This window comes from Osmia bicornis, chromosome 10 (genome assembly GCF_907164935.1).
Source record: "Osmia bicornis bicornis chromosome 10, iOsmBic2.1, whole genome shotgun sequence".
Classification (NCBI taxonomy): Eukaryota; Metazoa; Arthropoda; class Insecta; order Hymenoptera; family Megachilidae; genus Osmia; species Osmia bicornis.
Genome location: NC_060225.1, coordinates 3,071,288 through 3,345,674, shown reverse-complemented (window position 1 = coordinate 3,345,674; position 274,387 = coordinate 3,071,288). Strand labels below are relative to the sequence as shown.

Sequence of the window (274,387 nt, the reverse complement as noted above, 5' to 3'; positions counted from 1 at the left end):
TAAAATCTGAGGCCTTTTAACCCTTCAATAGCGGAGACAAATGAAAATAATAGACAAATGAAAGAGTAGAGTCAATGTAAAAACAAGTAGTATAACTTGAAATATCACCGCCACCATCAACCTCTAAGCTTTTTCTATAAACTATATACATTCTTACAAAATCACACGTCCTAAATATTTGAAGAAAAATTACAATATCCCAACACATTGCTATGAAATCCCTTGGAAAGAAGAAATTCAATAAGATTCATTCCAAAATCACATTCAAATTGCTCTCGATTAAAATCTTCGATAGAGCATGAAAGAACGATCCAACTGGGCATAATCTTGAGAAAAAAAAGATTGAACAATCTTGGACAAGCCTTTCGTTGGAGAAAGTGAAGTATACCGGTGCTATTGGAGCCAGTCGACTGGTAGCCATGATTAACGTAAGAGATAAATAGATGATAAGTTTAACCGCGATATTCGAAGCACACTGAATTTTTCTCCACTTCGTAATCTATGAAAATAATGATGATTTTCAAATAGACTATCATTAGATCGTCGACGTGTACGTTTCAATACGTAAATCGCTTCGAGCACAAGCTAAATATACCAGCCGAACTAGCTAAAACACACGTTTCTGCGTTGCTCAATATAGAAGATTCGTGGTCTTTCCGAAACGAGGACACGATTTTTATAACAAGGAAATAACGACGAGTAAATTAGGCACGCTTCTTTTTTGCACCAAAACGTACGCGTCCGATCATGCGACCTCGTTTACGTCATTCGCTAATTTACGCCGATTAGCTGAAAATTTCACTAATTAAGAAATTGTCGAATGGTCGACGCGGCCGTTGAAAATATAATCGCCCCGAACACGACCCATCTAATTAAACTAAACGAGACAGGAATTAACGTCACTCGAAACGAACGGATTCAGCGTGGAAAATTTCCACTCGAATTTCATCGTGCGACGCGTGATCCGTATGAAAAATCACATTCCACGATGAAACTCGATGTGTTTTCGGTGGCAATAATGCAGCCATATCAAAACAACTGACATTCTAAGCGAACAACGCGAGCTGCTTGAGGTAAATCAACACCCGTGGCTAAATAGTTGCTTTACGTTGCTTTAACTGGAAGCCGTTTTGTCGAAGCAATAATCTGCGTAAATAGTACGTTTCTGTAAGCCTCTTTTCCGGGCGATATGATTTTGTTGCTGTTTCGAATTTCACGAATTTAAACGGCAGCAAAATAAAATGCGACGGCAGCGCGTTTCCTCGTTAACGAGCCTCTTCTTCGTTAATTAAACCCATGGCTTCCGAAATGGCAATGATAATTCACGCGCAGAGGAATCGTTCTTCCATGTAGAAGAGTTGGTGCAACGACAATAATAATTCGGTATGTCGATCGGAGAGTGCCTTTTAGAGGTGAATACCATTAATAGAGGCCATCTTCCATTTTAAGCGTCTCACCAACTTTGATCTTCAAAGAATTCCTACAAGCGCCGATTCTTTTCAACTGTTCTTCATCTTTATAATTATACTCGTTAACGCGAGCGTGCTGCTAATTGAAATGCTTCTCGAGATCTGCTTTGAACGTCCAAAGGAACCCTTAGGTGATCAATAAATATTGAAAGTAAAATATTTTTAGGATTGATGAAGCTTCTCTCGACTACAATGAATATTGTTAATGAATATTGAGAATTTTTATAGTGATTGTACGAGGGTTCCTTGATTGATATATCGCTAATTAGCTTGTCTGGCAAGATGTATTTGTGTAGCCAGGCAATCTTGCTTATTACGTGTGCATCAGCTATGCGTGGAAAAGGGTGGAATCTGAATTATTTTATTAAAAATTAAGATACCATAAATTTTAGGGAGCTCTGAAAATACCTTTAATCATAGAAAAAAGAATTAATAATTTAGAGTTTAAATTTAATTTTAAATTCTAAATTTTCTATTTATTATCCTTGCAATATAAAACCATTTTGTGAATTTGAAAATTTTATCGTTTAATTTTAGCGTGGGTTACAATGAATCCTTTTACTATGATTATTATATTTTAAAGGTATTATTTGATCTCCAAATCAGATTCCACGCTCATCACTGAATGATTTTGCGAAAAATACAATTGACTATCAGATGTTTGCTTTTCGCACTCGTGTATCGTAGGCTGCAAACATTGCGAATGGTAAAAAAGAAACCATGATCGAGCACGGTTCAGAAACGATGGGGCAGGAGATGGTGATAGAGGGTGACCTGGGGGCGGCAGCAGGGCGGTCAGGGACGTACTTTGTGGCAAAGACACGTTGGCTCACTAATCTCGAAATCTCGTGGTTTTGAGACCCGTTAAGCGTAGATGCGGTTCAGCTTCTCGATTCCACGTTTCCATGTATTTTTCAATTCGAGTCCTTGCGGTTCTGAGGATCGAGAAGCGAACGAAATTAGCTGTTCGCGTTCGCGATTGCAATACTCGCGCAGAGTCGTCTTTGAAACCGCTGATCAAATTCGGATTCATTTGTCCGAAAATCGAGACCGATTCACCCTTTTGGTACGAAAAGTAATTCTAGTCGTTAAAAAATTCAATATTAAAAAAAAAATGTTAAATAGCATCAATGATATATTAATTACGCAAAGTAGCGAGTGGAAAATTTAATTAAGTAATTTAAAAAAAGCAAAAATTCTGCTTTCTCGTACCGAAAGGGTTAATCACCATTATCAACGATCTTGCACGAAGAACAACTCGCCACGTATTTTATATTTCACCGCGACATTACTATTGACAATTCAAAAAATAATGTATCGAGCTGTTCTTTGTACACGACGATGAACGTCGAATCTTTTACACCTCACGTCGATAGTGTCTTATCACTATTATTAATTGAAAAGTAGTTCCGTGATCAAGTACCAGCTTTCACCCGATGGAAGCTTGGTCGAAGACGTTTAAAATCACTCGATCATAAAAACAGCGAAGTGAGGGTGATTTTAACGTAGATTATATTAAGAAAAATGAAAATCGAATGAAACGAGGACGAAAGCGTTTGTACATAGAACATTTAAGTTCAAGCGAGCTAAACGTCGACCAGTCATGCATTTCTCGTACTTACAACTATCTATCTTATCTATCTAATCTATCTATTAATATAGAGGATCGATTCTGTATGTATTATACAGAGTTGGCACAAAAAATGCGAATATACCAGCAGATTATTCTGCGGTCTAGAAACCGATCGTTTTAGTCGATTATTGCTTGCGATTGTAATTAAAGCAATTAAAGCATACTTTGTGTTTCGAGAAATCGATTGATTCGATCGATGAAATTCAAACGAAATTAACGAAACGAGGGGTAAATTGTAAGCCTCGAATTAGAGGACGTTGATGGAGTCCTCAAGATGTTCCTAGAGTGTAATTACGCGGATTTCGTAGAGCGTGTACGCGTATAACCTCGCAGGAATGTAAGTTGTGTAAACACATACGCGACGCGTTTGTACAAACTCTGTATCATACCTTATTTCGCGGTCGTTAGAGTAGGGCTCGTAAGGACGGGGAGGGGGGTAAGTTTAAGTTTTTCTTTTTGTATAAAACGGCACAAATATTTTGTAAGAGAAAAGGAGGGTTCAGTTTTCGTCGTTAATCGAATCGTGTCTGATTGGTGGGGTCATAGGTATCGTTAATCAACTAGCAACGATCCACGAAGCTCGACTGCTAGATCTACGTATGAAAAACGGTGATTCATTTTATTAATTTTTCACTAATTGTCTATGGAAAATAGGTAACTTGATTCTTCGTATTTTTAGAATTTTAAAAGCCACTATTTACAGAGTTTCGTATTGCAATTTTGAAATTTTTTTTATAATATTATTAGGGAATCCAAGATCCTAGCTAAATTAATTTTCTTTACAGAGCAGTAGTTTATTATTATTAAAATGTTGACCTTTGTGCTTTCAGAATTCTAGAATCCACTATTTTCAGAGTTTCATATTGCAATTTAGAAATTTCTTTTATAATATTATTAGGGAATCCAAGATCCTAGCTAAATTAATTTTCTTTACACAGCAGTAGTTTATTATTATTAAAATTTAGACCTTTGTGCTTTCAGAGTTTCATACTGCAGTTTAGAAAGTTTTTTTATAATATTATTAAGGAATCAAAGGTCCTAGCTAAATTAATTTTCTTTACAGAGCAGTAGTTTATTATTATTAAAATGTTGACCTTTGTGCTTTCAGAGTTTTAGAATCCACTATTTTCAGAGTTTCATATTGCAATTCAGAAATCTTCTTAACAACGATATTAGAAAATCGAGGATTAATAAATCAAGAATCCTAAATAAATTAATTTTCTTTACAGAACAGTAGTTTATTATCATTCAAATTTGGTCCTTCGTTCTTTCACGGTTTTAGAATCCACTACGTTCAGAATTTCATGTTGCAATTTTGGAAATTTATAAATAATACTATTATTGAATAAAAAACCTTTACTGCAACTAATTTTCTTTGCGAAGCAATAATTTATTATTATTCAAATTTAGATCTTGATACTCTCAAAGTTTAAAAATTCATTATACTTAGTACTTCATATTGCAACTTAAATATTTTAACAATCAAGCAACAATTAACCATTCCTCCAAGATCTACAGATACAGCTTCGTGTCAGGTCGAATTTGTTGTTTCCTATCCAAAATGGAGTTCTCATCTCGAATATTAGCGTAAAGCAGTGGTGATAGTAAGTACACATAGATGATCGGATTTCTAGTCGTTGAATAGAGTCAGTTTGTAAGTGTAATCGGTAATATCGTTAGACATGTAACAATAACATTAACAATAACGACTCGGAGTTACACGCTCTTAGTATTCACATAATCGTGACATTACGCTTCACTGAAGCTTCTTGATATTCAAGCTCACGGAATAATTATTTCTTGTTCATTTCCATTTTCAAGCATTTCGTAGGTACATACACTGTCCCGAATTTACCCGTGTATAATTCTACCTCAATTCTTGAAATGACGATTAGGTATTCGAGGAATTTCATTTGTTCGTTGCAGGATAACACTTTTCTGATATACGTAAATCAACGTTGAAGATTCCTGGTAATCTGAACAGCTAGAACCTGTCGTAGATGGAAAAACCATTTAGTAAAACTGTGAGGGGGAAAAATGGGATACTCGTTGAATTAACCGAATTTAACCCTTTGAGTGTGGGACTGTAAGCAACTGATAATGATTGCTTCTGGTGTTTTCAATCATTGCTAGCTTTGCATTAGCAGCAGATACGTTTGAATTTTTATGCAAAGCTGTGCATAAAACTTTTAGAACTGCAAATATTTGTCGCCCTAACAATATTATTATCAACAGGTATTAATTATTTCAAATCTTTTAAGTTGATGGCAATCCTAAAAATATATTTTAACAAGGGAGGTTTATTAGTAAATTAATCAGATAAGTGAAATAAAGGCGTTAAGTTGGGCACTCAAAGGGTTAATAATCCAAGAACGACTGATCGAAGCAACGCGAGATACTTTTTTTCCCGAAAGCTCATCGTTGCCATCGATTGTGCCTATCTCTTTTAAAGGTGAACAAATTTTTACTCGAAACACGCGTGTCACGCCTGTAGAACGTAAACGTTCGCTTCGTGGCTGTTCTGCGCTCCGATGAAATGGAAAAATAAACCGACACTAGTGGTAACGAACGAAGTATATAGTGCAAATCGTAATTATTAATATACATACACATAAATACTATGTAATTAACGAATAGAGACGACTGCTGTTAGTTGGACTATTTCGTGCCTGTGGTGTAATATTACCGATGATCCGATGTTCAATCATCCCCAATTTTAATTTTTAAAAAATGATAAAAAAGAGCGGACATAGAAATTAAATTAGCTGAGGAATGTTCATAGTCTTGATAATTAAATAATTGGATATTCGACTGTTCGATCATTTTTAATTACATTGTAATGTTCAATTTGCAAAATTTTTTTTTGTCAGTCATATTAATTTTATTTTTATTATTATATTATATTATTAAAAAAATAGAAAAATGTTGCTTAATATCAACACCATGCAATTAGGGATTAATTAATTTCGAATTAATTAATCTAATCTATGTAATTAATTATTCTAAATGATCTATTTAATTAATTACGAATTAATTGCATAGATTTACAACTGAAATTGCTATATTATAATGAATTAAAATCTATTCCATTGTTAATCAATCAAGTCGAATATCCAAATATTTGCTAACCGCGAACAATAAATTTCACAATCGTAGTCTTTCCATATTTTAATGAATCGTTAAATATAATACTCGCGCTTCTCATACCGTCGTTCAGATCTGTCTGTTAATGTCCTACGTTAGATGACGATTAGTTAGTTAACGATTCTAGACAAATATCGATGACAATAATTTCTGGTAATTACTTTCACATTTGTTATAGCGAACTCTTAATCCCGATGATACGGTCGCAATTGATAGTTGGAATCGGTATATTTTTTAACGTTACTCGATCGTGATCCAATTAAATTCAATGGATCAAAGATTTTTCATAGTTTTCTGGCTGAAAGAGAAAGAACCATCGAACAATCGTTCAATTAACGAACGAATTGTTAATTAAAGTGAGTGTTAATGGCGCTACAATTGCAGTAATCTCTTTTTGCAATAGCTCTAAAATTATTTTAATCAGAATTTTAAACAGTGCTAAATTAACAGTTATATATACGCTACGCAAATTTTATAAGAAAGTACAAAAAAAACATTTACATATATTTAATCTCTTAAAATTTTAAATATAATCATACGATTACTTTTGACGATGAGCATGGTAATTTACTATTAAACGAATAATACTAATTAGTTGATAAGAATACGTAACGCGATAGAAATATATTTCTTGTATGAAAACGAAAGAAATTCTTGGATTTCCAATTTTCTTTCCTGAAAGAAAAAAAAAAAGAAAACTGACATTGTTGTGCCGTCAACGCAAACTTTGCATAATCTTCTGAAAATATATTTTCTCGCTCATAGAACAGCTCACGCGAAAATTTCTCGAGGCTATTTCAATTCTCAGTCGTAATATTATTAATCACACTGATATACCAATAATACGTGCATTAAATTAATATAGAAAATCGAAAGGATAAGCGAAAAGAAATTACTCGAATTGTCTCCTTTTTAAATAATAAAGAAAAACTCTTTGTATCCACGTTTGAGGAAGCACTCAACAAAATTCATCTAATATAATATATATTTATTATATATATACATATATATATGAGCTTATAGCGATTTATATAATATATCGATGAAAAGACACCGATAGTTCGTTGAATAGCTGGTTCAGTAGATAAAAGTCTATCTCTCTTTGATGTATCTCGACGGATTTGACTATTAATCTAGAATTTAATGAGAAATAAAGAAAAAAGTAACATACATAAACACTTACAAAACACCTACGTAAATCGTAAGCTTTATCTTTCGTCGATTTTATCCAAAAGAAATATAAGTGTGTGATGTCAAAGCACGATCGAATAAAATATAGATTTTTCTACATTTTATTATACGCGACTGAACGATGCCAAAATCACGACTGTAGTTTTTCTGCGATTAGACGCGAGTTTACAAAGTGAAAAAAGAATTTAAAAAGTAGCCATTTGTTATGTCACATTTTTGGGACTGATGTCTCAGTATCCATGAAAGACGGTCAATTGAACGCAAAATGTAAAATCTTACACGAACATAGTCGTATAGCGATCTTTCTCTATTTCTATAACGCTATTATAAAAATTAATATGACGTGTTTTGTCGAAATTATTCAAGATTTTGTCTAATCAATACTTCCAGCTTGTTTAGTATTGAAATTTATATGGGAATATGGGAAATCAGTAGTTTGATTTAGAAATTTAACTTTGAAATTTAACTTTGAATAATAAATCAACATTTCTTCTTATAGTTTGATCAATTTCTGCAGTAGAACTCTGTTTAATAGAATAGGGATTGAAAAATGTATTGCAAAGAAATTAAGGTGAAATATGGTCTCTAGTTTCCCACATCAATATAATGTGAACATTTGCAAGAAAATTATGAATAAAATTTACGTTTACGCCAACGACGCCAAATATTTATGTGAGATATTAAAGTTACAAATTTTTTAGATGAATTTGTTCATAAAAATATAGTAAAGATAAACGGAATTCTAATGCACATTCTTACAATCTTCTTACTCCACATTTCACTACATTACCACTAAAAAAGAATACAAATTCTCATAAATAAATTACAGTAGAAGTTGGATAACTACCCTAAATTACATTAAGTTGGAAAACTTTTTTATTTTTTATTTTTGCTAAATGAAACGTTTACCAATATAATTATGAGATTCTTATAATTAAAATAAGACCAACCACGATACAATTTAAAGCATATTTGTTTATTTAATTTGAAGCATATTTGCTTATTCCCTTTTTAAGGTAATAAGTAAGTATGCTTCAATTTATATCATGTTGGGTCTCGTTTTAATCAGAAGAACCTCACAATTACATTAGTAAAAGTTTTATTGAAAAACAATTTGAAAATCAAAAGGTTTTGTTGTTGCATTAGTATTGTCTCATCGATATTCCAGTTCAGATCATCTTCACAGTTCTTCAAGGGTGATCACCTAGGTGTTGAAGATGCTTACCGGAAACTGTCCAATGGATCTGCCTGGGTATTTATCCAACTTTTACTATACATGAAAGGATTTCAGAAGTGTCGTTAGATCGCTAAAATTAGATGAACATGTATAGACACCCATAGTATGACTCTTTTAGCATCGATAGAATTCAGTAGCGAGAAAAATATAAATATAGAAATGAAAAGAGGATCTGTACGAATTTGGAAATGCTATCGATACCAAGCAAAACGAAAGATTCCATATTCGGTCGTTATTTCTTTCTCTTCGTTCAACGTGGGGCTGTGATTGTCACCAAATAAAGAAACACAATAACAAAAACAAAAGAAAAAATGGCCGTAGCACAATGCGGGGTTAAAATTCATTAAATACAAAAACGTGTCGTTTCTTTTCACCGTGACCGCTCGATGAAAAATCATTCGATGATTTTTTCACACACACATAAGTACACAGAGAAAATTCGTTCGTTCGTGTTTGATGAACGCCTTCTCGTAGTTCATACGGTCTTCCCATCGATACTTGAAACGTTTCCTCGTTAACGATCATTTTATAAGAACGAAGGCGATCGATTGGACAACCGCGAGATTTCTGTTGTGAACTTTCTTCGAAATGGTTCGTTTTTTGATCCGATAGAAGGTTCGGTTCTACGCTTCGTGCGATTCTATGTAATTATTAGCACGATTGAGAGAAGGAGTGAACGTGTGTGAGAGATGATTGAAACAAAACAAAAAAAAAAATAATAAATAACGCTTACCTACCTAATAATTTATTACCGAACGTTTCATTTGTATTGACGATATTGTATGACGAATAAAAGAAAAAAAAAAGGTACCGATTGTAGACGAATTTAGAGTAGATAGGTTTCGTACTTCGTATTTAATGAACATTACTGAATCATTATATATCAAGTATTATATGTATTGGAGCCAAAGAGGACAATGGAAATAAATAATTGTAACCGATATTAAACGTTTCTTCATTTTGTTTCCTTTAATTGAACATTATCTTTTTTTTTTATTACTTAAACATCGTTTCGTATAATGTATAATAAAAAGAATAATGAGTTCTCATGTGCTGGTGGAACGACGGGAGCAGTAAGTAGAGACTTATTATTCAGATACTAATTATCCCTTCTTTAGCGCCAGTGCTGGTCGCCGTGGGGTTTTAGTCAGTAAGAATCTGACATTCCTCCGCCACCCTCCCCCAGGGGATGGTGGGGGGTCTTATGCAAGATTTCCCCACGTTAAAAAAAAAAAACATTCCAGTAAACGTGGCCGGTCCCGGCAGAGGGGAAACAGTTCGACCTAGAGTGAGATAAAAACTAGTCACTCTTACAGCGACCGCCGAGGGGTGCAGATCTACCTGTCAAACATACATTCCCCTTTAATTTATTTACTGAGGTCATTTAATTTACTTTACTTATTTTGATAAGCGGGATGAAATTTATAATTTTATCACTCTCGTGGGCCTCGGCAGACCATGCCTTTTCTCTCTTATTTTATCCCCCCCATCTGGGTCATCTATGCATCCCTTATATCTCTGCATGTCTTACATCTCCGCCTCATCTACAGCCCTGTATCCCTTTCATCCCTACATCCCTTACATCCTGGCAACCCTTCCATCTCTGCAACCCCGACATTCCATCATAGCGCTCCCTGGCGGTAAAAAAAGGAACTAAATTTTGCAGAAGTTCTGGTCCTCTGGCGGCAAAACTTTGAACTAAATTTTCGACGTCGAATCAGCTCCATCTGGCGGTTGAAAAAGAAACTAAATTTTGCCAGAATTTTGGCCCTCTAGCGGCAAAAATTTGAATTAAATTTTCGACGTTGAACAAGCGCCATCTGGTGGTTGAAAAGGAAACTAAATTTTGCAAGAATTTTGGCCCTCTTGCGGCAAAAATTTGAACTAAATTTTCGACGTCGAATCAGCGCCATCTGGAGGTTGAAAAAGAAACTAAATTTTGCCAAAATTTTGGCCCTCTAGCGGCAAAAATTTGAATTAAATTTTCGACGTTGAACAAGCGCCATCTGGTGGTTGAAAAGGAAACTAAATTTTGCAAGAATTTTGGCCCTCTTGCGGCAAAAATTTGAACTAAATTTTCGACGTCGAATCAGCGCCATCTGGCGGTTGAAAAAGAAACTAAATTTTGCCAGAATTTTGGCCCTCTAGCGGCAAAAATTTGAACTAAATTTTCGACGTCGAATCAGCGCCATCTGGCGGTTGAAAAAGAAACTAAATTTTGCAAGAATTTTGGCCCTCTTGCGACAAAAATTTGAACTAAATTTTCGACGTCGAATCATCGTCCTCTGCTGATAAAAATTAAAACTAAATTTTGCTCGATATTTCACTCACTCGTACAGGAATATAAGAGATGCAGTGATGTAAGAGATGCAACGGTTGCAGAGATGTAAGGAATGCGGGAGTATGCAGTGATATAAGGAATGCAGGAATATGAGGGATGCAGGGATGTGAGGAATGCAGAGATGTAAGTGATGCAATGATGTAAGGAGTGCAGTGATGTAAGAGTTGCAGGGATATAAAGAAATCAGGAATGTTAGGGTTGCAGAGATGTAAGGGATGCAGAGACGTAACTGATGCAAAGATGTAATCTTCTCAAGGCCCATGAAAGGAATGAAAAAATGAATAAGTGCGAAGGGAAGCCTTGGTCCATAAAGAGAAATAGGATAATAAGTAACTGGGAAGGGTGATCCCCGTGAGGCCCATAAAAAGAAATAAAATAATAGATAATTAGGAAGCGTGGATCTCGGCCCATAAAGAAGGATAAAATAGTTAATAACTGAAGTCGTCGGTGCTGGACGGTGTCATCGGTGCACAGTAACTTTTATTATTTTTGTTCAACAAATGGCGCTGGTAACTTACCGACTGCCGGGCGTTCGATCGATAACTCAGTAAACTGCTACTACCACCTTTTAACAGGTAGCGCCACCAGTTCTCCTTATTTTGCATAATCAATCGGTAAGTTATCGAATAGTTTCCGGCGTTTTTGAACAGATGGTGTAATGGTAGAATTTGAAACTACTCTTTCAGGCAACTTAATTTTGCAATTAAAATATAATTATCGTCTGCACACCATCAGTAATACTGTAAATGACCACTATTAATTGATGAAGAAAAGTTGTTTCTTCTCGTATATACTTAAAGTCAGTATTTTTTAGTTAGTTTCATAGCTATGTTATGCATTTGTTTAAACGAATTCATATTTATTAAAAAAAAGGCATTAATAATATATCTTGATCAGAGAACAAATATATTGAACCCTCTATATTGTTCATCTCTGATAAAATCTTCGATTATTAAAAATATTTTAAATGCAATTAAATTTGTCTACTAAATGCGCTTCAATTAGTTCACTTGTCTATTCATACAAGATTATAGTATTTTATGGTTCACAGGTCGAATAAAATTTAAAAATTGAGAAGAAACAATTTTAATTTCCAGACTATATTTAATTATTACCAATCGTGGGGGTTGAAGTTGTACCATAAGCTGAACCACCACTCACCCTACAAAGTTTTTATATGCCTACTTAAGTAGAGACCTTTTAAAGACTATCTTTTTAACGAAGAAAGAAGAATTTTTGAAAATTGACGGAAGGAAGATAAAGAAATTCCTCACTTTTACCTAGGTAATTTCATTCGAGCGATTATGGCAAAAGAAGGAAAGAATGTTTCAGCTTACCTAACGCGCAGGATTGCTCTTCACTCGGGCGTTCTCCGATTCCGTAATGGAGCGAAAGTAAAGGCAAGGCTTACGTTCGCTATGACGGCCAAGCAATTATCGTTCCACCTGTGCTGCTGGTTGGATTTCATCTCCCGAAACACGTTCTGGTTTCAAGGCCAAGGACACAGCCGAGTAGTAGAGGGAGGTCAGTGTTCGGCGACGTCGATCTTCCTCTCTGCCTCGTCAGCATACCTTTTACATCTATTGACACGAAACATTAGGTAAAAATAAAAAAGGGAGAAGAGAAACGACGATCAGTGTCTAACGTCGACGATCAGCAAACTCGGATCGGACGTTCGGTTGGTCCAGAAGATGTAAGAGTTGTTAGTAGGTAGGGCACTGATGAAGAATCTTGCCTTATTAATCTGCTTGTTGCAATGTTTAATGAGGGATATGCTTAATGAAGTTCAGCTTGCATTTAGAAAATAGAGGAGGGGGTGGTAACATGGCCCACCAGTTTTATTCCTTCATGAAATCTGATTCATAAAATAAACTACTTGAACTTTTTTTTAAATAAATAAACTGATAAGATTATCTCTAATAAAAGATAAGAGTAAAAGAAAAACAATTGAAGAATCACCGAAGAGGCCAAATTGCCAGGAGAGCTCCATAATACCACCCTTTCCTTTACCGACAAAATTTATTGAACTAGCAGAGACTGAAATGATAAAGATTAAAATAAATGAAATAAAACATCCAGGCAAACGGTTCGAGACGATTATCGCGAAGAAAATGAACCAATTTATACGTTGTTCCTTCTCTTGGCTTATTTGTTTAACGTCGCAATTAACTTTAATTGAGCTGGATGTTTCTGTCGATTCCCTTAGCTTCGTTTAAGTTCATTGCCACTTGTGTAACTTCAACTGTCTTACTATGGAAGAATGTGTTTCAGAAGACGAGACAATGAATGTTCAACTGTGTGAATCATGTAGGAAGTTCGACGTGTCATCGTCGAAAAAAGATGTAATCCCCTAACGCAGATGCGACTAAGAAAAGAGATGATTTAAGGGATGATTAATGTATCGATCATCTTAATCCGGTTTAATTTAATGTGTCACAGACTGGCCTCTTGATCCGTGAAGATACACCGACGATCAGCTGGAATCTGCAACAGCGATCCAAGGTCTGTTCGATTAAACGAAAGAAAATCTGCTATTGCTACTTCCGCTTCATTGTATTTACAGATAATGTCTTCCTAATACTTCGTTGCGATTGCATTTTATTTTTGTCGCTTATAACAGAGCGGATAATGATATTTAGTTATTAATCTTTCCTCTGGCACAACTTTGTTTATTTCTCTTTCTGTTAACCCACAGACGACGGACCATGGAGAGAGCCCCAATTTCATATTATTTTCGTCTCTTGAATTTTACACTGTTCTCTTAAAAATTATTCTACCAGTGGATATATTTTTATATGTTTTGTAAATTTGGGACACAATTGGCTTACGCTTCGCTGTTGAACGATTAGTATCTGTTAATCAGATACGACTGCCCTCAATTTCATTTCGTTGCGATAAAATCAATAATGAGTATCATTATTTTATCTACAAAGTTGTTTATAAAATGGTCAAAACATACCAGATAGGCATCAATTAACATAATTGTCAAATGGCAGAAAGCAATTTTCAAAAATAAGGACAATTTTCCCAAACCCGTCTCCAACCATTTATTTCTCTTGCAATGTTCATTCATTCATTTATCGATTAAACAAATCCTTTACTTATCGGAAGGATTATTGGTATCGATACATTTTGTCGTCAAGAAATGTCAAGATGATTCGTCGAAAGTTGACGACATATCATTTAAGAGAAAGGAAAATCGATATTAGAAATCGAGAGAAGATACCTCAGCTCGTTCGATCAGCTGGTCTCAATTTCCCACGCAGCTACCCGCGAGGTTCGAACGAACAGAAGATCGTCTTACGCAATCGGTTCCTTTATCTCGAGGAATTCACCGGCCTCATATACGATTCCGCGCGATCGCGTGCCGACAGAAGCGGAATATCGCGACGCGGCCGCGGATGTGAATGGTCCTCAACGATCGTGAACGAAGAAACCGTACGTCTTCGACCTAGGATAAAATCAGACTTTTGCATTCTACGAGTGACTATTGCGTCGGCTACGATCCAGTGTCGTTTATTGTAAACCTTCGAAAGATCGTTTTACAGATGACTTTGCTTGCGAAACAGCCTACTATACGTGTACCACGGTTTCGATACCTACGACTTGGCTTTATAGTGTAAATTGGACAAAGAGTTTCTGAAGAAAGGTGGGAAAATTGAAAATTGTTTTCTTCTGGATGCTGGAAGCTTACAGAAGATTCGAAGAAGAACAGCAGGAAAAGGCTAATATCAAAATACCAGAAAGAGGATGAGTGAAAATTTTTTACTGAAAATTTTCACTTTGAATTTCCAATTGAAATGAATTTATGGGAGGCAGAGGAACGCGAGAATAAGGGCTTCTTTGATTGGAGAAAGGTTAATTGCTTGCTCCTGAAAAAGATCTTACTGGTTTTCTTCGGGGACGTTTGGCTGATGAGCTTCTTTTTAGGTATATGGGAAATTATGGGATCCTGGGAACTTGAATAAAGGAAGAAACACCAGAGTGCTTTATAAATCGATCGAATTTTGGTGAAAAATAAGAGACATAGCCGAATTGATATTGAAATATAAAAAAAGAAGAAAATCAAATCAACTTTAGATGCGAGTGCAAAAATAAGTAGATCGAGTCGTGTAATTAGAAATTGTAATTAGAAACAATTAAAATGAGTATCGTGAATGGAATAAATAATTCGAACGGGCACGTGGATTTGGAGGCCAAGGTAATTTTTTATCAATAAATTTTCCTAGTCTAGGTGTGTTAAGGAGTAAATGAATTTTTATCAGTTCCTATTTCCTCGTAGTTTAAAATTACGTCGATAAAGATAATTATCAGTGCAGTTTATTGCGCTGTCATTTTCAATGCTCACCTTCCACAGGTGATTTCCATATTTCGCAACACGTGTCCAATTCAACAGCAATTTTGTCAAACTGCCGTTGTCTCGAGTCACGTGTTATTAGTTGACCGTGTTATTGTGAAATTATCACGAAACTTTATTATCGCACTTTTTCAATCGCCACTCAGCAATTTCAAACGTTCCTCCGAAAAACAAACAAACGAAGGTCGAACGATCATCGTAATTTCATTACGTAAATTTATGTACAGTCTTGAAAAAGTGATAAAGTAACTCGAAAAAGAAATGTCTTTCGATCATCGATAAACAAAAATTGATTTTTTTTTCTTCTTCTTCTTTAGATGGAACCGGATATCGAGGAAGAGAAAAGAAGGGAGAAAAAAGGAGTTATGTACCAGGTAAAATAATGTTATTAAGAATTTTTATTTGACGAGACATTTCAGATTTGAATTCTAAGAAGTCGCGAATGATTCTGAGCCATCGTGTGCGTACGTTGTTTTGCATACAGATTTATCGGGTATTATAAATCATGTATGCTTTCATGAAACTTGAGCAACAGAATTAGCACAAACACGGTACAAAATAGAATCAGGTCTGAATACGACTTTGTAAATAATCGTGAAGAATAGAAGCAATTTTATGGCTGAAAGGTGAAGATTAAAACGCTTGAGAAGATAATTGACAGGTAGATAATTATTTTGTAATTAACGAGTCTAGGTCTGAAAAGGAATACAACGACCAAACGAAAATAGAATAGTCAATTTATAACTGTAAAATCCTCAGCTGCCATTCTGTTCATTTTCTTGCTGGAGACAAAATGAAGTGGTAATTACAATAAAAATTTGCATTTCCTACAATAGTAATTAAACGCGTCGTTTCAAAGAAAAATCTGTTATTCGAGCATCGTGGATTTGGAAAGATATTTATTAAGAGTTATAAGTTTATCAAATGTACACCCAGACTGAGTTGTAAAAATATTTCGAAGAAAATATTTCAACAGGTGAATAGAGTCCACGTTTCGTTAAGACATATTATTACCATTGACATTAATTCGTAATCAAAGCAAAGAAGTTTGATAACATTATTTTTAAACAGACCAGATAAGTGTACGAGTTCTATGAGAACATTAATCCCTCATCGTTATCTGCTTTTTACATTGCACTGAAAGTGATTCCTCAAAGATTTAAGAGTCAATTAAATCTAGTGAGAAATAGTTCACTATCAATGTCAAATGCAGAAAAAGGGATTAAGTTAATCAGACTTCATACTGTTATCTCCAATTTTCATTGTCAGTTGCCTAGATATTTCTGTTCGCAGTAAAATGGTAAAATAGTAAAATGGGAAATGGGAAAATGATAGAATAGTGAAATGGGAAATGAGAAAATGGCAAAATAGTAAAATGGGTAATGAGAAAATGGGAAATGGGAAATGTGGGGGGGTGGGATAAGGGTGAGAAATGAGAGATGGTCGAGTAGTGAAATGAAAAAATTGAAAAATAGTAAAATGGTAAATGGCGCAAGTGTCAAAAGAGTAATAATCCACTAGAAAATAAAATTGGTACAGGGGAGCATTGAGAGTTGAAAATAAAATATTTTCAAGCCTTCCAAAGAACACAATAAATCTGATTGTTAGAGAAATAAAACATCTGAAAAAGCTAGAGTTAGACTGTTCAAGACCTTTTCTAAGATCGTGTTACGAGCACAAGTGTCGTTTGACGAGAAACACGGAGAGACAAGAAAGAGGATCAAGCTGTATCGGCTTACGTAAAGAATTCCAATCGTTGGCCTCTTATCTACATAATAAATTACATGGGATGCCTCAGTCGGACGTAATTGAACTTTTTCCATTTTTTTTTTCTCTCAACAATCAGCCTCGTATATTAATTTTCATTCCATGGAAATAAACTCCGAATGACACATAAAAGAACGCGAAAAAAAAGAAAGCACTGTTGATCGACAGCTTTCGCTGGTGTTCGATATTGATCGGTGCATTAGTTTAATGGAACGCTGATAAAGTTCCATTACACGTTCGCTACCATTAGTTGATAAAAAATCGAACAGCTGATTGCATTAAATAAACAAACTGATAATTAGAAAAAAGAAAAGTTAAAGTGTTAAAAAATCATTAGTCTATTTTTAAACAAATACAATTTAAGAGATTCCCTTACACGACCCCTTCGTCTATGTAACCAGCAGTCAGTATCGCATCGTGCAGACAAAATACGGTAAATTATAAATGTGGGTAGACACAAGCTTATTAGAAAGATTTGCGTAACTTGAAATACCGTGATATTATCGAACGTTTAACGTAGCTTTACGTAAACCTCGTGTGGCGACACTTCAAGGCTTAATTTAATTATTACCTGAGCGTATTGCTCGTCTTCCAAACCTTCGATCCAAACCGGTTTCGATATTGGTCACATAAGAACAGGGTGGTTTGAAAAAAAAAAAAAAAAGAAAAAGAAAAAAGAAAAAAAGAATCTCCCCAAACGAATCGCTTTTAGTCGATTTCGATGTTCTATCCTCTGGTACTTATTCGCTTTTTATTCATGAATCCGAGGGACTTACAAATCCTTGATCCTTTATGGATAAGATAAAATCAGAGAAGGTTAAAAAATGTGTTCGGAATAATTTTTCTAAATAAAATTGAACAGTGCCACTGGTCACGCGATTCTCTTATTACTCATTAACAGTTAACCGCTTTCTGTCGTGAAAATGATAACGCCACTGGGTTCTGTTATTCTTCGGTAATTATTATAATAATTTTATGCTTATCAGTTTATTTTTCGTAACTACTCCGTCACCGAGTTTGATTAATCTTTCAACGTCGATGTAAGCCGTTCCCTCGCAATCTAATTTGAATTTATAATCAGGATAATTACAAATATAAAGACGACTAATCGCAGTCACCGATGAACGAGACACGAAACTTTATGTAACATGGAAATTTTTCAATGTTAACCTGCACGTGCATACCAGAAAAATGGTCGAGTCTAAAATTCAATTATACATCAATCAGAGACAGAGGTTTATTGATAAGGCGATTGCTGCAATCACTGTGACACATTTTACGATGACGAACAACCAACATCGATGCGAAATCTTTATCTCTCGATTGCAAATAACCTGTCTGAATAAAATTTATTACGTAGAAATATTTACAGAATAATATTGTTTTAGATAATCATGGCTTTGTGCGCGAATTCCTCGGTTTTGGGTCCTTCGATGGCATTCGGTTACAGCGCGGTTGCACTGGGACCGTTGATGTCCAAGACCAGCGACGTACAAATTGATAAAACCCAAGCGAATTGGATAGGTAAAACGATTAATTAAAAAATAGAAGAATTCATTGGGATTACCTTAAAATTGAATCGTGATTAATCCACAGCTACCGCCACGGCGCTGGGTATCCCACTCGGTTGCATCCTCTCCGGTTACACCATGAGATGCGGAAGAAAGGTGAGCCTGTTGATAACATCCGTCGTCTCCATCCTCGGCTGGATCGTCATCTACATGGCTGGAACGTATAAACAAATCCTCGTTGGCAGAATAATTTCCGGAATCGCGACCGGCTCGGCTTCGGTACCTGCCACAATTTACAGCGCAGAAGTGGCCTCACCGAAGTGGCGAGCAACAATGGTCACGTGGACCAGCGTATCAATAGCGATCGGTGTACTGATCGTTTACATTTTCGGTTACGTGTTCAAGGTAAGAGAGACATGTTGCATTTCAGATAAACGCATACGAAAAGTTGATCTTTCGTTTCTAAAGGACGACTGGCGAATGGTGGCTCTGATGTGCGCCCTCTTCCCGCTTGTCTCGGCCACGTTAACCTTGGCCATCGTCCCAGAAACCCCGATCTGGTTGCGAGACAGAGGTCGTCTAGACGAGGCGTTACAGGTGTTGAAAAAGTTTCACGGCATCCCAAAGGACGCGTCACCCCCGGCTCACGTGTACGATCAGCTGACTCAACGTCCGCAAAAGAAGAAACAGAATCTCTTGAAGCATCTGTTGAAAAGAAACGCCATGCACCCGTTCGCCATCATGCTGGCATACTTCTTCTTCCAACAATTCTCCGGCATATTCGTGGTGGTATATTACGCGGTTGACATCATAGAAAACGCTGGTATCACCATAGACCCGTATCTAGGAGCAGTTTTGATAGGTTTCACCAGGCTCGTTGGAAGTGTACTGGTGGCCTGTCTGTCGGGACGATTCGGTAGAAGAATCCCGTCGATCGTTTCCGGTGCTGGAATGACCATCTTCATGGGTGTGCTGTCCATTTATTTGCTGATCGAAGACAGAGGTTACACCATAAGGGACGGTGGTTTCGTTCCTGTAATATGCGTGCTTATGTACATCTTCTCGAGCACCTTAGGCTTCCTGGTGATACCGTTCGCCATGGTGGGCGAAGTTTACCCCACCAAGGTGAAAGAAGTACTGACGGGACTCACCAGTTGCATCGCATACATCTTCAGCTCGATCACCGTGAAGACTTACCCGGACATGGAGGTCGCGTTAGGCAGATACGGTGTGTTCATGTTCTTCACGGTACTCTCGTTCTTTGGTACCCTGTTCGTTTTCTTCTTCCTACCCGAGACTAAGGGCAAAACGCTGACCGAGATCGTGGAAATGTTTTCAAAAAACGGCAAAGCCGCCGATCGCCTGGAGAAAGAGAGAATGATGGACCTTAAAGACGTGTCGGCGGCTGCGTAACAGTGTTCTTGGTCCCTTATTGATATTAACCCTTGAACAACGGAGCCTGGGTCGATGTGATCCAAAGTTATATAGGAGGATATCAAGCTAAAGTTAAATGTATCATTTTTAGAAGAAAGAATTTAATATATTGGAAGAATAATTGTGTAAAATAATATGAAATACGAAATTGAATTAAAATTGTGGCTCTCCCCATGGTCCGCCGTCTTGGGGCTCTCTCCGTGGTTCGCCGTCCGAGGGTTAATGGAAATTAACGATGTTTTGATTAATCCTCCGAGACAGACTTTAGAATACAGAAAATGAAAAACTTTTCTTTTTTCAATAATTAAACTTACGCTTTTGAAGGTTTCAATTGTTGCTCCGAATTTTCCAATTTGTAATCCTCCGTTTGAAAGTAGTCTTAAAAGTAGTGGTATGCAGATTGGAGGATATGAAAATTTACCTATTGAGACGTTGCTTGGATTCCAGTGGAAATGTGAAAATACTCTTTTCTCCCAGTGAATGTTGAGCGCACCTGAAAACAAAAGAAACTGATGTTAGAAGTGGTACTATTCAATTTCGAACTTGAGTATAAACTAGTCTAAAATGAATGAAAAAGTAAAGATACCGAGTTGTGCAACAAATACCTGCCGTTTGTGTTCATTTACTTTTTGTATAGTACATTTTAAGAATAATCTACTAATTTACGTTAAGATAAGAATTGCAACTATACTTGACAATGTTTTTATATTATTAACGAATATCGTAATTGTTAAACACCATTCTTTGTAGACGTTATTCCAATTTAAGTGTAATTATTTATAAATAAATTATTAACCTAATTGAGGAAAATATCGTCTAATTCAATTGGTAAATAATTGTTTAGCTTTGCATCGGGATATTTATGCAGTTATTTGCACGTCTGTGTCCACATAGATTGGTGCTGTGACAACAAAGTCAATTTGATAACAGGTCGAGCGTACGATAAGAAATGACACGAGTGATTGTCATCCTCCTTTGTTATTACTTGAACGATATCGATCGTAAGAATTTTCAAACGAATCCTTGCTAAGAAATTCTACTTTTGAAATTTGAACCGATCATTTCGAACTCTCTTTATTGACGTCACGACAAAACTTTTTCAAGGTCTCTAATTTCTTACTCGGCAAAATATCAAAATCTTTTCAAATTATTCTACCTTTTTCTGCACGTTTCGCGAAATATTCTGGCGTTAAATCACGTGTTTATTGCTCGGTAATCAAAATCATTAGCACGCGATTCGTGCGTTCGCGAACAATTATTAATCGATAATTAAGATTCGTATCAGCTGAAAGGGGGGTGAGAAAAATAAAATAAAGGATCGAAATGAAAATTTCACTGTTCGCTTTTATTATTAAAATCTTAAATAATAAATTAACAAATGTCGTAACAATCAGGATAATTAAATAACAAACACAAAATAACATACGGATGTAAGAAGCACGAAACGAAGGATGGAGAATGTGATGATAAAAAGGGATAGGATGACATCTCTAGCTACGTATAATAATGACGATAATAATAGCAAGCGATAATAATAATAGAATAATAATATTAATATACTAATAATAATAATAACATAATAATAATAAGAATCGATGCTCGATAGCAGAAATAAATTATTAACCGCGAGGTTGTCCCGCGAGAAATAAACTTCTCTCTTTGAGAAAAGTCATTCAGTCGTGTAATAATTGATATTACAAGTATAATAATTGATTTTCTCGTCTTAACTCGAACTCGTTCGTTCTCTACCATTTCCCATCCCTTATAAAGACGAGCCACTTAACGCCACCGTGAACAATTCATTTCTTTTTTTTCTCTTTTTCGTTTAATTACAATTCTCCTCTGCTACGACGATGGCGAGGTGGATCGTTCGAAAGGATCTAGGGGATAGAATAACGAAAGAAGAAGAAACAGATAGTGAAGGAACAATAGAAAAAGAAAACAAAGAAATCAAAGGAGAGGAGAAAGAAAGGAACGTGTCGAGGATTGCGTCGAGAAACGAGATTAACAAATTAATACGTTGTACGCTTCGGTGCGACGTTCTCGTAAACACTTTCAATCAACCAAACGATCGAATATTATCCTCTGGGTCAAAATATTGATCCAACATTGGAAAAAAAGAAATTTCATCGCTAACGTTCCGTTGAAAACACGGAATAAACAAGTGCGCGGAATCGTGACGAGTCGATACGATAAGATTCTTAACGCGTTAAAAATGTCGCAGTGAAAAAAGTCCGTGTATAGTGCGGCCACACTATAATTATTTAAAATACACATTTAATTTAACATTTTCTGCGACTAATATTCATGCGATTTAATATACTTTTGAATATTCAACGCGTTAATAGCTTTGGTGTTTGCTTAACCCTTGGACGGCGGATCATGGAGAGAGCCCCGATCTTCGTCTTTTTTTTACACTGTTCCTCTAAAAATTATTCTTTCCTTTCGAAATTATACATTTATAATATTTATATGGATCCAGGCTTCACCGTTCAAGGGTTAAAAAAAAAGAAAAGCGTCAAGATTCCTACGAATATTTTAAATCAAACTCGACCGATCACGATTCCGACAATAAATACGCGCCGCCTTTCGCCGAATTGGAATCGGTGCCCTTCGAACTTAATATAATACTAAAAATTGCCGATTCCAAGATCGCGAGGATTGGCGGGAAAAGGAAAAAATATTGGATCAATATCGACGCCGATATTGGTCGAGTATTGGGAATACCGCAAACGATGCATGTCGAAAGCAACGTACATATTTTTAGCCGGTCGCGAAAGAAACGTTTAGCGAGGCGTTTCGTTCTCCAAAATGTCGTCAAATTTTTCTCTCTTTTTCCCGCGATCGAACAACCGATCGAAACACGAACGAAAATCGTCTCGTCTCGTCTCGTCTCGTCCCGTATTTTCTTGCCGGTCACGTTCTCGCGTCTCGTCTTTCGAACGAGAACATTATCGGATGACGGTCGGTACGTGATCGTCGGGATCAACAGAAAATTCGTGGGACTCGGCGATTTCCGATCCCTGGATCTGGATAGGAACCGTGAATCACCGTGCTCGATTCCTCGAAATCGATCGATTGCGAGTCGTCAACAAGCAAAAATTATCGAAACGAGAAAAATCGCGTCGATCGACCCTGGGATCAATTTCGAAGAAATTATCGATCGTATCTGTATCACCTCGATCGTTTCTTGAAAACTAACCTTTCTTATGCTGAATTTACACTGGTAAAACTGTACCTAACGAACCTGATTTAATTCCCGGTACAAATGCAACTGTCAGAAACCGACGATCATTCGATAAAGCGACGCGTTATCTGTTTTACTCTACGTACCTTCTACTCAAGGAAGTCGCTGAAGAAGATGAACGGCAAGACTCGATTTACCTAATAAAAGTGTTCAGCTAAAGCAACAGTAGTGCTCTCTTGCAGCATCAACCATAGGGTCAGTCCTCTTCGATTCAGTCCAAGTTTTCTCTCCTGATTACGCGGCTGATCGTCTTCGACCGGGTTTAGGGGGGGTGTTCTCGAGGAAAGGGGAGAGTAGTCGTCACGGATCGACGGACGATCAACAAATTAGCTAGCTTAAGCGTCTAGTAATGTCAGTAAAGCTCTCGTTGCCATGGAAGCGTCGAATCCTGATAGTAGCACCGTGGCATTCGACCTTCTGTAAAGCTTGATTTTTTTCTTTTTTTCATTTTCTTCCTTGCTAATTACATTGAGAACCTCTCTGTTCAGCCGACTCCGCGTTCGTTTGCGAAGATCCTTAGGCTAAATTCAAAAAAAAAAAAAAAAAAAAAAACACCTTATCGTCCAATAAGTCGCCGGTGAGCTTAGCTCGTTCGCAGCATTCGGTGAAAAGCAACCGGACTCGTCGAGTCGGCCCTTTTAATCTTCCTGGCGAACCTTCGCCGCCGTTCGCTGCCCTACCGTCTCTCGAAACGGAACTTGAAGGTGATCTCGGGCAGGGCCAGATTGCCGATAGGGATCGTGTAATCCTCCTTCTCCACCGGCACTATCGTGAAGTTCTTCAGCAACGTGGCCACGATCGAGAAGCTGAGATACTGTACCAGCTTGTAGCCCATGCACGACCTTCGACCACCGCCGAACGGCAAGAAGTGTTCCGGCTTCAAAAGCCTGCCGTTCTGCACGAATCTGTCGGGCATGAATTCCTCCGGCGACGTCCACAGCTCGTTCGACATGTTCAGGGCGTAGTTGTTCAGAAAGATGAACGTGTCCTTTTTGATTCTGTAACCTGACGACGGGATACCGTGGATAAGACGACGAACGAATTGAATGCGAGAAAGAAGTAAGGGGGATAAAATCGTCGAAACTTACCAGCGATGGAGCTATCCTGATTGGCCACGTGCGGCACGATAGGGCTGGCGATTATTCTAACGGTCTCCAAGATGATCGCCTCGACGTATGGCAAGGATCCTCTGTTCTCCAGGCCGACGTAGTGTCCCGTGATCCCGACAGCGTCGATTTCCTGTTGCGCGATCTGCTGAACTCGCGGTCGCGTCGCGAGGAACCCGAGCACCTTGACCAGGAGATTACCGATCGCGGTGTGCCCACCGATTATGTCCTCAAGCACGAACAACGTGGTGTTCCAGGACATGTGCGGCTCAGCGTCGGTCTTCACATGATTGATCAGACAGTCCATGTAATTGTTCTCGGGTACCATGCCGTTCCAGTTGTTCAATTTCTCGGATATTATGTTCTCGATGATGAACTTGCGTATCGCGTGACTCCAGTGAGCCATCCTCGCCATGTTACGATGATGAAGGGGCATTAGGAACGGCAGGAAATCGGCCGCGTATCCTTGGTTCACCTCGAAGAAGACCCGATCGAAATTGGCTACCATGTTACGGAAACCGGCATGCTCGAACCGGAAGTTCTTTGAGCATAGATAAGTGAGGAAAATGTTGGCGCAACAGTGGAGGATCAACGGTTTCGTGTTCACGTCCTTCTTGGACAGGGAGCCCAGATGGTCGACCAGGAACTTCATCTCGTCGTTGATTATACCGTTCAGCTCGTTATAACGAGCGGAGAAGGCTCGGGGGAACGTGTACGCTCGAACCATTTCTCTTCGTGTCTTCTGAACCTCCGACCAGTTGCAGAACGCCAGAGCTGCAACATTCGTTAAAAATCCTTTCGTTCAGTACCGACGTTGAAGAAAAAGAAGGACGGGCAGGAAATGTACGAGAGGAAAACGAGGAAGCACGAGAATTTAAATATAAAACGGTTGAATCGAGGAAAAGAAATCGATCGAGAAAGAGATTTTCATTGATGCTCCGGCGTCAAGGTGAAGCGAAGATCGACGGCGTTAAACTTGACCTTCCAACGGCATTTCTTGACGCAAGAACGCGAACGCGATTTCGAAATATCGTTGTCAGGCGAAAAAGAAAAATTCGTCGACGCGCGTTCTTTCTCCTCTCCCTTTCCGTTGTCCGATCCCCATCTTCGTCCATCGTTCGCCGTTTCTCCTTCCACCTCATTCTCGGATCGCACACGCGGAAATACAAGCCGTCCCGCGCGTACTCGGCAGAAAATCGATTCATCGAATCGCGCGCGCCAGCCTGCGGCTCGATTTCAAATCGAACCGTTCGACCAGTCAGGCTCGGAACAGGAAATGACCTGGTTTCTTCTGTTTTTACAGGACGACACGATTCCGCTCTCCTTCTCTTTCGATTTAACCCTTTGGCATTCGAAACGTTATATCATATTTTTAAGAGATCGCATTATTTCGTACAGTGGGAAAGAGGTGGCATAGAATTTGCAAAAAAAAAGGTTTTTCAAAATGTTACAATTTTCTCCTGACGAACGTGTCTCGTTCGAAGAGGTAGCAGACGGAAGAGGAGAAAGAGAGAAAGAAAATCGCGGCGAGTCGGCTATCGGAAACGCCTCCGGTGGATCAGCCTTGATCCTGTTTGCCGAGGAACGCGTGAAAGTGGTACCGTGACCTTTCCGGTGTTGCACTTGGTACCGCTCCGGCGTTGACCTTAGCACGAGTTTCGATGTTCTCTGAACGAAAAAATAAACGGGCCCGTTCGCTCACGTGTCGCGGCACCATTGGCAAGGTCGTTAGCATGGGGAACGAGTTTTTCAGCAACACCGTCAAGAAGGTGTCGATTCATTCAATTTTCGCGCTTACTCCCGTACATCTGGACGATCCGTTTCCCGGTCGCGAAATAGCAGAATTGAATTAAAACTCCAAGATTCGAGCCGCGTTACGTAATCCCGATTGATTCTCCGAACGTACACGAACCGCGACCAGTTTGCATGGTAAACGGGTTGTTAATTAATTCGGAATTAACGTTAGAGAGGCACGACGAGCGGACGATGAGAGGATAGAAACGAAAGTTGCTTACAATTCTCCTTGTTTCCACCGAACAGCAGATGATATCTGTCGAAGTTCGGCCGGGAATCGAAATGGTGTCCTTTGGTGATCAGCACCTCTTTGATGTTCTCCAAACCGTTTACGACCACACAGGGCACAGATCCCATCCTTAGCTTGATCACCTCGCAGTCGTATTCCTTAACCAGGTCACCGAAAGCTTTATAGGGCACGTTATAGCGTCCCAGGATGTGAAGGGAGCCAAGGATCGGCCACGGTTTCGGTCCCGGTGGTTCCGGCAACAAGTGGCTGTCATCGTCCACGATCACGTTCTTCGACGTCTTCTTCGAGCGGAGATAATCCAGCAGGATCAGCGCGAGTGCCAGGAAAGTGACGGCGATCAGAAAGCACGTGGTGGCTGTCAAAGGGATCATCTTCGTTGCTGTTTCTCCTCGGTGCACTCACTTACGTTTACGGCACAGTTCTCCGGTTGTGGTTTTGTTTAACGTGTACGGAGAACGCGGTACCCCGACCTACGGTACCTTTGGCTTACGCGAAAAGAAACCTTTAGCGTTTTCTCGTGTAAAGACGATTTACTTTCGATTTACCCCGAAAAATTCACGGTGCGCTGTTCGCAACAGGAATCTCGACGCGTGTCGAAGTAAAAAGGCCGAAAATCCGATATCACTTTCTCTGGAACGGTGCGTTTGGAAATCGAAGAAATCGTTTGTAACGATTCCGATCGACGCGAACGAGCGTTTTAAACCCTCGATTGACTTTCAGCGTGTTTAGCTTGTCGCGATCTGTCGCGAATGAAAAAGATGTGTCGTGTATTAGTGTGTCGGTAGATCGGTTCGTTGGTCCGTCTGTGAACGGTCTGCCGATCTGGCTCGGTCTGTGGGGATAGGATGGTTGGTCGGCTATCTTATATAGTGGGACGTAATGTAGTCAGCACATTTGCGTCGCCTGTGCGCCTCAACCCCATACATATGGATTCGTGTTGTGACGAGGGCAGAAGAGGGAGGAGGTGGTGCTCTCTGTCGTTCGTTCTCTGTCGTAAGTGTATACACAACCGGGTTGTGTTGCTGGTTGACGGGCCGTTGGATGGTGTTGCTATTTACTGTTGAATCCAGCTCGGTTGTTGCTGTTGGTGTTGTTGCTGGTGATGCTTGTACTGTTGGTAGGGAGACGAATTTCAAGAAAGGCACCAACGCGAGAGAAGCGACTCCGCGGTTCAGTGTGTGGAGGAACGGGAGAGCCCGTTGAAGAAGAAGAAGAAGGGCTGGAAAGGTGGAGGGAGCGGACGGAAGGATGATAGAAGGTATGGAAAGGTGGAAGGAGGGAGAGATACGGAATGGTGAAGGGGCTGGAGAAGCACGGGGAGTGTTACACACAGATGAGGTGTAGACAGGGGAGGGGTTGGAGTTGGACGACGAGGAAGCCAAGAGTGGGGTCCCAAGTAGGGCCCAAGCTGAGCCAGACTGGGCAACGAAGGGACGCATCTTGCCCTTGACTTCTCTGCTTAAGGTGCCATCGGGTTTTCTGGCAGCAAGGTGGTGAGCCTCCAGTCCAACGAGCACCTCGTGAGACCGGCTACGCCAGCCTCCCATCCAGACACGCTTTATTCCGCTCTTATTTCCATCTACTCGACGTTTATCGTTTCGGACGCTTGCCACGGTTGCACACTGGACAGCCCGTTTCGAGACGGCGGCGGCGCCGGCAGCCGAAAAATCATTCGTTTTTCACGGTGACACAACTCGCTTCGTACGATATCCTCTCTTTTTCCTGTCGGATTTTCGACGGGACCATGTAAGGGCGAACGGGGTGACGCGAAACGAGCCGTTCGTGCGAGAAAAACCTACGAGCCAGGCATCGAGTGCCTTTTACAAAGGAATTTCCCCGATCGGAAAAGTGGAGCTTTCGCCTTCCGTTTCTTTCTAATCGTATTCTTTGATTTCATCCGTGTCTCGGAATTAAATATTTCCCGAACGGACACGTATACGCATTCGCCGACCATCCGGTGAAACGTAATATAAAAAAAAACGTTTCGAAAGTTTTGCTTTCATTCTCTTTCGTTGTGACGCTCGAATCGGACACCTTGCTTACGTCCGCGGATTTCACGTTATCGGCCGGAGAATTTTCTGCTACTTCCGATCGAGAAAATCAATCGCTCTTGAATCGGAAATCTTTTTCTACAGGAAACTGGACGAAGGTTACACAATCCTGTGCGACCAACTCCTCTTCGTGCGTATGCGATCGGAGAGAAAAATGAGGAAAAAGAGAATGCATTCAGTGATGTTTTCACGTGATGCAACAACGGAATTCAGATCAAAAACTGTGAATGTCGTTCAGGACGTTCCCTGCTATAAATAGTAGAGACGAACCCGCTTGTATCTTTCTCTTTATCCAGAAAAACACTTTACAAAGAGAAAAGATATTTCATTCATACTTTTCCACAATATCGCGGGAATTTAAATGGAAAACGATAATGCGCTGATTCGATAAATGTGCAACGATTCACCGTAATCTGCCCAGTGGAAAATTATAGCGTCTGTGAGTCTGTTAAAAATTAGACCGATTTGCAATGGGCGAGGATATCGGATTCAATCGCCAGCCGGCTGAATCGATCAGCTGAATTATAACAAACGCGTGTATACCTCGTTACAATGTCTTTGCATTAAACGGTTGAAAATTTCACTTTATAAACAAATTTCATTTTTAATATTTATAAATCCGTCGCAATTGACTACGGTCGAAGAAATAATTACCGTTTAGGTTGCAAATCTATTGTCTACTTATCGATAACGCGTAACCCTCGGACGGCGGACCATGGAGAGAGACCCAGTTTTAATGTAATTTAAATTCATTTTCTAAATTCTACACTGTTTCTTTAAAAATTATTCTTTCTCTTTTGTTTAAAAATCATACATTTAACTTTAGATTAAATTCGGGGTCACGATTGACCCAGGCCACGCTGCTCAAGAGTTAATTTCCATTCATTTAAAATTGACGGACTATCAAAGCATTTGAAGAGGGTTGTGAAATTAAATCGGAAAGAATCGTCTCTTGGCTGGATAAATAAAAAATGTGTCTGTCGATCTTTTCGATACCTTCGAGAAAACACTCGCGAAAATACTCCGCTCGTGCGTCAACGTTGTACGCGACGATCACAGTAGGTCAGTTCGGTAGAATCGAATTCAAGTCAGACGCAATTACTCGATCCACTTTACAGCTCGAGACGTTTCCTCGAAACGGCAGGAACTTCCAAACATACCTTGTTAAAATTTTCCCCTGAAAACACGGAAAGACTAAAAATAATAACTTCATCCATAAGTGACACCTTTTATCACGCCTGTCGTGTCGGTTGTCATTGAAGCGTTAGAAAAAGAAAAGAAGAAATACCTAAGTGACTCTAAACGCAAGAAAAAAAGGCAAATGAGAGAGCAGAATCTCAACGTCGAGGTATCCCTGAATGAGGAGTTAGCCCTGAAAGCTCGGATAAGAGAAGAAGGACATCGCGTTATCGGTGACGATGAGGAAGCACGCGATGAAGAGTACACCTCGAATTCGTTTGAATCGATGAATAAAAGATGAAGCAAAGCTAGTGGTGTACTGGTTATATGCGCGACTTCTCCCACCCTTATTCGTTTCCCCCCACCCTTTTCGTCGCGGGACAACCTTTTTTTTCCCCTCTTGGCCGCTGCGACAGTAGGAGATTGCTTCATCCGTATCGAGAGGTATTATCGAGGCTCGATTTCTGGGAAGCTAGCGGTACCGGCCTCAGGCCGCCAGCTCGAAATCAGCTTAGAGAGGAGGCGCATAACGGGAAAGCTCTCGTCTCTCCGCGATTCTTCTCCGCGAATCGAAGCTCGAATTTTCCTTTTTCCTTTCCTCTTTTCCACCGCGAAATTTTTCATTTCCCTTTCGATCGGACGGATGCCGGCCCGTCATCCAGCACCGATCACCGAGGGAACTCTTCCCTCTGCTTAACCGTTGCGCGTGTGGGCCCCCGTTTCGTTCGCGAGGATTTTCGGCTGTAGAACGGACGAAAAGGAAGATGGCCCGAAATCGGTGGACGTTGTTAGTTGCACGCGACATGAAATTGCACCTCGGTTATTATCTATCGAAATACTTCGAGTCACGCGAACCGATGAATACGAGTAAACACTGAGATCGGTGTGGAAGCATCTCGCGATACTTCTGTTTTGGTGGCCCAATTAAAAGGAAAGATAAGTTTCCGAATGGCTCCAACAAAATTGAGAACTCAGGTTCGGTATATAACCTGAATTGACTACCAGAAGACGATTAAAAGTGGTTTCAGAGCTGGATGTCTTACCGTTTTTGAGATATCGTGGTAAGAAATTTTTGTACAATTTTGGGACTACGTATGCGCTATTCCATACTGCGCATACACAGAACCTAACCTAATCTAACCTAACCTTACCACGATATCTCGAAAACGGTAAGACATCCAGCTCTGAAACCAACTTTATTCGGTTTCTTGTAGTCAATTAAGGTTATATACCGAATCTGAGTTCTCAATTTTGGCGGAGCCAAAAGGAGATAATCTGAGGAAGAGGTAGGAAGGGTAGCAGACTTCGATGGTTCTCAAAATTTCGCGAAGAAATGAACAGGTGCCATTTTCGTCGGCTTCCAGTAATTTTATGTTATCCATTCGTATTTACACAAAGGTTATTTATTGAATAACCTTCGTATAATAGATATCGGAGATCTGGGTCACGATACTGGCTTCGTTGCGCCATTTAACCCTTGAGTAGGGAATTTAAATTTGAATTACTGTAAGTTGGTTACGTGGTCAGATTAGAAGGGTTAAATGCTCGGAGGTGATTCCCTCGTGCGGTTGGATTCAAGGGAATCGCTGGTTAGATTCGCAGAATACGACGCTGTTTTCTCGTGATCGAGCCTCGATCTTGATCCCAAGACGGCGAAGCACCGCCTTGGGCTCGCGGAATCTCAAGACCGCTGCGCGTCCGCGAAAAGCGAGTCGACGACGAGCCGAGGCGGGTCGAGAGGTGAGACGGATCGATTCGATCCGTTCGACGGTTATCGGGAACCGGCCAGACTCCGCGAAGGTCCCATCGTCTCGACCAAAATCAAGGCTCCGCTTCGCTTAAATAATGAAACGATACCGGATGTCTTCGATTTTATCCTTACACCTTGCAAGAGCTATTATTTTCATCGAGAATTTTCATTATTCTTGAAATATGACACATTTTATGCTCATTTTTGTATTTTATATTTCAGTGTTTCTATTTGCCTACATTCGCGGTCAAATTGGGTTCCCTCGGGAGAAATGGCGATGTTCCGGGTTCTCGCCCTTCCCCTTGGGCTTCTCCGTGGAGAATGACAATGTAGAGGAGATGGTCTCGTATATATAGTCCCCCACTACTTGCGTCTAAACGTTGACGCGGGAAATTTAAATTGTTAATATTTTGTTAACCCTCGGACGGCGAGGCATGGAGAGAGTCCCAATTTTCATTTAATTTTATATTTCATAAGCTAATTTTATACTATTCCCTTAAAATGTTTTATAATATATAATAACTGAAAATTATATTATTTTGTTTTTAAATTATTTTTATATGAATATCGCCGAAATTAAGATTTTGAAAATCCCTATTTCCTCTGTATCAGAGTCATTATTTCAAGTAATCTCCTGATACATATTTCGAACAAAATGAAAATATTTAAAGATCAAAAATAACTTTTTCTTTGAATGAGAATTTATTTATAGATCGAATAAAACCAAATTATTTAAAAAAAAGAGAATAATGTTCAATTTAAAGACATTTTTATTTGGAAATTATTTCACTGTTATTTTCAAATGACTAATTGAATTTTGAATTATTTATTATTTTAATTACACGAATGAATAATTTATTTCTTATTCTTGATTATTTGAAATCTTGAACCTTGAAATTTGTATCAGAAGATTATTGGAAATAATACCCAATCCTGCCCTGTATTATTATTTTCCCTATGGAAGTCTGGTTGATATTTATACAAGAAGACAAAATATAAAATAAACAACGACGGTATGGATTGTTCTAGCAAGAAGAGTGAATTCGAAGAAAGTGAGAGAAGCCGGCTCGGTGACATACTTTTCTGACAGTCGAAGCTAACATTATCTGAATCCTGACAACGTAATTAAATTTGTCCACCTCTCAAAAATATCTTTTCTCAACGAATAAAGGTACCAGCCGTTTAAGACCGTGTCTCCTATCTCAATAATGTTAAATAGCAAAGATGAATTTGTACATTTATTTTTAGAAGATTCCAATGATGGCACCACGAATCCTGCCATAGATAGATCGTCGAGATAAGGGGGCCGTTTGATATTCGTATTCGTCGACACGAAGGTGACCAGTGCCGAAAATCAAGGTTGCCCGGATTAGCAATGAATAAAATCATCGGACGATCTTCTGCTTCGCGTTAGACCGTGAAGCTGCCCTCGTCCTTTTACCAAGGTCCTCTGGATACTAAAAATTAATTTCGAACCTCTTAACCGCTTGGGACAAGAATTTTGAATTACCTTATTCCGAAGTTGTAAACCGTCTCATGAATATTTATTTCACAAAAGTTTCTAAGTACACCTGAATTATTACTTCAGAATAAAAAAGGAAAAGATTATACTATAAATATCGTCTGCCAGGTATCTAATAAAAATTGCAAATTTCCAATTCCTTATGTCATAAAAGAAGAAGAAGAAGAAGAAGAAGAAGAAGAAGAAAAAAAGGGATATCTACTTTGTGTCCATGGTACAATAAAATTCAATTTAAAATTCGAGTAGATCCGTTGATCGTAGCAACTATGGGAAGATCAATGAAGGTTCTGGAAAGTCAGAGAGAAACCGAAAAGCACAGGAATATTCCGCTGTCCTGGATAGAGCCTGGTTCCAGCTATGGGGTTACGAGTTATGTAAGAAATTATTGAAAATGTAACGGCCTGTCCCCCTCTCGATTCCTCCTTATCCCTTCTCTCCTGCATCGTGAAAGAGCTCGTCCCGGTGACGTTGATCTGCATGTAGCGGTCGTGCATTACGCTCTAACGGTCAGAGGCGATTCATACATAAGTGCATACAGCTAGCCGGCTTATTTGTTACAAGCACCCATATATTTCACCGCATTCTGTCTTTCATCCAATTCTAACAGCATCGTTCGCCATCGAAAAAGGATATGCCGATTCGAATCAAATGTATAGTACATTTCTTTTCACGAGATGGATTCGGAAGAAAATTTCTTAAAGCAACAATTGTCCTTTGATAAAAATTGCCTAGAAACATTGTAATTAATTAAGAAATCCTCGAATCCTCCGTGAAATTTTTATTTTTCAAACGCCACGTTCTTTGTCCATCGTTGTTTCGAAAAGAAAATCATGGTAGAGGAAATTTGACATCTGAAAAAGGAATCAATAGCGATCTATACGGAGCGTATACATAACGCGAGCGAACGGAACGGGTTGGTTGCTTATAAAATTCGCGACGTATACATTTATGAAGGCGTAGCCGATCGCTGCCGATTCCCTGGGACACGTCTTTATGCGAAATCAATGGATCGTTACGGGTTAGGCGAGCGATGCTAATGCCGATCGAAGGTAAAAGTTTTTTCTGTCTCGCGACCGGGATACAGGAAGTCTTCCATGTATCACGGCGCGTGGAATTGGGACGTTGCATAACACGGCGCCGTGGTTGCACCGAGTGGAGTTTGCACCGGTAAATCGATCATTAAGATCAAACGAGGTTGCCGCCGATCCGTTCGTCGTGTCTCCCTTGAAATTAAAATTACATCTAGACACTTGGAACGAAATCGAATCCGTTAAAATGGAAAAGATTGATCGAGGCTGTTGTAATTGATAGATCGATGGATATATCGCATTAATGGGACAGGGGCGAGCAAATCGTTTCATCTCTCTTGTTCATAATGGACGAGATGCAAAGGTATTTGGTTCTAGAACAAATATTAGCATCGCCCGTAACGGAGCCTCGAGCTTGCCACGCCGCTACGAGAGAATCGGTAAAATTGAGAGCAAGAAAAAGTGACAACGGTAAAAAGTAGTCCATGCATCTTTTGCTTCAAGTGCATACAGCCATCCCCCACTCGGCGTTCGTCCTGCTTCGCCGACCAGGTTTTAAGGATACGATCCTGCTGATTCATCGTGATATTGATAACGAAGGAGTTACAAGAACATTTCTTTCAACAAGAAATCATACCACTTAATTATTTTTGAATTGTACTTTTAATTCTGAACAAAGGAGTCTGCGTGAATCGAATCTCTGACTTTGAAAATTAAATTAAAACTAGGGCTCTCTACGTGGTAAGGATACGATCCTACTGATTCGTCGTGATATTGATAACGAAGGAGTTACAAGAACATTTATTTCAACAAGAAATTATTTTCGAATGGTACTTTTAATCCTGAACAAAGGAGTCCGCGTCAATCGAATCTCTGACTTAGAAAATTAAATTAAAACTAGGGCTCTCTACGTGATAAGGATACGATCCTGCTGATTCATCGTGATATTGATATCGAAGAAGTAACAAGAACATTTTTTTCAACGAGAAATCATACCGCTTAATTACTTTTCAATGGTACTTTTGATTCTGAACAAAGGAGTACGCGTCAATCTAATCTCTGACTTAGAAAATTAAATTAAAACTAGGGCTCTCTACGTGGTCCTCCGTCCGATGGTTACTACGTTATCAACAAATCTATTGGTTAATTTAAATTCTCCATTAGGTATCCACAATAGTGTTGAAACGAATTTTCGAAAAATAAGATTTGTATAATCGACAGATGAATTGGACCGATATCGAAGGTATGAGAAATGAGGAAAGGGAAAGAGAGGATAGAGGAGCTGTTGCACCTGCGTCACCCACCACGTGGGGTAGCACGGTACCCCGGCCCCGATTACGACACTCTTCCGTGTCGATTTATCTCGAAGCCGGCCGGCCGGCTATCCAGCAGAGCGACAGAAACGACAGACCAACGAGCAGAGCATTGAAACCGGTTTCCCGGGCCTGATTCGTTTGAATGTCGCGCCGTATAATTTCACCCGGGGACGAACTTTCGCGACGAGCGTCCAATTACTCCCGGCCGTTCGATAAAAGGGAAATTAGCTTGGGTCAGTTTGGTACCATTCGAACAGCTTCTTCGTCGAAAATCGAAAGTACAACTTGGTACATCGAATCCCGAACTTCTTCGTCGTCTAACGTTCCTAGTCGTAGCATCGCTTCAACCGACAAAATTTTGATAAAATTTCGAAAACACTAACGCGGCCTAAGTCTCTTCAGCGTTCCCGTCGAAGGATTCTACTTCAGAATGCAACAGTTCCTAATGGGATTTCTAATGGCAATAAAAGTTTGCTTTCTAAGTCAGGTGGCATGTTCACGTGGATTTGCGTCAAGGTAGGCGAGTCCGGCTCCGGAACCTAGGACAAGAAAGCAGTGCTCGTCTATCGACCAATCCGAGGTCACGACCAAGTACTTGGACTAAGCTAGTCGGCCGTTTACTATCCACCGGATCAACAAGAAGCGCTAGGAGATCCACTAGACTCGTTCAGGTTAGACTAGTCCAGTCCCACCGGTAGCCAGTTAGGACGTCGAAACTCGTCGTGGTTTGTTCGGCTCGTTAACGATGAACTTTGATGGATATCGTATGAAACCCCGTTTCAAGGTAATCGTGGCCCTTTTTGTAAAACCAAGGCCGGGTAAAAATAGCGATCACTTAGCCGGCTATGCGTAAAGATAAGTCGGCACCGGGTGTCGTAAGAATGATTTTCGATGCCCGCTAACTAACTACCGCCTGGACCATCTTACCAGCATGGTGGATACCTTAAGAAAAAAAAAAATGGCAAATACGATATTTCGACCAAAGAGGACAGAAGACTGTTTCCACTCCTGATACCTATGATAAAAAGCGTCGATTTGCATCGTTACCCTCTGTTTTTATTCGTCCAACGACCAGGTTAAACGGTCCAGTAGAATCGAAGTTTAGCATAAGAGACTGGTGGACCAGAATCGAACCGGTCCGGGTCGTTTGTCATTTTCACGCGCTCCTCAGGAGTCGCGAGGGACCGAGGACGAAAAAAGGCTGGCAGAGTGGAAGGAAGGGAAGAAAAAAAAGAGACGGGAACGATACAAATGTATTCGCCGGCCTGGAAGACGGTGATTTTGATGCAGCGACGCTTGATTTGGATTTCAAATCGTTCGGCCGGGTGCATCTGCCTAACTTTCGGCGGTCTAGGCTGCCGGGGGCCTTCTTCCCGGTCCGCGCTGCATCCGAAACATATGCGGCTGGCATGGATTTCGATTTCGATTTCGATTCGGCCAACAGTTTCGCGAATACCGCAAACGCGACGCATCGAACTTGCAAAATTCGTCAAACGCGTCTTTCGTATGATACGATCATTTCTTGGCTTTGCATTTTGTATGTCCTCGGGGACATCCAAAATTAATTTTCCCTAGAAAAATATCTTCGTTTTCTCGCGGGGAAGAATTTGAAAGAAATTCATCTCGATCCTGTGTAATTGGTGATTTTCGATCGAGGCGAAGAAAAAAAGAAGGGAGAAATGAAAGAGGGTAGGAAGCGACCTCGTTAAACCGATAACTGTTGTTCGGCTTTTTTTCGCGAAAAAGCGAGTCTCGAACTCGTTCTGCGCTCGATATAAACCTTCGCTGCTTAACCCGTATTCCAATTACATCCGACGCGTAATCAGGCGAGTCGAACCGCATATCTCATCGGCAAAAATCGCTACGGTTCAGTCGAGATCGAGTTGACGACACGGTCGTAGCAACGCTATAATCAACACTGCAAACTCCCCAGTGAATATATACGCTGTGCCGATTAAATGATGCATTAGGTAAGTGTTACTCCGGAGAAAACTCAATCAACCGTTCGCGTTCCGCTTCGCGATACCACTTTTCCTTGAAAGAAAGCGATTTCGTTTGTCTCGTTTGGTAACTTCCTCGACGAAAATTCATTAATTTCTCAATGTTACATACTTTCATCGTAACACACTTTGCGTTCCGTTCAAGGATACCTCGGAATAGAAGCGCTAACTCGATTCAAACTGGATATCTACGTAGCAGGATCGAAGGACACTTTCAGCTGAAACGCGTTCGCTCGATAGAAATCGTCGATATTCAACAAAATGTTGAACAGGCTATCGAAAAAGAAAAAAAAAGAGTCGTGTACCGAGCGCGTCGGTACGCCTACGATAGACCGATAGTGCTTGAACATCAAAATGCACATAAATCCAACGTGATCCTGTTGCGCGGGCGGTCGTCTCGGAATCGCAGGATCAAATCGCATCGCAGATATACGGAAACGCCACGAGACTGCTTCGAATTTCAACCGTTCGATCTGACCTGGCTTTGACCTGCTAAAAAAGAAGAAGAAAAAAGGAGAGCAGACGCGTGTGCGAACGTTTCCAACGAAAGATCCTGTGACTTACTTTCAAAGGATCATTGCGATTCCGATTTCGCGCACTGATCTCCCGGGAATCTGATAATCTCTCGTTTTATTTATGAGACTCTGATCGCTTATGTTTCCTTTCGAAATATTTGTCAAAATTCTGTTTCTTTTTCTTTTCTTTTTTTCCATTTAAGCACGCTCGTCAGAGGTGTCAGTGATTTTGGTTAAAAATACACAATTTTCAAAGGTCGAATGGAATCTCGCGAAGGAACAGATAAAAGTAAAACGTTCAATCTCGTGGATGGAGGTAAGGATTGCCTATAGGAGATTACGTTCGTACGGAACGGACGTCGATCGCCTTAAGGAGAAGAAGGACTTTTATTTTCCCTGTCGAGAGGGATTCTTGAAGTACTAGCGTGTTTAGAACGCTCGGGTATCTGTTAGCTGAATGCGCTGACTAGGAATCCGGTCTCTAAGCAGCATTGCTGCTGCCTAGAGACGTACTAAAACCTGTAAGCACAGGTACCAGCGCCTAGACCCTACGATAATCTTACCACATAGTCACCTATCGACTTCTTCTACCACTCGCGCTCGTACGATACAAGGAGGATTCTAAGCAACCGATTCGTGACTGCAAGCGAAATCAACCTTTAGTTTCTCTATCGAGGATGATGGAATCTTGCTTGGACAGTAACCGGCAAAAATTTTCTGAATCATCATTTTCCTATCGTTCCCACGTTCGATTCGGAAATAACATTCCAAGTTAGATAAAAAGAAACGTTTAACCTCATTTTCCACCGTAGAATCATCCTTTTCGTAGAATGCGTCCTACTAAGGGGAAATGCACTTTGATTATCGAAACGGAGTGGAAAGGAAAGCGATGATGTAACGAATGACGTAGGTGAGAAGGGGTCGAGGATCCTCTAAAAAATGAGGTTCAACGAACCGCAACTAGTTCAGTTCTTCCTACAAATGGTAAGGTATTCCTATGACGTCGATACGTCGGACACGATGCATTTACCAAATCCTTCTCCATCTCGTTAACCTTTCCGATGACGTAGCTGGAGAACGAGGAACGATGTGACGAAACGGGTGTACATTTGTAATCGAACGATCCCGAGAAACTATCTATCTACGGGCACGAGTTCAACGGACCGTCGGTTTCCTTCGTGTACCAACTACGGAATCGTCTTCCTTTCGGCTCGATTTAAAAACAAATCGTGATTAATACCGAGGCGATGGCGTTCTATCGAAAAAAAAAAAAAAAAAATATCCTTCGTATAGTATATGTTTCGTCGGAATAGCTTCATAAATAATTCTTCCGGGTTACGAAGGAAATTTTTCCTTTCCATCGATGATGGTAAATAAGAATACCGTCCCGTCCAGCAACGGTGCTCGAAAGGATTCTGAGAAACGATCGAAATAAATTCTTCCGTGCCTACGCGATCACGAATTCAACGATCCTTCGGGGAACAGCTGATCACACCACGAGAACGTGAACTTGTGAAAACGCGATAAAGATACCTACACCGTATGTTCGGGTGGAATTCGGGAATTCGTATGGACGTGTTATCGAAAGCGGTACACTTTTGCGCGTGACGCGGATATTCTGGAATCGTTTCGCGGCGCCAGCTTTCGAAACGGGGGCGCGGGTGGTGGCGGATATTTTCACCGGGAACTTGGTCGTGCCCTAGGTGGATCGAAATGCCGATTGCGTCATTGGTGTAACAGAGATTCCTTCCAGGCACGATGAATCACTGCCGGGTTCCCTTTCTAGTCGACCGCACATGGAATGTTTCACCAGTGGTAACATCGAACGCGAGAACCAGCCATTTTCTAGTAAGAAAATCGTACCTTTACTCGTGCTTGTATTCTTGAAACTTGAATCTTCATATTTATAAGTTCGATTAATTTGATATGCGACGAATACGGTGTCGATTGATAATGTTTTCAATTTTTGTCGTTATATTTATTTAATTGCGTTTCTAATTTATGAGTTTATTGTCGGTTCGTTGTAAATTCGCAAACTCGTCGCGTTGTTATCAGTGCAGCTTCTTTTTCGTCGGATACCAGGATCGAAGCCAAACCCGCGAGAGCGCTTCCGGGGTAATGGCCGCCGGCCAATGGGAACGAGAATGCTGGCCTTGACATTCACCGGCTCCTGCACGAGCATCGGAGGAAACAAATTAACGACTACCCAGAACCTCTTGGTCCCGGATTATTTATGGGACAGTGAACGTTGCCAGAGAACCGGCAGAGCAATTTGCCCTGTAAGAATTGTTCGATGACAACTGATTCGAACCGACCAATAAATCCTTCCTTTTTTTATTCACCGATGGCATCCAGACAAAAAATCGATGAACGCGAGAATAAGAGAACTAACCGGTCAATGTTTCAAAGATTCTTCACCTCGTCGTTATTTATTTCTCTTTTTCTTCTTTTTTTTTTCATAGTGTGATACTAGCTGAAATTTTACTCGGCGGATTTTAACGGCGGACCACGAAGAGAGTCCCAAAACGACGGACCATGGAGAGAATCTACCAAACCCCTCAAAACCACGAATCTTATTAGATTATTTTTATTTATTCTTCTACTGTATACAGAATTAATTTAACCTTGTATTCTATTTTATTCTAATTTTCTAACTTTGGGCCTCGATTGACCCAGACTCCGCTGTTAAAGGGTTAATAAAAAGAATCCTCTCTGGATATCTTTAACGACACTACCGCCGAAACCAAGACCAAATTCAGCGATTATTTCAATAGTTAATTACCTTTGGCATTGTAAAACAAAAGCGACTTCTATATCCTATATTTATGTATGTATATGAATGGGCAAATGCCCGCGTATAATACATTTATTATTATTATTATTAAAAAAAAGAAGATTGAATCTAAAAAGAGATACGAAACGAAGTAGACGTTAACGATGTTTACGAAGCCACGAGTACACCATAAGATCCGTTTCCTCTTTCATGGTATTATCCATGGTGTTCACCAAGGATGGTCCTTGGATACAATAACGCATTTTCTCTCTTTCTGACTTTGCATCGGTGCCCAGAGGTATGCATGTTTAACACGGGAACGTACACGCCCATACGTTTTTGCGTGATAAGTGAATGAAACTGAGCGCAAAAAGAAACTAATGAGATGCGGGAGATGATGTTGGCCTTGACCGACCAGGAAGGAAGGGTAGGGATGAACGAGTCTCGATCGTCTGGGTCAAGTAATACCTGAGAAACTTCCTTGCTCAAGTTTTACACGGAGATAAACACTGTGTAACATTTTGTTTAACCAGCTACCATCTCCGTTTACACGACGGTTTCACCTGTTTTCTTTTTTTTTTTTTTCTTCTTTTACACGTTTCATCTTCTGACAGTCTTTAAATTAACTTCGCGTGAAATCTGTCGAATTTATGGTACTGAATTTTCCATTTAATCCAATTGAAACAATCGAAAATTATATATTACTTTCGAGGCTTCCAAATAATTATGCAAAAATCACTGCATCTTGACTAAATTTTTGAATTTTCAATGAAAAATAATGGAAACCCTTGGTAATGAAACGCGACAGGTTAATGTAAGTAATTGATACCTGGTTGGCGGTGAAATCAATGATATCGCGAATGTTCTAGTCGATGGAAATGTTTAACGCGTGAACTTAATTGGCGACCTGAACGCCTGGTACGGGCGTCGCGTCGCCTCGTGGGTTACAACACAGACTTGTCACCACGCGTGCAGATTATTTACGTCTAAGGTGTAAAGAACTGGGTCTCCGTGGCAGAAAACGGGGAGGTGAATCGGTAGACACTTTCGAGAACAACACGTCAGAAAGATCAACGAGTACACTGGTGACCGATTCGCGGAATAGAACGGTAATCCGGCCGATCGTGGGTCGTTCTGATTCGCGAATCGAAACGTTTCGCGAACGTACCTTTTTTTTTTACGTCATCCACGTACCAAATACACGTATTTTCCTATTGCAATCGTATTTTCCTCTTTAGTCATTGATTTCGAGCAATTTCATCAACCATCGACTAAACAAAATCTTACGTACCACCCGTTGACCTCGATACGGGGATAAAATACCCTGATCTATTAGATCTATCGATACGCATCATCGATCCTTCGAGTAACCCTTGCACGATGAATCATTTCGATATAGCTACAGAGATAATAAAGAAGATTGATTTATAAAACTGTTATATATTTATATAACCACGTTTTAATTATCGGGTAAAATGATGCTGCATTTGTCTTTCCTCGCTCGAATCGAGCAGCCTGGGTCGATCGTGACCCAAACTTGCAAAACGTGTACAAGAATATTAACCTAGAATTAAATGTATAGTAAAAGGATTTCATTTGAAGGGAACGGTGCAAAATTTAGAAAATGATAGTGGCTCTCTCCATGGTCCGTCGTTCGATAGTTTAAATGGACCAACAAATTGGACCATGTCATTACGAACCCTTGAACCCTAACCGGTCTACTTTTGACCCCTGCTGATCTTACTAGAGAGGGTCGATCAGTATTCTGATAAAAATATTATTTATTCATCATTTTATGCAATTAATATGAAGAAATTGTAAAAAAATGTCGTCATCTTTCTTTCACTTGCGATGATGTTTAAATACTTTCTTCTGCAATTGGCCAGAGCTGAAGGTTGTCCTTTTAAGGTTGGACTGGTCCAATGTTTCGTTGATAACGAAACGATCAATTACGTTGTTCCGATGGAACGAAGTTGAACGGAAAGTAGTAAAATCCTGACGATCGTGAGTTCGTTGGACCCCAGGTCGATCTGACGTAATTTGCTTCCAGGTCATCCACGGGTGGATTTCCTCTCTGTTGATGGTGGCTGGTGTCGTGGAACGAACGTTTGTGTTGGTACGAATTTCACCGAAACCTGTTATGCCACCGATGGAGACTGGTTTACGAGTGCAGTGGCATCCTCTGGATATCTGGGTGTCGACGACTTTTGATTCTTCCATTTGCATGCTGACACAAATCATCGTCGAGTTAACCTTTTAAGGCTAGCAAGCTACCATGAGTCGAGCTATTTCCTAGCTCTGCCCTATATCTACGAAAACTTTCATCCTGCCCTTCGACACGAAAAGAGAACGTGGACGCGTTCCATTCGCGTCATCAACTTTCGAAACAGATTCCCTTTGTTCGTTTCTTTCACCTGCTTCCAGGAGGCTTCTTCGTCGTCGTACCTGAGCTGTGACGCGTTCCAACACCTCGAGTATCGATCACGTATCATCAACTACTGTTACGTCAAATGACGTCACTTGATCCCAGCAAAACAAGAGACACGAGGCGAGAATAACAAAACACTGGTGCCAAGATTTTTCGAACCTTCTCCAAAGATTGGTTAAAGATTCCATTCGTGCTTCCATTTTCGACTGACACTTGACAGGAAGTGGTCTGATTGGATCAAAGAACGGACGTTTTATCGTCGACCTAATTATGCTGGTCATAGTAGCGGAGCACCGAAAAAAAAGTAGTCATCCAAAAAACTCTGATTCGATTCCAATCTATGCTGATGTCGTATTGAAGCATAATCTGGGGTCAATCGATGCATAATGAAATTCTGACTTGCATACGTATCTGTGTGGTATAGCGTGACGTAGACAAAGCAGGTTCGCGTGCATGCAGCGAACTTTTCTTTTCATTTTCCAAAATCTCCAGAAAATTTGAATCGTTTAATTCGTTGCAATTCGTTCCATTTTACTTGGAATCAGATTTATCGAAGCGGAACAGCGATGAAAAATGATCATCCACTGGTTTCTCGCAGAAGAAAAGTGCATTCTTCTTTCAGCACGGTAGAATGCAGTTTTCTTCCTAGCAGCTGCATCAACGTTACCTCGGGATTCCTCTTCCATTTCTGTGCCGGTAGGTTCGATCCCCGCGTCCTTGAATGCGGAATGACCCTGTAGCCCTAAGAAGGGCAAGTGTTTACTTTGTAACAATCTCGGGACTCGGTCTCTCGGTCGGCCGCATTTTTATGCGTCTGCATTAGCCTTAATCGCTATATTATAAGCATCAGGTGGAAGCCGGTCAGATGAATTTCAAGGGTCTAACAGAGGAACGTTTCACGTTTCTTCGACTTATTTCTTCGTCTGGCCGGATTTTTCACCCACCCGTCTGCCGTTTGTCTGTCCTCAAACCCTTGACCTAGCCAGACACAGACGTTTGAATATTCAATAAGACCGACCATCCTCGAACACATTGTTGCATTTCATTGCTACCGTCGACGGTCTATCTCCCCGGTTTTCTTTTTCTTCCTTTTCCTCTTTTTCCTCTTCCTCTCCTTCTGCCGTGTATCCGAACTAAGGGCAGAACGGTGCTACCGAAAAACCCATCCCGAAAATTGCCCAAGGGTATAAACGAACCGTCCGTTCGTGAATGGCCGTTCACGATTTATGTATACCTTGTCCCTTTAGGCTCGTTAGAATGCAGAATGAAGATTCGTGCGCTAGATAGACGACATGATCGAGAAAAACGTTTCTCGGTTGCTCGCTATTTGCGGCATATTAAACCGCTACGAACACACCCGCCGTATAATTTGACGAGAAAACAAGATATCATCGGTTCATTAACATAATTCGGATATCGCTACCACAAGATTTTAACGCATTCGTGTGCACGTCTGGAGATTCGTGACGAGACACCTTTCTAACCGGTGTAGTAATACAAGTGACAACCTCTAAATTTCAACTTCGAGCTGATGTAATTAAATGTAGATACAATTAAGCATCGGTCAATTTCTACCACCGTCTCGTGTAAACCGAGCTGTTTTCCATAATTAATATCGAAATTTTTCAAATTATAATTAGTCCAAGTGGCGGAGTGAAAATGTTAAATCATTCGAAATCTAGAACGCTCGCTGGGAATGGAACCTGGAGAAATATAGGAACGTTCGGTGTTGCGACAACTTCGTTATTTTTAATATATTAATTACTCGCTGGTTAACCTAATAATCCAGTGAACGGATAAACCAGCGATATTACTGGATTAATGGAACGTGTCAGGTCGCGGTTTCTAAAGTGGGTCTCGGTGTCTCAGTTTAGCGCATAACCGAGCAATCTAAGTCGAGCGTGCTGGCCAGCACGTCACCGGAGAACGCGTTGCACCAGGTGAAAGTCTCGACTCGTGGAAAATGTAGCAAGATCGCAGCTGTATATGTTCTATGCCATTTTTCGTCCAAGAAAAACTCTAATCGTCGATCTGATATATAATATTTAACAGATGTGCAAATCCTTGTTAAAATTCATAGATCGTTCAGATATTGGCATTTGGCTGTGTTTCGGAATAGCTCCACCAAAATTGAGAACTCAGGTTCGGTATATAACCTAAATTGACTACAAGAAACCGATTAAAGTTGGTTTCAGAGCTGGTAGTCTTACCGTTTTCGAGATATCGTGGTAAGGTTAGGTTAGATTAGGTTAGGTTCTGTGTATGCGCAGTATCGAATAGCGCATACGTAGTCCGAAAATTGTACACAAATTTTTTACCACGATATCTCATAAACAGTAAGACATCCAGCTTTGAAACCGATTTTAATCGGTTTCTGGTAGCCAATTCAAGTTATATACCGGACCTGAGTTCTCAATTTTGGGGGAGCCATTTGGAAACTATACAAAATTGTACCACGATATCTAAAAACGGTAAGACATCCAGCTCTGAAACCAATTTTAATCGGTTTCTGGTAGTCAACGAGGCTGGCGACGACTCGACAAATGGTACGTATGTACTCTACACGTGGTACGTCTGAATGCGATTTGCAATCGGGCTGAGAGTTTAGTAGGTGACTCGGTTTGTCTGCAATTGGTTTCAACGTCTGTCGTTCTCCATTTAAATTAGCTGATCATTTCGGTAGTTGGGCCAATTTTCGTCCTTACCATTATCTTCTTTACCGATTAGCTAACACTTCGTTGATTCGATTAATATCTAACTCTTTCTAACATCTAAATTCCAGCACATACTTTATATTGCATTATTATTTTCTTGGTATTATATCATTACACTATTATATATTTTTTCTTGTATTTTTTGTTTCTTCTTGTTTTTGCTTTTTATTTTTCTGTATATTGTACCAGCTTTGGTACCTAATTGGTTGAACAATTGAAAGCATTATAAAAATCCATTTATAAAAAGGGCCATGCCCGTATATTCAAATAAATAAATAAATGAATAAATATTTTCAGGAATTCTTTCATTATTAAAATGAAAAATTAAAAAATTAGGTAATAGACTGAGTGTACTAAATTAGTAGCACGTGATTCTTCGTGTAAATGACAGAGTTTACGAAATAAACGAACGAGATGCGATTTAAGGAAAAAAAAGTGGAACATGCGTGGATTAGATCGGGCACACGACGACGTGACACTTTCTCCTTCGTTTCTGGATCGCGATCGATCGATCGTTTACTTGCCGAGAAAGCTCCGCGCTCCAGACGATCCTTCACCGTCTGCAGTACTTTTGCTCGTGGATCGATCCACGATTTAACCACGTTACACTTTTCGAACGATCGATGCGTGATCGCGAACCGCCCGCGAGCATGTGGTAAACGCGTGCTGTGCATTACTTTCTCTTTCATTTCACTATACTGCGACACGATTGGTCGTTTCACGAAGTTGAACACTTTTTCCATCGCTTCCTGAAAACCGAGAAAGCGTTGTTGCTCGGTTTCCTTTTGTTCGATCACGGGGTACGTTTCTAAACGAGTTGCAAACATTCACTTTGCGTTACAGGGTAACGTGTACCAGTTGTTGACACCCCTATGCGACGATCGATATTTTTTTAAAGAAGTAAGAAATATAATGTGATGAATTTTTTTACCCGCGAACGGCGGACCATGGAGAAAGTCATAATTCTAATTTAATTTTGTACAAGTAAAATATGATTATCTTTCATAGCCCGAATACCTCTTGTACTGAAAACAATTATATTATATTTTCTACTTTTTCAAGAAAAATGCCAATAACTTAATTTAATCAATAATTTAATTTTGTACAAGTAAAATATGATTATCTTTCGTAGCCCGAATACCTCTTTTACTGAAACCAATTATATTGTATTTTCTACTTTTTCAGGAAAAATGTCAGTAACTTAATTTAATTTTGATTGATTAAGTTAATCAATAATTTAATTTTGTACAAGTAAAATATGATTATCTTTCGTAGCCCGAATACCTCTTTTACTGAAACCAATTATATTATATTTTCTACTTTTTCAGGAAAAATGTCAGTAACTGTACAATACCGTACTAGAATTTCAATTTCTAATTACCCGAGAAATCGTCTTTTCCCTCGTAATTAGAAAATGAAATCTCTTCAACAGCCTATCTAAGATCCTTCGAAACATCTTAAGATTTGGCTAGATCGATCGGACTTGATATTCCACCGTTCAACATGCAACCCAGAACCAGTCAGGTATTTCTCGTAGGTCTACTGAATCGTCAATATGTATGTAGGCAAAAGATATAGGCAAAAGTTGCTCTTATACATGGACACATGAGCCTATTCCTGCACCCATGGCGCTCTGAGCACGTGGTGCGAGCACACACGTGCTGCCCGTGGGCTCAACTTCGCGCTGATTCTAAATTTACCGCTTCGCAAGAGGCCAGAGTCAGTCGTCTCAGTGTCCTTTTTCAAATGCCTCATTTCCGCTTTCGCGGAAAAATTGCACGCGATTCGAGCGAGGAGATTTCTTCGATTTGGAACACCAAAGTGATCGGGTACCATGTTACACCCTGAAGAAAGCGTGCACCTTCAACCTTTCGACGATGATGAACGAAAGAAACGTGATTTACAGATGGTGAACGGTATTTATACAAAATTCGTGGAAGAAAATATGAAAAATTTTGAAGGAAATCGCTTTGAGGACGAATAGCAAGCTAGAAGTTTGCTCTATATAATTTCGCGCGATAACAAACGACGAAGCTGAGCGTTGCAGTTTTCTGCCCTCGCAGGTGGTAAAAGTTTCACGGTTCAGAAAGATGAATTCGCAGTCTAAATCTGCGCAGGATGATAACGTGATGCAACTTTGAAAAAGAACACGATGAGAAGCTGTCAACGTTACATCACACTGGAACCAGCATGGAGGTCGATTCTTGAATGAAGAAATTAACTTTCATCCTGTTTCATCGTATACAATATTGTAATTTCTTCGGCTACCAAATTGTCAAGTTCGTTTACAAGAATTTCTCATTTCCCACGCTGGAATCAGCAATTTTAGTTTCAGTTTAGTCTCGAGCCGGTATATCGAACGTTCTGATCGCTTTTAATCAATGTTATCGATCGAATACGATCAGTGAAAGACAAAGCGAGCAAGTTATGTCACCAATGGCGTAATGAGACCGCGTTATGCCAAAAGGCCGACATTTGCGTCTACTTGAATCTACGATAACTCGTTTGCGTTACGTCGATTTCAATTTTCAAGTCGAAAAATCGGCGGAGATTTAAAGATCTGGGCTTCTGGATTGGATGGAACTTAAGGCCATTCATAATCGCAAACACTTCGTATTCCGAGTGCAATTTTTATGAAACTTTTCACCGCCATTTCGCGATTGTTTTTTATTTTAACAGACTCGAAGAAAGATCTTTCGATAGAGATCGAAGCGCACGTGGAGCCTGCATCGAAATCCGATCGATGGTCAACCTTCTGCCTGTCTTTTTTGACATTGAATCCCGATTGTTTTTATCGAGGCCCTCCGTCGAAAAGCAAAAACGAAAAAGAAAAAAGAGAGAAAAATGCGAATGCGTGGAATCAAAACAAAATCTGTGTCGCAATTCACGAGCTGCCCTGCACGCGTTGGGCGATGTCAGTGGAGCAAAAAGAAAGTACCGCTATTCTTAAGGCCTACCGATACGATCCTTATCGATTCGCCTTCTGTATCGGTAATGCCCTTTTTTACGTCGAATACAAGTCTCGTCGAAAACCGTAAACTCTGGAAAATGGGAACAACGTAGTACACCTCCTCTCGCTTCCGAAAAGGAAGCGAAAAAATGGGAACATAAACAACACCGTCTAACGGTGGCCTAAAAATGGTACTTTACCGAACAACGTCGCTTGTAGCGTATCAATTTGAAGCTGAAAGTTTAACAGACACGATTACATAAACGATTCGTCGATATTTGTGATAGAAATTAACCGATTGCCAATTATAATTAACGATAATCAATTTTGAAAGACATCAAATCTAACGCGATTTGATGGAAGATTATTAGAAAATACCACTTGTGGGATATCGATACGAAGCACAAGGCTTGAATTTACGAACCCTCATGAAAGTAGCAACTGTGATAAGCTCGGCTCGTTTGATCCGATCGAAATAAAGGTTTGTTCGAGTGGCAAAAAGTAGTCGTCCTTACTCGGCGTACAGGTATACTCAAAACCTTCTACGTACGAATTGTAGCTAATGCTGATATTAATATGAGATGTTCAAGGTCTACTTCCCGAAGGTAATCTCCACTATGTTGAACTTATTACAGAAACGACGAGCAAATGTGCTACACGAGTCTTGCAAGCGTTGCATTCGACGCGGTTAATCCTTGAACAGCGGTGTCTGGATCAATCGAGACTCAAATTTACGAAATATATACAAAGATATTAATCTAAAATTAAAGAGTTTCATATATGAAAAGAATCATTTTCAGAGAAACGGTATGAAATTTAAAAAAATGAAAATAATATATGAAATTCGGGCTCTCTCCATGGTCCGTCGTCCGAGCGCTAATGAATTTCACAACGATTTATCACTGAAGGTTGGGACACACCCTCCCTGTCTCCTGATCTCATCGCAAAAATAAAAAATAATATAAATTTATCAAATTAAAGGGAATGGAATAGTATAATTCTTCGTCGAATCCTGTGAAATATGTAGATTCCATTGGCGCGATGAAATCGAGCGAAAAGGTAACGGGAAATCTTGAAGACAATGACAAGATTTAAAGGCACAAAGTTGAGTTACGCGTGTATGTTAATTCTTTTCCGGCAAATCGATTTTGTTTTGATTCGGCTGACCCGAATCTGCCAATCGAAATGTCCTCCGTGACAAGTAAATGAAATCTACCACGGATTTTACGTTTCGAAATCGACCGTTCGGTATGCAACAATTTAATACAGAATTTCGGAAGGAGCGGTGCGTTTTCAGGAAAAACGGAAACCGTGTTGGAAAGTCTTTGTGGAATCTGATCGGTCAGCGGAAGAAAGAGAAATGGCAGGAGAAAGGTGTAGAAGGGGCAGCAGGTGGTGGGGAAGTTGTAAAGGTGATTCACGTGTTTCCTTTTGCATCCGATATTTAAATACGACCTGCACCGTTCAAATCGTTCCCGCTTTAATAATTAATTAGAATCAATTTTCAATTTACACTTAAAAATTCTTTTATCAATTTTTAAATCAGTTAAATCAATTTAAAAAAAAAAAATGTTGTACCAAAGGGTTAATCCCGTATAGTAATGAATAAATAAAAAATAAATCAACAGTGTGAAATTTAGAAAAAGAAAACAATATACAAAATTAATTTATAATTCGGGCTCTCTTCATGGTCCGCCGTTCGAGGATTAACTTATTGCCATAGTCTGTGGATTAACAGTGCAAAATTTAGAAAATTAAATTAGAACCGAGGCTCTCTCCATGGTCCGCCGTTTGAAGGATAATCATATTTTTGAAAATCCCAAACATTATACAATATTATTAATATATAAATAATTTATATTTTCATAATGATACTTCAATGTCAAAGTATAATTTTGAAGAAAAGAATGTTTGCAACATCGATAAGGGTGGTTTTGCATTTAAATAACGATGTTTTTTTCCGTTAGTATCAACCGCGTATGTAAATTCGCACGAATCCTACTTCCTGAAACGAACGCGATCCTTTCTCGTGCAAACACGTGGATCACCGAAGAAAGAGAAACGTGGGAATTCGAAAGAGAGGCTGGCAGAACGAGATAAAACAACGAGAGACGCTATGATGGCGATGGTAAAAGGTGATCCACGTGGTTCGCAGATTTTTCAGTTGCGATCGACTTTCAAATCTGCCCACCCCGATGCGCCGTTGAATTTCGTCGCGTCGATTAGAATGCGAAACGGTACGCGTCGATTTATCATCGTTTCCGCGTCAACAGCTTTTAACTTTCCAAATTCGTTTACCAGGAACCATGGAAAGTCACCGATCGAATTACGAAATATGATCCGTTCGCTATTCGCAATTTTTTCGTTTCACGTTCGTTGCACCTCACGTTACACCAATTTCTTTTCCTTCGCGAGGACAATCGTCGATCCAAATTCGGCTAACCTGGCTCATCAAAACCGACGAATTCTAAACTTCGCGCGATGATTCGTGTCACACGACACTGCTTCGTTGGATTTATAAACAGCTCGAGAAAGAGAAAACCGTACCGAAGCCGATACGGAACGGTCAGTGATACTTTTTTTTCCGTTTGCTGACTAAAGGGATCAGCAGGATTTTTCGAGGAAGGGAAATAAAAGACTTCTGACGAATTAGGGCTACGAGATCGCGGCCAATTAGTCATCGAATGTTTCCCTTTCTTTTTTTAAATTAGATACGTAGGGTGATGCAGCTGGACGCTGACGATCGTTAAAATGATTTCGGATAAAGTTCCAATAAGACGCAACCCTTTGATCGCGGTGAAATTTTAATCAAAGTTTATCCTTGATTAGAAAAGAAATTCCCTGAAAGGATTTTTGGCGACAAGGCCTCATTTCCCTTCTACATCTCCTCAAAGTTTGAAAAGTTTCTACTGCATATCTCGAAAAATATTAATTTCACAGAAAAAAGTTTCAAACAAAAAATGAAGCTCTTGAAAAGTTCTACAAAAAAGGTTATATACATTTTTCACATAAACCTATTATTTTGGCTGTTATTTTGGCCGGATTTAAATGTATGGCCTAACCTAACCTAACCTAACCTAAATACATCAATAATTATACGTGTTCTGCGGAAAAAATACTATTATTGTTCATAACAGCCAAAATGATACGTTTACATAAAAAATGTATATAACCTTTTTTGTAGAACTTTTCAAGGGCTTCATTTTTTGTTTGAAACTTTTTTCTGTGAAATCAATATTTTTCGAGATATGCAGTAGAAACTTTCCAAACTTTGAAGAGATGTAGAAGGGAAACGAGGCCTTGTCGCCAATAATCCTTTCAGGGAATTACTTTTCTAATCAAGAATAAACTTTGGTTAAAATTTCACCGCAATCGGGGGGTTGCGCTTTTCGGAACTGCATCCATGATTTAGTCGAATTAGAATAGAACGACGCGGGCCGATTGGATGAAATGGACGACGAAGAGCAACGAAACAGCAACGAATAATAGATACAAGAACGATAATGGTATGCCGGATTCGGCTGAATAAAATGCAGAAATCCTTCCTTCTAAGGGCGAGGTCATCGCGACTGCGTTATCGTAGCTCGGATAGTCGTCCGCCAGTTTGGTGGGGGTCCACGCGGTACCGCAGGAAGTGAAAATGTTATTCAAATTTATGGAAAACCCGCGGCCGATGCAATTTATAGTTGACTATATATCGCGCTGGAATCAGTGAAAAATCTATAAACAATAAACGAATCGGAAGTGTCGTGGACGTGCTGCAACATCGTCGCTTCTTTCGTTCGTATCAATTATTTATGAATTTTCCGTCGATTTTCAATCCGTCTCGTTTCAACTCTTGTAAAAGTGTTACGAACACTTTTCCGGCGTCGAAAACATCTTCCCGTTGCTCGTCGTACGATTTTATTCACTCTCAGTCATTCAGTCTCTTTTATTTCAATTCAGTTTCAACGTTAGACCGCTTTTAACCTTTGCAGTCTTTATCAAATTTTATATCTCTTTTATTCTTCAAATAAATGAACAATCCAGTTCCTTTCTAAATTTTGTAAAAATTTTTATCAATGAAAGTTACGCATCCATAAAACATTAATTTTATTTTAAATGACCCCTTTGATTTTCCTCAAGCCCGATGTTCCATTCATTCATTCATCGGTCATGCGAAATTCATTTCTGAATCATTTTCCTTTTCATTTCATTTAGATATTGTAATTTTTCTCTTTAACCCTTGAACAGCGGAGCCTGGATATATCGTGATCCAAACTTACAAAATATTTGCAACGATTAAAATTAAAATTAAGAAATTGGAAATAATATCGTTCGAGGGTTAAATAGTAGCCAATTTTCACCGTTTCACGAACGTATAACAATATCAAATACGAGGCTCTCTCCATGGTCCGTCGTTCGGAAATTTTGAATAATTTGAACGATTCGAATTTTCATAACAACCCTAGTTTTGACACGTACCTTCCCTTGGCCTATAAAATAGACGAATTTTATTTTCGGATGACACGTTGTCATAGGTCGTCTGATAGATTCATTATACTTGCTGATGGTTCCCAGTTGAAATGGTGATCCGTGTACCTACTATATGTACATAAGTACATTGATGTTTGATAATTTATACGAAAATTACGCCATGCCCTTAGAATGATGACAGGGTTACGTTGTCATAGGTCAGCTGACGATTGATTATACTTGCTAATCAATCTCCCTTCCTCTTTTTCTTTTCTTTCATTCCGTTTCGTCACGTCGTTCTAAACGACCATGTGACGGATCTTCCGATATAGTTATCTCAGCTAGACGTGACCTTCATCGAGCTTTTCGTTTCGAAGGGAATCGAACCATAAAATTTCGTTGCACAAGATCCAAGCGAAAGGGAACAACTTTGATCGTGCTACCTGGAGCTGGAATAGCTGCCTTGCTGATGGAATTACTTAATTTTTCGTTGCAAAATCAGAAAGCCGAGGTAATCGATACTTTACAGACTGGCTTGTTCACGTGTCGCTGTAATCTATGAGAAAATTAAAAGAATAAAAATACAGTGTTTCTGTGAAATGGAATCGAGAATTACCGATATTGGATGAAGAAAAATTGACGAAATCTATCGTCATATATTTTTACATCTTTCAAAATGTTACCAAAGCCCTCAATTAGTCATCCCTTGAATGACAACATAATTAAGAATTAATTAGAATATTATTCATTAACCCAACGAATGGGCGGAATAATGTATAGGCACGTTACGACGAACAGCTGACAAAGAGATTACACTTTAAAATGGCCGGCTAGCTCATCTGAAAGATCGATCCGTGGCTCTTTAAATCGACGAATTTCCAGCCGTTCACGGTCAATCGCGGATTCAAAGCGTATTCAAATACGATTCCGCCTTCTCCACCCTAGCCAGGGGATCCTTAATTTAAAAAAAATAAATAAATAAAATCACATCAGACGGGACAAAGAGAAACGATGGAGAAGGAGACAAGATAGTGGAAAAAAGGGAAGCCGTCAATTACATAATGCATCGAATGTTCGTCTCGATGTTCGCTTGTTGGTATGTACACAAAATAGGGGGATCATGGTGCGAGCGATGAGCAAACCTCGAGGTCATGGTCACACGGTGTCTCGCGAACATGAAATTTAGTCGATAATAAAAACAAAATACCATTTCATGATTGTACAATTATTTTCCATTCTCACCATTAGATATGAAATTCTGATGCAATTTCGTGACATAAAAGTATCTCAGAATTGCACTTGTGGCACCTCAATTAAGAAAATGAAGAATATTTTTATTTTGTTACAAAATGGCTGTTGCTTTTTTGGAACCAAACGATCTCTAATTTAGCAATTGTTCATTCTAACAAAGAATCTTTCATATATTCATACATTTTCATTTTTATTAAACTTTCAGCTTCAAATGGATGCACTATTTTCTCATACTTTGATATCATCAAAATTACTTTGCGCTTGATTTCATTTGAACGAATGGAAGAACGTTATATGTGCCCGAAGAATCCTTCGAAGAAGTTGTTTTTCGAAATCAAGGTTGCAAGATATCCATCGAAAAGTAAGCTTAACCATGGTTGAATATTTTTATCGAATCACCTTTTGAAATTCTAATCTCCCCTCTAGTCTTTTAATCCTCTTCGTTCTCACTTCCACCACTTCAATAATTCAACAGTATCCACAAATGTCAAATTATTTCTCCGTTATATATTCTAATAGTTTCACAAAAATCACGAGGATTAACCTTGAAGAAACGTTCTTCGAAGGGGCTCGTTTTTCTTGCTTCGAAGAGTTCATTTTCTTTTTGTCTCTGGAGAAAATCAGGTACGTTACGCTAGAAATGATATACCGGAAAAACGTGATGGAAAGCTAGGCACGAACTCTGTTTAAAATCATGGTTTAACTAAATTCAATATTGTTTTTCCGCAAAATCCAAGTTCTTCCCATTTCACGAAAACGCTTCGATTACAGTTTAACTAACAATAAGTTCACCTAATGGAAACTACTCGAGCGCAATCTTATCGATAGGCTCTGTTTGCAGAGCATCATGGATTCCATGAAACTTACAGCCGTCAAAGAGTTAAGGCAGGTACATTTTTTTTCAAAAATCGCGAGTTTCTATTTGTCAAACGATAATGATAAAATTCCCGTTTCAAGTGACGGATCGCGTTAGTTAGTAAAAAAAGAAGCGTTGTGCAATATCGATGCGCCAAAAACATTTGATATCACTCACGTTGCTATCGCTAGGAACGAATTAGTGTCTTATTACGCGGCGTCAAGTACACGTGTAACTTCCTTGTAATCTTCTCGGCTTTCCGTGTCAGCACGCATCAAACGTTCCAGAAATATTATCTGTTATCGGTAATGGCACACTGTCATTAACGATCATCGAGAAGATTTCGAAATGAGTCTAAAAACCACCCTGAGATGAATGTCGAGCGTTAGAATTTCAGAATATTGAAACATTAGAATCTTTCATCATTTTAAAGAAATAGGGTAAGGTTGCTCAAGGCGTACCTGTGCCTAAGTCCTTTTGAATTTTGAATTTTGAAAAACAGCCAAAAGTACCTTTTGAATTTTGAATTTAATACGACGATAACTGCACATGTAACGGCATCTATATACATATACAAGAAAAGAAGTAGTCAACAAAAAAGTACCTACATTAAAAATTTAAAAAAAGAAAACCAATAAAACTGACACTGATTGGTTTTGTAATATTTGTGCAGAAGACCAGGAGGAAAATATGATTCGATGCTTGAAATGTAAAGCATAGAATAAAGAAATATGTGTGTGATGTTTGTACTATCTGAATATGTAACATACGTAAACAGATTAATAAAGAAATAAGCTTTAATTATTATTGTTGCTACAAGTTTTTAAATATTTAGTTTATTTTATATAAAATCATAGAGTTTTGAATTTTATTATAATAAATAATATCAATGTTCATATAAGTTTTGAATAACACATATAATTCTTATTTATTTGATAAATCCTAACATTTATACGAGTTTTTTCTTAAGGGGTACTTGAGCAACTTTACCCTACGTAGTAAGAATAGGACGGAACAATAACGAGGCTAGTTGTTTTACAGAAAATGTATCCGAATAGATGTCACTGGTTCGATTGCATAGAATCTAATACCGAGCATCTAATTTCCACATGGTTTGAGATAGCGACGAGAAACCGCGAAGAAAACAGCGCAGGAAGGCGCGTCTGTGAAAGAAAAGAAAGAGAAAAATAAAAGAAACACAAAAGGTAAGGATGCCTCGAATATGGAGCTGTGGTGCAATTTCCCGTTTCCGTCGACCCTGTGGCGAGCTGTCTACTTGCCACAGCAAGAACGAAATCTCGTATGCGGTAATACGGTCGTAATATATTTTAATTCCGGCCACCTGATATTCTGCTACGTCTTCGGATGAATAAAACAATGATCGAACGGAGCACACCACCGTCGAAAGAAAACGTGTGAGATTAATATTTGATTTTTTCCCTCCGTCCCGTATCGAACACGTACCCTGTTCCCTATTCGGTGAAACATTTATGGTAATTAGCTTTTTAATCGTCCAAACACATTGGCGAATAATCACTTAAAAATCACTTGAATCTGTCGTATACGTTAAACCAACAGATTTCGATCTTCCCAGTATAAGGGTTGAAACAGTCGCTTTCGATTAAGAAAATTAACACTCCTCGATTTTAATTAGACAAAGAGGAATTTTTTCATTTGATACCTTTCGAAATTAATATAATACTAATGCTTTTTCGAATTTGTTTAATCGTTGAACAGCGGAGTTTGTTAAAATTGGCGCTCTCTCCATGGTCCGCTGTCCTAGTATTAACCCTTTCACAGACACCTCTTTGACATAGATGCTTAGAAATCTAGAATACAACGGTCATAACCATCTTGTCTATGACAAAGTTAATAATTTTCTTTTCAATAAATTTGAGGTACGGGTCACTGGTAACCCCCCAGGGTGACAGAACTGATCTAGTCGCGGAATCTCCACCGAAAATTGATATAATTCCAATTGCTTTTTCTTTCTTTCTCTTTTCTTTCTATAGATTCGTAATCAGTGAAGAGTAGAAAACAGCTGATTGCAGATCGGAGGAATTTGTTATTTTGTTTATAGGGTATCTTGTCTCGCATCTATTCTTCGGTTAGCTCGCTTTGCTTTCGTTGTTGTCTGGATGGCACTTGTTTTTCCACTCGGTTTGCAGCGCGATGATGTTGGAGAATGAATGCTATCAACATAATTCAGCGGAAAAAAGGTTTAGTGGCGATTCGCAAACGTCGCGACGAATCGGGATCGATGGAAACGGGAAATCGGCTGCTCGGCTTGGCCATTCGTGTAAACGCAACACGCGAGAGCCAAGCCTTTCAACGAGTCCGACCTGCATCATCTTTTTTTCCCTCAAGGCGATTCCCGGTCGTCTACTTGCCAAGACGCGTCTTTCTACGCAGCTACTAGTCCTTCGTATTCTTACTCTTCCCACCCCGATTATTGAAATGTTGCTTTTCCATTAACTTTCCATCCTTCTTTCGTTCCATCATCTGTCTGACTTGGTTCGCGAACCTCGCCCGTTGCGAACACCTCAACGTTAGATCAACCGATCTTGGCTTTTCATAGAAAAACTATAAGTTTTCATAGAATATTTTCGGATCGAAGCATTTTCGATTCGTGCTCCGATTACATCGAATATAGTTATCAAAAATAAGTAACATTTTTGTAGCCTGAAGCTGCAGAATTGATAGACCTGAAGTTGTCAAACGGTATCGATCAAACGAAATCAGAGAAGCATGTGTTGCTATGAAGAGTTTCCTGTGTTTCCAAGCTGCCATGCTGAAATTCATTCTCGCGAATTTGAAGTAAATCAGGCGAATTCACAGAAAACTGTACCTTGATATTAAAAACATCATCAACGATGGAAGAAGAGGATGACTGTCAGTCCCCCATTGTCGACGAGAAACTTTCCACCGAAACGAGACTGGACGTTTCAGCAAGTACCGAGTTGGAGATGAAAAAATCGGTTAGAATCTGTTCTTTTAATTAACTTCGTATCCTATCTTCATTAAGAAAAAGGGGTAAGTATTGAAGAGAAGGAAAGGAGGTTACGTTCCTTTCATTTTATCGTTTAAAAAACAAAAGAAATGAAAGAACCTATGAATTTTTTGATTGGTCAAACCTCGTTTTAGGGGACCAGAAAAGTTTTGGTTAAAAAATATCAAATCTTATACATTCGAAAAATCAAGTTAAAAGTTTAGGAAACCAGTTGTTTAAAAAATACGATTATGTGAAAAAAGTGTATTTAGCGTACTTTGACAGGTTAGTTACGACGCCATATTGTCTCTACGCATTCTCTGATTAATTCGTTGAAACGACTGTAACTTCCGGTTACCTTATTTAAAAACATATTGCTCCTTGATCACTGCGATCAAAGAATCCATAGGAGGTATAATATCGCATCAACGTGACCAAATGTTGATCTAGCCTAACCAAACCGAGATATGCGAACCAATCAGAAGATGGGTAGAAGCAATATGGCGTCGTACTAACCTCTCAAAGTACGCTAAATACACTTTTTTCACATAATCGTATGTTTTAACACTAAAACTATCGACGTCTGATGCACACTAATTTCTAACAAGTTGAAAATAATACAGAAAATTAAATAAATACGGGATGAAACAATTTAATATCTTTATCTCGACAATAGCCAACATACATTCTAGCAAAACTACCTCGATAGAATTTATAAATTAAAATAAGAAACTTGAAACAAGTTATTTTGACCCCGTAGTTCCAGTGTTAAACAAGTGGTTTCCTAAACTTTTAACTTGTATTTTCGAATGTTTCAGGTCGAAAACTATAAGATTCGATATTTTTTTAACCAAAGATTGTTGGTCCCCTAAGGCGAAGTGCAGCCTTTTGATTTTTCAAAGGTACCAAAAGATTCGTCAGTGGATCTTCAAGTTCTGACCGGCCGATCTATGGAACTCTTCAATCGAATGGATCTAGATAAAGAGAGAAACGAAGGTTCATCGTTGGATCAGCAAGCGCCGGCGACAGAATCCATACCGGAAGTGGACAACGAGGACAACTGGTTGTCGTATCTCGATTGCGACGCGATCTTCGACGTGACTTGTGAAAATCTGTCCTATTACAATTCGACCAAAGCGGAGAAAGGTAGCGACAGTGATCTCGACGACACGTTAACGTTCGACGATGCCGAAGACTGCGAGACCTTGGCTCGAGACGAAGGCTCGTCGAACGATTCGTGCTGCCAGCAAATCGTCGACGATTTCGAACGATTGCCGAACAGAAATTTCGTTGTTTCGTCAAAAATATCATCGATGGAGATCAAGATCGATCGTCCAACTGCATCTGAGAATGCAGCTTTGACGGAGGATGACATCACCGAAAGTGAAATGATAAAAGAAAGTAGCAACGATGGCGACAAAGAGAATTATAATGAAAATTTGCGAGATGAATCAAAGAATCTTGACGATGATAAGATTGAAAAAGAGGAGCAGCTATTGTCTGACACTTACGATTTCTCCAGCGACTCCGACGACGAACAGGAGAGGAAGTTGATTTATTCCTCCCCTACTGTGAACATTTCCGCTTACTTCAAGTTCAGAGATAATTTGAAGGATTCGAAACTAGAAGCAGCCTTGAATCAGCTCGATCCGAAAATGCTTCGCGATAAAGAACCTCTGACACTGGAAGAAGTTGAAGAAACGTCAACAAAGGAGCGAACGGATGAGAGTGAAACGGAGAAGAGTTTGATAGAACCTGCGGAAGAAAAAGGACCTAAGTACGTGGAATCAAGGTCTCCGGAGGGATATCTGGAAGAGTTAGCTCGGATCACCGAGTCGAGTTGCCCGAAAACCGAGGAGCAGGTGCAGGAGAGATTGAAAAGGATCGCCGAAGGGAAAGCGGAAATAGAAAAGTGGAAGAACGAGGCGTTGAAGGATCTATCGGTAGAATTCGAGGAGGTTGAGAAACTCCTCCTGGAACAGAAAGCTCTGAAGAAAAATCAGTCAACCGAGGAGTTCGACAGCGAATCCGAGGAATTTCTGAAAACCGACATCGAGATGCCTTTGACGAAAGATCAAATAGCTGAGAGTTTCAAATCGAAAACGGAGGAGGAGGACAAACGTCGTACGGAAATGTTGCAAGAATGTATACAAGTTATTCCGAGAGACGAAGACACGGAACAGTCCGTAGAAGAATCATTTGATGATGAAGTAAGAACGAAGAAGTCTGAAACTTTGTGTACGAACGATGACTCGAAAGCTGTTGAAACAATAGTCGGTGGAATCGTGCAGGACATTATTCTTGACACAGAGGATTCTTTATTTTGGCGGTTTGGCACGGACCAGGAAGAGAGGACGTATATCAAAGGGAAAGTGTACGAGTTCGACGAAAAGAAGCATGGCGCCAGGTAAAATAGCACCGACGATAGAAGGTTGATTTTTAAAAAAGGATTCACAGCATTGTCTGCAGGATGTGACGATGTAAAGTAAACGATATCCGGTTTCAGAATGACCGAGGATTTCCTGAAGAAGCATTGCAAGCTGACCAAGCTCTATCAGACACCTTATTTGAACGACGTGCTCTATCTACATTTCAAAGGTTAATACGATCAAAAATATAATAAACATTCGTGTGGACAAAGAAAAAGAACGATCGATCGTACATTCGAGTAAAAATTTCAACCTGTAAAGTTTCGATTATTCTGATCTTGAAATTTTCCATCAGGAAAGTAGTACTGTGTTATTGATCCTTTTTTCTTGAAAAATAGAAAATATATCAAATAATTCTGTTCGAAATAAAAAATAATTGTATTTTATTATTTAACCCTTAAACAGTAGAGTAAAATTTAGGAACTAAAATTAGGGCTTTTTCCGTGGTCCGTTGTCCGAGGGTTGAAAAACACATTACAGTGTATTTCTTAAATTTTTAAAAAAAGGACCAATCACAACTGTACGTGTTATCCTATATTACACATTAACATAAATAAATATTTACCTAAACTTCAAGAAGATCAGAGGTATCTTGTTTCAGGTTTCTCTTTCATCGAGAATCTAGAAAAGTACACGGGCCTGAAGTGTCTCTATTTGGAGAACAACGGTATCAGGGAGATCGCCAATCTAGAGAATCAAAGCGAATTAAAGAGTTTGTACCTTCACAACAACCTAATCAGCAAAATCGAGAATCTTCATTACCAGACGAAGCTGAACACACTGAATCTATCTCACAACACTATAAGGAGGATCGAGAATCTCGGTGAATCTTGTAGCGGTTGACGTTGGTATCCTTGATGACCTTGACCTTGACGTGCCTCCGCTTTCAGATAGCCTCAAGTTCCTGAATACTCTAAACCTGTCGCACAACTACATACAAGACACCGCTGACATTGAGCATCTCCGATTGCTCGACAGTCTCTCGGTACTGGATATTTCTCACAACAGGATAAAGAGCAATCAAGTTGTTAATGTGAGTCCGTTATGTTTCCTTAATCGTATGCTTGGTGCGGTTGCTTCAGGTGCTCCGGACGGGCTTCGAGTGTGATGTAATTTTCGTCTTTCCACGAAAGTGGAAGCACGTTTTGTAACGACGCGTTCTTTACGATTTCTTCTTTAATTTTTTCTTCGGATGTTCCACCTCGAGTCTCAGGGAGCGTGTGACACCTAACAATTTTTTAAATTTAATTATCTGAAAGTAAATCGGGAAATTGTACAGATTCTAGGGGACATGAAGGAGTTAAGAGTGGTGTGTCTAACGGGCAACCCAGTTTTGAAATTGATCAAACTGTACCGAAAGACGATGATCCTGAAATGCAAAAATCTGAGATATCTCGACGACAGACCGGTGTTTCCGAGAGACCGTGCCTGCGCCGAAGCTTGGTAAATTATGATTAATTAATAATAAAAATCTATCGGTGAGAAATTTGTGTGCCAGTGAGAGTACATCGATATAAAGTTAGAAGGTTGAATTTTGCCGAAAGAAGTATGAAATATTTGAATTAACAAAATTGTTACGAAGACAGGATGCGCGGAGGGCCGTCCGAAGAGGATGCCGAAAGGAAACGGTGGATCGAGGCGGAGCAGAAGAAAATCAATGACAGCGTGCGAGGTGAGTCAAAATCGAAAAGTGAAGGTGAATCAATTTTCCGCTACTTTCGAAATCGGTTATTACCATTAAAAGTCTTGAACGATTGATCGGCGAATGGTTACCGATACGGTTTCAACCGGCAAGGAATAACCCGTAGACTCGTTAATCGTTCGTCTCGATGCTTAGAAAATTGCTCAGCAATCTAATCTGTTATCCGTTCAATCGATCTCTATTTGCCTGGGGACATGCGCCCGCCCTCGAAAGCCCTGATAAACAAAAGGAAGCTGTACAAACCGGTCGGGACGTCCGAAAAGGAGGCGGAGGATAAGAAGAAGACGGCGGAGGATGAAGAAGAAGTAGCTGCCACGAGCAAGCTCGTGTGCACGAGCAACGAACTGGTAAGAACTAGTTTTGTCAAGGTCTGGTACAGAATTCGTGCTTCGAATAATATCACCCATCGGTCCCATCCACTATTTGATCATTCGCCATGCGATACCCCCCTGCACGTTCGCCGTCTTCTCGATTCCAACGTTCAAGCTCAAGCTGGAGAAGAAGAAAAACTCAGCTGTCTCATCCCCTTGCGGCTCCTCCGCGTCCTCCTCCGACGAAGAGGTGGAGAACGACGGATTCGGGGAAAAAGTGATCGAGAAAAGCGACGGAAAGAGGCCAATGGCGGAGGAAGAAAGAAAAACCACCGTCGAGGACACAGCTGACCTTTTGTTGCCCTGGAAAATCCAGGTACTATCGTTACTCTACTTTTCCAAGGTTCTAAACGATAGTTTCAATATTTTCACTATAATCGATTACGCGATAATTGGAAAAACAGTGGAATTATATTGTCGTATTGAAAGACACCTGTTATTTTAGACGTCGAAGAGCAAGAAGTCGGTGAAATTAGTGGAAGAGCTGACAGAAGCGAACGAGTACGTAGCAGGTGACGAGGAGAGGAAGAGGTTCGGCGAGGAAATTTTGGACGAGAGAAGAAGCATCGAAGATCCGCCAAGAGAACTGGCCCATTACGAGAAACTTGTCCCGGAGACGAGCAATGAGACCGAAGTTACTGCACGATGTTGTAAGTCGCAACAGGGGGACCAGGGCGATAGTAAATTACCCGGCAATGCCGAATACGAAAGCGGACGTTTCTTTGCAAACTCGCTTCATTAAACTCTTTCGCTATGGAAGCCGCTTCCTTTCATCTCTTTTTTCAATTTCAGCTAAAGAAGAAGGAAAATCCTTCGAAAGCACCTCCGTCTCCTGCGATATTACGTGCCCGAAGAAAATTGAAAATCAAACTGTCTGCAAAGATATCATAGAGAATTATCGAAGGAAAGACGAGAGGTATCCTTTCGGTGGTCAATTAAGCAGCATCAGGCAGGACATGAAGGGATTCTGTGCGGACATGGACAAGTTTGTCCAGGACAACAAGATCGTTTTCGAGAACGGCGATGTGAAAGGATTCTGGGGCGAGAAGGAGGTGAAAGAATCGCAGGGAGATGAAGAAACGGAATCATCGGTTAAGGAAGAAAACAGATGGTGGAACGCGAAGGAGAGGAAATTGAAGGTACAGAAGATCCTGGAGGAGCGAGAAGAGAAGGCGAAGAAAATCGAAATCGTCGATGAAAATGATAGAAAAGAAGAAATAAAAGGAGTCTCGTCTTCTGATAGCGTTTACGGTCTGCTGAATTTAAGAACGTGTTCGGAGATTCTTTTAAAAGACGTACAAACTTATCCGAAAAACGAAGAATCTGAATCCTCTGAATCAACAGAAAGACCGGAAGAACCTTTTTCGAGTGCTGTTTGCTTTTTATGTAACGAACTGAATAGTAAAAATCGAACGAACGGAAAATTGAAAATATCTAAAGCGGACAGTCATTGCGAATTGCCAGCCATAGATGAATCCGAAGAAACGATCGAGGACACTGTTCAACGTAACAAATTAAAAAAGCTCGACGAAAAGGAACCTGTCGATGGTGTATTAATTAATTTAACCGACAGCGAGTCAGATAACGAATCAGTGGTAACTGTGATTGATCTTTACGACGAATCCGCGAAAGGAAGCGAATGTTTGCTTCCAAAATTGAAGAATTCTGCTGTAAACGTGAACGCTTTAAAAGAAGGCAAGTCGAAATGTTTCCTTCGAGTTTCCGAGGGTGTCAAGATGGCAAATGATAACACAGAGACTCATCGATCGAAGGTTGAAGATTCGAGTAACGCGATAACTTCGAATCATTCTTTGAAACCGCACAAGAGAATTGGCGACTGCGACAACGCGGATGTCGCTGTCAAAAAGTCTCATCTAATCGAAGAAATTGATTCAGAAAGGGATTTAAATAACCGAAAAATCGATCACGAGGTGGCAGAAAGATGTAGACGGCACATGATGAAGGAAGCGAAGACGTTTATGAAGAAGAAATCTCCTTTGATCGATAAGTACGTAGAAAATTTTATAATCAATAAAAAGTCCCAGGGAAATGTTATTTCGAGGAACTACGAGCAAATGGATTTCTTGGATTTAACTTGTGCGAAAACGATTTTCCAAAAATCTTTCGACGATTCTGAAAAGTCTCAAAGGAAACTCAAAGAGTCATCCAACGTGAAAGACGTGGAAGATAAATCGAAATTCTACAAGTCAAGTAAGAATTAGAAAGGCACACCTTTATTTCTACCTGAAAATGATTATAATTTTATTTTTTATATTTCAGACGTTGAATCAGTCGCTGATCTTCTGAAGGATTCGGAAAATTTCGAAAAACATGAGATCAAGAGGAGCATGGATCTTTATAAAGATTTCTGTGAACACTTGGAGCAAAGGAACAGCGACAGGAAACTTTTGATCGAGCCGGATTTTATGAAAAGCGAGAAAATAGATGCCGAGGAAAAGAAATGCGAAGTTCTATCGTCAATGGAGACGAAACAGTCGAAGGAGGAACAAACAAAGCCATTGATCGAGGTGATTGCAGATGATCCAAGAAACTTGGAAGACGTGGAACAGGCTGAAGACCGATCATCCGTTGACTCGGAAGCTTTCACGATGGATCCCGCGTTAAGAGATAAGATATTGAAGAGTATAAACGCCCCAAAAAGTGAGGAGCAGATTGAAAGAGGGAGAAGGTCGGCTGACAAATTGATGAAGATGTCCAGAGAAGCTATGGCTAAAGGGAAACCGATGCTAGATCAACCGTCCAGTAGCTGTATTCAACAATTAGTTAGCAATTTATAATAATAAATCCTGTTTATAATAATAATAATAATTTCAATGAATTTCAATACAATAATTATTTTTCATATTTTGATTGATATACAACATTATTTTCAGGAACCTGACGAAAGCAGAATATTCTTTAAGCATTTATTAAACGACGATTCCTCGAAAAATCTGAAACAAAATGTTAATATAAAAGCAGAAGAATGTAACGAGTTATCCTCCAACGATGATACTAGTCAAAAGAAAAATGATAAAATAAAGAAAAGTCTGGAGTTGCAGGTCGTGCAAGAAAACTGAAAGCATTCCATAGAAAAATGAAAAATATTAACATAGGTTCTATAAGTTAAGTTACGTCTCTGTATTCTCCTTTTCTTGTATTCAAATAAACGAGTTGAGCGAAAATCAATTGAAATGAAAAGAAAGATCAACCGAAGAATCGATAAAACGACGGATGTTAAAATACAGAGTCGACGATCTTCTACTACGTACACTTTATTTTTCATTTTCTTGTCCACACTCACATCAATTATATAATAATAATAATGATGATGGCGGTGATCCGGTGAACCGTAATTAATAGTAAGAATAATTAATCCGTAATTATGCGTAATGACAATCGGCTGCTTGCAAACGAAACAACAGTCTCCGACGTTTTTACGTTCTCGTCGTTCACGAGGACGAATCGGGACCCGAAAATCCATCCTTCGATAATCCCGTGTCCTCTTAAAAGCTTGGCAAAAAGCTCGTGATACTTTTATACGTTTATATAGGATGATATCGGAATGGAATTTTTTCTTTCCCTTTTTTTTTTTTCTTTTTTCTTCGCAACGTTCTCGTCAAACCTTGTTTCTTACACATTTAATCGCTTTTACATTTCCATTCGTCAGAGTTCTTCTCTTGTTTTCTTTTTCTTCTTTCATTTCTATTCGACCATTTCCCTTTCCGTACGTTCAGCTCGTTTATTTCATATAATAATACACGCCAGACGAATGTCGTTCTCGCGTGTGCTCTTAAAAACTATCTTATACTGCTCTCTCTCTCTCTCTCTTTCTCTCTTGCTCATCGCAGGAAGTAAAGAAACGTACAGATACATTATACTCCACTGTTTCTATAATTATTACAATAATAGATTTATAAATTGTTCTCACATTCCCTCACCCATACACACTGATTTTCCTTCACGCTCCTTTCACGCGACATCAAGCAGAGAAAAAAAGATCAAACATTCGCGCACTTGTTAATCGTAAAATTGTTCATACACGATTTTCACACGCTCACGCATTCGTTTGCTCCCTAATTGTAAGTTATCCTCTTGAACTATACCGACCATCATCGAGGAAGTGGTTGTCGATGATCAGAGTCGGGAAAGTGTTAAAAACATTGATTAATTAATTGATCTCGACTATTTTATCGGATAAATCAAGATCGGAGAAGACGATAGGAAGTGTCCCGAGGTCAATATCACGTGGCGTTACAAAGTTATGGCCATTTTAAAAAATCACAATTTTATGCTGGCTGAAGAGAACTAAGCTAAGCTAAGTTAGAGACTAATTATTCTAGCCGAGGAAAACTAAGCTAATCTAAATTAGAAACTAACTACTCTAGCTGAAGAGAACTAAGCTAAGCTAAGTTAAAGACTAGCTTTTCTAGCTGAGGAGAACTAAGCTAAGCTAATTCAAAGGCTGGCTATTCTAGCTGATAAGTTAAGTTGGGTTAGGTTAGGTTATTTTTTGAATTCGAAATTATCGGAAAATTTTTGAAAAATTGTGATTTTTTAAAATGGCCATAACTTTGTAACGCCACGTGATATCGACCTCGGGACACTTACTATCGTCTTCTCCGACCTTGATTTATCCGATAAAATAGTCGAGATCAATTACCTGGGAAACTGCAATCCAACCTTGATTATGATTAAAAACAATCGGAATATTTTATCTTTCTATTTCTAGAATAGATTCAAAGGATTAGAAATAAATAAAAAAAAGAATTGATAGAATTCTACGATCATCGATAAACACTTCCTTGGTCACATTTGTGTATACATACGTTTATCTCTTTGGGTTTAAATCTTCGCTTATTATATCGTATCGTTATAGCGTCGGTTGCTCTGTTGCTTCCGTCGCGGTTAATTAGTTTAATTGTTTAATGCATGACAGCCCTTACACGTTACGTTACAGAGAGAGAGTGTGTACCTTAACGACTAATGCTTGTAATATTAAAAAAGAGTTCTTTCGGGTTATCGAACTAAATGAAATGAAACGTCTCGAGAAGCTCGCCGCTACGCGAAATTCTTTCTTTCCTTTATCATGCTCGATTTCATTCTCGCGATCCGGGTAATTAATCGACAAGTTTGGATGAATAATATTAACCCTTGGACGGCGGACCATGGAGAAAGCCACAATTTGAATGTAATTTTGTATTTCATAATATTATTTTCATTTTTAAAATTTTACACTGTCTCTTTGAAAATTATTCTTCCGACAAATGAAACTCTTTTATTTAAAAATTCAAGGGTTAATTGCATGCGTGAAAAACACGAAGTTTGCACAAAAATTTTTTTAAAATTTCACGTTCCTTGCCCGGTTATCAGATTAAAATTGAAAATAAAATGGACAATGTTTTTTTTTATTTTATTTTTTATCAGGAACGCGAAAATTCTATCGAATTTGCAATCATGTCTTTGGAGAAGAAATGAAGATTGGGAATCGATCGTTGGGTTGCACTGGCAAAAATTATTCGAACTCTGTTCGTTCGATCGCTTTTATCAGTCTTCTTTGATTCTAGTCCGAGAAAAATTAACGTCGATACCGTTGATTCTTCGCGTACTCTTGATCCCTGTTTTTTTATTTTTTTTTTTTTTTTATTTTTAGACGAGCGTGTTCGCGCGTATTTATTGTGCAAAATTGTGTGTGATTTTCCAAGTCACCTTTCTTCCGGTTCTTAATCGCAACTTTCTCCCGTTTCCTGTTGAACGTGTCTCGTCTTTGTACTACGATCCTTACTCATCTTTTTTTTTTTTTTTAATTCATTTTTCTAGTTTTTTCTTTTTTTTCTTTTCTCTTTAAGGAGGATTGTCATCGTGCGTTGGTGTTATCGCGTGCGAAACATTCAACGAAATGTTCCGAAAAGAACTATAGTTATCAAAACACGTAACGATAATATAAATGCTTCCCGAAAGATATGTCACGACATACTGTCGAATCACGCTCCAAATAGTAAATATACCTTTGCTAAAATAGTAAATATATATTTGTAAATAAAAGGTAAAGATGCGTTCTCAAGGTGCAAACAGGTTATTAAAATAGAACGATTCATTGTTGCAGAAATATTTGAAAAAACACTTTGTACTATGATCCAAGGATGATCGAAAGATTGTTGAAGAAATTTTTCTCTAATTTTCGAAGGATTCGAATCGATGCTAAAAGCGACGCGGATAAATTAATCGAAATGCATTTCTACCTTTCTCCTTTGTTAAAAATCAATTAATGAAAATAACAGAGGAACATCGTGTGCGCAGTGTGTCGCAATGATTTCACTGAATGATCATCATGATTGCAAATTCGATCGAGTATGATCGAGAAAAGTAAAGATTACTCTGTCGGCTAAAAATTTGAATCGTCCTACACTCTCGAAAGAACATTCTTACCGTCGAATATTACCGATCATCGGAGAATCGATGAAATATCGATAAAGCTCGTCGAACGATTTCCAAAGAAAGGAAAATTTCAAAGACACCGTTTGCTTTGCGCGAAGCAACGAATATCGCTAAAATCGTAGAAATCTGTGTTTTCACTAAAAATTCGCTTGCACAGTTAAAAGGAAACTGTATCGTTCGAAGAATCGAAGAACAATACGATCTACCTGTTCTTCCATTCTCGAAGACTATTTGTGTGACACTTTTTTTTTTTTTTGAATTGCGAATTCGAAAATCGAAAGCAACAAATTCTCTCTCAGCTTAGAGCAGGACCGGATTAAGATTTCTAAGAGCCCAGGGCTATCAAATCTCCGAGGGCCTCTTTGGTTGATAAACCAGTTAGAACAATTGAAATTTATTCTAAATAAAATTAAATAAAAAAAGAGCAACGGTAGAAAAAATTTCATTAAACATTTTTCGACTTATTAAATGGAAGGCTTATAGCAAGCCTCCCTGGAAAATGGGGCCCAGAAATGCAGCCCCGCATAGATCTCTCCTTAATCCGGCGCTGACTGGGAGAATGTTTCAAACGAAATCGTATAAAGTGCTTCGCAGATACGATGAATAATTATTATGAAAAACGTTATCTCGTAAACAGTGTTAAAATCTTAAGATAAACAATGTAAGACTATTCGCAACAGTATCATTAATAGAAATGGATCTTACTAATAGGACGCGTGTGTGATGCTCGCATTTTTTGGCCCGTCGAGAATGGTACCTGGTCGCCTTCAAATTTAATATCTTTTTCACCCCTCCTCGAGAACGAGGCTTGCGACGAACAAGATCATAGAAAAGTCAATTATATTCGATATTAAATTTGACGACGAACCATTTTCGTTTAACCGTGTCGACGAGAAAAAACACGAATCTCTTAACATCTCATCGATGGACAATGAATCAGTAGACTGGAAACTTGTGAGAAAACTAAAACGATGGAATTTCAATTATTTATCAAATTTCACTGATCAATTTATGACAATTACATGTAAAAATGAAATAACATAATTTTTGCGTTGAAAAATTAACTCCATCGACAGGGTGTTAATTATTTCATCCATCTGATAGCAGGTGAACATTTTTCAGATTATTCTCTTCTGGCAAAGGTCGATAAATCATCTCTGCGTTAGAATAGATAACGATCGATCGTGTATCACTGAAAATCATTATTCTTGAGAATTTCGTGATCCATTGCTCGAACACACCTGTTCACTCGTTTATGTACATCATTTGTGATCGACAGAATGCAACATGTGTTTATATTTATGTGTGTGTATTCGGTGAATCAGAAACGTTTGCGTGGCAGGGTGGGAATAAAAAGAAAAGAAAAGAAAAAGAAAAAGACCAAGGAAATAGAATGTTAAAGAGGAATTTCGAGTGTTCGATGACTTCAGTCTCGCGTAGAAATCGCGCCTATCGAATGCATTTTTTGGTCGATTCTACGCACGATTCTCCTTATTGAACGAGAAACGAGCTGTTTACAAAGGACACACACAGCTATTGCGACACCTAAAGTGTACACGAGAAACATTCATCAGGCGATATTTCTTGTTAACTGCAGAGTTCATTGAATAAACATACTACGTCGCACGTTCATCGTCTAGCTCGATTAATGGGATAATTAATGGAGAGGGATTACCGCGAATGCCTTTGGAACACGTTCGATCATTAACCCTCGAACAGGGTAGCCAGATCGATCATAATTCAAACTCATTCAAAGATAAACTTCGATCGTTCAGAAGTCAAATTTTTAAAAGAAACACTTTCAGCAACTGTTATAAAAATGATAATAAAAAAAAGAATTGTAATTAAAACTTTAAATTTTGACCCCGCTACACCGTTCGGGGCTGAACACTAAAACACACCCTGGGTCATCGCAGACCCAGATTCGTCGTCCGAGGATTAAAGAAGACATCTTCTTCTCGGCTTCAAGATCTCCTACTTTCTTCTCTTCGCGGTGTCGGTGTTCTTTCTTCATTCAAATTCATGGGGAGCATCCTCTCCCATACGATGTCATATCGGTGATAATGAAGACTGATAGAGGCAACTAGGAGGCTCGTAACGTGTCACAGTAAGGACAAGGATTTTTGTGTCCAGGACAGATCTACACCTTTTCTTCTCGTTATCTAAAGAAGGATAGCAAGGATTATCTTCCCTTTGAATCGATGAAAAATTTCGGTGTTTCTTCTGCTTTATATCTTCCCTTCGAGTCCATGAGAAATCTACACCTTTGGTTGTTATTTGGAAAAGGATAACACGGACTATCTTCCCTACGTTTTCTACAGGACAATAAAAACGCGGGAATCGCGGATTTTCGTGAAAGCAACGTTCACGAACGATGATACTCAAATGAGAGCTAATCTAGCCGTCGATAATTTATTATTATTATTATTATTATTGTTGCTGTTATTATCATTATATATATATATATCTGTATATATATATATATATATATATATATATATATAGTTTATCTTTTATATATAAAAAAGTGATGAAATCCTTGTAACTATCTATCATTTAACAACGAAGACGTGCTTCTTTTCTCGGTTGTCTTTGTAAGTTCTCGGATGAATGTACATACACATTCTCTCGGAGCTTATTTCGTCGTTCGATTCTTCGGTGTTTCCTATATTTTTCTTCGCATCCTAGCAATTTCCATTTCGAGTGGTTCATTTGTACACAATACACGCACGGATATATTATGTAATATCGTAATTTTTATATTTGCTCGTAACGTAAAAGAGGCAGTATTCCTGATGGTTTTACTCGTGATCCATCGTTGAAAAGGATTTACCAAGAAATGAGTCGCGTCCGGCACTTTCCTCTATTCTCCTTCTTTCTTTTCCTCCGTTCCCTTCAATTTATTCCTTCTACACCGTGCACGCGTTGTTTCGCGGTGAAATAGGACCCAAAAGAAAACACCTGACAACTCTCTCCCTTCTTCTGGGTGTCCAGGTGACAACGAAATCACGAAATAAGCCGGTAAAAAAATAACCAAAACTGCACGTTTCGTTTTTTCCAAGTACTTTTATTCGCCTTATACTCGTACGATTTTTAGAAAATGAAAAGACCGATACGCCGTCGATGAACTGTTCAAAAATCAGTTCCTCTATGCAGAGGTGTGCGAGTACTCGGAATTTACAAGCCGAGCTGAACTAGATTCTCGAATTACTCGAAATCGACGAACTGTTTTTGAAAGAAACAACGAGCTATTCGAATATTCGAGCCGTCGTAAAACTTCGATTTACTTGAAGATGAATTTTCAGCTCGAATATTCGAGTAGTTCGATTTTTTCGAGTAGCTCGCTTTTGTTTCAAACAATTCGTCGATTTCGAGTAATTCGGCAAATTCAAACGCTCGATTCGGCTCGACCGACCGATCATTGTTTGACTCGAAATTCGAGTACTCGCACACCTCTACCTCTTTGTCCACGGACAAAAGAATCGTCGGAGAATAAAAGAGAGAGAAGAAAACGAACGGAAAAATAACAAATTCCTCCATGTTCCACAGAATTCTTTTTTTTTTTTTCTTTATGATTTTCCCTTGCGCGTGCCGTTTACTATGACTAGAGACATAATAAATCCTTAATTTTGCATGCTATATTTTGTCGACAGTATGTATATGTATATGTGTATATATATATATATATATTTGTTTCATACAAAGAATAAGAAACCATATTGCTTCGGTGGCTCGAGGCTTCGAAATACAAAAGTGGAAAGCCTTCCCGAGAGGCCACGGAATCGCGAAATACAAAAAGCACAGATCCTCCGTTTCCATGTTTTTAATTCACTTTTTTTTTTTTGCTTTTCATTTATTTAGCTATTCTTCTTCCTTCAACGTCTCGCACGAAGATTAACCCTTTGCCTAAATAATATTAAAACAATTGAAATGTAACAAATCTGCATTGTATTTGTACTACGGTTGATTTTTTTCAATTTAGATTCAATCATATAATTTGTTCAGTTAAGGATTATAAAATCCAATGTATATTTCTCGATTGCCTCAACAATGCAGCGATTAATACAAAGCAAAGGGTTAAAGTGAAGATCGAAGGAAGAAGACTTCGTTTTTAAATTGGTGCGAAGAAGAGATCATTTTTTTGTTGCTTCCTTTTGCCTAATTGGTCGCTAGAAGATACGAAGGCAAGTGTAACATAAGCGAGTTTAATCGAACAGATTTCATATCGAAAAAGAAAAATGAAAATTAAAAGAAAAAATCTTTCCTTTTCTCTTCACCTATGTAAAATAACAAGCTCTTTCAGAAGGGACTTCTGAAGATTGTACCATAAACAGTTTTTAATCAGATTACGTACTTGTTCTGTCATGAAAACAACTGTTGCTTCACGCGTTCCGGAAGCCACGCTTCTTTTTCGTCGATTCATTCAATTGCGTTAAAAAAACAGCTCAAAGAATGTGGTTGAGATTTTCTTCAAGTCATCGAAACGGTCTGGTAACACCCTTTTCAATTACTCGAACGTTACACGCAACAACAACAACAACAGCAACAGTGTCACTGAAAAAACAAAGAAGAATTTAATAGAAAAAAAGAAATATTATACCAGCGTGGTTACCGGAAAGCGGTAGGACCGTGATCCTTCGGTACCGAACAAGTGGATTCAATTGTTATCTCCTTAGATACTTATATATTAAATATTAATAATTATAAATTACAATCATCATTAATAGTAATATTAAACATTATCATTAATATTATTACTTTAAATGCATACACAGTTTAAACACCTAGCTTTTGTTTCGACGAAAAGAAGAGCAGTGTAGGGAAAAGATGAAGGAACGCAGGATATGATGACGAAGAATTAGACTGTTAACCCTTTTCGATGATCCACAGGACATCTAGTATCACTGTCTGGAAATGGTTAAAGGGCGATTAAAAAAAGAAGAAAAAAAATACATGTAAGATGATGGGAAACGTACAGATCGTCTAAGAGAAAATAAGGTTGAAGAAAGGATGAGGATGAAAGAGAAAGAGAGAGTTTGGTCTCGCGGTCCGTAGCTTCGATCCATGATTCTTTGGGTCCTATTTCAAAGGAACTTCTAGGACGATTTATCTCGTCGAGAACACGTGCATTCCTCGTACGTTCGAGGATTGTTCGGTACTGGATCGATGTTAGAGAAAGATGCGGGACTCTGCTTTTCGGCGAGAGTTAGAAGGAACTCTTCTCGGTCTCGCTGTTCTTTGATTCTTGTTTTTATCTAAAGAGGAACAGGGAATAGAGGCTACAAACTAAACGATTACACGTTCACATTAAATAATTTCCTTCTTCCGTTTCGTACTTAAATGCTGGTCACAGAATTTGGGATATTTCTTCGTGTTGTTGCTTTTCTTCTTTCTTTCGTTAACTCGTCTTATCGTTCGTTTTTAGTTTCCTTTTATTTTAATCGATGTCCTTTCATACGCGACGATTCGAATTTCGATGAAATGTATGCTTCTAAAGAATTTAAAAAAAAAAAAAGAAAAAAATATCAATTTTTCTTCGCCTTCTTTTATAGAGTTTCTCGTTTTCATTGGCAAAATGTTCTTCCGCGCCATCGAGACCTTTCGCACATTCTTGCATATCCGAACAAAACCCGTTCACTCTCTAACAATCTCCGGTTTAACTCGAACATTCACTCAACAATCTCAAGGAAAGAACCAAGAACGTAGAAAATGGCCTATATAGCAGTGATCTATACAAAATAAATAATGATAAATCTATATAAAAATTAAAGGTATCAGTGCAAACGCGGCGGTTATAGTCAGAAAAGACGATACGATACTCGCGCCAATTGTTTATGTTTCTTTTAACGTCCCTCTTCTAAACCACCCTCGTTGGTAGAGGGGGGTTGCGTGAAATATACCCGACAAATTCGTCGAAATTGAAACGGGAAACAAACGATGGAAAATGAAAGAAAAACACGGTAAAAAGTGAGAAAACATGATATATCAGAAACGGTGAGTTTGTATTGCCCGGACTCGTGGATGAACCCGACTATGTACTTAATGGCCTTCCGTTTACGGTACACTTCGCGTTCCTGTGCAAATGTATGTATATGTAGTTTTCTCTATATAATCGTATTAATACACGTGCGTACGGTGTGCATGTAGGTTTTCAATGCAATATGCGAGTTTATCGTAACCTTGCCTGTTCATTGACATATACACGATTCATATAATTATACGTACAATATATAATAGGTATTTTTTTTTCCCATGATCATGTTTGACTTTTTTTTTCTGCCCTGCACGAGCGACCGTTTTCGTTTCTTTCGCCCGGTATTTGGTTGTTTCGCACGAGCGAGTTGCTTCGTGCCATGCCGAAGAACAAGAAAACGAAGAAACAAAATAATAAGGGATAGATAGTAAAAAGAAATATATGTTAAATGAACCGCCGGAGCAGCCGATTTTCTCGGCGCTTCATCGGCAGTGAACGCTCGGAACCATTTTGTTCAGGATACAACGCTTCCAACGACATCGCGAGTTTCAACGTGTCGTCCTCGTGTCGTCGATTATCGATCTTCGAATGATCGAAATATGCGTGTAATCAACAGCACGTGCTCGCCAAGTGATCCTTGAAAAAGGAAGGGGTGAGGGGCAGGATAAAAAGGAAGTGTGTGTCTGTTTCTGTGTATGTGTGTGTACGCGTGCACGAGGACCGGAGAGATTTTTGGCTTTGTCTCATATGCCTTGGTGCTTCTCTCCGTTTTGTCGTTCTTCCTTTTCTCACGCTTCCCTCTCGTGTGTCGAACAAACGATATATTAAACTCATGCTAGAAGCGCTGGTATTCACGAGTGATTTTATCGCCGACCCTGCCGCGACGCAAGGCTAAATCGACGCCGCGTCTTCGGTAGTCCTTTTTACCAGCACAACCCAAAACGTTCTTAAAGTCGCTGCTGCTACTGTTACTGCTGTTACTTCCTTGGGTTATCATTTTCCTGTTTTTGTTGATGCTGTTGCTGCTACTACCGATGTTGTTCCTGGTGTTCTCAGATTGCCCGAACTTTCTGATCAACGTCAACTTCGGCGAGGCTGAAGAGTAATTCGCCTCGTTCGAGGATACGGACACGCCGACTTCGGTGGCCAAATGGTGGTACTTGATGCTTATACTGTATGCTGATTGGCTGCATTTGGTTCTTTGGAGGAACGTCTTGGGGTCAGCCCCAAGTTAGTTCCAGATACGAAGGAACGAGTCCCAGGAACCCGTCGCTACCGCCATACCGTCCTCCGTAACGCCCAGGCAAGACACGCGATTATCGTGGCCAGCAAGAATTCCTGAAAAACAAACAGGAGACACCTCGGAAAAATATCCCATATTTCGCTCCCTCGTTTCTCCTTTGTGCGACATATGTAAACGGTGCAGTAATTGTATACATGTTCCATAAATATTAACCAAAAGGTGTTAATACCAAAGGTGTAAAAACAAAAACAGAAACTAAAGAACAAATGCACACAGGGAGAGAAGGCCTTTAAATAAAATTTCTCTTCTCTCCTGAAGAAGCATCTCACGGGGTCAAAAAACGTTCGCGTACCAGCTCGTTCCGCCTTCATGGAATCCCATACGTTGCAGTTGAAATCGTCGTAACCGGCCAACAATAATCTTCCGCTCTTGCTGAACGCTACGCTGGTAATACCGCAGATAATATTGTCGTGACTATACATCGCCAGCTCTTGGTCTGCCCTAATATCGAACAGTCTGCATGTTGCATCGTCCGAACCCGTCGCGAAAGCGTATCCATTCGGGAAGAACTATGCGGTGAACAGAAAGGAAAACAGAAGAAAATTATTCGTGTAATACGAGCATCAAAGAAATTCAAGTATTTCTTCCTGAAGGAAAAAGAAGACATACGATATTCAATTGTATTCCACTCGCAATATACCTGTATCCTATTATCTAGTAAATATTTCAACAAAACAATCGTCCTCTTACCGTGACAGCGTTTATGTCGCTTTCATGACCAGGGAAGGTCTGCTTGCAAGATCCTTCACGAATGTCCCATAATTTTGCGCTCGCATCGCACGCACCGGATACGAATGTGCGCGTGTCCGGTGCCAAGGATAGGGACATTACGTCGCCCGTGTGACCAATGAAGGAAGTACACTGCTGGCCAGTCTCTATATCCCACAGGGCGCTGGTCAACAGGAAAAAGACACGATATATAGCGACGTTGTAATTCGCTTGCATTCATAAACGATACACGATTACCAAGTAAAAGGAGAGAACCGAAAGAACCAAGGACAAGGATGGCGGGGTAGGATCGTTGTCTTTATTATACATTCGCATCCAACATCCTGTTAAATGGAATAAAGTTACACAAAGGAACATAGCGTGCGGACAATTAGAAACAATTTCTAATTCTGGATTAAATATAAAAAGCAGACGTTGCTTACCAAGTCATGTCCCCAGAACTGGTGACAATTTGGTTGTCGTCATAGAATCGACAGCACGACAAGTAACCAGTATGACCTGGTAACTCTCTGCTAACCCTTACGTTTCCTTCTCTAGTTTTAAGACTATAGATGGAACAAATGTTATCCAACCCACCGCAGGCCACGTAACTACCTGATGGCGCGTACGCACAGGTCATTACCCATGAGGAGCGCAAAGGAATCGCGTGAACTTTATTGGTGGTGTAACTATCCCAAACGATCAGCTTTCCATCCTGCGACGCTGACACCAAGTTTCTGTTGATTAAATCGTACAGATAGATTATAATTGTTTGCTTCCGATATCGTAGCTTCGCTAAAATCTTATCGGATGATCAAGTACCTTGAGTCACTGCCCCAATGCATCGCGTAAATCTTGGCCAAGTGACCGCGAAGCGTGCGTCTGGTCCGCATTTGTATCCGGCCGATCGGCTCCATGCCCGACGTGGCTTGGACCAACGTCGTGTCGCATGCTGCTTTCCTAGCATCCTGAAAAAATATATCGAGAAGAACACGCATGAGCACGGAAACGTAACACTGGCTCGATGTGGACTAAATATTAGAGAAAAATCTGCTTATACGTCGTCCCTACTCATTCATAGCCATATTCCTAGATGGCTGCGTGAATTCTGAAGGGGTTAATGAATTTCGCGTGAAAATCTCGTTGAGGCTCGTGGAGCACGTGAACTCCGTCGACGGAAGGTCAAGTGTCGCGTTCGAATGAAACAGGTAAAACGAGGAGAATTCCATAAATTATAAAAATTCGAAAAGTCCCGTTTTACGGTACTTTTTAGACTTTTCGCGGTTCGAAATCGATCATTCGATATGCGACAATTAAACTCGTACGTTCTCCGTTGATGTAGAAAATTAAAAGGGTTGATAAAACGAACAGATCTACACGTGTAACGAGGATAAATTATTGAAACACTTGAGGAGGGTATTTAAAAACGTTCATTCTATTTATCGCCAACAGCGACGTGTGTTACACACTGTGTACGCCTGACGATGCGTGTAATTTCACGCACACAGGAACAACAGAGAAAGAGAGAAACCGAGAGTGAGAAGAAACAGGATAGAAAGCAGAAGAGAGACAGAGAGAGGAATGGTGGCGTATTGATCAGAGAGGAGCGACGGTTATGCCGCACCCTACCACCACCACACACACACACACGTATACTACTACAACCTTTCATTTCCACCACCATACACGAGAGTAGAATCCACCGATTGCCATCGACGAGGATTTTCCACCGCCAAACAACTTCTAATTCCCGTCAACTTCTAACTACCCCTGATCGAAGACAGATCGTACAACGATCTGACTGGTAACGAAATAAATTGCCAGAAAATCGTTGGATTTTACCAAGAATTTTTAAGAGCATTACTAAAAGGGGATGAAATACGGAGCTACTTCGAAAATGGAACGTTAAGGATCAAGGGTTGCTTGGCCCAATTTTAAGAAGATTTGGGCAAGATAAAGCAGGGACAATCTCTTCGACACTATTTTTAGAGATGTTCTCTTGTTCTATCGAATATTGATTTCCAGAGTTGGGAAAAGAATTGTTTGAAACGTATAAAATCATAAACAATACAGAAAGAATTAGTATATATTAATAATTTAATTTCTACTACTGTTCCATTTAAAAAACAAACCCCTTCTGTGAAGGTGTAAAAATATAGAATTTTAGTCGATCAATAGGATAATAAAATAATAAAAAGATAACAGAATGTATGATGAATGTATTACTGTAACAAACAATTGTCTATAGTATTACTACCACCCACGGTAGGATGAAACAGGGTAAGAAAAAAAAAAAACAAAAACAAAAAACAAAAAGGGAAATACAAAAAAATTGCTGACTCGTTACAGGGAAAAAAAGGGGTCGGTTGTTTAATGCCAAGTGGCACTTCGAGCCGAGAGACGCCCTAGACTTTTTTCTTTTCAGACAATGCACGCCGCTGTTGCATGTAGAACTGTTGCTTTGTCCTCCAAAGGTTCGGAGATTGTCGGTAAACAAAGAAAACGTAGGAAGACGAAACTCAACCGTGGACCATTCCCAGAGCGCTTGCTTAAATAACACCTAAAACTATAGAAAATGTTAAGTTAACGCGAAACAGGCTAACGACTGAATGCCATCGAAACACGTTATCTACGGTTTATAGATAATTCATGTGACAGGAAACTGACGTGATAGGAAATCCCGTAGGTTGGTAATATCCAACAAACTTTATCTAAGAAAACTTGTACATTATATATGTATTGCTACTTACTCTGTGACATTAACCCTAGAACGGTGGACCATGGAGAGAGTCCCAATTTTAATTATTTTCATTTCTTAAATAATATTAGATAGCAAAAGGAGGTCTTAAATTTAGAAATTACTCATTGTGACCCCAATTTTAATTCAATTTTGCATCCCATATTATTATAATTTTTTAAGTTTCACGCTGTTCACTTTAAAATTATTCAAATTAATTGATAAATTTAGGTCACGACTGAGCCAGACTCAAGAATTAATATATTATCCACCGGTCTTAAATAAAATAGACACGCACTACCACCTTACAATTAACATTTAACTAAACATTAAAAATTGTAAATTTTTAATTTCCTCTGAAGTGGAGGATCGACTTACTCGGATGGCATTTTTTAAAGCGTCTGCCTCCTGACGAAGGGTTTCTAGCTCGCTCATGATGCCTATTTTAGTGATGTGCCTCGAGTGAGAATCCGCTGAAACGTTTGATAAAGATGTGTCTCGGAAAGGTTATATTATTTTCACCCTTTAATGGAACCTAGAACGTCGTGTCCGAGGAATTGGTTAACTTCTATCTAATTTGTCCTTTCGCTGAAAGGCAGTCGGAGCCCAGTGTCACGCCGACGACGCTTCTTCCGGTGGACAATAATGGAGCAGATCCTCGAGCTTTGCACCACCAGGAACGGGAGGATGAGATGAAAGAAGAACGAGAAGAGGATGACCGAACCTTCTTCTCCAGCGGGTACCACCAGTCTTTCCAAGTCTCTCCCTCTGATCTGTTGCTGTCACGGCTTCCGCTTCCGCCGCTACCACCGGAACCAGAGCCAGACCACCGCTGTCTCTCCCGCCCCACGCGCCAGCTTCGACACCTCCTAACGAGACCGTTGCCACCCCTGCGAACAAAATCGTACAAAATTACTTATTTTTAACCCTACTAACTTCTTAACCCTTCTGGAACGAGAAATCTACTTATCATTGTGGTAAGAAATAAAAATTCTGGGTTTAGAAACTCTTTGCCCTCCAAAAAAAGGGGTTAATCTGTAAGATCTAATGAAATTCTGACAAAAATACTTTTTTATTTACAAATGAAATGTTCGACATCGATATCAGGTCTAATAGTTCATTTCTCTATGTACCTATATCGAGAGAGTAGGTGTACGTGTACGATATATAGTGTAACGTCTATTACATTTTTATTATTCTATTTTTATCCAGGCCTGTCACATTCGTTGACATATTTGTGTCACGGACAACGTGTTTCTTCGTTTGCGCGTCAACTCAGGCGTCATTAATCTTCTATCCATAGATAAGACACGTAACAGTCTCGATTTCTATGAAAATTCACTTTCATTATTAATTCTCAATTCGTCTATTTTGTGTTCGTGCAGAGTAACGTCAGAGGGTTGCTATTTTCATCGCGACCGAAACAATGTTACCTAGAAATTTTGGAAAAATTTTATATTTAGAATGCCGTTAGAAGAACGAGAACCGATTTGTCGTTCTATTTCGTGAATTTCTGATCGGTCTACAACAGGTAAGACGTTTCTTTCATTCAGCAGCTGCTTGTTCCAAATAAAGTTAATTTTTCAAGCTGCATCGGAATTTCGGTGGCAACGAGCGTCCTTCACCTCCAAAAGGTCTCGCAACCCGGGGAATCCGAGGGCTGTCGATCCAACGGGGAAGGTGTTCTCATTTGCCGGAACCGAGTGTATCGTTCGGCGCATGAGCAAGCACTACGAATCACCGAGTGTAGTACTCGGGGTGTCGCGGATGAAAGAATCATGGAAAAAGAATGTAACAATATTCTCAGATAAAAATGACAAGGTACAAAAACCCAGCAGCTTAAAGTTCCACTTGCTGACCCTCTGAAAAATGACGAACCACTGACAAATCCTCCCTCTACGCAATAACTTCACAAGTCTTCACAGCTTGAGCTAAATTTTCACGTGAATTTGGAATTTCTTATGGTGGTCGAGGTATCGCTAAAAGCGAACCGGTTAACTGCTGCTTTATATCCGAAATGAATAAACGACGGTATAAATAATTTACAAAATAATCAACCCTTAAAATAAACCTTGCTGAAATTAATCTATAATTTCTCTAACTCCAAAGCGAATTAAACGAATGAAAAATTTCATTCCTGTTATCCGAGGGTTGATTCTCACCCTGACGTACCCTTCGCGTTACACCTGACCGGTGCCGGTCGTAAACTGGCTCGTTTCGAAGGACGTCGAAAGCAGAACGAAAGAAGGATAATTCTGTCCATCGCTTACCCGCTCCGTCCACCTTCCACTCTTGTCAAAGCGTCATGAATCCCGAGGAAACATAACCTCTGCACGAGGAAGGGTCCGTTGCAAGCGCAGAGGGTAGCGAGCTGCCTTCTCGAACCCGTCTTCCACCGCCAGATTGCGCGGTCGAAGTGAAAAGCCGGCACAGAACTAGACTTTTGAGGGTAGAAAAACCGGAAGGGATGCAGCACTTTTCATCCGGCGCGTATAGTCACTGGGGAACCGGTCAAATGTACGCACTGGTGCGAGCTCGCTTTTTCATGCCGCGTTCAGAGAACCGTGGAACCGACGACGACGAATCGATGAACGCTCGTCGTGGCTCGCCCCACTTGGGTGCTCTTTTGCACCAACACCCTCTGCGATCTCTTCTATCTCTCTCTGTCCAACGCTATTCTACTACTTCTTTGTCCGTTACTCTCCACGCTCGACGAACTTGTCACATATATACGCGTAGACGCGTGCGCTCGCGCGGCAACCGAATGATGTATCGGGTCAGGAAACACCTTCGAGTACACCTTGAGATTTAACAGAGGACAAGGTGATCAGGAATACGGAAGAGAGCGCGGAGAATGGACAGAACCTTGGGTACGATTTCGAACCACACCCAGGGAGGACGTGGTTTCGAGAGAAGACCGGCTAGCTGGGGAAGAGAAGGGATGAAAGCGACGCTGGCGCCGCGGCGCCCGCGTACCGGCTGACTACCGGCGTCGTCACGACGTACAGTGGGGCAGAATCCCAAGAAACAGGGAGGGAAAAAAAAAATGCAACGTACCGTGTTTTTTCACTGAAAATCCTTAGCCTGATTAAACTACTTGGTAATTGGACAGAATAGAGTATGGTTACCGGAACGATACAACGAAGTAATGATACAATTAAGGGCAAAAGGCGCCGTTCTCTGTGATACATAGAAAACGAGCCAACTTCGTGTACCTTGCTCTCAGAATCTGTTGCAGCTACGGATTTCAATCTTTCAAAGCCTCTATTATGATACTAGATGAATACTTTAGCGAAAGAGAATTTTGAAATATCGAAGGTTAAAGTGTGGATTACCCTCGGTAGTAAAAGCACACAAAATTTCAACTCGATCGGTCGAACCCTTTGCCCTATAATATCAAATCCCACTCGTGACGCACCTTACAGTTCAAACGTGTCAAATTTGTCTGGGTACTAATTATAATTTTCCCAGTCACGAATCGTGGAATATTTCAATTTTCTTCATTTGATTTTAAATTCAAGCAACGAATTCAGAATTAGCTCTGACTGACGCAACTATCGAGAAAATCATAGAAGGGGTTAAAAAACGAGATTTAACGATGTCTGGACACTCAGACTCGTGATTACAGCAACTTTACCGATTTCAATGATCTTACCATATGTTATAACTCTGTTCTGACATTGTGTTAGCTATTTTTTGCAGGATGAGGGGAGAAATAATTAGGAACGTCGACCGAGTTTATGTACATCTCTCTTGATAACCCTTTGGCCGCTCTGTTTGTACAGCAAGATATTGAATGTGCTGATAGTATAGAGGCCCAAATGGCACCCTTTCGTTCACGTCGCAATATACCTGATATAAGTCTCGCCTTTTGACAAATTTCAAACTACGCTACCATCTTTCTAAATAACGTTATATTACAAGTTATGTCGGCCCCCCTTGCCGCAATCGCGCGTTGTCGAGCGATGTATCATCGCCTTAATAAAGCTCAATCGTAATCGTTCAAAGGATCCGTAGAACTCGCGATTAATGAAGTAGACCATCTTCGTTAGAAGCAACATAGAAAATCTGCCGGCTCGACCGTGTCCGACCTACATCCCATTTATCACTCTTATCAAGGAACAAGTCGGATACACGTTTCCCCGCGTGTGGACGCGTTATTTGAAAATATGACTCTGAAGAAAATTCCATTTTACAACCGACCGACCTTCTGGCTCCGTCATTTCAGAGGCATCCGCCGATGGAAATGGACGCGAGATACTGTTAGGATAGATTTAACTGAAAGACATTTCTATCGTTCTGGATCCCCTAGGCCTTCCTACACGCGTTCCCGGATGCACGAATGAGAGCAACAGTTGAACCACGCGGGTCAACGTCCAATACGATCACTCCCTCTCTTTAGCTCTCTTCCCATCTGCTGGCTGTATATAACCACGAGGCTGCCAAGTACCTCACACCAAGTGTGCACTCCGACCAAGTCCCTGGCACGACCCAACGGTCTTTCGAATAGCGAGAAAGAATGGGATAAGCCGCGAAAGGTCTAGCTAACATTCAACATGTCTACTGTTGCCGGACGCCTGTTGGCGTTGCACCTGCCAACAGCCCGTTCCAATGACTGGCCAGCTGTACATTTGTCTATAGGCCGGTGTTTACTCTGCTCCTGGTGCCATTTTTCTTCTTTTTGCGAAACCGTTCTTGGACGTTGAACGCGGACCTACTTGTTGATATTTTGCACCTTGCCGCGTCTACGTCACCGATAAAACCGAACGATTCCTACCGCGTTACTATTTTACGATACTTTTATGTTGGAAAATCGTAAATAATATATGAGTCAAAGTTTCATGTCGATATGAGATAAGCAAGCTGATAGATAAACGATAACAATTTTTAATTTACGTAATTTTTTTTTATTTTGTAGAAGGAACATATTTTATGAAAATTTGTTTCGTACAAGAAGAATATTTTGTAGTGGTAGGTTATATTATCACCATGTGGGTAGTTGTAGAAATTTATAAATAATTTTATAAATAGGGGCTATGAGTACAATTTTCATCATTTCAAGCTTGAATAAATGAATTTTTGTACATGCAATTAATTTTTTCTTTAAATTATTCCGATTCTTTTTATAAAACAAGTATTTCTAAAAAAGCCTTGTCATAAACTTCGGAATCAGTTAAACCGTTCAGCCACTGGCCTCTTTACCCCGATGCAGAATTTATTAAACTACAAATTTCTTGACAATTTCGCCAAGTTTCAGTAGTTGCATTATCGATTCTTTGCGCTAGTTCTTTCTGCGAAGTCACCTTTATACCGTACACCTTTTGTCCCACAATTCCCCGTACATAAAAATTCAGAGATACTAAACGTAACGTTCACAGGGATCTTTCTCTGCTTGTGTAACAATACGTTTACAGCCCACTTTTCCATCTACCCCAAGAGTTTTTCCCTTTTCTCAGGGAGAGCCTGGAATACCCTATATGTTCCCATTGTTCCCAAGATCGAGTTCGTTATACGATGAAAAGCGATGAAACGAATGCTAACGACATTAATTATAAACAATTCTTAAATAAAGAGACTTCGTTAACCGCGTACAGGCCGTGTGTATAAAATGATATTGTGGTATTACAGCTGATGACTGCAATTCACATCGGCACGACCTAGTTTCGAAACGCGTACAACCGAGGAGGATCAGCTCGTAGTAAGTGGAAGCCTGTCTTCTCTTTCGATAATAGAAAAATAATAGAGTACGGGTACTCGGGATAGCTCGACCGTTTGTTACGATCGATCCGTAGACATCGGACGCGATTTCGTCACCAGACTGCATTGTTACGCATTCGGAAGAAAACACTTTACGCCAGGGGTGGACGATTGTTTTGGCCCGGAGCCTTTTAAAATGATTGCATTTCAGAAAGGTATAAATTGTACCATATAAATTCAATAAAATAATGGCAGTTTTATTCAATTTATTTAAATACGAGACGAATCTTCGGTCGCGCACGAGAAGGAAATCTCGGTTCAAGACGGATTTTTCTGTCTTGGCGGACCACAAAGAAGCCTCACGCGGATGTCTTCGACTTTTGGCAGGGAATCTCTGAGAATAGTACGAGCGCAAGGAACACGCCCGTTTAAAATAAGCTGTGACGCAAACCGATCGATCTATCAATCAATCCGTAAACCGCATCGCGAATAAGAACATTTGTTCGTTTTGTCCCGACGGCGTTTCCCTTTAACAGCGACCAACAGACACCAACTGTGTCGTCCCTAATGCGACCGGTGAAAAACACGCGGATACCCTAACGAATCTACCCCGGCGACCATTTAACGCCACTCTTCGGGCAAGTGCAACCGTCAACATTATCCTCCGAAAATAGAAAATCATTCGACTGCTATGAACTCGTGAACAATTCAAAGCTACGTTAATTTACCTACGCCTTCTCAACCCTCGGCGAACCTGATCGATCCTCGTTGTATCGCACGATTAGCGATGGCTTCGAGTATTTCGCAAGCAGTCCAAGTATTTTGGGAAATGGAAACGCTACTGGTTCGTCTCTAGGATACTTCACTCCGCCAAAGGAAGAAGGGATGATTGGAGGGGTGACAGGGTTCGATCGATGCTTTCTCTTAAAGAAAACACTGTTGTGTAGCGATCGTTACACGCGAGACGCGAGCATGTGTAGAAGAGAGATCGAGTCGATCGAGAATCCCTAGGGTTGAAACACGAGCTCGGAGTAACGAGCTACCTAAAATCCGTACGTTCCCGTAGTTTCCAGGGTATAGAACGGCGAAACGTCGGGGTGGCGGAGCGAGGGGCGCGCAAGTAGGGTTGAAGAAACTCGAAGCAAGATAGAAAGGGATGGAGGGTAGGTTGCGGAGAGGTGACGGCAGGTGAATGACGTCAGAAGGCGTACCGTGACGTCGGATGGTAACCTGAATTTGGGACTGCTGATACCCAGGATTTTTCCTCTACCGTCCCTGGTACTTTATAAATATTTCATTTCGTTTGAAAGTCAAATCCTTCGCGAGTTATTTTTATCAAATTTCTTTATTACAGTACGAATTTTCCCTCGTTATCTGAAATTGTACTCGTTAATCTTAAACCCATGAGACACGGTTAAATGTTATTAATTTCATTATCTTTTTTAAACATGCAATTATCGCTGAAATTTTACACTAGGCAAACTCTTATTAGGAGACGAGAAAAAAAAATTATTTGCTTTGGACGTTCAATGGTACAGACATCAGGTGTATGTAAATATGCGTTAAGAAATTAAGCCGCAAATAGATGGTTCCGCTATTTTTACGAATCACAGTGACGTCAGAAGAAAGAAGGAAGAGAGGCAAACGTATGGATGTTAGGATTAACACAGAATTTGGAAGACTCGTCGACCGGTTCAAAGGAAAATTCGACTCGTGCGAAAATCGATGCTTTCTTAATCCTTTCGTTATCACGGTAATTATCAATTTTATTCTTTTCGATTGCGCCTTGGACGCACAGAACGCGTCGTCCCTTTCGAACGAATTCGAATCAACCCTTCTTTTCTGCTCGCTCGTTTTCCACTGGTTCGTCCATCGAGCAGAAAAAGGGGCAACTTGTGGGCTCACGAGGGGAACGTGTAACAGGACGTGACCCCGCAATAGGGAGAGGAGGATTGGAGGGTGACAGGAAGGAAGGAAGGAAGGAAGGAAGGAAGGGAATAACAGGGGTTTGCCAGTGCTACACGTCATTGGCATTACTTTCGCACCGACTAAAGTACTCGACGACCTACTAACCGTCCTACGAAACACGATCGTCATTAGAGATCGTAGAAAAGACACATCCTGTTATCACCGTGAATATTCGTCTAACGCAAACGTATGGTAAGCATTTATTTTCACGGGTCGGAAACTTTGACTCTGAATTTCGAGAAAACGAAAATATTTTCGAGCAGACCTAAGAACCTTAACACGTTACAGACTTTAGATAAGAGAAATTCTTAGATAACATTAAGTACGGTCATTAGAATATCTTCTAAGGAATGTTAACCCTCGGACGGCGGACCATGGAGAGAGCCCCGAACATATTATAATATTTTCATTTTTAGTCAGCAATTTTAACTTCTACAGTTTTCAACTGTTCAGAATGGACGATCGTCGATGAATTTGTAGCCCTTTAACCTTTTAGTTACTAAAATGCATAATTCTGTTATCGGGTTTACTTTGGAGCCTCGTGAAAGCTTTGTCAATACAGACAACTATACGAAATTCATGTTTTCTGTGCTGATATAACAGATGATCGTGTTGCAATCGATAACGTTACTCGAGGCGATCGAGATTTGATTCGTAGTAATTGGTCAGTGAATAGATACGTCCGTATATCGGTATCGATTGTAAATGTTTACGCATCGTCGTCGCTGATTTCCGCGGTTTATCAGCTGGATCAGTGAGTCACTTACAGCCCGAACGAAATCGATTTCTTCTGAATGAAAAGAGCGCGGAGGGCCGATAACAGATATTATCGCCGGCGCATCTCTCTCTCTTTCAAGTGGTACGTTGTCAATTGAGCAAAAGACACACCACTTGTGTCTTTAGAATTCCAACGACTTTATACTTCGAACCAATTAAAGACAATTAAGACAGCTGCTATTGCCGCAATTGGCCGGCCAATCGCGAGACACATACTATCTCGTACTCTAGTGTACATCTTTTTTATTTTATTATACATATACGTACACTTTGTCAGCGTCATGACCAAGTCGCGTTTATAAAAAAAACTTCTTTTCCTGTTCGGTTGGTTTCCTAAAAAAATTATCGCGGCAATAATATTTTGTATTCGAGCACCAGTGAAAATATTTACATTTTCCTTTATCGCGACAAACCGCGTCATATTAAAATATCGAAATGGTCGGCAATACAGATAATTTCGTACTGATATCGATTTTATCTAAAGCTTCAAATTAGAAGAACGATTCGATGCATTCGCGAAGAAAAATTCCTGACAAAGAGACACGGTTAGAAACGCGTTTCCGTGAAAACCATTGTAATAACGATTCAAGGCTGTGAAACTACTGCGTTTTCCTTTGTCGTCTATGTCTTCAATGTGATTCACTGACAATGTAAATAATGTAATGTAAACATATAGCAAAGTGAAAAGGAAAAAATTCAATATTTAACCGTTTCTTAATGAAACCTTCCACTTATGGCGTCTACTAACTTTTATTAACCCTTAAACAGCGGAGTCTGAGCCAATAGAGATCCAAACTCACAAAATATATACAAGAGCATTAATTTAAAGGTAAATGTATCATTTTTGTAGCAACAGTGTAAAATTTAGAAAATGAAAGTAATATGGAATACAAAGTTACATTAAAATCCGCCACTCGAGAGTTAACTTATTCCCATAGTCCGTGGATTAAAAATATGAAATGTAGAAAATGAAAGTAATATGAAATACAAAATTATATTAAAATCGGGGCTCTCTCGGTGGTCCGCCATCCAAAGTTTCATTTATTTCCACCATCCGTGGATTAACGGTGTAAAGTTTAAAAAATGAAAATAATATTAAATACAAAATTGAATTAAAACTGGGGCTCTCTCCATAGTCCACCGTTCAAGGGTTAACCTTTCCTCGGGTTAAAATATTATTTCGTTCCCTTTAGATACAAATGTAATAAAAATTTGAACAGTGCAACAAGGGTTGACCGTTAGTCGTGGATTCATCGGCCGACTAATGTTTAGCCTCGAGCAATAATTAGAAAAGCTGAACCGATGATGAAAGTGTCATATTTTCGGAGAACACGTGTACACCGACGTACAAAGACGTCGTCGCGCGATATTTTTACACCTCGTATTCGCGTTTTTGCAAAAAGCGTTGCCCCGTGTTCCCGATTACAATACCGTTTGTTTCCGTGTCAATTTTCGACCGCGGATATTATGCAGTCCTCCCACTTTTTATTACTCCCCTCGTGTCGCCGTATTGGAATTCGAGCGATCTAATTACCGCTTTAACGACGTCCATTTAAATCGACAAATTTTCGCGCCATATGTATACACCGTATCTCTGACGATACGTAACGCATGAAAAAAATAATTTTTCTTCATTTTCTTGTAGCAACAACACGGTACAAGTATGGTAATCGTGACAATCGTTATCGGGAGGAGAGCTTTCAAAACAAAAGATTAAAGCAAGGAGATAAGATCGTTGGTACTTCGATGATTTAAACGCGACCGATGTACACATTCATAATAAATACGAAACGCAGCCGAGCATTAATAGATAATGTGGCTCGCAACACTGTGCGAATTAGTGGTTATTGATCTCCTATGTAAATTTGCAGCAATCTCAGATATCGCTAAGCAAGCAAAAGCTTTTTTTTTTTCTTCAACGCCAATTTACACTGTATATGTATACTAGACGAGCCGTTCCGTTCCGTAATCAACGATTTTCGTACCCGTTCGCATCGTGAAAAATTCTTGAACGAGAAAAGTACGGTTTAACGTAGCAGGAAGAATCTCGTTATCGCGTGAGCCGGCACTGACTCACGGTCGCCAAAGTCGACAACTCTAAATAGTATCGTTATAAATTCTACGTTTCCATCCAAGGGGATTTCCAACGAGTTGAAACGTTAAACGGCACGAAAGGAGACACGGTGGGTAACGCAGTCGATATTAAAATAACCACGATGACGGAACAGGAAAATTTGACAGTGTAGCCTAGGCGGCCGCCATGTTGGCTACTCGTATCGAATCGAAGGGCTAGTCAGGGCCGTTCGTTCTAACGTTCTTCCAAGTGGAAACGAGTTAGGAAGAAAAATCACTAATAATCATGAATTGAAATGACGGTTAAACGTACCTGGAGCTCCCTAACGGAGCTACGATCGTCGAAATTCCCGGCTCGGTGTATCGGCCTCTCGTACCCACGAACAGCTCCTCTCTCTCGCTCTCTCTCTCCCTCCTGCTGCGGCGGGCCTTTTTCCTAGCCTCGATTTCTCACATCGATGACTATGCACTTTCCTTTTCACACCTCTCTGTTCCCGAACAACGTCTCGACACGCCACGAAATCACTAGGCAATGATGCTCGAACGATCGGGACGAGTCTGCTCCACCACGAGAGTATTTCGCGACACTACCGTGACCGCCACTTAGTTTAAGGTTATAACCCGTCACTGCTCGAACTTTCAACGACGAACACGAACACGAACGTGTAACGCGAACTTTATCAACGATTCGAACTAATGCGACGGTTCAAACGATTGTTTTCATAAATACAAAAAACTTCACGAAGCGAGCGGAGCTACTGTTGCTGATACTGCTTCTGCTGCTGCTGCTGCTTCACGGCTCTGGCGGGCGGCAGGGCGGGGCTCCGTGCTTCGAGTCCCGTAGACCCCGTCGTACATCCCGAACTCGCCGGTCCACGAAAACGCCCGAATCACCAACAGCGCCCTCTTCGGCTATTCTCGTCGTCCGCCATGTTCGAACACTGCTCAGACGTCGTTCGTGTTTGGCGCCATTACCATACGATCCCGCGAATTGTGCGAAAATACGAATTCGAGATGATTCTCAATCAATTTTTTTGATAAAATAGTGAGTGTGAGTGAATATTGTGTTACGTAGCACTGTCCACTAACAGTTAAGGAGGAATTTTTGGCGAAACATGCAGTACTTCTCTGAAGTGGAGCTGTGGAACGTCTGAAGCGTCCGGTTATATGGTGAGTTGTAACCTTCCACATGTTTTTGTTGCTGTCTCGAATACGTTTGGAGGTTGACATGGATTCTTGATTGTATTCTGCGTGTACAATGATACTTTATTGACAAATGATTGTTTTGTATACACGTACTTCGTCTAGGCACGTGTCATGATTTAACATAGTACATATGTCGTTTGCAATCGTGTATTGTATTAGTGTTAGTCATATATATTTGTGGCAGTCAAATTGTCTTCGACTGAATCAAATTCTTTTTCCTCGTTTAAAAATATCATTCTGAAATACATTGTTGGTAACATAGTTTAACGTTTATATCAACAGCAGTTCTCTCAAGAATCCATGTTCCAATAATTTCTGCCACCGACGAGAGACAGTCTCTCGTCTGTGTTTCTGCGTAGTCTGGCGTTGTACCTGAAGATGTCTGATTGTAGGAAACAGTATTACCAACACATGATACTAACGTTGCGTCCCAATTTGTTCAAACGTATAAGAGACAAAGGTTACCGCAATTTATTTTCCATTACGTTGAAAATAGAAAAGAAAAGTACCTAGTTGATTAATTAGAGGTTTGTTACACGAATACCGGGAAATAATGAACGCTTGAAATAAAAGGGTTATTTCTAGACAATACGTTGTAGTATTTGCAAACTGCTAATGAAGTCGATAATTTGCAAAATTGTAGCTGACACGTAAAACTGGGAACCGTTTGTCTCGACGACTAATTTGCTCCGTGCACGTTCTTTGTTAGAACGCGATGGTCCGCAACGATTTATAATTAACCTCGTGTTCGAGCACGAGTACAACGACAGAAGCATAAAGACAATATGTTAGGGGAACGTGTTAATTAACACATTCACCATGGGGTCACCAGTGACCGACATCTCAAATGTTAGGCAATTGGATAATTAACAAAAGAAAAGTTCGATAACTTTGATTAAAAATTAATAATAATAAAAGATAGCATTTTGAGCAGGTTCTATAGGTTTCCAACATTAAAAAAAAAATTTTTTTTTAATTTTTCCAATTCACGCGATACTAGATTAATTAATAAGTTAAATGAAATTTACGTATCCTTGCTAACAATAAAATCCTCCGCCTATACCATCTTGACCGTCTTGGTCGTTCGAAGAGGCGAAAATGCTGAAGCTAACTGGCGCAATAATCAGAAGCAATAATTTCTGGCCATTCTTTACGAAGAATCCACATTATCCAGGACTTCCTAGCTGTACATCCGACCGGATTCCATCGGAACGAGGACGACACGGTAGAGAAAGAGAGGCAGGACCTTATCAATATTATCACTGGCTGGCGAGAGGGGTATGATAGGGCGGCGTAATCGGGTGGTGAACGATGCTGGTGGGGGTTAGGTCGAAACGACGCAGGCGCCGCGGACGACCCCTCTAACGTACCACCAGCGTCGTCTTCGTCGTCGTCGCCGTGGTGGTCGTCGTCGTCGTCGTCGTCGTCGTGGTGGTCGTCGTGGTCGTGGTCGTCGTCGTCGTCGCCGAGAGAGAGACGTCGGCCCGTTTCGCTTTGCATCGTATTTTCAGTTCCAACTGAACGACGGCGACTAACGAAACCACGGGAAATCGCAGTCGAAAAAGAAAGAAAAGAAAAAAAAAAAAGAAAAATCATTGTTCGCCTTGGTCGGCGTTTTGCTCGGCACGCGGCTTCGAGGTGCCTCTTCGCCGGTAGACGCACCCGATTAAAAGGTGGGAGCACGCGGGAAAGCAACAGTGTTGATCGAGCAACGGTGGGCCGTGATACGGTCCCGGTGTTGAATGGAATTCCTTCGCGACAGAACGTTGTTTCAGTCAGGATAACAGCGAAGGACGTTTAAAGTACAGTGAGACGCGAGGTAGATAGGTTTGTTCGGCTGGCGAGGTGTGGTGACTCGAAGAGGACATGTAATTCTTTGCTAGGATAACATCGTTGGGAAAATGTAGATCGCTGGCAGAGTTATAATAGAAGATATGCTAGCTTTCTGGCAACGGATCTGGTTGGGAACAGTTGTTCGTGAAACAGTGCTTTAGGTGGACAGTGTCAGTGTCCGTCGCCAACAGGTTACAATTTCTCCGATGAATAGTTCAAGAGATATCGAGAAAATTCGCAGGTCCCTGGTTATTTCCCGGAGAATGAAGAAGAAGTACAAATACGTTATTCGACCAATGCTGAATATCGAGCTGAAATGCACAACCGTCTGACCCCCGCGGAACCAGGACATTCGATTCCGGGGTAGTGTGCGTTCCGATCTCTTATCGTGAACATCGAATAAAATAAATCCATAGAAACCATCAAGCTTTGTTATAATCGTGCTAACGCAAACTACGAATTCCACCACGTGCCTTTCTCGTCGTGATCGACGGTGTGTCTCCTTATTTCCCTTCCACGTTTCCTCATTCGTTTTCCTCGCCACCGCCATGACATCGTGTATCCCTTTCCTCCGTAGTCGCGATCTCGCAGCCGCGAAACAGGTGTCAGGATGCGAGCCATCGGGCGCAGATTCGTCGACGGTGTTGGATCATTGAAAGCGTGGAAAACGACAAGACGCACATCACGGTCAGAACATTTCCAAGTTAGCTAAGCGATCGTGGAAATGTCCGCACAATGCGCTTCAACGAAACGTGCACCGTTCATTCCTCCGGATGTAGAGAAGCCTGACTTCGAACCGACGAGGTCGAATCATCGCCGGATTATTCGCGGATCGTCGTCGCGATTCTGGAAGGAATCGTTCGGACAGATTTCCGATTATCACGAAAGTATACCACTTTCGTTGTCTTAGGATCAATCGGTCGAGGACGAATCGAAGTAAGAAGGTCGCCGTTACGTTCACCATTCGAACTGAACTACCATCGTCGAACCGAATACTAGTCCTGTTGCACAAACGAAGATTCAACCAACGATCGGTTGAATCGTTAACGGCAACGGCGACGTTTTCCAGATTCCTGGCATCCTGTTCTGGAATTCGTGGGAACGCCGCGAGGCGCAGGGTTGTATCCCACTATAAATAGATGTTTTCTCGAGTTGGATCGTACGTCTTGAGCTGGCCAAGCATCGGAACAGAGAGATACACAGACATACACACCTACGTATATAAAGACGAGGATCTAACCTCGTGACACGCATGTCGGAGACGTCGCGAAAATCGAGCTTCTCCTTGTCCTTGGATCAACCAAAGGATCAACCCATATGTCGTTGAAACAGCTTGCTCGGATTTTGTAGATATATCTAGGTAGAAGCTTGTAACCGGGGTCCAAAGGAAGTCGAGCAAAGACATCCAGCCTTTCTTGCGAGCTGAAACGCGCCATCGACTCTGTCCACATTTGAATTTTGTACAAAGAAAAAAAGAAAAAGAAAAAAAAACCACATACACACACACACACACACACAACGATCCTATCCGCGAAGAGGAGACGATTTAAAAAAAAGGAGTTCCTTCGAAATAGAAAGAAACGACAAAAGCGGCGTGTTAAGTGGAACTTTTGTTGGAGTGGCCACGTCCTTAAATTGTTTACTAAGCATCATCTTTTGTATGTACGACTAGCAACGAATCTTCTTCATATTTCTTCGCCCCTGTACGTTGTCGCGACGTGACAGCGAACGGGATTCAGGAACGAATATCGCGACGAACGTCGTCGATCATTTTTTTAGCTGGTGCTTCTCTTTGTCCTCGACGAATCATTATGCTCAACTCGTGCTGTGCTTTTTTCTACCGTGCTTGTACGCATGCTGCGAGTGTTTTTTCAGTGGTCTAGTGTTACGCGTTAATTGTTAAACAAGGCTTGACAAGCCTTCGATCGAACGCCAACCACGTCTCGTCGGCCCAGGTACCTGGGAATATTCCTGAGATGCCTGTTAGACGAGGACACGTGGCGCCTAGGACAACGATTATCGAAACCATCATCAGGAAGTTTGACACTCACGGTGAGTTTCGACGCGAAACTACCCTCCATTGAAATCTAGCAATTTTCATCTAGAAACAGAAGAAAGAACGCAATGTTTCTTTCAATCTAATATAATTAACCCCGTGGTTTTTTACTTTTCAATTATCCCACCGCGTCATTAGAGAATAAGATAGCGAGACGAAGAAAGCATTAGTTTTCATTATTATCAGGAGGAGGTGGAGGTTATTTGTCATTGACAGTAAAAATGTAATTGCACAGCCGCCGGTTCGGTTATCGTCAGAAACGTGATTAAACGAAATTACGATGCTATGCTTCCTGTACTTCGTTTCGCTTAAATTAATCCTCCATTAGTTTATCGCCGAGCGGTTGGCGCGCTGATTAAACAACGATAAACGATCGCGTAGCGAGATGTTTAACAGATTGATTGCTACGTTCAGACTACTTAAACGTTTTTACGATCTAATAATTAGCAAAAGAGGGAAGAAAAGGCAAACTTTGAGTAGGATTATAATTCTATAATAAACGAATGGAATAAGACGAAATTGATTTCGACGTACTTTAAAAGTATATCCACGAAAACCGGGGAAAGTTTAATGAAATTCTTTCAAGTGGCACGACTTCCTTCCTCGATGGAAGATTAAAATAAAGTTAACAGCCCGCAGGTTTTGTTGTATTTGTTCGACTCGATAGAATAAATCGAAGTTTCGGGGAGAAAAATATCAGCCGGCATATGGAACGAGAAGCAGGCATCGAGCCAGAAACTCCGTTTTCAATATTATTTAAAACATCTCGACGAAGGCGAGGCTTTGTGATAGGGGAGGAATCGGTTAAATGGAGGAAAGGGGTAGTTCTATTTCACAATGGGACAATGCATGTCACTGGCAATATCGCTCGAGTCATGCCTGAAGTCCTTGCAAGGGAAGAGTACCCGGAGAGAAAACCGACAGGGCTCGGGGGCTTGGATTGATCGTGGTGAAACCGAAAAATACCCCCTCTGTTCGATCTCTTTATTTCCCATTGTTTCTCATCTGCTCACGGTTTCGTTAAGAACTTTCTTCAAAATTAATTAGATGCTTACGTTGCTAGGGAAACAGAAATACTGTTCCAGGGTTAATGAACGATCATTCCATGCTGTTAGATAATCTTTTTCCCACTACTCTCTCTCAAGTTTCGCCAGAAGATAATGGATAAAAAGCGATGGAAATAAGTGGACGAGGGTCGCGTATCGTTGCTCGTTGACAAAAGCAGCGGCTGTCGTACAGAAGGGCGCGCGGTAATAGGCATTAACGCGATAAATTCTTGGGAAACCTTTGCAACGCCAATTTATATAATAAAAAATATGTATGCCAGCCCCTTCAGGGTGGGCTTTTGTCCCGGTGGCATTGCTGCCCGTCAAGCCTTGGCTTCTAATCTGACGTTCTCTCTATAGCACGTGTATGTACATCCAGCGTTCGCTCGTTTCTTCTTCTTCTCCTTCGTCTTCTTCTTCTTCTTCTTCCACTTTATTTTATCCCTTTCACCTTTCCGTACACCCTTCATCATCGCCGTAGTCATCCTTTCGATACTCTTCAGCTGTCTTCTTGTATCCGTAATCGAACGGGACGTCGGAGGGCAATCTGTTTCACACGCGGAAACACATCGTCGAATCGCGACCGCACAGGCCTTGAAAAACTAACATAATTCCTCGCGACCAGCGTGTAATCGATGATGAAGCATCTACGACGCCCCAGAATTTCCTTCGCGAATAATAAACCAGCCATTCAGACGTTTCTTGGACAAGGGTTCAGATTTCTTAACCCTACAAGCGATCGATCTATGTTTTACGTTTAGGAAAATCGGTTTGCTCGAAAATTTATATGATCATACGAAAATCTCAGAAATAATTATTTTGCAAAATCATAAGGGAAGAATTCCATTATTCCCTTATTTAATTTTATTTAGGATAAATAATTTTTGAAACAAATTTATCGACTAAGAGGGCCCCCGGCGACCCAGAAATCTCTGGTCACTGGTACCAGAAATTTTAAAAAGAAATTGAATAATATTCCTTCCTTTGAATTCGTCGATTCTTGCACGTTGAAAGGCACGTTTAATCCCGCGAATTAATTATTAAGAATAATTGTGCTATTAATCATGTCCATGGGTGATATTCGTGTCAAGGACAGGTGGTTCGTTAAACACACCCTGAATTGTGATCACGCGTTCGCTACACAGTCGAAAATAATGTGACATCTGGAACCTGGCACGGACTTTTCGTTTCCGTGTATGGAACTATTAAAAGTCGACAATTAGACCTGCGCTACTTTAAATTGTATTTCACGGTGGCAGCCCCATTATCGTTGTTGTTGCTTTGGAAATTTCATTCTTATCCATCTACCCCCTCGTTTTACAACAATCTAACGTTCGATGAAATTATCAAGCGAACGAACAATTTTCTTCGATCTTTACCGCCGATAAATTTATTTTCTACCGTATGAAAAGCATAACTTGACGTGGTAATTTACCTTGTATAACCAACAGTTGGGAAACACTTGAATCAGATAAAACATGTTACAGTTCGTGTTGATATTTCTAATTATTCAAACTTTCTCGAGATATCAATCGCGAATGGGGGGATTTGTTTTTTATAAATACTTGGCTACGTTTCCGAAAGTTAAATCCTCGAAAATTCAATAGTTTGAAGGATTAGAATTAGGCCTTCGATCAAGAGGCGAAACTAAATTAAAACGAATTAACTTTGTTAATATATTTTCTACTATCTCTCTAATAACTGGCGCCGGGGTAGAAGGAAAAGTTTTGATAATTTATTAAGCTTGTTTACGCTTAGTAAATAGCTAACAGAATTCGATAATTTATTAGGCTTGCAGCGGCGAATTAAGGGGTGATCTAAGAGGGTCTCACTTCGATTAAATATCAATTAATTTTATTGAGAATCAAGGGTGGCCCTTGAAGGTTTCGTAGCCCTGAGACCTTAGAAATCTTAATTCGGTCCTGAGGCTCGCTTCTGTTTTATTATAAATCTCTCTCTTATTTTTACCAATTATTCTCAACTGTACAGGAGTTAAAATACTCTAATGTACGAAAATCACGGTCTGAAATCCATAGCGAACTTTTATTGCATTTATCAACCCGTCGATAATATTTGTCACCATTTTTCACAGCTCATCGCGAGTCAAAACATTCGTTTATCCAATATCGAACAGATGATCGCGAACAAAATTCATAAATTCCATCGAGATCGTCGGTGATTCATTGAAACGACGAGGCACCAGGGACGGCTAGATCGAGATCTCTCGTGGAAGCTTTTCTGACCCACTTTTCCCTTCGTTTCTTCACGAAAATCGTGCGGTCCCGGGATGGAGAAAGAGGAAAAAAGAAAGAGAAGCCTCGTTTACGTCACGTGGCTTTGACCGTCTTCCAACAGTTTCCCTCCGTTTATCACGATCAGATTCAGAGATTAGAATCGGCTCTGATAATTCTAGGATTAACGGGCATTACATGCGACGGTAGACTGCCGTGTCCGCGTTCCCGTTTCTTCGTTTCTTCTTTTCTTCTTCTTCGTTACCGTTTACGAGCGGCATACGCGTACACAATAACGAGGATACGCGCGGTGCCGCGCGATAAATTCGTCCAGAAGCTTTGGGCTTTTGCCAGGATGGATATTTAAAATTCTCCGCGGTCCTCCGCGAATTTTTTTTTCTTTCTCCCCTGGATGAACGGAGAAGATATCAACGCCTTGTAGCTTCTATAGACCTTAATGGAAGGGTTCATCAAGACCCAATCGATTGCTATAATTGCTCCCGGTATATTATTCGCCGAGCGGTCTATCGCGGAGGCGATTAGGAATAATTCGATGGCATTGATTTTTCCCTAATGCCGGATACGAATCGTGTTATCCGATATTTAACCCTAAGTCTAAGCAAAGAATTTCTAAACAAAAGATTTTCATACCTTCGTAAAAAAAAAAATCGAGTGTTTAAATTTAGGCGATGGTCGATGAATTGAGTTCCAAGAAAATTGACCGGAAACTTGAAATTGTTCGGTTGCATAATATTTCGAGGGAACGTTTTGGAAATGACTCGATCGAACGGTTGATGGAATGTAGGAAATGCGAAGAAGAGGCGGCTAAAAATAATACGAGGAAACACGACAAACCGAAACTGTTGCAACAAAAAGATCGCTGCTTTCATTTTCATGTAACGTATACTCGCGTATTATCGTTCTGTTGAATGGTTCTCGTGAACTTTTAACGAAATGTACACCTTTTCTCACTGTACCTACGCAAACAGAGCCATCCTCTAACATAACTTGAAGCTAATTAAACTCATAGAGTAGAATATATATTTTTACAAGATGCATCGCCTAAGATTCTTCTATCTAATTTTAATGTTATGACGAATCCCGTAAACAAACGTCGAAACAGAAGAGGCACTCTAAAAATATTGATAAATATATTAAAATGGTTCTAATTAAAGACTGTGTTTCCGAATGGCCCCCCCAAAATTGAAAATTCAGGTTCGGTATATAAGCTAAAGATTACAAGGAACCGATTAAAGTTGGTTTCAGAGCTGGATGTCATACCGTTTACGAGATATCGTGGTAAGGTTGGGTTATGTTGGGTTAAGTTCCGTGTGCGTACAGTATCGAATAGCGCATGCGCAGTATTGAATAGCGCATGCGCAGTATCGAATGGCGCATGCGCAGTATCGAATAGCGCATACGTAGTCCCAAAGTTGTACTAAAATTTCTTACCACGATATCTCAAAAACAATAAGACATCCAGATCTAAAATCAACTTTAATCAGTTTCTTCAAGTCAATTCTCAATTTTGGGGGGCCATTCGGAAACTTATCCCTAATTAAAACGCATAACGAACGATGAATTCGTTCCGACATCGTCGGAGAGTAGACGCACGTGTGACAGCGTCCCTGAAGAAGTTTGATGGCAATTTCAGTGAAACGTCGAACACATTTGAAGACAGCAAAGTTTGACCGACGACAGAATGACGGTTTAGATATCTCTATATTTCGTCGTCGAACCGTCATCTGGCAGCCTTGATTTCAAGATTGTCCGTAAGCCGCGAACGTGCGAGCAAAACGCGTGCTCGCGTATTTATTTCGTTTGGAAATACACGCTTGACTATTTTTAACCGGCTTCGAAATATACAAGGGTGGTTCCGTACACTTCCCCTCCCCTCTCTGCAGGAAAATCGTTTCACATTCTCCTTCTGTCTTTTCAGACATTTTTCCGTAAGCTTTCGATAGACATCGTTTCTTTCCTAGCGAGAACGTCTTCGAAGCTTCGCGAGGATCGCCTATGAGATTATTTTAGCGAAGCTATCGAGAGAATTCATCGATTGATTTGTCGTCGATCGCTTAGCATTCCTCCGCCGCTTCTTTGGCTGGAATATTTCGTGAATTTTTTCTCTCTCGCACGGTGACGCGTTGCCAACAAACCGATCGATTGTTTGTTTTGCTCGATCATCTGTTCGAGAGGCGGGAAAGAGATCATTAATTTCCGAACGTTTCTCTTCGTCCGCTCGAACGGCGGACCATGGAGAGAGGAACAATTTTAATTTAATTTTGTATTTCGTATTATTTTCATTTTCCAAATGTGAAACTGTTCATTCACTGATTATGGGAATAAGTTAACTCTCGGACGACAGACCATGGAGAGAGTCCCAATTTTAATGTAATTCTGTATTTCATATTATTTTCATTTTTTAATTTTACATTGTTCTTCTAAAAATTATTCTTCGAACATTTGAAACCGTTTCATTAAAATATCATACATTCAACTTTAAATGAATGTCCTTGTATAGATTTTGTAAATTTGGGTCACGATGGTCACGAGCTTCGTTGTTCAAGGGTGAACATGTTAATAGTAGAAACAGTGATAGAAAAATATGGAAAGATGTCCGTAATAATTTTACTTATTTGTTAACAAATTTCAAATTTTCGAGGAAATATATAGGTTTAAGGGTAAAAAGTAAAGATTTCATAGAAACTCACTGTGCGATACGAACGAATGGTCATTTTTCACCGATTCACTTTTCACACCTTTCTTTTTTTTTGACATTCTATCGCAGGCGTTAATCATATCGTACAGAAGGATGTCGTTTTAAATCGATTTCGATGAAAAACGTTTCCAGCATTTTCGCCTAGGCGTTAATGTGATCGTGTCGCGTGCAAAATACACGTCCATGACTCGTGGCATCTGTGATTTAACGTAGACCACATGCGTCGCTAAAATATCTTTCGAAATTGAGTACTGGCCTAGGCACCATTCAAATTAGCGTTATAAATACGCGAGATATCGTGCTGGAAGGATTTCGTCCCAGCATTCTTGTGTTTCTCTGAAAATTATAATAGCCCGTTGAGTATTTAGGTTGTCGCGGGACGCTTTTACACGTAGAAAATAACGAATCGCTGATTAACAGCTAGAACGGACCAGAGAGAAATTTCTTTCTCGCTAAAATCGAAGATAGTTGGGTGAAAAATATTCTAATATAGAATTAATCCTCGTCGGAGTCATTTTGACCCAATTACAGAAATAAAATATGGAAAAAGGTCGAAAAGTGTCGAAAGGTTAATTGTTGGAAAATTTTGAAAAATAATAATGTGATTTTATTTGTAAAATAAATTGTCCGAGCGGCTTCTAAAATGCAATTTCACAGTGCGCTGACTTCTCCTTTATTTTGTCTTTGAATTATTGTTCTTTTTCTTCGAAAGTTTATTTAAAGCGTTCATAAAGGATAGTAATCGCGTCTGGTATAAAGCGAGGCGCAATTTCCCTTCTCCGAGCGTCCAGCCACGAAGTTTGTTATTTTTCATTTTCTCGATGCTCCGCAGCCGATTTACGGCTCTTTGAAGATCTCTCCTTTCGTTTGCTCGGTGCACTGCTCGATGTATCCCGCGACAACACGTTCTCACAATCGTTTCGAATGTTGTTTCATGCATTCGGATGCTAAATGAGCACGAGGTTTCATTGAAGATATCGGTCTGCTTGTTTTTCTTGAAACGTAGCTTTGCGGTTGAAGAATACCGTTCGAATTCGATGATAATAAACCGACGATGAACTAGAAATATCTATTCAATTATACCTACTCGAGCATCGAACACCGGGAGATCCTAATGATTGTCTTCAGCAATTACTCTGTTCAACGCGTAATAAGTTTATCGTCGATAAAACGTTCATTCGTTGACCCTCGAAGAGTCTGGGTCAATCGAGACGTAAACTTACTTAAGGTTAAATATATAACTTTAAAAGGAAGGAGTTTCATATATTAGGAGAATAATTTTTAAAGTAATAATTTTTACACGAAATACAAAATTGAATTAAAATTGGGACTCTCTTCATGGTCCGCCGTCCAAGGGTGAAAACGTTGAGATTCAAATATGTTGGAAAGCTTTGAAACTATTGTATTATTCTTTCACGATACATTAAACGTGCCGTGGCATACTTATCGTAAAGTGCAATAGTGCATATTATTTTAGTTTCTCAGAAATTGTCCGAAGTTTTCCGAAGGAAAGATTTAAGAGTAGTGGATGCGTCGGCGAATAAATTGAAATTCACGAAGTTGCCAAAATTCACGTTTCCACCGTCACACATTCTGTTCTATCGAAAGATCTTTTCTTTCTCAAAAAGATCTATTATGTATTTGTAATTTCAAGTAAAATAATTCCTCGCTATATTTATCGCGCGTCGATGACTCCCCGCGGCGGTTCTCGCGTTGAATAAATTATTACAGATTTTCATCGGATCCGCAGTTCGATGTCGCAACAAGGTAGTTAGCTGATTTTGATCGATTCAAAATAACCGTTTTGATCGATTGTTCCCAACGAAGAAATGACGTGGTTCCTTGAAATATTCCGATGCGTTGAGTTACGATCTTAAAACTGTCGTTCATTCGTAGAACTTCTATTTTCTTCTGCGACACCAGGCGCAAGTTGCGTTCTTGGCACCGAAGGCCTGCCGCTGTTGCATACTCGAACGCAGTCCTCGTGGACGACGTTTTAAAGAAAATCGTGTACCAGATGGATAACCAACGACATCGTGGGAGAAAAAGAAAAAGTTGCAAGGAAAATTACCGGGCTTATTCGTTTCTTCAAGCACGACACGTGTGCGGACTCGTAATTCAACGAGTCGTTCCACTTTCTTGATCTCTAAGTAGTATAGCCATACGGCAACGTAAACAAGCATCGACGTTATCGGTGATAAATTTCTGCTGTCGATCGGGATTCAGGATCGTACTATCCAAATATTAATAAATAAATAAAAGGATTTTTTAACATTTTGCAGATCGATAAACTTAGCAGAGTGAAATATTAATAAAGTGAAATTCTCAAGTATACTTCCGTTAATAATCTATTCTAAACTCGATTAGTAAACTTAAAATTGTGAGAGGGAAAGATTCCGCGAAACGCGCAACCTTTAAAGTGTTAACAACATCGACAGCTATTGCAGATACCCGTACTCTACCGAAGTTCAGGATCGTTTCAGAATAACAAAAGTGAACAAAAAGGCGGGTAATTTCTTTTGATCAAACGTGTCAACCTCGTTCAAACGACGTACCTAGTAATTCAACCAACCTCTTCGTTCTAAACACGGTATCGACAGGTTGGAGGCGTTCCCTTTTCTCTTCATTCCCCCCCATACCCCCGACCAGGTTTTATCGCGCGGCAGCCTCTTTCGACCTGGGTCACAGACGGATCACGGGCCAGTTCTATGTTTATATATACGATGTTTAAATCGAACCGCGTGAGCGGATTTAACTTTAACACGACGACAAGGTCGCTCCAGCTTGTCACAACACTGTCGTGGACTAGCGTGACTCCGTCGTATTTTCGGGTATTCGGGTAAGACGAATCGGCCACCGGTTTACCGTTCAAGGGCGGGTGGAAAGATAAATCGAGAATCATCCCGTAGAATGTACCATCCGCGTCATCCCTTGAAACCGTTGAATTGCATTCGGATTGAAATTGGGTAAAATTTGAGGGATTAGGGAGAATATGGAGTTGCAGAGACGTGGTCGGTTTAGCGGGCCGGAAAGATAAGAACTTGTCCGGTTCGGTATTCTGGAACAGCGCGGACCGCAAAGTAGTTCCCGTGGCGAAGCGACATCCTTGGCAAAGGGCCCAGCCCTGCGAGCCTGTCACCGATGCGAACTCGGCAAAATCTATTTCTAGTTCGGCCGATAAACTCGGCTTCGGATACGATTCGTAAAAAGAACTGGCTGTATACATCGTTTCTCTCCCGCTACCTATTTGTTTCTCCTTCGCGTTGCAACACCTTCTGAATTAGCCTTTCAAAGTCACGCTCGGCGGAGAATTTCTTTGATCGCGAAACCGTTTAGGGGATGCTCGTGGGTCGTTGAACGACGAGTAGGAGGGAAAAATTGAGATTTCAACGAGCCGCGTGTGAACAGGGTATGCTGTAAATTTGCTGGAAAAGTTACGTCGCTTAATTATTCCAAACGCTTTGCTAACTGTTTCTAACGGATGAATCGACGTGACTGGGGTGTGAAATTTTCCAAGAGGGTGCTTTCCAACAGGTGTGTCGCGAAAATTCCACTATTTTTATTTCATCGTATAAAATACTTGCTAGTTTGTAGTATAAATAAATGTTTGTCGTTACTTAATTAAAATCCACAAGGACTACCCGTTCGATAGAAAGGGTTACCGCTTCGATTCTAATCATACGCTGGCACATTATCGACGCGATTGTCCGCTGCACGCCGTCTATTATTCATCGATTCACGAAGGATGAACGGTTAAACGTCAACAGAACCGAATTCGATTTCCGTTCTGCACTTTAAACGGTTCACCAATTGGTCACGTAACATTCAGGATAATTTCATCGGGCACGTTGCCGTCGTGTTGATCAACAATGGCCATTGGCCTGGAGTTTAACGGGCCAGGGAGAGATGTTCCTTCGTATTTTCAATTTCCTCTTCGTTAAACGCGATTGTCCTTTGCAGAATGTTTAGGCATTAGCGAAGATTGACGGGGACGTAGGTACGGTAGCCGTGGAACGCGATTCAATTCGACGTTCTCGTGGTTGACATTTCTCTCGAATTCTAGTACGACGTCGGTACTCTTGCGACGCCGCTCGAAAATTGTCGCCTTCGAAATTTGCGCACCAATCAGACCCGTTCGCGTTCGCGTAACTAAGATTTTTCTTAAGGTCGGCTCGCTTCTCCTAACTTTATTCCAAGTGACGAGTAATAAATAAGCTTATGAATTCTCCTGACAACCCTTATTTAATATGTACCATTTTGGAATCTTTATTAATTGAACACCCTCTTTTTAATAAACTTCGCACGAGCAGTTTTCTCGTGAAAGTATCTTGAATCGATATTTATTTTTATAAGAAGGGCTTGCAATGTTGCAACCCCTTGATGATAATTGCAATCTTTTCACGCGAGCTTTCGGTTCGTTGAGCAATCGAGAAGGGTTGAAAACACTTGGGAAATTTAATACCTTAACGACCCTTGTTACATTTGCTCTGTTACCGCTTTCAATGTAATTCATTATTTCCTGTAAATATTTCTGAAAATTTTTACTGGATACTTTTTAACCCGCTAAAGGGTTCATTAAGTCGGTGGTAGGAGACAAAGGGCGTATTAATTTCTCTCTGGCAACGTGGACGGAGCGTCTGGTGTACCCGCATACATACTAATTTTAGCATCACACGTGTAGATTTACGGCAGAAGGCACCCTTTGAGGCGCGCAATGAAAAATGTCCAAAACCGTCGCCGAGTTAGAAACGAGCCGAATTAACCGAGGCTTACGACGTCTGCGGCAAACGAGCTTAATGGGCGGTACCAAAATATTTTATGGTGTGCACTCTAAGACCGCCGCCAGATTTAGGACGAAGGTCGCAATGGGAGCGCGAATTTTCGTGATTTCGATCCTCCGCCAGACATCTTTTCTCTTCAATGCTTGAAATCTATTTTGTGTTTGTTTTCTTTCGTTTTAATATCGCCATAATAAATTTGTCGTCGGACTTGTGTTTCTTCCTACATCCTCCCACGCGATTCGTTCCTAACGCGTCTGTTAATTTTCAAAAATCGACGACTTATAAATACTTGTTCGTTTACTTATGCCCGTTATAACTTGTCTATCTCTACCGCGTGGCTGACAAGAAAAGATAATTTCGGACAAAGTCAGAAAGCATGCCAACCACGCGCTCTAATGAGCCGATGAAAATTCACTGTAGTACCAGATGCTCGCTATACTCTGTCCTTTCATACATTCCAGCAATCCGAAATTTATTTTAGAGGATCTGACTTGTTTCAGAAATTTCGAATTGTTGAAATATTGTTAGAAATTTGAAAATTTTCAAATTTTTCTAGGACCCGAAAGTAATGCGATATCGCAAAAGACTGATATTATTCTGATCGATTTGTTCGCAGATCGAAGTTTTTTAGTGGCCAACGCTCAACAAGGACTATGTCACATAATATATTGTTCGGACGGTTTCTGCCGGCTGACGGGCTTTTCGAGGGCGGAAGTGATGCAGAGACCGGCGATTTGCGAGTTCCTTCATGGGCCAATGACGTCCCCCCATGCGGTCGCAGCCCTTCGCGACGCCCTCGCCGCCGGCGTCGAAAAGCATTTCGAGATCCTTTACTACAGGAAAGACGGTGAGTCGTGAAACGTTTCTTCGATTTCACAATTATCTAATCGCGCACCGGTACTCGATATCCTTCGCTTTCATCTATAAACGGCCATCTTATTGATTTTACCGCAATGTTTACCTGCTTATCCATGACAAACAGCCGAGTCTACGATTCCGTGTCCTTTCTGTCTACCTTTTAACCAAGGCGAATGGGTCGTTCGTTTTTCACCGGATCTCGCGAATTTCATTTATCCGTCGACGTTACAAATTCTCAGGAGTGTAAGATGAAAAATTTTGGTATCAGCCGCAAGCCGGTGAGATTTCCGGGAATCGAAGAATCCGTAGGAAACGGAATGCCGGACATCCTGGATTCCTATCCGGTGTGTCGACTAATCCCGTCTTGGCAAGACCTTACAGCTTTCCTAGGGACATTGTTTCTTGGATTTTCAAGAATAGGCTAAGCGATTTGTGTGTTTGCCAAGTGGCCTCTCAGAAACGCTCTGATATTTTCTCAGTGTTTCATTGTCTATTGTCATCGGTACACTAAATATAATATCATAAATTTATCGCTCGCTGAGTAATGAAAATTATTTAAGAAAAATAAAGAATAGCCACGAGGAAGATTCGTGTACATAGTTTTCCATTTGTCAAATTTACGACGACGTGGAAATACGTACGAAAGATGATTTAGTATCCGACGAACCGCGAGGTTTTCAAATGCTTCGAACAGCTGTAAAGTTTCCTTTAAAGTACTTTCCGTTAATCTTGGAAAGCGGTCAGTACTGTTAAATGTTTCCACTGGTGCCTTAGTTTAAAACCATCTTTACTCTTCCACTATACCCCCGCTTTATTACCCATTTGTGTAAAGTTTATCATTTCAATAATTCCTTTCGCTCTGCTATTCCCGCCAACGTGTCTGCAGTTAAACGACGAAATCGATACTGTCAATTTGCACGAACTAAACGGCAACTAATAATACTCAGCCGTATCTTAGATACCGTGTTGATGAATTAAAATATGCAGTCAGAAACGCGGGTCAAGGTCGTCGAATTCGGTGATTTGAAAGGGCAATTTTCTGTCACTTTCTTTCTTTCCTGTTTTTTTTTTTTCCAATATCTTCAGGGAGACATTTTTGACGGCACGGAATAATTTCCGATCGATGTAATCGAAGAAGGGTAGTGATTTTTCTGGACACGAATCACTGATACGTTTCCCAAGGGTTCGTAAGAACTGTTTCGTTATTTAGAGCGGGAAAATTGAATTTATTCTCGGGTCGATGCTTGGCTCGAACTCGATTTTACCGTAGTGTCTGACCTTAGGCGCGGTGAGATCGATAGTAACTACTGTATAATTTATCATAGTCATAGCTCGAAGCCCACTGGTCCACCTTAGTTACCCCGCTTCGGTCCCTTCGCCGTTACATTTAGATTTCCACACATGAACAATGGAAACCAATGCGTTCTTCTCAAATTATTACCGAATTTCTTCATTTTCATCTTCGAAACTCGACCAAAGACCGATCGATTTTTCCCCTACTTTTCCACCCAAAGATTTCGCTTTTTTCTTTTCTACTTGCATTACTTTCTTTTAGAAGGTCTGCGAGAATTTTTTTGCCAGAAGTAATCGGAAAACCGAGGCGAGAGCAAAATACACACGCGCGATGAGTTGAAAAAGAAATGAAAGAATAGGGAAAGAGAGAAAAGCCGTAAACACAATGTTACATGTCTCGGCTAGCGAAGTCATTTATTATTTACTCGTCGTTTCGCGAAGATGATAATAAACGATTGATCGAATACTCCTGTAAATCGATCCGCTGCATTGCTATTTACTGTTCACCCAACTACGCTAATCCACCCCGACTGTCCTGCAATACGCTCCCTCTGTACGGTACTTACTTTCAGGATTTATTTCATTTAACATTTGGAATTAGTTTCCCAATGGCCCCGCCAAAATTGGGAACTCAGGTTCGGTATATAACCTAAATTGACTACCAGAAACCGATTAAAATTGGTTTCAGAGTTGGATGTCTTACCATTTTTTAGATATCGTGGTACAATTTTGTACACAATTTTGGGACTACGTATGCGCTATTCGATACTGAGCATGCGCTATTCGATACTGCGCATGCGCTATTCAATACTGCGCATGCGCTATTCGATACTGCGCATACACAGAACCTAACCTAATCTAACCTAACCTTATCACGATATCTCGAAAACGGTAAGACATCCAGCTCTGAAACCAACTTTAATCGGTTTCTTGTAGTCAATTTAGGTTACATACCTAACCTGAGTTCTCAATTTTGGGGGGTCATTCTGAAACACAACCAACATTTGTACCAATTTGACAATCTCCTATCTCAATTGCATCGTATCAATCGTCAGATTTCTCTGTTGATCGACGTGAAGGAAATGAACGTCTGTCGATAGATAGGGGTTGAAATGTCAGCATTTTATTACGCTGCTCTGCATAGTACGCATTGCCGTGAGTGTAAAGTTTCTCGATACTGACCTTGGGACCTGCTGTGCAACCTTGACGGATTCCGAGAGTATGGAAAATTAATCGATCAAGTGCGGAGTTTGAAACTATGACTCGCCGCACGGACTGGACAAGTTTAGTTATAGCGGTGTTAGGTTAAAGGATCGCCGAAAGGTAACCCTCGGATTCGCCACTAAAATATTAACCGTGTCTTTTCAATTCGCTCGATGAATTCCATAGAAATCTTGATACAAAGTAGAACGATCTGATAAATTCATCGACGGTTGGGATCAGCCGTTTTTATTAGGAGAAATCGACAGTTCCTGTTTCCCAAGAGTATCGATATCGCTCTTCATCAGCCACATCAGCAGCTGTGGCCATTTCGCGAAGACCTCCTCGAGAGTGGTCTCTCAGGTTGTTACGCAACCGTATATACGAGCACGAGGACGGTGTTTGAAACGGCCAAGAATAGCCCCGCTTCTGTTCCATCCCCTTCTCTTGTTCCTGAAACGCCCACCCTACCCCTTCCGTCGATCGTACCCCTTTTCGTGTGTGTCCCCACCAGGTATGCCGTGTAGTCAATGACATCACGGAAAGCCGCTCGACTTCCCTTTCTTGCTACATCCGGCACACCTAAGCTACTGTCGACAGGTGACGTTACACCAGATGCTTTACCTCTCTTTCCCCTCCCTATCCTCGCGTCCCTCGCTTCCTGCCACTATATTTCATCGTCTTACAAGGAACTCTCGTCACCTCAACGTACATTTTTCCTTCTCATCCCTTAACCAATTGCCGAACACTTTTAGTTTTAAAATCGTTTCCAGAAACGCACTTCTTTTTAAATTGTTTATTACTGCCATTGGAAATTGAGTGTCAGTTTAGAAGTGAATATTTTTCCAGTTTTTCCAGGAAATGTATAAAATGCTAGCTTCTATAGCCATCGTTTGATCATTAAAGCAACTCACAAATAATTAACAAATAAACTGATAATGTTTCTTTTTTTTTATTAATGAAAGTATGCAGGACGTCTATAACCGTCGTTTGCGGCGACGGATTAACTTCTATCGAAAAGGTGACGATTATAAAAGCGTCTCAGGCCAGTGACACCTCGATGATCGTTCGAATCCGCGTCGCTGTCCGGTCGTCTCGCGCTACGCCGTCAGTTGGTCGCGAGGACGCTGGGGAAGGCTGTCCTCCGAATTTCGTACGCTTCGCCGGGGGAGCCGAGCGCTAAGACACTGCCTAAGGTGCGAGCCTGCAGTCTTCGTAACGACAGCGAGCCAACATTAGTGTCGTTCGTTCGTTCGTGATTTTCCTCGGATTCTCTTCGTTAGTGCGCGCAGTTTAAATTATTAATCAGCAGTGACGAGGGGGGGAGAAAAGAAATGCGTCCCTCAGAGATTACCGTGTCAAAGATTGATACCCGTAAATATCCGAATGTCAGCTTGGCAAGAGATTAAAAGAAAATCGTGGAAATATTAGTTTCTCGAGCACGTTGGTTTCGCTGCCCTCTTGGGAGGAACGTGTCGTTGTTCCTCGCGAACATTGGAATCGATTTGCTCGCAAAGGGAGCCGGAGACGAGCCAGAGAATAGCGGGATGAGCTGTGACGTGGAGAGCCCGGATGAACAACGCGAATGGATCCCCATGAAATTGTAGGTTAATTTTACTTGCTCTCGCGATTCCAATCTCTCTCTGTCTACCTCGCCTACCTTGTTCGACCACCGAGGTTTCGAAGTTGCCTCATTAAAGAACGCTATTACCTCGTGGCAACCCGGCTGGGATTTTCATCGCAAAGTGTACCGCACCGTCTATCATTTTACCAGCAGTTTTATGAATTTCTCCTCGTTCGTGTTACTTGAATGGCTTTTTCTCCCCTTTCGTTTGGGTGTTACTTGTTTCGTTGCTGATTCCGTTCTCTAGCTCGTCGAGAGTTTCGACACGTTCGGAGTCGTTAAAGGGGGAGGCATTTGATCTTCGCCAAAAAAAAGGAACTTGACATTTTTCCCGCGTGTTCGTTAAAATAACTGTGGAACGGTGACATTTGTCAATAGCCTTTTCTGTTCTGATAAAGGCAGAACGCTTTCACAAGTGGAGCTGAAAAGCGAGCCGAAGAACTCGTCGAAGGGCAGGAAACGAAAAGGTCAAACCGGACCAAGCCCTTTTGGCGACAAAGGATGGGGTTCGTTTGCGGAAGGGGAAGGTCGAATTCACGGCAGTCCGTTCGATATAATCCAATCTTTTGTTATTCGGAGGGAAAGAGGTGTAGGAATGTTGAAGATAAGAAACATTGTCGGCTAAAACCGTCCACTTTTCGCGATAGATCGGCCCGATAGCCATTCGAGATCGCGGACCTCGTGTGTGGAGAACCTTGAACGATCCCATTCGGCTCTAAATACATTTCCTGTCCTACCTTCCGCCCAAGTGTACGATCTCCTTTCATTTCCTCTTCCGGAATTTTACCCCGGATTAAACAGAATCTATCGATACACTGCTGAGGCTAAATCAGAAGCAAATTCTATTACTCTGATTACTAGATTCTATAAAATTTCATGCGCCACTCACCGACGACTCTTTCACGGTAATTAACGTGCTATCAATCGATCGAGGCATCTTTTCTTTTTACAAAGGGTGACTCTTGATCAAAGTGGAGGAATCAAAGAATACCGAGCTCCGTCAAAGGTAAATCGTATGAATCCTTTTGAAGTTCATCGGATCGCGTCTCGTCGAAGGAACCTTGGTGGATCGTTTTTCGAGAGCCGTTGTATTTTCAAGGCACCTTGACTTGGCGAAAATAGACGTATACTCTGTTCATCTTGTCCGCCGCATCGGGCCGGTCGGTCGAATTATAGTGGCGCGTGATTAGGGTCATCCGTAGTAAACCAGGTGAACGTCTCTCCCTTTTCGTTGCTCCTTTGTGGACGTTTGACATTTTCCTTGGCCGGTCACGTGGCTGTTTTTGGCGAGTAGTAGCATCGTCCACGAGCACGACGACGAGGAGAGGAGGTGGAGGTGGAGGAGGTTCCGCGGTTCGCAAGCCTGAAAGCACAGTTTGGAAAGGGAGCGAACATGAGCAGTAGATAGGTATACCAGAAGAGAGAGAGAGAGAGAGAGAGAGAGAGAGAGAAAGAGACACGAACGCATAGAGGAGAGGAAAAGAGAGAGAGTATGCTATTTCTGTGCACTGGTTGGCCTGCAGAACTCGTAGCCACGTCACAGGGGCATTGCACTCGGTGACGTCACGAGGGCACCGCGTCATCGACCAATTGGAGGGAGCCGTTAACCCATTAACCACTCTGGCTGTTCGTTCCACTGCGGTATCGTGACCTCCTCACTATCCACCAATCGTTTCGCTAGTTAAGCTATCCGAAGATCACATCGAGGTGAAAATTACCAGGTGTCTAACCGTCCCAGCCATCTGCTGTCTTCCCCTTTGTCGCATCGACCTTACATCTCCTCTTCTCGTTGAAAACCCTTTAACCCTTTCGGGCACGTTCAGGAAAATTATCGCGAATACCGTTTCCAGTGTTTTACTCGTAATCGATGGGCAACGGACGCAAGGTCGTCACCGAGTAACCGGATGAGGAAGGGCCATGTGTAAATTAGAGGAATCAAAGCGGACTGGATATATTTTCGGACAAGACGAGCATCCCTTTTAGGATACTTATTTATAGGAACAGCTTGGCTGTGCAATTTCACCGATTCGTTTGTCTATCAATCTATCCTCATAGAAATTCAACTGGATATCCGAAACTGAATGTTCACGTTTAGTTTTCAACGTTTACACCTTTCCGTAACGATTTTCTTCTTCTTTCTCGCTGAAAAATACGTATCGACACGATTCCTCGCCATTGTACGATCTAAAAATATTACGAAACGACCTTCGAGGTTTTATCGAGTATCGTTCGTATTGTCGAACAAATCGTGGAGCGAAATTTTCGAAGGTGCCGGAGATTGGTCCGCCGGCAAACTCTGAAACGTGGAGAAATTTTTCCTACCGACGAAAAAAGCTAACGCGCTCGATGACGGTTCGACGTGTCGGTTCGTCGACACGGCAACATTTTATTCCCGGCTCGTGTTTTTGCCGGTTACAAAGCGCCATAGAATTCTGCACGTGTAGACGCCTATCGTGAGAACATTAGAAGTATCAACAGGAGTTTATTAGTGTCTGCCAGTCGACTCTTCTCGAAATAGATACGGACCATTGGACTCTGTCGAGGACATAGTCATCGCGAAACTGTTACACACTCGGCCGACTGTTACGTTAACGTTCGTCATAAAGCGTCCCGACGCCTCGACCAAGTTATCATTGACTTGGTGACTTCCATTCTGTCTTGCCGAATTGGCAAGTGGACCACTTTGTCGCGAGTAACGTAGGGCTATTTGAATTAGAACGAGCCGAAAATTCTTGGTTCAATAGCTGTGAAAAACGCTCAAGAATGATAGAAAAGAAATTTCTAAGGGAATCTGTTAATTATTTCTACTTTTATCAAAGTAGGGTAAAAGGACCAGTAGATGGACAGTTTAGCTGATTCTGAAGGTTATATCAAGTTTTCTTTTGAAAATATTCGTTTCATAAAAACAACAAATCAGAGATTTTTTTCAGAGAATAATTAGATGGATAATAAAGCTAATTTACATGTTTATTTATAAATTTCTAATATTATCAATACAATCATACATTATATTCTTTACTTTTAACTTTTACGACTAGCACATGATGGTAACATGACCTAGCAGTATAAAATATTCTTCGCGTATAAAACAAATTTTCATAAAAAATATTAAGTTTATGAAACAATAAATACCTATCTTTTCTACAAAATGAAAAAAGATTAAAAATCTAGTTTCTTTTAGAAGTATCAATTAATCTTCGACGTCCATTTATCGGCTTGCTTACTCTATGAAACTTACGAAAAGAGCGACTGCTTTCCAACGTGAATCGATCGTTTGTGTTTTATACAGTAGATGGATTATTAGTTGTTTTCTCAGAGGGAAGACGATACGGCCCGTTGAAAGAGCATCGTCGTTCACCCTCCTTTTTCTCGTCAAGGACGTTGCGTTGAATGCTCCTCGGGTACATTCAACCACCGTTGCTTGCGCATCCCTTCCCGTTTCTCAATCCTTCCCGTCTCCTTCCCCCGTTTCCCTTCTTCTTTTTCCTTTCTTCCGGTAGCCCTCTCGGCTCGTCCAATATTCCTCCCTCGCGTTTCTCGTAGTCGTGGTCGTTCCGCTGAAAGCTATGCACGAGGACCTAACGAGACCCGGACTACTCGACCGGGACAAAGCAAGTGTTCTCAACATCGGCCGACTAACGCTTGTTGGTCCTTTAAACCAGATTTTACATTTTTATCAACAACGCCGTACGAGTGAAACGTCTGTCAAGGATTATCTTGAATTAATTTAAGGGTGTTACAAGAACGGACTAAACGATATGTTTTAAAACGAATGCGACTCTCGATAACTTTCCGCATTTCGGGTTGTAGAAAAGGAGATTTCTGGGTAACGAAAACTCGACTAATGCCTCCGTTAGATAGCTAGCGAAACAACTCGAGGAAAATAGGTCTCTGCGGACAGTTATTATCAAGAGTCTACTTTATATTTCTTTCATTTCTTAATTTAGGTACGTAATCTTGATAATAAACCAAATGCTAAATGACACGTAACACCAGTCATCAAGGTGTGAAGATGATCAACCTTGCAAACCGTGTATTTAGAAAGGCGTATGTACCTTGGGGCAGTTGTTTCAGTGTCATTTTAATTAACACCATTTCTTCACATGTCCCTTCCATCTTTCCCTTCTGCCTTTCCATCGACCTGGAACTTAAAGCAAACAGAACCTAATGAAGTCAGAACAAAGCAAAAAGTGTCCTTGTCATTCCCAGACTACACTTACTTCGTTGACGATAATTAAAGTCATCGTTAAGGGAACATGTCGCTTTTACAATGTTTAGTATGAATTATTAATTTAACTTCCTTCGAACAGTGTAACATCTTTCCTGATTCTTTCAACGTTTTCCACGCATTCTCATTGGTTCAATTCCATGGACCATCGACATCCATCTGGCGACCATTAACTGGTTCGACAGAAAACGAACAGGTCGCATCTCGATTGATGGAAGTGGAAAACGATGTTTCTTATAATACTGTTTATCAATCGGAGAGAATTACGCGTCGATGAATTTTCTTTACGATACCACGCGAAGAACAGCGATTCTGTAATTTGCGAATCTCATCAGCCAGAGAATATATATTAATCATAGAGTCTCGCTAATCAAAGGGCGTTAACAAAAGTACCGCGGGTTATAGTCTTTTCAGACGAATCCCCTTGGAATGTTAAGGTTTAATAGCTCGGGACCGGTGGAGATCGCGCGAAAAACCGAGCCAGATGACACGAAAAAGGAACAATGTAGCTCGCGATGCCCGTTTCGCCGGTGTTTCTTCATCGCATGCTCGCGTTTCATTCGTACCTGACGAGCCAGCTGTGCGTGACCCGTCTGCGTGCGTAACACCACCGGGACAAAGAGAAAGAGAGACGGAGAGAGCGGAGAAAAGAGAAACAGAGAAAGAAAGTAGCCGGTGGATCGATAGGATAGCTTTGCGGTGACGTTGCTGAAGAAACCACACGTATTGCAGATATTGGCTGCTATCTAGACAACGAGGAACACCGTCCGAGGGAACGAGCATCCCCTCGCTCATAATCATTTTCTGTCAGAAGCTTATCATCTTTTATCTGATCGATGATCCTAGTATTAGTAATTCTAAGGAGATAAGGATAGGACGTATCAAAATGAAACACATATTGTCAAATTGATGCTAATATTAACACGTTTAACACTAAATGTACCGAGATTTAATATATACCTATTTGTACCGTGGTAAATGACGCTAGGTTGCAAATAAAAATATAAATAAATGATGTAAAATTAATTGTATATATTTAATAGAAAAAGTCATGAAGTCAAATGTGAAAAAGCGAATTTTCTAATCAAAAGTTTACAACCGGTCCATGGTACGTTTAGTGTTAATTAGATTTTGAAATTTTAATTAAAATTTCCCTATTTGAACACGTTGATTACCAAGAGGATAAATGGGTGTATCTTCAGCTTCGATTCTAAGTCTATCCTCTTATGGTTTCGCTTCAAAATTTCACCATAATTGTTGCGGCTTTCCTAACCCTTTGGCTAGGGTGTACCCAAGCCTCGAACAGATTTTATCACAGGCGAATTCGAAGAGGTCCGATGAAAGCTGTGTGTCGTAGTTAATCGTGTTCTCGTGGTTACGGGCTTCCGTGACCTTGACGCTGGCCACAAACGTGGAGAACAAGCTTTTCGAAGCGATCGACCGCGCGATATTCGTTCTCGTGACCGAAACGTGCGACTAATTCGGTTCTCCGTTTCGTTTCTTTCGAAAGAACCATCGTATCGTAACGTGGATAGGAAACTGTAACTAGCTTTTGACCTCGCTATTTAACCCTTTCACTGCTAAATACATTTTCACCTGTACATAGCATCGAAAGGGTTAATCGGCTTCCTTTTTAGAGGGGTGGTTTTTAAAAGGATGATTCATCAATATTTCTTAGGATCTTTCGCGTAATTTGTTATGCAGCAAGGATAGTTCTTAATGTTTGTTAAAAATAACTCGTACGGGGGTTGGTAGGTCAACCGAGACCCTGAAGAATCTGCTCGGTGTCTGCACACGGAGCGGTCACGATCACGGTCGTGTCTAGGTTCTAATGTTTTCGTTGGCCTTTGAATAGCCTCGATGCTCGGGAAAATCGGATATTTCCGTGATTTTACCGTGAGATTACAGAATCGTGTCGGTTGGGTTTAATCGCTGAACAGAGGAACTGAAATCGTGACCCAAATTTACGAAACATATACAAGTAAAATTACATTGAAATTATGGCCCTCTCCATGGTCCGCCGTCGGAGGGTTAAGTTCGATAATGAAGTGCCTTTTGTAACGATTTCTAAATCGCTGTAAGTACTTATCAAGTATTGCGATAAAATTCAATGTTCTTCCTTATCCAGCGAATAAAACGATTATTTTGAATTTTTGGAGACAATAAAATTCAATCTGTTCATTTATTTTCTATTTTATTAAATAATTTTCAACCTTCACACGTTATTATTCATTTTCTTACACGTCCTTGATCTTCAAAGAACCAATAACGTTTCAAGACTTCCTCGAGCTAGTCGGATTATTAGATTCGTTAGATCTATCGAGTTGCGGAAAGTTTTCAAGAGTTTCAAGAATCTCAGACTTCGAACAAGTATCGAAGTGATTCGAAACTCTTCGATGATTGGAATCGCTTGAAAATTTGCAAGATATACCATTTCGGTAACCGTGTCGCTAGTTCTATAGAGAAACCCTGGTTTTCGAGTGCGTTCGAGTGCATTTTCACGGTATCGTTTACCAGAGAACACCGATTCTCTACCGTTGCCGCGTGTCGCGATAAGACCAATTCTTCGAGTCGTCACGGATCCGTAATGGAAGATTAACAAAGTGGCGCAATCGCGTTACCCCATTTAGCAATGTTACCCGGCTTCTGCAACAATCTTCACTTTACGGCTGCATTAACCAGTACACGATGATGGCGAAGAGAAATATTTGAATCGAATCCAATTTGATCGCCGATCGCGAATCACCATTCTATTTATTCACACAGAAATATCCGACCGTATCGCGATGAACGAGCTGTCGTCTAATCGGATTAATTTTCTGTCGCAGGCACCAAATTTCTGTGCAGCGAGGTGATAGCGTTAATAAGGAGCGAGGTGGACGACATCTGCTTGCAAATCATAAACTTCGAGGATCTGAGCTCCCAACCACCTCCACAGCCTGCAATTCCGCCCCCAAGCCAGACCAACAACAGGCTCGTCACACGCTGTAAGTTTCAATTTCTTTTTCTCCTTTTCCCTTCCCACCCCCTCCGACCGTTTCTCATTTGCCAGCCATGCTCGCTCATTTTCACGAAATCCATGTAAATTTCACGTTCAATTTACGTTCAGGCAGCTCGTTGTTGCGCGATACTTATTTTCTCGCGTGAAACAACCCCTTAACCCCGCCGTGATCTTCGATCCGGCTATACGTTCAACGTTTCTGGGCCAAAAAATCAGCCAACGAGAACACTTATTCAACATAAATACAATTACGAAGAATGTACGATTAAATAAACGACACCCAGTGCTCTCTAGGGATTTTTCAAGCCTCGAATAGTGGAGCGTGACTAAAATTCAAAAAATATATACAAGGATATTAACCTTAAATCAAATGTTAAATGTATCATTTTTAAATGAGAAACATTCGTATATTGGAGGGATAATTTTGAAATTCAAATTGGGGCTCTCTCCATGGTCCGCCGTCCGAGGGTTAACGCGTTCACTGTCACCGGCGTGTTCTAAATAATTCTAATTATATCGTGGCAGTCAACGCGTCGCTTACAAAATATCAGATGCTTGTTAACGATAACAAAATGATGTAACTCTCTCCGGTGTTTGTGTGTGTGTTGCAATTTGTCGTACGGGCTAGTTACACGGGAACGAAAGCACTTTCGATCCCTCGTACGTTTCTGTTTGTCCTATTTAATAACACAGACGTTTGTTCTATTCTCTGTGTGTTATGCGTGTGTGTTTTTTTTTTTTTTTTCTCTCGCTTTGCATTCGTTGTGCAACGCCGAGGACACTAGGTCACGTAGTTAAGTGTGAACGCGGGGTGTGTCTGTAGGAGCGTACTTGGAGCACGGCGTGACCTTCCTTGCCGCAGACTGACGTTAGAAAGGTGCTTGTAAAAATTACCACCGAGCCTCTTTTTCCCTTTTCTCTTTTTTTTTTTTCATCTCTTCTTCATCCGGTAGAATGCAATACACATCAGTCGGATTCTTTTCACCGGGCCAGGCTAATGAAATTCCACCGGAACCGAATCGCTAAGCTTCCTTTTCCGTCGGTCGCCTGTCTGCTCGCGATTAAAAACCTAATTTCACACGAAACCGATTATCTCGACCGATTAAACCGTCCAACAGATTGATCGGATGATGGGGCTCGGGCTAAGTAAATCGAAGGAATTAATCTGGCAAGATTTCATTTTTCGTAACCGGATTTTTCATCGTTTTATCGAGTAACCAGAGAAGAACAATCGATTTCCATGTGTTTGCCTTTCGAAAGGATATATTATTCCGTATAGGGACCGGTGTTAATGGTGTTTATATTATCATGGTAAGCAGCGAAATATTTTTCTATTTCATACCTTACTTTATGTACCACGGAGGTCAACGAGGCCTTAAATGTAATACAATCGAATAATTAACACGTTGATTGCCACGTCATCCATATCTGGGTCACGCTTGAATTTCCATAAGAATCCATTATCCATATTATACGGAACTCTCTTACCTAATTAGAAGTACATCGATAGTAGCAACTTGAAACTATAGATAATAATTCTGATAATGTCTGACTACACATGTCCATTCTCAACAGTGACAGTCACCGTCAACGTTATAGTACGTCATACCACTAGATATGCCCGTATCTACTGCGGCGGTCAACGCGTTAACTACCACGGTGTATTAAATGCTTTTGATTATGACCCTGTTCACGGGACTATTTATCTGAAGATAATCGTGATCCATTAACGCCTCGTATCCGAAGGGATATCATAAATCACTTTTTAAAAGGGAAACACAAGCGCTCTAGTTTGCTGATTTTTACCGGGGAAAGTGTGCTTCGAGCGCAGTCTCGCGAGCACCCTTCGCATAATTAAATACGCTGGAATTAATTGAAATAATTATCTTCGTAATAGGAAAGTGCAACAATGGAATTTAACCTATCAGGCTGATTAATATCCCTCGCGGGTTCTCGTTAGAGAAAACTAGGGCACACAGATTTTCTTTTCTATTTTCTTGTCCGATACCTGCGTTCGTCAGTATCGTTGTAATTTCAGAAAAAAAAATGAAAAGAAACAAGAGTAAGCGTTAGTCCTTGATAGTTCGCAAACAACATCGTATTTGCGCGCAGTATAAATAGTGAGCCGACGTGGAAGCACGTGTCGTCGTAGAATCAATTCATAGCGAACGCCTTTGCGTTTCCCACCGCACTAAATCTATCCGGCGAGGACAGCCGAGCGCGGAGAAGACGAAACGCACGGTTAACGCCGACATTCCGTCGTCAAGTTTCGTGTCCTGTATGCATATAGCTTCCCTGCGGACACGAAGCTCGTCGAGGATCATTATTTCCTACTGCGCCAATCGGTATAAGACAGCTTCGTGGACATTCAGGGCCAGTTTCTCGACAATCTTGCTATTTAACACACGGGTAGAAGCGGGTTCGCGGCGGCAGGGATGATTGCTGGAATCCGAGATCGAGGTCAGATTTGACCGCATAATGAGCTCTCGTTAAATATATTTCTCGTACTTTATATACATTTTCGTGTCGTCGCGTTTCGTACCCAGAACCTCGATGCATCCAATTTTCTTTTCAAATTGTCCATTTTTCCAGCCGATTATCAGGGCGGATGAAAAATTATTTCTGCTCGATGGATATAGTTAACGATCGCACAGAGTTCATTGCTAATTACGTTAACGACGTTTTGCATTAACTTCGGAATAACCGGGCGTGTTGAGACAGTGCACACGCAAAGGAGGAAGAGACGCGTGGTCACGTTTTATATCTGGAGTGTTCGCGAATGTATTTTTAGAATGACGCCGCAGAACAGTCGCTGGACGTGTGTGGCGCGCCTAACAGTTAACCCTGACCCGGTAATAAATGTTATACCCCTGTATAGGAAGCTATAGACACCCCTTTTCCCACCCGACGCTTGATAAATCCACCCTCAACCCTTGCGGACGAATCAACCGATGCTTACAGCGCTTGCTACGTAAGATCGTTTATTAAAATGGACACGAAGCTGTCGTTAAACGATCAACTAACACCTTCTGTTTCCTTCTATTCTTTTTTTTTTTTTTTTTCTTTATAGGATATCTCGCGATATTTCACCGGAGCAACCACGATCCGTCGCTCGTTGGCAAACAATTTTTAATTAAACTCGATCGTTTTCAATGGACAACCCTTCGAACTTTGATGGAAAACTTTGCTTCGATATTCGTTTCGATGATTACTCTATTCTCGTGTTTGTGCCTGTTGTTTCTTTTCCCACGAATTCAATTTCCGTTTGGTGTACAATTTTCTTTGACCAATTTTTTTCGTCTTCGATAAATTAGCAACACCCTTTCGCGTTTTGTTTCTAGAATCTTTAAAAGATATTGTATTTTTGTACACGAGGTTCAACGACTCGAGTTTGGCTGAAAATCAAAGAACTTTACGTCGAATCGTTCTGGCTACGATTTAACCGTGTGTGTAACGATATATAGAGAATTTTCTGCCGTTTATTTGGATCGAATACTTTTAGTTTGATATTTGTCGTCAGTCGTCGCTTGACTAGCTATTTTTCGACAATTTCTCCCAGCGATATCGTCGCCCATTTCTAGACTACTGTGTTTGCCGCTTCATGATCCCGTTTCCTTTTGCTTCGTTGAAAGTTTGTTTAATCCAACCGGTGGCTAACTTCGTAAACTCACTGGAGTCCTATCCTGTTCGTTGAGAAAAATATATTGCGCAAAGTAACACGTGGAAAACTGCGATGGAATATTCTACCGTGAAAAATATCATCTCGAGGGTACTGTAACTACTAAATAACTAAACAGCAGCGTGTATAACTGAAAAAGCTTCAGTGTATTAACCTTAGAATGGCGAAATTGCGGTGCTTTGATTATCAAATGTTTCCATATTTTAACGAAACACGGTTAATCACGGTATCTTAATTTTGCAATCTTAGAGATGAAAATGTATACAATTACAATTCGTGGACAACGAGTTTACAAGCTTTTTTCCTTCGTTTATATTTGAAATTTTGCTAGTAATGTAAGTGAACTCGCTTGAATTTGTAAAAATATAAAAGCAATTTGAACGATATAAAATTGTTAAAAAGAAAATTGAAAAATTATTAGATTTCAAGCTCGCCCATGAAAGATACGTTTATTTTCGCAATATATATTTTCTCTGGTGCGTAGTTGGCAGTTTTTACTAACAATCACTAATAAGATTCAATGACGTTGACTCGAGCAGTCGACAGGGCAAGGGCGTCCTTTCGTGCCGGTCTATCCAGGACTGGTGTCGTTGGTCCGCCAAGGGTCAGGAATCGACCAAGAAACACGACCAACTTACCTCATCGACTTGCTGACGGGACCATCCTCGACGAGGACGCCTCTGAGAACTGGTGAGTCCTGGAATTTTCAATATTTCCTTCTTAAATCGCTTACATCCATTCTGCAGTCGTAATTAGAACGAACGACGAAATCATCTGATATTTTTTTTTTTTCCTATTGTTAATTGCCAGTAGAAAATACTAAAAGAACCATGTAGTTGCTATGCTATACTGCACCATTATAGGCATGCTATAAATTTATATACAAAATCTGACTCGTGTAAATAGAATTATTGTAGAAATTATTCTGTCTCTGATAACCCACACCGATCAGAGATTCTGTCCCTGATGAGTTATAAATATAACGTTACATAAAAGGTACACCGTGTACCGTTAATAGATAGAACGAGAGCAGTTGCAACTGAATTTTAATGTAATTCGTGGTACTTGCCGATTCAGAGATTTTTTTCTTCTTTTTTTTTTTAGTTTTCACCTCGTGAAAGGGGTTGCGCGATGATTTGTCGTACTGCGGTGTTGTACAGAAGCCAATTAAGAAACTGACGAAGCTGACCTAACTAAGTACACTCGGTTCGTTAATGATACACTGCATTGTTCTGCACGCGTATCTCTAGGACGATGCTGGCATTCTCGCGAACGTCAAATGCCCTTTTCGATACCCTTGTTAACCCCTGTCACGATTTTCTTCGTCTAATCGATCCCTGGATACCCTGTTCACCAATTGCCAATAGAAATCTCGAGTGGTTTAATCCGTTGCTACTCCGGATTGAATTTTTGCCAAACTAGGAAATGTTCAATTAGAGGATCATTTGGAGACTTCGATTTTTGAAATTTTTTGATTTTCATCTAAATGGCATTCGATTTAGAAAATATTTGCATGCACTCTGTTGGGAGGATCGGAAATATTATTTTTTAAAAATGCTTTCTCACGGTGCATACGACGCTTGCCAAAATACACACTTTTCGTCGCACAGCATTTTGTTTTCCCAACGTGGAAAAAACACAGCAATCCATTCTAAACGATCGAAACCAGACGCGAGATCAAATATTGGCAGTCGCCCGAGTAAACAGTAGCTCCATTTGCTACTATCGAATTGATTAAGGGGTTTCGTAAACAACCCTCGTACGTAACCCTCTCGTATGAATGGATCATGAGTCAAGGAACGTGTTTCCTTTCTCCTATTTTCGAATAAATGGATCCTCGTATTCTTTCACGTCCGCGAAAGATTTATTTATTTGTTTACCACGACGTTTCGGGCTTATTGAAGATAACGGAAGAGATAATAAGTTATCGGGTTTGTATCTTAAAAGCAACCGAGGGCTACATTTGCCGTGACAATAGCGGCTGAGATAGTCTGAAAATAATTCCAAGATGTTTCTCGACGCGCAACGTTCCGGACGAAAGCGAGTTTCGCACGCGAAAGGATCCCAACGACATAAACAAGCGGCCCCGGAACCGGGAAGCACGTGGAACGACAGAGAATAATGCGATCGAGACTACGACCTTGCGTGGATTTCCTCTCTTCAAGGTGAACGCTATCCGTTTGCTCTCGACACGCAACGATCAGCTATCAGAGGAGCGATGGTTCAAAGTTCGCTAAGAGCGGCGCAAAGTCGGCGGTAGCCTTCCACACGCGAAGAAAGTTTAATAAAATTTTGTAACGAAAGAATTTTATAGAAGAAAAATTTTTGAGGGAACAGAGTTCAATTTAGAAAACGAAGATAATATAATTGTGGCTCTCTTCCTGGTCCGCCGTCTTGGGGCTCGCTCCATGATCCGCCATTTCTGTAATTTCTGAATCCTTGAACAGCGGAATTATATGTACAATTTTTAAATGAAGGAGTTTTATAGATAAAACAATAATTTTTAAGGGAACAGTGTGCAATTTAGAAAAGGAAAGTAATATAATTGTGGCTCTCTCCATGGTCCGCCCTTTCCCTGATTTCTTAATCCTTGAACAATCCTTTCATATATTAGAAGATTAATTTTTGAGAGAACAGTATGCAATTTAGAGAAGGAAAATAATATAATCATGGCACTCTCCATGGTCCGTCTCTAATTTCTCAATCCGATTATGCAATTTGCAGCTTCGTTCGACTAATGAATTATTGATAAATCAAATTTCCGGTGCCTTTATGATAAATGCGTGAATCGTTGGAGCCAACTGATGTTCAATCCCGTGGCTCGATTAAAGCTGTAGCTTAACGATGACAAAGAGGAATGTCCCGGTTTTGCCATACGCTTCAAGGTGAACCATGCTGAACACGCAACGTCGTGGTATCGAGATTGAGAAACGAGCAGGTGAACGCGACAAGGCTATTCGGAAGGAACAGAAACGCGTTTCCCTCCTCTTACATCGGCTCGAGCTTTCGCTGAAACCACTTAAACGTCAGGATTTTAATGAGACCTAGATCATCCACGGTTCGCCCTTCGAGCACCTTTCGAAACTCCTTGAACGAATGCAAACAGCAATGGGACGCATAAAACGGTGTGTGGAACAACAACGAAAAAGTTCGGTTAGTCTTAAAGTACCATCGTCGATCACGCTTGGAAATAAGCTTACGCTTCTTGAATTCCGAATTCCGTCGATGATTCTCCGTTATATCGGTAATAACGAAAGAATTATTAGATCGTTAAGAATTGGTTATCGCGCAACATTCATCAATTAAATCCATCGTTATGGCTATTAGATGACCGAACTCCGTCGAGTGTTTCGCCGATGATACGGCCTATGAATTCTTTCAAGGTAATGTGTGTTTTCTTCCTTTCTCATAGGGGAAAGCTTAATTCGATATTAAATAGATCGTTCACCCTTATTTCGTTAGAAAATAGAACGTCAGAAGGTCGGAGTTTCGTGTATAATCTCCGTAACCAAAAGTGTCACAAAGGAATTAAAAGCTCTTAAACAGGACGCCTTTGAAAACCGATTTAAAAGGGGTTCATGCAAGTCGTCTCTTTCAACGATCCGTGAAAAGACAGGGGCGTCGCGTGAATAAACGCGCCTGTGAATGAACCAGTTAAGCAAGTGCGAGAGAAGAAAAAGAGGAGAAAAAGAAAAGCCGCTGAAGAGGATATGAATGAAGGTGTTCAGGCTCAAAGATTTTATCTCGGTTTAAGGAGCGTGCGTGACCATGATACCATTCGAAAGCTGCATTAAGCTGCAAGTAAAGCGTTGTCACGCTTCCATCACGATCCCGGACGGGTCATTTTTCGACCAGAAATTGGACTGAATAATTTTTCTACTTTCGTACACACGCGACATTTTTCGTGAAAAAGAAACTGAAACAAAAGAGAAACGAATTAATTAAATGAAAAATGCGTTGCTCCAAATAAGACAAGTGCTGGTAATTCAAGGTGTACTTGTAGTTGGCTTTCGAGAATCGAAGTTGGGAATAGTTTCTACTTTCCAGATTAGAAACATCCTTCCAAGTTGATTTTCCTAGGATTTTCCTGATTTCCTTAAGGGAGATTGAAGAAATCCGAGTTTCCTCTTTCGTTTCAACAAGTTCTCCCCTAACTATATATATTTCGATTCTTCTGAATAACAAGTACTTAAGCGTAGCGGGTACATTTCAATGACAAATCATTCCGAAATTGTAGAATAAGAACGATAATAATTTACTGGTAAACGAAATGTTCCACTTTTCTATCGAGCCACATTACAGTCCTGTTTTCAGAGTCCTTCGCGTGTGAACACGCACTCACCAATTCTAAGGAGCAAAGTGTTTCGTTCGGTATGCGATTAAGAAGAAATGGCAAAACGAAATCTTTTCCCAGGTCAAAGCAATTTTATCGATATATACCTAATAGAAATAGGCTTGGTTCTCGGGTTCCACCTTCGTTTCTTCGTTTAACCCTCGAACAGCGCAGTCTGGGTCAATCGAGACTCGAACTTACAGTTAAATGTATGATATTAAAACGGAACATCTTCATATATTAGGAGAATAATTAAGGAAACAGCGAAAAATTTAGAAAATAAAAAGGCTCTCTCCATGGTCCGCCGTCCGAGGGTTAAAACAGTGTTTTCTGTACGTAGCAATAAATACTGTTTAGAATGGTGCAGAAATAAAATGAATTAGCGGGCATTAAACTTAAGGACGTTTAAACGTAAAATTGTTAATTAAGAGGTCGTAAAGGAACGGTTGCTTCTATAGAAAAACGGCCAGGATGAAGCGCGTGCAAATGGGATTTTGTTTTAAAGCCATGGAAATTCATTAAACGCACTAGCGTGCGAAAGTAGGGTGGACAGGGAGGAGCATGAAAAGGCAGTAAAAAAAAATTGTAATTCATTAGCTATTCTTCTAATATACCTCCACTGGCTGATTAAAACCATGAATATTTAACACTGACTGTAGTGTTCCACAAAACGTGAATCAGTGAGCAATGTCTAACCTTCCCTGTAGGAGTTCTCTAACCCTTTACCGAGAAGACGTGTACAAAATTCTTGGCCAAGAAACAGCTCGAACGAGTAAATAAAGATTACAATGTTGAAGAAGAAAAAAAAAGATGAATTTCGGAATCACTGGAACGGAATAATGACGTTAAAGCTAAACATTTGATGCATATACGTATCCGACGTGAAAAAGAGATCAGGCGAGGTGCGAATACTTTTCCAATTAAAACTTCACGCCAATTAGTCGGCTGCTCGTCGCCAGGTCGAAAATTTCAATCGTTCCCATTTTTCGCTGCATCGATCAACGTTGACGATTAACGAAATTCCACGGAAGGTAAACTTGGGGCCGACACGGCAGCTGCCAAAAAAGATGCACGCTCGGGACTCGCGGCGATGAATCATACCGGGTTTATCATGCAAATGCGCGACAGCAATTTACTACTTTTTAGACACGTAAATTCCTTGAACCCACCCAACAATAGCGTGCAATAACGCCGCAAGGTGAAGTTGCACCCGGCTGAAAAAAAGAAAAAAGAAAAAGAGAGCAGCCGGAACTGTGACGCCGGTGGTTGGTCGGTAAGAGTCGAAGGAAAGAGAGGAAAAAAAAAAAGTATACACCGCGGTAGTCCATTATGTGGATCTATTTGTATTACGAAATCACTCTGTCAACACGCTGGCCGACGAGGAATCGATGTCAGGGTTGCCTAGTCGCCGTAAAACGTCGATAAATCTAGCGAGTTTTTAACGCGGTTTCGATCCTACCCGGCAAGTTCAACCCCTTGCACCACTTGGTGTATCAAAGAACGCAATAATTAGCGGATGATGTATTTTAATTTCCTAAGGGGAGAAAGATTTCCTAGCGATACTTTTCTTTCTCCTTCGCGTCTCGGATGAATCGTTTAGCGACTCGGTCTGAATCACTCGCAGCACCGATTCGACCCCCTCGATGCATACAAACGGTTGTTCGTAGACGAACCGGCGCTACCGAGATAGTAGGAACGAGAAGAGGGTTGATTTGTTTTTCCCTTGATAAATGTACGTCGACGGTCGTGCCGTTACGAGAGAGTCCCGAGCGGCGCGAGGAAAATTCTCATTACGCGTTCGAAATGCTTGGAAATGTTCCAAACGAAACTACCCTGAACTTGCCCATCCCTCTTCCCACCCTAACAACGCTGATGCAAGCTCTCCTATGTCCTCTCGAACAGGGCTCGCAATCGCACCCCAGAAGGTCCTCGAATCGAGTAATCTAATCTTCTAACGATTTTCAAAATTCAATCGAAGAACTTGGAATAGTTAACGGCGAAATAAAAATTGTGAGAAGAACCTTCTGAAGAATCACACGAGCCATTGAAATCTCCGCGGACAAGACGCCAGAGACATCGGATGCTTTTTCCAGAACAGGAACAGAATATCAAACAAGAGCTCTCAGGAAGCTGCGACACCTTCAACTTCCTAAACTGTCCGCAGATGCTTGCTCGCGACAGCCCCGAGGCTAATTGAATAGCAAACAAGTGTTACCAGTCGCAGTTCCGCTAAATAAAGTCCGGTTCGTTTACATTCTAGTGGCGGCGGCACGTCGGTCACGTCTTTCTGCATCGCGTTGCGGCTCGTCAGCTTCTGTATCGATTGCCAAGTCTGACCTAACACTGACATACTTCACTCGCCGTGTCTGACCTCTGTTCCGTATCGACCATTTGCCATAATCTTAAGATTTCCACGATGAAATCGTGGGACACTTTTACCCCGGTCACTCCGAACGCGACCAAGCTCGACGCCTCGACGCCTCGACGCCGTCCGTTTTAATTATCAACCACGATGGCTCCTCGACGACGATGACCGATGACTTTTAATAAAACAGAGAATAATCTTCGCTACGTATTTGTGTAACACTCGAATTTCATTTTCTTTCGATGGAATTTTCCAGAAGCGAGCAAACAATACACACGACGCGGCACGTTAAAGTTTATGATTACAGATTTGTAAGTTCTTATGGAATGGTTTTTCTTCATATTTTTTTGTCCCGAGATTCCGTGGTCGAGCGACATTGGAATCGCTCCACGCTTTCCCCTTTTTGATGAAAATTCTTTTAGAAGAAGTGCGTGCTGAGAATACCCAATCCAACCGTCGCAAATATAGCTTCGAAAAGAACTTGAATTACGTTTCTTCTCGCCCTCGTTTTCGTCGATCTTTCAAAACTTTCACATATTTCTCTTAATGCGTTTGTTATTTGCACTTAGATATAAGGCTTAAACTTTTTTTGTTTGGAAATTCGAATGCCTCGTTTTGTTGGATGTCTGGGTCACGGGTGACCTAACCAGCACCGTTTGCGAGTTGGTCGGGAATGTTCTCTTTCGACTAATGGAACCGATTTTCCTCTATTTTTCAGCCCACTAACATGTGGTTCACCTACAATGATGGAATCTTGGGGTCCTGCAAGGACTGGCACACCCCCGCCCGCTCTTCCAGCCCCGCCAGCTGGGGGCAACAATGGTGGTGCAACGTCTGCAGCAACCGCAAACGTTGCACAGCACGGCACCACTGCGCCGATTGCCAGTCCCGAAGGGGTGAGCGATGTAAGTAAAAAAAAAAAAATAAATAAATAAAATACTTAAGAGAATGAAACCCAGGACACTTTACGCGAAAAGAGTTTTAAACTTTTTCCATTATTTCCTCGTCGTGGCACAATGATTCCCCGTTATTTTTCTATTTTTGGAAGCAAAGGGGTTGAAAAGCATAAGCTTCATAATCTTGAAACACGTGCAACACGAAGCGCAGGGTTAGAGTACCATGCAAAGGTCACCCTAATGGCACGTATCTAAATACAATTGCAACCCGTGTACAGTTATTCCGTCGGAGGGATGAAGCAACCCTTAACGCCTACTCCTTCCACCAGTTTCGATTTCACCAGCAATTGACGATTCAATATAATGGACGTTGGCCGAAACTAATAGAATCACCGAAACATACAGAATATTATTCATTCTCATGAGAGTTGAAATTCTATTTTTAGAATTTTATTACACCATTCTCCTAATCCTATTTAACCTTTTGTCCCGTATACTTGCGTGTAGTATACGGGTTGAAACGTCGATTTTGCATACGTTCGAAAACGAAAAAGAAAATCCAATGTTTCTCCTATTTATCGGATGATTTAATACATTGTACCGTTATTATCTTCTGCCATCGCGAACGAGCCTTAGCCTTAAACCGTGCCCTCAACCCCGAAAGCAATTGCCCCTTCCACTGGTCGCGGAGGGTAAATTCAAGTTGGATCGCGTGCACCCGCTTGAAAACACGTCCGGTATCGATCGAGTGTCGCAGGGGTGTACGCGATGCAAACGATATTCCAGCAGTGGCTGTGTCACGTGAAACGGAAGTCCGAGTCAAGGGTAGCTCGGATCTAGTGGTGCGATGCTCGGTTAAACGGGAGGTGATCGCGGTTCGTTCCAGGTCTCGCAGAAGTCTGGCATCTGGGATGGCTCGAACTTTCCGTCGACCGGAGGAGCGGAAGGACCGTCCCGAAGCGTTTCGCACGCCGCCAGTTTGGACGCGATCTCGAGGAGGGCGGTGAAACCGGAAGCGTCGAGGGCGCCCTGTCGCAGCCTCACCTGCAGCGTTTGTAAGTAGACTTCGTCTAACGACCGACCCGATTGCTCGTTTCTTCTTAATTTTCTTTTTTTTTCTTTTCTTCTGTTCTCCCCAACCCTTTCTTTCTGTCGACGTTTCCTCGGTATTTCGTGGGTTGCCAATTTGACGTATTAGTTCGTATTTTAACTTTTTCTTTTTAATGCCCGATGAGACGTTTAGGTGTTCGCATCCGCAATCCTTTCGCTCTGTGATTACCATTTGTTTTTCTTTCTGTCTCTTTTTTTTTTATAATTCTATAGAATAGGGTAGAAGATCGATGTCTTAAGTTAATTTTGCCTTTAGCTGAAATTCGCTTTAAAAAGAAACTCGTCGAATTGAGTAACCTCCTCCTTTTTCGAAGCCAGTTTAAAAATACCCCGAAATTTTGATTTTGAAAATTAAAGCCGAGCTACGGTTGTATCTAGACAAAATCACTTAGGAAATTGGTCTTCAAGGTTGTCGAAGTTGGCGAAGCTCACCCTGTTCTATATAATTAACTTTTCGTTTTGAACGTTCCTGGAACGTTCGATAGATCGATCGAATTCGATCGGTATCCAGGTTCGAACGACGCGTCGAGTGCGGATGTATGCGCGTTGCGGCGAAATCGCAATGAAACGACGTTGAAGATAATGCCGCCGCATGCGATGTTTCGTGTCGCGAATGTTGACAGATAGTGAACGCGCGTGTCTGTCCGTTTGCGAGCAGAAGCTATCATATGGTTGGTTAATCGTCGATGTTCGTGACGAAGGATTCGTTCGAAGGATCCGCAATTTTTTATTTTCATAGCTTTCGGGTGAAAATTGATTTCTTTCACCCTTCACAACAATTTTTCTCCTTTTAAATACATAAACTCTTCGATCATTCGAAATTCAACAATTAGGAAGAATCGTTGCAATTTGTTGAAGATTATAAACGATTTTTATTTCATCAATCAATGGCAGAATATTGAACTGTTTAGTAGACTCCTGATGAAATGTGGAAAATTGTTTTTTTCGCCAGATTTTCTATGCAAATTGCTTCGCGCATCGCTTCGCTATCTGTCAGCCGTCGAGAAAAGCTCGAAGATCCTAAAGAACCGTGCCTCGTGTACGATATCTCGCGAAAACGACGCGAGTTGGCGCTTGTTCGCTCTGAGCAACCCCTATTCGCTACCCCCGGAGTCTCGATAAACGTTTCAGGAAAAGTCGCGTTTCCGTTCCGTCGATCATTTTCTTTCAACCCTGTATCCAGACGATCTCGTAATCTCGCGTCGGATATGTATCCTCTAAGGCGACCCTTGCGTTAAATCAGGCCCGACCGTGATCCCCTTGGGTACGAAGTGTAAGTGCAAAAGTCAAACCATAGAAACGTATTTTAGTAGCGGGCCGAGGGAGCGAACATGTCACCCTCGAGCGACGACCAGCGACAGTCGATAATCTCACGGAAGGTAAAACAGGACGGAGCAGCTTGAGTCTGCTTCATCCCCTACTTTGGTTTTTCTTTTAACCGACCGAGCGCCGCCGAGTTTGCACCCCTTTTATACAACTTACCAAGCGCTTGCGGCTTACTGTTTTCTTTTTCTCTTTCTTTTCTTTTTATATCATCTGCTTTTCTCTTCAAAAGATAACGTACCATTGTCGGATTCAGCTTTCATAGGCCTGTTTCTTATACTGCCACCACCACCACCACGATTTATACAGGGTGTCCCAGCGATCGTGATCCGAACAAGAAGGGGTAGATTATTCCCTAAAGGATCGAATTGATTTGAAAAATACTTTATCCTGTGTTATAGACTTATTTTCTCAAGAAAAATCAACCCTTTCTAAATTTCACCACGATCAACGGTACACCCGGTATACAATTTTACTCGTTCACTCCACCCTATCGCATTCGCGAGACTTCGAACGCGTCACTTTATACTCTAACAACCACTTTCCTCTTTCTATTTTTTTTTTTATCTCTTCTATCTCTGGTACCTTCCTGCCGTGCCATTTACAAAACGAGCACCGTAGCATCGCTCGGTCAGCCATTTTTTTACTCAACAATCCTGAAACTCGCTTCACCCTCTTACCCTCGGGGATGAAAGGAGATTCTTCCTAGGGTTGGATCACCCGTTTCCGCGTGATAACGCGATTACCCGTTCACGCGTAATTCTGTTCGCTTCTAAACGACGTAGAGACTCGTAGATCTACGGGGGGTTCGAGGGTGAAGAACCTCGAGTAAGGCTGATCGAAGCATGAGAGATCAATTTGTTAGTTACGCTTCTGTTTCTTCACGATCAAACCGAATTGGCTGATACACACGGCTTCCTCTCTATCTTCGACTCACTGAATCCGCTATTTCCGGTGGAATTCGATCCGAAATCCCCGGAAACGATCTGGGAAGACAGAACGGAGCAGCAGTCATCACGATATCATTGTACAAATGTCATTACTGAAAACGATATATCCCCTATGTTTTACCCTTTCTTTCTTTTATATATTATATACTATATATATATATACATACGTATATAAACATTATAAATAAATATATATATACATACTACTACTCGAGCGTAGCAAATACCGCATTATCATCTCTATGAATAATTTACACGGTCTTTTACGAACATTTAAACGATCTTTCTTTCACAGGTATGCAGCTTCTAGTGCGAATTGACTAACCCGTTAACGACACACTGTTTTCTAACGCTTTTAGTTCGGAGATATAGGCTCGGTTGTTTCGTTGGTTGATTTTTCTCTAATACCACACGTTCGTAGACTTGACATTATTTTTTCTTTAGATCACAGGTTGTCAGTAATGTTAAACCATTCTTCTTTGGGATCGTTATTTCATGTACAAATATATATTATACTTATCTGCGTGCTTCCTAATTGCACCGTATTTTATATTTAGAATTAGTGCGAGATTGTTGATTGAAACAGATTGTAAATCGGTATCTTACGAGTTCCATTTAACAGGATGATAATACGATAGAATTTGTTAATTTCTTCGCCTTCTCGTTGCGCCTCGATAAAAGCTTAGACAAAACAGCACCGATTTGTTGGATAGTTGAATTATTTGATTGAATCGAGCCTGTATTTCACACGTATAGTTTCGTATATGACAATAGGATAATTATGATACGAGAAACGAAGGGGTGATGTAATGTATTTAAGAGATTTCACACGAACCTTTGTGTTTCTAGCTACTAAACATTCGAAAATCTTTCCTGGCGTTGCGTCCGAAAGTGACTTGCAAAAATGGCGGACGTCCAAAGACCGGAAGTCGCCATCCCTCAGCCAGATGGGGCCCGACTCCATCAGACACAAAGTAAGTCGATAGCTTGATAGCTTGTATAGTTATTGGAAAGTAAGAAATACAATATAATGTGTTTCTCAACCCGCGGACGGTAGACCATGGAGAGAACCACAGTTTTAAAGGGTTAGGCCGCTCTAGAGCAAGAAAAAATAGGCATATTTTGGGATTTTTTTTTTTTTAATGATGGAATAAATTCAAATACCGTAAGCATGCCTTTATTTTACAACTAATAAACTTTAAAAATTAATTTTTGTATAGTGATTCAAGTGAAAATATGGGCTCTGCAGCATTTCTTCTTTTTGTAGGGCTAAACGGCCGGACCAACAGCTCCTGCAGTTTTTAACTTAGGATAAAAAACCAAAATATTTTCGATTATATATGAGAACAGCTACCGAACTACGTAGGATTTTTTTGATATATCGATATATTGATTTTTTAAGAGAAAATGTAAAATTTCAAGAAAAAATCCTACGCAGTTTGGTAGAGAATTTAGTTTTGAATATACTGTTAAATTTTCAAATCGATTGGCGATGATCTGTTTGATTTATGATTCCGGCTTGAAAAATGCGTTTAAAGTCTTCAGTAATAGGCGCAGCAGACCGGGAGGGGCTGCGCCAGAATTCGGAATTCGATTACTTATCCTATAATCTTTTGCCATATCATTTTTGATACATTAAGGCACCTTTTAAGCTTCAGCAAAAAAATTTCGACTTTTTCAAAATTCTAGAGTGGCCAACCTCTTAATTTAATTTTGATTTAACTCTATACTGTATGCGTCGATAACCGTATACGTTACCCTATTTTTCAAAAAATTCATTTCATTCATTTAAATGTCCTTCGAACGAAATTTCAATCGTTCCTCTCTTTGTTCCAGTTTTCCTTGCAGGACAACGGGTCCGCGAAATACTTTCAAGGTGCCATGCACACGTCGAACATGGGAGAGAAGGTGGCCCAGGTAAGAGTGCATCTTAATTGCCGTCGAAAAGTTACGACACCACGTACACGGTATCTATCCAAGGCGGAAAACTTGGCCTCGCACGAACGTTGAGTCGCGAGATTCCGCGAATTTATATGCAAATTACGAGCTTGCCTTGCGAGTCGCGTTCGCGAAGACGAGGAACGTGATACTTTCCCGAGAACATCTTAACTTCTAATAGAGCCGCATCACCAAAGTTCTTTCCCGAGAATAGTCTGAAGGATATCAGAAATTTTCTGGCCTTTTTTCCTTCCCGACCTCGAACGGTAGACTTTTCCTCGAACCAGAAACACAGCCGCGTGTGTCGATTTTTTTCATCAGGGAAGTTTCATTGCCTTTGTTCCCCCGCGAAACTTCTACTTTAATAAGCAAGTAGCTTATTGAAATTTAAGTTTCCCTTGCGAAATATCAGTTTATCTTTTAATGAAGCGACTAGGCAGGCAAAGATGTTTCAGTGAAATTGATAGACATTGGGGTTTTGAATTTGAAACATTTTGCACTTCATAGGCACGTCAAGCGTTCCTTTAACAGATAATGCAAAAAGAAACATTTAAAATGTTATATAAAAATGAATTTTTTATTATTTGATTGACGCACAGTGTTGTATCAACGAGGAGGTCAGATGTTTGACTTATATCGCTTTGTACTACTGAATTTGTACAAAATGCAGATATCCACTCGTTTTGCTGTCAATAATTTACGAATTGAGGATCCTGTTCGAGCAACAATTATTATAGTAAAATATATAGTAAAATACAAGTTCATAAATATTATTAGGTTAATGTGAAAATTTTATCGTCGTTTGTACTTTCTAGGCTTCGAAAGAATAATTTACCTGTTTCGTATGAAATTGTCGGTATTGTTACTAATCATACGGTAAAAGTAGGCTATTTGTCGTGATACCCTGTTGTAACACGGCCCTGACTGACGCCAATCAGTCTGCGCCGCAGTTTTGTGGGCGGGAATCTCCCGCATCGTGAGATTTCCACTAACTCGACGATTTTACGTTGTTATTACAACATTCACCTTACAATCCTCCCTAAAGAATTTATTTCTACATCGAAACAATAAATTCCTGTCGTTTGAAAGTGCGTTTAAGCAAGGGAAATACTTTTCAAAATGTCATTTCCTAGTATGCTGGCGATCAGTAGCAAAAGATCGCGAAATTTTTTTTTTTTAATTTTACAATGAGTGAGAGCAAGGTAGCCCAGCAAACCTACCTCTCATGAGTTGTACCTGTGAACGAAAGCCCACTTACCAACAAAAGGAAGAATGGTGGCATTCATCGAATATTGATTGAGAATGAAGTTTTCGTGGAGAAATTTTCAAAAAAAACGCGGTTAAATGAGAAAAGAAACAAAATAAAATAAAAAACTAAATGAAGTTACAAACAAGAGTAATCTGGGTGGAGGGTGCGCAAGCGACACACCCAGCTAACGTGGTAGTCATCAGCAATGACTGCATAAAGAAAATTAAAAACTCTGAAGAGGAAGAAATTAAACCAACATGGTGAAAGGAACTCGATTTATAAAAGGAATATTATCGGTAGCAAAAGGTCGCGAATTAGAAATATGATGTTAACTATCGGACGGCGGACCATGGAGAGAGACAGAATTGGAAATGTCATAAACGAATCGATAGTATTTTGTTCGATGGACATTTGTTCGTTTCTAATTAAGAATCACATTCAAGTGTAAATATTGAAGTAGACGTCGAGTGTTCACCGGCGAATCAATATCTTATTTCGTGACGGGTTTTCGAATAATTTATAACCCTTCGGTCACGTGAAGAGCACGAGAGTGCCGTTGACTCTCGAACTAGTGGAACAAAGATTTTCACAATGTTCTCGTCGACGATCAAGTGTCGACTTATATTTTGCCACTCTCTTTCTTTCTCTCTCTCTCCCTTTCTTGTCATTGCTTTTCACCTCGCTCTAGAACGGATAGATGGATCGAGAAGGCACTTGATCGGTCTCGCTTAGGGACGCCGGTCTTTAAACAATTTCCTTGTTTGAAAAAGCGACGATGCCTTTGCCAACACGCTTATCGACTTGTAGTGGGTCAGATGTCTCGAGCTTTTCAGCTTAGAAAGGGAGAAGCTTGTTGACACGCCTGTCACATGCTCGAAATCAATAATTTCCGCGTGACGGTTTATAATTCCTTTCTAAGCTCCATTCTCGCTGGTTGAAAATTTTCATTTCTATCCTTTTCTCATGATACTTTGATCTCAGATCTTTGATATTACAAAAATCATTTCATACTTTTCTCTAATTCTAAATAATAAAATAGGAAACTTTTAGCAGTTTTCCTTTTATTTTTTTTAAAGTAACTTAAGGAAGAGAATTTTGGTCAATTTAAAAAATGTTCCATCGTCGTACTCTTAAGTACTGTTATTGCGTGATCCTTCAAGATTCCTCTCTTCTTTAAAGCCTTCAAAATGGCTCTTGGGATTTTAACTGTCGTCTCGAGAATCCTTCGTATAATAACAGGATTTATTAAACGATCGCGTTTCTCGGTGCGGAAATTGATCGCTGAATTCGGGTCAATCGTTAGACGAAATTTGAGTAGCTTCGAATTGCTGCTGTTATTGCAAACCGTTTACCATTATCAATCCTTGGTACAAAAGAAATGCGAAACTTAAGCTCGCATTCGAACTGTCAAGGTTTATTCGTCGTGCCGACATTCAATCGGTGAACCTCATCATCGTTGCTAAAGCTATTTACGTCGGGCGAACTCGAAGCCGCCGATATCGATAACCGATACTGCACCTGTTTTTTCCAACCTCGGTCTCGAACAATGTTACGACTATTTCGCGGAAACTATTACGCCGAATTAAAGACACACGCTTATTGTTATCGATGACAAAAAGATATCCTGATCCTTGCGACCATTCTTCGATAACCACAGCGAATATTCCGTTGTACAAATCGTTTGTTCTGAAGCAAAAAAATTCACTTTAATGTCTTCTTTTTTACTTTGAAAACTGACCGTGATTCGAACTCGCGGAAACGGAGACGAAGAAAAGAAGAAAGACGTCTTACGGCGAACTTGCACGAAAGTAGGAAAAGCGATTCTTGTCCCAATAGGAAATTAGAGGAAACTTGTTGAATGGAATCCTTGCTATTTGTAAGATGTTTGTCGATTTTTCATCGGAAACTGCTCCGTCGAACAGTTACAATTCTCCGGCAAATTGTTTTCAAATGAATTGGCAGGGATAGGCGTTCCCGTGACGTTTATGGAATTTGTAATATGAAAGACCTTTTTTCCGTTCACTCGCAATCGATTTTTAGCTCCTTTGTTGCGGTTCAAAATTTAATCAATTTGTTATTTCACTGTTGATCTAATTTACATATTTCAAGAGAGGAATATTTATACTTTGGTAAAAGTCTGTTGAAACGTGTCACGAAGCAATGGCTTTGTCATAAAACAGGCATCCCTTATTACATTTACAATATTTGAACCATGAAACGGTTACCCTTAAAATCTGGAAAAAAGCAGCTTTCACCCTAAAAGTATTGCAGAAAACAATATCAAATGAAGAAGGAAAAGAATTAATCTGCATAATATGCAATTATCTACAGAGTGAATGTTCTTCTCATAAAGCAGCACAAAGTGAAATTAGAACAAAGACATCAAATAACGGCAGAACAAGTACCATTTTCAACTCATGGAAAGATAAAAAAGTCAACATTGTATCTCAACGGCAAAAAAGGGAAGAATGAAACAAAGCAGATAAAGAATGTAGAGGAGAATCAGTTAATCTTGTTATCCAAAACGAAGAAGGAAGAGGGATGAGAGACAGACACATCAATCAGCGTAAAGAGAAAGAGAAAAACGAGCCATAGTTGTCTAAATGGGAAGTAAAAGAAAAGGCAATCAGCGCATAAAGGATAAGATACCGTATTTAAATAAAACACAAAAGAGAAAGAAACGAGATGAATCCAGAGAGTCGCTAAAAGGGTCATAGTAGGAACAATGGGTGAATAGGATCCTGTCATTCCCGTATGGTAACGAAACACAGAGGGTTCAACCTGGTCTAATAATACAGATATGGAAACAGTAGAATATTTTTTAATACCTCCAAGACTGTACGAACAACTTCAAATAGCAAATAATTTTAAATATTTTTACTTAATGCGTTAACTAAAGAAAAGGATCTCAGCAGGTGCAGAGAAAAATTCTGCAAAGAGAAGAAATAAAATTTCTATGTCATATCCTAATGAACAGTAATGATAGAGACAAAGGATGGAGGGGTGAGTTAAGTAACCCTGTCGGCTTAAACGAAGATGGAAACACATTAACCAGCCTACAAAGGTGAAAGATAGACAGACGAAGTAGCAACAAGGGAAACAAAGAAACGAACTTCGGTTCAGCAGAGAAGGGAGTGTAGGTGGATGAGCGGGAGAGGAAGGGGTGGGTGGCAAAGGCTTGCCGACAGAAGGCGCTACTATCAGTGTCGCAGTATCCCCCGTCCTGCCCGGCAGGTTATACCGTCGCCACTCCGTCCATATCGTCCCCAAAGGAACAGCGAGCACATGTAAACGGTGAATAAGACTGAAGAAAGGCCGGAACGCGCGTTCGTAATACCTCGAAGCAGGGTTGACTCGCGATTAATAAACAGGTGATCGTTCGCGATATTTGTCTCGATTGGAGAGAAAATTTTCATTGCACAGAGGGAAACGATCGAGTCGAGTGGAATTCGTGATCGTCACCTACCCTTGTGTCATTTCTCGTCGAGCATCGACTTAAAGATCGTTCAGAGAAACACTGTCTCGTTGTTGGTGTCGTTGCGGTTTCACGATTATTGTCAGACTCGAAGAAACGTCGATTCGACGGTCGGTTGGGATAGGTCGAGCACTGACGCGGGGACGAGTCGAGATCCTCGATCGATTCGTTCACAAGCGGAAAAGAAACGAGGGGTTGGGAGGTCGTTACCGATAAAGGGAAAGCCACCACCACGCTGGAAAGTAGTGAACCAACGTGGTGAACGTGATATGTGAATGTGCATACGTGATACCTTGACGGAAAGTCATCCATCCGTTGATCTCGAGGGGGATGAACACCCTTCTTCGACTGTGCACATGTTTTTCGAAGATTCTTCCTTCTATCTCGATGACTGCGATAATTATTGCTGGATTCTTCTGACGATTTTAGGTATCAGGTCATCATAAAAATAATATGATTTTTTGAAAAGCTAACTAGATTTTAAACAATAAAACGTGAATTTAGATGAGGTTCTATTGAACATTGACAATTGTAGATCGAATATTGCAATTATTTGAATTGTATCTAATATGTGTACATAAGGAAAAAGTTAATGCTCGATTCCCAACGTCGTTTTCTTCTTGATTCCCTCGTAAAACTTGGAGGGGTAGTTAAATGCGTGTTGTCATTCGCATCCCCACGTGCTTCGAGCTCTCGCGTCGCGCGTAAAGGCGCTAAATCGTAAGGGATGTTGACAAATCTTTCGTTCGTAATAAAGTTTGTCGAGCTAGTCCACCCTTGTTTGCAGAGATATCTTGAAACAGTTGACAGAAAAACATGTGTCAAATTATATTGACAATACTCCTGGCAATAGTATTTTCGTGACAATAAAATGATTAAAATCAGAAAAATTTGCTGGATAAATATCACAATCCATCCCATATACTTTTTGAAGTCTAGTTATCTTTAATTCTTTGAAATTCAGGGAATATCAGTAGTACAACCTCGAATAGAGTCAGCCCTATACTTATGCTGCTAATTTTTCAAAATATCGATGTTAGATTTTCGAATTCTTCTTCAAAAATCTTCGCAAACTGGATTAGCAGATCGAGCAAACTTTATTTTACACGATTAATCGAAATTCTTTAAGCGCAAGTAGTATAGCAGTAAATAAAGTCAGCCGGATTCATGTTCCTTTGACTTTTCGTGAAAAAATCAGTTGAATTTTATTTTTCCCGAGTAATTCGAATGCAAATCACGGTTCGAGGAGGGTGATTCCATTCGGTTGACGATTTCCCATCCCTTGGCGAGTAAGATTTCAAATGGCCGCGCCCACGATGGCCGGAAGACAGAAATCTAGGACACGAACGAGATTTCTTCTCGTTTAGTCCTAATGAAGATATTACAAGTAGGTTGCCACGTTTCTTGCCAGTCTTGACAAGGAAGCAAGCAGATAATGCAACTTTGTCCCACCGATGCACCCTGCCAAATGCGTCCACCGTGGAAGGTCCACTTTCCTTTCGTCGACAAAATCAATGGCCTCCATTCGAATCGCGCGGGCCACCTGCCAAAATATTTCCCTACCCAGAAGACCCCTTGGTAACCGTGGCCAGATGCAACGCGGGGAGGTGAGCTGGACCATAATGTTTCTAGATTTCTTTTGTGTCCGTATTCGTCCGCAACGGGCAACATTGGCACAAGGGGGAGTCTTACATAAGGGAATTGTACCTGGATCGGTTGCCAGGCTGTCGAATTTCATAGTGTTACACAGTCTGTGCTGGAAGACGGTCGGGAAATCATTCTCCCTGGGAAACGAATCGGTTTTCCGATATTTCAGTGATTTTTCTCTTCTTCATATCGAATATATCCTTATTCGTTTTTCCTTCCTAAATTTTCACTCGATTTAACGACAAACCCTGTTGCACGGGATGGTTGATCTCATTTTCCATGGGTCAAGGTACCTTATTCATGGAAGTTAAGTGCGTGTCAAGTAGTAAATTTCCATTTGAAAGGATGCACGAGCAAGCGGACAGAGTGAATTATCGCGAGTGGCATGAAATTGTATGAGGCCGGCACGAATTTCCAAAAAATCAATTCCACCCTGTATCATGGAATCACCTCCTGGGAACGAGCCGATCGAACTAGAGTCCGTTTCTTTGAAAAATTTATCCTTCGATTCGTTCTGTTCGATGCAGATTGATCATTTATAGATGAGCAACAGTCCGGCAGGAATCGATGATTCGAATGGAACGATTATCGTTGGTAATCGTCGTATTAATTATCGAGTCGGATCGCTTGGCACGTCATCATTGATTGCTTTTCAAAAATTGATTTTTCAATTTTAATAACCGCAATCATTCGTCGATCCCCAATCGACTTTTTCTTTTTTAATATAACGTTGTTGCTGTTTTGAAATGGGTCTAATGTTTTGGAGGACAAGCATTGTTTCGATAGAAGCAACTAACGAAAGTCATACTCATGGAGTGATCAATGACTGACGTCCTTGCTCGTGTTGTACTGCTAACCGTCGACTTACGTGCCAGCCTGCAGTTGGTTCGCACATGTAAACTCCCGCGATTCCACTTACTACATTATTTCGTAGTCAACCCCTTTCTCGGTTATATTTTCAACAGTAACATTAGCAAAATTCATAATTTAACGGGGAAAAAATTGAAAATAATAACTCGATAATAGTAAGCTAGAAGTGATTTCGAAATCACTTGCATTATTTTATTTCTCGGTTCTCTCTCAACCCTTGGACGGCGGACCATGGAGAGAGCCCGAATTTTCATTTAATTTTCTATTTCATGCTAGTATTCTTCCAATACGCGAAACTTTCTCGTTTAAAAATTATACAAGAATAAATTTATAATTGTTAAACGAGGGAGTTGTAAGTTTGAGTCTCGATTCACCCAAACTCCGCTGTTGAAGGGTTAACAAAACTCGGTTTATGTAGGAAAGAGTTAAACGCAAGAGCGAAATCGCGGAGAATCAAGCGTTTCCGAGACGCGGGCCGCGTTTCCCGTACGCAATGGAAGTTGGACGCCAGGCGTCGTTAAATCGCTCGTCGCGGGAAGTTCAATACGTCGGTTTACACGCGCGTTCCAGCCACTTTCTTTATCCAAACCGTGCCGAATCTCATCGAACCTCCTTTGTTTACCAGAAACGGGCTCGCTGTTGAGACTGTAAACCGTTCGGTGTTAGTTGATTAACCAATGATCGACGCAGTGTTCCCTCTCGACGATGAAGCAATAAGCTTCGCGACACGATTACCTGCTCAACTCGACAATAATCGAGGATCAGATACCTCGCACACGTTCCTATTGGATCTTCTGATCCGTGCGAACATCCTGTACCGGAAGATCGTCCTCCCGAGGACTCATCGAAGGAGAAACAGTCAATTATTACAAAGGATTTACATGAAATCGAATTAACTTACAGTGATATAGTAATTTAATAAGAGGGAATTGAAATTATATTTCCACGCAACAATTAAACGTTAAAGCTAAGATAGAAGATTTTCATGAAATCACGATTAAGAAGTTTGTGGACCCTGAAGAAATCATTTTGAAAGTTCCTTCGAACAATACCCTCGCGTAATGTTCGTTTATAAATAGTTCGATTTGATCGATCGAAAAGCAAGGGGAATTTCGGAGAGGCCCTCTATCGAGGAAGGAAAAGGGAACGGGGTGGGTGATCTGATTTATATGAAAGCCGCCTGAATGCCCTAAATGAGCGATGACGACGAAAGGGTGATCGACAGTGACCAGGAGTGGTCCGATAAAGATTTTTGGGAAGAGAATAGCGAGAGAGGTACCGAGGGTGAAGAAGCTGCTGAGTCTTGTGAACTGGCGCCCCACAGTGCGATGAGCGTGGGGGCTGGTAGGGTGGACTCCCCCAGCCCCCAGGATATCAGGCTCCTCCACGATCTCGTCGAGGACCTTGCCAAGGAGCAGGAGGAGAAGATTAAACCGCGTGCTGAACAGGTGAGCTATTCGAACGAAAAAAGAAAAAAGAAAAAAAATTCTCTTCCTAATGTAGGTAAACTTGCAGTCTAATTAAGACTTGGATTAACGCCCTTTTTTTCCATACTTTTAACTTATCAAATTCAGTCCGACTTTCCATATTCTTTGGAGCAGAAATTCTTGAAAACTTTCCCAACATTCTGTTCGCGATCACTTTCCCGTGAAATGCTGCCGCATCTCGAGAACGCCTCGTTAATTCCGTATCAAACGAAAGGAGTCCAAGAGTTTCTTCTTCTTCCTCTTGCACTCGACGAGTGCATTCGATGTGTTACATGCTGACGCGAACTCGAGATCTTTCGTCGATTCAGCGACTCGTGTAAAGCACTCAAACCTGTCGTATATTTAAGGACGAAGGAAATTGTTTACTACGCGTCCAGCACTTTTTGCTCCTCCTTATGAATATCAAATATTTTTCGGATAGGTTTCTAAATCGCCCCACCAAAATTGGGAACTCAGGTTCGGTATATAACCTAAGTTGACTACCAGAAACCGATTAAAATTGGTTTCAAAGCTGGATGTCTTACCGTTTTTGAAACAACCGTTGTAAGAAGTTTTTGTACAATTTTACGTATGCGCTATTCGATACTGCGCATACACAGAACCTAACCTAATCTAACTCAACCTAACCTACCCTTATCACGATATCTCGAAAACGGTAAGACATCCAGCTCTGAAACCAACTTTAATCGGTTTCTTGTAGTCAATTTAAGTTATATACCGAACCTGAGTTCTCAATTTTGGTGGAGCCATTCGGAAACAGCCTATTTTTCATCACCCGTAAATAATTCTCTGTCATTCTTTTCCTTTTTTTCTCGTTAGCGAGAAATACGAATTGGGTTAGTGTTTATCGATGTTTCGGGGCTAGCAGCACCCTTGCAAGGTCAAGCACGAGTGGTCGACCTAGATCGCACGATTTATGCGTTTCGACGACACCTTAGCGAGCATTGATAGGGCGAGCAGGCTCGCGGTGACTTCGTTTAATTGGCAGCAGATAATTTGCAATGGAAATACAACGCGATAGTCTCTCGGGAGAGAAACGGAAGGTTTCAAGTCGGAAGGCTTCTCAGTGACGATGAAAAGTTGCTTTTGAACGGTCGAGACCTCGGGGAACGCGGAATTTCGTTTCGAGATTGAATTTATGACGAGTTTACGGCTTCGTTCGATAAAGAACCGGAAGTGGAGGCGTGAGTTGGCACGTGAATTCGACGTTGCGTCCAGGAGTCGAATCGTTTGTCAAAAAGTTGGACACCGAGGGGAACTGCGAACTACGACGGCAGATATATTAATTATTGTTCGAAGTTCTCGGTAGACGGGTTCGCGATTGATCTAGTGTAAAAGAAGAATTTCACCGAGTAATTTAATTATAAAGTTATAAAAGTGATCTTAAATTGGAACACTTTGACTGAGCAATTGACTCGGAGGTTTCTTCTCGTTCCATTAGTTTCCTCGGCAATATTGTTCCTTAAGCAAGAAGAATGAAGGTTTTAAGAAGAAGCGATTCGAAACAACCGGCTAACACGTTTTACGAAAAGTTTCCCGCAACAACAAGTGTGAAGCGCGATATAAAATTGGTCCGGTGTGTTGGGATCATTTATCAAAGTAACAGAAACTGAACACGATTGCGGAGATCGATCGTGACACGATATCCTTCGAAAGGTTCTTGTATACCTTCTGAAAATTAATAGAGAAAAAGTGGGAACAGAGGAATCCAGAGTGGATTATTTAGAGTTTCAAATGCTTCTCAGGGAACATTAACAAAAGAAAGAAAGAAACTTGGAAGAGAAAAGCATCGCTGAAAATTTGAAAGGCAAACAGCCAAAAGCTACGTCTTGAATCAACATAAACCTCCTCTTCTCTGTGGATCGTTTCTCAAGCAAAACAAAAGTCCTCGTCCAATAAAAGCTGCAGGAATCTAAAGCTACAACGATACAAAGTTTTTCGAGCCCGTAACGTCGCGATCTCCGCGACTTTCTTCGAAAATAAAGAAATGTAGGCCACCCTCTAGAGCTCCGTTGAAGAAAAAGTCATCCCTTTAAGCGAGGAGAAAAACGGCGAAAGAAGAAGAAAGAAGAAAAGGAATATTGCGGAAGAGAAGGCTGCGGGATCCGCAATTGAGTAGCAACGCGTTCAACTCCCTTAACATCCGCACATGTTTCATGTGTCAAATGCGAGGGCGTCGATGGTGCATTCATCCCGATGAACAGAAAACGGCCAAGAAAATGGCTATTCCGGAATTATTCCATTTTTCCATTACGAACGTTCGAAAATTCCAACATTTCATATTCCATGGATACTATAATCCGGAAGCTGATCGATATATCGGACACTTATCGAGCCAATCAAACTGCGATTCGCGTCTCCAAGAGGATACGTAACAATATGGAGATAAAAATTGCGGATAACGATGCTGCAACATCCGCGATCGTTTGCCAGAATCTCTTCCGATCTTGTCTCCTCCATAAACAACAAAAAAACAACGCTCCAGTAATCTCCGTGCCAAAACAGGATCGTAGATCATTCTACGAGCGACGTTAAGAACGAATGTAGGGCAGAGGCGTGTTAGAAGTTCAGTTAAGAAACGTTCGATGGGTAAAAGTCGAAGAAGAAACCATGAGCCTTCGGGTATTCCATCAAACGAATTAGATTTTTCATTTGAACTAGAATATCGGCACGCTCGTGGTTTACCGCAAGCGTTGCGACCACCGGGACGAGTGTAAATTTTCAAGCGGGCCTAGAATGTAGGTCAAAGACGTGCGAGAAGTTCGATTACAAAGTGCTGAAAGCGTGAAAGATGGTGCAAAGTGAGGAGAGGATGAAAGGTAGATGAAAAAGAATAGAGAGACATGGAAGGAAGCGAGGGATTGCGTAGCGCGCGACTGCACAATGTGCAGTCGAATGGCAGCGTGTCGGTGGCGCAGAATCTCCGCTCGGTCGCACAGGCGCAGAGCGCGGCGGCTACGGCTCGCGGGTACGAGCCGCGAATCAATAAGCGTGAGCACAGGTGGGTCGTCGACGGTGGGTCGGCGTCGGTGTCGGCACGGCGCGCATCAGAAAACTACCAGGGCTGACGACACACACGGATCGCCTCTCTCTCTCTCTCTCTCTCTCTCTGTGTTTTCTCTGAGAGAGCATCATCGGACACGCACGCTGCGGAAGTGGCGAAAAGGAGCGAGGGATACGAGGAAGATTCGGCAACACGGGGCTCGAGCCGTTGGTGCGTGCGTGCGTGTTCAGAGTCAGCGAGAAAGCGTGCCGGAATGTCGGTCGCGGGAGAAGTCCAGACGACCTGGAACCGTTGCAACTGGTCGAATCTCCCTTAACCCGCTTCGAGGCTAGCCAGGAAGCTTGCCAGCCAGGATGAGACAGCCCGGTCCGTGTAGCCGCGATTGCCTGGACGTTCGTTGAGTCTCGACGACAGGCGCGCGCGTTTCGTTCGTCGATAACGGTGCATCGTGTCGTTGAGGATAACAGGAGAGGAAGGAGTAAGTGCTGGTTGTTTATCGTTCGACACACGCGGGATATGGACTCGCTCGGCATCGTTCCCGCGTCGTCCGTCCAGTCTGGCAGTCGGAGAGTAAAGGATCGAGGTTAGATCCGGGCTGGGATCCTCGTTGAAACGAAGGATGCGAGCGGTACAAGGTCGGATGATGATGATGATACACGTCGAACGGGACAAATCCGTGGTGGTGATGTACGAGATCGGTGCTGGTTCGAGAGTGTTGTGATCCGTTGATTTAGCTGGTGAACGCGGATGACGAACAGAGATCAGTGATCCCACGTATCGTTGTAAAGGGGATCGAAGGAGGAAGTTTGTTTCGAGCGACAGGGTAGATCGATTCGTTTGGTCTTGGGACTAAGTGGAACGGAAACGGTCCACTCGCGGGAACGGGGCCACGCTTGGAGGTTTTTATTTTGTCATCTGTCGCGGTGGCGTGGCACGACGAGTCTGTGTCTCGTTGGAAACGAACGCTCGCTGCTGCCGGTGAATTGAACCTTCGAACGAAATGGAATCTTGTTTATTCGCGAACGATTCCTCAGTATTAGCCAGTGCCAAATCCATCGAAGGCTTAGCGAGCAGTGAAACCGTGTTTCGCGTGTCGCGTCGAAGAACATCAACCTCGCGGACACTGTGAATCACCCTCTCGCCGTTCTCTGACGTTTCTCGCGTGAAGAAATCGACGATCGACCAGCGGCGTTTGTGTGCCACGTTTCGCACGCGTTGTCGTTCGAAGCGAGACAGTTCTCGCGAGGGAAGAAAAAGAAAAGGGAAGAGAGGAAAGCGAGAAAGGACGAGGGGACAAAGCCTCATTGTTTTTCCGAGTTCTTTTTTTTTCTCCATTTTACAATATCGTCCTTGCGCAGTGCGCAATATTTCCCTGAAAGACGAGAGCGAGCTGAACCGGGTGAGCGAAGTGGGGAGAAAGACGGAGAAAGGGGAAGAGAAAGAGAGCAACGAGGTGCTGGAGGGTTGAATGCTGCAACAGAAAAGGAAAGGCATAGAGAGAGAAGGAACTATAACAAAAAGAAAGAAAAAAATTAAAAATCGTGATAGAGAGACTGACACTTGAGAAAGTCACTTTTTTTCCCATCTGAGACTGTCGTCGTGTTCCATCCATTATGTATTTACTAATTAACTAATTAATTAATTATTGCTAAACCGCGTATACCGAGATAATCCCCACGATCGTGAAACGGATAAACAGAGGGGCGAATCAAGAGTTAAGTTTAAGTCAACGACCCTTTTACATTTTATATATTATATCGACGTTTTAAAAAGAACGAACGAACGACTGGTCGACCTGTCCAATGATCAACGAGGCCAACCCGACGTTACCAGGAACCGAATACAATTTTCAAGCGACATCAACAACACCTGTAACCGGTTAGAGAAAAAGAGAGAGAGTTTTTGTGTGTGTATTAAACGAGCAATCACCGAGTGAACGGGCACATTTTCCGCTATTTGAAACGCACGAAGTAACAAGCACAAATCGACGGATCCACGCGTGTTCGACGTGTACGTGGACCTCCGTTCGACGATTTCCCCTATAAGTATAGAGTATATATCGATTTAGAAAAAGTGAACAAAGGGTTGCAGGTGGCAGAGTCACCTGGTCGCCCGATTCGCAAACAAAGGAGGACCGTGCGTACAACACCCAACTGTCTTTCAAAAGAAAAAAAAAAACAAACGTTCGAAGTATTAGCCTAGATACACTTTTTGTATTTAATACCAGCGAGAAGAGGAGCTAGATGATCAAGAATTTCGTTTAACGAGAAAAGATCGAAATCGATCGCGAACAGGAGCACGGAGAGAGTGGGAAGTGTGAAATAAGGTCACCGTAAACTCCGCCAAAATTCAGCTGTTCAAGGAAAAACTGTCCAAGTCCCAGCCTCCGGGATTGTCCTCGAGGGAAGAGCAGATAGCACTGAGATCGGTGAAAGGTCAATTGGAGCCGGTTAGCCGGCCGACCAATCGTCTGCCGCCTCCGGTGGTGATAAGGAGGAAGCAGATACCGCCGAAGTCCGTGTCAGCCAAACAGCAGCAAGACTCGAGTGTAGCGGAGTCTAGTATCTCGGACGAGGGTGCTCGATCCATCAAAGAGGAATCGAACGGCATAGCCGACGCAAGGAACTCGTCCGAGTGCTCTCCAGGATCGGCGAAGCATCAGGAATCGTCCTGGGCGCTGTTGGATACCGAGAAGGGCCGGGCGCAGCAGGAATCCCGACGAAAGTGGGGTTTCCTGGCCAAGTCTGCGTCGACTAACGGTACAGCGAGGGTGTTCACGGAGGCTGGCACTACTTCGACTAGTTCCTCGTCGTACGAGCGTGATCTACAGGCTGTTTCGCGTCGGCCGATCGAGAACGTATCACTGGAACTGTCCAGGAAGGAGGGTAGAACGTCCGCGGGTCGTTTCGCGAGTAGAATCAGTGATAGTACATCGTCGGAGTTTCAAGAAGAGAGCGAGCTGTCTTCCGAGGAGAGGGACGCTTTGATCGAGGGAGCGAGGACTCCGTTAACAGTCTGCAGGAACAGATTAACGAAATTCGGTGCCAGAAGAAGAATCGTAGCCGCTTCATCGTCCACGGCCAAGGAACATCTGATCGCTGGTGATCGTCTGTTAGGACTACGCGAGAATACATTGTCCAGCTCGTCCACGGTCAAGTCACCGACAGAGGACTTGACGATCGTCCACGACGAGTTTCGCGACAAGGACAACCTATCGGTCGATCCGTCATCCACGAAACCCTCATCGGCGCCTACCACCTTGTCACTCGGCCGAAAGATCACTTCGTGGACGAAGGAAGGGAAGGATTTACTGGTCAAGTCGGTATCGTCGGCAAACACGCTCGCCCCGACGACGATGACCTGCATAAAGTCCCCTCGAGCGATGTCGGAGCATCTCTTGGGGCAACTCGAGGTCCCTGTGACACCCGCGGTACTAGGCGCGCTGCGTGTCAAAGGTGGATCATTGAAGGAGGGGGAGAGGAGCGAAAGGGTGACCGATGTACCGCGACAGAGATGGAGCAGCGTCAGGGTCAAGGGTGGTAGTACGAAGAGTCTCTTGTTGGAGAACGGAGGGCCGCAAACCAAGCCACTGAAGGGTGCTCTCACGGCAGAGGTATTCTTAGTAGTTGATTAAGATGTTTACCGCATTAATTAAGATCCCGCTTCTCTTTGCCGTTTTTTCGAGTATATCTCGCACGATAGGGCAAGTTTGTGACGGATACTTCATCAGATTAAAATTCACCCTCTCTCCATGGTCCGCGCTTGGAGAGCAAACTCGTACGTTACTAGGCCCGATCACAATTGATGAAGAAAACGTTAAGAACAAAGTTATTTGCGAGAGGTTATTGTTTATTTTAATTAAAATGGCCGTTTCATGGCCTCGTTATGTTCGAAGTTTCCAAGTTCCGTTCGCAAACATCGCACAATGAACAGCAGAGCGGAAGGGTTAATTAGATTGGCCATGATCGTCGTGTAACACTCGAACAGCACTTCCTTTCTCAGGTAATCAGCGGCTAAAGTGTTCATCGAATTAATTAAGCGTTCGCTGTTGTAGCGGGGAACATGATCGATGATTCATCGGTGGAAGTTTTCGATTCGACAAAGCCTCTCTTTCCTCGCTTCGATAACACTGTAATCCGCTCACGGTTGCTTACAAGCCACCGTTGACTTGCTACGATCTTGGAAAAGGCTTCGCTTTCACCCCCTATCGATCACTTCAATCCCACCGTATCGTGTAATACATAATAGATCAATTTCAATTGTTTCCCTTCGTATTATGAAACGATTGAAAACTGTCCGATTGTTTAATTGATTAGCTATCAACAATACGGTCGGGCAGCTCTGTAGCCGATCGTTTCCGTTGTTTTCTAAGAAAACACCCATCGACGACTTCATTCGACGCGTTATGTCGGTTATGGTGAAGAGGATAAATACGCGTTTCCATCGTGAACTCGACGGTGGTCTTATTCGCGCTATTTTCAGAACTCGTGCATGCATTCTGCCTCGGTACTATCCTTCGTGAAAACGTGAGACATTTTCCAACGACGATGCGGGAAAATTCTTTTTATTTTTGGTACCTCGTGCTTGCTAGCTTGGAATTTATCGAACCAGAAGTCCGCGCTCTTAGAACGCCTAAAGTGAACGGTGTATATTGTGTTATTATATCGTTCAATTTCATCCTTCTTCTATTGTATTCGTAAAACGTTTACGCAGTTATTTTCTTCCAACCGTAAGCTTTAAATTGACATGGTATAAATGCTATTTTAGAATACTTTTATGTCATCAATTCGTGCCAGACTTTCTATGTTTCGAAATAGATTACTGATATCACGCTTCTAATAAAGGCATTTTTCTTGCCATTCGCTTAATAAATTCTACGAAGTTTCCGCGAAATTGGATGGAGATATTCCAATATATTTCCTTGTAAGCGGAGCTTACAATGGCTTCGAAAATATCCTAAACATCGGCCAATATTTGTCGCGCTGAAACGATTCCATTATTCGTGTCGAGATCGATCGCATTCTAACTGGCACAAAGAACGTAAACCGTTGAATAGACGTGTATTCAATAGCCATTCAATTCTTTCCGATAATTTTATGAGAAATTGTCGGTGGAGAACCGGAGATCCCTCTCGGATGACAATAATCGTGCGAGAACGGTAATTTAATTGAACGTCAAAGACAGACACGCTTTCTAAAGGCGCTGACGAATAATATTAATTAATCCGATACACTGTTTTCTTCGTACCTAAGGACACTCGGCTACCCTTAACACGCGCGAATTAATATGCTGAAAGCCTGTTTGTTGTCGCAAAACGTGTGCCACGTTTCCAAACAATACTGTCGATTTTAGTTTATTTATGAATTCGAGAAATACAAAATTCTCACTCTGTTATTTTACTGTTAACCCTTCAACAAGTTTCGGTCAATCTTGACCCAATCTTACAAAATATGCTCGAGAGTATTAATAATTAAAATTAGATGCATGATTTTTCAATGAAAGACTTTCGTATATTGGAAGAGTAATTTTTAAAGAGACAGAAATTTGATTAAAATTAAGGCCCTCTCCATGGTCCGCGTTCGTTATTAAGGGAAACTCGACCCCACCGAGGCTACATATTTTAACAGAATCAAAATAGCGGAAAGAAAATACGCTCGAACGCGGATTTAAATACACGAGAAAAATTTTCAGCAATTTATTCCATCGGAAAACAAACGGAGACGTTTGCTCGGTCTGTTTTCCACCGGTTTAAAATGAATGCAGCAAAATCCGATCCGCAGTCACGGATACAATTAAGGGGCGCTCCTCGAGCGGTCGCCTGAAGGGTGTTCCGTTTTTTAATTAATTCGGTCTCACGCTTACCTGCTTACCTAGAAATAACGAGGCCGTTTCCTCGAGTGCCAGGCGCAAACGTTTCTCCAGTCGATCGTTCCCTTTTTATTACTCTGGTCAGCCAGAAATTCCTGTAACTCGATTGAATACTTCATCGAGAGAAAAAAATGAGAACCAGTCTTTTTATATCATTTTCATTTACCATATTCTCTGCTAATTTCAATTGAAAATTGGAAAGCTCTATAATGTGAGAAAGAGATCTAAAATTAATTCACGTTAATAATAGCTATTAGAATCTACCGTACCGTGATCATTAATTTATAAAGACTTTGTTGCTATGGAATTTTATCCAGGATCGAAATAGAACGGGTCAATATACCGAAGAGGAAATCAATTTTCTAAAGCTAATTAATATTTCATTCACCTACATAATAACAGTTAATTAGCTAATTTGTTCGACTTTCAACCTCTCGAAACTAGGAGAAACTTGTAAAAAATTTATAAACGTACAAGCTCAATGAATTCGAGATTTGGCGTAGCGAAAGTAGCAACGTAAATTCCTCGAAACTTATGGCGTGTTTTTAGGTTAACGATCGCGGAGGGTGTGATGGCATATCGGTCGTGTTTCTGGAAAATTACTAGCGGAATCTCATTTGTGTACATGCCCGAGGTTTCTGTCCTTCATCTGAAAATGGTCTGTACACGCAGCTGGGTCATATTTGCGGATCGAATGACTGAAAAGGCATAGGTGGACACGTTTTATCGCTAGTAATTGTGTTTTATGGTATCTCCTCTAGGTTTCTTAAAATAAAATTGAATTTTTAATATACATTAAGGGAAGGCAATTTTTTTTTAACTTTAAATCATAGTAATCAATTTAAGAACTTTTTAGCTGTTTCATTGGGAATAAAAACTTGTAAAACGAATTTTTTTTATTACAATATAATCATGTTATATAATAGAAATTAGTTGCTGCTGACGGCCGTCCACGATAGCGGCCATTTTTTTTATTTGAAACATATAAACCAAACAAATTTTTAAACTTTATGAACTTACCTTCTATTTGAACTAAAAAAAAAATATTAGAAAGTCGAAAATTGAGAAATTTTTTTCGATATTTAAGAAAAATTTCATTTTTTACCCACAAAATTGAACGATAATTTGCAAAAAAATGTTGTTTAACATAACTTTTTATACAATGTTTTTAATTTAAATAGAAGCTACACTAATAAGATTCAAAATAGGCCCCGGTTCATTGAAATCCGTTGATTACAATTTGTTTAATCGTGTACGCAGTTTCGAGAAAATCACGTATAAAGTTTTCTTAAAACATACTTGCCTCGTGTCCGCTGTGAAAGTACTTGGAATTTCGACCTGAAACTTTGGCAAAATATTTTCAGATGTGCCTACTATCGATTAATATGACTTCCAAAAAATCAAGGTTTAAGGGTTCCCGTTTAAACAATTTACTTTTCACTTTTCAAAAATACGTCTCTTATTTCTCTTCGATTCACCGTTAAGCGCGTACGATGAAGACGGCGGCAATTTGTTTAAACTAATTGCATCGACCTTCTCGCTTCAAGGCTTACCCGTACGATTGACGACGTGACGCACGCGCGACGTGGGAGATTTTTTAGGCCAGGTCGCGGCTTATTTCGATGCGTCGATGAGCCTTGAGAAACAAATATACACGCACATTTCATTGCAAAAACGAAAGAAATGATAAAATTCAAACCCCTGTTCGCGCGAAAACAGCAATCAAAGTCTGTCAAAAGATTATCGAATCCAGAAGTTGGTTTACCCGCTGGCTAAAAACAAGGTGAAAAATATTAAACCACCCCATAAATCCGTGCCACCTTTCATTTCACATTTTGCAACGAGAAGCTGCAAAATATTTTGACGAATGCGTCCGGTGTAATCAAATTTTACGCGTGTTCTCGTTCAGAAAAGAAATAGAAGAAAGGGAAGGTTGTTTAATATTCAAACGGAGGTTCGATATTTTATTTTGAATGACAGAAAGCGATGGTGGAGAAAACGCTTTCGACATAAAATTCTGCCGAAGCTGGATAACGAGGTGTCGTCGGTGACGTTGCTAACGTCGCATCGTCGGACAATAAAATCGTGGACGGCTTACAGAACACCCCACCCCCATCCATCGTGACATCTAGTTTCGGCTTAGCGATCGAACCAGATGTTTTCTGAAAGCATCTCCGCGGCGTTCGGCACGTTGAAACGGGCCTTCTTCTCTCCTCTTTAGTTTTCACGCGAGTACGCGAGCGTACGGCCGCGGGATCGAGCGAGCAGACCGACACCTCCGCCGAAATTAGATCACCGCCAGCTGGAATTCACGTCGATCCTCATCTCCGCCTTGTTCGTCGCGACTATTCCGCGAAAAGAATCGTCGCGCCCCGAGAGAAAATCTATCCCTGGCACCATGATCGTCCTCGAATCGACGAATTCGCAACACATACACTCGCAATCGTTGATCAACCGTGTCTCGTCGAGGAAGGAATCGAGAATCCGTTGACATTCCGTGTTACGAAATTTCACCCCCGGACAGGAAGATCGAAAATATTCGAAAGATTCGAATTATTGTCGTGCCAGAAAGAAGAATTCATCCGGCAGCTGCGAGAAGGTCAGAAACCTTCAATTGTTCAACGATTTCTTCCACGATTATTCGATGAAAAAATACTGATCACGGTACATATTGTGTTCCACGAGCCTTTTTAACGATGAATGACGCGGCCTGTCAAGCACAGGCTGACAAGAAGATCGCCGGCTCTACACATCGCGATAGGGTTTCAGCCTAATTGGATTCGACTTTCGAAGTAGCATGGAGATAAGCCAGAAGATCTTGTAGTATCGATGAACCGATCTCGTATGCGAACCGAAGAGAATCGGAGCGGAAGGACGGACGAAGAAAAAGAGCTGAACAAAAAGGGTACACTAGCCAGACACCGGATGTATTGTTTCCAAACAGCACGGATTATCTAAAGAACTCTTTTGATTGAGTTATTTTCAATGGATGAGTAACGATGTTGCTAACCTGGATAATCTTGCACAGTCCTCGCAGTTTCTCGAGAGAAAGAAGTGGAAATGAATGACCGGTGCACCGAAAGAGATGGTCGCAGTAAAAGGGAACACTCTTAATGAGGCTATTTTAAAAAGATAGGAAGATTCTTAATTAAGTTATTCGAAGAAATAAAATGAGCGACGATGTTGATTACCTCGAGTAATTCGAGTCGTTCGTGATCTGTTTGAGAGAAAAAGTTCTGAAAATAAGCAACCAACCGGAAGTGTAGGTGTCGGTGAAGAGGAATACTTCCAGGAACAGGTTGATCGAGTCTGTTGCTAATTCCGTGTGATTTCTCTCTGGTGGGAAGTCTTCTATCTTCGTGACGGTTGTTTGGGAAAAAATATTGAAAAAGAAGAAGGAGACGAAAGTTGGAGGTGTTGTTGAAGAGTGTAAGAATGGAACAGGTGGTTTCTTGAACGTTGCTTATTTTCACTTTCGACTTTGAAATACACCGTGCGCTTCAACTGCCAGCACCACGGTGAGACTCCATCCCGTTCGCGTTTTGAGAATGACTCTGGAATTTTTTATGAAATTCTCGGCAACCATGATGCGCTCGTACTTCATGAAAGGCAAGAAGCAAATGTTCGGCTCCACCCTGTCGACGGTAATCGATGTTTGTATTCAATTTTTTTTCCTTGTCGCTTGTCTACTTCGATTCTAACACGATAGATCATTGTTAACGTGGTAACAGTAATAAGAAAACATTTTTAAGAGTATTAGGGGAGAAAGTACGAATATGACATTTTTAACAATGATTGCATATCAAATATTACGACGAGTAAAATACTCTCCCATAACAACCATTGTTTTGTTTAATAAACATTTTAGCTTTTAGAATGGCCACGTGTACTTCTTAAAGTAAAATTTACTTTGCTTTATTTTGTAAGTTTTAAAAAAGCAAAATAGATAAATGATACTATAATAATCATAGTACAATATTAGTATATCAAAGGATATTTGAAGTATTTACACCCCCGTTCATAAGTATCCGGACACCTTCTAAAACAGAATACTCTTTGTAAAATTTTAATTACTTGTAACGTCTAAGTGGATTGACCGATCTCGATGAAATTTTCAGCGTACACATAACTTATTTGAATCTACGGAAGACATATTTTAAATTTTCATTACAGGCTCGGATCAAAAATTGCCTTTTAATTTTATTAAAACGACAAAAGCACATCATCTAGTATATTAATTTTTATAACTCCTCAATAAATCTCAAGTCATTTGGTCCAATTTTATAAAGGTGTCCGGATACATAATAAATTGTGATAAATAATAATAGATATTGAAATGACAAATTGGTAGAAATATGAGACAGTCTTGTATCACTACCATATTTTAAAATTTATTATTAAATAAAAAAATGAACATATGAGCTTATAAAATGTACATATTTTCTGGTAAGAGATTTTCTGAATATCGTAAATGCAAATTGTGGATTTAATGCCTATCTTTAATGCCAAAATAGATATCCCATATTCGTACCTTTTCCTCTGAGTAGTAATACAAGCGAATTGTCAGACATTTCGTTGCAAGATCATTTGATCGTTCTATTAATACTAATCTAAATATTTGTTAACACTCGTAGGGACATAATTATGATTATTTTCCATGAATCTTAACGTTCGACCACCCAGCTTGGTATTACCCCGATAAATCGTGCAGTTGCACAATTTCGTGTTGGATCCTCGTAACACGGCTAGTTACATCAACAGAGACATAAATCAAAGTTGACGTCCGCGTATATTTATGGGCCCATTAATAAGGGAAGAAATTTTGAGTGATGGATACACAAGCATACGTATGCATCTAATCTAAAAATATCCATGTATGTACACTCGCGGTTAAATGAGGCTCTTTCAGATTTCCGGGTTTTCGACCTCTTCTGTTGGCTTCCATGTCAGTAGCTCCCCACCACGGACCCCCACCTTTCCCTTTATTTTTTTTTTTTAACGAGGAGAAATCTTCATAGACGTCCACCACCCCATAAGGAAGGGACGATGGGTACTGTGAGATTCCTCCTCATTGAAACTCCAGGGCAGTCACCCCCTGGTGTTGGGGAGGCTTTGGGTACTTCGTATTATAGCCGAATCGCCCTTCGCAAGGTGGGTCCAAGGGACCCAATACCTCGAATTATATTCTGGTGCAATGGTATTCCAAGTAACTCCGCTTCTCCCCTTAGACGTTTCCAGGGAGAATGACTATGTTTTATTATTAATATCGTCGAAATTAGGATTTCGAGAATTTCTAATTTCTCTATGTCACTATTTTCCTCGTAGAAGCCTGATTTCATTGCGAGTGCATCTCTGCTTACCAGAAGCTTTCATTAAGGCGACCTGTTATTTACAACGAATACCCAGAGAATTTGACTTTCACACTTTGACAGCAGCTTCCCTTCTGTTGAAGCTGGATTATACATCTGAATACGTGTTGCAGAGCTGACACGACCCGATTCTAGTCTAACTCTACCTACGTGTCGATGAGAGTCTGATGAATCTTGAATTCCTTTCTAAAGAAACTCATTTCCGGTTGCGCGCTGTTTTGTGTTGTTGACTTTTTTCTTTCTTCTACCGGGAGAAATATGAATGCTCGTGGTTTGTACTCATTTTCAGGAACGATTGTCTTCCTTTTCATAGATTTCTGCAATTCAATATTTTCACTTGCAATCATGGAATTTTTTTCAATAAAAAAATAGTAATAATCGTTCATTATTTTAATCCTTTCACTGCTACGAGTCTGTACTGTCTGTCTAATGAAAAGAGTTTATCGTCTCGCGGTTTCATTTATTAAGAATCTCTTCGGACTTTTTACAAGTTTACGCGCGGTGTTTAGAACAAGTTGATGGTGTAGCATTCTCGGTTTACCAATCCGAAGTGCGTGCTCCAAGAGGAAGGTCTGCGCATTTATTAACGGAAAAGAGGTCATTTCCGCATAACTTCTGGGAATGAAGTTGTAAAGGAAACCGCCGACTGATCGCCCGTAAACCGTTCGTTGCAGCCTCTAAATCGTAAATGTGAAACACGAAACGAATAAACGTGGATTAAAAATAACGGGGAGCCCTGACACGATGGAAGTCGATTTCTTTTTATAAAAATAATAGGAAAAATGTCTTTGAGAATTTTCAAATAGACATATGTCGAAGCTTTAATTAGTTGGTCACATGGCCAATTACTAATTAGTCATTTCCAAAATATTTATAATAATTTTCAATTTATATTTCGTAACTCAAAATTTATCCAACATAGGAAAATTTATGAAACGAAAAGTTTAAGGAAAGTAATAGCACGGTTACGCCTACATATTATAGTACAGCCCTGTCTAAGCAGCAATCTGTTCGATAATTCCAGGTCACGGGGTGATTTAACCAGCACCTTGGTAACTCGGCCCTCTTCGTCTTGGTACTGGCATTCGATTACGTTGGCCAACCTGTTAGTCAGCCCATGCAAATCTAATTGATTAGGAATTTCTCGTCGAGATCCCAGCTGCACTTTAATTAGTAATTAAATCTATGTGCCAAGTAGGATTGGCTTAGATTGCAACGAGTTCGTCTGGTTTTGAGGTTGAATTTCATTTCGTGGCCAGGTTTTTCAGGTACCAGGATAGTTTTATTGGGAATATCACCTCATTTCGTTGAGACTGTAATTGATTAGAGGGTTCCAGCACACTGGAGACAGCAATTGGTGCATCCTCGTTCTAATTAGTGATTTCTGTGCCAGGTGATCTTGTTTAGCCTGAAATTAGTCCATGTTCGGGGGACTGGAATTGATTTTTATTTTAGATTTTATTAATCTAAAAATTCTTACTTAATCGGTTTTAATTATTTATAGGGTAACGTGTATACAGTTATTGATCCTTTTTCTAAAAAAGTAGAAAATACAATGTAATATGTTTTTTATATAACAAACTATAATTCCATTCGGAACAGAAAGTATTTGGACGAAAGATAATTACACTACCGCCAAGAAGTTTGGAAACATTTGAATTGTTTTAAAAAATGATTAAAAATGTACTATATATAAGTGATTCTACATTGTATTCTTTTGCTTAATTCTAATATTCTCTTAATTATCTCTTAATAATCTCTTAATCTTAATTCTAATGCTTTCTTCTATATTACTATATAGGTGAAGTATTTATTTTATGTATTATCCAATGCAGTTGAATTATTTATTTAAATCTATTTGTTTCCAAAATTTTTGACGATAGTGTATATTTTATTATCTAATTTTTGAACAGCGAAGATTGGGACGCTATAGAACAGAGGAAGTTGAAAACCACTTTTTCGAAATATTGTTATTCTATTTTTCACGCTGAGTTACTTTACTTAGCATTAAGTGATTCCAATCGATCCGACAAACTCTTAGGTTTCTCAGTTTGCGTAAATTCATGTCAATCTAGATATCCAACACTTGGTGCGGTGGAAGTAGAACAACCAGACTGCACCTAAATATAATAGGGAAGTAGGATTAATCGATTTAAAGTCAGAATCGACTTCAACGGGCTATAACAATCTTCTAAATTGTTCCCGACGATTAGCGAGCCCCGAGTACATTTAGTCTGTGACCCAATTGGTTCGCGCACAATCTCCCAAGAAATCAGAACTGGTACTCGCGAGATCTTTCCTTTCAAGAAATTTCTTCACCGTCGAGAAATCACCCGAATGCTCCCTTTTAAGATAACGAGTGTATCTGTCATTTGTCGAACAATTGCGAAATAAAAGGCAGAACAGATCCTCTGTTCGTAAAGTAAACGACAGAAGCATCGTTCGTATCTCATCGATAATTAGCCAATATCTAAAATTGAAAATCTTGAGAATGGGGCTGTAGCATTTAGACTTTCTGTCACTTTTGTACAGGCCAAATGATAAGAGTTATCGAAAAAATTCTTTCTCCATTGTGTTTAATGGGTTAGGTTTACGAATGGTCGAAAATTTTAACTTCCGGTCTGACCGGAAATGGCCGAAAAAGGGTTGGCTCTAGAATCTCGCTCTGGTTCACTTTATCTTGTTGATTTTAGAAACTTGACCCCTTCTCCAATGATACACTCTCTTTTTTCCAATTCCAATGTCTCGAGATGGAAATTTCCCGGAGAAAATCCATAGATACGCAGCTGTCGGTCGTTTCCTTAAATGGAACTTGACAACCCATTAATTCATCCCTTGTTAGAAATAACGAACATTGTTGAACGCTTGAACGACGAAGGGTCGTTGAAACGAGGCTGTCGGGTCACGACCTCACACGCACAAACACCAACGCGGGACTCACCTGACGGCGCAGGTGCATGAATAAAAGATAATCTCTATCAGGATTTACATTCTCCTCGCTCGTCCGTGACGAACGACCAGTTTCTCTAACCCTATCCAACGGCTATATCGAAATCGTCGCTTCGATAGCTGAACGCGTTAGAAAGAAAAAGAAAATCGATGAAACGCGTCCTGTCCGGGGAACACGCTGACATTTAGGTCTTTCGCTATAAATCCGGATGAACTTCGAACAGTCAGCGTCGAAATGTCGCGCGTAACGGTGTCTAGCGTCGTCGGGCTTCTCGGGAAACGATCGTTTATTTATAATTCTCGAACGACAACGAATTTTTTTATTTCCATCGTGTGAGAAATACTGAAACAATTGAAACTAAACGCGTTAATTAGGTATCATGAAGAAATTTTAAATAATATTTATATCGCAATAGAAACGCAAGGTGGAAAACAGAAAAATTGAGATTTATATTTTTCGTTGTTCTGCACGAATACGTCTGACTATACACGTTCATTACTACTGCGCCTATGGGCACGTCAAGTGTGTCGTACCATACACGGTCATTTCCACTGTTCCACTCACCGTGTTCACGAAATGGCGAACATTCTAAATATCCGTTATTAAAATCAGGCGCCAATAAATAATCTTACTTTTTACAGATAATAAAAACGTCTCCCTCGTATTCAAAAAAAATGTCCATCTAATCCGTGCTGCGAAGGTCGCGCGGTGTCCTTGCGAGTCAAATATAAGAGCCTAACTTTGTTTGCCGTAAAATTTCATCAGACCATAATCCGTGTTATTCAACGTCGAAACTGGGCTATCTGGATGATCGTAAAAGTTGGTAAAATCACAAGGACCCGGTGTTCACGTGGCCGGTGGAGCAACAGATCGTAAACAGAGCGTCGTTTTCAATCGTGCATCGATACATTGCAAACAAACTCTGTTCGAATGGAAAAACAAACGGAAGCTAGCGCCATCGGGGCGCCGTTACACGAGAACCGGCAGACGAAGCTTACGATCATCCCCATTCGGTGGTGACTAACCCTCGTCCAGTTGGTACCGGATCAATTTTGTCTGAAAACTATGTTACAACGTATCGGTATGATAAAATAACGAGTTAGTTAATTTTATAGGAACAGTTTATTAGAATCGATAATTTTCTAACAAGTATCCGAGCTTAGGTAAAGCTAGGATAGTTTTCGATTCGATGAAAATTTCGGCTGTCTTATCGAAGGTTAAGTTGCACGGAATCCTCGGACAGACGTCTGATAATTGGCCCTGTAGGCGAGGTCGAGAAAGCAAGCAGCAGCAAGCACCGCTATTAAGGTAATAAGGCTAACCCTGCCTAAGGTTGGAAGCGCGTGGTCGGCGTGTAGGGTGTGGACGACGGGGGTTCCCCTAACCTCCACGTTCACACGGGCACGTGTACAGACGTGTACACACGTATACAACGGTTCTTCTCCCTCGCTTCTGTTCCTCCCCTTCGCCAGTTGAACACCGCCGCCACCCTTCGCGGTCCGCATTGCATCAGTGTGAGGCTAGCACTCGAGCAGGACTCTTCCGGTTCTTCCTCGGCGCGTTGTAAACAACCGATACCCCCGGTATTTGGGGCAACGTTCCCGTCCAGCGGATCGATATCCCCGGTTCCTCGACGCTTTCACAGGGGAATCGACAGTCGTTTTGCCGCCGCTTTTCACGTTATGTCGCCCTCGATCCGTCGACGTCGCGGCTGATACCGCGGACAGTTTCCTTTTTCAACCGAGAAACTCTTGTACACCTACACGATGCTCCTCGTACATCGATGAACGAACCATACGTGGATTTGTTTACGTATGGATATATACAGACACCGGGGAGTGCACTGTTCCACCGGTCGGTAGTTACTGCTGAAATGCACGTGTACGTGGTTCGTGGTGGTGAACGAGCTTATATCTGTGTCTAGTGTTTTTTTTTTTTTCACTTATGCCCGTTCGATACTCGTGCATTCGTAGTAGAACCTAGACAAAGACGAGATTAAATGGCAGAGAGTCCGATTAGCAACTCGAAACGCTACTGTGCCAGACAGGTTAGGCTTTCTCTCGGAATTTTACCCTTCCATTTTGTTTATTTTCATTCAAGGGGCAGTGAAGACCCTTTCTCGTTTTTATATTCTAAACTTCAGACTATTCCTATGGTTAGCAATGAATTTCAAACACTTGGTAAATCGAAAAATAAATTATTTGATGGAAACAGTAGTAAAATCAACGCGAAATCAGACACGTGAAGAAGTACAGTAATTTCTTTGAAGAAAAGAAAGGAAATTAATTGCAAATTAGTGCACTTTCAATGGGATTGTGTATCGCGTGTCCACAGGTGCTGTCCCTTGGAAACGATATCCTCCCAGAGTACAAATTACAGTCACCTAGGATCGGCAGGTGGACCATACTGCACTATTCACCGTTCAAGGCGGTCTGGGATTGGGTGATACTACTGCTCGTCATGTACACGGCCATATTCACCCCATACGTAGCCGCCTTCGTCCTGTCGGATCCAGATTACAACAGCAGGAAGAACAAAAAGTATAGTGACGATCCCATCGTCATCATAGACTTCATAGGTGAGATAGGAAAATAAACATCGCAAGTAATTAACAGTAGAACTAGCAAACCAATCAAACTGACTGCCTTCGAGTTTCTTATTTTAAATTATAAATTTTATCGAAACTATTTTTCTTGAGAACTATTGTCGAGATAAATAATTATTTTCAAATTAAAAATAAATGTGCATCAAACACACTTTGATCTGTAATTAATATCGAACGCGTTGAAGTAGAAAGAATAATTGCGGGGTGCGTATGAAAATTCGACTGATTTCCTGTGCTCGTTACCCCGTTCTCAAGGTGCTTTTGATTTTTCAGTCGACGTCACTTTCATAGTGGACATCATCATAAATTTTCGCACGACTTTCGTGAATAGCAACGATGAAGTGGTGTCCCATCCTGCTAAGATAGCCGTCCATTACCTGAAGGGTTGGTTCATCATCGACCTGGTGGCTGCCATACCCTTCGACCTTTTTCTCGTTGGCTCGCACACTGACGAGGTAAGTTGCGTCGCACGCCCTTCACGTTTTTCTGAGAATCTTCTTTCCAGGCTGAATCTGATCACCGTGAAATTATTTCCAATCGATCCGTCGAATTCCAAATGGAAACAGCGAACAATTCTCACATTTCCAACTACCCCCCTTCGATTCTAATCAATTAACCAGCGCGTGCTTGTTAAACTGTAATTAAGAGAGAAGGGAAATGATTTGACGGATCGATCAGGTTATTCAGCTGAGGTTTTCTAGAATGTCGATGTTAGCTCGTAAATATGATTAGGATGACATGCCGAGCCCAAGTTAAGTGCCCATAGGTGTGTCTTTACCGGATTGGTGCTTAGTTCGTTTTCCCTTTTTTCAACGTTTCTCGGTGTTGAATGATTTCTATTTTTATTTTTCTTTGTCGAAAATTAGCCGACTCGACGTATTATAATTATTATTATAATAATTATTATTATTATTATTAAATGTGCACACAATCTGTACGTACCGGCAGATGAGAAGGAACTTTGACGGACTCTCGTTGTCTGGAACGATTTCACACAAGTTTCACGCGTGGTACACGTACGTTTTATATCGAAGCAACAGTTGCAAAGAAAAATATTTATTATCTATAAGAAAAATTCGAGTAGATAGTATTTTTCAAATTGTTTCAAAATTGAAAGCAGTAGGGTAACACTTATTGACCCTGTATAATGATTAACCCTTTTTCTAAAAATGTATAAAATATAATATAATGCGTTTCTTACATAATAAACTATAATTCTATTCGTAACAGAAAGCATTTTGGCTACGAAGGATAATTATATTTTATTATTTAACCCTTAGACAGCGGAGAATAGGTCAATCGTGACCCACATTTGCAAAACGTGTACAAGGACATTAATCTAAAGTTAAATATATAACTTTTAAACAAAAGTGTTTCATGTAGGTATTGGAAAAATAATTTTCAAAAGGTCAGTGCAAAATTTAGAAAATGAAAGTAATATGAAGGAGAGAATGAAATTAGAATCGTAGTTTTCTCCATGGTCCGTCATCCAACGGATCAGAAACGCATTACCTATATTACATTTCTTACTTTTATAGGAAAAGGACCAATCATTGTATAGGAGTTAACGAATGTATTCCTTATCTTAATTCTTCTCTTTTTTCATGAAATTTGTACCTGTACTCACACGTATGCATACACACTTGATCTATATACATGTGTAAGTAAGTCTAGTCTTTCGCTGTGAAGATTTCTGCTCTGATTGTCGAGATGTTAGATTTTATTGTCAGTTCCTTGTCAAGATTCTCTTCTGTATTCTTTGCCCCGTGTCTTGTTTCTCTCTTTATTTTTATTTTTTTTTTTTTTTTTTGAAAATCTCAATCAATTGTTATTATTATTACATAGATTATTTTCGTTGAACCGTTCTAATTTATTCCGACTCATGATTTTCGTGTTACGTTGGTCCTCTGTCGCGAGGATCGTTAGCATTCGCCTTTTCTGCAAAATGATTTTCACTCTGTTTCGTTCTCACGATGCTCGTTCCAATAGAGAGAACGTTTTTAATTGACCTGGCGCTGTTGAGAGATAAAAATGTAATCCGCTAGTAATCTATGCGACCCCTTTTCTTTCCTGTGTTTCTTGGCATAAAAAATAGGGCAGCGTGATATTAACTGAACGCTCAGGAAAGTTTATTTCACGATCACGATGCGTAAGTTTAATGAATTATTCTAGCGAAAGGATATCACGAGAATTTCTGGTCTCGGCAAATCAGTCAAATAATCCCTTCATTAATTTTTATTTTTTAATCTGTAATCACCTCCCATGAAAGAATTATGAAACATTTTTTATACTTAACTGTGTAAATTTAAGTCCCTTTTTTCCACGATGATTCTCTTCCAAAGGGATCAAATTAACGCCCCGTTTTTTCGTTACATTTTTCCTTCTTTCCTTTTTTGAAAGATTAAAAAAAAAAATATCTCAAAATCATAAAGGAACGAATTTTAACCTCAGTTTAACGTTTTCGTAGCTCGGCTTGGACAAGGACGAGGTTAGTTGATACACATACACACAAAAAAGAAATTACTCACAGGCTGACGTTTTCTTTATTTTTTCTGTTCACTTTACCTTTCTATCCCTCTTTTTTTCTTTAATAAACTGCAGGTTTCGATTTACACGTTTTTTACACACTAATAATTAAAAAAAAAAAAGAAGAATGTAATTCACCAAACGCAGCCATGAATTTTTTCTGTGTCTGTTTCTCTTTCTTTCTTCCTTCCTTTCACACACTCTCTTTCTCTCTTTGTCTGTCTCTTTTATCCCTGTACAGTTATTTAATCGCTTAAAGAACACGTCACACATTGCGAATGTATATTATATTATATATCTCTGATGTTTTTTCTGCACAATCTTTCTTTTCGTAAATCGAAATGATTTTTTTTTTTCTCACTCTCTTGTTTCTCGATGTGGTTCCACGTTAACACTTGCGATCTTTCGCGCGATTTACCACAATCGTACACCTGTGTGCTTCGAAGTACACGATACACAGACACACGTAAGAAGAAAACTACCAACTGCAATCCCACGATTTATCAAGAAACCCGGGGAGAAACCGATCGACAATTTCCGCTGTTCGAAGGATAATTTATTTGATATTTATTAAACCCGCGATATCTCGATGAATTTTCTCGAGGAATTCGAAATAGACCGGAACACGTGATCCGGAGGATCATCTCGTGTTCGAAAGCATTTGCCCTCGGCTTCGAATAGATTATGTAAGGAAAGGAGAAATGTCGATCGATTCCCTCCTATTTCGCCCGCAACGTGTGAAATTTCACGACGATGAACGTTGAGGAAGCATCTGCATGTCTACAGTAAAGTATTTGCAAAGACCGATCTGACTGTGTAAATAGTGTTATACTCACACGTACGATATCCACTTGGTAGGAAAAACGAATTGCATCAGCGTACGATGTAGCCTCGACACTTCGACGACCATGTATTTTGTATGGAAAAAGTGATCGCTGAGAAAATTATGCGATAAAACGATCAGTTTTCAAATTGAAAATAAATTCATTCGCAATGGTCGTCGAATTGTTTAGAATATTTCTTTTCTTTTCTTTCCCCGAATATAAAAGAATCGAGCAAAGAAATTGAGATATTTAATAAGAATATTTTGTACAATACTATATATGTATACTTTGATTAGGTAGTTGATAGATTTAGATAATTATTCCTAACAGATATTGATCCACAGTGAACAGAACGATTCCTGGAATTTTTTTCTTTTTTTTTTCATACTTTCCTTGTCTTTTTATAATTGCTCCCCCTTCTTTTTCTTAAGTAGTCACGTAGAGATTCGTTGAGTATCAATAATTGTTGAGAATAATGCAACTAGTTAGAAAATGTTTTTCGTAGTTAGTTAATTATTTTTGATCAAACATCGATGCTCAATTAAAGGAACATTTTTACAAGAGGTTGAAAATTAACTTGGGGTTGCAGGATTATCCATGCTGACTTCGTGAATTTTCAAATGAATTCTTTCAATACGATAAGAACGCGTTTCAGATAAGTTTCCGAATGGCCGCACCAAAATTGGGAACTCAGGTTCGATATATAACCTAAATTGACTACCAAAAACCGATTAAAATTGATTTCAGCGCTGGATGTCGTACCGTTTTTGAGATATCGTGGTAAGAAATTTTTGTACAATTTTGGGACTACGTCTGCGCTATTCGATACTGCGCATACACAGCACCTAACCTAATCTAACCTAACCTTACCACGATATCTCGAAAACGGTAAGACATCCAGCTCTGAAACCAACTTTAATCGGTTTCTTGTAGTCAATTTAGATTATATAATTACTACTCTTCCAGAATATTATTGTTAACGCGTAATAAACGATAGAATGGTGTAACAAAGGAAAAGAAATGGCTGAATGAAAATGTTGTAAACATAAGTACACACGTACACACGAAATAAATATACATAAAATATACAAAAATACGCGAGAGACGCAGAAGATCGCATAGCGACACAACGAACGCACACCTCGAAAAGAAAAGATATCGAAAGATTTCTCAACGGGATTTATGTAAAAAATCGTATGTAAGCTTTTGCCGTTTTCCACTTTGGATTCCATGAAAAACTCTCTTTGTTAGTCCTGTTTTTACGAGCTTATTTTTCCGTATCATTTTTGTACATATTAACTACGCTTACATTGCAAGCTGTATAAAATCGTACAAGCCTAACGATACCGATAATTATTTCTCTGTGTGCGTTACCATCGATAGAATTCTTTCATCTGTTCTCTTCTCTAACAATACGTTTGATGATTTACGCTTTTAATACAAATCGATAACTCATTACCCTATTTTCTTTTAATCCATATACTGTATAGCTGTTATACATGTATCTGGATACTTTTTTTTTTTAACACGAACAGCGATCATGTGTGTTTTTCTGTCGCTTGAACGCTTCGTCTTCTTTCCACTTACGTATTATTTCGAATATCTGTCTTGTGTACAAACGAAACGGGTTGCCAGGCGATGCGAAATTTCTGTTTTTTATTCGAATTGCCAATTATTCGACTCGGGATGGTAAACATCCGTGACATTCGAAGGAAAGATAAGATCGCGTCAGACAAGAGGACGGAACATGGGGTATTTCAAACTTTACCGGGATCTCTCACGATGCACCGGTTCGCGTGTACGTCGTAATAACGCTTTCCTTACTATCAGAGCCAGTTATCAAACGTCCTCGGATATTCTTGGCAATTCGAGGCCGGATAAAAGACCGCTGCCTTTTTCCCTCCTCTCCAACCCTGCTGTGTTCCTGTGAAATCATCAATTTCCGTCCGTGGAATGGATCTTCAAAAGCGATCACGATCGTTCGAGAGATAACACAGAAGGATAATTAGAATTATTTTTAAAATGAACGTTTATCGCCTGGCAACCCCTGTAATAAGTATCAAGTTCAAGATTATTCGTTAGCAAACAATTAGCCGAATGATCCTCAGTTTGATCGGCTCTGCATGATGTCGAATCGTGACAAGGTGTCGTTTCCGGAACGACCGTGAAACAACACGGTATTTTGTCGAAATGCCGGATGTTCGCGATCGAATCTCGAACCGGGATCGCAGGTAAGAAATTGGAGAGAAGCATGAGTAACCAAGTTTGTTGTTTGCAACGATCCCGAACCGACTGCTCGTCGCTTGAATTTCTATCGAACCGGAAGAGAGATTCTTGGTGCGTTCGAAAACGTGGCTGGACATTTTTTTCTCTCCTTTTTCCATTTCTTTTTTTTTAAATATCGCGTCGGACATCTACGAAGCTTCGCGGTTGACCTAAAAATGACCAGCGACGTCTCGATCGATGGAACTCGAGAACGACACTCGAGTATTAGAGATTCCTCGGAAGCATTACGAGACAGGTCGCACTGTCAAACTGACTTTGGCGTTGTTACAAACGAAGGATAGCTCGATAACGAGTGATTACATGGAATGCATAGTTATAGAACGTCGTTGGATCGAGGCCGATTCAATTATTCACGACCCTTCCACCTAGTTTCATATTTTTTAATGGATTACTGCACTCGCTGTGAATATGTACGGTAAAAGTTGGATAACTATCGGGGCTCAGAGCGGAAAGTCATGAAGCGGGGGTCGAGCCGCGCGTTTCAATGTTGTCGAATTTAAAAAATGATAAAGAGCGAAAGAGAATATGGTCTGAGAATCAAAAGAAGACTATCGATCTAATTAAACAATAAAATTTTCGTATTTTTCATTTTTCTTAAATAAAAATTTTACCAATGTAATTGTGAGATTCTTCTAATTAACCCTTTCACTACTACATATGTTTTTAATATATTTTTAAAAACTTGTTACATTTTCTAATGAAATAATGTCTAAAATGAATGAATATGTGCATTCTATGCTTTGAATATATATCCTACTATCCTGAAAATGTCCTGGGACAATGTGTCCCAATAGTAAAATAACAAGGATGTTGTAATGGAACAATCTTCATTATATTTTACGTGTGATACAACGAAAAACATGCTTTGCGTAGTGGAATGAGCTCAAGATTACTGGAACACTCAAATAATACGCGGTTTTGGGACGTATTTGTCCAATAGTAATTTGATATTTGCTCTGGGACATATAATTATGCAGTATAATTTGAAGCATATTTGCTCATTCCCTTTTTAAATTATATCATCTCTGGCCTCGTTTTAATCAGAAGAACCTTACAATTATATTAGTAAAAGTTTCATTAAAGAAAACCAAAAAATTTTGTTGTTGCATTATTATTGTCTTATCGATATTCCAGTTTAAATTGAATCACACTATTCGTTTGTCCAGCTTCATAGTTCTTCCAGGAATATCCCTCCAGGTGATGGAGGGTGGTTACCGAGTATTTATCCAATGGATCTGCCCGGATATTTATCCAACTCTTATTTCACATCACGACGAATACCCTGTATATTTCGTAACGCACGGAAACGTCCAAAATGGCACCGTAGATTTCTAAACAGACCCGCGTACTATCCATTGGCCGGTCAAAGTCAGTTCTCTTTCGGCTTCGATGGAAAAAGCAGGTCGAGCAAAGGAGAGACGAAAGAAAATGAAGAAAATCGTAATTGACGAGCGTTAGATGGACAAAGTGTGACGTGTTCTTTGCAGACGACAACCTTGATAGGACTTTTGAAGACGGCTCGTCTTCTGAGGCTCGTCAGAGTAGCCAGGAAGATCGACAGGTACAGCGAATACGGAGCTGCGGTTTTGCTCCTTTTAATGGGCACCTTCGCTCTTATTGCTCACTGGATGGCGTGCATATGGTAAGAACCTACTATAATTCATTCTTCTGAAAGGCAGTATCAATAAAGGGTCTATTGTTTCGAAGGTACGCCATTGGGAACGCGGAGAGACCAACGTTGAAGAGTAAAGTCGGTTGGCTCGATATTCTGGCCAACGACACGCATCAGTTTTATTCACACAACAACACCGGAGGGCCGAGTATAAAGGTGATTAAATTAAATTGACGAAAATGAATTTTTTTCTTTTCGATTCAACGATAATTTTTCTTCCCTTTCAGAGCCGCTATATCACAGCACTGTATTTCACCTTTAGTAGTTTAACGTCGGTGGGCTTTGGAAACGTGGCACCAAACACGGACGCCGAGAAGATATTCACTATAATAGTTATGCTAATCGGATGTAAGAATCGTTCAATTTATTCGACATCTTTTAATTGCCAAAGGACGATCGACCGATGTTATATTTTCCTTCGTTTCAGCTCTGATGTACGCAAGTATCTTTGGTAACGTATCAGCGATCATTCAAAGGCTTTACAGCGGTACAGCGAGATATCACACGCAAATGCTTCGAGTTCGAGAGTTCATAAGATTCCATCAGATCCCTAATCCGCTTCGTCAACGATTGGAAGAGTACTTTCAGCATGCTTGGACGTACACGAACGGAATCGACATGAACAGTGTTCTGAAAGGATTCCCCGAGTGCCTTCAGGCGGATATCTGTCTTCATTTGAACAGAAATCTTTTGAACAACTGTAGAGCCTTCGAGGGTGCCAGTCCAGGTTGTTTAAGGTATTTAAAATTACCTTTTCTCCATTCCACTTGTTAAATCACGACGATCAGTGGCGGACTGTGAGTATAAAAATATTGGTTGCCAGGGGACAAAGGAGTTTTTTTGTTAAAAAAAAAAAAGGAATTTTGGTCCTAAAGGGAGCCCACTTGTCGTATAATTTTTAAAATTTTCTTTTCTCTCTTTTCAGGGCATTATCGTTAAAATTCAAAACCACACACGCTCCGCCTGGTGACACGTTGGTTCATCGGGGGGACGTGTTGACGTCCCTGTACTTCATATCGCGTGGCAGTATAGAGATATTAAAGAGCGACGTGGTGATGGCCATCCTGGGCAAGGACGACATATTCGGGGAGAATCCTTGCATATATCCGACAGTCGGCAAATCGTCGTGCAACGTTCGCGCTCTGACTTATTGTGATCTGCACAAGATACACAGGGACGATTTACTCGACGTTCTGGCTCTCTATCCAGAGTTCTCCAATCATTTTAGCCAGAATCTCGAGATCACTTTTAATCTGAGAGACGTACGTATCGTTTCCCCTTTCGTTTCTATTACACGTTTACTTGGGCAGTTTCAATTTCATTTTATTTTTTTCAAAAAAATCATAAGGGAAAGGGTTAAATAACTTAGAGTAATTTTATTTTCTAAAAAAATATCCTCGACCCGATTTCCATCCAGCTCTGCCCTCGCAGCCCCTGGTGACGTCACTGACTTAGACAACTTTCAAATGGTGGAGTTTGTACGAGAGGTTCGAGGAATTAATTAACGAGGAATTTAATAATTGACAGGAGGAACAGGCTGGTGTCGATCCAATATCAGCAAGGTTTCCTGTCAGCACTCCAACGGACGTCGAAGCCGACGCTAGGAGATTCGCTTTCCGTCCACCACGATACCGTCGAGGACCCGGGGGTCCTGGCACCAATCTTATCCCCACCGGTCGACAAGACTCCTTACAGGGTGATCAGGAAGACTAGTGAGTGTCTAAATAAACATTTCAACACTTTGAACGGACATGAAAATGGAAATAATCTCGTGTGTATCTATATAACAGTGACAAAGCAAGTGGTCATGGAATTTTGGAATTCAGCACCGACAAAGCGGGCCAAGATGTGACACCGTTAAATTTAGAGTTCGACGAGCCGAAGCAAAGAAGTTCCACCTTGAACTCCATAACCGGTGAGAAGAAAGAAAAAGAAAAAAAAGAAAAAAAGAAAACTCGATCCGTCGATCGATTTTTATGACCTCCGTTTTCAATCCCTTCGAAACGATACCTTTCTTTTACCGATTACTCTCTTTCTCTGTCTGTCTATTTTTCTCTTGTTTGCCTCTAATTACTGTCTGAGGAATGTATTGTTCTCTGCACGTCACATAGAGCTCTTGATAATAATCGATTTAAGGACGTTTCTTACGGTTGCTTACGTCGGTTTCATTTAGAACCGTATACACGGATAAGGAAGATCCTTATGATTCAAGGAAGGTACTTTTGAATCATGCTTCGCAATACCCCGCCACATCGATGCTTGCCCATTTACTGAATATTCGTAATTTCGAGATACACATAGATTTATACATATATATATATATATATATATTTCAGAACGTTATGTACATATATACATACATACATATATAAAAAGCTCGGCTTGACCCTGTTCCCCCTTTGTTTCTCTTGTATTATATACTCGACTCACAGTTCCGTGAGATTTGGACCGTTTAACGTCCCCGAAGAGAACCGTAGTCCGGCACCGATATACAACATTAACTGCGAAATAAAAGGTAATCTCGAATGTCACAACCGCAGAGTGCAGTAATTACAGTTTGCTCTAATTTATGCAATTAGTCCTAAGGTGTAAGCGGAGGGACAACCATTTACTTGCAACCATTTCATTTTAACGCTTTTTTGACTCAAACATCTGCTATTTATTATGAATTAATGAACTACCTAATGATCGATGAAAATGATGGCCCTCTCTCCGTTTTCAATTCTGAGATCTCAGATTTCATTTTGATTCAATAGCCACTTGCTCGTGTTTCATAATGATCTTCATACATCCGTAGACTATATTTATTTTATCTAAAATCTCGTCTATGTAGCGTAGTTCATTTTTCATGAGCTTTATACTCGATCGACACGTTTCCTTCTATCTATTCTTCTCCGCTAAAAAGAAAACAAACATATCTCCTTGGTCCAATCGCCTCGACTAATAAAGCATAGAATAGCTTTCGAAGAACAATTTGTGCCGTTCGTATGAGGAGAAAAATCGAGCTGATTCGAGGCGTTTGGATTAAGAGCGCAGCGTTTAAGCTTTGCGTTTGCATTTGACTCCCGAGTTCGTTAACACCTTGAAACCTGGTTGTTCAGGCATGCTAACCCATCTCAAGCGCAGCATACCGGACCTACGTCAGCACAAGATCCATCTGCAACCACTGACGAGTCACGATTACCTTGCCAAGCAGAGTAAGTATCCATTTGGCGAAGTAGACAGGCCAATCCTTTTTAATTAATCACTTTAATCATCATCGTTCGATCGACTCGTTTAAAGAAGTTTAGTGTTGTCGCTAAAATAATCAGCTGGCGAGTATCCTACCACCGTATCATTCGAACCCCTAGCGAAACTATCGATCTTTCTCTCTCTCTCTCTCTTTCTCTTGCTTTTCCTCTTTATCCTCCTTCTGGTCCCCCTTTTTCTCGGAGATAAGAGGCACTTTTAGAGAATGCTCGTTCGCGCCCTGCTCTCCCCGGCCCGATGTACTGATTCTCTGTGCCTGGGTTTATCCAGTGACCACCCCGTTGACGAAACCAGCACGGAGAAGCTCCGCCGCCGACGAAAGCTGCCTCAGTCAGAACGCGGTGCACCCAACATCGACGACGTCCAGTCATTATACCACACCGTCGCCACCACAGCATCCACAGTCACACGGTGGGTGGATTTCCATCATTCGTCGACAATTCTTGCCACCCACGGATGATCCCTCTCTCCCTTGTATGCGAATGATCCATCATCTCTGTGCTAATTATTCGAAAGACTACGGGATTCGTGGTCGTCGATTACCCTGATGTGTATGTGTATGTTGGGACGATTTGTTTCTTTCTTTCTAATCAGGCCACCTAATGAGGTAGCCAAAATTTCGAGGATGTTCGTCGTAGAAAGAGGTTCGAATCCATATAGGTAATCGTCGTCTTGATCTTGAAAGATTTCGAAATTCGTTAGATTCATTCTCATTGTAGATGGGCAACTGATCGTTGACAGATTCAGCTGTTATTTCGGTTTTATATGAATTTCAGGTGACTTTCAAAGCGGACCAGGCCGGCCTATAGAGGAGATGAACGTCAGGATAGATCAACTGTCGCGACAGGTGTCCTCTCTGGAACACTCGATGGGAGAGAACATTAGATTGATCCTAACGCTGCTCCAGCAGACCCTTAATTCGTCGAGGGAGAGCTCCAGCATCGAGATGATGCCTGGAACAGCACCAGCCGGACCTGCTAAGCAAAGTAGTAGAGCCCCGGCACTGGTCCAACGGTCAGCCAGCGAACCACAACCCCCGACTGCTCCGCCGTCGAACAATGGAAACGGAAAGCTTCAGCCTAGCTCGTCCCACGGTTTGTTTAGGTAATTCTTTTGTATTTGATCTTTCGTATAATCTTGTCGATCAGACGATCACACGTGAGAAAGATTATTATTAATTAGTCGTGGATATAATGAATTTGAAATGCGAATGATGGATTACAGTGAACTTTCGTTATGTTGCCACAATTTCTGAGCAATTTCAGTCCCACCATCATAGCCTACGAAAATAATATTATTTTATATTCCTTTTCCTCTCCAACTGAAAATTTGGAAAGACAGATTTTGCACTCCTATCCCCTTCCCGCGGCAATATAACGAGGTATATACAGGGTGTTCGACAACAAGTGGGTTTAAGTGGTGATTCTAGGAATCAAAATAAGACGTAAATCAAGAATAACGAAATAGCGTTTGCGGCTTTGTTTTCCAGTAATTAACATTTAAAAATTCGAGTAAAAAGCGCCTGAAACCTGCAACCTGCCCAGCACCGACGACTGAACGTCAGGTCAGCAGGGGTCGGTACAGTCATAACCAAGAATCATTGAATAGTACAGAGTGATTCTTAGAGGTGTGCGAGTACTCGTAATTTACAAGCCGAGCTGAACTCGCTTCGATTGTTCGAGCCGAGTCGATCGCTTGAATTTGCCGAGCTACTCGAAATCGACGAACTGTTTGATATAAAAGCGAGCTACTCGAATATTCGAGCCCTTGTGAAACTTCGATTTACGAGGGCTCGAATATTCGAGTAGTTCGATTTTTTCGAGTAGTTCGTCGATTTCGAGTAGCTCGGCAAATTCAAGCGATCGACTCGGCTCGACCGACCGATCATTGTTCGACTCGAAATTCGAGTACTCGAATAAATCGAGTACTCGCACACCTCTAGTGACTCTCTCGCAACGCAACACAAAAGCCGTGCCGCACAATGGAACCCCTGCTGTTCCGTTTCTTGTCTTCGTCTCAGCCATAAACACACACAAAGCAGTTTTGAGTCTGGCGATATGGCCCCTGGGTCTCTTTACCCGCAAAAACAGCAGGGTTCCATTGTGCGGGACGGCTTTTGTGTTGCGTTACAAGAGAATCACTCTGTAGAAACTTACCTCGTGCTATTCTGTTTCTCGGTACTGCAGCATTCGGATTTCTCTTCTTGGTTATGACTGTACCTACCCCTGCTGACCTGACGTTCAGTCATCGGTGCTGGGCAGGTTGCAGGTTTTAGGCGCTTTTTACTTTTTAAACGTTAATTACTGGGAAACAAAACGTTTGATTTTCGTCTTATTTTCATCCCTAGAATCACCCTTTAAAAAATCTTCCACCTGTTGTCAAACACCCTGTATAAATATTTTTAAAAAAATGTTCGAAATTTTTTAATTAAAATCGTAATCATCTTACTCACACGATATCGTATAGCATTAGTCTATTTGTCATAACAGAAGTAACATGTGTCTCTTCTGTTTCTATTTTTCTCAGTGTATCTCTGTTTCTATCACTGTTTCTCTGTCTTCTTTTTTTTGTTCTACCTGTCTTTCCTACTTTCTATCCAAATCAATACGATCGATTTCGACAAAATGTAGAGACGATCGTGTTGTTAAATCATTCTCTCTCTTTCTCTTTCTCTCTCTCTCTCTCTCTCTCTCTCTCTCTTTCTCTATCTATCTCTCTGTATACGTGTGTATGTGTGTGTATATTTGTTTTTCTGTTACTTTCTCAAGTAGAAAATGATTCTGTTTTTCCTAGGAAGTAATCGATGTTTTTATTCTTGGAAAGCTTTCTTTCGAAATCCCTGGATCAGTTGCATTTGATTTCGGCGTCTTTTATTTTGGAAAGGTTGGACAAGTTCCGAAGGTGACCATACTCTCTCATACTCTTCTTTGAAACCCTTTTGCGAGCAGTGTCGCGCAAGTAGAAACGAAACAGGATTAACCATGCAAATGATTGTAAAGCTGCTAGAAATTCGTTGCTAATTTATTTCTATTTATTGGTATCGTAAGTAAAGTATCAATTTGATATCTTGTTTCATTTTGTCTCGCTCTATTTCTATGTTTCTCCGCGTCAGCGATCCCCGTTTTCTACCCAATTAGTTATCTGTAATTTTTTCAATTAGAGAACGATACAATTGACATCGACATTTACTTGAACAATCGTTACGAAACGATCTTGGAATGGTTCTCTTTAATTCTTCTTTTCATTTTTCAAACACTAGCGGTAGAACTTTTGTTAGCCTACACCGTGAGCGATTATTTACCCCTAAGTATATTGCTAGTCCGACTTTCCTTTAACCCCATTTTTTAGAATATCGATCAAGCATTTTACACACGACGCGTGCGTAGACGATTTGATTTTGTTTGTTTGCGACATTGGCACGTTTTCGAAGCTTGCCGATGAATACGCGAAGAAAACCGTGTCGTTTTCTTTGTATCATCAACGACGACACTTTTTCGAAAGAAAATTTCCAAAAACATCGCGTCTCTTTTTTCGACACTTTAGAACGAACACAATTAGTTGATGCTTAGAATTAGTGTTGATAAGATTCGAGAATAGAATACTAATTCATCGAACATATAAAACTGAAGAAATATTAAGCAGTTTGTTAAACGTGTCAAAATGATTTGACAGATAGTTTCTTTACATAACAGTTTTTAATGTTTCATTCGCTTCGACTGCAATTCACACGACACTGAGATCACCCTTTACACACCTTAACGATACTTCCCTTCGTAGCTACTTGAAAATATCCCATCATAATGGATAGAGGTAAGAGATACAATTAGTAGATGATTCCCGCGAGTATGATCCGCCACTCTGTAGGACATAAGTTTCCATTAGTGCACAAGCATACACAGTACTGTATTGCTAGTTTCGTTTAGAAAACTCCGGTATAGTCTCGATAGTTTAATCGTTTATTGCTCGACTAAACATTTAGCTATTTCAGTAAAAGTAAAAAAGAAAACTATCGAGATTCTACCATGTACCATTTAGTCAACTAACGAGAAGAGCTCCCCAAGTGTTACGCTCAATTATTAATTAAACTTTGTCACTGTATAGATTTCTTCAAGCTGGACATACTTGTACTCCATTTTGTTAAAATGAATTAAATTAATTACTTCTTATATTAAACAATTAATTAAAATTAATTATTCCTTATATTCTAAAGTCTAACACATTTACACATACAAACAGTTAAATACCTGGATTCAAATCTAAGGATTCCTAGTTCGAATCTCGGTTACCTATTTTTTTCTTTTTTTTTTTTAAATTGGTCCAAATTTTTTAACCCTTATAAAATGAACTTGGCCCATTTTCAAAATAAACGGCTCACCTAATATTAATATCTTTTAAACAATTATACGTCCACCTTCAAAATGGGGTGTATGCGTATTCAGCTTGAAGAACTCTATCTAGTAACAAAGTTTAATTAATAAATGAACGTAACGCTTAGAAAATTCCCCTCATAAGTGAGAACTCGCGCGTATCTTGTTTGAAGGAAATATACGGAACACGTGGAATAAATCGAGAACAATAATGTCGATGTCAGATCGTCGCTGTTACGTAAGGAGTCCCAATCAGACAGATTTGCGACACTGTTCGGGACACTTAGAGGAATTAGACGCCTACCGAATCCTCTTGTACATAATCACGTGCTTCAAGTATATTTCGCTGCTAGTCAGAGCGGTACCGAACGGCCGCAGCTCACGCCTTGTCATATGATTTAATCCTCCTTTGAATGTCCATCTGTAGCAGACCACCGACGAGAGATCCGACGTCAACGTCCTCAGGTACATCTCGATTAACGGTGACGTCGGACACGTCGGCGTTGGCGACGGCCCTGCAAACGGCGTTGAACGGTAGAACCGCGCCCACCAGGTCGCAAAGTCAACCCGTCGACCTGGCTGTACCACCCAACACGCAACAGGCTCAGCTGCCACACGCCTGGCACAGTCAACCTGCTGCGTTTAGGAGAGGAGAGTTCAGGAGCGGGTAAAACTCGATTCTCTTTTTCACTGTTTCAAACGTGGCCATCCGATAATTAGTAGAAATGAACGTGTGCGGTCAGAAGATGAAATTTCAAAAATTTCAAATTTCAATTTCCTGTCTTACTTATTTCTTCTGACTTACCTGGATTTAAGAGAAATTCAAGGGTGTTGCATTACACTGAACAAAATCAATTCGCAACTGTTTTCATCTCTGAATTAAATAATAAATTATTGAATAGTCGCATAGTACACCGAGTTATCCAACGTCTTTGAGACGACAACTGAACTTTGTTTTAAAGGAGATTAAAGGAGAAACATATATTAATAATTTTAATTTCAGAAGCAAAATTTTATACAGGGTGTTCGACAACAGGTGGGCAAAATTTTAAGGGGTGATTCTAGGGATCAAAATAAGACGTAAATCAAGAATAACGAAATAGCGTTTGCGGCTTTGTTTTCCAGTAATTAACGTTTAAAAATTCGAGTAAGAAGCGCCTGAAAGCTGCAACCCGCCCAGCACCGACGACTGAACGTCAGGCCAGCAGGGGAAGGTACAATCATAACCAAGAATCGTTGAATAGTAGAAACTTACCTCGTGCTATTCTGTTTCTCGGTACTGCAGCATTCGGCTTCGGTTCTTGATTATGACTGTACCGACCCCTGCTGACCTGACGTTCAGACTTCGGTGCTGGGCGGGTTGCAGGTTTCAGGCGCTTTTTACTCGAATTTTTAAACGTTAATTCCTGGAAAACAAAGCCACAAACGCTATTTCGTTATTCTTGATTTCCGTCTTATTTTGATCCCTAAAATCACCCCTTAAAATTTTGCCCACCCGTTGTCGAACACCTTGTATATTTAACTCTTTTAATTTCCAGATATTTAACTAATTAAAAATTTTTCAATTAACCCTGATACTAAAAGTACAAAATTTTACTTTATTAATTAAAATTAAAAAATTTCATTTATATTACTATATTTATAAATTAAATTGATTATTTCTTAAAATTGACAGGTACAGCTCGTTCAACAAACGTTCAGAGCCAGAAGGTGAAGATCCATGGAGCTGTGTGGTGTCCGTCTCGGATCGAGGAGCTTCTCAACGTCCCCGGAGTAGCGAGTCTCGTAAAGAACCAACGAATCATCGGGGTTCGAGCAATTTGGCATCGGCTCAACGTTCCGAGAGCAGACAACCGGGTCAGGATGGCAGCGGTCAGCCATCGAGTGGCCGGCAGGAGTCCTCGAGGCAAGCCAGCGAGGATATATCCTGGGAGTTCACGATAAACGAGGCGCCGATCGCGAGATTAGAGTCATTGGACGAGCTCGATCAGGATCACGGTAGTTAAGGCCAAGGTTAGCCACTTCCTTTTGATGCACTCTCGGCTCATTTGCGACTGAAACGCGATACGTGTCGATGCGATCGATTATAAACGATCATTCGGATGGCTGTGGACTCCTTCCGTTCCCTTTTTGAAGGATTTAACGAAGGTGGCGCCAGGATGGCAATCGTATCTGGCTGCTCGATATTCTTCTAGCGAATCTCCTCTCATTTCACACCCGTCGTTACTAAGCCTATCTTTCCCTTTAAATCACCCTCGATCGTTTCTTTTTCTACTGATATTAAAACGAAGCGTTTAATATTTTAAGTAGAACTATGCATCTTCTGAAAACGAAAACGTCCGATGTTCTTTCTATCTAAAGACGTTTTCCACGCATACTGCGTTACTAATTATAGGGGAAGGGCGGGTAGCCCCGGACACTTGAATAAAATACAAAAAAAACATAGAAGCAATCAATTTTAATCAAATTTCTCTTTCAGGGTCTTTCTGATTCATTATATCTTAAAGAAAAACATATTTCTTAAATAACTGTAGAACAACAAGCAATAAACTGGAACCCCTGTTTTTACTCAGTCGAAAAAATGGCGGGTAGCCCCGGACACTTGAATAAAATGCAAAAAAAACATAGAATCAATCAATTTTAATCAAATTTCTCTTTCAGGTAATAAATATAGGGTCTATCTGATTCATTATATCATAAAAAAAAATATATTTCTTAAATAACTTTAAGACAACCAGCAATAAACTGGAACCTCTGTTTTTACTCATTCGAAAAAAGGCGAGTAGCCCCGGATATCATTTATTTTCACATATTCTTACAAATATCACAACAATAGTATAAATCGGATTCATTAATACTTGTACATTGTTCATGTGCCCAATTTTTACATTGATAGCATTGTATCCAATCTTCTTCGAATGTCTCTCCACAAAGGATGCATCGGGTCTCCTCTTGATTTTCTTGATTGAAAACATTTATTTTTCGTTTTGCTTTGCTTTGATTATTTTTTATAGTTCTCCTACTTTTCGCAATAGTTTCATCCTTATAGGGAGACGATGTCAAAATTTCACTTCGCTGTGTTCTTCGTGAACGAGATGTGAAGCGTTTTTTGGAAGCATCAGGCAATGGTGAAATCAATTGAATTGCTTCTGTTACATTGCTCGTTGAGGCTGTAAGTTCAGAAGAAGATTCTGTGGAAGGCGTCCTTGTAGAAAAGTGATTGACGAATTCTGATTCTTGAATTGTTACATCAGTCATGGAAGCAGGTAAAAAATCGAGATCACTGAAAATGTTACGATCGAAGGGATAAATTCCTGTGCACCGAAATCCGTTCTGTGCTATTTCAAGTCTAGCTGCTTTACTAAATGCAACGTCAACAAGTGTAGCAATATCGTAATCAGTAATTCTTGCTCCAGGATTTCTTCGCATCCATACAGCACTTGCCGAAGCATATGATGTTTTAAAAGGCTTGAAAAACGTCCTATCAAGCGGTTGGAGTTTGTGTGTCGTGTGTGGCGGAGTGCTAAGCATATGAATGCAATTTTTACGAGCATATTCTATTACAGCTAACTCTTTATGGCTAGCATGCCCATCTAGAATTAGAAGGACTGGGGTTTCCTTTGTAGGTTGCACATGTTGTTTGAAATGCTCCAACCACTGCAAAAATATGTCCCCATTCATCCACCCGCTTTCATGTGGAATAGCAATGCTATCGAGTGGAGCTCCTATCATTAATCGACCAAACTTATCCATCTTTTTTCTTGGAAAAATAAACAGAGGTGGCACAAAATGGCCAGTAACATTCATTGCGAACATTACTGTGATATTTTTACCTCTTTCTGCAGAAGTTAATTTTCCAACTTGTTTTTTCCCTTTGAAAGACAAAACTTTGCCATTTTTATGGACATTGGAAATACCTGTTTCATCTGCATTGTAAATTCGCGAAGGAGGAAAATTATATTTTTCTTGAAGCTGCTGAAGTTGATCGTAGAAACGATCTACTTGTGGTTTATTAAACCCAACTGCACGCGAAATGCTTGTTGATTCAGCAATTCTCAGAACAACATTTGGATATTTTTTCTGAAAACCATATAAGAAATCTTTCCCCGCCATTCCTTTCTCCTTGTTAAATCGGTGAGGAATTTTGAAATATTCTGCCAAGTCGAAAGCTAGTTTTAAAAACTCGAATCTAGTTAATGGCATTAGGCGGTTGTCCAAATCTCTGATGTGGTTGCACAATTGCAATGAAAAATTGTCGTCAAATGTTGACTCAAACCGTCCTAATTTTGGTTTAAAGGTCATTTCATTACCGCTTTTTAATGCCTTTATTCGATCATGGAGAGTGCTACGCGGCACATCATATTTATTTGCGGCCAATCTTACTGTTAATTTGCCCTCCATAACGCTTAAAACAGCCGCTTTCACCTTATGTTCATTCCAGTTGCCTCTATTGCTAGTTCGTCCCTTAAATTGTGGCATTTCTATAACCGTACGCTAAAAAAAATATGTTTATATTATTAAACGCGTTAAAGTAGTATAAATTGAACCTTAACAAGGTTCATTAAAGTGTCCGGTGGTACCCGCCGTGTTAGTGTCCGGGGCTACCCGATTGACTTCATCCAACATTTTTGCCATTTATTTATACAATATGAAAGGAATTTAGCTAAATGTTTCAGAATCTTAAAATGTATGAAATTATTAATACTAGAATTAGTAAAACATGTAACAGTACTTACCTTTAATAGGTAATAAGCGTTAACGAAATTTGATGGTCTCTGTAAACTCACCTTTAGCGAAACTAAAACTGATATAATCACCTAATTTGCTTGGCGTGCATACAATTACTGGTTTGCAATTGTTTTTCAAGCATAGGAGCCATACTGTCATATGGCATTTGTATTTCTATATGACGTAACAATAGAGATATCAAAATGTCCGGAGCTACCCGCCGTCCGGGGCTACCCGCCTTTCCCCTAGTTATCAAGCACGATCACGACGAATTAGTAACTTTCAGTACTCGTTCGAATCACTTAACAATTCAGTTCGAGAATCGTTAGAAGAACATCGATCGTCATGCGATCAGCAATATCGACGATGTAGTACAAGACGTGCGAAGAGCGAAAAGACGAAAGAAAAGGAACGAGAATCGAAAGCACGAGCGGCGTTTCAGAATGTTGTACACATATACACAAGGACACATATATTATATATATTATATATATATCGTCGAAGTTTCTATTCGTATTGCTGCTATTTCCTTCGAGCGATTTTTTAATTAAATTAACAGACACATAGACACGCGTATACATTATCCTCTCGAGGCGATGCTGATGATTTCATAAATATAGGAACGAGACACGATGAAGGAAGAAGGGAGGAGATGAATTTTCAATAAATAAATACCACAAAACGTTACAAATGAAAGTACAGATTAAGAGAAACGTGAGGGAAAAACGTATGAAACGGTGCGGCTCGTGAATGTTTCTCAAGTATTAAAGTCCTTCGCGTCACGGTGAACACGTAGCTAATTTGAAAATTTAAGGATATATCGACTGAAAGCACCTTCTTTTTTTAAATGCTTATAGACGATACGTTTAAAGCGAGACGAGTTGTACGATTTGTTCACAGGGGAATCGTATCGATTGCGATCTTTGGGAGATATCATACATGTGTAAGATTAAATAAACGAAGAAGGGCATTGTCGAGAGGCAAAACAATGAATTATTAACGACGGAAGGAGTATAAATTGAAACAAAACAATTCTGAGTGCCACCTACGAGTTAAAACTGCAATGTCCTTTATACAGACAACCAAAGAACAAAACCTAAGTAAATAAATAAATAAATAAATAAATAAATAAACGATTAAAGTGAAAATACGAAAGGCAAGCGAGACATGGAAAATTATTGCGGAGAAAATTTAGATAATTACTAATATTCTTACTATTATTATTATTATTGTTATTATTATATTATATTATATTACATTATTATTGCCATAATGTAGGGAAGATACGTAAGCGCGATGGGAAAGAGGCGAAGAATTATAATACCGATGGTATTTTAAAAAATCATTCAAGAAAAAGGAGATGAGAATTACAATTGCCTGGGCAATAATGGTATATAAATATATATATATATATATATGTGCGTGTGTACGTATATACATTCGTGCTTGTGTATGCGTATACACGTTGTAAAAAAATTTTTTACAAGATATCTCGAATTAATTCATTGCTCCTAAGCGTACGTTGGTTTCTCTTCCTCTCTTTTCGTTCTCGACCTCCCGAATTTAATTTTTCACTCACCCCTCGCCCACCCACCCTGTTGGCGATTTATCGCACAGTGATAAGGGTGATATTCGACGATCGATAGTCCTCGATCATTCCCAAATTCATTTGGAAGATTCTTTTCAATTTGTTGCTACGAATCATTTGTTGTAATTAAATTTTGTAATTCGAATCAATGATGAAATTATAAAAATTCATTTTTAATTATATATATCGTTCATGCTACCGCGATCAATTTGTTGTATTACTGACTTATTGTACAATTGTTCATTTTCGTAGAAAACTAGGGAAAGCCTCGATCGAGGATCGTATCGATCAATCACTGATCTATTCGTTCGTTGCTCAGTATTTTAGGCTGTAAATGAATACCGATACATTCGATGTAACGATTTAAACGACTCGCAGTTACATTGTAACGGAAGGAACAGGCGACGCAGCGCTAATGGGAGACAGCTTTTTAATTAACATATAGCGACTATCTTTGATTATTATTACTATCAGTAGTACACGCAGCACACGTGGATTTCCGGCACTTAGACACGCGATGAAACGGGATTTATTGTTCTAACGGATGTTCAACGTGGTTCAAAAGAAAAGAGGGCAACAGTGATTAGAATAATCATTTTCTTTTTTTCTTTTTTAAAGATCGATGCACAAGTGCAGAATCCAGTTTTAACCCTCGGATGGCGGACCATGGAGACAGGCCCAATTTTAATTTAGTTTTGTATTTCATGTTATTTTAATTTTCCAAATAATATTAGATAGCAAATGGAAATCCTCAATTTAAAAATGATCTATTTTTGTGCTAGATAATTAGCCCCCGGACCGCGGACCATGGGGAGAGCCCCAATTTTAATTTAATCCTGTATTTTATATTATTTTTATTTTACACTGCACTTTCAAAAATTATTCTTCCAATATACGACAATTGTTTTTCGTTCAAAAATTATACATTTATATGTTTTGTATATTTGGGTCACGATTGGCCCAGGATCCGCTGTTCAAGGGTTAGATTGAAACGCATAAAAAGGAACCAATATTTTTCTTTAATAAATGTTCGATCAACTGTCACTGCTGGTCTCGTTTCAATATATCTTATGAAATTCGATGAACGACGCAGAGTCGGATAAGAAATGAAACGTCCGTCGCATCATTTTCAAGAGACTTTAGTTAAAACCTGTCATGATTCAGTCCGTACCGTTTTAACATCGAATTTTTGCAAAGATTTTTTGGAGATAACACGATGAAAGATGGACGCAAGTTTTGTAACGTTTGAAATATGTCGTTGCAACGAAACGAGAGCAAAATGTACGATTCCGAATGAATTAATTAATGCGATGAGATAAATGATTGTTCCGCTCTCTTTATTTTCACCGCAAAAGAATCTCAAAACCGAGAGAATCAATTATCGTCGATTTTCAAATTTTCATAAATTAAGCACGAAATTTCTTGCTGTGCTTGTCACGCTGAAGGTTTTCAGAATTCGCTGGTAGAATGAAATAACGCGTGCAACAATTTTTCAAATTTCTGATTGAAAGTTAATCGTTCATTTTTGTTCATCTTTTCAAGTGCACACTCGCTGAAATATATTAGAAGATATTATAATCTTCATCGAATTTACCTCTCGCTTTTGAATTCTACCGCGGTCGACGCACGAGAGGAAGAGCAAAGGGAAGAGAGAAAATGGTTTAAAAATGATATTAATCCTGTTAGGATCAAGATCGAGCCGTCACGAGCTGGCTGTGTGACGGATACTTCATTAAGGGTGATCCTTGATTAATTTACAGCCACGTTGTTCATTAGAAAGGCTGTCTTCTCGAGACAAACATCAAGGTCCTTCCAAAATTAATTAATTAATTAGAAATTTCTCCATTTGTATTTAGTTAATTTAGCGATTCTAATTTATTCCCATAATTTATTGTATCTTGAATGAATAAATTACTTCGTTAATTTTAAGGATTCTTGCGTTAATTTATATCGACGTTACTATAATATTACTCGAGAAAGGGTTGTAAATAATGAAGTAACAAGCAATACTAAATGCTCGAGAAGGAAGATCAAGGATCATCCATCGTGAATGTGTTTTTCATTTGTAATGCGATCGAAGAAAATGTGGAATATGCTCAAAGAAAAAAGAAGAAAGAAAGAGAACGATAGAATCCTATCCGCGGTAGATGAATTTACCCACGTCTTTTTCCCAGATCATGCAATTTAAAATTGTTCTGTATTTACGAGATAATCTTGGATCGTATCGATTATTATAAAGGTGAGCGCACTGATTTGTAACACGTAACAAAAAGAACATTTCGGATGAATGAATGTATGAAAGGGTGAAAGAGAAAGGGGGTTGAAAAAGAAGAGAGTAAGATAGAGTGAAAGACGAAATGATTTTTATACCACCCCCTAAATCAATTCCTGCTCATCACCGAGCACCATCCGATTCAAATAAAATAACACGAGTGTCTTTATTCTGAACCCCCCCACCCAGTCTAGAAAGAATTATCGATGAAACGAGAGCATTCGCTTGAAAAGAAGATATCGCCTCGAATTTTTTTACAGCGTAGCTCGAATAAAAATGTTCGCATTCAACAAACTGTTCTCAATTTATTATTCCACTTTAGGTTGATCGAACTCGTATATTTAATTCTTTTATTTATATAAAAAGTGCTTTCCCTCGCATCGATGATGGTTTCTTATATCTTTGTTTTCGAAGAAAATTAGGGTTGTTTCAGAAAGAATCGTCCACGATTTGATCAGTGATTAGTTGAAGGTGGAGAACGGAAATAGAAATGAAACTCTGATAGAATTCTTCTTCGCAATAGTCTCCGATGAATGTTACATTGCAATAATAAATAATTTCAATGTCATCGATCATCTGACTACGCTCGATCAATTAAAGGGAATGGGTGGCAATGGTGGTACGAACAGGAAGTGGTAGAGGTGTCGATCCTTTCGAGAACGACTAAACTCATGTTACGTACCTATATAAGTTTTCGTATATTGCATAAAACTACGTTTGTTAAATATTTTCACTACGCCGACACGTATTCGTGTGCCTCACTACCCTCCTGCCACGTGTTATCCTACGATTTTACCTCATTCTCGCTGCACCAAAGGTGAAATTTTTGCGACTTTCGATTGAAATCAAACCTCGACAAACGACGCGGTCGTATTGAACTTAAAAAGAGAAAAAAAAAAAATGATAAACGATACACATTCGTTGTTAAGTATTATCAAATTGATTAAAGATCATGAAAGAGAGGAATGAATGAACTCTTCTTACGTACTACGTGTACACGTTATTATATACATATTATTTATTTGAAGAAACAGAGCGAGAGAGAATGGAATTACTGTATGAAGAGAACAAATTTGTATCTTCTTTTCCCACCTAGTTGCTTACATTTGTATACGGCAAGAATATATTAAAAGATTACGTGAGTAGTTTTTTAAAACGATCCAAAGAGTTTCCTTTTACACAATGACTCGTATCGCACTTATTTTACGTTTTTCATTTTTATATTTTTCCTTCAATTAGTAAAATTATTTATTGAATTCAATGACGAAGAACGAGAACTATGATTTTAAATTAAACTTATTTATTGGTGCAATTAATCCTAGATATACAGGGTGTTCGACAACAGGTGGGAGATTTTTTAAGGGGTGATTCTAGGGATCAAAATAAGACGAAAATTAAGACTGCCGAAATAGCGTTTGCGGCTTTGTTTTCCAGTAATTAACGTTTAAAAATTTGAGTAAAGAGTAGAGGTGTGCGAGTACTCGTAATTTACAAGCCGAGCTGAACTCGCTTCGATTGTTCGAGCCGAGTCGATCGCTTGAATTTGCCGAGCTACTCGAAATCGACGAACTGTTTGATATAAAAGCGAGATACTCGAAAAAATCGAACTACTCGAATATTCGAGCCTTTGTGAAACTTCGATTTACGAGGGCTTGAATATTCGAGTAGTTCGTCGATTTCGAGTAGCTCGGCAAATTCAAGCGATCGACTCGGCTCGACCGACTGATCATTGTTCGACTCGAAATTCGAGTACTCGGATAAATCGAGTGCTCGCACACCTCTAGTAAAGAGCACCTAAAACCTGCAACCTGCCCAGCACCGACGACTGAACGTCAGGTCAGCAGGGGTGGATATAGTCATAACCAAGAAGAGAAAGCCGAGTGCTGCACTATCGAGAAACAGAATAGCACGAGGTAAGTTTCAGTGGACTCAAAGGAAATGCTGCCACACCGTTATGAATGGACCCAATCCCTTTTCTCGACGGGGGTGCATACTTTAGCTGTGTCCATGAAAAGGTATCGATGACAAAAAAAGGACTTGGGCCACTTCATGCTATTGTGGCGGCACTTTCTTTGAGTCCACTAGCGAGAGGATCATTGGTTATCATCATAGCCATCCCTGCTGACCTGACGTACAGTCGTCGGTGCTGGGCAGATTGCAGGTTTCAGGCGCTTTTTACTAGAATTTTTAAACGTTAATTACCGGAAAAGAAAGCCGTAAACGCTATTTCGTCATTCTTGATTTTCATCTTATTTTGATCCCTAGAATCATCCCTTAAAAAATCCCCCACCTGTTGTCGAACACCCTGTATGCAATACATATATCTTGATTATAATTTTACGGTACTTTTATGTCATAAAGTTATGCGAAAAGATTCCATCCGATCAGAAAACTTACATTAGAAAGCAACAGTTTAATTGACATCCCATAAAATAAATTGCATTCAAAAGATTGTTTGTAGCAGACTTTGATCTATGTACATGCTATGAAAGTTCTAAACGCTTTTAGAACAGGGTAGAAGAGGAAGAGACATCCTTTTGTTTTCTCAATGCTGGTTCAAGATGCTGTTTACGTTTCACTCTACGGATGTAGGTGACGTTTGGCAGGATCGAGACACGACCATAATGACACAGCTGTTGCGTCCGCTTAAACCGTGAACGCGACAAGTGGAATGGTTGCTGGATTTGCTTAGAGGAAATCGATTTTGACGCTGCTTCATCGGTGAACTTGTCCTTGCGGATACTAATACGCCACCTGTAGATAAAATCAATGCTCGTATTAAAACAGGTGCACAAATTTTGGTACAAGTAGCATAAATTTTAATGAAACGTATACCGATTGTTCCAGCCTTCCTGACAGATCTTCCTAGTCGAATTGGTTCGATTTTGCAAGAACAAGACATTCTGCCATCTGTTCTCGAATTTCTTCGCCGTCAGAGGACTGGTGCTAGATTCTTGGAGGAGAAAATTCAGCAATTTCGCGAGAAATTTCTTGGCAAATCCATTCCTCAGAAAGAAGGGATGTTGCAACAGCTTCGAGCAACTAGGCCGTAATTCCGGATCCATGTGTAAACAATGAGCCAAGAAGTCAACCGCGATTGAATCCCAGTTAGGGAAGAGTTTACGGATCGAGGCAAATCCAGATCGAGGCATTCCTACCAACTCGTCCGCGCTCGTATGTCGCAACATTCGGCTAGGTCCACCGCCAATTAACGTTAGGTGCTTCGTACAAAGACCGCCTGCAAGTTAAAATGCAGGTAGTTACCTTCGGGTCCACCCCAAAATCCCGACGCCCAAAAGTTAAGGTGTCCTAACCTAAACCTAACTCTAACCCCCTTTTTTTTCGTGGGGGAAATCTTCCAGACACCCCCAGCCCTCCTGGGGAGGGGCCGGGGGGAGTGCCGGATTTTTACCGGATAAAACCCCCACGGTGACCCGCACTGGGCGTTGGAGAGGGCCCCGGGACCTCTTGCGAACACACCGGGACCCACCTAACCCTAACCCTAACCCTAACCTAACCTTACAAAAAGTTACACAGAACTAACCTAACCTAACCAAGAACACGGAGTTTTGGCTGTCCGAATTTTGGGCTGTCTGGATTTTGGGTGCCACCGGTTACTTTCAACCCCTGATCCCAACTCTGAGGATTCGCCGCTTACCAAGCGCTGTGGTGATCCTGTAGAGCTGATCGACGTCGCTCTCTCCAGGAAACAGAGGATCCCCGTTTACCATTTCCGCGAACAGGCAACCTGCAGCCCACACATCCACCGGTTTCCCATATCGTGGATCGCCAACCAAAAGTTCCGGCGCCCGGTACCATCGAGTTGCCACGTAATCGGTGCAAGATTCATTCGCTCCGTTCACCAGACGAGCAAACCCGAAATCGCACAACTTGATTACCCCGTTCGAAGATACCAATATATTCTCGGGTTTGACGTCGCGATGCACGATCTGATGGAAGAATACTTTCGTAAGTTCAAGTCTGTCGAACAGGAAAGCTTAACTTACATCATAATTGTGACAGAAATCTAAACCCCGAAGGACTTGGTACACGTGCTGTTTGGAGATTTCCCAGCCTAAACCGCCTCCTAGACGTTCCAATTCATCCAGCAAAGTGTGGTCAATGTACTCGAACACCAGATATAGTCGTTTCCTTCGACGAAATGCTTCGATCATATTTACCAGATTCTCGTGGCACAACTTCTATTAAAGAGAAAAGTAAAGCAAGCTAAAATGAACTAGAGCGAGATTAGCTCTAGAGCCAACTTTTTTTCGGCCATTTCCGGTCAGACTGGCTATTCGTTGAGATTTTAACCCACTAAACACAATGGCGCAAGAATTTTTTCGATAACTCTTACCGTTTGGCCTGTACAAAAGTAACAGAAAGTCTAAATGCTATAGCCCCCTTCTCAAGATTTTCAATCTTACAAGAGACATTACCCAATCGACACACGCCGATTTTGATGCCCTTTGAGTATGATATAGAACTGAAAAAAATATTTCACACGTATTTTTTTTATCGGCAATCGTCTATACTGAAGGGGTGAAAAAAATGACAAAAATAGATTATTTTTCAATATATTTTTTAAACAAATAAATTTATCCAAAAGGTAGTTACATAGAAAAATTTGCTGTTTAAAAACACACAAATTCCATTTTGAATTTTTCGCCTACACCTAATAGTTCCTGAGATATTCAAGAAAATATGTTTTCCAACCCCAACTTTGAGGGCTATTTTCACCCCTTCAGCATGGACGATTGCCGATAAAAAAAAATACGTGTCAAATATTTTTTTCAGTTCTATATCATACTCAAAGGGCATCAAAATCGGCGTGTGTCGATTGGGTAATGTCCCTTGTTAGATACGGGTTGGTTAATAAGTTAATGAGTCGATCAATGGAATGATATTGACTTACGTTTAGCATTCTGATCTCACGGTATGCCATTTTTCGCACCTGCAGATCGTCCTCCGTTTCCAGGAACCGTTTGATGGCCACCAGTTGTCCTGTCTCGTTATGTTTACATTTCATCACCACACCGTAGCTTCCTTCTCCTACGATCCCTATCGTTTCGTATTTGTCCATCTTCCTTTGAGCGCTGCAACAATTTCTCCCCTTCTTCTTCTCCTGTTTCTACGTCACTTTCATCTTTCCAATACAAGTTAGAAATTTATCGGGCTTTAATGCAACATCCTCGGACGGAATATAGTCGAATGTCATGCCTGATCGATATTCGACCGGCTCATCTTCTTATATTGAATCTAACAATTGATCTATATATTAGAAATGTAATTATTAAAAGATACACGAGCGAGTTTCGACAATCAATTTACGCTCTTTTATCATTCCATAATAAACATAAGGAAACAGTATAAAAGAAGCAACAGCGTTGGGTGCGCAAGCATGGCACTGCTTGTCGAAAAATAAGAAGTGAAGGAAGAAGAGAACCAACGTCGTCCGTGTCGACTCAGTCTCTTATACTGACTCCGTGCTGCAGAAAACTGCAAGTGGTACAAATGCTCGCGTAAAGAACCGCGAGGACTGTTCTCCGTTCGAAAGTAATTTCGTGCTGCTGTTCCGGAACATCGACGAAGAGGAGCGTTCCAATGATCATCTTTCGACGAAGCTAGAAGTAGTATGTAATCCCCGTTCCAATCGAGGCTAACTCTTGCTTTGAATAACAAAGTTGCTGGAGCCTTAACAGTTTGTGGCATGCAGCTCTTCGACCATAAATTCAGAACGAACCTTTTCCCTGATTTCGTTGACGCTCCTTTCGTTCTCTTCGTTCCTCTGCTTCTTTTCATAATTCTATTACAAAGAGTCGACACAGCGTTACTGACAGGAATCGACAGACTCTCGACAATCTGTAACTCCAGTTCTGTTATACCAGAGGGTAACGCAACGCCTTTTCGAGTGAAAGAAAAAATCAGATTTTTCTTCAACCTATCCGAAACAATGTGGTCGCTGAACGTCTTTCTGCTCGATTGTTCAGAGTTTCGAGTGGTAAACAGTCGTTGTTTCTGGCCGAATGCTCTCTGAATATAAATGCCACTTGCGGTCACCATGTACAAGGAATTCAAACACGTGGGATCGGTGTAGTACGTCCAACGAGCGGTCCATCGATTATTCTCAGAGTAAATTCGGAAGAATCTCTTCGACCAGAATCCTCCCTCGACGCTTTCACATCTAACGCTCAGCCAGCGACCACCGATCACCGCTGGAAACGATGGAGCTTGGTGAAACAAGGGTGGACTGGATTCGGTGGCACGAAACACGCTGCCACAAATCGGGCAATCAAGAGCCTGTAACGTTAGAAATGTTATAGATGCAAGCTGATATTTTATAGAAAAACTATTCGAATCACAGTCCTTACGGTATCAGCGCGTAACAACGCTGTGGATTGCAGCCGATTCGGAGTGCTTTCGGAACGAACGTTTCGAGTCAGTTCACCGAGTAATAATTCTACTCTTCTACGCTCTTTATCCGCTTGCTTTCGTCCTTTCGTCTCTACTCGAAGCAACCTGAGTTCGGTAAATTCGATGCCGAAAGATTCTAAGCAATCCAATGTATTTCTTCTTCTGGGTCGTAGTAAACGACTTTGGAGAGAATTCGAATTCAGTTCGTAATCGGTCGATGGAAAATCTGAGTGTTCATAAATAAGTTCTGCTATATATGGCCGCCATTTTGATTCAATACCCCCGCAACTCGAATTCATCTTGTGTCCAAATTTATGAGCGATCTGAAAACATACAGTCTTAAAAGAATATCTGCAGATGCTGCAAGCAAATGATAATTTACCTGTCTATTAAGCGGTATCATGTGAACTGAAATTAATTGGACATTCGCTTCTGTAGCACCTGGGACCGCGATTGAAGTTGACAAGATTTTGATAAAACCACGAGCTACCACGGTATACGTCGCGATGCTGCAAGATTCTTCTGCATAATGGTACTGCAACAGGAGGAACGTTCCATTTTCGAAGAAACTGTACTTTCTTATAATGTACTTGGAACCAGCCCGTGTCTCGCATCTAAAAAAGAATAATTTTTATTTGATTTTCCTTGTTAGATCAATAAATCATCGGGAAGATAGTTACTGCTCCGATAACCAAGTCGAGTGCAATCTATATGGGGTATTATCCGTAATAATTGTTCTATCTTCGGCAATGATCCTCTTCATCATTATCTCACACCGATCGTCTTCTCTTTCCGCTTCTAAACAAATTGCGGGATGAAATCCTAAAAATAGGAACGAAATAATTGTTGTTTTTTAACATCTGATTACTAATTCCTTTTTTTCTTAATTTTTTTTCGGGCTACTTCAGTTTTCCATGATCCATGATGGTAATTCATGGTAAAGGAAAAGAAAGAAAATAATTACATTCAATTCCTACCACGTTCGCATTCCCGTGTCTTTCTTGTTTTATTTACACTTTTGCTATCTTTTCGATTGGTATTCCAATCGAATCGACGGAAAGACGCGATGTTATGAGCTTCGTGATTTTATGCATTGAGCTAAGGAACGCGCATCAGTTATGGAAGAATAAAATTTCGCAAGCAAATATATTGATAAAATTATTGTAAAACTATTAATCGTCAAAAAATCATAGTTTGTTGAATATGGTACATTTAAATTTACTTACTCATCAAGAGACCCAGAATAGCGATAGCAATGATCGATGGCATGCCCGATCATTAATGCAGGACGTTTCCCTTTGTTAATGTAAATCAATGTACTAAACTGACAATTTTTTTTTACGTTATTTAAACTGAAATTGAAAGAGAAATTTATTTCACCGTTTTCTTGAAGCTCTCTTCGAATAATCTGGATAGACTCCAGCCTTGATCAACACATCCAGAGAATATATAGCTTTATCCCTTCCTAGCTTTTGTTCTTTCTTCAGGAGTAGACACACGTGCTCGGTGTGCATTTTTCTGCTGATAAAAAGATTAAAATACGATATTCATTTCTCTAACTTATTTAAAAAGGAAACATTTACTATTTCAAAGTATATGTATAATATTCTTTTAGCGAGTAATAAGATGCATTTAAATACACACAGGAATCTTTTAAAGTAGACACTTTTCCATTTGTTAATTCGAACGGACGCTAAATTTAAATTTAAATTTATCCAAGCATAAGACACATTTTAAAACAGGGAGGGCGCTGTATTAGACTTGCTCTGTATCACAAGTGTATCAAACTAACCTGTTTGAATTTTTCAATATTATTTACACCAGACGTTTTAAGTTAAATTTGAATGCAAAAGTATTTTATTATTTCATACTGATCCCGTGTAAAGTTTTGATGCATAAATATATTCAGAGATTATTGCAGAAATGTATTTGAATGTCTCCACGTTGCAGTCACGTAAAAGAACACTATTTATCAGTGAAATCTACAAAGTTTTATTGTAATAAGGTGAAAAAGCGCGTGGATTAAAAAGAAAGATTACTCGATACGTTTAAAATGGCAAAACTCTATTCATATTATACGTTATGTCCCCTGATCGACCAACAGAATTTGTTAGGCGTCGAAAGAGATTCCGAATGTGGATGTGCAATTGTGACATTAGGAAGAAATATTGTAATTCGATACAAGGTATTTAACAATCTTCATTCATAATTTGTATTTATATCATGTAATCGTGATATTTATTCTATTTGCAGCTACAAGATTTGAAGCAATTGAGTAGTTGGTCAAGCAAAGACCGATTAACAACACAAGTTATTTATGATGAAACGACGCGTCAGTATGCAGCAATATTTAACGAGAAAAAGATACGTCTTTGGTCTGCGGAAGAGACAGATTTAAATAACATAAAAGGTTATAAATTTCAATCCGCTCTGCATACGATCCTCACTCATGAAACGCATCCTCCTGTATTGATTCGCAAAGATGGAGCTACTGCTTCTTTAGAATGGGCTATAAAGAATAGAAAGTCATGGTCTAAAAAGGGAATTTTAAATGCTGACGAGAAAATTTTAGATTGTCATCTAATTTGTAATGCTGGGAAAATTAGTTTATGTCTATTAACTGAAACTAAAGGAACGTACAATTGTGTATTGGTTAAACTTAACAATGAAACATATTCTGAAGAAATGGATCGTATAAATAAAATGGAGTTAAAGCAAAATTCAGAAGAATTAGTTGGTCATGCAGTGTTACAAACTAAAACCAGAGCTTGTCTCTTAACATTGTGTAAGTTGCTTCATTTACTTTACTTAAAGGGTAATACCACTTTGACTGCTTCAAAAAAGGCTTTTTCAGGAATTCTTTTTTAAGAAATGCAAAGTGTTTATGAAAATCCAATTATACTAATTTATTATGCATATATTAAAGTAGAAATCTTTTTTTTTTGGTTGATATATGAAAAATGACAGGCACGATAACTCAATCTATCTTAAATTGTTCCTTTTATCAGGGTCTCATGGCAAACTGCACAGTTATCCATTAACAGAAACCAATGAATCTAGTTCAAGCACATTAATTGGTATAATCAATAACATTAATACTAAACATCCAGTTGTTATGACACCGCTAAATGAAACCACTATAGCAGCATATGGGGCTGATGCATCTGAAGAAGGTGCTGTACTGATGATCTATAATGTACAGTTTAAATTGGTACAAGATGTTCAGAAATTGAAATTATATACAACAGATGCAAAATTATGGAAAATTGAAGATAAATTATTGCTTGCTGCTAATAGACACTTAGCAATTGCACCTTTCCATCTGGCCCCTCAAAGAATAGCAACTTTACTTGGATCGTCTTTAAGATTCAAAGCTAGCGACGAGAACGCGGACGACGACGAAATTGTCGTGATCCAAGAATCAACAGTAGCGCATTGGGAAAAAGGTGGATCAAACCCTATTAAACAACCAATACAAAAACCTCCTGTGAAACTTTCTAAACAAATATCGTCTTACATGAACGAAGGACTGAGCGATGCTGCGATACAAGAAATGTTAATTCCACAGTTAATAGAATCAAAGGACGTCGAAGGAATTTTATGGTGTTTGAATAACTTCAAAGATCTGCCAGAAAAATTATTAGCCGACCTTTTAATCTTTTGCCTAAGAAGTCCTGAGAAAACATTCGTACCAGTACAAAATGGTACAACTGATGATTTTCCAGCTAACAAAATGTTGTATTCAAGGAATGATTTTCTTGATAAAATTTTTAGTCTCACTTATTCTGATATTTCTTTGTCGTCGTATCTTAAAATTGGTTTAAAATTCGACGAAGTGCTTCAATTGTTACAGTATTTAATACAGAAATTAGATGATCAGGAAGACTTTCTCGACAATATTGTTCAACAGCCTACCGATAAACAGTTGTACGAATGGTCTAGCTTATTGTTAGAATCTCATTATCACCAGTACATATTATCAGGAGATCCAGAAGTGTCCACCCTTCTTAATAAACTTGGTTACGTTTTAGACGATCATGTAAGTGTTCATACAGATTTTCGTAACTCTTCCTTCATTATAAAATTATTTTCACTTTGACCACTAATTAATTTTCTTTACAGCTACAATTGTTTAAAGATATGGAAAATTTAAGGCCTATTTTAAAAAGAACCATTAACGGAAAATCTTCGAAACTTTTACAAAAAAATCGTAATAAGTTCTATGCAATAGAAGAAATTAAACTTTATTGAAATTTAAGAACCTTCCTTTCTTTTACCCCTAAATATTCTATATAAATTAGGTTGTAAAGTATTTCTTCCGTTCTCTGCATAAATGTACATAAACTCAGCAATCGAAAACCTCTTATAATGTACAGAAAACAAAACCAAGAATAAACAGTTTTTATTTTTATTCATATCTATACAGTTATATCTGCTGCAAATAAATGCAGCTGATTGTTAAATATGTGTGGTGACTTAACCTGGTAGCTTACGTATACCTTAGCCTCAATCTCCACAATACTGAAGAGAGTCGGTACTGACTTCGTGCTACTTGTCTCTTTAGAATAACAGATGTTTTCATTTATTTCAGTTCGTCGACATATGGTACAGTTTTCAAATTGCCAACAGCAGCCATACTTAGCTTTCCTTTAGCAAGTTTATCAGCAACCTGAAAGAAATTGTCGTTGAAGTAGAATGTAACGAATCTCTTAAAAATTATATTACCGCTAGTACATACAGATTTAACGTTAGATGCTGAAACTTTCTCAACATTAGCAATTAAAGAAGCTGTTGAAATAACTTGTCCCTTGGTTATAGCTTGTTGTTGTAAATTTTCTAATAGAAGGGCTTCACTGTCGGCTGTATCCAGAATTTCGGCTTTCAATATAGCTTTACCACGAGCAATGTCACTATCAGAAAGTTTGATAGATTTCAACCACTTGGTAGATGCTTTTATTAGCTAAGATATAAAAAATGAATTAAGATTAACAAACATAAGAGTAATACGTGTAGTCACAATAATTATATTCCTCTCGTATTTACTCACAGATCCAGCAATATTAGGTGTTGAACACAAGACAACACCGAAAAGTCCAGAATCTGAATAACTGGCATTGAAAGTTGATAAAGCGAATGGATCTGTGCCCGCGACGTTTGCAACTTGTTTGTACAACGGGCTTGAACTATTACCCCATTTAACTCTTGGTCCACTACCAGACGCCCTTTGAAGAACGGCACAGGCTAGAGCATCTTGCTCGTTTTTTAGACTTACACCTTCAACAACTACCGCTACGTTAGTCAGGTGTGATGTCGTTTCCTTTCGAATTTCCCCGCCAAGGTATGGCGATGCTTCGTTTGGAGCATCTTCCGAACCAATTTCTAAGTTGTTTCCAAAAGCAACAAGGTCTGATAGTGGAATTCCAGTTGCTACAATGGCGCATTTTGGTGCTGTAAACCATGAGTTCGTAAAATGCTGTAGCTGTAAACAGAGAGGAAAACTTTATTTAATAAATCAGTGTGTCCTATATCTGTCAGAAAAATGAGAAATAATTCACTTACAGTTTCAGTACTAATTTTACCTAGCTGATGCTTCGAAGAGTAAAGGGAATTTCCAAGCCCTGTACGATAAGCAGCTTTATGTACACGTTCAAGTACTAAAGTTGTTTCAGGCACAGAAGCCAGTTCATATTGTAATCTGGGTAATTGATCAGATAACTCCCATGGTTTAAAGACTTGCTTGGTCGCAACACATTCCAGAAATTTGAGAGTATCAAAGCTGTCAATGTAATAAGATTAGTTTGTAGTAAAAAGTATGTAATTTACTTCAAACAACAGAATAGAGAATTAAAAAACATTTACATATTATTTCTGGTAATCTGCAATGTATATGCTATACTTTCACGATCTATAATGGTCATTAAATTTCCACCCAGTTGCTGAATATTCCTTGTTATAGCAAAACCAGATGCAGTTGATGTACTTAGTCCTGCCATCACCCGCAAATGGTGCATCACACCTTGCGTATCATACGTTTCATTTCGAGACCCAACTCTGTGAACAACATACTTATATATGGAAGAAATCAAAATCATATGGATTTTATTTAAATTATACATACCTGAATACAATGGATACTTGTGTAATTGGAGAGTTATTATCATAAGCAGCAACAGTGATCTTATTGCTCAGAACTTTACATTCAGGTACAGGAACACTGTGAGATTGTGCAGCTGCTGCAACTGCATATTGTCTAACCTTGATTTACAAAAAAAGGATTTCTAAATTATATTCATATTTATTTTTTATCTAAAAGTTTCAAATTTTTATTGCTGAAATGTTTCCAAAATGTGTATTAACTTTAAGGAAGAATTAAGAGTGGTACCTATCAAACAATTATAAATGACAAGTTATAAAATGAACAATTAACGTTCAATCACAGAAAGAAGATAATTACTCTCTGTACTCCAATCTATGTAACCAAATCAACAGAATATGACATAAAGAACAGTACTGAGTCGTTTACATAACACCTATGTGAGCAGTTTTACGATCATGAATTACGAAAAGTAAATGTCTCCTGATAAAAGTTATAGAATATAAAGGATAAAATATTGAATACCGTGGAACCACATATCAGGGACGACCGAACAGCCGAAGAAACCATTTTACTATCTTTCAGCAACTGCAAGGGTTCTGCTCCAAAGCAGTGGAACCAGGCCCTCCAAACTACACTCTTGTGAATTTGATGCAAATTTCAACTCGTCCGGTGAAAATCCAGACGGCGCTAATGTCGCTTCTCCACATGCATAATTCTATCAGTCAGTGACTACAGATAGCAGAAGAGTGGACATACCTTTATTCTCAAAGGGTTGTGAATTTGTGCCTTGAGACTGGGGAAAATAAATGATCAATTTTCTGAATCACTGTAGCTTACATCTACAAAATGTATGTTTTTAATTTTTATTATAGGCTCGCAGTATAAAGTTGAAAAATTATCCTTCACTATTCTTTTCTCACGATTTCAACAAATTGTAATTTTTTAAAACAATCAAGCACATCATCAAATAGATTAATTTTTTACAGCTCCTCAAAAAACCTCATCTGGTCCATTTTTAAAAAGAACATTTTGTTTTAGAGGGTGTGCGCATACTTATAGACATACATAGATGTATGTATACCGCAATTCACCAGAGTCCATAACTGCGAAAAGACCAGTTTTCGTTCTTCGCGCATCTCCAGTACGCATCTTCGCCCTGATTGGCGATACTCCCAAAAGAAGTAGAAAGCGATTAGCAGAGAGCTCGCTGCGTTCCCCCACCATCTTCCAACCTGCGCGTCGCAGTTATGGACTCTGGTGAACTGCGGTATATGTAAATTAATTTATTATGTATAATGTAATCTTGCGAGGAAAGTGTGTGTTTTATTGTATGTATGATTGTGATTAATTGTATATTAGTATTGATATATACATTTATTATATTTCAGTAAAAATTTAATATATTTCCATTATTGTACATATATTGTTGTAACTTTTTCCCTTCCATTATTCTTATTTTTCAAAGTTTTGAATAAGTAAGACCATGCACACGTATATAGGGATCATGTGCTTGTGTGTATCTCACCGATATCATTTATATGTGTTCGTAGCGACACCAGCGATCCTGGAATTCCTGAGGCGTACTAATTTTCGTTACAGCATGAAATACGGGAATTTGGAGAGCCTGGATCAGCGCCATGGTGTAACTGTTTCATCAACTGATCAAAAGAATAATCGATACCGGTATCGTTTTACGTATCGTTTGAAATACATAGTTCAATTACAAATAATTGAAATACATCTCTAGAAAGAATCCTTGCAACAAAATTACTTCAAATCATGTTTCCTTTACAAATAGACTCCTTAATCTGAGACTGCTACATTTAAATTGTTCAAAATTCATAAGTTAATAACAATCACCTACCATGAACAACCACCTATTAGAATAATTCCAGGCGTTCAAAGGTTAGAGAATAAATCAATGCTTTATCGTTTTCAATGAAATTTACGTTCAAATTAATTTAAAATAGCTTCATCAATGAAAGGATGGGTGTCTGTGCAAGAAGAAGCATACTATCTAGCACCCCATTTTACGCTTGGGGGGGATGGAGTTTTTTAACTTTTCTTGGAATCCTCGTGGCAATCGGACTGTTTTATTATCATTTCATTTATGTACGTGTAAATACCCTTATTTTTTTCATCATTATTAAATATAGTGTAATATAATGTAAATCCTGTTATTAAAAAAAAATTTTTCCCACGGCTAATTTTTTAGGAATGTAAAATTCTTACTGTATCTGATATATTACAGAAATCCTCCTGAAAGAATAGTAATGGCTTCATTTCAAATCTGACCCAGCCCGAAGGAAGAAAAGGAGGGGGATATTACCTAAACTTTCATGGCGAGGATTAAGGAGAAATGCATTCCAGAAAATAAAAAAAAATATGACTTTTTATAACTTACAAAAATCTTTATAAAATATAATAGACGTTCAAATTCTATGATAAAAATTACAAAAATTATCGAATGAAGTAACTCATATTTAAATATCATTTATGAACATCATTGTATTAGAAGAAGCGCAGTTACCTATGAAAGACACTTATAGAATAAGTGACTCAGCAGCGTATACAGAAAGCGTGATGCACTTTCGAACAGTTTAAATCGATTAGTCTGATGCAACATCAAGGCCAGAAACATAACTCCAATTTTAACAACGCCTGTAATCTGCGTGTCTAGTTCTAATCGTTCTATCCCAAGGGTGTATGTTCCGAAACGCATCTACCATCTCCCCTCTGTATTTAAAACCTATCGAACATCGTAAACCTAGAAACGAACAGACGCAGATGAGAATTTCACTCAACAAACGGGAATTATTTCGTCACGTTCAAAAGGCTGATTCAACCCTGACGCCGGGAACTCGGGGAATCGACCTATCGCTGTCCGCGAGTCAGCTCGTCCAATCGTTTCACCGGAAAGTGGTGTGCGCCTCTGTGACGCACTTAGTGCCACGCTGGCAGTTCAATTGACAATTGTGGGATTCGAGTAGCGTGTGTTCGACGCATCCTGGTGTGAAAAACAACAACAAACGGTCGTTTGAGGAGCTGGTGAATCGTATTCTTCTAAAGTTCCTTAACGTTAGACGTGCGGTCTAAGCGAGTGGCTCGAAAGTGGCACGTTAGAAAAATGTTCGTACGAAGAACGTACAAGCTTTCAGACACTCGCTCTTTCCTTCTGTGTCCCTCTCTTGCTCTCCCGATGCAGTAAAATCTTCAGGGTGGGGCGAAGAGGCCAAACGTCCGTCCGTCTGTCCGTGACGGGCTCTTTTGCTCCGTTAGTCGGCTGGTGTGTTGTATCGCGTCGAGGTGCAACGTCGGTGCAGTGCACAGTGTTTTTGATGGGAGAATAACGCGGTGCATACCACAGGCACACGCATACACACCGATAGACGACCCGTTACAGTGTTCGCGTTAATCAACGAGGATCGAGATGTCGTCGGACATGAACCTGATGGATTTCCTATTCCCGCGGGAGGATGCGTTCTTGAAAGGCGATATTAAGGACGAGCCTTTCATAGATCAGACCTACAACGACGACGCCATCGCAGTGAGTCCATGCAGCACACGCTTGTCTCATGCTCGTTTCCCCTTTATCTTCTTCCTTATGCACACGCCCATATTCAAACGATTTCTTTCCCGAGGAACAAGAGACAATGAGAAGCTCGCGATGAGTCTTCGTGCACTATGGACTGACTATTTTTCCGTCGCTAGATCGCGTGGAGATAATCGCTCGTCGGGGAAAAACAAGCGAGTTCGCACAGTGAGCAATATGCTCGTTTCTACAGAACTCAAAGTTCTCGGAAATTGGCGTCGAAACAGACTTTTCTTTATGTAACCTGTGTATAATCTAACTTCTGATAATAGGAAGTGTTTCGATTAAAAAATGATTTTTCAACGACAGGGAAACCTTTGCAAACACGTACTCATGTTTTATGCAACGCTGATTAGCGGAATATCGAAAACAGGGAAAAACAGGTGTGTCGGAGATTGACGTTTACCGATTAAAGTCTCGCTTGATAGTTAACTGTATCGTAAAAAATCGGAGTAAGGTAACGGTGCGCGTTCCACGCTTTTGTTCCACTTTCGAATTCCATGTTGATTATTATTTGCAAATTCAACGGTGAAAAATCCAGACTCCGTTCCGTTGAGCGACGGGAGAACGGAGAGGCGAAAATGTACGCTGGCGTTTCTCCATGGTCCGTGCTACTTTCATCCTATCTTCGATTCACCGTTCGATCAAAGTTACCGAAGCATGCTTTGCTTTCATCGCTAACGATTATATCCAATTACGAGCCACCAAACGAACTGTATTCATAGATTCCGTTCAATTCCTCTAATGTACTCAGTGAAAGGAGTAAAGTGATAGCACGAAACAGTCGCCATAGCTAAACAGAACCACGCCGTTGATTTGCAGTAACATATGGCGGCTGCGACCCACGTGTCGCGGTTCTTATAAATTGTATTTACAACGACCAGTCGATCGTTACGCTTTATCATTATTCCGAGATAATTTATCACTGCTTGTCCTATATACAGTTATCAGGATATATATAATTACCCGAAAGTCGTCAAACAGCGTACGATTCCTGTTTGAATAATTTATAAGCACATGTTTTGATTGCGTAACAAATTTTCTCAATCGATATCTTTTGTCATAATTATCAAATACTATCACCTGGTTCGTTGTATATTTTTATTAAATTGATAGAAAATCGAGGAGATTACGGTTATTACGTAAACGAGGTGAATTTTTTGTAACATATGGAATCGCTTGGTGCACGTGCCGGCGCGGCGAACGCCGCCATATTGATGCTTCTATTACCTGTATGTACGATGAACATTTTAATCGTATACTTTCATTTCCAATTAGACGCTAGGATAAAAATACTTTGTTTAATGATTAATCGTTAAATTCGACGAACAATCAGTTGAAGTATCTTTCTTTTCTTCTGACTAAGTCTATGGTAAATAGAGCTTAGTATCGTATCCATGACTGATTTATGGTATTATTAGCCAACGGAGGTAAATGTCTTTATGCTTGGAATAAGGAGAATGCAAAGTTACTCATCATGGCGAGCAACCTTCGAACGGAAAGTACCGTTAACTTACGGGACTCCTTATAAATAGTCTCAAAAATTGTAAGACCTCATTTTTAACCGAAAACAATGGAGGATAATTGGCTCGGAATGTACACAGATGCGCTTGTATTTTCGTTAAACGCGTTCGCGGTTACGTTTTCACGAATGAACGATTTCATTAAAGAAGAGAGGAAAATTTTACGGTTAATTTCGTACGATTCATGAGGGTTTGATTCGCTGAAAAAGGAATCTCGGAGCAGTCGGATAAATACAGGAACATCCCACGTTAGCTCAGACTTATTTTTAGTTCTACGCTGTATGGAGAAAATCGCACAATAGTCGGCAATTGTTTCTTTTGGAATTTTCAACTTATCTATAATTTCATTTTGAAAATCTTCACCGAGTTTAATTAATTATTCAAGGTGTAGCGGGAGGAGACACAACGAGCACTCGTAAAAACGTGATTATTTGAACGAGTCTCTTTTCCACGGTCGCTCCACTATATTTACCATTACTCGTTTCTTGAAAACTGGGTTACCGACATTGGCCAAACGTTTCTGATTCACGCGAGCCGAGTGACAAGCACAATGCGAGCGGCCATTTTTCAAGCGCCGCTATAAGCTGATTGAAGCAACTTTCAGCGAGATCTCAGAGTGGATCGCGGATCGTTCGAAAAGCAAAGTTCTCGATGCGAAAATATAGCGTTGATCCGTCGGGTCAATAATCCGATCTAAATGAGAGGCGATGCGCGAACCCGAGTTATCCTAGAGCCAAGTAAAAGTCTGGCTTGCTTCGAGGAAACTTGAAATTTTCCACGCGCAACGTCTGTAATCGTCGTTCTAAAATTACGTTTCGAATCATCCTGGATACTGACCGGCGGGAATAACTTCATTCCTGTTTCACGTTTGTTTCTTCAAGGCGGAAGAATGGCCGACGAACACGGACGACTTCCTCGACTCGATCTTCAAACTGGAGGATAATCAGTTCAGTTTGATCGACAATGATTTAGAAACAATTCCGTCCTCCTCGTCGGACAGCGGACTCTCCAGTGCTCTCAGTTTGTCCTGTGAACAACAGTTGAGTCCTCTGTTGCCGATCGAGGAGGATCAAGTGGAGATGAGCAACTCCGAGATGAGCAGCCCTCAGAATATCATGGACTTCGAGTCTTTCGGCAGTCCTAATCAATCTATGGACAGTCCTGTGAGATCGGTCATCAGCTCTAACATCGATTCGCCCGGAGCTGGCGATGTTGCCGAAGAAATGGACGTCGAGCAGACTCTCGTAGCGGTTGTGAACCCGAATAACACGCTCGCGGATGGGAACGCTATTGTAACGGAGCAACCGGTTGTCGATATAGGTAAGAAGGATTGCTCGAGGGTAGGAAGGGTTAAAAAATTCGCAGTATCCAAAAGCGTTTCATGCGTGGTCGCTCGTTACTCGGTCACGCCCAAGAAACTTGTCGCTGAACCGAAACGGTAAAGGCATACACGAGCGAGGCAAATCGAGAGGAATGTGTGTCATAAACGCGGCGCGGTTATTGTTCTTTCTATCGCGATGAAACGTCCTATTTCTAGTGTTCAACAGTTTGAACAGATGCTGGCGTTGGTCGTTCATTGAAGGTAAACGAAGCGATAACATTTGTTTGAATCGAGCGAACTTATCAAGATCGATTCGAAGCGATAACGTTCGTCTAAAAATAACAAGAAACTTCTAGACGCTGTTAAGGATTGAAATCTTCTGATTTCTAGACAAAACACCGAAGCAACAGATACACGTTGCATCGCAGGAAAGCAACACGATAAACGTTCGCAATATCACGTGCAATGGGAAAAGAAATAGTATCAGACAGTTGATACGGGTCACGCCGATGGGTTCCGGAAACCCGAGGTCCATTTTACTGCCGGTTAGTCTGAAAGACATGAAGGAAGTGAGGACTATCAAAATCATCAACGCGTCGCAAGCGAGGAATTTGAAAGGGTTCAAAATCAACCAGGCTAATATAATTAATAAACCAGTTCAGGTAATTGAAATGTTAATTTTGAAAAACGTTAATTGGATAGTGCACGAACTGCACAAATTACTTTATAGCAGTTTATGGCAGGAGTCATAAAGGGCCCGCACGAAGGTCCTGTACCGAAGAGCTCTGCAGAACTGAAAAATAATTTAATATTAATATTTTTTGAATGACTGAGGCCTTCCAGGCTGCCAGGAATATATTTTTTTCAAGATATGAAATAGATAGTTATTTTTCACTTAAAGCCATTCAGGCCTTTTTTTATTAGTACTTTTCGCTGACTAACCTAACCTAACCTAACCTTTTTCTATCTAATTGAAACTAAAAGAAACCTCCCAGTTGTACTGTGTAATCCGCGCAGAAGAAGCCTAACTGGCTCCTTCGTACAGGACCTACGTGCGGGCCTTTTATGGCCCCGCCATAAACTGCCATAAAGTAATTTGTGCAGTTCAAGGCCCACCGGTTAATTGATACAAAAGTGTATCAAATAATGAGGTTATTCTCGTTTTGTTTATTTAACAGATGACCATTAAACAAGAGGATTCGAGCAGCGAGAAAGGTTGCAACTCGAGCGACGAGGTTTCAGAGACCGATTCCCCGTACCCGAGGCTAAAACTGAACGCAGAAGAGAAACGTCTGCTGCAAAAAGAAGGAATTACCCTGCCGACTCATTATCCGCTGACAAAGTACGAGGAACGGGAATTGAAGAGGATCAGACGCAAGATTCGCAACAAAATATCCGCCCAGGATTCGCGGAAGAGGAAAAAGGAGTACGTGGACGGGTTGGAGGATCGGGTGAAGCAATGCACCGAGGAGAACATGACGCTGTTGAAACGCATCAAGGCGCTTCAATTGCAGAATCAGAGTCTGGCCGGGCAACTGAAACGGCTTCAGGCACTGTTGCAAAAGGGCAACAAGAGCGCCCAGCCAGCCACTTGTCTGATGGTCTTGTTGCTCTCATTGGCCCTCGTTGCTGTACCGAATCTGCGGCCCCATTCGAATACCAACAACGAACTCTCGCAGGAACAGGAACAGCCTGAAAAGATGCCACCGTTAGCAGGTGAGTCGAAAGTTTATCAATTTCACTCGTCATCGAACTTTCATACCTTTGTGTATTTCTATAGGGTTATCCAAATTTAGTGAATTTATTTTAACACAAAGTCTATTGTATGACATTAAATGTCCTCCTCGGTCTTTTTCGCGAGCCTGATGCGTTTCACTCAATTTTTCATTATATTTTCACCCAAGTGGAATTCAATTTCATCAATAGCGACTGTGATTTTGTTGCTCGGCTCGTCAATAGTCTTTGGATTATTGGCGTAAACTTCACTTTCCATAAATCCCATAAAAAAATTGTAATGGTGTTAAATCATTCAATCTTGGTGTCTCCTCCTCGTGAAAAATTACTCGTTCGTTAAATTTGGTCAAACGTATCAAGCTCGCACAAAAAAGCGGAGAAAATAAAATAGACATTGTATTAAAATAAAATACTTTGCGTTTTATTTCAATTTCAAGATGTGACACTCAATTTGGATAACCCTATATTAACCCTTGAATAACGGAGCCTGGGTGACCTAAAATGTATAATTTTTAAACAGAAGAAAGTAATATGAGATAGATAATTAAATTGAAACCATGGCTCTCTCCGTGGTCCGCCGTCTTGGGGCTCCCTCCATGGTCCGCCGCCCGAGGGTTAATTGGAGCGGTACTTTATCAGATACTAAAGATAAAATCCTTCATTTATTATTGCGTTCCCTCTTGCAAAAGTAGAAATATCTAAAATAATCTTGACTTTATTAAATGAAATTATCGAAAAAGAATGAGATAACGTTCAAGGCAATTCCACCACTATCGAGAAACCTTTCCGAACCGTTACATTAGCGGTTACCCGAGTCGAATGAGTCTGATAGCAGCCTGGCCAGGAACATTGAACCCTATAGGGTTGTGAAAGGCACGGTCGTGTTAAACGTTCCTCTTTTTTCCTCGCTTTACTTCACCGTTCAGCTGCACCTTGTTGCATCCTAGTCTCGCACGGTTCACTGGGTTTTTACCTGCGTGAAAGATGAAACGAGAGAGCACCTTTTTCTTTCATTTCTTCCTATACAAGCATCGGTATTTATGACGTAGCTTCGACCATGATGAACCTCGCTCGTAAGCAACATTACCATAACAAATTGAAAGTAAAAATAACAACGTTTCGACTGGCACTCTAATGGCAAAGAATCCATCAAACACGAGTTTACTTGTCAACGAGTTCGAACTGGATATATTTCATTTATTATCGACGTTTGTTCGCTGTGTTTCGAATAATTGTAACTTATATTCGATAAGGGGGGCATCAGCGTCGATTACCGAACACTACCGTTATTACTAAGGCTCTCGTGTAATTGGTATTCAACGAGGATCGTTAAATTAACGAGACGCGTGAAAGACGTAGCAATATCGATAATAGAAGACGCGTATCGATGTGTATTCATTATCACCAATTGCGATTAGGTAACCTCGAGATAATTGAGCGATGTTGGGCGAACGCTTTACGCAATCGCCGATCGATATTTTCGATATCCTCTCAAAGAAAAGCGTATTAACATCATTCCGTTCACCTTCACAATAACGGCATTCCTTTGTTGTCCAATTTGCATTTAACGACGCAACGTTTTGTCAAATCGTCGAACGTTTCAATGACGAATTCCATCGATAGCTCATATTCGACAAGCGTTGCAAAAAAAATCGCGAAATCCGATAGCCCGGTATTAGCAATATTTTTTAGATTGCGAAACGGATTCGCATTGAAATTTTTCTTCCTAAACCCGAAGAAATATGAATATCGGAATTATTTCGATATCACCGAGAGGAGGAATTATTTTTTACGCTGCAGACGCTTTATCGGGAATACATGACGAATTTTGATAGAAAGAGTAAATATGACGTACAGGGTGATCAAATTATTTGAGCCACGGTATGAAAAATGGGTTTTTCGTGTTTTTGTAGAAATAGAACCACAATTTTAAGGTTGTTACATTGAATAACTTTTAAAAAAAAATACTTATAAAAATAAACAAGTACATTTAAAAGATTATATTTGCATATTAATGTCAGTATTTCGTAACGCCACCTTTTGCTGCAATTACTGCTTCAATTCTTTTCGACATACTTTCGATGCATTTTAAGCAATTCCTTTTGATTGCTTTATTTCTGGCCCATTCTTCTATCAAACGTTCAACCAATTGACATTTATTACTAATAATAAATAATCCCACAAATTTTCGATAGGGTTGTGGTCCGGAGAATTTCCTGGCCAGTCAAGAACTTCCACTTTTTTCAACTGTGTACCATAACTTTGAAAGCATCAATACATCATTAAAAAATAACAGAAATTCAGTTTAACTAGGTTTTCATTTAAGAATTAATCGGTTTTATGTAAAATCATCAATTTATGCGAGTGACTCTCATAATTTGTTCACCCACTGTATTTCGAAATGAAAAGGTATGGGGTCGATATTAACACCGGTATGGTGAAACCGGAGCAGGCTATGGTCGAAGTTGTTCAGCTACTTTCTAAAACGAGAACAAGAAAGCTTGGATCCTTTCTCAACCTCTCGAACGGACGATCCTTTTTCATTACGCTGCAGCCTTATTTTTAGCTGTTTCCTACAAACACGTCTCTTTGTCGTGTCTCCTTGTGTCATTTCATTTTCCACTTTCAAAGGTTTTTTATAGGTCTTTCAAATCCTTTTTCATTACGCCGCAACCTTATTTTTAGCTGTTTCCGACAAACGCGTCTCTTTTTCGTACCTCCTTGCGTCATTTCATTTTCCACCTTTCAAAGGCGCAGTATATTTCAACGTAACTTTCGTTCATTAGTCTTACAGAAGGTATAATCGGAACCTTATGGTGTCATTGAACTTGGTTAAAATTCGAACACCAATACCTTAGGACCGCTCGTACGTGGAAAGCTTCGTAACCAGTTTCTCCTCGTTATGGTTACGAAACCATTCGAGCTGGCTTAATCGAATAGTAGGTGCAACGATCAGTCACGCCATAAAAACCTCGATAATTACTCCACACGAGTGATAACGACGAATTGTATAAACATGATAACTCTGTTTTTCGATCTTGCCTGTAGAAAATCATTCGAAGATCCTAAAATCTTCAATTTGTGATGAATCTTCCCTATAGTATTTCAAGCGTATAGGCACTGTGGAACTGCAGCACCCCCTATTTCCACTTGATATTATCGATAACATTTAATATAACGAGTCCTTTTTTCTTTAATTCTTTCTTTATACTTGTACAATATATAATCCTTAAGCTTAATATCAGTAACCTTCTCCCAGTTTATGAAAAAGATACAAAAATCTTTGTATGGAACTAGAGGTGTGCGAGTACTCGTAATTTACGAGCCGAGTCGATCGCTTGAATTCGCCGAGCTACTCGAAATCGACGAACTGTTTGATATAAAAGCGAGCTACTCGAAAAAATCGAACTACTCGAATATTCGAGCCCTTGTGAAACTTCGATTTACGAGGGCTCAAATATTCGGGTAGTTCGATTTTTCGAGTAGCTCGGCGAATTCAAGCGATCGACTCGGCTCGACCGACCGATCATTGTTCGACTCGAAATTCGAGTACTCGAATAAATCGAGTACTCGCAGACCTCTATATGGAACTGTCCGCTTCACAGTTCCAGCGGCATGGTGTTCGACCGTGTGCGCATGCGCACATAGGAAGCTGCGCGCGAGGCTGCGCGGGAGAGAGAGCACTCGGTTTTTTAAAACAAAGGCTAAAAATTTTCTGGAGTTGATATTATTTACCAACTAATAGGAAAAGTGAAATTTAGAATAATTTATTATATTAAGAATAATTTTAATTTGTAGGGCGTTCTCGAACATTGCTGTACACGAAACAGCTGATGGACGAGGAGCTGCAGCAATACAGCGAGGAATTGCTGCAGGAAGTGGAGGGACTTCTGGATCACGATTACAGCCCCGCGATCCAGCCACCCCTCTACAAACGTCCTCGCATGGACATGGAACCGGCGCCAAAGTGCGTCTCGTCTTCGGATCACGTTGGCGGCACGCTCTGCGGACGACAGGAAATCAGTATGTCGAATGCGGCTAGAAAGTACATTGAACCACCATTGGATGACGTCTGGCCACCACCTAACCCAGGCGGGCAGCAGAAGGTGGTCGATAAACTCGGAGCGCTAACGAACGAGCTGAAGATCAACATCTCCGATTCCGAGGGCACGAGAACGGTCCTCCTGAAGGTGCCCCAAGAACAATAGGCAATCATTTCTATCATTTTTCTAACCCTTTGCGAGATTTCCAAAATTTTCTAAACATGTTCTTTTGAAATAAATTAGAAAACGTGCACTGTTCGGAGTGATTCCACAGAAATGTAATTAGTATCTTAAAAATACAGTAATTACACTGTTCTACGTAGTGAATAGAAAAAGTTAGGATAATTAAAATATTATTTTCCATCGCTTCGAGCAGCAGATTGCAAAGGGTTAATCAGTGATGAAAGTAAGCAAATATGCATACTTTTTCGTACATTTTTCTGCGTGAATATTTTATCGAAATTGCGGAGAATTCGACTACCTTCTTGTAATAGCCATCGATAAGGTTGAAGATTTTTCTCGATGAATCTTAATAACGTTAAGTGTCTAGTTTCTTTGTTCTTTCTTTTTGTAGAAGAAAAAAAAAACGCACGGGTATCTGTGTTTCGTTTCTACCCTCGTGTGTTTTGCGTTGAGACATCGAAGTTATCGTACTTTTATCCGCGATTAATCGCGCTCTTACTCATCGCGTTGCAATTTCACGAGTTTGATTTATCACCGATCCTTTCGTCTGTTAGTCAAATGCATCGATCGTTTTCTAGGTAATTTTTCAAAATATTTTTATCGATTCAACGACATTTAACGTTTATCTATTTATAAGGAGAATTTATTACGAGAGTTTTACAATTATTATTGCTGTTGCCGATGGTAAGAGATATTTGTAAATAGTCACGATACGAATCGTAAAAAAATGACACAGAGATATACAGGGTGTTAAAAAATACCCTGAAGACCTCTACACCGCTGGATAGATCACGAAAAATCAAAGTGAAAAGTTCTGTAGCATTTTTCGTGATCTATCCAGCGGTGTAGAGGTCTTCAGGATATTTTTTAACACCCTGTATATATATATATATATATATATACATACAGATATATTAAAGATATATCGTAGCTTTAATTTAACGAGATACAATTTATAATTCTGTACTATTATACACGAGAGAAGCTATTTACAAAAGTATAGTATACAGATTGCCGGTAACTCGTTGATGAAGTTTATTCGTAATTACACAGGAAGAGATGTGTAGCATGTACGGTTTCCATCCTTTGATACAGTGATAGATTCGACTATTAGATGGATCAGTTTCCTTGTATATTTTCTGGGGGTTGGGCAAAGTAGAATTAATTTAGTATCACACGAAAGGTTTGCGAACGATCCAACGGAAGTGAAAACCTGCTACGACCACGATTAACCGTGAAACGTATTTAAGTGAATACACTGAGTGTTATTAACACCAGCTCTTGAAGACTGTATCATATGTTTAGTCACATAATGACTAACGTTTTCTTCAAAAATGAACGCATATTCCTCGTTATCATCCTTCATTTACTTTTAAGTTAAGTTAAGCGATCATCGGACATATTTTTACTTTATATACGGCAAGCGACACGATGTTCGTACGTAACACGTATATTCACCGAATTGTAAATAAACACACATACACTACACATGCAATGAAAAACGTTTCATCGATCGTTTAATAGTTCGTACTTATGTTTAATCATTATTATAATTACTATTCTCTGTTCGACGAAACTCAAGGAAGAAGACAAACGCGCACAGTTCGGGCTATTTTCTTTTTTTTTAAGAATTTCGTGCACTTTCAAATATTGTCATTCTTCCAAGAGGGAATCGTAAAGTACACGTATATGCGACTGTCGAGACAAGAACGATTTTTATTTAGATAAGTTCAACGATACATTCCTATTCCAGTAATGTTTATTCAAAAATAGAACGATTCTATTTTTGCACGTATGTAAAAGGGTTGAAGGTATTACACTCTAAATTTGATTCAGTATACGTGTAACGACATTAGGGAATAAAAGTTACAACCTGAATATCATTCCTGCATTTATTTCATTCCCAAAAACCTTCTCATTCAAGTTTGCATGATACTTTGCTTAATTTCTGTGAGGAATCTCACTGAGGTATAATTCAAACCTCGAACCTTTTTATATACTTTATGATTATTCTTACAGTGTGTCCTGTAAGAGACAGAAATTCCCTATATTTTTGATGAAGTAAAATCTTGAAAACATTTATTCTATGATACATTTATTTTACCGCCAAAATCTATTTCCAACATCGTCTTTTGAATAATGACAGTAGTTTGTATATATTTGAAAAATATTTGTACCTTTTGAGTTGTTAATGAACTATAGAAAGAATGGGAGACTTGGAAAATTTGGCTGACTTATTACCCACATATTATGCCAGATTATTTCCCTTTAATGATTATTATCGTTGGCTCAGCTATGGGAATGGTACGTTTTCAACATTACTATTAATAACTCATTGATTTTTACAATTAATGGTATTTAATTATCGTTTCAGTGAACACATTTAATCGCAGAGAATTTTCATTCACTCTACAAGATGATATCTACCTTCGTTATCAATCATTTAAAAACTTGAAAGAATTGGAGGTTGAAATTAAAAGGCTCATCCCTTTCAAAATAGATATAGGAGCTGTGTACAATTACTGGTATGTATGACATATTAATTTTACTACTATTAAACTGTTCTACAATTTAAAAATGTTATTAGTCCAAAGGATCAGCGTAAAGGTCCAAACTTTCAACCTATTGAAAGGGAACTGGTGTTTGATATCGATATGACTGATTATGACGAAGTAAGAACATGTTGCAGCGGAGCTGATATCTGTTCTAAATGTTGGAAGTTCATGTCCGTCGCTTGTAAAATTTTAGATAGTGCATTGAGATGTATGTATGCGCATATAATGCTTGTTTAAATGCTGTAGAGAAACATTAATTGAAAATTTTCAGTGGATTTTGGATACGAGCACATTTTATGGGTATTCTCTGGCAGAAGAGGTATACATTGCTGGGTTTGCGATCCTAGTGCGCGCAGCTTAAGCTCCTTTGAGCGCTGTGCAGTGGCGGAGTACTTACAGATTATAGATGGGGGAGAATACATGAAGAAAAAAGTAAATTTGTCTGGCGATAGAGTACACCATTCTGTCAAGTATGATATTAAATTTTCTTGGAGCAAAATTAATTAATTTTTCAAATTTTACATAGTGTTCTACGTTTGCAGGCGTGCACTGGAGATAATAGAAGCAGTTTTCATTCCATTTTGCGTGGAAGAACAAAATATACTTGGAACGGACGAAAGAGTAGACAAATTTTTGCAAATATTTCCAGAAGAAGACCGACAAGAAGCGAAAGGGATATTCGATCGATGTAATTCTAGTAAGGATAGATGGGACGCGTTTGTTAAATACGTTAAAAATAAACGTCAGGTATCGTATAATTTTTGTAAAATCAAAATGTGTTATGAAAGAATAGTTTGCAATATGAAATTGATCTATTTCAGACAGACAAAAAATGGAAGTTCTATCGACATTTAGTAGAGGAAGTAATGATCCAGTATGCATATCCGAGGTTGGATATAAACGTTAGCAAAGGAATGAACCATCTGTTAAAATCTCCTTTCTGTGTTCATCCGAAAACTGGCAAAATTTGCGTACCATTTACACCGGGTACAGTAGATAAGTTTCATCCCGATAGTGTTCCAACAATTACAACACTCATTGAAGAAATAAACGAGTTCGATGTAAAGGAAAAGGCTAACCAAGAAACATACGAGTTAAACGCGAGGAGGATAAAAGATTACAAAAAGACTAGTTTAAGTAAATCACTTAGAATCTTTCAGGAATTTTTGTGGGGCTTAGAAAAAGAACGAAAAGGGCAGAAAATTAAAGAAAGCGGTAAGTAGATTGTATCTTTTGTATTTAGAAGATGAATATTTTCATCTATGTCTGTTTTGTTTGTTTTTCAGATGCCAAAATGCAGTTTTAATTATAATTGTAAGGTATCTCTGTAAAAATAATATAAATGTAGATTTTTCAAAGTGTTTATAATAAAGTTTATAAGAAAAAAAATAAAAACGGCTCTTTACCCAAACCCTAAAATCAATAAATTTATTTTAAGCAGTTCTAACGAGGAATATGTAATTATTGAGATAATATTTGAGGTGGATAAACAATTTTCTGGCCAAGGTTTAGCTTCGGACCTTGAAACCATCGATGCGAAGAGGAAACTTAAGAGACTTTAGATTAAATTAAGTTACGATTTCTTTGTTTATTCATTCAGTTGCTTTCCTTACCAAGATAATCGATCTTGCAAAGAGACAATCCTCTTGACGGTTTCCCATTGGCAAGATCGATTGCCAAGTTTTCTAAAAAAAAAAAAATTACTTTCTCGCACATGTGACTCTGACTCTGTCCATGGTTACTTTTTCTCGTTTTTACTTGAAATACTGCACCAACGTGAAACGATTCTTCCATCAATTATTCGCATCCCATTGTCCTCTGATTCTCTAAGTAGCTTCTTTTGGCAGAGCTTCGTCGAAGAAATAATATATTGCCATTGGCAATCTCACGAATTCGATCACGATCTAAACCCGTAAATATTCGAATTCACACGTATTCGAATGAATCAGTCAGTGTCGCGCGTCCGTTAAGACGTGCGTGCTGTTGGTCGTATCGAAAACCATCGCACGTTTCGCCAGTCCTTCGGCTAAAGTACACCGAAGTGACTTTGCAGCATCTCCTTTCCTCGGACAAAAGCAAACATTTGTCATGCCAGAAATTCAGATATACATACAGTGGATCGCAAAAGTATTCGCGCACCGTTCAAAACAGAATACCTCATTTAAAATTGGACCAAATGACTTTAGGTTTTTCGAGGAGCAATACAAATCAATTTACTAAGATATATGGTTCTGTCGTTTTAAAAAATTGCAATTTGTCGAAATCGGGAAAAGAATAGTAAAAGACAATTGTTTAACATTTTTAGTTGAGCCTGTAATGAAAATTTAAAATATGTCATTTATAAATTTAAGTGTGTTATGTGTATGCGGAAAATTTCATCGAGATCGGCAGAGCCGGCCCTGAGATTTCGAGGGTCCGAGGCGAGCTCTGAAAAAGGGCCCCTTCACATAAAAAAAGTACCTCAAATAAAATTTATAAAATTAACATTAAAGCTTGTATAACTAATTTAGATTTGCATTTATATCGATTAATATTCAAGTAAACATTACTCTTCTTGCATTCTTAGACGCAAAATCGTCTTTTGGGGGCCCTGGACCTTGGGGGGTCCTAGGCGGCCGCCTAGTCTGCCTAGGCCCAGGGTCGAACTTGGAGATCAATGCACTTGGAAATTACAAGTAATTAAAATTTCCGAAAATCGCGATTTTTCATCTAAGAACATAACTAGTCACGTTCTTAGGTGAAAAGTCGCGATTTTCAAAAATTTTCATTATAGACTCATATAAAAAAGTTGAAAAATTACCCTTGACTATTTTTTTCACGATTTCGACAAACTGTAATTTTTTAAAACAGTAAAAATACATATCTTTGTGAATTAATTTTTATAGCTTCTCAAGAAGCCTCAAATCATTTGGTCCAATTTTAAATGAGGTATTCTGTTTTAAACGGAGCACAGTGGCGAATTTGCCCGAAATCGTGGCCAAAATTAATATTTTGGTATCTGAGGCAAGTTAATGAAATAAGTTACAGGATTATGGTTCTAGAAGGACAATAATGTACTTTTTTAATAAAAAATATTAATTTCTTATACAGTATGACTTTAAAATCATGTTTAAATTATTAAATTGGATGGCATAACTGTTTTTTACATGGATTGATTTTTCAGAGCATTCTACATGAAAAAGTGTTAAACTTGAATATTAGAAAACGGAAAAATGTACAATATAATACATCTATACATGAAACAAATAATATTTACAGATAAACATATACATATATATAAATTATTCTAAAATATTCTAAAAAAATGTATTTTAAATTATTCTAAATTTCATTCCTGTTCTTCTTCTTCTTTTTCTTCTTCTTCAAATTCATGACTATTAGGAATGTCGAAGAATTGAATAACATCCCGGGGATATCTTTGCCTTTTTTTCGGCCACATTTTCCTCATACTGCTTATGTATGGGTTCGATGACAAGTAAATTATTGTAAATATCTTCCATAGTTTTCACTCTCAATGTACACTGGAATGTACATTAACTAAGAACATGTTAGATTACACCAATATTGATAAACTAGCATCATAGCCCGATAATAAATCACAAAGCTACTTTTACTTATGGTCGAAAAAACTGATGTTACAAAAATGCCAACTTTGAACTCGTATATTTCTAACAGAATTACATATAAAAGATTGATAATAGTGGGAAAATATGCTCTGATAATTCATAAATGAAGTACACTGCACAGATTTTTCAAATATGCACAAAAATTTTTTCACTTTTGGCCACGATTTCGGGCAAATTCGCCACTGTGCGGCGTGGCGTGCGAATACTTTTGCGTCCTACTGTAAGGTACATTCGACAAACATTCCTGTCGAATAAATTGGCAGCTGCCATGCCGGTGTGAAACCGGTGTCAAACAAACTCCTCGTATCCGTGAATCTTCGTCGATCTAAAAATCTTGATCAGGTCTTCGTTTCATCCTCGGATAGATACATCAATTCTCGCAAACAAGATAAACTTTCTCGGAACGATTTTCTAGCTAGTACAACGATTAAATTAAGACATGTGTTTCTTGGAATGGATATAGCCATTTAGCAGAAAGATATCCTGCGAGAAATAGGTTAATTGTCTTTAAAGGATGCTTCGTTTCCCGCAGCGAGAGCAGTCATTACGTTCGTTTGGATGGCTAAATAAATTGGGTGCCGCAGTGGTATCTCGTTTGTCAGTTTATTCGTCCATTATTCGCACTCCTTTTACGTTTTCAACGAAAACGGATATCGTACAGCTTCCCGTTAACATTTCTACCGTGCCGATCACGAAATCCTAAATGGACGAAGGAATTCTTGCACGGTCGACCCTTGCTCCTTTCCCATCAACGTTTCGATCCATTTTCATTTCGCTCAAAGAGATCGTAAAGCACAGTTACACGGGCCTAAGAGTCTTCTACCAACTCCGTCGAATGTTTTGTTCTTTTTCATAAGGATCGCTGCAAATTTCGAGCATCACGCGATACCTTAATTTTATAACGATTTCATTCGTTGCTTTTCATCGGAATTGAGGGTTTTGGGTGGGCCGATTAGGCCCACCTTCGGCTGGGTAAATAATAATTACGTATGTAATTCGCACGCGTACTTGCTCGACGTGCTCGTAAATCTTTCGAATGAAAAAAGGAATTGAAGCAGCGAGTTACGACTTCATTCAGCGCTGCTTTCATACTCGCTGCACCCGAACAATTTCCTCTGCATCTCTCACGAAAGTATTCGAAAGTCAGTGGCAGAAACTTTAACCTAAAAATCGTGAAAGTTTTCTCGCGAAAGAACGACAATGACTGGTAACGAGATCCACGTTACCGGATCAATTTTCCTTTTTTTCTTTTTTCTTATCATTTTAGATTCGACTAAAAATCGATACGGTTCTCGGTCGATCGTATCCATTACAGTCGATCACAAGTGGGTGGATCGGCGATGGAAAGCGAATCGAAATACCGAATCGGTAAGAAGTTTTTGCCGATATCCTCGTTCGTTAGCGAAGTTTCCTCTCGGAAGAAAAGAAAAAGGAACAAGACTGGTAATTATGATCCTAATCGAGTGTGACCAAACGAATACGGGAATCTTTACGAACCATCGAGCTAGATTAAACTTTCTTTCTCCACGATAATTTTCGCTTCAATCAATTTTAAAATGGGAGTGTTCCGAGGCATCCTTCATTTTTCATAATAAAAATCTTACGTTCGTTTAATCCTCGTCTCAGAAACGAGGAATCTTCTTTCTTCGTCGAATGTCCGATTCTGGAGAGGATCGTTTCTTACAGCTGCAGTCAGATCGATCCAGTCCTTGACTCACTATCCGATCGATGGAATCGTTTCTTTCTCGGCGATGATTCGCACGACCGTTCTTTATTCCCATAAACGATACCATTTTCTGTCATTCCCTGGAAACGTCGATCGAACATGTAGGTCAATCCTTGATATACGTATAAACGTCTAGAACGATATCATGGTCTTCTATTTGCTCGACAATTAGAAACACCGATTTGCTACTTTCTCCTTATATTAATTTCATGCCCGTGAAATTCTGATACTGACCGTATAATGACGAAAACAAGAGGAAACAAAAGGAGAATTCCATCGGTTCGATATCGATCCGATTCGCGACGATCGAGAACAGTGAAAGCACCGGTGATCGATCGATGCTCGTGGATAAAAGAAATGAATTTCTCTGATACGGTAATCGTATAAACACGACCTACAAGTGTTTCATTTAACAGCTTCGAATCGTTTTCCTAGATCCATAATTAAGTCATAAGAATTTACTGGCTTTTCCATCGTAAAGGCAGCTCCTGTTCCGTTTAGTATGATCGCGGGATAAAGACACACGCGGTCGAGTGCAAGCACCGTTTTACAGTTAGACGTGTAAGCAGAAAAGTTGGCTCTTCTTTCAGCAGCCTCTCTTCAACGCCCCATAGATTACAAAGAGATTATAAGCACGGGGCGAACGTGACGCGTATTCGGAATGCTCTCGATTTTATCTGATTGCAAGCGTAACAGAAACTTTGTTCGGGGAGAGGAGAGGAAAGAAACGAGATGTACGATAGACGATAAGAAATTAATCAAATCTACGAACAGGGTCGTAGGGCCTGTTCCTCTGGGCCTAGGGCCCCCATAAGACGATTTTGCGTCTAAGAAAGCAAGTAGAGTAATGTTTATTTGAATATTAATCGATGTAAATGCAAATCTAAATTAGTTATACAAACTTTAATGTTAATTTTATAAATTTTATTTGCGGTACTTTTTTTATGCGAAGGGGCCCTTTTTCGGAGCTCACCACAGACCCCCGAAATCTCAGGGCCAGCCCTGGGCTTAGGCAGACTAGGCGGCCGCCTAGGACCCCCAAAGGTCCAGGGGCCCCATAAGACGATTTTGCGTCTAAGAAAGCAAGAAGAGTAATGTTTATTTGAATATTAATCGATGTAAATGCAAATCTAAATAGTTATACAAACTTTAATGTTAATTTTATAAATTTTATTTGAGGTACTTTTTTTATGTGAAGCGCACCTCGGACCTCCAAAATCTCAGGGCCTCCAAAATACACTCATCGTCAGTCGGATTAAAGGAAATTCACTGGACACTGTGTACTTAATCGAACGATTTAGGAGAAACGCCACACTTTCGAGAGAAAAGCAAAGCGTTCGTTTAAACGCAAATCGTCTAACATCAGTAGTTGTTCGTTTATAGCATAATTACTATCCAGTGAGAGGAGGATTATATCTGCGCGTAAAATCTTCGCCTTGGCTATTACTCGAACCAGTTAAAGTGTTATTCTGATTAATGGGAACGATGGTAAAAATAGTTCACGATGAGCTCGATTATATACAAATTAATACCTCGCTCGAACACGCTCCTCGTCTCACGCGTTTCTAACCGTTTTCATAACCCGACTGATGAGCGATTATTGTGTATCAATGCAACAGTCTAATTATCATTTATAATTAGTTATGAATATTCCTAAGCGTTTCTAATCTATTTCGAGCAACACATTCGACTCTTACTTTTCACTGATAAACGAATTGTTTCCTGGTGCCAAACGTGTTTTCACACACATTTGACCTAATTACTTGTTAATTGATGAAATGATTAGCTTAACAACTGTGCTCGTTGATCATCGAAAGTTCGAAAGGTGGAAATAAAAAGTACGTTTAACGAGGGTCCATGAGTTCCTTTTTTTCGTCGGTGGTTCTTCGTTCCCGTTAAGTCGAATGCATGGTTCGCGTTAATGCTCGTTGCGTTAATTGCTCAGACGGTTGGCTAGTTCTCACGGGGCCAGATTTATAAGAATCACTTTTATCGTGCGCCGCTATTGTTGCCGAAAAGCAACGTCTCTTCTCTGCATCGCGAATCCGCGTTTTTAATTAATCTTTGACTAAGGGAAAAGAGAGGAAAGTACATAAACGGTGATTCGAGATACGGAAAGTACCGTTTCTTATATAGGAACAATATTATCAGTATGTTTCTTAAGAAAGGAAAATCGTTCTAAAGACTCATATTACTCAACCGACTAATTAATGCGTTTCGTTAAGATGAAATCGTTGCATTTGAATAATTGGTTCCGCAGAAACTTTCTCACAAGTTGCCTAGTGCAAAACACTTGCGAATCTTTTTTGTTTCAACCTTCAAAAAAAGAATGGTACTTTTTATCAAAGTCTTCTGTTAAGGGGAGATTCTCATGTAACAAGTTCAAAAAATCAAAAGTATAATATTTTAAAAACAAGGTCCTAAAATTTCCAAAGAACGACGATATTTTATTTATTTACTGATATGCAGAATAACTCAACAAATGTGTATTACTCGATACAGGGATAAATTGTAAATTTTAAAGATAATTTTGAGATTTAGAAAAATTATTAGGTATAATCCTAACGTTCCTTGTTACCTATCTCATTGGATAAACAGATCCCTTCCCTCAGATTCATTAATTTGTATTAATTACATTAATTTTAATAATTCTAATAAAATTCCTATAACGATGAAATAAGCTTATGAATATATCTTTCTATCCAAAAACATAAATTTTGTAATTTTTAATTTTTAATTTTTAATTTCTAGCCATAGAAACCTACTTAAGGTAGTACTTTCTGTACTCTTTTGAGGTCTTTGTCACACCCTGGTAAAATGCAAAGGGTGCCCACTCGTGTATACTAAATTAAATTAAATAAAATTTTATATTGTTAATACTTTTCTAAAAAATAAAAAATATACAAAAATCATTTAATTTTAGTACCGTTACACTACAATCCCCCTCGATACGCTACATAATAAAAAAAAAATATCCAGTTAATCATGGATACGCTTTTCATTTCAGCATGGTGCATGTACGGTACACACATGACGAGAGCCGCTTCCTGCAGAGGTAAAATTTTGTAAGAACTTAATTATGGAATCTCGTCTCGTCTCGTCTTGTTTCGTGTCGTACGAGAGCCACGGTAAAACACGAGAAGAAGACAGGGGTGGGAAGAGAGAGGAAATCGTGCAGCGGGACCTCGCACAGGTGGCATACACCGCGACTTCTGTCCAGGTTAGAGCCAGCGAGCAGCGGCTACCTGTCGGCGAGAAGGAACGTGATTAACAAACGTGATCGATCCTCGCGATGCCCGAGATAATTCGAGTGGGCAGCGTTTCGCACGCACCATCAATATTTATAACGCGTGGTGGTCGGTGCTCCTGTTTCTTCGACGCGTGGAATCTACGGTAGCCGCGCGTGCACCCACGGCACCATGCTCTCTCGCGTGCAAAAGCCATCATTTTTTTTAAGCTTTACAGCTAGAAATTGCTGGCGCAAGCCAGGCGAGAGGGAAACGAGTTGCTTTAATGTAATCACGCCTTTCCTACCGTCTGCTCTAAAATCGACAAATTGCTCGGCAAATTATCTCTCCGTTCGCGGAGATGCTAACTTTCATTTACCTACATGCGAGACTTTACTTTGATCATACCGATTCGCTAATGATCTCTAATGTTACACTCCGAGTTACGCTACACTGTTATACATTATTCTATTATTTAACTATGGTATCTTGTAATTTTTTATGTGCATTTAAGAATTTCAGTTACAGTAGAAAGGGTATAGCCGGATAAGGTGGTCAAAAGTGCCCCCAAATCAAATTCGACTTATCAAGAAAAAACAGTCTGTGCCAAGTTTCAACCTTGTATCTCATCTGGGGGGGGTAGTAATGGGTAAAAGTGTAAAATACACGTTTTACAACTCGGTTTTTAATTTTTCAAACCATGGCGCACTAGATTAAAAATTCTCAAAAAAATTGAGAATAATAGTATCAATAATATACACCTATAAAAAAAATATGAACCCAGATCCGCAACTCTTTCCATACAAAATCGTCATTTTTTCGAATTGTTGGGGGTTTTTGAATTTTTACAGCTCGGGTTTTCAATCTAAAAATCTGCAAAGCTGCTATAATATGTGCCTCATGAACAGAAATATCTCTGATTTTTTTCAGAATTTTCCATGCATAAATATGGGAGAAATTGACCAAAACGTGTGTTTTACATTTTTCTCCATTACTATCCCCCCAGATGAGATTCAGGGCTGAAACTTGTCACATATTGTTTTCTCTTGATAAGCTATCGAATGATTCATCGCAAGTCGAATTTGGTTTCGGGTCACTTTTGACCATCATATCCGGCTATACCCTTTCTGGTTAACTGTAAAGAGGTTGATTTGTTCATCGCGTAATCGCAGCGTGTATTCGTGTCGCGAAAAGTTCAGGCAGATTCATCGGAGCTGATACAGATAGAACTGCATTCCTTTTTCAGGAGGGTATCAATTTTTCAAATTATATTTCTACATTTACGTGGAACATACGGAAGGCGGTCGTTTGCAAGGAACGTAACGCGAGTTTTTCGACGGTATCCCCGATACCGCGCGGCATTTTATCGAGTCACGTTTCCTTGAAGATGTTGCGATTCAAAAAAAAAAAAAAACAAATTCTCCTATCTATCCGACGATCAGCATTTCTTTCTCCGTAACCTTTCACGAATTACGGTTTCCGAGTTCACACGAACGCTCAGAGTCCTAATTGTTCCGAAGCGGAAGAACCGCGTGTTTTTCTTTTTTCGTTTCAGATATAAAACTCCCACGTGTAAAGTCCGCGTTAAAGGACGAAGGAAATTAAACGTCGCCACTCGTCTAATTAACATTGTAGGCGTTGATGCTTTCTTATTTACCGTAAACACTGATTCTAATGTTTCCCTCTTGCTACAGGGTACGCGCTCGTTCATCCGTGAACAGCAATTTATCGATGCTATCGGTACGTTTGCTTATCGTTTTCTACGTCGAGGGGAAAAATCGTGGGGGGTAGTTGTGTTTTCGTTCGAAACATCCGAACACTTCCGCCTGACGTGCTCTTCCTTTTGATCTAGCGATCGCAAACTGCATAGAGATCTCGATAAGTTTAATGTACACATCAAGCAACCGAGGCTAATCGTAAACACCGCCTTCTAGATCTTAATTGATTCCACCGAATGGACGAGTTGATATGTAAATTCGAGTTTTGTAGCAGGAACGTAAGAAAAGCACCCCTGGATATTCTTTCTTTCTCTTATTTGTCGAAAAGAGACGAAATTCTTGAACCCGGTCGGAAGATAAATCGGTACTACACCCGTTACATAAAGTACACGCGATGTTATTAATTAGCTTTCAGAGCATCCAGATAATCACGCAGCTCGCACTGTAATTTCGGGGCTGCGATTTTACGACATCCGAAATGATCGCCGAAGACGGATAAATAATTTGTTACGAAGTTTATAACGCGATCGTTACGTACTCCGAATTCAGACGATCGTTTATCATAATTAAATACTCCTGCGAAATCAATCACGATTGTTACAATGTCAATTAAGTCTGAAGGATTGTAATTAAAGGCGATGATCGTTTGCTGACAAAAGCCAGGCAGAATTTACATAAAATTGAAATCATTGAATTTCAATAAGAAAACTGTAGAATTGAATGCCTTCGAGAAAACACTTGGTAATAGTTACAAGAAGAAAGAATGATGGTAAAATGGCTCAATTATTTTCTACACCGAGTCTCGAAAATAGGTAAAAGTTTCCCTTTTCTTTTGAAAAAGTAGCAAGCGAAGAAATCGCGTTTAGAGACGCGACCGGACCGATTTACCAGCTATTCATCATCATCATCATCATCATCATTACCAGAAGGTGGTTTTTAGGTTGATCAGAAGCAGGAACCTCTGCTCGCCACCCTCGTGAAAGTTTAACGAACCATGGCATTCGCGTTTTGTCGAAATCTCGGACAAATCTGACGAATTATTTTTCTAATCAAACCCTGTTGCTACAAACGTGCGGAGTAAAAATCCAAACTATGTTGCGTAATTTAACCCGTTATGTGTCCCAAAAATGGGACACATTTTCAAATTTTTTCTTTTAATAACTACAACTTCTACATAAAATACAGCCGTTAAAATTCACGTGCTCCAGGGAAGATGTGCAGCTTGTGGAAAAACAACAAGAATATGCGCAAGATGTAATGTTCCGTTGCACGGCAAATGTTTTGAATATTTCCATACTTCATAAATATTTTTTTGGGGGTATACTTCCGAAAGGCCCCCCCACCCTAGGACAACCAAACTTCGGATTTATAGTAATTGAGAGACAAGAAATCGAATGAGACAATTTTCAGAACTGGCAAATAAACCGTTCTCGAGATATACAGGGTATTCTAAAAGTGTGGGACCCCCCTAACCTAACCTAACCCTAACCCTAAACCTAACCTAAAGTTAGGTTAAGGTTAGGGTTAGGTTAGGTTTGTCATTTTCCGTGGAAATGCGTTCTTATCGAGATAATAGGGAGGTCCCACACTTTTAGAATACCCTGTATATCTCGAGAACGGTTTATTTACCAGTTCTAAAAATGGTCTCATTCTATTTCTCGTCCCTCAATTACTATAAATCCGCAGTTTGGTTGTCCTAGGGTGGGGGTGCCTTTCGGAAGTTTCCCCCAAAAATAGTTCCAGTTGGTTAGTATGAATATCATTATACAGCTAATTTAATTTTTTTTGGTATTTTTGAATTGCGGCGAGTAATGGGTTAAGCTCTTGATGAACATGAACGTCGTTTATCAACAATCGAAAGCCGCGATATGCATCGATATTTTCGTACCTAGAAAGCGTTACCACTGAACATTGTTCCATTTCGCTGCAATTATTTCACGTACTCCCGTAAATAGCCGTTTCACGCAACCACATATCCATCCCGAGACGGCACACATGTTTCTTGCTACTGCGAAATGCCATCAGATTGCACGGTGTATAAACTGTGCTAGATTATCCGCGAGGCTACGGAGAAAGTAAGTACGCAAGTAATTCACGGATCAAAGGATAGCGCGTGCCGATCGATCGGCTGGCAAAAAGAGCAGATCGTTCGGTGTTGCATCTAATCACCGATAGCAGCGTTAAAAGGGAAGGTGTTTTGCGGCGGCTGAGAATTATTTATTCGATATAGAATTGTATACATCTAACACCGTTGCAATCAAGCGTTTCAAGCAGGACAGATTGAACGAACGGTCAAGACCAACCGTGAACTTTGCGAGAGGAATTCTTTAGGCGGACAGGAGAAGAATGGTATGGCTTGTGTTTTGCGAGGCAGAGCAACGAAAAAGCAGGCAGAGATGAAAAAAAAAACCAAAAAATGACCGATTGAAGGCTGTCCAGCGAGTAGATCGAACGGATCAGTCAGCCGCGTCTCGAGGCTGATTGTTCGGCAAAAACTAGTAGATTGTGCGTGCGGGAGTCTTTTAGCCACGCTCCGAGGGGATCTAGCGATTCGACGTGACATGAACGAGAAGGAAAAGTCAGCAGAAGGAAAAGTGTCAGCAGAAGGAGCAAGAGTGAACCGTCGAAAGATCGACGAACCGACGAAAGAACGAATGTACGAAAGTGTGTCGTCTGTTCTGGCACGTATTTCCTTTTCTATGTTCAGAGGGGGGCTGAGCTGTGTCGGGCCCCGACACGCCGAAGAACTTGAGCAGAGCTCGCCTACCGTTGGCCCCATAGTGGGGGCAGCGACATAAGTACGAGACGGCCTTAAGAAAAGCCTTCATTCTGATAGCAGATCGCGATTCATGGAGTCGGTGAATTCGTGAAACTCCGCGATCGTGTGACGAAAGCATCGAAGAGGAGAAATACGAGGAGGCCATCGAGGAGGATCGGAAAATTCGTTCGATGGACCGATAGAGAGAAAAGCGCGGACCGCGTAGGTGATCGTTCTATCCGGTGCAACGGGTGCTGGTTCCGTCAGAATAAAGGCGACATCCAAAGGACATCTTGACATCGTGGTTCGAAGATACACCATCAGGTGGGTAGTGAAACCTTACTCGACTGTAATTGACCCCGGTGTGATCGTGTAAATACGTATTAAGGACCATGAGAGTTTACGTAAGCCGAAGGTCGACGATGATTCCTCCGCGAGAAGAACCTCTTTGAATTTACACCTTGAAATCCTAGAGTACCCTCCAATGCTTCTATTCTAACCGTTTAATTGTATCTAATTACCAGGCAAATATAAATTTAGAATATCTAATTACAGGATATTTAAAAAAGGATTAGAGATGATTAATCAGCTGAAGGTTACAATCGGTCGTTATATTCCGAACTTGTTGAACCCCGTATAATCGCAGGAATTAATGAAGAAAAATTAGTAATACGTGTATTGCGGAGGCGCATTACACGAATCGAGCAGTATTATTTATCTCTACCGTTATGCTTATTCCTGATACAATGAATTCCCATCTAATTTTCAATGATTAAAAGAATCTGTTGCATTGGCATCCAGGCATGTTTCGCAATTTCGGATCTTAAACAATGTAAACGGCTCGCACGTTATTCACGGAACGCACCGTTTAATCGGATTCAAAGATGGTGCTGAAATAATACTCGGGGATGCGCTGTTTTTTTACCACGATCCTTATCCGTTTCGTTTAAAGTCTCCCCGATTATCGGAAGTTGATGCGCCGCGGCGTTCGCACAACTCGATTCGCTATACCGTTGCACACTTCAGAGGACATTATCTGAAAACTGTAATTCCCAGAGACTTCGATGGCGACTTCCTTGTTGCCGCGATGTTCCGCGCTTATCCTGGTAGCCGGTACCCGAGTTCGACTACAAGAAGAAGAACAAGGGTGTAGCTTTCGAGTACCTTCAGCCTCGTTTCCTTTACACGAGCTTCGTCGAACGATCTTTGTTTATTTTCGAAAAACCAGGTTGTCGCATTAAACACCGGACTATGATGATCCAATAGAAACTACACGACGTAGGATGAGAAAGGAGGAACGTTTAGGTTAAACTTGAATTCCAAGGACGTAAAATTATTACCCTTTAATAGTTATGACACGTAGAATCGAAAAATATAGGTCGTAGCTTTAGGAAATTAGCGGTTCAAAAGTTATAGGGTATTTTACACGTTGCTTTGACGCCATGTTGCTTCCATCTATCATTTGATTGGCCCGCATAGACGAGCATTCAGGGTGTACCAAAGCTGAGAACCTACAATATCAATCATAGTGTCCGTTCGTCTAATATATTTTGTAATTTCAAATAAATTATTGAAATAAATATTCTAAAGGTTTTATCAGATGATTATGTTTTTTAATAAAATTATTTAATAATAATTAGATTTATATTTGTTGCGGTTAAACTTGGACTCCAAGGTCAATGCTTTTTCACTAGACGAACGGACACTATGATTGATATGTAGGCACATATCAGTATCAAAGAGGGCCCTTGGAAAAAAATTAGTCAACGGCCTTAGCCACTTAGGCCACACCGGTACCCGTAAGATCACCGAAGTCAAGCTTAAGTGAGCACGGTTTCGCCAAAAGATGGGTTACCGTGTTGCTGTTGGCAACAAAAATAAGCGGATAGCGAATATGAATAAAAATGAATAAAGCGAAAATGTAAATGAATGGAAAAATAAGAGTATAAAAAGAAGTAAAAGAAATAACAAATGGAAAAAACTTAACTAATGGATGATTTGATATAATTGTACTAGACTATGCGCGGATTAGAGAAGAATTTTAAAAGGCCTGTGATTTTCGTTGAGTAATATAGAGGGAGTAACTCCCCTTACTGAACGCCATCTTGGGCTACGCCTAAGTAAAAAGTCTATTTGTAATGTAATGTAATGAAAGAAATTATTTCAACAATATTATGATTTCACGAAAGCGTGAATCTAAAAATACGTGTGAAACAAATTGAAATGAAACATTCGATTTATCCCGCCAAAATAACCGCTGAATGCTCATCTATGCGGGCCAATCAAATGATAGATAGAAGCAACATGGCGGCGTCAAAGTAACGTGTAAAATACCCTAAAAACGCGAAACTTTACAAACCCCCATAACTTTTGAACCGCTAATTTCCTAAAGCTACGACCTATATTTTTCGATTCCTCGGGTCGAAAACTATTAACTTATAAATAAAGAATGTAATCATTTATTAGTCCTTGAAGTCCAAGTTCAGCCAACGTTTGGCTGCTTGAAATAATTACAGACAGGAACAATGAGAAATAAGGAAAGGTCGAAAGGCTTGTCCCCGAAACACGGTGAACCCTTTTCCTTCGGGCATGATTCTACACGTAGACGTGGAATTTCGTGGACGATTTCGAAACAAAGATAAAGCTGGAGTAACAGTTTTAAAATCGTGTACGATCCGGTAAGGCGAGCCGCTTCGCGTGTTCGCCTAACTGTTCGGAAGGCAAGTAACCGCGTTAGAGGATAATAAAATGATATTCAAATGTTAGCCTGCTACGAGGGCTGTTACTTCGGTCCGTATAATCTCGATTGTCACGAACGCAAGCAGATTCGCGCATATTGTCTCGTTTCACGGGCAAGGAGGAGTATACGCTACGGCACCAACCCTGCTCTGCTCGTTTTGCACTACTTATGCGTCACGGAAAATGCTTTCCACTCTAACATTAATGACGTCGTTGTCTAAAGTTATCGGCCGAGTCAGCGAAACCAGTTCGATACGCAGCTTGAAACGAATTCGATTGACAAATGTCTGACAACGTTAATGGAACAAGATTACAGACGGTGAAACGAGGAAGCTTTCCATAACTAACACCGGCAAATTACCGAGTTGCAACAAGTATGCGAATTGCATTAAACGTCGATCGAATGAAAATACGGACGCAGCGATTTTATTACTAATCTGCAGGTATCACTTTGAAACGAGAGCTGTATTTTAAAAGGGAAACCAGTAATCAGCATAGATTCACCTTAATGTTGCACGAGTTACATTTTCATTCATAATTGTAATCAATTTATTGCTTCCTGATAAATCGTTGAATTACTTTGTAACGTTCTATAATTGACACCTTAATGATCGGCAGCTTCGTAGAATTTACTATTCCTTCTTTATTTAAACGGTTAGGCCACTCTAGAATTTTGAAAAAATCGAAATTTTTTTGTTGTGCTTAAAAGGTGCCTTTCTAATGTCTTAAAATGATATGACAAAAGATTATGGGTGAGAAAAATCTCTAAGTACTCTAAAGGTGTGCGAGTACTCGTAATTAACAAGCCGAGCTGAACTCGCTTCGATTGTTCGAGCCGAGTCGATCGCTTGAATTTACCGAGCTACTCGAAATCGACGAACTGTTTGATATAAAAGCAAGCTACTCGAAAAAATCGAACTACTCGAATATTCGAGCCCTTGTGAAACTTCGATTTACGAGGGCTCGAATATTCGAGTAGTTCGTCGATTTCGAGTAACTCGGCAAATTCAAGCGATCGACTCGGCTCGACCGACCGATCATTGTTCGACTCGAAATTCGAGTACTCGCACACCTCTAAAGTACTCGAATTTCGAATTCTGGCGCAGCCCTTCCCGGTCTGCTGCGCCTATTACTGAAGACTTTAACCGTATTTTTCTCGAAACCGCATTTTTCAAACTAGGCGGACTCATAAATCAAACAGATCATCACTAATCGATTCGAAAATTTAACAGTATATTTAAAACTAAATTCTCTACCGAACTACGTAGGATTTTTCTTTTGTTATAAATAATTTTCTGGCGATTTTATATTGAAATTTTACATTTTCTCTTAAAAAATACACCATTTTTGCAGAAATCAATATATCAAAAAAATCCTACGTAGTTCGGTAGCTGTTCTCATATATAATCGAAAATATTTTGGTTTTTTATCCTAAGTTAAAAATTGCAAGAGCTGGTCCGGCTGTTTAGCCCTACAAAAAATAGTCGTCATCGAAGAAATGCTGCAGAGACCATATTTTCACTTGAATCGCTATACAAAAATTAATTTTTAAAGTTTATCAGTTGTAAAATAAATTCGTAAATAAATTTGTAAAATATGCCTATTTTTTCTTGCGTCTAGAGTGGCCTAACCCACTCAAGCGAAATTCGTCACTTCCTCTCGAACGCGTCGAGCGGTCCGGAGTGTAAATATGGACTTCGGCAAATAACTTTCCCTCTCTTTACACTTCTCGTTCGATGGAGTTAACGAAACAGTGTCTTCACGAATTTCGAACACCGTGGAAACGAAGGTGACGCGATACGATTCTTGGAAACACGGTTCACCGGTAACTGAAATGCACGCGGTTGCACAAGTGCAGCGAATGCTCGTAACTGCATCGTCTGTCGATCCAGACGTGCCGATTATTATACAAGCGACCGGCGCTTATAATCTGTCCGATTGAAATGTAAGAGACTACCGTTCGGTTACCGCTTCCTTGGCCATCGTCCAGATTCTCTTTTCTCACCCCTTCTATTCATCGCTATGTTTCAGAATTTGGTCAAGCATCAAATGCAAACTTATTGCTCGCGCCAACTCTTTCCAAAGCTGCACGATAGAATAACGGTCTCGTTTACATCGAACCGGGCTTTCATTCGATCGCTAATTGAAAAGCCGTGTAAAGTTGCACTGTCTGGTGCCTTTCGTGGTTGGAATTAGAGAAGAACTATGAATTTTCTGACAAACGCGGGCAGAACGGTGGAAGATTCATAAAATCTCGTAGAAAATTAAGAAAAATCAAAGGAATAAAAATACCGAAGTCGTTAGAGGAAGGATAATAGTCGGTAATTGAGGGTGATTATTACTCGAGGTGTAATTGAAACGTAATAACCAGAAAAATATGCAATTATTTCGAAGAATAGAGGCGCGATCGCAGGAGGTCTATCGATACAATTCAGATCGTAGAGGACGATCACGATCTTTATCGTCACTAGTGATTGGTATTCAGATACTAGCAGAGGTTGAACGTTATTCGAGCAGCGAGTATGGCATGAGAAAAACGCGAAGAATTTGTTTGGTCGACTAGCTAATCGACACCTTGGGAGCATACAATATTTCTAGAGGTGTGCGAGTATTCGATTTATTCGAGTAGCTCGAATTTTGAGTCAAATAATGATCGGTCGGTGGAGCCGAGCCGAGCGCTTGAATTTGCCGAATTACTCGAGATCGACGAACTGTTTGAAACGAAATCGATCTACTCGAATATTCGAGGTGAAAATTCATGTTTTGAATTCTTGGAAAGATTTTTATATCGACCGTAATAAATTTTTTACGATATTTGAATAGATTTTGATCTATTTTGAATTCTTGGAAAGATTAAATCGAAGTTTTACGACAGCTCGAATATTCGAATAGCAATTCGGCAAATTGAAGCGGTCGGCTTGTAAATTACGAGTACTCGCACACCTCTAAATATTTCCAACGCTGTCGCGAGCCAACTATTTTCGTTAAAACTAGGCTTAAAGGATCGCGTCTATCCGTGTAACAATCTTTGCACGCTGCTTCAAACAATTAGGGAATCTTAATTAAAGAGCAAAGCATCGCTCGACAGAGACACTGATGCACTTGATGTATACGTTTCGTTCTTAACATTTGCTTCGCTCATCCGACTTCCGTTTCATTGTTTCCAGCAACGTACGCCGAATTTAAACCAAGTATTCTTCGATCTTTTTAATGAGATACCGTGTTGCTTTCGATGCGAAGCAAAAGCGGAACACGGATTTAGAAAATTCGACCCGATTGCTAAAAAATCGCTCCACTTTCCCCGTGCACTTCCAGAAGCGCCGAAAACTCGAAGGCGACCGTTTCTGTCCGACGAATATCCGTTTTTATGTAATGTGCAGACTCGACCGTTCGTGAGACGGTTGACAATAAATTGAAGACGATATTTCGCACGCTCTTAGCTTGACAACGCATCCGACCGGTTCGAGATTTCACTTCCTAGCGATTCTGAATACAAATCGCGCCGCCTCGTGTAAACGACCCGTCGAATACGGAAGGGAAGGAAATTAAGAAGGAAACGTTCCGTAATTTCTGAATTATCCGGTGCAACGCGTGGAAAATGAGCGAGGCTGTTAGAGAGAAGAAAAAACGCGTAGAACTACGAGATACGCGAAGCTCCTGTTTCGATGAATGAAAAAAAAAATAAACTTAGATGCGATTAATTGAAAGGAAAAAGCAACAAAATCTTGATCGAACGTAATTACACGGTCGACGAAATTTTTAATAATACACTCGGGTATTAATACGCGAAACTGTATCTGGGTTAATCACTGTCTGCGTAATACAATTTGCAAACATACCGTTGCCACTGGCGAACGATGGAAGATTTTAAAGAAGGAACAGCTCTAACGGTACGTACTGTAAGAAAAAAAAAGGGGGAGAAGCAAAAACGAACGAATTTAACGCGTTTGACAAAAAAGCATTCCTAATTGGATTTAATTCGCGTGGCTAATTGATAGCGAGATTAAAAGCACGGGCTCGTGCCACTGTTCAACTCAGCGACACAATTATTTCTTGTCAGAGCTGTTGAATCCTCCATGAAATCGGCTCTATCCTTTTCCGTCCTCTCGTTTCTATGAAAAGTTTTTAATTGATACGCGACCACCGTTCAGCTGATAAAGCCATTTAGAAATCCAGTCGGACCGCTAATCTATCAGATACCGCTCGCGTTTCTACGGCTTTCCTTTCAGCTACCTGATTTTCAACGGGATCTTTAATTGCACTTCTCAAATATAATCGGACCAGAGTGAAAAGTTACCGCTTTCACCTTGAATCATTAATTGAAACTAATCAAGTCGCACGCGATGAAAGCGGGATACCTCGAACAAGATTCTATTTTTCCTGTCGTTTTACGCGTCAAACTGGTATACCTTTCCGGAAATTAATTATCACGGGTTTCCAGCGTCTGTCAACGGGGGATTAAAAATAGATACCGTGTAATTTTGATTGATTTTCAGTTCGTTTACGGGTACCGTCAGGATCACTGACCCTGACACGTCGAATTCAAGTTACCATCGACGGATCAGTGATCTCGGAAAATGTTAATTAGTCGTCAGAAAGACGGTGTTGTCGGACAAAACAAGCGATTCAAATCGTGTAATTGATACCGAAGTCGGATCGATATTCATTTCTGATCCTCGTCATTCAGATTTTCGTTAACAACGAACCGATTGTACTTTGAAACGAGCCTGGTTCTTACAAAAATCGGTGGAAAAAAAGGTATCGCAATCCGCTAAGGTCTCGGAAGAGGTTAATTCGGTTTTCGCAACGCGTGATCGATACCTGACTCTTATTGTGTTTTCGAGCTACTGTATCACTATATATCGTCGAAATCTACGATCTTATTACAGTTAGAGGATATCAATTTTTCGAGCATGGATTCCTTACGGTATCCCCTTCGATACAAAAGGGATCTTGTTAAGGTTTTATGTGATTAAACAATTACGACAACGTGTAATTCTACGAAGAGTTACATTCACACGAATACACAGTTAAATTCAGTAGGAAGAGATTGAAGCGATCCATCCAACGGATGCAATTTTTTTTTTTTTTTTTTTTTCTTGTTGCAAACAGATTGATCGCGAGATGAACGGGGGTGGACTTTGGTAGAAACAATCGCGTACAGTTAGAAAATTAGAGTAAATCTGAGAAAATGCGAAATAGCAATTGCGCTTGGTAATGACAGGAAGGTGGCATTGTGTAAAGTTGGAACACCTTGACTCACATGATTGATATCTCGGTAGAAGCGGCTGCAAGCAATCCGGCCTTCGTTACTGCCGGTGCAATTATGAGAAAGTCTAGCGAACTCACTCGTTAGAAGAGCCACGTGCGACCTTCGATGACGCTCAAATTGGTGATACTTGAATTAGTGACTTGCTTTCGTGACTAACGCTCTTCGTTAGAGCGATCTCCCTAATACGTTCTTTCTATTTACCTTTTATACCTATCGTCTATTACTTCATTATTCTACAAGTTAGAAATGGTACGTTTCCTGTTTCAAACGTAGACAAAAGCTACGTCTTTTTTTCACGAGGCAAAAGAATCAAAGGATCACTTTCTACGTTTTGAAAGCGTTTGATAAACAACCTGATATTAACACTAGAACTACCAAAGGGGTCAAAATTATAGGTCTCAAGTTTCTTAAATTAAATTACGAATATTACGCTCATTTATTAATTAATTAATCAAGTTGAACACACCTGTTCTCCATTTTGAAGACAGCTAATTGTTTAGTCGACATTAATAATTAAAGTTAATTACTCCCTATATTCTAAAGTATGTCTCTGCAGATCTAAAGGTCCCGAGTTCAAATCTCGGTTCCCAATTTTTTTTTTTTAATTTCAAAAATTTATTTCTTTAAATTATTTTATTGATTATACCACACTTATTATAAAATTTAAATTATTTTTCTTATCCATTACGTAATGTTAATATCTTTTAAACAATTAGACGGAGAGTTCCCCTCATAATTATTACATATCCTTTATCTATTTATGTTTCTATCTTATTTTCAATCTAAAATTTTATGTACATCGAACGCCGGTAGTTGAAGTGTTAACAGCAAGAAACAAACACGTACCTCAAACATTTCATTTGCGCAGGTTTCTTGAGCTATCCTTTGATTGTTCATCAGCGTTACGAAAAGTACAAAAGAGAGTGCTTATTTAGATAGAATGATAACCAGTGTAGGGACACGGAGATGGGCCGTTTGCGAAGTATCAGGAGGATGATTTGCTACAACCTGCATTTGCATTTGCCGGTGCGATGAATGAATCAGACTATGAAAATTCTAGCCTGCCACGAGCCGATACGCGTTCCTCTGCGCGCACGAATATTTACGCTATACCGTACAATGGGCAGTAGCGTAAAATTGCCCAATTAGAGATGCATGAGCGAGCAAGGCGAGAAATGATGAACCAGATCGACGAATCTTTCTTACGTCCTGCTAGCCCGTGCCTTTGTATGTATAAAACGTTGAAATTAATTTTCGAAATCCAATATTTCAAGGAAACACGTCACGGTTGCGTTACAAAGGAAAGAAGAAGCAGCAACGCTGAGTTATCCACCGTGGTTGTTTATTAAAAAATTATTTACCGCAATTATCTACCGTTACGCGTCCAAGTTTAATTACCAAGCTAGCTTCGTAAATTGTGCGAAAATCCATACCGAGTGAAAATCGAACCGAAACAGGAAACAGTGACGATTTTATGGATTCCTTCGAAAACCCGTTAAAATATAAGCATCCTTGCCTCTTAATGACAGCGTGGATATAAAATTTCAAATTCACTCCAGTTTCCACGCTCCTTTCATTCGATGCTAATTAATGGCAAGTGTTAAAAATGACATAGATCGAGAATGATGATTTATGGAGAATGGAACTTTAACTTTGAAGAAAGTAGCAGTCAGTGGGCATCCTAAATCATCTTTGGAATGATGAATTAATTAGTCGGTAATGATTGAGAAAAAATCGGCCAGTCTAGTGTGCAAAGGCTAACTATTGCTTCTGTATAATTTGCACTCCTCTTAATGATGACGCATTTCATCCTTAATTCGTTAATGCTTTTGAATTTAGCCTCGGCCACCTCGTGATCCCCGTTTTTTTATGCCTCCAGAGAGGTGAGAACTAATTTGTCAGATTGGAATGGCGAGCAGAAGGATCAAAGACCTTTTCCAATAATATTCGAAAAAAATAAAAGAGGAGAGAGTTGAAACTTGACAGGTAATCAAATCACGTTAGCTTCGAAGGAAGAAGAAGGAGCGTTTGAATTTTGACAATAGCAAAAAGTTGAAACGAAATTCTAACATCTGACGAAGGTGAAATCTGTCCATTGAAATACGAGAAATCTCCCAAGACTCTCGATTCTTGTCTCGTTTCGTCCGCGTCGTTTCGTGTCGCGTGGTATTATGCCGTTCTTGACAAAGATACCCGTAAAAAGTAACATGGCATTTTATTTCGGCGAGCTAACGGTGAATCACAGGTAAAGTCTGGTCGCGATGAAAGAGGAGGAAGAAAATCGGAGCAGAAGCCTGGAAGAGGGATCGAGAGGATAACGAGGTGGCAGGCGTATAAGGCAGACTAAAACCCTGACACGGTCATTAATAAGCGACAAGTTTCATCGTGCAATTTAACTTATCATCGCTGTTGATCGATGAGAATCCTTCGTGTGCCCGAGATGCATCGCGAGAGATGATTAAGAATCGAGCCACGCCACTTGAACGTTCCTCAACAACCGGCAGAGCTCTTCTTTAACCTTCTTTTCCTGGGAAAAAAGGAGAAAAGAAAGAACGAAAATTTGCATCACGCTTGCAGAAGCTTGAAAACTGACAGTACCATTAAGGTATCCGGGTAGAGGAACAAAAAGAATCCTGATGTTGTTACATCTTCAACGAAGGGAATGAATTGAAATTTTATGCAAAATTTCCGAGCAAAGACAAGACCCTTCGAGTTCGGAGACACTTCAGTTGAAGAAGCTCATCTTCAAAGGCCGAGGGCGGATAAAATAAGACCAATCGTTGGTAACACAGGTTCCTGTAACCTGTCTGCGTGATCCTCCAACGAAAAGGTAGTCCATTTACTTTACTGACTGAGAGCATACCGAGGGAAAGGAAGCCCACGTTGATAATAACGAGGTATCGATATAATCATCGAGCGATATTTCATCGTAATGATGATGGATAATTAAATGCTTGAAATCGTGCCAAGTTACACGCCAATTATGCTAATTAAAATACGACGCCGATAATATCGCGGTATCCAATAACCGATCGTACCAACATACGATACGAAGGAAAAAGAAAAAAAAAGAAAATAAAGAAACAATTAAGATTCTACGATACAAATAACAAGATAGGTCAATTAATATCGGTGTAATTAAACATTTCTGCTGGCGATTTGTGCAACTTCACGGAGGAACGATCAACAATGTATCAGCCACCTAGGCAGGATGATATTTACACGTTTACCGGTTAATTGCGAGATTATTACCTACATGGAAAAGATGAACGTTTTTGTCGCTATCAGAGGCGGCAGTTACGAGTCCTGCTATTTAATCGTCTATCTAAAGGTACAAAAGAACGTCTCCATTAGGAGGGTGAAAGAAGGATAGGCGAATAAACAGGTCGGCCTAACGAGAAGGGCGTGGATGTTACGAAATATGTACGACTCCCTTTTCTACCAGCTTTTCTTTTCCTCCCTCGTGTTCGACCTTCTGGAAGGTCTTCGCGAAGAAGCTCGCGGTAGGAATGCGTGACTCGACGATTTTATAACCCGCATTCAATTACCATTCCTGGTGCTCTTGTTTCCTTGGTTTCGCGATGCTGTGGTTGCGTCCGCGAAAAGAAAAGTTGACGCTCGGAATGTACGCGCGCAACCCCGTCTAAATGCCGGCTACGAGCAGTACGTCCCCTGTTCCTTTCTTCTCCGTTCCTGTCGCCTGGCCTTTTTTTTCTCTCCTTTTCGCTTATACCGCGACGGGAACGTGATTTATTCGATGTCGGGTAAGGAGAATGGACCGGTGGTAAGCTGGCCGAGGGAAGGAAGAGACTCGATAGTGTTATTGCCCGAGGAAACGGGTTATCCTTAAGGACGTTACCAGCAGTCTCGATGGGTTGACAATTTGTTTTGGCTCGTTTGCCGATGATACGGACAACTCGGGACCATTTTCTACCGGGATGACGTTGTACTCGAGTAATTCCGTCGATGGTACCCTATCCGACCAAATGAAACGCTTATCAGCTTAACATCCTGTCGACGTTGCTTTATACCCGAGAGTGCCGCGCATGCTGGCCCTTTTCAGGAAAAACACGATGCAGGGGAAGAAGCCATTACTCGTCTTAACGCGCTCGCTGCGGATCGAGCAGCGTGAATAATAATATAAGAGGATATCAATATTAATAATATCGTTATCGAAGTCGAGAGTCACTACACGTTAAGCATTATTTCAAATAATCTTCAATTTCGACTGAAATGAAGATATTCGAGAGTAAGAAATAAATTTTTATCTCGAATACAAAGTTATTCGAATAATTGAAAATTTGGTAAATATGCAGATTAGGTCAAACCTCACCGATGACCTTGACCTTGACATGTGTTTGTCAAGGTCGCCATTCTGATTGACCTTCAGAAGGTTTTAGCTGGCGGTCATGAAGAAAAAAAGTTTGAAAAATATAGCAGTTATTTTCGGTACTAATAGACATAAATGATTGATATTTATGTGGAAATAGTACATGTATGATTGTTGGCATATTGAAAGAAAAGTTATTATTCAAAGCAGAGAATAGAGAGTATGTGCTTTCTAAGTTGAAGCGAGGTTCACACTATACAGGGTTGAAGGATTCGTGTTTATGTATAACGTAGTCTATGTATGACATTCCAAGTTTTTAATTTACATTGGTTGAAAGAAATCTTAACGATTTACTGCTTTAAATCATCTGTCTTTGTTCATACATGTACCATTTCCACATAAATATCAATCATTTATGTTTATTAGTACTGAAAATAACTTTTTTTCAGGAGGGTGACCTTGACAACATATGTCAAGATCAAAGTCATCGATGAGGATTAACCAAAAATTTAATCAATTATTTGAAAATAACAGAAGAAATGAAATATTTTTAAATTAAATATTATTCACTATTTTCAAATAATTTGGTTTTATTTAGAAAGAGTTATTTTCGTTTTAATCAAAATCTGTATCTGAAGATTATTTGAAACAATGCCCAACTCGTTATTTAACAATTGATTTTAATTACTAATTATTCTATGAACCAATCCCCTTTGAAATATATGTACCTAAATTTTTCGAAAAAACTAACTAAATCAACGTCATTTTTTTCCAGCTATCATGAGGACGTGTTTGGTTCTTCTGGTGTCGGTGATGGCATCCGCGAGTGCAGCGTCTCTCCGCGACACCCTGAACGTCCGATTGTTCCCAATCGAGGAGGACGAGGCGCTTCCACTTTCTACGGAAACCGAGATTGTCACTGTCAAGGACGCGACGAATGAACCGGCAAAAAAGCAATCAGAGAAGACCGACAGTGGAACGAACGACACGAAAGACTCGTCGTTTCTATCCTCGATTCAGAATCAAGATAATCGAGCGGAAAGCAGTAAGCGTCCGAGCCAAGGGAAAGATAAAGTGGCGAGGAAAAGTCGAAAGCATAAAGCCATTTTCGTTAACTATCCTGTCGTCCAGCAGCTTCGCTACGACCTGCCGTACGACATCGATTACACCGGCAACACTTTCGACACCGAAGAAACAACCATCCCCGACGCTGACAGCTACCAAGAGAGTAACATATTCTACATACGCCTGCCGCCTACACCGTACATGTTCGTTCCGGGCTTAGGCTACATTTCTCAACCTCCCAGTTACACCACCTCGAAGCTTCGGCCGCAGATCCCGTACGCGAGGCCAAGACCGAAACCGAAACCGAAACCGGCGCAACCCGTTAACCCGTTCATCAAGCTGCCCATAGATTTCGTGAGCAACGGGAAACCAACGTCGGTGTATCAATGGCAAAAGAAGCCCGGAAAGAAACCGACCGACAGCCCGATCACCAATCTCGACAGTTTATCAGCCGAGTTCGTCAACAACGGGAAACCGACGTCGATCTATCAATGGCAATCGAATCCGAAACCGACGAAAATATCCGACGATCTGGTGAACAACCTGGACAAAGGACCGTACGCGTTCAACGGTAAACCAACTAGCTACTTTCTACTGAAATCTGACGGAACATCCTCGCAAAGTCAGCCTCTTCGATTCCCTGATTACCAGCTAGATAATTCCTACTACTGAACGAGAGGATAAACCCTGGTTGCTACCGAAACCTGGACAAAACACGGCTTCCTCGAGTCGTAGAAATTGGCGACTCGATCGATGAATGACGGGGTTGAAGCGGCTCGTACGATATGCTAAATCTAAGGATGGAACGTTGTTTCTCGATGCGAAAGGATGAATGTTTTCAGATAACACTGGGATCCTCGCTGACTCCTGATGGACGGTGTGTTATTTATCGTCTCGATAAAGAAGTTGTAGCCGGTTGAACGGTGATTTACGCGTACCGCGGGTTGCATTACCATGTTAGAGTATAGGTTATTATTTCGATGATTACAGGGAATTCGTCGAAAGACGGGGACTGTTAAAGGGTAGCTATGCACCGATGAAAAAGTATCATTAAGGCGCGACCGATGATCCATTAATACGTACCATAGTTCGGCTCGAGTTGAAGGGCGATGGCTATTTTTTTTGCCAGACGATTTTCCAGTCAACTCGCAGCAACTCGACGCGTTGCCATGAGTGTATGCTGATTAATTGACACGTATGTTATTATGCTTGATTTCAATGAAACTTACCCCTCGGGAAGGACGTGTAATTGCTATTGTAACTGTATAGTTTCTGTTCATAGATTATCCTTATTTATACGTTGATTAATTAACTGTAGCTGTATTTATTTAGTTAATTAATCATTTACCCAGAGATGAATTACGAAAAGCGGCATGACGAGCAATAATTGCACGTTAATTTCGAGAAAATCGAACGTATATTTATTTGTAAATTCAAGTCATATTTATATATTTCCTTATCGTCGCGATTATATCTAAGAATCAATCTTTTTTACATCTTGTAAATACATGAGAAATTGAACCAGAGAATTTTTCTTTTATTTATATAGAAAAGATGAGCTGGTGTCTTTTTAAAATCCTTACCATACTTACGTTCCCGGCTGCGTCGACAAGAAAACGCGTTTCATATGTTTCCCCCCAACCTCTGGTTTAACACAAATATTGACTTGGGACGCGAGTCTGCTCGGGATTATATCCTGTCTGGTTACGGGAACACTCGAGGATCTATGCTACTTGCTCTCAAAGAGATTGAATTCAAAGATCACGATAATACACCGCCAGACATCCCGGAAATTCCGCCTCGGAATGGAATCTCCTCGATTTAAACTTCGATTGGGAAACTTATGAATAAGAATTCGAGCTAGCTCGAATTCAATTTGCTGGTGAAAAGAATCCTCGAAGAAATTATTCCTCTGTGTTAAATTATATTTTCCATCGTCGAGTCGTGGATAAATTTGTATGCCGCACAGGAAGCATGTAATTTACCACGTAATAGAAAGCTATTACCAATGATACCCATATGTTTCATTTTTTCTAATAATCAAATCATTTTTACTCTACAACACGGTACAGATTAATCCCTGTCAGGGGTGATAAATAAACTCGTTAGTCGACGGATTGGAAGATAAAAACAAAGAAATAAGTAGCAATCTCGCTCGAAAAAGAAAGATAGGTATTCTTGTCATTTGAAAGTTTCGATGGTCAATTAGCCAGCAAAAAAAAATGTTAAAAAAATAAAAGAGAAATATGCCCCTCGGGGCAGAAGGGCAGATCGTGGCTCGATGGTATCGCAAATGTGCTGTAACGGGTTAAAAGTGGTTCTCATTCAGCATCGACCTCGTCTGCTCTAAAATAACGAAGCAAACGTATTTGAAAACTCATATATACACCTGTGTAATCATTAAAGTATTATAAATACTTTTATTCGCTACACTGAATGCCATGGTTCGATAATACAATTGAGCTTCCTCCTATAATGTATAATATATATATATATATATATATAAGAATATAAAAAATGTCTGCTGCTTTCACGCTCTGCAATGCAGTTGTAAAAAACCAGTAAAAAATGCTTGCGCGGCTGTATGTAGAAAAGGCATGTACATCCCGTCGAGAAGTCATATATTGTCCAGTCTTTCGTATAAAGTTCGCTCGTGACCGATTGCTCGAGAGAACGCCGGGGCCCATTAACGTCCCCCGTGTGTCGTTTGTCCTCGCGGGCGCAATCGCACGCAACAGCGTGAAACGGCACGTCGACGTAGAAAAAGTATTTGTTAAACTTAGAAAAATATATTATACAAGTTAAACGGTAGCGGTCAGGAGGCGATCCGCGATGAATCGTTCGCGAGGAGCGAAAAAATTAAAAAGAAAAAAGAAGGAAGAAAAAGAAAAAACACCAAGGATCGTCTCCTGATCCTTATCAAAAGTCGTCAGAATACATCCAACTCAGTCGAGAGGCGGGCAAAGTGTCCTTAAGAAACTATCCTAATTTAAGTGTTCACCTTTCCGATGAAAGTTTCGACAAGCTAGTCTAACATCTCCCTAACAACTGTAACGGAAGTGGAACGGCTTGCAGGATACACGGTGGCCACGAGTAAGAACGGCTAATAAGGATCGTACACTCCCCCGAGTCTCTTTCTCTTCGTATCGCGTTCACTCCGTTCACCTTCGTCTCCTCGTTATATTTTCATTGTCAAAAATTTGATCATCGTCTCACGGAAACGACGGCCCCTGTTCTTGTTTGAACCGCGATCGCGCTTCGACCAGTTGGGCTAACAAGCACACGGGCCGTGAACACATAACGCGATTACACAGGATATCTCCAACCGTGTCACGGATTAAGGTAACAAGGGATGATAATAGACGGGTTTGCGACTTTTCTCCATTACATAGAACGCTTTAGGTTTCCCGTTTCCGGGAAAGTTCTTGTGGATGCTGGTGGAGCCGGATTTGCCAGCTATAGGAGCGTAGTACGACATGGCTGCCTTCTTCCGGTGTTTCTTCACCTTAGCGGTGTTCCTCGAGCCGTGAAGTTCATTCGTCAAGTGAATCCTGTGGACGCCTGAATCGTCAAGCCTGTAAGTTTTGTTGCTTAGATTGCCGTTGCTCTTCTTCGATGATTCACCTTTCTTCTCTTCGTGTTCCGGATAGCTAAGCCTCTTGTCGTTGTTCCTAACGTGTTTCGACGGATTAACCTTCTGACGAAGAAGAATTTTATTACCATTGGAAAGGTAAGTGTACTTTTCGTTTCCCTGTGCTTCTTCGTTCGCTTTCGATACTCCCTCTTGAACAGTCTCGACGAAATTCTTGCGCGACGAGTTCTGATACTTCTTCGACTCCTCTAATTTCTTCTTGGCTTGTTCTATCTTCAGTTGAGCGTGCAGTCTCTTCTTCTCGCTGATCTTCTTCACAACGGGCAGATTCCAGTGATAAATCTTGGCCGGTTTTCCGTTTCCTTGAAATCCGACCGGGAAATTTGGCCCGATTTTCGTTATCTTCTCGTCCTTGCCGGATTTGTGCGGTTTCGTGATCGTGTAGTAAGGCGGGCTAGCCGGAAGTTTCACTATGTAAACGTGACTGTCCCGATGCCCGTGCCGGCGGCTGTAAGGCTGATGAATCCTCGTCTGAGAGCTCAATCCGGGTGGCTCCGGACCAGCCAAACGTTTTTTATGATGCCCATCGGGAACCTGAAGCGGCGCCAGACCGAGCCGATTCAGAATGGCCGCGTTGCTCGTGTGAACCGTCTCGAAGTTCGACACGGATTGTTCGGCGGCGATTGCCACCGCTGCGCTGCCAGACAGCAGCACCAGTGAAAAGCCGAATAACCTGAAAGAGGAAAAAGTAAAATCTTGATTAGTAACACGAAGGGCAACGGGGGGGGTTTTAGAGTCGACACGGTGGATATTCCGACAAGTGCCACCGTAACAAATGAAGCCATCGCTCTTAGACTGCTGGTGCACCTTGTAATTACAAGCGACTGATTAAAAGACGCTCAAGCTACACCATTTCACGCTCAGGCCCTACGGAATTAAACATCGTCAGTTTAAAACGCGATCCATCACGAGTTGCCAGGTGCGGAGAGACAAAGGAAGAAACGGTTCGGACGTGACCGTGGCTGCTTCCTGGACAGCTAAGGAACGGAACTAGATTCTAAAACTGCCTGGCTGATCGTAAAGTACACCGTGAGTGAAAAGAAATATTTCATCGACCGTAAAAGCGTCGACTCTGGCAACGAGACGAGCTAGAAACTTTACGAGCGAAGAAATAAGGAGCGTTGGGGCTCACCGGGTACCAACGCGCGCCGCGTGCTCTCCAACCATTGAGACACCGCGCGGTTGCTTATCGTCCTCTCGGCTAAGGCCAACCAAGGCGATAAATCACCTTTTCCTCTTAATTACTCTCTACACGCCGCTCCGCGCCGTGCTCGCTAATTATTCCCGCCTCGTTTTTTCTCCCTTTTTCCGGGATGACGCTTCACGCATAATACCGAGAAACGTGCGTTCCATTCGATTAACAGTAACCCGAGTGCATCGTCGATTGCCTGTTAATTTCGAGTTTCGAGGGAAAAAAGTTGGGTAGTCGCGCGATTTACTGGACGGCTTTGAAGCGGAGAAGACGCGGACATAAATCTAGCCGGCACCGTTACATCGTTACGTCACGGGTAACTGCGAGACGCGATATTTATGCTTCCACCAGGCTCTGTAATCTTCCCTGTAATTATTCCCGACGCAGAGTGACAAAGTAGTTACACCGATCGATTAGTATCGACATCAATCTGTTAAGAAATTATCCAGAAGCCTCTGACTATCTTTGGCGGCGAATGAATAATGAGAAAGGAATAATTAAATATCACGGTCGCTTTTAAAGGAAAGACTGGTTTAGCGGTCCTCGAACGTACGTCGCGTTATTCGTATAAATTAATACGTCATCCATTCTGTTTCGAAGAGAAGTCGTATATGTACCGGCAGTCGTGCGTGCCGGATCTTAAAATAAGAGGGAAAATCACGAGCCGTACAATTGAAAGGACTGTCAGGAGGTAAGTAATACCGGTTGACGAGTATTCATCCTGGCCGCTGTTAGAACCATTTTCGACTAACAAGCTCGTTAACTAATTTTCATTAAAAAGGGATTCTTTGTTTCTTTCTATCGAGGAAGATCTCTGAATGTAATCTTTCTCTCAACAAAGCTCTATTCACACGATTCTCTCGAATTCTAAACCATCGCTCTCAGCCGCTCTATCAGGTCCGACTGAAAGCCGTTTCCTCAACGTACAAAAACCATTATCGTGTTCGACCTATCTAAAAATTCCACAACCGGAACTTGGTCAACGTGTGGCTACTTTAGGGGAGATCGGGTATGGATGTCGCATTTTTTTATTTTTATTTTTTACAGGTTGTAATTGCAGGGAAGTTCATTCTGATATAGTTTAATATAAAACAGGGTACGTTCTAGTTAAAAAAAAAAAAAATTAAGTGGCCGTCCAGAATATTATCAATAAGATTGTGAGTTAATTCACGTTATCTGTAGTAAATATTATGCGACAATGTACCCCGAACTTGGGTTGGTTGTCTCACATTTAAGTAGCTAAATTTATTAAGAGAAAATCAATTCGATTGAAAAAGTAACAATTTTATTATTAATGTCATTACATACGTTATAAAAATCTCTTATATTTCAAGTTTAATTCTGAAATTTGAACACAAAATAATAATGCAACTAAGAAACTATACAGTCTTAAAGACAAAATAAAATTTACTATTGGAAATATTAAAAAAACATTAAAAATTTAACTCTTTGTACTGATCAAATATAAAATTAAATTTTTAAATATTTACAATAAAAGTAAGAATTCTAAATCATTAAAAATAAATTTAAAGTAGTTGCAGCAAACTTATCAATTATTGAAAATCATTAAGTCAGCAGTCTTACCGTTAAAAAATCAATTCAATTAAAAAGGAACAATTTTGTTAGTTAACCCCAAATGTTCTGTGACAACTTGACCCACACCGTTAAATAATTTACACTATCCACTCATTTATTAGGAAGTTTGAAAAATGCAAAAAGACCATCAGAATAAGTTGGATAAAACTCGAAACTATCAGATTTTAAAGACGTTCTAGTCGATATTAAGAAACAACTATACTTTCCTTAATAGAAGAGATATTGCAATTTACTTGAAGTGTATCAAAACTAACAATGACCCGTCGTGTCTTGATCCTAATCTACAGCGAACTGATCGACCGCGGGGCAGAGGCGACAATGTGTCTACTAGAGGTGTACGAGTACTTGATTTATTCGAGTAAGTACTCGAATTTCGAGTCAAACAATGATCGGTCGGTCGAGCCGAGTCGAGCCCTTGAATTTACCGAATTACTCGAAATCGACGAACTGTTTGAAACAAAAGCGAGCTACTCGAAAAAATGGAACCACTCGAATATTCGAGCCGGTCGTAAAACTTCGATTTACTTGAAGGTGAATTTTCAGCTTGAATATTCGAATAGTTTGATTTTTTCGAGTAGCTCGCTTTTGTTTTGCGCTCGACTCGGCTCGAACAATCGAAGCGAGTTCAGCTCGGCTTGTAAATTACGAGTACTCGCACACTTCTAATGTCCACGCGTTCCCATGGGTTATTAGTACATTTCTATTGCTTCATCTTCTTTATTATAACGATTGTGACGGGTATACTTCTGAAAGGCCCCCCCACTCTAGGACAACCAAACTTCGGATTTATAGTAATTAAGGTTAGGGTTAGGTTAGGTTTAGGTTAGGGTTAGGTTAGGGTAGTCATTTTCCGTGGAAATGCGTTCTTATCGAGATAATAGGGGGGTCCCACACTTTTAGAATACCCTGTATATCTCGAGAACGGTTTATTTGCCAGTTCTGAAAATGGTCTCACTCGATTTCTCGTCCCTCAATTACTATAAACCCGAAGTTTGGTTGTCGGTAGGGGGGCCTTTGTGACAATCATACTAGGTTTCCCTTAATATCAAACGACCGTACAGACTGGGTGTTAGAAAAAGAAGGAACATCCTTCTACCAAGTAAGTAAGTAACAATAACCGAAGTTAAACGAGCGACTAGTCGCAGGTGAGCATTATTCCCGGCTGGTAACCGGAATGAGCAACCTGCTGGCAAAAAAGTCTTCGGCGAGGATTACGATTCCGGTTGAGCCGAAGGAAGATGGTAAAGATGGCCGTGTGCCGATCGTCAGTCCATTAAAGTTCGACGCATTCGTCGAAAGCACACGATTGGCAGGTTAGAAGAACGCGGAAGAGGAGTCCTCTCTGGTATACTCGGGACGAAGAGAACGCGACCCAAAGGGGCGAGGCGAGTGTAGATGAAAAACAAGAGGAGAGAAGTAAAGAAGAGGAAGAAAAAGAAGAAGAAGAAGTTGAAGGAGGTAGGAGGGAAAGGCTGAGAGACAGTGTAACCGATGGAAGCTTGGGTAGGTAACACGTGCGTGTGCATTCGAGTATGCGTGAGAAAGAGTGATGCTTGAAAACCCATAGGCCATCGTCGTCGCGAAGTTGGAATGAAAAATGAAAAGGAATAGGAACGCTGGCGTGTTGCGGTGTACCGAGATTAATCTCCATGATCATCAGCTGGATCAGCGTTTGCGGGTTATCCACTTTCAGTTCTCCGTTTTAACCTGGCCATTAGGCTCCGGATATCGAGTAATTCAATGGAATTTCCATCTGGCGTATTACACGATCGAAACGGGATCGACTTGGCTCCGATCCGATTGTTTCGTAAGAATCTTACAAAAAAACACCTGGGAGACACTTTGAATTCCTTCCGCGCGTTTTAACTCATTTGGATAAATAAATGAAACAATTTGTATGCTTTCGCTTTAGCGAACCATAACATTTCCATCAGAGAAGATGAAAGGACGAGTCATTAGCGGACATACGGTATAAGTACCTCTAACGCTGATTGTTTTGGTGTACTTGTTATGCAGTCTGGTAATTTGCTACGTAATTACCGGGCTCGTCTCACCGACTACCTGCGTCGATAAGTACCCCTCGACGATCGAACAAATTATCCCTCATTTTTCATTCATTTTTTCTTTTTTCTTTTATTGGATAATAAAACTGAATACGTCGAATGTACGAACGTCGTGGCCGGCTGATTGATTCAATAACGCGTCGACAGTAGTAAGTATCTCGTTTCTACGCAGTTACGTCGCGTTCTCGAACCACTTTTCGCAACAAATTGGTTACGATCACGTGAAAGGTTAAACGGGAGAATAACACGGCAATCCGTGCTCGGTTCGTTTCACCGCCAGGCGAAATAACCTGACACGAACGACGATGGTGAAGAAGGACGCGGGTAAGTTTGATGGGACGTCGGTGGTTGCCGCGGGGTTGTAATGGCCCGGCAAGCCTGTAATTTCTGTCTTGGTCGAGTTAACATTCGACTACGAGAAAAGCCAACTCGCCACCCAACCTTCTCTCGCTAGCCTCTCGAATCGCAATTACTTGTACCGATTTAAACGAGTATGCTTATTAAATTTCCAAATTTTCTAATAGAACCTTGAGAAAATAGGACAAGGTATACAATTTTTTTTAAAAAGTAACAATTGCAATTTTTTTTTTTTATTTCGGTTGTCCCATGAGTGGGGGGAAGATCGCTGGCCCCTTTACCGGCAGTACATGAGGAATCTTAACTGGTGTTATCGAAAGGGAGTTGGGAAAAATGTATATAGGGTAGAAGAGGAGAAAAATTGCAAAAAAAAACCCCAAGACATAAAACTAATGCCGGAGCAAAAGGAGAGTACAGGAGGACGAGGGAAGAGTCATCGCAGTACAGTACTCCCACCCCTCAAGAGGGATAGTAGTGCAGAGGTCGTGGAAGACTTAAAGGGAGGGAGAAAAGAAAAAAGAAAATCAAAAGTTTAAGAGGTGGAGGGAGGTAGATTTTAAGTATGGCGGTTTAACATAGCAGCGTCCATAGAGGGGAGGGTTTTTAATCCGGTAAGGAATACAGTTGTGGTCATAGAGGGTGGTTTGAAAAATAAGAGGATTTAAATGGGAGGAAGCGGGAAATGAGGTTTTTTAGATAAGGGACGATGCCGAGGAGTTTGGCTGGAAAAAGTAAGAATTTTTTTTTTTTTGTTTTTGGCGTGAAGTTGGCATTCGCACGAGGAGCGTTTTCCGTTGTGGTCCCGCCCAATATACTTTAGGTTGAGAATTAGATAGTTTGCGTGGTGTTACCAAAAGAAAGTAAAGCTTAGGAGGACAAGAATTTATGCGGGAAAATTTGCAAAACAACCACTACTCTTAACCTGTATAATTATGCAAAGTAATCGTAGAGAAAAAGAAATAATGAGGCAATATTTATGTTATCCACATCATCGGAAATGAGAGACCCAAAACGGCGGACCAAGGAGAAAGCCACAATTAACTTTAGATGAATATTTTTGCATTTATTTCATAAATGTGAAATTAAATAATAAAATATAAATATTTGTTATAGTCCGAATAGAACTATAACTGTATGCGTAACCCTATATGAAAATAAATAAACTTTTAACAAGAATCCTTCGATACGATCGTTTTCACTGCACGGATTGACTGACGCCGATAGGGAAATTGCTTGCAACGATCCCGTCCGATCAAGATACAGTTCTTGTCTCCTTTAACTCGACGTCTAAGTGCGATTGCTATCGAGCATCCTCGAAAGAGACAAGAGCAACTACCCTGACCGTCTATCTGCTCGTATCCTATCGCTATCCACTTATCTCCGATCGGCTTAGTCTGGTAATTTAAATGCGTTCGATATTCAGTGAATCCTCGTTCGTGCAACTATGCCCAACATTTCGAGACAATATGAAAGTTTACGACTCGAAGGCCGGGAACAAATCGTCCCAGGGGATCGACTAAATGGTTAGAACTTCGAATACCTGGGATTCCAGGTAGACCTGACCGTAGGATTCCAGCGGAACGACTGCTGTTTCATTCCACAAATACCTCGTTCGCGAAAAGCTGTTTCTTTTATCAGAACTCCGCGTTTTCGAGCGGACTGCAGGTAAACTTGAAACTGATAAATCCTCGAAACTACAGAATCGTCGTGACTGAAAATGAATGCATTCGATTAGGCGCGTCGTTATTGACCAAGAAAAATTTCAAACAGGTATAATCCGCCTATGCGAAAGACTAATGGCAGGGATTCGGTGTCGCGTTGAAACGGGATCTTAGAGGATATTTTTACGCGGCTAGTCGACTCGCGAGGAAGATACGAATCCTAGGTCGCGTTAACCCCGAGGTCGGAGAAACGTTCGGTGGATCCGACGGAGGATTAATCCGTGGCACGGGAGAGTTTGTTCACCTTGGTGATCCGGGCAGACTATAGCGAAGACCGTAGGCTCGTGTCCACGATAGAATCGAGCGTGCACCCTCGTCGTTGAGTTCGTGCGAACATCACACGTGCTCGCGCACGCACCACCTATCCTACACTCTTACACCGTCGTACAGAGGCTTTGGCTTTCACGCGTGTATCATCGTGGCAGAAAACGCTTCGAGTTGTTTCTCTCTGAAGATTCAATAAAATCCCACCGGACAAAATGAAAACGACGGAGAATCCTATTGAGAGTCAACGCGTTAAATAATTGAAAAGATTTTAAATAAAAGCTTACGAAAATAGGAGAGCGTGTACAGTTGATTTTCTATTCTAGATCATTGAACTCCATCTTTTCAAGCGGACTGCAGGTAAACTTGAAATTTATAAATTCTCGAAGCTACAAAATCGTTGAGAAAAATTTCAAACAGGTATAATCCACGACGTATGCGAAAGACTAATGGCATGATAAGGATAAGAGTAAGTTTTCACTCGTAATACTAATTGTTACAAATTGATTAACACTAGAACTACCAAAGGGGTCAAAATGGCTGGTTTTAATATTTTTATTTTAGATTATAAATTTTGTCGAGGTATTTTATTGAAATCTATGTTGGCTATTGTCGAGATAAAAAATGGATGTATACAGGGTGTCCCGTAACTGGTGGTATAAGCGAGTAAGTGATTCTACGTGAAAAATTGAATCGAAAATGTAGAATAACATTTTTTCATATGACGCTTTATTTTCGATAAAAATAAGTTTGAAAATTTGTCGAATACGCGTTCGAAAATAAAGTGTCATATGAAAAAATTTTATTCTACATTTTCGATTTAATTTTTCACGAAGAATCACCCCCTACTCGCTTGTACCACCAATTACGGGACACCCTGTATATTAAATTATGTTCCATTCTATATCTATTTAATTTTTTATATTATTTTCAACTTAAAAATAAGTGTGCATCAAACATCGGTAGTTCTAGTGTTAAATCTAAAGTTTCGTCAGCCAATTAGTTCTTATCAGAAGCACGGTGATATCGATTGCTCGTATGGAAAAACAAGTTCCATTGTTAGATTCCGATGTTTAATAAATATTTTAATAAATTTAATACACAAAATTCTTACATTAGACAGTTAAAGTAATTTCCTACTACTAGCGATTCTTTAGGTGATTACACAACTCTACTTCTGGCTCTGATTCGTATTCTTATTCTGAAGGAAAAGTGTTCTGGTACTGGTTTTAAAAGGTCGGAAGACTGATTTTGAAAATGGTGGGAATGAGGATTAGGACCAATAGGAGTTCTTGCATATTACTGAGGTTCCAAGGGTCAAGCGTATGATTCAGGGATGGTGAGTAAGGTATTCAAGGGTCGTATGCGTAATTGTATGTAGAAGATAGTGCGACTAGAGACAGAATTTAGGATTTACTTAGGTATCTAACACCATCCATCAGGATGTTAACGTTTTCGCTACGACGGACTTGCCCGATACGGGGTAATCCTAACGCAAACGAACTTAAAAAATAAAAACAGAATAAATTTCGTAATATAAAATAAAAGAGAAACGAAATACAAGAGATTGGGAACCATAGAGATAACATATTATATTCTGCTCTACCAGAGTGACTAAAGTCACCGTCGATGCACAGCGAGCGTGAGATATTGGATGACTATTGTTAGATTATTTCATTTCAATAATGTGCTGGCAAAAATGAATCGTGCATCGAGAGCACTGCCCTTTGTATAAAGTAAAAGTAGAACCGATTGGATCTGTCATAAATACAGTACAGACGTCCTTCCGAGTCAGAAAAATAAAATCTTCTAAAATCGGTACAAAGCTGAGTTTGATTTTACACCCATTTCCAATAACTACAGTTACCGATAGTAGCGAAAAGGTTCAGTGATTTTATGCCATCTCATCTGTACACAACCTGAGGTTAGCTCCTAATAAAAATCAGTGAATGATTGCAAACGAACGAATAAAATCACAGTCGATGAAGATACATCGAACGCGACCGGAAGATAGGTTGATTCTATACAAAGTATCGAAAGACACATCGCTTCGTGTTCATCCGCAACGGTGTTTCTTGCGATTCGTTCAATCACAGAGCCGTAATCACAGATCGATGTATAAAAAATTAATTGCAATCGCGATTGATGGATGTCTTAGGATAAGACGCGTTCATCGGAGGGCAAATGACAGTGATCGGTAAACGCGTAGCGAAGGAATTCAGCTGTTCGACGTGAGTGAAATAATTTATTGATTTCCGTCGGGTATGCATACCACCATCATAACGAAACATCGCGTCACGTTGCTGATGTAGCTAGAGAAACAGGCGGACGTGCAGTCCATAAATCTCAATGCACCGAATTCGCTTGGACCACGTCCGACTAACCTTTCCTTCCAATTAACTTCTTCCTTCCTTTCTATAATCTCGATCCTACGAAACGTATTTAGGTACAAAGTGTTTCTAAATTCTAACAATCTGTCCTCTCGTGCTGCTCCAAGGGAGGTTGGTTATTTTCGGCGGTTACATCGTCGGTGAATCAGAAAGGGAAATAGGGAAGACCGGGTATGATTGTCACAATTGTTATAATAAAGAAAGTAAGCGATAGAAATGTACTAATAACCCTTGGCAACGCGTGGACATGTCGCATCTTCCTCGCGATCGCTTAGTTCGCTGTAAATTAGTATGGGTATACTTCCGAAAGGCCCCACTACCCTAGGACAACCAAACTTCGGATTTATAGTAATTGAGGGACGAGAAATCGAATGAGACCATTTTCAGAACTGGTAAATAAACAGATCTCGAGATATACAGGGTATTCTAAAAGTGCGGAAACACCCTATTACCTCGATAAGAACGCATTTTCACGGAAAATGACTAACCTAACCCTAACCCTTTCTCTTTTTTCTTTTTTCGTGGGGGAAATCTTCCACAGACGCCCCAAGCCCCCCTGGGGAGGGGCCGGGGGGAGTGCCGGATTTTTACCGGCTAAAACCCCCACGGTGACCTGCACAGGGCTGTAGTAAGGGCCCACCCTAACCCTAACCCTAACCTAAAGTTAGGTTAGGTTAGGGTTAGGTTAGGTTAGTGGGGTCCCACACTTTTAGAATACCCTGTATATCTCGAGACCGGTTTATTTACCAGTTCTGAAAATGGTCTCATTCGATTTCTCGTTCCTCAATTACTATAAATCCGAAGTTTGGTTGTCCTGGGGTGATGGGGCCTTTTGGAAGTTTCCCCATTAGTACCAAGACATTGTTAGTTTTGATACACATCAAGTAAATTTTTGCAATATCTCTTCTATTAAGGACGTCTTTAAAATCCGATAGTGTAGAGTTTTATGTAACTTATTCTGATGATCTTTTTGCATTTCTCGAACTTCTTAATGAATGAGTGGATAGTGTAAATTATTTAACGATGTGGGTGAAGTTGTCACAAAACATTTAGGATTATTTGTCACGTATGACAAGTAACTAATAAAATTGTTACTTTTTCAATTGAATTGATTTTTTAACGGTAAGACTGCTGACTTAATGATTTTCAATAATTGATAAGTTTGTTATAACTACTTTTAATTTATTTTTAATGATTTAGAATTCTTAATTTTATTACAAATATTTTAAAATTTAAGTTTATATTTAATATTGTTTAATGATCAATACAAAGAGTTAAATTTTCAATTTTATTTTTAATATTTCCAATTGTAAGTTTAATTTTGTGTTCGAGATTGTATAGTTTCAGAAATAAACTTTAAATATAAGAGATTTTTATGGTAACATTAATAATAAAATTATTACTTTTTCAATCGAATTGATTTTTTCGTAATAAATTTAGCTATTTAAATATGAGACAATCAACCCAAGCACCGGATACATTGTCGCAAAATAATTACTACAGATAACGTGAATTAACTCACAATCTTATTGATAATATTCATAAAACTAATTTTTTTATAAACTTGAACGTACCTAGTTTATATTAAACTATGTCTGAAGAAACTTCCCTGCAACTACAACGTGTAAAAAAAAAATGTGACAACCATACCCGATCTCCCCAACATTATTATGCAAATTCTAGATGGTCCTTTCATCGTTTTTCAATTATGTGCCGGATGAGAGAAGAAAGAACCTTGTCCCCTCTATTGAATAAATCTCACGAGACGCTTCCTCGACCCACGCGTTATCGAGTTGTTTCTTCACGAATTCGTGCGTACTTTTGAAAATACTACACCATGACCGTGGCCGAAGTATGTCACGAGTTCACTGTACGTTCGCGTCACCTGCCAAAGGTGAGCAAGAATGAACGATCGTCATAGAGCCTGGGACCAAGCGTGTTAAGCGGCAAACCGGTCGTCGACCGGTTCGATCGTTCTAGCGAGAATTCATGGATATTTCCCGGTATCTCGATACCGATGCTCGAAAAAGCTTCTACATCTTCCTCTATCTGCCCGAAGACCGCCGATGAAAGCACCTATTCGAAAAAGCGCATTAACGAGCTCGGTGATCGGTAATGCCACAGCAATTGATGAGCCACGCATGCGCTCGGATAATTGAAATTGTTCGAGCACAACTGCGAGCCTAGCTCGTTCGATACAGCCAACCTTGATCCGCGCATAAATTTCCCTTCGGACGACTCGAATGACTAAGAAACATTATCGCGAACGCGATCGGAAGGTTTGCCTATCCAAAAGGAGCTGGCACGTTTTTGCGTTCGGTTAGAGGAACAGCGAGTCTTCCTGTATCGCGAAAAGGGCGATCGGTAGCCGAGAAAGGTATCTACCGGCGATTAGCCCGAAGGAAAAAGCATCCTGGTACTTGGAAAAAGTATTAAAGGTTTTCTTCTTTGTAACTTGTTACGAGTATCCCTAATCAGGTGACGATCTTCTGATCGATCCTGCCCTACGCTATATTGCCAAGGTCGCGTTTCATCGGAAACCAAGAGTAATTTCACCCCGGCGTTGATTAATGAATCGAGAACACTAGCGGGGAAAGGGAAAGTGAAGGATGATAAAAATAAGAAGTAACACCGTGGGAGAGCATCATCGATTCTACGTGGCGCAGACGTCGCCTTATATAGCGTCAACCCTCCATTACGGGCCATTGAATCCGCGCGTATTGCCAAGAAATCGGGGAAAGATAGAGAGAAAAAAGAGGATGGGATAGGTTGAGGAGGGAAAAAGTCGATCGTATCGGCGAGTAAATGCGTTCCTACGATTCTCTTAATGTTCAGCAACGGGTCGTGATTCAAGGAGGAAGTAATTATCGTTCCTTAAAGCCACTTTCAGATACGCATCGACATCTCGCGTTTTAATGAAATTCGAAGGGAACAAAAGAGAAAAATAAGCAATTAGTCTCCTTAACGAGTTTTAATTAGACTTTAGTCGTTGTATCTGTCGAGATGTACAGCGGGTGATCAAATTATTAGAATCACTCGCATAAATTGACAATTTTACATAAAAAGGATTAATTCTTAAAGGGTACGCCTAGTTGGGATCGGGTAATTCTCAAGATTTTTTTTTGACGTCCTAATAAATATTTACTATGAAGTGAAATATACCGTCGAAACATACATGTTTTAAAGTAGTTTTAAGATTTTTTTAATGATGGAACCACTCGTAGAACGTTCTTTTTCTCGAGATCACTTGTGGTGGCAACGATATCTTTCAAACCGCTTATTTGAATTCAAAACCAAAGAAGATTGAGTTAGTATATTGTATTGTTAAGGGCCAGAACGAAGGATTTTTAATTTCGTTGAAAAATTTTTTTTTATCGCAAAGAAAATAAAATTTGACCACGTCAAAAATCGGACTTTTCAGTAAAATTGTTGTCATTTTGGTGAAAATCAAAATTTCGCAAAACCCTTCATTCAGGCCCTTAACAATACAATATACTAACTCAATCTTCTTTGGTATTCATTTCAAATAAGCGGTTTGGAAGATATCGTGGCCACCGCAAGAAAAGGGCGTTCTACAAGAAGAGCTGTATTTCCCTCATTATTTAACATTTTACTTTCAATAAAATCTTAAAACTAAATTAAAACATGTATTTCTCGATGGTATATTTTACTTTACAGTTAATATTTATTAGGACGGCAAAAAAAAATCTTGAAAATTACTCGATCCCAATTAGGCGTAACCCCTTAAATGAAAATCTAGTTAAACAGAATTTTTGTTATTTTCTTATGATGGATCAATGCTTGGAAAGTTATGATACACGGTTGAAAAAAGTGAAAGTTCTTGACCTCAACCCCATTGAAAATTTATGGCAACATTTATTATTAGTAATAAATGTCAATTGATTGAACGTTTGATAGAAGTATCGGCCAGAAATAAAGCAATCAAAATAAAAAATTGAGGCAGTAATTGCAGAAAAACGCGTCGTTACGAAATACTAACATACATATGTGAATATAATCTTTTAAATGTATTTGTTTATTTTTATAAATATTTTATTGTATATTATTAGTGGAGGATTATTGATTAAAAGTTACTCAATGTAAAAGCCTTAAAATTGTGGCTCTATTTATACACAAACACAAAAAACCTATTTTTCATCCACTGCAGTTACTTTCCTCGATTTTCTTCTTTTCGACTCGGCAAAGATTTTTCTATGGATCTCTCGCACGCAATTTATCGCGAAAATCGTTCAACGTGTAAAATTGTTACGCGGAAAAGCGTCTGGAAACATTCGGTGGTCACGGATCGTGGCTTCCAGGTACGTGCCACGAATCCTGGAATTCGGATTCGCTCGATAATAGTAAATAAAGATCGGAAAATCCTTTTTAAACTCATCGAAATGGGTCAACATCAGGAAACGGTGATAAGCACGATTAAATAACGCCCGTCATTTTGCGACAATAGCGTCGACGAAGACGCGTACGCGTAGTCTCGGGAGATAAAGGAACCTTGACGTGAGGCGAATTGCAAACAACGATCCTGCGGAAGAAGGAACCCGAGAGAGGGACAGGGTCTCCGGCTTGGCGTCCCCTCGCATTTACATCGATCGTAAATTCAGCAGCCATAAACGTATATCTCGCCATTAGATGCCGCACCACCCGCGTCGCGTGTTCCTCGAGGACGTATACGCGAGTCCGTCCTCCTTCAAAAGGATTTCCCTCGCATCAATTACGCTCACTTGACACTTGCAGACTCGAGTTCCTGAGTACATGTAACAAGCAAACCACGTTTTCATCATGGCCCGTGATTAAGTTCCGAAAGTTAGCCTGTTTCCCATGGAAACTTTCGTCGAATCGATCGGCTCGAACCTTCGAGAAACGTTAGCATAGAAATATAATATAGAACAGCAGCCACCCTCTCTTCCTCTCCTTTTTTCTATGGAGAGAAAAACGCACCCTAAACAAAACGATGTTAAGCTACCATTAAGAAACACGAGTTGCTCGAAGAGAAACCCCTGGAAGGTAATTTACCCGAAGCTCGTGCACCCCCGCGAACGAGGCACAATAGAACCGCTCGTCGAAGGGACTCGAGAATTCGGACGCGAATCTACGGCTTCCAAGACTTTTCAGAGGGAGCACTTGCCACCGTGAAAAATATCGAGTATATTGCCTAAGAAAGATCGAATACAAAGAAAAGCCAGAGGGAAAAAGATTGAGACGGAGAAAGAGAGAAAAATAGGGGGAGACGAAACGAACGTCAAACAATGCGATCGGGTCTTATGTAACCTGAAAAGACCAGGCTGAAAGGGCATTGTTTTGGTCACGTAGCCCTTTCCTCCCTTCGGCCCTATAACACACTCGAGTGTATATATCTTTTTACCTGTGTATCTCACGCATTCATCCAGCGTGTAACATCCTGAACGTTCCGTGGAACCTGTTACTTGGTTAGATACCAGATTATACCGTGCCTCTTTCTTTTTTCATCCGGTATTCAACCTCTCTCTTTCCGCACCGATGAGCACGTTAATTGGCGCACTTACGTATTTATAGGGCCACGATTCGCTAATTAGTCAATTGGATTAATGCGTCCGGATGATAAACGAAAGTAGCCGGAGTCTGGTGATTAACTGGTCGGATAACGATAGTTGGAACGCGTCGGAAAATCGGCTATTAATTTCGGGATTGTTCGTAACGATCGATCGATGATCGGCCTGGCAACGAGATAATTTGACAAGGAGAGAATTTGTCAAAGGCTAGCGGGAGCAATTGCCGTGCAGAAGGTTGCTCGATCGGCTCGAGACCCCGGTTGCCGCCAGTCTTGTAATTGGCTCCACTTTGGCTCCGCAGGACTCTGCTAAGGAAGTGTCTTCTCGTTCGAGTAACGGGTAACAGAGGTTCTCATCGTATCGCCTTACCAACAAATTTCCTGTCTCTCGATCCACCTATAACGGAGCTGAACAGGTTAATTACATTTCCCTGTCAACGCGTCCGTAAAGCTGAATTATTAAAAAGAAAAGGATCGTTCGAGAGGAAAATGTTTTTCACGAAGGGCGCGTGGAACGTGACGAGAGTCGGAAACAGTCTTAACGGATTGCGATGCGGCCGGGTAGGTCGATAAAATGAGGAAGCGCAAAACGATCCCAGGAATCTCGTTGCCGCGTCGTTTCTATTTTTCGTTCCTACGGAAGCTCCCGTTTTCTCGCTCGGCTGCCAGTATCGTGCTCTTCAAAGCCGAAGAAAAGCAGAAGAAGAAGAAGGTGTCGAACGTAATTCGAAACGCGACGATTCTTTGACGAACCAAGAAGCCAGACATTCTATCGCAGCTAATGAAACAGCTAATTAAAATTTTTACCAGCTACGCGCTCGTCTAATTAATTCAACTATCTCTGTAATGGCTTGTACCATTGCGCGATCGCAAATGAAATTACGCGATTCCACGAGCGACTCGACTGCGTTCCCAAAGCGTTCCACGTTGGTTAATTCAATTTGCAAAGCGTTGACGATTTAATCAAAGGGAACACCGAGGAACGGCGATCCTTTTCGAGAAATCGAGAAACAACGATCCAGAGAAAGCAAGAAGAGGAAGCAGAACGAGTTGCATGCGAATGGATCTCTGAGGACGCGTATAGACACCATAAAAGTATAGAAGAACGTTCGATGTCCTCGAGCGAGTCGACTGAGCGAAAAGTATATAAAATTGCGGATCGAGGATTAAAAAAAATGTAAGGAAAAAGCGAAGATCAACTTAATGAAGTTCGAAAGTAGCCTCGGGAACTATCTTCCAGCTAATGCAACCGAGTTCTTATCCTCTTCTCTCCGGACAATGTTCTTTTTACGTCAATGCGAGAAAACTTAATGCATACGTTAACTTTTTCCTGAGATCCTAAGTGTTCTTTGCTCTATTAAATCTAACGTAACGATCGCCATGAGCGAAGAAACAAGATGAAGCTTTGGCACGGATAAATAATTTGCAGCTAATGTGTAATTTTAATAAAAAAGCAATTTCAATCTCAATATCCTGTAACCTGAAGAATTATAACTTACGTCTGGTAATCGCGTTGTATTGACTCTTTTCATGAAATAAATAGTGATGTGCCTAGTCGGGTCGATTCGGAAGAAATCGGGCGGGCGTCCGATACATGCGTACAGTCGGATAGCCCGATTATTTCGGGTTCGGTCGGGTACAGTCGGGCAGATTCGGACGAGCTCCCAAATTGTCTTATTCCAAAATTCCATATAAAACAGATTTTGCACATATGAGAGTTGGGCTGCGGACCGCAGGAGCTCGTCCAAACCTGCCCGACTGTACCCGACCGGACCCGAAATAGTCGAGCTGAACTCGCTTCGATTGTTCGAGCCGAGTCGATCGCTTGAATTTGCCGAGCTACTCGAAATCGACGAACTGTTTGATATAAAAACGAGCTACTCGAAAAAATCGAACTACTCGAATATTTGAGCCCTTGTGAAACTTCGATTTACGAGGGCTCGAATATTCGAGTAGTTCGATTTTTTCGAGTAGTTCGTCGATTTCGAGTAGCTCGGCAAATTCAAGCGATCGATTCGGCTCGATCGACCGATCATTGTTCGACTCGAATAAATCGAGTACTCGCACACCTCTAGGGAGCACGGTCGGGCAATCGTCCAGGGCGCTAGATCTGCAGGGGGCGCCGCAGCTCGGTGTCCGGGCATTCTCGTATGCGTTTATTCATTTATATCCGTTTAAATTAGTAAAGCTGCTATGTAGTTCAACATATTATTACCTTATCTTTTTTTCTTAAAAATTTTGCCCAGACCGCTAATATTGCTAAAACCGGCGCTGTCCCTGGAAATAAGACATCACAGTTGGGACGCTGTCAAAATTTCCTATTAAACCTGGAAGATTACAGCCTCTGAAGGTCTGTGCCTTCCAAATAGCACGTGTTGTTACCTGATCCTAACCGAAAATTATTGTCCCCGTCTAGGTAACAGGATGGAAGATGAACTGGACAATAGACGCACCTGTTAACCGATCCCGAGATGCTGGTAGACGAAACACGAAAATCCGAATCGATGATCCACCCTCTTACTATTCGGTTACCGACATTCCAACCCCCGGTCTGATACATCTGGAATATTAGACACGTGCGAGGCATTCTTTGGTAAGATCCTTTTGAACTGTAAAGAATCCTTGAGAATTGAATATAAGGTAGGCAAGATAGAAGGGAACGGTTCACGAGAGAAATTCCAGTCTCGTGCTTCGAGTATGAATCGATCAGGAATAAGACACGGAGACAATGGAGAGAAACCGTAGGATAAAGAAGGAGAAGGAAAAGAAACGGCTGGAGTTTGAGCAAGCAGCCGCGTCCGAAACATCCGCTGGCAGCTTTTCTTTTTATTCTCTCCTTGCCCGCCTCCTCCATTTGTCTCAAGGATCCCTCTTTTACTTTCTTTTCTCTACTCCTCTGTTCGCCTTCCTGCCGCAGGACCTAACACCAGCACCATTCAAGCAACGCGTCGGGAAAGAGGATAAGATTCTGTGTGGATGGAGAGCCTTTGGCTCGATTCGAACCACCTCCAAAATCGCGACTGACCAACGTTCAACTTACAAATGAACTTAATTCGATCGGAGATTTAATTAGAAAGAGTTCGGTTTCTTACGGGGTAGCGAGAAATGATAAACGAGGGCCCAGTTTCGTTGCATTCGCGGAGCGACGAAAATAAAGATTGATAGCGTCGATTACGAAATAAAAGATGAGGGTAAAAGCTCGCGAATTACATCGGTCGGTTCGCTTTTACGGTGGAAGAGCACGTGAAACGTAATTGCAAGGCCGCGAAATTTGTACGCTCGGCCAAAGCTCCATTCCCAGATCGTTAATTCCCCGCTAGCGCTGACCCTGTCATTACGTATCTTCGGCAGTAAACTTTGATTACACGTTTCGTGCGAACGGTGAGGAGGTAGGTACTCGAAGGGAAAAGAAGAAAAATGGGGTATGGAAGGCAGCCAAAACCGCGTTATCACCAGTAATTGAACGCGCACCGTCTGGGATACGCGTCCCGAGCAGAACCCTTTCTTTTTTCCCCGGCAAATTTTCGAGGCATTAGAGGTAAATTTACATCCGCCACGCTGGCTTAAGCGAAGCAACCGCTTCGAAAAGATCGATAACCAAAGGGTGAAAACTTTCATGTTTTCAAGAAGGATCGTTAAAGATTTTATTATGACATCTCCGTGGACGGAGCAAACGATCTTTCTCGTCTACGTAATCGCTTCGAAGGAAAAGAATTTTATAACCGATTATACTTCTGTAAATATTATTTTCCATCATATACACACGCAACATCCGTCACGGTTGACGGACTCATTAAACGAAGGTTCGAGTAAACACGCGTCAACTTTGAAGGCATAGAAACGCAGGAACATCCGCCACGTTGAATCCAGTCGAGAGAATCATCTTGACGTTTTTATTGTATAATCGTACCCCCCCATGCGAATAGTAAAAGACGGGCGTAAAACAGGCCTAGTTGATTTTCGCAATCAGTAATGTAACGCTGGCTCCTTTTTGCACCGATTTCCACGTCAACCGGTAATAGCATCGGCTTCATTAATCTGTCCGCGCTTGCGTGTACAAGCGATAGCTCAATGCTCTGCTAGAGATACGATTTTTAACGGAGTCTACACGTTTCAAAACTAATCACTTTTGTCGATTAACGGTGTCGCAGCTGGAGCTCTGATCAACACGACGAATCACCGTTACCTTCTTTTCATCGCGAAACACCGATACGTTTCCTCGATAAGCAATATAATCGCAGCAAGATCGGAAGAACCTGAAATATTTGAAGCGGTTACCTCTAGGACAATCAATTATTTTGGCAAGTACTCTTCGTACGAGTTCCCTTTTGTTCCTCCCTATATTCTCCCCCTATATAGTTTACTACCCTCTCGTACGAAACGTCCCAATTACAAGTGGCTCTTACTGTCACAGCAAGAGAGAGAGGAACAAAAGAAGAAAAAAAAGAGAAAACGCGACGTCAAAAACGAGATCACCGGGTAGAAAGGCAACTTGTCCCCGGTCACGCAGAGGATCGTAAATCCTCGAGTAGGAGCATCCTCGTACTCGGGATTAACGCGAGGCACGTATGGATCGTTGGTATAATTTTCGGGTAAATTTAGCCCGGAACAATGCGTTAGATTCGACGGTGTACGTAAAAGTGGCACGATTTTCTCCCAAGATGTTGTTCCGCTGGCCTGGGCGTGTCAAGTGCAACCGCGTGGTCAGGTTTATTCCTTTTTAGGTATTTACGAGAGCTCAGCTGAATAATGAAAAGGATGCCGACCGAGCGATTATGCGTAAAAGTAACTACATAGCGGTAAGTGAAAAGGAAGAAGCCGATTGGCAACTGCCGACGCGGTTTGAATTTATAATTTACATTTCCATGGGAGACGTACCGTGCGCGCCGATGTATCGGCGGATAACACATCAGCGCGGTTTACTTATTGTGAGAAATCGCAACATGGTATTCGCGTTTCTTCGAGCCAGAATTCGAATTTAATTCTACACTTCGTATTATCTTCATTTTCTAAATGTTAGAGTAGCAATCCAATTTCAAACGAAGCGCGTGATGGCGTCAAAAGAAAGGTTGAAGGCGCTAATCGTGCATCGCGTTTTCATTTTCTTTTGTTTTAACGCACACTGCGCATTATGTTTCTTTTGGTCGGTTGCGTATTATTGTATGATGATAATCTATGGAATAAACTATGATGATATCCCATGCGCATGGTGATTAGTTTTATTTCTCGTCTCATAAAAAATATGTTAATCTTGGATAAAGGTATCCACGATAAGCTTTTGGCTAACACTAAATTTTCTAAATTTTTTTCATGATTTCAACAAATTGTAACTTTTTAAAGCGATGAAAATATGTACATATTTTAGTGAATTAATTTTTATAGGTTCTCAAAAAGCCTCAAATTTTTTAGTCCAATTTTAACTGAGATATTCTATTTTGAACAGTGTATACTCACTTTTACCTCTCACTGTACATACTTTACCTAACAAAACACAAAATTGCGGGAAAAAAATAAAATACAAAAAACGCAGGAATTTATTACACAACCTAATATATAACGTTAGACGGTTAGAGAGCATAGATGAATATTGACGAGCAAAAAGGCCAATAGCATAAAGAGAACGTCCCACAGAATGCCATTTTCCTGACGTGCTATTAAATCAATTGCCTACAAAAAAAGAATTTCTCAGATGTAAACGAAGGAGAAACACCGTAAAAGGAATACGGGATATACGGGTGATAGCTGGCTTTCAAAGCGCACGTGTTGAGAACAGAAATTTATCGATCGGTCGTTAACAATCTCTGCAAGATATATCCTCCACGGGATTCATTAAACGCCCCTAAACGATAACCAGAACGCGCAGTGCGGCATAGAGGCGATTTAAATGCGTGCATACGCCTAACACCCCAATAGAGACGCGTGCTGCGTTCAATGGACATTCAGGAACAATCCATTTAACCCTTATTAGGTCAGTGTCAATGGCCAAGATTGAAACGCCAGCGGAACAAACCTCGACGTCGGTAAATGGTACTACGTCTATGCAAAATTAATAACCATATTTTTTTATCATTCAACTGGATAGCAATTAGAAAAATTGGGTACACCCATACCTCGCTTTGCGGAAAAGTTGGCCGTATAACGAATCAATTATTTTGATAGAAACCCATACAAATCTGTTCGAAATTTTTATAAAATAATATAGTTTTAGTTTTTAGTTTTTAGTTCCTTAGGGAAGAAAAAGGCGTTTAGTCTCGTGATTGACACCTATCATACTGCAATTCGGAACTTCTATACATTCGAACTGCATGCCGGGCGACCGCCAGCGAGAACACTGTCATCTCGCCGCCACCTAGCGGTCCCCGGCCCGAACCAAAGGCGTCCGGGGAGACGAAACCCTCTCTCCTCCTCCACTAAACGCCTACAAAGTATTTTATTCTTTTTATTCCCTCTAAAAATGTTTACATGAAAATAAAAGTACATTTTTTTCGGCCGTATAATGAAACATTGTGGGCCGTAAATCGAAAAAGTGCCATTATAGAGGAATGCCGTATAGCGAGGTACAGGTGTAGTACTAATTACTTGAATCACCCTGTGCATCACGGTAAACAAGGAGGACGATCATACTCGTTACGTTACGGAAGTTTACTCGGACATGCCGTGCAGTATCTCGTGATCTTTCGACTTTGAAAATATTCATGAGCCGAACGAGCATATCCGATGCACTCCGAACGCATCCCAGACTCTGCTCCTTCCCTCCCGACCGTGCCGGCTCTTTGACCTCAGCACCATTCTGCATAACGGTGCATCGGCCTGGACGTTTGCCTATTATGTCACTATATTCGCGAAAGGATGCTGTGTACCGTAACTATAGCCTGGATGCAAGTTTCTCGGATTTTCTTCAACCCATACACGATCACCGTTCGCGATGCAACGATTATCGCGAGGAAAGAAGAAAATACAGATCGTGCTCGGTATAACGAAGTCGGCATAATAGGGAATGCAACGAGCCGGGGACGGGAGCGTTGTTACGGTCTCTATCGATCTTCCAAACGCGTTCGCGGCGCTTCTTTTTCTCCGACAATGAGTTTTCTTATAACTGTCGCGGCAATTGCACAGTTATCGATTTCGCGATTTAACGCGCGATCGATATCCAATAAATATCAAACGATCACCGTGAACGTCGCTTTTAACGATAACAGTCTTACGTATATCTGTTACTCGTAAACACGGTAGCGAGCGTTAGTAAATGAAATGCGTTTAAACGGTTTACGATCTATTTCATGTGTAGAACACGAGAATTTCTGAAAAATGACGCGAAACGAGAGAAATCTATCCTGCAATCGTTTCATTACAGGTGTAAACTCGTTTGATCATCACATTGCGCGTTACTTTGTTTATGAAAATAATGAATTTTTAAGATTATTTTCAAATTCAACGAAAATTTTATATTATTTTCTTTTGCTTAAAATTTATACATTTAATTTTAGGTTACTGCCCTTAACATATGTTTTGTAACTCACAAATAATATAATATAATTATTTTTCTTTGCCCAAATAGAATTGTAATTTACACTGTTGGAATTAATTCCGGACACTATGAATAAAAATATTCTTTATTTCATATTTGTGCAGAAAATGTATATTCTGCTATACTAAATTGATACCGTAATATTTTTATTGTAATCTATAATGTTTATACTTAATATTTTCACATGATTTGGTCTGTAAATGTATAAAAATTTTTATTTAAAAAAATCTCTACTGTGTTGTTATTTTTGTTTTTGCGCCTGGCAACACGAAACGTTGTATGAAATAGCCAATTACAGGATGAAAGGATATCCAACGAAATATTAATTTGTTTCTACCTCCTTTGATGTGTTGAAATTGTAATTTTTATTGTATATTAAAAGTATCGCTGTAAATGATCTTTCTACTGATTTTTTTATATAAGCGACGTCCTAAAATTAGAAAACAATGATTAAAATATAAAATATAATTGATTATATATTAAATAATTGAATAAATGTGAAATTTAACTAAAAATTTAAGTGTCCAGAATTAATTCCACTACTGTACTATGTAAGAAATGCATTATATCATACTTTCTACTTTTTTAAAAAAAAGATCAACCATTATAAGAGGTCAATAACTGTATACGCTACTCTAGCAGTAGGTAATGTCTTAAAAAAACATCTTGAAACTAAGTTAGTCGCACAAACAAGATCTTGCGAAATCATCGAGGTTGAAACCTAATGTTTGCTCGTCGATTACGTCTAGTAAACCGATCATTGCTCTCGCGTTGTTCGAACCACTCAGACGAGTTTCTCCATGCTAATCAAGCTCGAAGCACCAGGTTCAGCAAGTGACTCTAGCCGGGAAAAAGAATAGGCAAAGGGGAGTCTCGGTGTTCCGAGAATCAAAGGGTGAAACGCATTCGCAACTGTTTCCTGAAGAGGAACTGTTCGCCTCTGTCGACTCCCCGGAAAGCAGGAAGACGAGGCCCAGAAGAAACGGAGGAATTAGAAACCTGAGAAATCGTTAGAACGCGCGTGCTCCTATTACTCGGATGCCAATCTCTTGCTCTTATACTCGACTTCTCCTGAACATCGTTTACACACGCATTCAACCAGCCTATTTACGTATGCTTCTGCCTACTTATGTACCGAGCAGTCAGCACGTACGTGCCGAGCACATAATATATCGCGTGTCCAAATCGAACTGCCACCCTTCGTTCTCTTCTCGATTCTCCTTTACCTCGGGGAGGGTCTCTCGACAAACAGACCTGCCGCCTGCAAATGGTTGTAGCCTGTGCGAGCAAACACGTCTGCAGCCTTTCGAAGATCGTGTTATTTTTACGTGTACCACCTAGAGCTCCTTCTCACGGTCTCTAAGCAAATATATCGAACCGCGACGTGTCTTCGCTCGGACGGATCGCGGTACTCGCATTTATTAATAAATTAGTGGGATAAGTTTCCGAATAGCCCCACCAAAATTGAGAACTCAGGTTCGGTATATGTTTTACCGTTTTTGAGATATCGTGGTAAGAAATTTTTGTACGATTTTGGGACTACGCATGCGCTGTTCAATACTGCGCATACACAGAGCCTAACCTAATCTAACCTAACCTGACCTTACCACGATACCTCGAAAAAGGTAAGACATCCAGCTCTGAAACCAACTTTAATCGGTTTCTTGTAGTCAATTTAAGTTATATGCCGAACCTGAGTTCTCAATTTTGGTGGGGCCATTCGGAAACACAACCTATTAATGAACAACTGCGCTGAGTCATCAACGAAACGATGCTTTAACCAAGATTAAGAGGTAAAATGTTTCAACGAAAGAGCTAATTAAACCTCCGACGTGGCAATAGGCGTTTCCAAAACTCTCGTTGGATAATTTACTCTAACGTAGAAGCTGTCGATCGAGCCCTTCGCTCGACTTTGACGAGACCATAACGGGAGACGTTCGATGAACGATAACCTTTGACAAGATAATTGTGCATTCAAGAGAAGGAATAGCAGAGTAACGGTGTTGGTGCACAGGTTCTCTCTTTCAACCGCAATCTCTTCCGTTTATTCCCCGCGATCAATTACGACAAACGCCGGCTATTCTTCTCGGAATGATACCCTTTCGAAATCGATTCAACGGGTTAAGGAAAGCTGGTTATGCTCAATTAAGGAAACGGTTGTTGGCGAAACGAATGAAGGAAACGGGAGGAGCGAAAAGCGAAGAGGAAAAGGTACACGAGCTCTCTCTCTCTCTATATTGCCGGTGTAATAATCCACGGCAGGAATGGTTATGCCCTTAACACGCACCAGCACGGCGCGTATGCAAAAGTAAACACGTCGAGCCTGTTTAACACGTTCGATCGTGTGCGTGCCACCTTTTCTTTCTCTCGCGCTTTTTTTCTCTCCCCTTCTAACAATCATGCCAGTCCCTTTCACCCCCTATGGTCGGTGACTAACACACAAAGACATACGGTGCCCTTAACGTAAATCGCCGACGCACACGGCCCTGTGTTCCTGCCTTTGCCTGCCGTACGTGTCGATGCGTGGGCGACCCCTCCGAATCGCGTATCGAGTGCCGACAGACTAACAGAAAAGTGCACAGTGCACTTACACCTTCTCGAAGGCGAACCTACGATCGCTCTGCGGTACACCCTATTTATCCTCGCGTTCCGAGCTGACCAGTTTGGAGAAACTTTTCAATTTCATCGAAGAGAATTAAATTGAACGGAGCAAATAGATTTACACGATGCCGATAATCCCTTCGTAAAGAATGATTTATGCGACGCTTAAAGCCTTATGTCGAGCGGTATTGTGCTGCGAGAGGATGTCGATTAATGTAGATCACCGCAGGACTTTTATGCTCTCGTCTGCTTCCACGAAGTCAATAATTTATTACGATGGGCTTTGGCTCGAGCCAGAGTCAATATTGACCGTGCTCGGATAGAGGATACGGCGCCGTTCCTCGCCCGACTACAACAAATTCAATCCACCAATCCATCCGCAAATATTTGCAATTGCTTTCTCGAATTTTGCTTCTTGATAAAATAGAAATAAAAAAGGAACGGGGGCCGAGCAATCGATATCGGCCGTTACTGGTGTACTAGAATTTATTGGAAACGCATAACGTGCCTGTGAGATTTATTACGCGGCCGTCAGTTATGGATTTTCGATATTTACTGCTCCAGGCGATAAAACTACTCCATCGACTGTCGACGATGAATGAACGAATGAATGAACCTGGAGCAACTGCTTCGCAATGCGTCATACACTGTCCAATGATATTACGTTCGAAGAAAGTACAAAACCCGTGGTAAAAGAGGAATGTATCTTATCTGTAGCGAAGGAAACGAATTGGAAAGATCGACAGGAAGTGGCTCGATTCACCGTTTCCACGCCGAATGGAAGAATTGTTTACTACTTCCAGAATGCTAAGAACATTCCACGCTGTTCTAGAATTTCTCGGTTGAAGGATTTAAAAAGAATTTGAAAAAATGTCGCGTATATAAAAAATCTAAGTCGAAAGGAATTTTTGAAAATTTTCTCCGAAGAAACGAGGACAATGTTGGTTGTCTTTTGAAAAAGACAATTTGAATTTCAACGAAACTTTTGTTGCTTACCTTTCAATGGTACACATGTCGTGGCGATATGTTTCTCAGAGTACAGGTCAAGCACAGGTATTTTTCTGTTGAACTTGGACCGTGAAGTTCTCTGATGGTTGTTGAAGCACCATTAATACCCGAAGCAAACGAAACGAGCGCGCGTCAACGACTGAGTCGAGGCAGCACGAGCACGAGTTAAGAGTACCACGAAGAGTGTCGGTAACCACCGAAGACGCCCGAAGTCCCATTCGAAAAGCCGATTCTTGTCAACCCTACCATTTTCAACCCTTTCGTTTTATCCCTAATTAAGATTGGTAAATACGGATCTCCAACCACGTTTGAAGATACATCATTCCCCTACGAGGATTCAACAACCTACGTACACGACAAAAGTCACGTTTTTCTCTGACATAACCTGCGACTTATAATTCCTCGAGGAATGAATTACAGCGTTTAACCCTAGAACGGCGGACCACGTAGAGAGAGCCGATTTTAATTTAATTTCCTTTGTCATATTATTTTCATTTTCTAAACTTTACACTGTTTCTTTAAAAATTATTCTTCCAATATATGAAAAATTACAAATTTCGTTTAAAAATGATACATTTAAATGTTTTGTAAGATTGACCCAGGCTTCGTCGTTCAAGGATTAAATGGACTAGTTATTTCTAATTTAATGAAGATCGAGTTGATTTAATAAGTTTCGAGGTAGATGAAGTAAGGAAAGATGATATGATAATTTTCTTCCTGGACATTCGAGCTAGAGTGGTACAACGGTACACAATACCGATTCTAACTTACGAAAGGACAACCGAGAGTTTCCCACACTCCGTGTTCGCTTCGAGCTATGCACTCGGTTGTGCATATCCGTGTGCCTGTAATCGAGTCAAGAATGCCGTTCGACTTCTGAAACATAAAAAAAGAAGTTTGTAAACTTTAATCTAAAGTCACCCAATCGAAACACATGAATGGTTTGAATTTTATGTTCAATACTGCCTCGTTTTCCCGAACAATCACCTTAGAAGCAGCGACCCGATAAGGTGTCTTCGTTAACGCGTCTTCACAGAAACATTCTGAGATGAGTCACGATTCTCCGAAACACTTCCTGTTGATACAAGTCGTTTCCAGAGCAACGTATCTTTTGAACCTGAAACTTGAAAAGATGTTAGTAAAAAAGAGAAAAAAAATCAACAGAAGCCGATGAAATATTCGCCTAGCGATTCCTTGAAGGAAGTTTAATTAAAGTTCAAGAGGGATGTCTAAGAAACTCGGATATTTTATAGAGTTTTTCAGTGAAAGAATCGAAGCCAATCGCAAACTCAATCAGCGCGTAACAAAAATATAAAAGCAAGAAATGTTATAGCGATCAAAGGACCTCCCTGGATGCTCCTCCGCTTCTCCGAGTCTTACAAATCAAAAGGAAACCTACCGATTGCTTAATCGCTTTCCAGTACTCCGTCAGCTTTTATTATACCCTCGTATATTTCCTACCTAACCACGATACGCGTCTCACAGTGGTAATTAAAACCTACCGACATTACACGGCGATATCTTTTATGCAAACACGCCCCTTATGTGTACCATCCTATTTTCTCCTCTGCCGTAACACGCTCACGGACCGAGAGAATGAGAGAAACGCACCAGTTCAAACTGAAGATCTCTATCACGAACAAATGATTAAAAGAATAGTAATCGCGGTGGGATAAAAGTTGAAGAATCTCCGGGTGGAAATAAAAAGGTAAGGGTCGTGCAGACCCTTTGAACCTTTGAAATATTTAACATTTCTCGATGCAACGGGCAATAAATAATTTTGTACCCGCGTCAAGAGCAATGGGTTCCTTTCGTTTTCTCCAGGCACGTGCATAAGATATGCATCACACCCCGGCGACGGCGACGGCTACGCGGTTTTGCTCCCTTTTCTCGCTCCGTGCACGAATTCGAGCCAGCCTTCGCTCTTTTCGATCGTAAATAAGCACGCTTCTATTCCCCTTTTTATCGACCATACCACTCGGACCTTCTCTCCGTTTGTTCTCCTCTCGGTGGCTAACTTTTTTCCTATCCTATCCTTTCCATTCCGACCAACCTTCTTGAAATACATCATAAAAACCGAACAACATATTTCACGATCCTTGTATCTTTTTGCCTCCACAACCTTCTCTCGACACGTGCTTCCATTCGGACGATTATAGGAAATAAATTTTTATTAATATTCCGATTTCATCGTTTCTATCATTAATTTATTAAGTTCGTTGCAAGGCGAGAAAAAAGCTTTCCTACGGTCGAAGAACGCTTCCTCGTTTCCAGTCATAATTTCTTCGATAACCATTTTATTGCGCATACCTGAGCGGAATTAAATTCCTTTAATATCCTTCCTCGTAATTCCGAACGATCCAACGAAACGGGAGTGTTGCGGTTAATCGTGGTCAGCAATACGTTCGTTGTGACACGGAAGAAGGGAAGAGAAAAACAAAAAACGTATCCCCTTATCGACTTTGGCTCCATTAAAACGATTACACCGTACTGTGCACCACCTACCAATCTAATTCCGTTAAAACGCTTCTACCACCGGTATTCCCGAGATTAATCCCCCGATCGTGACTACCACCTTCGATTTCCCGGTGACCGTCGGAAATCTTGTCCGAACGGAACCTAACCAACGCGATAAATCAACGAGCGTACGATGAAAACGTGTCCGCAAACAAGGAAATATCAACGTTTCGAAATTTTTAATTTATCATGATTTAATAAAACGATCAATTTGCTGAAAGATGAAATTCGATGGTTGAAGAATATGTTGAAGAAATCTGAATTAAAGTCTTCGACAGGAATGTCCGAACGACGCGGAAAGAGTTCTAATACCACATCGGATAACCTACACGTATCGCCGTCGTTCATAGCGAAATTTCAAAAGTGAGTACATAATAAATTACAGGAAAATTAATAGGGTCTTTGGAAATACTCTAACTGAAAATGAATGATTATATAGAAGTCGTGGAGATTGTATAAAAAAGATGATCTTCGAATACCTCTAAAATTTCAATTACGCCTGACGAAGTTTATTTATCGGAATTTATTAGGCTCGATTTGTCAGCGAAATAGGAAATTCAAAAGCTTCACGTAACTGGTTGCCATCGCTCAACAACATCCGCGAACCGTAATTCGCTTGGATGAATAATTCATGCAATTCGATGCGATTGTCATCGACAGCTGATACAATACGAAACTTTTATCAACTTCTTTGCACGTCCAATCCATACACGTTCTATCCTTCTCTCCCTCGTCTATTGTAATCTCTCGCAAATTGCCTGTCACGATGAATTAACCGTCGGTGTACACGTTTTTCCGTGGATATAACGGAAATAAATGTTTCGTAACGGTACCTACGTTAATCGTGTACGCGATCAAACGGTAGCGTTCAATTAGACAGAGTCGTTCT

General features: G+C 40.2%; 13 protein-coding genes and 1 long non-coding RNA gene across 27 annotated transcripts; 7 read left to right on the top strand and 7 right to left on the bottom strand.

The window, feature by feature from the left end:
• Nucleotides 1-9,647: 9,647 nt before the first annotated feature.
• On the bottom strand, nucleotides 9,648-18,793 carry LOC114874359. 3 transcript variants are annotated; one of them, XR_006829768.1, is made up of 4 exons: nucleotides 18,707-18,793; nucleotides 12,353-12,595; nucleotides 11,534-12,177; nucleotides 9,648-10,015 (listed from the first exon to the last, which is right to left on the bottom strand). It is a non-coding gene; the product is annotated as an uncharacterized LOC114874359 (long non-coding RNA). The 3 variants fall into 3 exon arrangements; XR_003789094.2 differs by having other exon boundaries at nucleotides 11,534-11,755; XR_006829767.1 differs by having other exon boundaries at nucleotides 11,534-12,595.
• On the top strand, nucleotides 14,360-20,227 carry LOC114874357 (facilitated trehalose transporter Tret1-2 homolog). Its single transcript, XM_029183556.2, has 6 exons — nucleotides 14,360-14,872; nucleotides 14,946-15,216; nucleotides 15,690-15,746; nucleotides 18,528-18,663; nucleotides 18,736-19,055; nucleotides 19,119-20,227. The coding sequence occupies exons 2-6, from the start codon at nucleotides 15,160-15,162 to the stop codon at nucleotides 20,061-20,063; spliced, it is 1,515 nt and encodes a 504-aa protein (XP_029039389.1). The 5' UTR covers nucleotides 14,360-14,872; nucleotides 14,946-15,159; the 3' UTR covers nucleotides 20,064-20,227.
• Nucleotides 20,228-22,573: 2,346 nt separating this feature from the next.
• Nucleotides 22,574-27,359, bottom strand: LOC114874356 (cytochrome P450 307a1-like). The gene is made up of 3 exons (XM_029183555.2): nucleotides 26,453-27,359; nucleotides 24,420-25,211; nucleotides 22,574-24,336 (listed from the first exon to the last, which is right to left on the bottom strand). Exons 1-3 carry the CDS (start codon nucleotides 26,850-26,852, stop codon nucleotides 24,008-24,010), a joined length of 1,521 nt encoding a protein of 506 aa, XP_029039388.1. The 5' UTR covers nucleotides 26,853-27,359; the 3' UTR covers nucleotides 22,574-24,007.
• Nucleotides 27,360-58,142: 30,783 nt separating this feature from the next.
• LOC114874369 (dynein axonemal assembly factor 1 homolog) lies at nucleotides 58,143-67,983 on the top strand. Its single transcript, XM_046287477.1, has 13 exons — nucleotides 58,143-58,247; nucleotides 59,161-60,665; nucleotides 60,765-60,856; nucleotides 61,289-61,510; nucleotides 61,578-61,720; nucleotides 61,967-62,130; nucleotides 62,274-62,359; nucleotides 62,603-62,736; nucleotides 62,876-63,076; nucleotides 63,206-63,440; nucleotides 63,565-64,971; nucleotides 65,041-65,543; nucleotides 65,655-67,983. Exons 1-13 carry the CDS (start codon nucleotides 58,143-58,145, stop codon nucleotides 65,838-65,840), a joined length of 4,983 nt encoding a protein of 1,660 aa, XP_046143433.1. The 3' UTR covers nucleotides 65,841-67,983.
• A 4,838-nt stretch (nucleotides 67,984-72,821) lies between these two features.
• LOC114874384 (guanine nucleotide-binding protein G(I)/G(S)/G(T) subunit beta-1) lies at nucleotides 72,822-91,230 on the bottom strand. The gene is made up of 7 exons (XM_029183599.2): nucleotides 90,749-91,230; nucleotides 80,299-80,810; nucleotides 78,006-78,151; nucleotides 77,627-77,920; nucleotides 77,166-77,367; nucleotides 76,768-76,984; nucleotides 72,822-76,510 (listed from the first exon to the last, which is right to left on the bottom strand). The coding sequence occupies exons 2-7, from the start codon at nucleotides 80,353-80,355 to the stop codon at nucleotides 76,404-76,406; spliced, it is 1,023 nt and encodes a 340-aa protein (XP_029039432.1). The 5' UTR covers nucleotides 80,356-80,810; nucleotides 90,749-91,230; the 3' UTR covers nucleotides 72,822-76,403.
• Nucleotides 91,231-91,355: 125 nt separating this feature from the next.
• Nucleotides 91,356-180,941, top strand: LOC114874382 (potassium voltage-gated channel subfamily H member 6). Of its 12 annotated transcripts, none has more exons than XM_029183596.2 (25): nucleotides 91,356-91,605; nucleotides 106,924-107,154; nucleotides 118,339-118,497; nucleotides 122,706-122,880; nucleotides 129,607-129,793; nucleotides 130,671-130,839; nucleotides 132,205-132,273; nucleotides 134,017-134,141; nucleotides 135,004-135,084; nucleotides 163,359-163,602; nucleotides 163,903-164,084; nucleotides 166,097-166,117; nucleotides 170,753-170,907; nucleotides 170,973-171,093; nucleotides 171,165-171,285; nucleotides 171,365-171,674; nucleotides 171,863-172,199; nucleotides 172,465-172,649; nucleotides 172,728-172,852; nucleotides 174,039-174,134; nucleotides 174,457-174,597; nucleotides 174,963-175,290; nucleotides 177,010-177,087; nucleotides 178,981-179,220; nucleotides 180,229-180,941. In XM_029183596.2, exons 2-25 carry the CDS (start codon nucleotides 107,025-107,027, stop codon nucleotides 180,557-180,559), a joined length of 4,110 nt encoding a protein of 1,369 aa, XP_029039429.1. In that variant the 5' UTR covers nucleotides 91,356-91,605; nucleotides 106,924-107,024; the 3' UTR covers nucleotides 180,560-180,941. The 12 variants fall into 12 exon arrangements, with proteins under 12 accessions (XP_029039429.1, XP_029039420.1, XP_029039418.1 ...); XM_029183587.2 differs by lacking the exon at nucleotides 91,356-91,605 and adding an exon at nucleotides 94,008-95,526 and having other exon boundaries at nucleotides 122,730-122,880; XM_029183585.2 differs by lacking the exon at nucleotides 91,356-91,605 and adding an exon at nucleotides 94,008-95,526 and having other exon boundaries at nucleotides 178,984-179,220.
• Nucleotides 180,942-189,423: 8,482 nt separating this feature from the next.
• On the bottom strand, nucleotides 189,424-192,229 carry LOC114874349 (cyclin-dependent kinase-like 1). The gene is made up of 5 exons (XM_029183546.2): nucleotides 192,057-192,229; nucleotides 191,149-191,343; nucleotides 190,800-191,091; nucleotides 189,977-190,379; nucleotides 189,424-189,895 (listed from the first exon to the last, which is right to left on the bottom strand). Exons 1-5 carry the CDS (start codon nucleotides 192,222-192,224, stop codon nucleotides 189,646-189,648), a joined length of 1,308 nt encoding a protein of 435 aa, XP_029039379.1. The 5' UTR covers nucleotides 192,225-192,229; the 3' UTR covers nucleotides 189,424-189,645.
• A 242-nt stretch (nucleotides 192,230-192,471) lies between these two features.
• LOC114874378 (protein APCDD1-like) lies at nucleotides 192,472-194,868 on the bottom strand. Its single transcript, XM_029183581.2, has 5 exons — nucleotides 194,782-194,868; nucleotides 194,236-194,377; nucleotides 193,938-194,169; nucleotides 193,513-193,878; nucleotides 192,472-193,441 (listed from the first exon to the last, which is right to left on the bottom strand). The coding sequence occupies exons 1-5, from the start codon at nucleotides 194,822-194,824 to the stop codon at nucleotides 192,482-192,484; spliced, it is 1,743 nt and encodes a 580-aa protein (XP_029039414.2). The 5' UTR covers nucleotides 194,825-194,868; the 3' UTR covers nucleotides 192,472-192,481.
• Nucleotides 194,869-195,292: 424 nt separating this feature from the next.
• LOC114874371 lies at nucleotides 195,293-197,966 on the top strand. The gene is made up of 4 exons (XM_029183575.2): nucleotides 195,293-195,740; nucleotides 195,809-196,340; nucleotides 196,564-197,594; nucleotides 197,678-197,966. Exons 1-4 carry the CDS (start codon nucleotides 195,609-195,611, stop codon nucleotides 197,804-197,806), a joined length of 1,824 nt encoding a protein of 607 aa, XP_029039408.1. The 5' UTR covers nucleotides 195,293-195,608; the 3' UTR covers nucleotides 197,807-197,966.
• LOC114874372 (cytochrome b-c1 complex subunit 2, mitochondrial) lies at nucleotides 197,948-200,323 on the bottom strand. The gene is made up of 7 exons (XM_029183576.2): nucleotides 200,175-200,323; nucleotides 199,674-199,810; nucleotides 199,415-199,606; nucleotides 199,115-199,331; nucleotides 198,603-199,034; nucleotides 198,294-198,515; nucleotides 197,948-198,224 (listed from the first exon to the last, which is right to left on the bottom strand). The coding sequence occupies exons 1-7, from the start codon at nucleotides 200,217-200,219 to the stop codon at nucleotides 198,138-198,140; spliced, it is 1,332 nt and encodes a 443-aa protein (XP_029039409.1). The 5' UTR covers nucleotides 200,220-200,323; the 3' UTR covers nucleotides 197,948-198,137.
• A 1,884-nt stretch (nucleotides 200,324-202,207) lies between these two features.
• On the top strand, nucleotides 202,208-212,434 carry LOC114874366 (cyclic AMP response element-binding protein A-like). Its single transcript, XM_029183566.2, has 5 exons — nucleotides 202,208-203,199; nucleotides 205,649-206,087; nucleotides 206,479-206,750; nucleotides 207,267-207,804; nucleotides 211,621-212,434. Exons 1-5 carry the CDS (start codon nucleotides 203,083-203,085, stop codon nucleotides 212,028-212,030), a joined length of 1,776 nt encoding a protein of 591 aa, XP_029039399.1. The 5' UTR covers nucleotides 202,208-203,082; the 3' UTR covers nucleotides 212,031-212,434.
• A 1,701-nt stretch (nucleotides 212,435-214,135) lies between these two features.
• On the top strand, nucleotides 214,136-215,924 carry LOC114874377 (DNA primase small subunit). Its single transcript, XM_029183580.2, has 7 exons — nucleotides 214,136-214,352; nucleotides 214,423-214,573; nucleotides 214,636-214,811; nucleotides 214,875-215,073; nucleotides 215,146-215,350; nucleotides 215,425-215,818; nucleotides 215,890-215,924. The coding sequence occupies exons 1-7, from the start codon at nucleotides 214,256-214,258 to the stop codon at nucleotides 215,907-215,909; spliced, it is 1,242 nt and encodes a 413-aa protein (XP_029039413.2). The 5' UTR covers nucleotides 214,136-214,255; the 3' UTR covers nucleotides 215,910-215,924.
• Nucleotides 215,925-227,747: 11,823 nt separating this feature from the next.
• On the top strand, nucleotides 227,748-242,600 carry LOC114874375. The gene is made up of 2 exons (XM_029183578.2): nucleotides 227,748-227,982; nucleotides 240,775-242,600. The coding sequence occupies exon 2, from the start codon at nucleotides 240,780-240,782 to the stop codon at nucleotides 241,734-241,736; it is 957 nt and encodes a 318-aa protein (XP_029039411.2). The 5' UTR covers nucleotides 227,748-227,982; nucleotides 240,775-240,779; the 3' UTR covers nucleotides 241,737-242,600.
• A 903-nt stretch (nucleotides 242,601-243,503) lies between these two features.
• LOC114874373 lies at nucleotides 243,504-271,106 on the bottom strand. The gene is made up of 2 exons (XM_029183577.2): nucleotides 270,970-271,106; nucleotides 243,504-245,389 (listed from the first exon to the last, which is right to left on the bottom strand). Exons 1-2 carry the CDS (start codon nucleotides 270,984-270,986, stop codon nucleotides 244,402-244,404), a joined length of 1,005 nt encoding a protein of 334 aa, XP_029039410.1. The 5' UTR covers nucleotides 270,987-271,106; the 3' UTR covers nucleotides 243,504-244,401.
• Nucleotides 271,107-274,387: the final 3,281 nt, after the last annotated feature.

Bases quoted from the DNA above. Each gene is read 5' to 3' on its own strand.
- LOC114874369 (XM_046287477.1), top strand. From the start codon at position 58,143: ATGGAAGAAGAGGATGACTGTCAGTCCCCCATTGTCGACGAGAAACTT. The intron at 61,511-61,577 runs GTGAATCTTGTA...CTCCGCTTTCAG, and splicing joins AAGGAGGATCGAGAATCTCG to ATAGCCTCAAGTTCCTGAAT. The intron at 62,360-62,602 runs GTGAGTCAAAAT...CGCCCTCGAAAG, and splicing joins AATCAATGACAGCGTGCGAG to CCCTGATAAACAAAAGGAAG.
- LOC114874356 (XM_029183555.2), bottom strand. From the start codon at position 26,852: ATGATCCCTTTGACAGCCACCACGTGCTTTCTGATCGCCGTCACTTTC. The intron at 25,212-26,452 runs GTAAGCAACTTT...CGAATGTTGCAG, and splicing joins CGGTGGAAACAAGGAGAATT to CTCTGGCGTTCTGCAACTGG. The intron at 24,337-24,419 runs GTAAGTTTCGAC...TCCCGTCGTCAG, and splicing joins TCAGGATAGCTCCATCGCTG to GTTACAGAATCAAAAAGGAC.
- LOC114874371 (XM_029183575.2), top strand. From the start codon at position 195,609: ATGGCAAAACTCTATTCATATTATACGTTATGTCCCCTGATCGACCAA. The intron at 195,741-195,808 runs GTATTTAACAAT...TTCTATTTGCAG, and splicing joins ATATTGTAATTCGATACAAG to CTACAAGATTTGAAGCAATT. The intron at 197,595-197,677 runs GTAAGTGTTCAT...TTTTCTTTACAG, and splicing joins GTTACGTTTTAGACGATCAT to CTACAATTGTTTAAAGATAT.
- LOC114874366 (XM_029183566.2), top strand. From the start codon at position 203,083: ATGTCGTCGGACATGAACCTGATGGATTTCCTATTCCCGCGGGAGGAT. The intron at 203,200-205,648 runs GTGAGTCCATGC...TGTTTCTTCAAG, and splicing joins ACAACGACGACGCCATCGCA to GCGGAAGAATGGCCGACGAA. The intron at 206,751-207,266 runs GTAATTGAAATG...TTTATTTAACAG, and splicing joins TAATTAATAAACCAGTTCAG to ATGACCATTAAACAAGAGGA.
- LOC114874378 (XM_029183581.2), bottom strand. From the start codon at position 194,824: ATGCCATCGATCATTGCTATCGCTATTCTGGGTCTCTTGATGA. The intron at 194,378-194,781 runs GTAAGTAAATTT...TCCTATTTTTAG, and splicing joins TATTCTGGGTCTCTTGATGA to GATTTCATCCCGCAATTTGT. The intron at 193,442-193,512 runs GTAAGGACTGTG...CTAACGTTACAG, and splicing joins CGTTGTTACGCGCTGATACC to GCTCTTGATTGCCCGATTTG.
- LOC114874357 (XM_029183556.2), top strand. From the start codon at position 15,160: ATGAGTATCGTGAATGGAATAAATAATTCGAACGGGCACGTGGATTTG. The intron at 15,747-18,527 runs GTAAAATAATGT...ATATTGTTTTAG, and splicing joins AAAAAGGAGTTATGTACCAG to ATAATCATGGCTTTGTGCGC. The intron at 18,664-18,735 runs GTAAAACGATTA...ATTAATCCACAG, and splicing joins AACCCAAGCGAATTGGATAG to CTACCGCCACGGCGCTGGGT.
- LOC114874372 (XM_029183576.2), bottom strand. From the start codon at position 200,219: ATGGTTTCTTCGGCTGTTCGGTCGTCCCTGATATGTGGTTCCACG. The intron at 199,811-200,174 runs GTATTCAATATT...TTGTAAATCAAG, and splicing joins CCCTGATATGTGGTTCCACG to GTTAGACAATATGCAGTTGC. The intron at 198,516-198,602 runs GTGAGTAAATAC...TTTATATCTTAG, and splicing joins CACCTAATATTGCTGGATCT to CTAATAAAAGCATCTACCAA.
- LOC114874377 (XM_029183580.2), top strand. From the start codon at position 214,256: ATGGGAGACTTGGAAAATTTGGCTGACTTATTACCCACATATTATGCC. The intron at 214,353-214,422 runs GTACGTTTTCAA...TTATCGTTTCAG, and splicing joins TTGGCTCAGCTATGGGAATG to TGAACACATTTAATCGCAGA. The intron at 215,074-215,145 runs GTATGATATTAA...CTACGTTTGCAG, and splicing joins AGAGTACACCATTCTGTCAA to GCGTGCACTGGAGATAATAG.
- LOC114874349 (XM_029183546.2), bottom strand. From the start codon at position 192,224: ATGGACAAATACGAAACGATAGGGATCGTAGGAGAAGGAAGCTACGGT. The intron at 191,092-191,148 runs GTAAGTTAAGCT...TTCTTCCATCAG, and splicing joins ATTTCTGTCACAATTATGAT to ATCGTGCATCGCGACGTCAA. The intron at 190,380-190,799 runs GTAAGCGGCGAA...TTTAACTTGCAG, and splicing joins CAGGATCACCACAGCGCTTG to GCGGTCTTTGTACGAAGCAC.
- LOC114874375 (XM_029183578.2), top strand. From the start codon at position 240,780: ATGAGGACGTGTTTGGTTCTTCTGGTGTCGGTGATGGCATCCGCGAGT.
- LOC114874384 (XM_029183599.2), bottom strand. From the start codon at position 80,355: ATGAGCGAGCTAGAAACCCTTCGTCAGGAGGCAGACGCTTTAAAAAAT. The intron at 77,921-78,005 runs GTACTTGATCAT...TTTAATCAACAG, and splicing joins CATTGGGGCAGTGACTCAAG to AAACTTGGTGTCAGCGTCGC. The intron at 76,511-76,767 runs GTACGCGAACGT...TTTGTTTTTCAG, and splicing joins CATGAAGGCGGAACGAGCTG to GAATTCTTGCTGGCCACGAT.
- LOC114874382 (XM_029183584.2), top strand. From the start codon at position 95,451: ATGCCTGTTAGACGAGGACACGTGGCGCCTAGGACAACGATTATCGAA. The intron at 130,840-132,204 runs GTAAGTAGACTT...AACGTATTTTAG, and splicing joins CAGCCTCACCTGCAGCGTTT to TAGCGGGCCGAGGGAGCGAA. The intron at 174,598-174,962 runs GTGGGTGGATTT...TATGAATTTCAG, and splicing joins ACAGCATCCACAGTCACACG to GTGACTTTCAAAGCGGACCA.